This window comes from Martes martes, assembly GCF_963455335.1.
Source record: "Martes martes genome assembly, chromosome: 3".
Classification (NCBI taxonomy): domain Eukaryota; kingdom Metazoa; phylum Chordata; class Mammalia; order Carnivora; family Mustelidae; genus Martes; species Martes martes.
The window spans coordinates 43,160,762-43,449,119 of NC_137890.1; positions in this window are offsets into that span (position 1 = coordinate 43,160,762).

A 288,358-nucleotide genomic window follows, 5' to 3' on the forward strand; every position below is an offset into this window, starting at 1 on the left:
AACATTGTTATAACTCCAGGTATCAGTTGGGTGCAATATATTTACTTTCAAAAATGTTATCAACATCATCAATAATGATTTGGAATAACAAAAAGGGGAATTATGAGACTATTTTCTTTTCTGCTTCTGTGAAATGATCAACATTTTAATTAATATTCATTTTGTAATTCAATATGCCCTGAATGTGGTAGACAACATTCCTATACAAGTGAAGACTCCCATTTTTCTCTCCAATGTAGACAGACACACTGGCAGTATCACCTGTGCTGAAAGTAACTCATACTTACTAGTGGTGTTGGGGTTTTCGTGACCAATGCTCAGGCACTGGGTAGCCAGAAAGCGAACAAAATCCAGGCAAAAGATGCCTTCTTTACTAGAATTTTGATTATCCAGGTTCATTATGGTAATGATGAGGTCCATTAGCATTAACTCACCATCTGACTTACCTAGCAGTTAACTTCAATTTGACTCTTGTTCTGTTAGTGCTGTAGAACGTCAGAAAGGAAGCAGGTGCAGAGAAACAGTCATAGATGGTGAATCACTGTCTTGACAATATTATTTTATGATCCTAAATGTAGGCAACTGCTTTAGCATGGTACTTAACATCTTTCCTCTCTTTCTTTCCACTTGGTACCATTTTTAGTTAAGATGATTAAAGAGTAGCATAGTATCTTTTCTACTGTCCAGTTTCCTCTACCTTCTCAAACTGAATAGTTATCCTTGAAAAGAACGTTTTTGAGACTTAAGTTTAAGTTCTAGAACGGATATATAACCATTAAACCTGGTGAGGGCTGGTGTTAAACAAACATGAAGTTAGTATGCTTACTTTAATATGGAAGAATTGTAGGTCATTGTACTAAAAACACCTGTTCCACTGGCTTCCAAGAGCACCTGGTATATCTGGCTCTAATTTATTAAGCATTTATGTATCGTGCAATCAAGTCACACTTTTGTACAATCCTAGCATTAAAGGGAACTTAGAATTCATATAATATAATCCATTCTGATGTAGATGGCCCATTCATAAAATTCCTGATATATATTCACTTGCTGACTTAACAGCTCTAGACAAGGGGACTATCACAAAATAATTTTCCTAACAGTGAAATATTTCTAACAATTAAAAATATGATTCTTGCATAGAACAAACATTTCTATTTCTAGTTTTTCTAAAATTTATCTTGAGGCTTTATGAAATCTGTCTGAAATTCTAGTATATGTAGTCATGAATTTTTGCTCCTTTCTACATGGAATTAGAGGGAAAGAAAAAAAATACATATATATATATATATATATATACACACACAGACACACACACACACACATATATATATATATATATATATATTCAATTTTAGAAGTGGAGACTACATTTAAAGAAGATATCCTAATTATAACCATGAGCCCAAATTTTGTTCATGTAAGTTTTTCAGTGTCTCATGCAGTATAATTCAGTCTGTAAGAGTTTGGGCTTAGGACTCAGATAACCTTCTTTTCATAGGTTAGTTTTTCCTTTACTATCTAGGATCTTGGAAAGGACTTAGATTCTTGCCTCCACAGTCTATTTACCTTGAAAGAACACTAATGCATACTTCAAAAGGCAACTAATGTATTAATGTTTATAACTTGTTTGTAAAATTTAGTTCAAATTTAAAATTAAAGTATCTTAAAATATGAATAAAACATAATATATATACATAAATGACAAGCGTATTTATATATTCTACATAGTTCATTCGAGGAAGGGTTCCAGTGCCAAAATTAATCCATATTTATAAGGCCATTTTAAACTATGATCTTTCTGCTCCTGGTCAAAAGTGATTATCACCCAAAGCAGATAAAAGTCTAGATTAAACAAGGAACAAAAAAATGTATGATAAAGTACTATGAAACAAGAACCATTAAAAAATACACACCTTAGTCTATCTAATACTTTGTGAACATAAATATTTAATGTTTTAGGTATACAAAAGATGATAATATAATTTTTCTCTATAAAGTGATCAATATATACTGAAATATTTTATTTATTTATTTATTTATTTATTTATTTATTTATTTTAATATATTGAAACATTTAAATACTGAAGAAATGCTAAATCCTGAAATCCTTTTCTCCAAAGTCCCATAATTTCATATCATGTATAGAAGTTTTCAATTTCAAAAAACTACCCTTTAGGGCATGCTTTTAAAGTGCTCCAATTTAGATTACTTAAAAAAATCTGATATATTCATTCATTCAAATATTTGATTGTTTCTGTACCTTGCTCTTTTTGGCATTGTGGATACCTAAATAAAAGACAGATCTCACCTTTGGAAATTTCAGTCTTGTGTCAAATATCTGTGAAAAGAAAATTGACAATTACCATGTATTTAAGCAAAATGGTTAAAATCTTATTGCGTGCTTGAAAAGCGATAATCTAAATGTTTTACAAATACTCAATTATGCCTCAAAGAAACTTAGAAGATGGGTACTCATTATCATTATTTTATAGATATAAACTAAGAGAGAAAGTTTAAATAACTTGTCCAACTCACACAGAAAGAACACATTAGAATGAGGCTTTGAACTCCAGGTGAAAAGTTCAAAACTCCAGAGCCTAATCTCTTAATTAACATTATGCTTGGAATGATAAAGAGAAGCATCAAATACCCATGTTCACATATGACAGGACACATACGTTAGACATTGGACATCAAAGATCTATCCTTGGGGACTGTGATGTGAGATGTAAGCATTACAGTCAAAAGGACTACTTAGTAAAAATAAAAGGAAAGATTACCGACCAAGGGACATTGTGGCCCAGGATATTGAGTCTTAGAAGAACTTAGAATGTAAACAACCTATATTTCTAATACTATAAAACAGAAACAAATAAATGACAAGGACTGGAAATAAACACTGCTCTACACACTGGCAAGTTGCTAAGAGAGAACTTAAATATTCTCATCATATGCACACAAAAAATAAGTGAGGGGATGTTATTTTATAATTTATTCTACAAAAATTCATAAATTTGATATTGTATCCATTTTAATGAATATGTTTGTAAGTATTTCCAATGTGGAAGGTTTTTTGTTTACTATAATAAAGAAGTGATGCTCATGAAATGTGCATCACATTTGGCTCACAACCTAGTGCCTATGGTATTTACCCCATTTAAAAAAAAAAAAAAGCATCCTTTTCTGGAAAGTTTTCCTTTCAAGAATTCAACAATTTATATGCAAATATTGGTGTGACTATTAGAGTAATTAAATATAAAATATTAACAGTAAGGATCATTTCCCCATATTTATATTAATAATTTATATTTTATATAGTTACATTATAAATGATGATAAAATGGGACAGAAATTGTAAGATTCAACAAAACCTCCTAAGGTAAAATGTGTGCTACTTTACTTCCATCATAAATGATGTTGGGAACTGTTTCAACTACTGTAGTGAACAAACTGGCAAGTAGTTCTCAAAAGGCTTGCATTAAAAATAAAAAATAAAAAAAAAAGGCTTGCATATTGAAGCCCATTTTTCTGATGACATTGTATCTCAACTGGCATGTTCCTTAAATAGGCACTCATCTTTTGCCTTACTTGTACTTTTACAAAATAAACATTTGAAAACATAACTGTTCTCTAATAGTTAAAAAGAAATTAGAGACTACAGAAAAGATTAGGTGTGCCTATGTAATCAAGATGAAAATCTTGCAACTTTTTCATGTTACTAGATTATCAGTTCAACACCTGAAAATTACTTTTCCTGTAGTCTTAAAGTGCTTCAGTGTCATCAACTGATTATAACAGAGTAAATACTAAGACACTGAAGTAAATGTAAGGTTTGGGTGCTCATATTTGATTCTAGGTCATTCAGTACATACACATGTACCTCCTTTGTGTATAAAGAGAAGTTTTGTTTTTGATATTTGGGTTCCCTCACTCATTTTTTAGATTGTTGTGATAGCTTCCCTTTAAAATTAGTATTCTCTGAAATTGGAGTATTGATTCCTGGATTTCAATGCCATTGTTTTATCTTTTCAAGACACAAGGTTACTCGATTTTTTTAGGTCTTTCACTCTGTCTTTTTTCTCTACTCTTTCTTGTTCTGTTTGGTTTTATTTATGAGGCTATTTTTTTTCCCTTGCTTAATCAATGAATAATGAACTATCTGCTGAATCTGATTCTTTTCATGTTCATACATGAATGGAAGGGTGTATGCATGCTCACACATACAAAGAATGTCTGCTAACATTTGCAGCAATATGGGAAGCTTAAAGGAAATATTATATATAAAATTCATGAATTTAGAATATGTATCTCTGAAAAACTACTTTTAGGTTATTTTTTGACTCTGCAATATGCCATTTTTAAAAAGCTGTACAAGTGAAAGAGTGACGAGGGGGTGGGAGTGATACAGGTGTGGTTTTATAAGCAGAACATGAGGAATCCTTGTGGTGCTGGACTGTGCAGTATCTTGACTGTTGTGGTAGTTACAGAAATCTACCAGGTAACAGAGGTGTATTACACACACACATGTGTACAAAAACACATAAGAATAAGTACAAGTGAAAAGATGTAAATAAGATTAATGGGTTGCATCAATGTCAATATCCTTCTAGATCATATGGTCAAAATGATTGCCACCAATGAGGGTCATAGGAATATCCTTCCTTCAATTTTCTTCCTTCTTTCAATTCTTCAAACATCCATGAACATGGTTATGATAAATATGATTTGACAATATCACCTTCCTTTTGTGATTTTGGTGCATTTAGAATTATGTTCAATTCCCTAATATAGTTTACAAGGTATTTCAGAACCTAGAATATTTCTGGATTGCTTCAGATCAATTTTCTACACTTCTTTATTTTGCAATCCATATAAACTTATTTTAGTTTCCAGAATGTGTCATGTTTTCTTTTCTCTACATTTTCTTATAAAGTATTCTAACAAAATCTCCATGCTCCTCTAGAGCTCACTATTAGTCTAAAATTCCTTTTTATCATATTCCTCTTACTTATAGCTTCTCTATAATGAAAACTTAAGTGCTTTCCCTGGTGTATGTTTTAATCACCTTCTCTTGACCTCACTAGTTAGGGAGAGATTCCCATGAGAGGGTTATGTGGATTTGTGAACACACAACATCCAACACTGGACAGATGAAGGCAACAGAAGTTTATCAGTCAGAGGTGCTCACAGCTCAGGGGCAGAGGACACTGAAGATCAGCAATCAGACAGGGTTGTCCTCGGGAACAGAGTGAACACAACAGCCAGGGAGACTACGTGAGTCAGGCTTTGTAGTATAAAGAGGTAGCGGTGCCTCTTTGTTTCCAGGACAGAATGTGATTGGCTTATTTGAATAATTCTGCAGTTTGGCAGAAAACCAAAACTTGCTTTCAGGAATAGTAGGAACTGCACCCTGTCCATGTGATAAGGAGCACCAGGGGACTTTATCCATGGGAGCAGAGTGGGCAAGAGAACTTGTGGTTTGGTCATTCAAAGTCCCCCAATCTTACCAGATTTAAAGGCAGAACAGCATATTATCTACTCACTAAAAATATGTAAATTTTTATTTCCTTTCCTCTCAAGATCATACCAACCCTTTGAAAATGCCACTTCTAACCAACCAAGTCATTCTTAAGCACTTGTGGCTCAAAATATGCTTTATGAAAATAGTGCTTTCGTACTTTGTATTTTAGGAAAAAACAGTCAAAATTTACATTGAATTTATTAGTACTTACAAATTAAATTTTAAGTTATTCACCACCATGTTTTCTGGTACATATGACACTAATTTGTCTAGAGAGTGAAGAAAGAGAAAATTCAAGATGTCTACATCTCAAAACATTAACCTTGGATCAGGGATTGAGAGGTATGGGCTCAGAATTATGTTTCAGTATGTGCATAGAATTATTTATGAAAAAATCCTCAAGAAAATACAGCTAGATAAAATATGCATTGATTTGTATGCAAGTAATCCCATATTTTAAAAATAGTGACTATAGAAATAGAATGTTATTGGTAAACCCATATTCAATTAAGCATTAATAAATGAGGGGAAAACACTGGTTTCTATGTTACTACAATATTTTTGCTTCCCTTTGTTTATAAGTTATTTAATTACATTTTCATCCTTTATTATAGTGTCTCATAATTCTCATTAAATTTTCTATGTCAGTATATTTATCACTGCAACAGGTATGTAATTTATAAGTTAAAAGTTTATTGCAGCTCTTTGTTATAATTAGTAGATTGCTGCATTTTTTCCCCAAGAAAGAGTTTAATGGATTTTGATTTACTGTCATTTGGAATACTTGATTCAACTATGCTACTGTACAGAAGTTCTGAATTTGAGCCAAAACTAGTTGCAGTACTACATTTGCTCTGTGTATAATTTATGTTGTTTGGAACCTCTGAAGTGAAATATACAGCTTTGTACATTATGATTACTTTTTAATAAAGACTTGAAACACTTTTGACTTGTGTTTTGAGAAAAAAAATTTTAAATATATATTTTTAGATGCGTTTACTGACATTTCAAAGATGACATCTTAGAAGAGACATTTCTTTCAAGTGATTTTTAAAAATGATATACATATATCTTCCACTTGAATGTGTCTCTGAAACAATCTCAAAATGTATTGAAATTAGGCTAAGCCCATGATCATAACCTGATCAGCCAACTACTTAAAAAATAAGAAAACCTCCCTCACTTATTCACTATTATTTCACTAAAGAACATTTAAAGTGGTTCTGATCTGGACATATTTTATTAAATGTTGAGAATAGTGTACCAAATAAAGCAGGGATCATTTGTCTCCTAATGAATGAAAACCACTCAAAATATTAATTTAATGAAAAAAATTTTAGGAGGATCTCAATCTGCTTTGAAAATTTTATTTTACATAGAGAAGCCACAACATCATATAGAAGGAAACATAATACCAATATGAATCCAATTCCAGTTAGTAGATGAACTGAATATATTCAAATATTCACAGCAATAGGATACAAAGATTCCATCTAAATATCCAGTTTTATTCTTTCTACTATTTGTTTGGGTTATTTAAAGTAAATATCATAACATAAGTTAATTTTAGGGTAGGTCATTATATGTAATTTGCATCTTGTGATATTTTGCTAAGACTGAATAGAACCCACCAAATTTTGAATAAGTATGATTTCTTCAGTTATGATAGTGATTATGTCCTTAAATTTTGCACGGTATTTCCAAGTAAGCTAAGATGATGGTTGCTCTGATGCCCAGCAAAATACAAGGAATTTCAAGGAATATGCAGTACTTTCAAATGTCCCAGTGAAGTCAGCAGAAAATATACAAAACAAAAAAGCAACAAAAAAACCCCCAATAAAACCAAAAGCACATTAAAGATGTCTAAAAGAGATCACACAGGAAAATAAGCAGCTTATTTTAAAAAATACCATCTATTTCTGTTTATGTGGGGTTTTTAACAGTTGCAGAAATTACTCTAAAAATGGCAGAACTAAACCCTATTGGGAAAATGTAATAGCTGGTAGATCACAAAGAAAGGATCTAATCATCTGGGCAACTTCAGGGAATGCTAAAAGGTAATTGAATCTGATTACAGTATTATTTTTTTTAATACAAGGATATTTTAGTTTAGTTTAAAGTTACTTTTTTGTTGTTTTTACAGTGAACTAATTCACTAAAAAAAAAAAATTCAGTAGACAAAGTAATTGAGAAGCATAAATGTCATTCACAGGGCTGCAATATTTTGGCAGGTTAAATTTCACTCCCACATGATTTGAATGAAGAGCTCCAAGAGAAATTGTCTGGGTGCAAAGCAACCCCAAACAAATTTTGTGAATGTATTAGTCAACATACATACAAAATGAAATTGACAAATTCAGCGCGGACCTATTCCCCATGTATATTGGAAAATAGAGTCTGTGAGTTAGCTTTAAGTGACTTATGAGATAGGGATTCCATTTATTTTTCCTGTATTTTTCATTCTGTAAAATATTTTAAGGCAATTCCACAGATGCCACAGATCTGTATTGTCTTTTTTCTCAATATATGAATTCACTGTTGTTTTATTTACTCTTAAATAGGATCATGAAATTATTGCTCTGGAGCACAAAAGTTTTTGTTATAAAATAATATATAAAAGAATAATTATACAGACTCAGAGACATATGTACCTAAAAGATTGATACAGTGCAGTGGTTTCATCATTAAGATATTTTTTAAACAGGGGTTCCTGTGTGGCTCAGTTAAGTGGTAAGCGTCTGCCTTCTGCTCAGGTCCTAATCTCAGAGCCTTGGGATCAACCCCAGTGAAGGGCTCCCTGCTCAGTGGGGAGTCTGCTTGTCCCTCTTTCTCTGCCCCTCTCCCTCTGCCCTTCCCCATCCTTCCACCTATGCTTGTCCTCTAATAAATAAATAAAATCTTTGGAAAAATATATATTATTATAGTATATAAAAGGTGAAATTGTGGTTATCAGAACCACCTACTCTCTTACATAGCAAATGTGGCTCTCCATTCTCTCCCACATTCCAGATATGGCTCCTTAGGAGTTAACAAGCCCATCCTCCATATCTGCCACATACATCTTCTTCTATACTTCTTATAACTCTCTACTGTAATGTAGTATGGTTAGGCACCTCTCCCAACCTGAGCAACATGGACAATGAGATCAGGTGCCGTTTCTCTCCTGCACAGAATCTAAACATCTTCTTCCTTTGGTTGTCAGAAACCAATGGAAAAACCAGAGTTCTGGCTATAAAAGATAATAAAAAAAGACTACATCAAAACTGTGACAGCTTCTGGAACATGTCTTTACCCAACACTCGCTAGACTGTAAACACACCTGAATGCCCTACTTTTGGAAAGTGTGGCTTAAATAGCTTACCACTGAGTGCCCTAAATGGGTTCCCACCTGGGCTAGTATTTATTTAACCAATTAGCACTGTCTGGCTTGAAGATTTCACAACTGAAAAAATATGGGTAAGGAGATATGTGGCCATCAGACAGACACTGAAAAATTCTAAACCATAAGTCCCCAGTAAGCCACAGTGGTCTGGAACCAATTAGGAAGCCAAGAGTAGAACTCCCAAGAAGCTACCCAAGAGACAACAATCATGGCTACTGCATCCTGCTCACTGAGACCATTGTTTTATAAGATTTAAATATTTTAATTATGGAACTCACACAGTGGCACTCTGGATAAATGAAAAGTAGAATTTTATTACTTACAGCTGTAAAGATGAGAAGACCAGCAGACGGGGCCATGCAGGGTGTTGTACCCTTGGAGAAAGTAACAGCAACCTGGAAATAGAGGGGGCAGCTTATGTATAGCAAATGGGGTGGGGGATAGCTAGGTTTTGCAAACTCCAAATGGTTCTGCTAATTTGAATAATTATACAGGCTCAGAGACATATGGACCTGTCCCTAGTCATCTCCTACTTGGTCCTGGGTTAATTAGGGTAGATGGACTGTGACCCTGAAGTTTGAGAACCCTGTAAGGGAAGTGGTTGGGTGTGGACTTATCAAATTCTGGAGCAGAGGAACGCATCGACCTGTAACCGAGTCCTCCGAACTCCCTCTACGCCAGAAGAAACCAGGATTTCACGGGATCTCTGGGAATTTATAGGCGGGATCTCCAGGAATTTACAGGCGTGAGCAGGACTTCCTAGGATGAGAAACACCTGGATGCCTCAGGTATCACAGGCCCCTCCTCTCAGACCTGCTCTTAAGGATTCTGGTTCGTACCACCTGTCACCCAAACCCCAAGGCTGGTGAACGCATCACACTTCCCTCTCCCCATCAAGTTACAGTACTTCAGTGCCAAGCCCCAGAGTGCAGGGAAAGGGGGGTCTGAATGAAAGAATGTGCAGGAAACAGACTGCTCTGGGGTCAGAACTGGGTCGTGAACTGTTCATGAGCTGACCACAGTTTCGTAGCCTTCTTGGAATGGGCATGGAACATGTATTTGCAGTGATTTTACAGACTTTCCTTAAGGAAAGACTTAGTCTCCCTTTTAATCAATGAGTTCCAGGTTTAAGAACTGACCGAGATCTGGAAACTGGGGAGGGATTAGGCAGAGCAAATTTCTGTGGGCTTGGAGAAGGCCGTGGGGCAGAATGACACACTCAGGTGTTTCATGCACATGAAAACATGTCAGCTGTAAGGTGAATCTAACCTTTTGTGGAACCATCTTCTACAGGTGTAGCTACAATCAGAGGTGAAGGCATGTGATGGGGGCACTTTAAGGTCTTTGCTACAAGAGCTTTCTTAGACCAGTTTTAATGAGTTGACAGGTGAATTTCCATGACCTCTATAGAATATTTGTATCATTTCACAGGCAGGCTTTTTATGATACAATTTTCACTATTGAATGCCTTTTCAGATCCCCTCTCCTATGCATAAGTGATAATGTGAAGGATGTGATGGATGGTTTCTCTGGTAGTTATTGTTTTTTTTTTAATTTTTATTTTTTTTCAGTGTTCCGAAATTCATTGTTTATGCACCACACCCAGTGCTCCATGCAATACATGCCCTCCACAATACACACCACCAGGCTCATCCCACCCACCACACACCCCCTTCCAAAACCCTGTTTGTCTCTGGTAGTTTTGTTTGAATTTTAAAATAATTGTACTCTGTCTCAACACAGCCAATCCATCTCCTTCTTATTCAGTTTGTAGTTGTTTTATTTCTTTTGAGAAAGTGGTTTAGGAAGTCAGGTTTCCCTCTATGAAGTGCTACAGGTATTGACTGGGAAGGAGCCAAGGGGACTGTGGTATTGTTACAAAGTATGTGTAAACCTCCCTCAGCTCTTTTTTTTTTTTAATTTAAATTCAATTAGTCAACATATAGTACTTCATTAGTTTTAGATGTAGAGTTCAATAATTCTTCAGTTGCATATAATACCCAGTGCTCATCACATCCCGTGCCCATCACCCAATTACCCCATCTTCCCAAACACCTCCCCTCCAGCAACCCTCAAGTTGTTTCCTATAGTTGAGTCTTGTGGTTTGTCTCCCTCTCTGATTACTCCCCATTCAGTTTTCCCTCCCTTCCCCTATGATCTTCTGTGCTAATTCTAATACCACACTTATGAGTGAAACCATATGATAATTGTCTTTCTCTGATGGATTTATTTTGCTCAGCATAATATCCTCCAGTTCCACCCACATCGATGTAAATGTAAGTATTCATCCTTTCTGATGGCTGAGTAATATGCCATTGTGTGTGTGTGTGTGTGTGTGTGTGTGTGTGTCTAACATCTTTTTTTTTTAAGATTTTATTTATTTATTTGACAGAGAGAGAGAGAGATGACAAGTAGGCAGAGAGGCAGGCAAAGAGAGAGGGGGGAAGCAGACTCCCAGCCGAGCAGAGAGCCCATTGTGGAGCTCAATCCCAGGAGATCATGACCTGAGCCAAAGGCAGAGGCTCAACCCACTGAGCCACTCAGGTGCCCCTATCTCACATCTTCTTTATCCATCTAGGCTCTTGGGGAGATAAGTTATGTTCATTTATGAAACATAACCCAAATAGTAAACTATGAGATTTTTAATAATTTAGTTGCTTTAAATTTTATAGTAACCCTAGATTTTCTCATAATACCTGACATGAGAGATGCTTAAGAAGTACGTACTGGATAAATAAATGAACAATATTAGCATTTTTATACGCTTATCTAATATACCTTTCAATATTCCATTCTCTATTCCCTTCCAAACAAACTACAGTGTCAACTCTACCAAAAGAACCTCAGTGCTCCAAAATCCATTTCTCCATGTTCATTGTTCTTTATCATTTTCAATTTCTTCTTGCTAAAAATTTCATTTCGCTTAATTTATCTCCCATAGGGTTTCCCTTTCCCTACTGTAAAACTCTGTCACATACTATACATCTTTCATGGAACTTATGGGGAGGTTATACTGTTAATTGTAGTTATTTTTTATGTATTTTATACTGCTGTTTTTTTCTGTTATTGTTTTGTGGGTTTTTTGGTGATACTCTTTTGGATAACATGTACTTATAAAAAGGATGATGGTAATAAGTTTAGGGAAATATTCTACAAATAAAAAAATGTTATTTCTTTGAAAACGGTGAGTAGGCTGCTATGTAATAAACCCTTTGCTAAACAATGGGGATGCAACAGTGAGATATACACACATAATCGTTGTTCTCATAGCACATACTCTAATGAGATAAAAATGTGAAATATATAATTATATGAGCACTAGAGAGACACCACTAAGTTCTGTAAGTGAAAAGCACAAGGCGCTATAAAACCTTAAAAATGGAGGGGCATCTGGGTGGCTCAGCCAGTTAAGGGTCCGACTCTTGGTTTCAGCTCTGGGAGTGATCTTGGGGGTCAAACAGTCAAGTTCCATGTCAGGCTCCACACTCAGCCCAGAGTCTACTAGGGATTCTGTCTCTCCCTCTTCTTCTGCCCCTTCCACCCCCTCCACTCTCACCATCTCTAAAATAAATAAATCTTAGAAGAAGAAAAAAAAACAAAACTTAAAAATGGAGATAAAGAAAAGCTTTCCCTAATGGTAAACATCATAAACTGATTTCCCACTGTTCTGGAGTCTGGAAATTCCAAGATCAAGGTTCTAGCAGATTCAGTGTCTGGTGAGAGTTGGCTTCTTTATGGACTGCTCTCTTCTTATTGTAACTCACAGGTGGAAGGGGCAAGAGAGCTGTCTAGGGCACTAATCCTATTATGAGTGCTCTGTTCTCATAACCTAATCACCCACAAGGCTCCACATGCTCATACCATCACATTGGGCTTTAGGTTTCAACATATCAGTTTTTTGGGGGGAGGGGAGCATGGGGGGGGGGCATCCTGACTATAGCAATAGCCAAGCAAAGGATTTTGTTGTTGCAGTTATTTTGTTTGTGTGGGAGAGTAATGACTGACATTGTTAATATATCATTTGGGAAGATGGAGCCTAGCTCCCTGGAAGCAATGATATAAGAAACTTTGGCTGGGGCATAATGAGCCCAGGAGAGCTGGGAGGAAAGCTAATCAGGGGCTCCGTTGTGTAAGGCATTCTGGACGAAGCTACAGATATTTCACACTCTAGGGTAATTCTTTATAAATGTTATCTACAAATGATTATTACAACATTAATTCTAATGTAGAAAATAGAAAAAGTGCTTAACATTTAAAAATAAATGAGACAATGTATGTTATATAATATTATAAAATATTACATTGTCCTTAATATTTGTAAAATATTGAATGACATTAGAAAGTACTTATAAAGTTCAGTTGAAAAAAACATTAGTACACAAGTGTGTATCAGTATACTTAATTAGTATATTAGTATAATTCTAAGCATTAGCATACTTAATTAGTACAAACTTAATTACATAGCAATCATACATGTATAAGTATAAAGAAAAACATGCATAGACAAAAGCAAGTATGTGGTGCATTAAACATGGAATTTTTTAAACTCTGACATTTTTATGCTTTCCAAGTTCAGTAATAAAAATAATATATTTATACCTTATATTTTAGAGAAAACCATCCTATGTTCATTAATATGATATCTAAGTATTTTTGGAATGTATCATTCAACATATTTCTTACATAATTAAGATATTGTAATGATCATATAAAGTCCTAGCTCACAGGCTCACTTTTATCAGAGAACATAATTAATTCACAGATAATTCATAAAAAACATACTAAAATGCCTGAAGTATTCTCAAGAAGACACTAAGAGGGAGGATGATATTGAAGTTCAGTAAAAGTACAATCAGTAAATCTAACACAGAAAACATTAAAGTAGCAAAGAATCTTAGAGGTAGTCTAAACATCCCCACATTTTAAACAAGGAAACTAAGGTCTAAAATGGTCAAATTATTTGTATAAACGCTATTGTGATTGAGGAATGAAGTCACACTTAGAAGCACGGGGTTTTGTTTTAGGAGCCCTAATGTATTTGATGAATACGCTAGAACTAGAATTAAGTAGCATGTGTGGAATTTACTCTGGCCAATCATATTCTTTTTCAGGTTTTGCTTGGTCTAGAAACATTAGTAAACTCTATCTCTTATCTTCTCTCACATGTTTTATTTAACTCTACAGCACTTCCACCAACAAAATAATATTCTTCCACAAAATAAACTTATAAAAACACATGGTGCCAGTAGCACTATCTAACTTCTCGTTTTCAGAATTAAGAACTCAAGTTACATCTACATGTGAACTGAACTGCAGCAAAAACATCAATTCCTTTGGCTATCTTCATTATTGATACCTGTTGTTGGGACTGAATCAATCTTGAGGCCATCTACATCAATCGTTACAACAGCTTAAGTGAGCCTATCAGTCACTCTATGGAACACACTGCACACGTGACCATGACATTACACTAAATTGCTTAACCTTTTAAAATCTAAAAATATTATCTTGCCAATGTACATATTTCTTTCTAGAGCTGCATGATCTTTTCATTGTTCTTATCTTGTCTAAAGGTTTTCTGCTTTTGAAGATCAAAGACTGAGATAATATATTTAAGGTAAAATTCCCTTTCTCTTTTTCTACTGTTTTAAAGACTATTTAATTTCCTTGTTACTGTTCATCAAATTTTCTTATACAATCTCTGCAATAAGTCAGAAAAATAATTAATTTTATGATGCTTCCACAAGCATTTAGAGGCTCACATAAATTAAAATACATTACATACATAATTCTCAATTGAGTAAATGTCTCTATTGATACATTGAACAGAATTTTTAGGCACTAATGTTGAATTTTGAAGCAACAATATTGCTAGTAATCAATCTAAGAAATGTTCTTTTTTAAATGTTTATATATGGCCATTGTAAGTTCATATTCCTTTCCTAGTAGAACACGTTTAGGTCCACTCTAGTTTATACTGTTTCCTAACTTGTATCTATGTCTCCCCTTCCTTATCCCTACCTTTGGTAAACAGATTATTTTGTTCAGAAAGACTAATAGTTTTTTAAGAGTCCAATCATATACTTATTACAATCAAACACAAGGGGCTGAATTAAAGTCAAATGAACAGATGCTATACTAAAATGTGAAAAGTGCCTTAATAGAAGTAAAATTGCAATGTTACGGAAGAACAAAAAAATAGTACCTAACTGGAAGAGGAGAGGATAAGTAACAGCTTTGTGGAGGAAAATACCCTCAATAAAAGTCTTAAAGACTAAGCAGTAGCTAAACAGGTAGGAGTTGTTTACTAAGAGCAAGTAGCAAGTTCAGAATTACAACTACAAGACTGTATCTCTATATTTGTGACTTGTAGAACTTCCTTTACTTATTAAGTTGAAATCCATCTCATTTTAGCTTCTGCCAACTGTTCAGAGTCTATTTCTTAGGGACTTAGATTTTGATTAACTTATTTTGTTAACTACCTTACCAAAATCCACATAAAATCTGCCTGTTCACATTTCCTTAATGTGAATATATAAACGCTGCCAATGATAAAAATGAGTCTAGAATAGTTCACACCAGAGCTAAGTCATTAGGATATACTAATGATAAAAGAATTGCTAAACAAATCTGCTTAGTAAATCTGAGAAGTAAATATGTAATAAATAAATGAGAAATGGAGATGACAGTACATAAAGAGGCAATGAAATGTATGGTGTATGATTCCAATGGAAAGGACCATAGAATCTTTACACTTTTGTTGAGTTCAGGAATGCTTACAACTCTGAAGAACATGGCTTACTGAAAGAAATGAGAAAAGAGATATGAAAGGATGAAAATACTTCAGCGATGCAACCACTGAAGCCATAGATAATGAAGTGATGTAGAAAAGCTAGAGAGTGATGGGTCTAACCTGAAGTCAGCACCAGAAGAATTTACAATAAGGAGGTAAGAATGGGAAAGCAGAAATCTTGATGGATTCAAGGTTGTTGAGTGACCCCAGAAGCCTGTGTGGCACAGTATACCAGTTAAGGCACCATGGTATAAGGCGTATCAACAGAAATGTAGAAGCCATGCAACCAGGAGGAAGTGTCCTGACTTAGCAGAATCTGGAGGTGGAGAGGAAGGACAAAACACAAAAAGGGAGGGAGTTAGGGGGTCACATGATTTTATAGCACATGAACTCTTGAGTACTGTGAGCATAGTCACAGAACATGACAAAATCAATTTCTCCTCAAAATGATCAATTCCATAATGTATGTAACTATCACTGACTGGTCATTAGGGTAAGACTCTAACAATACATTTAGAGCAGTGTATAGCTTTGAACAGAGAAGTGAAACTGTAATGTAATGAAACCATATTTTAAGGAAAAACAAAGCTATTTTGTTAATATGAACTGTCCCTACAGAGGGCATTTCTTCTTGTGGCTCCTTGTCAGACTTGGTTTTGAGAGAATTTTATCTTTCCACTGAGAAAATAATGAGAGAATTATATATTAAAATATACAGAAATTTAAAAGGATTGAAGTAGGGAAATATATCAGGAAAAAATAATGGGCATTAAAAAGGTCTGGGCGTCTGGATGGTTGAGTCAGTTAGGCATCTGCCTTCAGCTCAGGTCATGATCTCAGGGTTCTGGGATCAAATCCCATGTTGGGCTCCCTGCTCAGCAGGGAGTCTGCTTCTCTGCCCTCCCCACTCCCTGCTCATGCTCTCTCTCTCTCAAATAAATAAATAAAATCTTTAAAAACAAAATAAAATTCTGATTAACATAATTGAGCCTTCTCTTTGTAGCTGGTAGGGCAGGCTTTGGCATCCTGTAAGACCATCACATTTATATTTATTTATTTTTTCAACGAATAGCTGGGGTCTGCATTTACCAAACTTGTCAAGAAGGCCACATTTTCCCTCATGAGGCTTATTTATCCCTAAAACATACTAGAAATTCAGGGCTTTCAATCCAAAAAGTAAATCCTTCTTCCAAAGCCAGGAATATGGGAACTGACATTTCTAACACCACTGGTACTGTTATTATTACCACATAGCCTTGATATTAAAACTTGGTCACACCAGGGCCACCTGAGTGGCTCAGTCAGTTAAGCAGTCTGACTCTTGGCACCACACTCAGCGCAGAGTCTCCTTGAGATCCATGCCCTCTCTCCCTCACCTCCTAAAATAAATAAATAAAATCTTTTTAAAAATTGGTCACACCAAAAATATTTTTTAAAAGTTGGTCATCCTATTCACTGGAAGATTATTCAATGTTCTTTTGATCCTTCTTTGTGCCAGGCTTCACAGGTGTGTTCAAAACGGTGTTTCCTGGTTTGATTTCAATAAACAAACAAAATAATAAACTACAGCTACTTCAGTTTACATATGCTCACCTGTTATCAAGACAAAAATAGGGACTAGAGGAACTTTCAACTTCAGGCACAGTCTGCCATCCTAGCCTATCCCTTCCATCCAAACTCACACACCAAAACAAGACAGAATCTTTGAGCAGCCTAGGTTATAATTCCAGAATGCTGCTGCCATCAGGTTAGAGTACCCTAAGGATCCCTTTGTAACTGGTTCTTAGTGGGGACTATTCTACTCCATCTAATGCTATTGACCGCCACAAGGGAAGCTGCAGTACTAATTTATTTTCTGAAGGACAGTTCTTGAGACCTTTTTAAATTTTTATTACTTGCTCATTGGAAACTCACTACAATCTATCTGCAAATGTTTTGAAGGAGATTTTTTTTTTCAGGCCACATCTGTTCCTGTGCTCTTTTCCCCTTGCTTATTATAAATAAAATGGACCAATCAAGTATAATCAAAAAATCAATTTGATTTTTGGTCATACAGTGTCTCTCTTAACTCCTAAGTGAAAGACGAAAATAATTCTTCACTTTCCTCTGTGCGAAACTGGGGCAGGTCCCATAACTTTTCTAGTCTCTTTTATTTAACCAAACTCCCTATGGTCCCTGCAAATTACAATGAAGATAGTCAATTAAGCAATGAAAACTCAACCAGTAAGTTTTCTTCCCTCCCCCAGTTAGGCTTGTTGCATATGGGGGCTAGACTTTGCAGAATGTGTAAGGTTGTGGGTCCTTTCATGGGTCCTCTGAGACATCCATTCTGTGTTCCTCTGGTTCTACATCCCTTGCTGAAAGCTCCACCTCTGCTTTGGACAGGTGGCCCCCCTAAGCCCCTGATTTTACAGTGTTTATCTCCACACAGACTTTTCTGCTGTGGTCCATTGAGCCAGGGCAACTATAGATTGATGCTTGCAGAGCCTTCTATGTTAAAAATCATATAACATCAATGCATTCTTACATGCACATACACACACACATCATTAGTAAAAAGCATTTGGAAGCTTCTTCTCTTAGAGTCGGGTCTGTTTTGAGATTAGAGCACATAAGTGCTTCTAGTCACAGAAACACTGTATTTGTGATGTTCTGCCTGACTAGGTTCTCCACTGCATAGGCTGTCTGCTTTTACTTTTAATTTTCTCTGTGTTCATTTTCTAATTGTACACTCAAATCATGTCAGGGCTTCAAGCTCCATTTTTTCCCATGTTGCTCTCTCCTCTGCTTATACTCTTCCTCCATTCCAACAGTTCTTAATTCTCACTACATGTTGGGATCTCCTAGGGAGACTTTTTTTAAACTACTGTCACTCAGGCTCTACCCATGGATTCGTATTTAACTGTGCTAAGGTGGACCCCTGGCATAAATATATTTTTTTATAAGCTCTCTCTGTGATTCCAATGTATAACCAGGGTGAGAATTACTGCTTTGGTTAGTTTACCTGTTCTTGGTTTTAAATTGACTCAGCATTTGCTTTCCTGCTTCATAGTGAACATCACCTGCTTTCAGCAAATAAATTAAGCTCAAGTGGTATTTCTCAAAGATTTCAGATAAATAGTAATCAGGCTATCTATCAATCTAGGAATGTATCTATTTATCAAGAGAGGGAATTATGTGATTATACTAATAATTCTGAAAAATATCCAGACACAAATTATTACTCCATCTTCCTCATATGCATTCCATGCATTATAGGCTGAATTGTGTCTTCACCTGAAATTCTTATTCAGAACTGCTAATTCTAGTTTCTCAGAATGTGACCACATTTGCAGATAAAGTCTTTAAAAAGGCAATTTAGGTCATGGAGAGCCTGGGTGGTACAGTCAGTTAGGCAGCCAACTCTTGGTTTCAGCTCAGGTCATGATCTCAGGGTCGTGAGATTGAGTGCCATCTGGGCTCAGTCGAGAATCTGCTTGGGTTTCTCTCTTCCTCTCCCCTGCTCACGCTTTCTCTCTCTCCCCTTCTCTCTCTCAAATAAATATATAAATCTTTTCAAAAAAGGTAATTTGGGTTAAGTGAGATCTGTTTGTGGGCCCTAATTCAAGGTGGTTGATGTCCTTATGAGAAGAGGTAATTAAAACATTGACTTGCATAGGGAAAGCCACATGAAGGTACCAGAAGAAGATAGTCATCTGCAAGACAAGGAGAGAGACCTTAGAGTGAAATCAACTCTGCCAACACTTGGTCTTGGACTTCCAGCCTCCAGAACTGCGAGAAAATAAATTTCTGTTTAAGCTACCTAGTCTGTAGCACTTTGTTATGGCAGTCCCAGCAAATTAATTCACCATAGATCTCAAATATATTCACCTCCTAATTATACTAGTTCTATGCATGCTTCTAATCCATTCTCCAAAATGTAGCCAGAGTCAGCTATCTAAAATACAACTGTGACTATGCCATTCCTACTTAAACTTAAGTGACCTATCTCCCAACCATTTATTGCTACCTTGACTTTGAACTTTATTTTCTAGTACCAAATGTTTCTATTTCTATATGCCTAGCAATTACTTGCTTTCCTCTACTCAATTTATTCTAAATTTATTTAGAATATATATTTAGAATATAAATATTTATTTATATATAGAATATATATTTAGAATATAAATATATATTTAGAATATATATATATTTAGATCTAAATATATTTATAATATATATTTAGAATATAAATATAAATATTTATTTAGAATATAAATTTACTCAATTTATTCTAAACCCACTCTATATAAGTATCCCTACTATTTTTTTTTTAATTTATACTTAAAGATTCATCCCAGGAGAACTTCATTGAACACCTCCAATCAGTCTATAATGATCTTGGTTGAGTTAATATATTCACCATGATACTAAAATATCTTGTGCACAAACAAGTGTTATATGTATTTCATTATATTAAAGTGATAGTATATATCTCTATCTTGACTTAAGGATTATAAAATTATCAATGAGTCAACTATTAATTATTTCTCTTTGTAGTCCCTAGGCAGGTCTAATGTGATGTTTGCAGTAAAATAACTTGATATTTGTTAAAGAAATGTTGCATTTCCTTGTGTGGGTCTATGTTCAATAAATAATGGCCCGGATTACCTGCATCTCTGACTCCTGACAGATAATTCAACTTCAAGATGACTATGTTAAAATTCTCATTAAATTTTTCTTGGAAAATATATGCCCTTTATGGAGGATTGCTTCATAGGACAGTTTATTCTATTAGATCATGAATTCATCAAGTGGAAGAAGATGTGCATGTATATTGCATGGTGTGTGAATCCGCTGAAATTGCCTGATAAGTTTAGCAAGACTATTTGAGTTTGTGCTTTTAGTGAGAAGGTTCTTAGTTTTCAACCAGTAGTCAGTTTCTTGACTCCAAAATTTTACAGGCTGTCAATTATATATTTGTAGGTCTTATATTTACATCAAGGCAAGTCAACAGTAACTAGTGATATATAACTACATTATCTTGAATCTTCTTGAATACTTTGGTTTTTATCTTTCACTTTCACAGAGAATTACTGTTTTTAAAGAAAACAAACATAACAAAACAAAACCACTACAACATAATCCTTTCTGAAAGCATGTTTTTGTGAGAAAGTTTTAGTGAGAATACTGCTCATTACATCAGTGTTTCCATGATGTTTCTGATATGAAAAATGTCTTGCATACATGTCACTATTCAGCAAATATTTATTTCTTAGGGACCAGGCACTTTGCTTTACACCAAGAATATGCTGGTAAATATGTTCTGCTCTTCTGAAGCCAAAATTTTAGAGAAGGGAAAGATACAAAGAAGTAACAACATGTCTGAGGATGATATGTGAACATTTAAAGTAAAAAGAGATAATCACTGGACAATACTTTTTATTGGATATCAATGACAAGATCTCCAAGTAAATGACATTGAAACTGAGACCTGAATAGCATGAAGGAAGCAGGTATATAAAAGTCAGAGGAAGATCATTATAACAAATGGAGCTACTAGGGAAAAGTCATTAAAATATGGAAAATAGTTTGGCATATCCCAAAACCAGACAGAAGATCAGAATGTCAAGAGAGAAGAGTGTCAGCAGATAAAATCTTGGAGATGGATGGAGAGAGGATCAAGTTGGACACTAAAGACCTTGCTAGAGTTTGGAAGTTACTCCAAATGAGATAAGAAACCAAGAGTGAATTTTCAACAGGAGGCATGGCAAGATCTGATTTCTAATTTTAATAAAACTCAATTGCTTTTTCTGTAAATAATCAATTTTATACAAGCAAGAGTAGAAGAAAAGAGCACTAAGGATGTTACTACTGATGCATGTCAACTTAGAGGAGATAGTAATTTGAAATTGAATGGTAGATGTAGAAATACAAGTAGTTTGATTCAAGATATATTTTATATGTAGTACCAACTGAGCTTCCTAATGAAGAAAGAATGTGATATGAGGTGAAGAAAGCAACCAAAGAAGATTCCTAGGTTTTGTCTAGCTATCTGGGTGATTGGTGATGCCATTTAATAAGATGTGAAAGAATAGCTAAGGAGTAGATTTACTTGAAGTGTGGTTATCCAGAGGAAGATGTAAAGCAACCATTTGTTTATATGGATCTTGCACTTAGTAGCAATATGTAGATGGCATATAAACTAATAAACCTGACACTCTGTTTAGGAAAACATGTTCATAGAGAAAAAAAGTGACGAGGTAACAGAATTATGAATTACTCTGAAGTTTGTAAGTCAAAATAAAAAAAGGAAGGAACTAGCCAAGGACATGGGGATGGAGCAGAGAGTGAGGTAGGGGAGTGTAGTGTCACCAAAAAAACCTCTGCAAAATCCAAAAAAGAAAACAGAGAAAACAATGATTTGAGAATGAGAAAGTGATCACCTGTAAAAGGCTAATAAAGAGAATCATCACAGCATTTAGAAATGTAGAGGTCATATTTCTTCTTCTCTTTAAGGAAAGTGTTTTTTAAAAATGACATTTTTCCTCAGATCTGATAAAGATTAAAAAAATATTCTTGTACTGAGAGGAAGCAATTCCCTGTAACGAAAACTGTTCAAGCATACAGATGATGTGTTGTAAAATACTTTACTTAGAGCTCATAAAAAAAATAATAAAGTTAGTGCTAGTGAATCAAAGCAGCAACTTGAGGAGTGGATTAATCAGAATAAAAAACTTGCTCTCTATCATAAAAGTCACATTTCCTCTGTTCACTCATTCTCCCATTCATTGTAAAAGATAACATTCATGTTTTACTATTGAGACTATCTTTAAGCATTGAATGCTTTTAACCTCTAAGCTTACTTTTATTTGTAAAATTAATAAACTTTTTTAGAGCAATTTATGTACAGAGCAAAATGAAGTAAAAAAGTACAGAGAATTCCCAGGTATCACCGTTCCCACACATGCACAATCTCCCCCACTATTAATATCCCATTATATAGTGCACAGTTGTGACAATGAATGAACCTATACTAGTACTTAGTATAACCCACAGTCCATAATTTATGTTAGTATTCACTCTTGGTATTCTGGGTTCTACAGGTACCCACAAATATATAGTGATATACATCCATTCAAACAGAATAGTTTCAGTGCCCTAAAAATCTGTGCTCTCCCTATTCATCTCACCCTTACCCCCTAACTCCTGCCAACTACTGATCTTTTTATTTCCATAATTTCACCTTTTTCTAGAATGTCATGTAACTAGAACCATATGGTATGTGGCCTTCTCAGATTGCCTTCTTTCATTCTGCAATATGCATTTTAGTTTCTTCCACATTTTTTGATGGCTCGGTAGCTCATCTCTTTTTAGTGCTGAATTATACTTCTATTGTTTGGATGTACCTAAAGTTTATTTATTCATTCCCCTATTAAAAGACATCTTGATTATGTCCAAGTTTTGGTGTTGTGAATAAAGCTGATATAAATATATGGATTTAAGTTTTTGTGTAGAAATAGCTTTTCAATTCATTTGAGTAAATACCAAGGAATGTATGTGATTGTGGGTATCTATATTTTTAAAATAATTATTTGAGAAAATTTTATAAGATTGTGTTTGTTTTTACCACTCAGCAAATATACTATTCACAAAAGATATAATTTTTCATTTAAATTATAAATGAGATTATCAATATTTGCATTTTTTTCTTCCTTTCCTCTCGAAAGTAATATAAAATGTAAAGCTGGCTTTATTTTATAACTATAATTCACTACACCCATTTTGCAGAAGTTCAAAATGACACTGAATAAAAATGAAGGTCCTTTAGATATTGTCAAAATAATATAAATAAAGAGCACCTTATGGTTTTATCTATTACTTTGGCAAAAGTACCGTTGACAAAATAGTGGGGATAGAATCCCAATTGGAGAAGGAAAAAGGGATCTGATAAAGTATTGTCCTTAAATAACTCAAGAAAATTTGCCCTAAAAAAGAAAAAAGAAAAGAAAAGAAAATTTGCTCTGAAAATGAAAAGAAAGGATTTAGAAGATATTTTCCTTTTTTCTGTCTTTTTTTCTTTTATTTTTTTTTTAGAGGAGAGATACTAGAAACCAGTATTTGTTTTTATAGTTACATGACAGGAAGAGCTTGTTTTTTTTCATGAGTTCTGACATTAACCTCTTTATTAACAATATGCGATATGTAAAAAGACTACATTTTTCTTTTTTATTTTGACTACCAGAATAATCAAAGCCTAATTTGTGCCTCACATGTAGCAATTATATGTGACATTATTTACCCCTTGTGATAAAATTTCTTAAGTCAAGACATTATTCTTAATTCATGTTATAATCTGATCCTCATTCACTTTAATTTATATTTTATCATTTTACAGTTTGTGTTTCTGTTATATGCCATTCCGTATATGTGAGAAACAAGACAGTATAAATAAATAAATATGTCTTGAAATGTGATCCTTCCTAATGTGTATCAAGGTAGCAATGTAGGAGACATCTAGAGGTCATTTCAGGGCCTGCTGATCTGGGGGTTGATCCCAATTTGTGACTCTACTCTGTAAGTCACTGAAAGATGGTCTCACACCAGCCCCTTCTCAACCTATATTCTGAAATATAACTAGCTATTGAAAGAGTTGTCATTTCTTTCTCATACCCTTTCTATCCAGCTAGTCTTCCCCAATCTAAACACATAGGAGTTTAGATGGTTTGAAATTTTGTTTTACTGAGGGTCCATCTGTATCTCAACATAGAGTAGAATATGTGAAGAACAGAGATAATTTTTCTCAAACTTGGTAGTTCCCTTTCATCAAAAACATGGTACAGATCTACCTCTTAAAAATAAGAGTAATTCATGTGGATACTTCTTCTGTCCAATATTCCTCTCTATCCTTTCCCTTTCCTTTCAAGGGCAAATAAAACAATATAACTTCCTTAGTTTAACTTTTACTGTGACCCTTCGGAAAAACATAGATCTAGAATTACTGTACTGACACTTTCTTGGCCCTGGTACAGATTTAATAATTAATAGTATTATTTTAAACATCCAGTATGGTGGATAGATACATAGATATATACATGAGTGGATAAATATCTCCATACATATCTCAACTAGTCTATATTTGGTAATATTTAAGACAGTAGGTGGGGCCATCTAACACAAGCTAAACTATCTTTGTCATTTCATCATTCCCATAAAAGTGTTTTTATCTAGCCCTCCAGAATAATTAAACTTTTTGTTTAATTATTCCATGACTCCTCATCCTTGATCTGAATTAGGTAAACAAGCTTTATGCACATCCCTATCACAACACTTAATATACTGAATTTTAAATCTTTTACTTGAAACTATTTTTATTTCCATTATATTTTGAAGGAAAATTTTGGTTTATAGCTGTATTTCACAACATCCAACATCCAGAAAATGAGTAATAAATGGCTTGAAGAAAATGTACTGAGTTCAATATTCATTAAACTGAATACATGTATAGAACAGAGGTGAGTAGATTTAGTGGTCCGTTCCAGACAAACTGGTAAAGAAAACACGTATGATTTGGGAAAATAGTTCTTTCTAACCAATGCCTTCTTTATCCCACAGGCTAAAACTATTTCCTTTGTCTATTGCTTACATAACTATCAATCTAAAAAGTCGATTACTAATTCATTTATGTAAAAGTAGTACACTCCTTCAACATTCCGATGTCTGGAGAATGATTAGTCTAAGTACTCATTCAATGCCTGTTTGCAATTGTCTTTACTCCTGTTGTTTTTTCTAATAGTAAGGGATTAGCTAATAATAGTAATAATAGTAAGGGATAGTAAGGGATTTTCTAATAGTAAGGGATTAGCTAGCCTAAAACTGCTCAGTATTATGATGTAAGCTGAAATCTATAGTAAATTCAAGAGGAAATACTAGAAAACTGTCTATGTGTTGCTGGGATTAAAATACATTTGGAGATATTAAATATTTAGTGTAAAAATTGTACCAATTTTCTCACTGGCATATTTCTTCTACTTAATAAAATATGTACAAATATAGATTTTTTCCTTGGGACAAAATAAAGCATATTCTACCACAACAAATGTCATTAACACAACAAAATAAACTTTGTAAAAACTAACCAAACTTGAAATATATTTACTTACCCTAAATTAACACTCATGAAAAAATAATTGCCACTAAGCTACTAACAATACACTGAAACCAGCCACAGTGCAATGTGCCAGATTTGTATTCCCACAACTCCAGTAAAATAGCTCTGTAAGGATGTAAGTTTCACATTGCAATAACCATTGGTCATATCTTACTCCTCATGTTTTTTAAGTGGTCACTCATATTTGAACCAGAATTTTAGAGTGAACATGGGCAGGAGAAAAGTGAACAAAAAAATATTATAAGGCACATACTATTTTTAGTAAGTCAGATGGTGACTTTGTGAACCTTCCAACTGGAAACTGAGAAGCGAAGGGGGGCAACATGTTATCAGGCTCTTAGTTCCTACCTCATGTATTTCAAAAGGTTGTATAAGGTAGCCCTGCCTGGTAATCCATGGTCCCTCCTATATGAAAAAATACTGAAAAGTAAAGCATGGATTTATCAAATTCGTAGACCCAATGTAAATAGCTTCTACTTCTAAGACCTTAGCTCAAACAACTCCAATAATGTTGAATCATCTACTCCAGCTTACATAGCGCTTAACTTGCATTCAGTGTGTCCACTTACACAATGAACTAATTAGTTGAAATATAATTCTATTTCTGTCAAAGGAAATGAAGAACAGAAATCAACTTTCCTTTCTTAATATTTTAACTCAGTTTTTTTCTACTTCCTGATTTGTCAACTATTCCTGGCTAGCAAAAATTTTAAAAGGAAAAGTCTGGTAATGGATTGGGCCTTTTGACCTTCAATCAGGCAGCTTTATTTTCAGATAAGTCTTCTTAAAATATCAGAATTGCTCTGAACAAGCATTTTGATTGAATATTTTATAATGTGTCACTAGCTCCTATATTAGGATATAATTCTAACTCCTTTTTGAACTTGTTTAGTTTCCCCACATGTGGGTAAGACCTCTAGATTTTCAAATCTAAATGTCCTGTGATGAACAAGACAATCAGCAAAATTTCTTAGTGATGGTTCTGCTATTAAAAATTTACAAATCTGTTTCAGGAAATCAGAAACTGCAAAGCTCCCCGTGAATGCTATAGATTGAAAAGTTGTCAAAATACAACATTTTCAAATGCTCTCCTCCAATTCTCCCTGAATAAACCCAAGCCAGTCTTTTACCCCCACCATTCCAGTAAAATGGTTCCATCAAGGATGCAAATGAATTTCACATTTTAATAACCACTGGTCATATTTTAATCTTCATCTTATTTGAGGGGCCACTCACATTTCAACAGGAATTCTAGGTTCAAATGTCCAAATACTTTTGTTGTCCATTTTCATTGGAATCCTAATAGCAATTGTAAACCTAACCTATCTAAAAGTTAGATTTTGAAATTTTCCTCTAAACCTTATCCTGCAGATATTCTCCCAAATCAGATAATAGCAACCCTATTCCTCTATTTCCTTTCGTGTAAAAATTGTTGGAGTCAATATTACTTGACCTCTTTTTCTTTCCAGTCCCAGCCATTCAACAAATCTTTTCTTGACACTGTTTTCAAAAATATCCATAATTTTATCACTTCTTACCCCCTCCAAGGTTATTCTGTGGTCCAAACCACCAATGCCCTTTACCAAGATTATTATAAGAACCTTGAAAAGGCCTCCTACTTCCATCACTGCAAAATTACCACATGCCTTGCTATCTTACTTTGTTCAGTTTTTCACTCAAAAGTTATCCTGATGGCAATACCTTTGTTGGTAACTTTACTTAAAATTTAATTAAGGTACTCCCTATCTCTCTCTCTCTCTCTCTCTCTCTCTCTCTCTCACACACACACACACACACACACACACACTTTCTATCACTTTCACCTCATTGTTTCCTGTAGCACTAATTAGTATTAACATGAAGAGAATAAGATGCATATCTGCCAGCAAAGAAAAAGGGGTAAGGTCCAAACTCTATGTTAATTATAATAATAAATGTTGTCTCCTAGTGAATTTGGTGTTTGGGAAACAAATAAAATATCACTTTAGTTTATAGGTCATTGCACACATAGAATGACCCAACAGAGCCTCATCTGCTTCTAGTCACATTTACATGACAAAAACCTGGATGACTTTGAGACTGAACTTCATATTGTAATGGGAAGAAACTTGTAGGGTTTCAGGAAAGACTGATCATATTTTACATGTGTAAGGAACATAAATAATTTGTAACCTGAGAGTGGACTGTACTCAATTAAAGATGACTAGAAATTCTTTGCCCTTTTCCTATTGAAATAAGGAGCCCATTTTTCATCCCCCTGAAGCTGGCATTGCCAAGTGATTTATTTTAACTAATAAAATAAGAAGTAACAATGTTTAAATTATGAGACAGGACTTTAAGAGTTTTATAAGCTCTGTCTTTGCCGTTTGAAATGCTCCTTTTTGGAACCCAAACACCGATACTGTGAGGAAGTCCCAGTACCTACATACAAAGAGGCCCATGTGGTGAAGACCTGGAGCTCCTGGCCTGCATGTCGACCTGAGGTCCTAGCTGGCAGTTAGCAGCAACTACCAGTGGGTGAATAAGAACATTTTGGAATGTTCACCCATCCTAATACTTCAAGTAACACCACACAGAACAAAAGGACTACCAAGTCAACCCACAGAAATATGAAATATAATAAACTGTTGCTGTCTTAAGACAATTTGGGGGGTGAATATTTTATTTAAATAGTAATAAATGACCAAAAACAACATTGCTTCAGGGACCCAGGCCTCCTTCTATGTTTTTGCTCTGCTATCTTCTATTTGCTTTGCTATCTTTGTGGATTCTCTATATCCAGGTAGGAGGTGAGAGAGCAGAGAAATGGAAAATCACAAGTCAGATATTTTAGGAACCATACCTGAACATAGCATATCTTTTCTGCCTATATTCCACTGGCCAGAAATTGATCACTAAGGCTGCATGCAACTCCTAAGAAACTCAGGGTTTTATCCCAGCAGTGCACCTGGAGAACAAACACAAGTACTTTCCACAATACACTAGAAATACAACATTTGTACTACATTTTTCCCATAATATAGAAAGTGAGAGTATTTGCAAAGTGTGATGGTACAAATTTTTAAAGTAGGAAGCTTAGGGAAAGATTGTTAATTTGAAATAAATCTTTCATAGAATGAATGGAAACTTACTTTGACCAGTTTTCTGGAATTTAGTTGTGATTGTGGATCATAATTTTGTAATGGCACTGATATATGAAAAGTTCTCTAAATATTCTACTTAAGTTATGGGAAATTAAGGAAACAATAAGATTGTACCATTAACTAGAGTTGAGTTTTTGAGGGGGAAAATGTGGGATACTCAAGGAACAAATGAGAGAACTGCATTGGCTAGAGAGTTGGTCAGTTAGGTCTATAGTGGCAGGACCTGTCATCAAAAAGATACCAGAGAAATGGGGCACAGAAATTAGTAACATAGAATAACAAAGTTATGAAACTCCCAGGGAGGTAAAACAATGTATCCAATGTGATTAATAAAGTAAAAAAAATATGAGATAACTATTTGAGGCCACAGAATTATTTTAGAGGTAGTAAAATTATATGTGATGACATGGTTTTCCAAGCATCCATATCATTAGGTGAGTGAACTGTGTTCAAGTGGACTTCAGAGAAAGATTATATATATGAAAAGTTATAAAATTATAAATTATTGCATAGCTCATACTTACACATATTAAAGTAATTCAAATTTATTCTAAGACTTGGGTGGGGATTTTTCTTACATAAAGAGTGTCAAATTTTGATACAGGTAGAAAAGGGTGAGGGTGAAAGTAGATATTTTTAATGAGGTGAAATAGTGATGAAGAGATACAAGATATGAGTTTCCAAAGAAGAAATTGTTTAGGTTGTTAAGTGAGGATCTAGAAATTATAGTGGAAGATCAAGGAATGTCTACCTAATGAAGAATTTCCACTTCCAAAGCCTGAAAATTAAGCAGTTGTGGAATTGTGAATTCTATGTGTATGTTTTTGTGTTGTCACAGCTTTCTGAAAAAAAAATTACTGAATACTGGGACCCAGAATTAAAATAATTAGCTTTGGAGTGTAATTTATGACTGATTAACAGAAAGAGAACTCCAGACACTTGCCTCTCAGAAATATATTTTATATTTCAAGGGGTGGGAGTGGGTAGGGCTGATACCCAGGACTTATCTTTCCCTTGGATAAATTTATTTACATTCTAAATTAAAGTAAGAACTCATGATTTTTACTTTGGAGCAAAGTTTTTTCTTCATTCTCTCAGGATGGAAGGGGGAAAATATATATAGAAGCAAATAGCATTCATATTTATGTGTTCTTCATCTATAGTAAGACCCTTATATGTATAGGGTAACATATGGCTCTCAGCATATTTCCTGAGAAATAAGAACTGAGGCAAAGGGGAGATGGTGCAAGTATCATTTAAGTATTAATAATTTATCTGTCCAATACAAAACCCTCATGTGTGCATTCAGGATATTAACAACATAGATATTAAAAAACCTAACAGAAATGTAATAGAAGAATGTGCGGTTTTACTTATGACCTCTAGGAGATGGGAGAACAATATGAAGCCAAAGATACATAAGAGCTTAATTAGGAAATTGGGACTCTGAAGTCAGTGAAAAATGTTTTGGATAAGGATAGAAGAAACACAAAAAAGCATGGGAGTGAGAATCTAAGGCAGAATAGGTGATCTTGGGCCATAAAATGTAGATGGTTACTGAAAGTGCATCAGAGGAGATGTCATTAAATTAGCCGTATTCAGATTCTCAACAGAACATAAAGTTTCTATGAAATGATCAATCATAGAAAACTGAGTATTATTGAGAAATTGTTGTGTTCCTAAATATGTCTCAGACAGTTGCACAAAGAGTTTAGACTCTCTCTGAATCCTGACCTTTTGGTGAAATAAGCATAAATTTTTAAGGTAGAACGAGTCACAGTTGGGCTCGCCTACGTTTGGCTGTACTTCAAAGGAGATTCTAGGCAGATTCTATTGTACTCTGAGAAAATGAAGTTCATGTTCAAGTGTGTATGACCACATTTTGTCATGGTGAAGAAGGGTGGGAGCAGTATCCCAGAGGGAAACTTGATGGAGAAAGGCATGTGTTGCTATACCATGTACATAACTTAGAGAATAATTTTTATTGGATACACAGTAAATAATTGCAGCAACCCATTAGTTATTTTCAGAAAATTATCTTTGTAGAGAGAGAGATTTTTTAAAAGATTTAATTTTTTGTTGGTTGGTTGGTTGGTTGGTTTGAGAGAGAGAGCACAATCAGGGGAAGGAGGAGCAGGAGAGGGAGAAGCAGACTCCCTGCTGAATAGACAGTCTGACTGTGGGCTTGATCCCAGGACCCTGGAATCATGACTTGAGCTGAAGGCAGATGCTTAAATGAATGAGCCACTCAGGCATTCCAAGAGTAAGATTTCTTTATGTGATTTTCACTTAAGCAAATATCAATCCCCCTCTTCTACCAATAATGTAAGTACATACTAATCTTAAATCAGAGAAAGCCAATAAGAATAGCTTCCTCAACCTTGGCTCTGTCTGCCTTTATAATCATTGAGCAACATGGGTGGATTCTTTAAAAATGAAAAAAGAACTATAATTAAAAAAAAATAATTTCTAATTGATTCTAGAAGGCTGTCATAAGGATTAATGATATAATTTGTTGAGGTACTTATATCCATTTCTGATCCAACATCAGTGCTATATCAGCTTTTGTGGAATGAACACAATGTAAGAAGCCTTTTGTCTTTAATCTAAAAGTCAAAGAAGTAATTATTTAGCTCACATTCTGTGGTTTGGGAAGGAGATACTCCTGTGGTTCAGTTTGGAATTCTGAGGCAACTTTGCATGCATGTGTGTTTGTGTGTGTTTTGTTTCATTACATTTGATTTTTTCAAATAAATTATTCTAGATTTTTAGTTTTAACACAAAAATCTTGTGTTATTATTCAAAATAATATGTCAGAAGATACATTCATATTTCTGGGATTCCTAATTGAATTCAGTGGTCACAAACAATTAGAATCTATGATAAAGGTTTATCATTTAAAATCATCTAGAATTCTACATCCATACCCACCTACACATATTTGAGACATTTATTTAAAATTAAAATTGGTCATACACATACTATTAATTCTGAAGAAACAAAGGGAATCTGTTAGAATGTTTCACATATTTTGGCTTAATTAAATGCCAACCTCAAAATTTAAACTAACTTTAGCTTTTCCCTGGTGAAGAGATGTAAAAACTTACTTTATTAATTAAAGTTAATAAATGTTTGCTTGAGTTTTAAGTATGAGTTTTAAACGAAGTAACCAATGTTTCTTAGGTAAGAAAAAACAGGAGCCTTAACAAAGTTTATATGTCCTTCAAGAAAAAGCATAAAGTCAGTAAGAATCCCAATGAGTCGATTTTCAGCATAGGCACTGTGGTTTAGCTCCATAATTCTCATTACAACTAATTGGCATCAGGCAGTTAAACTTGCTAAACTACACTAAAAATGAAGCAAGTACAATATCACACTGTGCATATACTTCAAATATGTTTAATATCCTATTGCTATACTTAACTTTTACTCACCAGGACAAGCTTCACTGAAGTTGCTGTCTTCTAATAGAAAAAAGAAAATCACTTTGAACTTTCTACTTTGAACGGTAAATGCCAACAGAAGAAAATGATCAGGCTGTATGGACAAGTATCTTACTGTCCTCACACACCAGCCATCTACATAAAAATGCTGTACTATTTTTCTATTGCTGTGTAACAAATTACCACACACTTAGCAGTTTAGCAATACACAATTATCTTGTTTTCCATGGGTTAGAAGTCCAGGCATGGCTCTGTCACTTAGGGTCTCACAACGCAAAAATTAAGGAGTTAGCAAGCTAAATTTATATCCAGAGGTTGACTGGGATATCCCCCCAAGCTCCATTTGTTGCAAAAATTCACTTCCTAGTTGTATAACGAAGGGCCTGGCTTCATGTGGGATTTGCAGAAAGCTACCCTCAGATCCTAAATCCACGCACTGTGCCTTGCCATGCAGCAGTCTTACAGAGCCTTTCAAATCATTGCAATTCACTTTTTTAGGGCCAGGAGGAGAATCTTTCCAGTTTTCTAAGACAAAGTCTTCTAATAACAATGTGTAATAGACCTAATAATGGAAGTGATCATCTTATGGCATTTACTACCCTCTACTGGCTAGAAACAAATTTCAGATTCCATGACACTCAAGGGGAAAGGATTCTACAAGGTTTATCCAAAGATTTTTTTGGAGTTCACTATTTGGAACATCTGAAAAATTGCTATATTTGCTCAAATCAATCCACAGTTAAGTGTTTTTTCACTCTATATCACATGAACTCATTATGTCATTTAAATTTTTCCATTTTTCATTTATTTCTTTGAATTTGTTTTTTTTTTTCATAATTTTCATTTTTTTTCACTGTGGCTTTTAATCTTCATTTATTGGCATATGTATGTGAATTATATCTCACTGAGGCCACCAAAAAAAAAAAAACTGTTACAAGAAATGAATTCAGTAAATTATCAGGATACAAAATTAACATACAGAAATCTGTTGCATTTCTGTATACTAATAACAAAGTAGCAGAACGAGAAGTTAAGAGAGAAATTCCATTTACAACTGCACCAAAAAGAATAAAATACTAGGAATTAACTTAATCAATGGGGTAAGATTGATTTGTTCTCTGAATACTATAAACATTAATGAAAGCTAATTGAAGATGACAACATGGACAAATGGAAAGACATGCCATGACTATGGATTGGAAGAATTAATATTGTTAAAATGTCCACTCTTTCCAAAGTAATCCACAGATTCAATGCAATCCTTATCAAAATACCAACAGCATTTTTTATAGAAGTAGAACAAATAATACTAAAATTTGTATGGAACCCCAAAAGAACAAACAGACAAGGTAATCTTAAGAAGGAACAAAGCTGTAGGTATCCCAACCCCAGATTTCAAGTTATATTACAAAGCGATAGGAATTAAAACAGTATGTTATTGGCAGAAAATACACACATAGATCAAAAGAACAGTATAGAGACACAAGCTTATATGGTCAGTAAATCTGTGACAAAAGAGGCAGGAATATACAATGGGGGAAAAAACGGTGTCTTAAACAAATGGTGCCAAGAAAATTGGACAGCTACATGCAAAAGAATGAAAGTGGACCATTTTGTTATACCATACATAAAAACAAACTAAAAATGGATTAAAAACCTAAATGTGAGACATGAAATTAAAACAAAGAAACAAACAAACAAACAAAATCTCCTAAAGAATTGGATGCCTAGGTGGCTCTGTCAGTTAAGTGTCTGCCTTCACCACAGGTCATGATCCCAGGGTCCTATTGAGTCCCCTGTTGGGCTCCCTGCTGACCAGGGAGCCTTCATCTTCCTCTGCCCGCTGCTCCCCCTGCTTATGCTTTTCTCTCTCTCTCTCTCTCTGAAAACTAAAACTCTTTTTTTTTTTAAGATTTTATTTATTTGAGAGAGAGAGAGAGCATGAAAGGGGTGAGGGGCAGAGGGAGAAGCTGGCTCCCTGATGAGCAGAGGGCCTGATGTGGGACTTGATCCTGGGACTCCAGGATCATGACCTGAGCCGAAAGCAGTTGCTTAACCAACTGAGCCACCCAGGTGCCCCTGAAAACTAAAACTCTTAAAAACAAACAAACAAACAAATAAAAAAAAACCCTAAACTCTCAGAAGAAAATTTAGGCAGTAATCTCTTGGACATTAGCCTTAGCAACATTTTTCTAGGTATGTCTCTTTAGGCAAGGGAAATAAAACCAAAAACAAACTACAGGGACATACTAAAACAAAAAGCTTTTGTACAGTGAGTTAAGGAAACAATCAAAACAAAAAGGCAACCTAATGAATGGGAAAATATATTCATAAATAATATATTCATAAATAATATATCTAATAAGGGGTTAATATCCAAAATATATAAAGAACATACATAACACCAAAAACCATTTTGAACACCTACAAACTCAACAGAAGATTGAAGAGAAGAATAGTAGTAATTCTACAAACAGAAAAGTGACCAATTTCTGGAAGGTAGGACATGAGACAAAGTGAATCCAAGGCAATCTATGGGAAGAGAGAACCTGGGGGAGGGCCTGGCTCCTGGCAAATGGTAGAGCAGTGGAGCACAAAACCGGAACTTTTAGAAGTCTGTTGGACTGAGGGATGTCCCTTCAGAGGCTAAGTGGGGGGTAGAGCCCTTACTGTGACAGTGTGGTCTCAGGACCCTTGGAGGTCTGAGCAGAGCTCCCAGGTATCAGAGCAGGGAAGGCGGTTGCAGAGACAGAGATGAGTGGTCTCTCAGCTTCTCAGCTCATGGTTACCTTAATCTGTGATCCGAGGCACAGTCAGACCATTGCTATTGGAGCAGGGACCCCACAAGTGGCAAATCCAGAGAGACCCCTTTCTTCCACCGGGAGGAGCAGTGTAGGAGCACACTGCAGGAATGTGCTGGGTTTGGTGCCATGCTCCAGAGATAGAAACGCTCAGTCACAGGCCGGGTGAGCATATAGCGCAGCTGGAGACCAGGGAGATGGGAATGATTGACTGCTTTTCTCTAAGGGTGCACTGAGAAGTGGGGCCCCTGATCTCTCAGCTCCTCCGGGCTGGAGATTGGGAGGTTGCCATCTTCATTCCCGTTTTCCAAAGCTGTACAGAAAGCTTTCAGGGAACAAAAACTACCAAGAGCAAACCAAGCAGATTACTTGACCTGGCCCCTGACAAGAGCCATGCAATTCCACGTTGGGCAAAGACATTTGAGAATCACTGCAACAGGCCCCTCCCCCAGAAGATCAGGAAGAACATCCAGCCAAGACCAAGTTTACTGAACAATGAGAACTGCAAAATACCAGTGCTAGGGGAATATAACACATAGAATTAATGGCTTTTTTCCCCATGATTTTGTAGTCTTTCAAAGTTAATTTTTTAAAATTTTTGTTTTTTTTTAATTTTTCTTCTTTCCTATTTTAACCTATTTTGATTATTTTATCTTATATCTTTTTAAAGATCTTTTTTTAATTTTCATTTTCATAGTCATATTCTATCCCTTCATTATATTTAACCTTATTTTTTGTGTACATATAAGTTTTTCTTTCTTTGGTACTTTGGGATATAATTTCTTCTAACAGACCAAAATATACCCTAAATATAGTGTATGGCTTTGTTCTAGTCTCCAGCCTCATCACATTTCTCTCTTTTTTCCTTTTTTCTTTTGTTTTTTCAACCAACTTCTTATCTTACCAATTCCTTTTTTAAAATATTTTTTTAATTTTAATCTTTTCAGTCATATTCCAACTTCAACATGTTTACCCTTATTTTTATATATATATGTTTTCTTTCTTTAAAATTTTGGGAGGCAGAGCAAAATACACCCAAAATCAAGTGTGTGGCTCCATTCTAATCACCAGTATATATACCAGTATATATACCAGTATACACACACACACACACACACACACACACATATACATATAATTTATCTTTTTTTCCTTTCTTCTCCCTATGGTTTTGGGTCTCTTCTGATTTGGTTAGTGTATATTTTTCTGGGGTTCTTGTTACCTTTTACCATTTTGTTCTCTCATTCATCTATTCTTCTCTGGACAAAATGACAAGGCAGAAAAAACTCACCTCAAAAAAAGAAGAAAAAGAGGCAGTACCATCTGCGAGGGACCTAATCAATATAGACATTAGTAAGATGTCAGAACTAGAGTTCAGAATGATGGTTACAAAGACGCTAGCTGGGCTTGAAAAAAACATAGAAGATACTAGAGAATCCTTTTCTAGAGAAATAAAATCCCTTCCTGGAGAAATAAAAGAACTAAAATCTAACCAAGTTGAAATTTAAAAAAAAAAGTTAATAATGAGGTGCAATAAAAAAATAGAGGCTCTTCTTGCTAGGATAAATGAGGCAGAAGAGAGAATTAGTGATATAGATGACCAAATGATGGAGAATAAAGAAACTGAGAAAAAGAGAGATAAACAAGTAAAGGATCATGAGAAGAGAATTTGAGAGTGATACCACAAGATGAAGCAATATTAGAATAATTGGGATGCCAGAAGACAATGAAAGAGAGAGAGGGGAAGTACATATACTGGAGCAAATTATAGCGCCAAAATTCAGGAGGCACAGAGAACCCCAATCAAAATCAATAAAAACAGGTCAATATACCATCATCTAATAGCAAAACTTCTAAGTCTCAGAAACAAAGAGAAAATCCTGAAAGCATCTTGGGACAGGAAATCTGTAAACTACAATGGTAGAAATATTAGACTGGCAGCAGACCTATCCACAGATACCTGGCAGGGCAGAAAGGACTGGCATGATATATTCAGAGCACTAAACAAAAAAAATATGCAGCCAAGAATACTATATACAGCTAGGCTGTCATTGAAAATAGAAGGAGAAATAAAAAGTTTCCAGGACAAACAAAAACTAAAAGAATTTGAAAACACCAAACCAGCTCTACAGGAAATATTGAAGGGGGTCCTCTAAGCAAAGAGAGAGTCTAAAAGGAACAGACCAGAAAGGAACAGAGACAATATACATGAACAGTCACCTTATAGGCAATATAATGGCACTAAATTCATATCTTTCAATAGTTACCCTGAATGTAAATGGGCTAAATGCCCCAATCAAAAGACACAGGGTATCACAATGGATTAAAAAAACAAGACCCATCAATATGCTGCCTGCAAGAAACTTGTTTTAGACCCAAAGACACCTCCAGATTTAAAGTGAGGGGGTGGAAAACAATTTACCATGCTAATGGACATCAAAAGAAAGCTGGGGTGGCAATCCTTATATCAGATCAATTAGATTTTAAGCCAAAGACTATAACAAGAGATGAGGAAGGACACTATATCATACTCAAAGGGTCTGTCCAACAAGAAGACCTAACAATCTTAAATATCTATGCCCCTAACATGGGAGCAGCCAACTATATAAACCAATTAATAGCAAAATCAAAGAAATACATCAACAGTAATACAATAATAGTAGGGGACTTTAACACTCCTCTCACTGAAAGGGACAGATCATCTAAGCAAAAGATCAACAAGGAAATAAAGGCTTTAAATGACACACTGGACCAGATGAACATCACAGATATATTCAGAACATTCTATCACAAAGCAACAAAATACACATTCTTCTCCAGTGCACATGGAACATTCTCCAGAATAGATCATCCTGGGGCACAAATCAGGTCTCAGCCCATATCAAAAGACTGGGATCATTCCCTGCATATTTTCAGACCACAGGGCTTTGAAACTAGAACTTACCCACAAGAGGAAAGTTGGAAAGATCTCAAATGCATGGAGGCTAAAGAACATCTTACTAAAGAATGAATGGGCCAACCAGGAAATTAAAGAAGAATTGAAAAAATTCATGGAAACAAATGAAAATGAAAATACAGCTGCTCAAAATCTGTGGGACACAGCAAAGGCAGTCCTCAAAGTATACAGCAATATAAGCCTTTCTCAAGAAACAAGAAAGTTCTCAAATATACAACCTAACCCTACACCTAAAGGGGCTGGAGAAAGAACAGCAAATAAAGCTTAAACCCAGAAGGAGAAGAGAAATAATAAAGATCAGAGCAGAAATCAATAAAACTGATACCAAAGAACAGTAGAACAGATCAACAAAAACTAGGAGCTGGTACTTTGAAAGAATTAATACAATTGATAATCCCCTGGCCAGACTTATCAAAAAGGAAAGAGAAAGTACTAAAATTAATATAATCATGAATAAGAGATTATAAGAACCAAAGAACTACAAATTATAATATATTATGAGCAACTATACACCAACAAATTTGCCAATCTGGAAGAAATGGATGCATTCCTAGAGACAAATAAACTACCAAAACTGAACCACGAAGAAATAAAAAATCTGAGCAGACCCATAACCAGTAAGGAGATTGAAGTAGTAATTAAAAATCTCCAAATAAACAAGAGCCCAGGACCAGATGGCTTCCCAGGGGAATTCCACCAAACGTTTAAAGAAGAATTAGTATCTATTCTCCTGAAACTGTTCCAAAAAACAGAAATGGAAGGAAAACTTCCAAACTCATTTTATGAGGCCAGCAATACCTTGATCCTCAAACCAGACAAACACCCCATCAAAAATGAGAATTACAGACCAAAATCCCAGATGAACATGGATGTAAAAATTCTCACCAAAATACTAGCCAATAGGATCCAACAGTATGTTAAAATGATTACTCACCATGACCAAGTGGAATTTATTCCTGGGATGCAAAGTGGATTCAATATCTGCAAATCAATCAATGTGATACAATACATTAATAAAAGAAAGAACAAGAACCATGTGATACTCCCAAAGTATGATGAAAAAGCATTCAATAAAGTACAGTATCCTTTCTTGATCAAAACTCTTCACAGTGTATGGATAGAGGATCATACCTCAATATCATAAAAGCCATATACGAAAAGCCCACAGTGAATATCATTCTCAATGGAGAAAAACTTAGAGCTTTTCCCTAAGGTCAGGAACACAGCAGGGCTGTCCATTATCACCACTGCTATTCAACATAGTACTAGAAGTCCTAGACTCAGCAATAAGACAACAAAAAGAAATAAAAGACATCTGAATAAGCAAAGAAGAAATCAAACTATCACTCTTTGCAGATGATATGATACTATATGTGGAAAACCCAAAAGCCTCCACTCCAAAACTGCTAGAACTTGTACAGGAATTCAGTAAAGTGTCAGGATATAAAATCAATGCACAGAAACCAGTTGCATTTCTATAAACCAATAATAAGACAGAAGAAAGAGAAATTAAGGAGTCGATCCCATTTACAATTGCACCAAAAACCATAAGATACCTAGGAATAAACCTAACCAAAGAGGCAAGGAATCTGTACTCAGAAAACTAAACAGTACTCATGAAAGAAATTGAGGAAGACACAAAAAAAATGGAAAAACATTCCATGCTCATGGATTAGAAGAACAAATATTGTGAAAATGTCTATGCTACCTAGAGTATTCTACACATTTAATGCAACCCCTATCAAAATACTATCAACTTTTATCAAAGAAATGGAACAAATAATCCTAAAATTTATATGGAGCCAGAAAAGACCCTGAATAGCCAGAGGAATATTGAAAAAGAAAACCAAAGTTGGCAGCATCACAGTTCCAGACTGCAAGCTCTATTACAAAGCTGTCATCATCAAGACAGTATGGTACTGGCACAAAAATAGACACATAGATCAATGGAACAGATTAGGGAGCCAGAAATAGGCCCTCAACTCTATGGTCAACTAATCTTTGACAAAGCAGGAAAGAATGTTCAATGGAAAAAAGACAGTCTCTTCAACAAATGGTGTTGGGAAAATTGGACGGCCACATGCAGAAAAATGAAACTGGACCATTTCCTTACACCACACAGAAAAATAGACTCAGAATGGATGAAAGACCTCAAAGTGAGACAGAAATCCATCAAAATCCTTGAGGAGAACACAGGGTAAACTCTTCAACCTCAGCCACAGCAACTTATTCTTAGAAACATCACCAAAGGCAAGTGAAGCAAGGGCAAAAATGAACTACTGGGACTTCATCAAGATCAAAAGCTTTTGCACAGCAAAGCAAACAGTCAACAAAACCGAAAGACAACTGACAGAATGGGAGAAGATATTCACAAATGACATATAAGATAAAGGGCTAGTACCAAAAATCTATAAAGAGCTTATCAAACTCAACACCCAAAGAACAAATAATCCAATCAAGAAATGGGCAGAGGTCTTGAACAGACATTTTTCTAAACAAGATATCCCGATGGCCAACAGACACATGAAAAATTGCACATGAAAAAGGTCACTCAGCTTCAGGGAAATACAAATCAAAAACCACAATGAGATACCACTTCACACAAGTCAGAATGGCTAAAATTAACCAGTCAGGAAAATGACAGGTGTTGGCGAGGATGTGGAGAAAGGGGAACCCTCCTGTATTGTTGGTGGGAATGCAAGCTGGTGCAGCAACTCTGGAAAACAGCATGGAGGTTCCTCAATGTTGAAAATAGTTGAAACTAGAGCTACCCTATGACCCAGCAATCGCACTACTAGGTATTTACCCTAAGGATACAAATGTAGTGAACCTTAATGTTTATAGCAGCAATGTCCACAATAGCCAAACTATGGTAAGAACCTAGCTGTCCATCAACCGATGAATGGATAAAGAAGAATTTGTATATATATATATGTAAAATGGGATACTATGCAGCCATCAAAAGAAATGAAATCTTGCCATTTGCAACAAAGTGGATGGAACTAGAGGGTATTATGCCAAGCAAAATAAGTTAATCAGAGAAAGATAATTACCATATGATCTCACTGATATAAGGAATTTGAGAAACAAGGCAGAAATCATGGTGGGGGTTGGGGGGAGGGAATGAAACAAGATGAAACCAGAGAGGAAGACAAACCATAAGAAACTTTAAATCTCAGAAAACAAACTGAAGGTTGCTGGGGTGGCAGGGATGGGGTGGCTGGTTGATGGACATTGGGGAGGGTATGTGCTATGCTGAGTGCTATGAATTGTGTAAGACAGATGAATCACAGACCTGTACCCCTGAAAGAAATAATAAATTATATGTTTAAAAAATTGTAAGAAAAACAAATGAACAAACAAAAACAGCAGAAACAGGAGGCATCTGGGTGGCTGTCATTGTCTACCTTTAGCTCAGGTCATGACCCAAGGATCCTGGGATCAAGACCCACACTGGGCTCCCCTACTCAGTGGGGAGTCTCCTTCTCCCTCTCCCTGTGCCTGCTGCTCCCCTGACTTTTGCTATCTCTGAGAAATAAATAAGTAAACTCTTAAAAAAATAGCAGAAAAGGACCCATAAACACAGAATAAAGTGGTAGTTTCCAGAGGGGAACTGGTGGAGGAATGGGCAAAAAGGGGAGTGGGAAGTACAAGCTTCTGGTTATGGAATGGGTAAGTCACAGGGTGAAAGGTACAGCACAGAATATATAGTCTATGGTAGTGTAATAATGTTGTATGATGAAAGACTGTAGTTGCACTTGTGGTAAGCATAGCATAACATGTAGATTTGTTGAATCACTATGTTGTACACCTGAAATTAATGTTATATTATATCTCAATTGTACTCTATACTTCAACAAAAATTATACACACACTCACACAATGCTAAGTATTTTATCTACCTGAATTTCTAAGATTTCCTAAATATTTTTCTTCCTCTTACCACCTGTTCTATTATTTACATATATATATCTTCTGCTCTTAGAAGCATGTGTATTTTCTTTCACACATTTCTCTCTCTCATCGTCTACAGCAAATTCCCCATTAAACTGTGTTTAACTTCCAAAATGTATCTCTAATCTACCTACTCTATTTTTGTTTCTATAAGCCTATTCCAATCTACCATCACCTCTTGGTGAAATTACTAAAAGAAACTCCTTATCACTTAACACTGCTACCACTCTAATTTGCTTTCAATTCAATCTCAAAATATTTAAGTTGAACTTAAAAACAGAAATTATATTATTTCCTCCTTCTACTTAAAATTTATAATATAAACAAATGCTGTTGAGAAAACTGATATCCATATTCCAAAGAATGAAGATAGACTCTTATGTTATACCATATAAAAAAATTAACTCTAAATGAATCAAAGACTTAAATGTAAGAGCTAAAGCTATCAACTGGTTATGTGTACTAGTTATAAACAGAATTTTGATGGACAATTTATTTTTTGATAATTCTCTAGCTATCTGTGGTGGCAATGAGACAATATACTTCACTTAGCTGCTAATACTTCAGGAAAGTTACCAGGATGTCAAATCATGTGGAGGAGAGCCAACAGGAACTAAGAGAAGCTAAGCAAGAGCAAAACATAGTGACATTTAAATGAACAAAAATAAATGTTATTGTTACAAGTGTTCTGTGGAGAGAAAGTCAATAGTGTGGCCAGACAACTTTTTCCTAGTGCCTAGAGGGACTAAAGACCCAACTATTCATTTATACAGAGGGTTCACTGAAAAGAATTTGAGGGGTGCCTGAGTGGCTTAGTTGGCTTAGCATCTAACTCTTGGTTTCAGATCAGGTCATGACCTCAGTGTCAGGAGACGGAGCCTCACATAGGCTCTGTGCAGGGTGTGGAGCCTGATTAAAATTTTCTCTCTTCCCCTCTTCTTCTGCTACCCAACCCCTGCTCACATGCATGCTCTCTCAAAAAAAGAAGAAAGAAAGAAAGAAAGAAAGAAAGAAAGAAAGAAAGAAAGAAAGAAAGAAAGAAAAAGATTGGATATGATTCAGAAGTAGAGCAAGCAAGAAATATGCAGAGATAGAGACAGACAGAGAAACAGAGTGGAAGAGAGAGATTAGAAGAGGAAGTTATTATATTGCTGTATTTGAGGATGTAAGAAGATACCATGAGCCAAGGAAAGCAGACAGCTTCTATAAATAAAGAGAACCAAGGAAATGGATTCTGCTAGTGCCTTCAGAAGGAACCACACCTACTATCATGAGGACCTCAGCTTAGTCAGATTAACTGGAACCTCTGACCTCCAGAAATATAAAAATATAGTTGCACTGGTTTAATCCATTAAATTTGTGGTAATTTGTTACAGCAATAATAGAAATCTAATACAGGCACATATGTAAACATGAATATATTGAAAATATGTTTCAACTATGAACATTTTCTTACTTATCTGGGTACTTTTCTAAGGAAAAAACTGATTCGGAGTTTCATGCTCCACAAAACAGTGAAAAATCAGTACAAAACATGTACTGTTTTGTCTTATTTGTTCAAAACTTACTATTTCTCCTATAATTCTGAATATCTCAGAATTTAAATTTTTACCACATGTATACTTATATGCATAGACTTGACCACTATGATATACATTTACTAACATGAATATTTAGATCATTCATTCACTCTTTTTCAAATAAATTGAAAAAATATTTTTAAGTTTTTAAGACAGACACAAATGATAAGGTGGTAAATAAGACTTCTTAATGCTCAGTAAGTATTGGAACATATTTATTCCATAAGTTTATTATAGAAGTATACTTTAACTATTAAAATTTATACTGTAAATAAAAATAATTTTCCCAGTTAACAATTTTCCCACTTAAAAAGTGACAGTTAAGAAACATACAAGATGACATTTAAAAAAAAAATTTAAAGAAAACTAGTTAGTAAAGAAAAAAAAATCTGTGACGAATCTAATCATAATGCATGTAATTATCCTAATCATAGTAATGTGGATCAAAACTTTCATGATATTGTTAAATTTTGCTCTAGCTAATCACAAAAAATAAGCCACACCATTTTGACAAGGATATGAATTCTGGCTTGTCTTGAAAGTATACTAGATTTTAATATTGGAACCCTTCTGCACAAGAGAAATATACAATCCTCATCAAAATTTAAAGCATGACACAAAGTCTGAAAAATGTTCCTCGTCACTTTAACCTTTCAGTTGGTTTGACAATGGATTTTATCTGTTTTAAATCTCTTTAGAGTTAATAACTTCTGGAAGAACTGCTTTCTGTTGTACTAAGTGATGGAAGAATATGTATAAAATATGTTAATTTTTTACATCTAGGTATAGTTATGAAACTTATGGATAATGGGAAACATATATAAGAAGAAATGAACTGACAGAAGTTTGTTTTAAGTACAAGCATGAGGCTTTCTTATCAAAATTTCAGCTATAAATATAAATCATTACTTTTAACATATGGTTTAACTTTCATTTCTATTAGAGTCAACCCACTAAATTGACAATTTGGGAGTTTTCTTCAAATCAGAGTATTATTGGAATTGTCAATTATGGCTTATTTAGCAGTATGATTGTTGGAATAGTTACCAATGGATGTAATTTTTATGAAGATTATCAACTTATCAGAATTTGTGATAGATTTGTTTGGATTTAGGGGAGGTAATAGATCATATTACAAGTTAACATATCCTATTTACCACTCTAAATCATGCATTTTTATTTAAAAGTTATTTAATAATCTTATTCTGTCAATGTTCATTTTTAAGGCCTTTTGTCATGACCAAGTTATATCAAGTGCAGTATTACAGTAATTAAATGTTCTTCAATCTTTCACTTTTAAAATATTCAATATTTTTTCCTCTAAATAATAGAATCCCATTATATGGTAGATAATTAGTTTGTCTTGGATAAGATTTCAACATTTAGCACCTGGACTTACTTTAGCAATAATGAATAGGTAATATGATATAAAAGTAGGTAATATGTGATCTTTATGTTTAGATGATGTTATATAAGAAATATATTTTAATGAATGAGTTCAAAGAGTAGTTTTATTTAATTATAATTTCATTGTTAATTTATTCTATTTTTTCTTTCATAACAGATCCACTTTTGTTTCTGCCAGTTATGGTAGGCTTTGGCATTTAGTTACATAATTTAGCCACAGACATTCCAGTTACTCCAAACAATTTTTCTAACATAAAGACTTGCTAATGGCCAGAAATTAATTTATTAAAACTCAGGGAACAAGCATTTTTAGAAAAAAAGAAACTGAACTTTTAAATCAAGAGTAAGAAACAGAGAATATAAAATTAATAATACATACTTAATGTTCAATTATTGCTACTACAACACATACTGTCATCTAATGCTAACAAAGAAGTATTTCTGAGAACATGATAAATTAGGTCCACAACTTACCTATGCATTTTATATGTTTTAGGGAAATACAGTAAATACACCATCTTGATTATTTTTACAGAAAATAATTGTACATAGCCCCAAAGCTTTTGCAAGAGTAAATATTAAAAAGGAAAATACATAAATAGGTTACTATGGGTAAATAACTCTAGGCATTCTAAGCAATTATAGTAAACAGAAAAACTAAAAACTGCTAATTTCAGAGTCATGTACCTGTTATTTAAGCATGCCCTTGGCTTGAAACTACTAGACAAGCTGGAGTTTATCACATGCAAGAGGGATCAAGAATTTAATCTTCACTATAGGATTTAAAACATTTTCTAGGGAAAACATGAACTTTAAAAATGTATCACACTGCATGAACTGCCTAGGAATGGTTTTCTTAAGTTACATGAACACCCACATGTTGAAAGCAAATATAAAAAATCTGCTATTCTCAAATACTCCTGACTTTAAATTGTATTTTAGTATTATATAACCTTTGCTTGGACAGGCCATTAAACTCCACCAAAATTATTATAAGAAATAGATTAGCTTAGAAATTTTAAAGCAGTGCCTCTAGATGAAAAATAGACACACACATTATGACTAGGGAAGAATGAAACTGTGTAACCAATATTTTAGCTTTAGAAAAATAAAATGTATTATTTTTCAAATAGCATGGCAATGAATTCAGAAAATAAAATGAAAATTATTTGGCCAAAATATCTGACCAAAATAATTTGACTAAAATATTCTATGATGCTTTTGTTAAAAATAGAGATATATAAAATTCAAGTTTTTATTGAAGTCTGTCTTTTTCATTCTTTCAGTCATATTCCATACACTCATATGTTTGCATCCTAAAACTTCTGCTGAAGTAAAAAGAGGTTTATTTACATATCTGGTGGTTCGTTTCTTTCTTGAATGCACTAGCAAATTAGGACTTGTGAATGGAAATCATTCTATTGTGTTGGAATTTCTGAGGTAACTTTGTCCATGATTCCATAATGAATTCAAATGATTTTTAGGTGCTTTGTGCATGTATGCTTTTATAATGTATATTCAGTCTACCTGAAGCAACAAATTAGAAATTTACTGTTCTATAGTTTATGTAACCAATACATTTCTAGTAAAAAGAAAAAGTGGATAATTTTTAAATGGATAATATGAAATAAAGTGAATAATACATGCAAAAAATTAACTGATGTCTAATAAATTTCTGTAAAAATAAGTTAATTTTATAAAGCAGAACTTATTTCAGAGCTCTTGGATTACTAAAGACAAAAATGAAAGAATGGACTTAATTCTTCTGGAAGAAACGGAAAGCATGATCAACCTGATTAGGGGACTAACACCTGATCTCTTCTGGCATGAAAAATTTAGCATATTAGCTTCTTTCATTTTCCTTACCTGTAAAATTAAGGTATATGACTAAAAAGAACTTTTCCAGATTTGAGTCCATCAATGTACTAATAGATGTTACCTTCACTGGAAGAGATTATGCTGAGTGAAATAAATCAAGCAGAGAGAGTCAATTATCATATGGTTTCACTTATTTGTGGAGCATAAGGAATAACATGGAAAAGACATGGGAAGATGGAGAGGATAAGTGAGTTGGGGGAAATTGGAAGGGAAGGTGAACCATGAGAGACTATGGACTCTGAGAAAGAATCTGAGGGTTTTGAAGGGGTGGGGGGTGGGACGTTGGCAGAACCAGGTGGTGGGTATTGGGGGGGCACGGATTGCATGGAGCACTGGGTGTGGTGCAAAAACAATGAATACTGTTACGCTGAAAAGAAATAAAAAAATTTTTTTAAAAAAGTGTTCTGTGGTCAAATAAATTTTATGAATAATTGGATTAAATCAAATTAAACATGTTTCTTTCCAATGTTTTCCTAAACACTAATTGCACTATGAATGAATAAGGTTGCCTGATTTAGCAAATAAAATACAGAATATTCAGTAAAATTGAATTTCATATAAGCAACGAATAATTATGTGTCCTGTAGTAAGCATGTCCTACATGATATCTGGGACATTCTTTTTTTTTTTTTTTTAATTTATTTGACAGACAGATCACAAGTAGGCAAGAGAGCCAGGCAGAGAGAGGAGGAAGCAGGCTCTCCACGGAGCAGAGAGCCCGATGTGGGGCTCGATCCCAGGATCCTGGGATCATGACCCAAGCGGAAAGCAGAGGCTTTAACCCACTGAACCACCCAGGCGCCCCTGGGACATTCTTATGCTAAAAAACTTATTTGTTATTTATCTGAAATTCAAATTTAATTGGACATATTTTATCTGGGGACCCTAACTGTGAATATCCAAATTTAACTGGGCAACCTTATTTTATCTGGCAACCTTATCTGTGAATATCCACCGAAGGGATAAAACTTTCTTCAATCATAAGCCTGATTTTGCAGAATATTTGATAATAATAAGTTCCAGAGCACATCTAGTTTGGAAAAAGCTCTAATCATCACTAACTCTACTCAGTTGTAAAAAAAAAAAAAAACTTGAATGGAAGTTAATTCAAAGAAAGAGCAAGAAATATTAACAGCTAATATTTATATAGTACTTATTCAGGAGAAGAACCATACCTGAATTTTTTTCATTAACTCCATGTGACATTATAATTCTTTTTTTATTTTTTTAAGAAAGAGATATGGGGGAGGGGCAGAGGAAGAGGGAGAGAGAGAAAATCTTAATCAGGCTCTATAACCAGCATGGAGCCAAATGTGGGGCTCAATCTCACAATACTGAGATCATGACCTGAGCCAAAATCAAAAGTCAGATGTTTAACTGGCTGAGCCATGCAGGCACCCCAACTGCTGTAATTCTTATTTTTCCAATGGGAACTTTGGGGCTGCAGGATGGTATCTAAATATCTCAGGACTTTACAGTTTATAAGTGGTAGAACTCAGATCTGAACAACAGCTGTTTCTGATGAAGTTCTACCACTATTAGACCTTAACTACTGCCACAAACTTCCTTTTCATGTATTTTTCAATAATTATAATAAATATTTTCTAATTTAACTGAGTGGAATATATTTTACATGGAGAATTATTTCTGTTTGATATTATTTTTTGGGGAGTTCTTACTTTTTTTCAATGCTGAAAATTTATAAGAATCCAGTTACCACGTAATTGTGTTTTGTTAGTAAATCTTGATAGCAAACAATGAATTATGAAGACAACTTTAGGAAATCTTAGGAAAATAACCAGTTAATCTCTTCTCTAACTTGATGGGAAAAAAAACAAACTTCCAAATCATCCTAAAATGCAGTTCTTTTAAAAAATTAAGCAATCTTTACATTAAAGTACTTTATATGGCTATTTATTTAAAGTTATAAAATACAGAGGCAATAGAATGGGTTATATAAAAACTATTTATGTATGTTCCTTGTGTAGTAAAATTGATGTTGAATTGCCAAACTGGAATACATGAATTTGAAGTTAGGAGAGCTTTAATTCTAATTTCTTGATCTTTCTTTTATGGTAACAGGGGTATAAGGCATATTACTAAACATATTTTTTCTTTGCAAAAAGAAATTGTAAATATACCTTCCACATTTGTTATCTATTAGTCATTTCAAACTGCTTTACAGAAAGGAAGGAACTAGAGTTGACATGTTGTACCCTTGACTTCTGAATGACTAGGTGTGCGTCATTACTTACCAGATGCAATCAGGGTCTTAAAGACATTGCTACAGACATTTCAGAGGTATGGGGATATAATGGCAGATGTGACAGGCATAATAAGAAAGTCTGCAGGACACTTCTTAAATTACAAGAAATGAGAAGCCAGAAATCATTAGCATTACTGAAATAGGACTTTTTATAGCTGGATTGTCCTTTAACCTGCATATACTGTGCATCTGTGGTTGAATTAACATTGCTCTCTAGTCATTGCAGAGAATTTGAATTCAAATAAATTCAAAAATTGTGAAAAAACTTACCAGACTAATTTTCTTCCTTAATGATATTCGGGAACTAAAAAGAGAAATAGACTATAATAATGTTGGTAGTTTTTTGTCACACATTTCTTATTACAGAATTTCTAGTAGAAACAAGGTTGGTATTTTATTTAAGAAAGTAAATATTTAAAAATTAAATAATGTATGCTTTTCTAATCATGCAATTTACATGGAATTATTATGGAATGTCAGGAATAGATCAAGTGAAATGCTATTTAATAAAGAAATAAAACCTAGATAAATGGATGGTTTTAGATTTTTTAAATGCCTTTAAACTACAGAGTGCAAGTATGGTTTAAAGTAACTGTAAGGAGCACCTAGGACCTAGGTGGCTCAATCAGTTAAGCTTCTGACTCTTGACTTTGGCTCAGGTCATGATCTCTAAGCTCAGTGAGGAGGTCTGTTTGATATTCTCTCTCCCTCTGCCCCCTACCTTCCAGCTCGCTCGAGCACTCTCTCTAAAATAAATCTTAAAAAAAAAATGTAACCATAAATTCAGACAGATTAACAATACATTAATAATCCAAATGGACACATATAGTCACTACTAACTTGGGTATGGGATAGTTAAATGATTTGACCTTATTACTACATGAAAATCATATAAAAACCAGATTATGTCCACCTAAACAAGCAGGCATATCAAGTATTTCTAAAAAGTAGTAAGCCTAAATAAATCACCTGTAATCCTTCCTGTGATTCTAGGTCCCATTTCTAACCATAACACACATTACTTGAGTTATTTTCCTATTTGTCTTTTTCAACTTTAATATGAATAATCATGATAGCAATATACAAATAAGTCTATTTTGATGGTATTTTATTTGTATCCCCCAACCCTGCCATGGAGTGTTTGGAGGGTGATTTGAGAAAATTGTGAGTGGTTGAAAGAAGATACCAGCACAGTAAAAATAGTGGAACAATTTCACTTAGAAAATTGACATGTCTAGTTGTTTCACATATCACAACAGAAACTCTAACAGGAATCATATTATTGGAGTGAGCTTATATCAAATCATAACAGAAGAAAATATGCACAAAAAAGTGTCCCCTGAATTTTTTTCACCATAATGTGGAATCGAAGAAATAAATCATAGTTTTGGGAAATGTCATCCTATCTATAGAGGATGGGCCACTTCCATCATTTTATTCCTGTTTGTGTCATTTAATTTTAGCTGTATTTCTACAATAGAAAACTCTTCACAACTGTATAAATAAGTTATTAATTTATTTATCTAAAACTTAGATAAAACTTAGATACTAAAGCATCAGGAAGCTTGGGGATCCGATGCCCAAGACTGAAGGGGGTGAGCACAGAAGCAACTCTATTCATTTCCCTTGTTTGGAGGGTGATAACCTGTGGCTTTCAAACCATAGACAGAACATGGCTGCTGTAACTCCAGCTTTGGGTCTCAGTTCCAGGCGGGATAAAGCATAAAGGAGAAAAGAAAGGGAAAGGTGTTCTCTCCGCATAAAAATGTTATCTTTTATTATTTATTTATTTATTTATTTGTTTGTTTATTTTTAAAGAATGCCCTACCTGAGCATTGTCACCTTTTCTTCACTAGCTAGATCTCTTTTACATGATCACCATATTAGCAAGGATTATGAGAAGGCATATTAACTTCCTGTCATAATGGTAAAAACTAAAAAAAAAAAAAGAGGAGAGAGAAAAGTTGTGAACGGCTTTAAAGTAACAAACTGATACTGTCTTCCAAAGAGATATTGTCAGAAATATATTAAACTTCTGTTCTGTCACACTGCCATTTAATACCATTTAAAGGCAAGCACTGACTGCAGATTTCCTATTTCTCATTTTAAATAGAATAGGAGAGAAATGTATCAAGGATTTGTTCTTTTTTGTTTCCACATTTTCAGAGCAGTATACTTTTACATTCTCCATAGATAAGAAAAGAGATAATAAACAGCTCTTAGCTAAAATGATGAAAATGATGGTAACTTAAGGAAACTGTGGTGTGTGTGTCTGTGTCTGTGTGTGTGTGTATACAGTCAATGAATATTTATTCTGAGATAAAATTTGCTACTGACTACTTATACTACTTATACAATTTGTACATCTTACTATCAGTTTCCAATTAAAACTGGTTGCACATAGAATCCTGGATTTGTATTAAAAGTATTAAACTTTCATCATTCAAGTGAGTCTGCGTTGAGTTTTTATTTTTTTACAATTTCATTACATAAGAAATCAAATACTCCTTTTCAAGTAGTTTGAATTTCTTGAACTTGGCTTTATAATTTATAGATGAAAGAGAATTCTTTGCCTATTCCTCTATTTGATTTTTTGGGGAGAAAATGCGTTTGCTTAAAGACTCTGGGCTATGTTGCATCCTTAATGAAATCAATAGTTTTGTGCAGAGATCCAGAATGGGTGAGAGCCCTACCTACATATTTAAGTTGTGAACATTTTCTTCTGCACAGACCTGGGGTCACTATAGCTACCTGGTACGTAAAAGATCTCTATGCAAGTTCTTAAACATGATTATTTTTCATCCTGCTGAGACATTTCCTGAATATTAACAGAAATAACCCATTCACTCACCTGTAATAGAAATGTCAAGGTAAGTATTGTCAAGAAAAAGAGTGCTATTAGCATTACCATGTTCCAATTGCTCTGAAACTGCCTCTCAAAATATGTGCAAATGGCAAAAAAATAAAAAAAAAGGCAAACATCTTCATTATCCTTTACAGACTTAGAATTAATGTTAACTCAAGACTGAATTCAATTATAAATAGCTGGCATTCATCTTTCATCATATTTATTCAAAGGGCTGTGATTGGTTTCACATATTATATTTGATGGTTCCAGAGGTTGTATCTAAAATTTTTTTAGATAAAAACTTTGTATGTGTTTAATTATAGAGTAAACAAAGTTTTTCTTCCAGATCAATAGTGATAAAATTATTGCTCATTTCTGTCTGGAAAACCAGTCACTAAAGAGACTATGTGTGTGGGTGCCTGGGTGGCTCAGTGGGTTAAGCCTCTGTCTTCAGCTCAGGTCATGGTCTCAGGGTCCTGGGATCCAGCCCTGCATCAGACTCTCTGCTCAAAGGGGAGCCTGCTTCTCTCTCTCTCTATCTGACTGCCTCTCTGCCTACTTGTGATCTCTGTTGAGTAAATAAAGAAAATCTTAAAAAAAAGAAAAAAGAAAAAAGACTGTGTGTGTGTATGGGGGGGGTAATGTGCCTTGATTATATTTAAGATTTACTTAAAAAAAAAAAAAAGCCCTCCTACTTTTATTTCTCAACAGGTAGAGAGAGCTCTAGATATAAAGATGAATAAATAATAATTGATATTTTCAGACAAAGCTGTAAGGAAACGAGATCTCTGTTAAGAGTAGTTTGATATCTGACTGGCCATACTTCAAAATGATTTGAAGTTTAATTTCATTTTAGATCGCAATTCAAAAGACAGTACTTGATTGTTTCAGAAACTGAGCAAAGAGACATTACCTCCTCTCTGAAACCCTTGCTGGTACTGCAACTCTTTCTGACTTAAGTATTTCAATCTAACTACTCTCTTTGTCATAACGAATACATGCATATTGTTTTAATAAAATAAGCAGGACTTCACAGCTCTCCTCTGAGAATACTGCTTTCTTCTGTTGCTAGAAGTCATGGGCTGCATATGTGGATGGGTCCAGTTGCAAGGCAGGGCCTTAGGACTTGTGTTCGCATAGACGTATCCCAGGGCAATTTCTTACTCTTGTTTCAGCTTCTTGGAACATACAAACAAATCCTACTTTAAAGCTTATGTCATTTGACTATAGCATCATCCACTTACGATTTCATGTTGTCATGTATAGCTTTTGGGGTTTTTTCTTGTTTTGTTCAAAAATTACGTATCAAGTATAAACTAAACCGTCTTCACTTCTAGTCTCTTACAAATACATTAGCATCCCACTCATTCTTCTTTCTACTCTTATTGAAGTGTATATCCATCTAGCCAAATTATTCATCTTCCCCTGGAATCATGCCTGACCTTCAAGAAAATTTAGTCACCTTCCCTGTGAAGCCAATTCTTATTACAGCAGATTTAAATTGGTGTCCTTTTAATTGTTTTACTTCTTTGTATTTTCATCTCTCTTGGTGCTCTCCTCTATCATTGTATTTATCACTCTACTTTGCAATATTATTATTTTCCTAGCATCTTTAATACACCTTGTACTACTTAAGGGGCAGAAATGAGTCTTATAACCATTTTCCTTCAGATGCAGCAAGGAATATATTTAATAAATTCTTGTACAATGGTAGAGAAAAATAAACCAATGGATGTTCCAATTAATTAATCACTCTTCTCATGTGTTGGTAAAATGATAATATTTAAACTGTAATAAAATGCACAAATACAACATGCACATCTAAAAAGAAATTATTTATCTTACTAAAAATTTCCCATTTGCAAAACCAAGTATAAAGATTTACAAAATCGTATAGAAACTTAAAAACTAACCAAATTGGTCAGAGCACTTCATCCATACAAGAAGATCTCTAAGAGGGATACTGACTGCAATTTTATCAGAAAGTCTCAAAAACCTGTCTATATCAACATCCTCAAAATCCAAATATAATATGCCTAGTCTCCTTTTTGAGCAAATGATGAATTAATAAAGAATATAAATTGTAATTTTCTGTTTATATTTGAGCCTTAAAACGTTAACAGAGTCAGCATTCATTTGCCTAAACTTTCAATTTCTCTACTGCAAAAAATGAGCATATTGTTTCTTGTCACTAATTTTCCACATGCATTATAAAGTTAACATGCATAGAAGAAAATCTTCCCTATGGTTTTAAAGGTGTAAAATTTATGCATGTTTGAGTTATAAATAAGGATAAATAAATAAATTAGAAAAAAAACACTTGCAAATTGACACAAACAATAAATTATCAACTGATAGTGTACATGAAGGGGCTGCTTAGGTGTTAGTTTTCATTATAAAAAACACAATTTTATAGTGACACAGTGAACTGGTTTACATGTAGAGAGCTACATAGCATTACAAAATTTGGACACTTACACTAAGTATAAAGGATTATTAATTATAAAAGATGAAAAGAATTAGCAAAATATTAGTTAGAAATAAAATTACTTCTCTTGGAAGATATGGGAAACATTTTTTATCAGCTTTTTTTTTTTTTAAGTTAAAACAACTCTTTTGCCAGTGTAAATAAAATCGGGAATATAATGAAGGAAAAGTGAGGATACTTTATTGGCCTATGTAGCTAAACTTCAACAAAAGACAATGCAGCAGCTGAGATTCAAAAACATCTGAGTCCAGGACCTTAATTACTGACTTTTATATCACTTTTGTCTATTCAGCATCTTTTTGCTGCTTGTTTTTCCCTCGAGCCATCTTTCACCATATGAATATAAATGTATGATAACACAGCTCAGCCATATTACATCGTGCAACTTCACCCCCAAAAGGTACTGGATCCTTCTTTTCCTTTTTGATTCAAAATTCATAAATATTGGCTTAGCTTACAAAAAATGGGGTTTCTACACAGGGTTGAAAGAAGGAGTCTCTGGGATCCCGACATAGATTTTCATCTGTTAGTGTTGGTAAGAATGTTTAGCCACCATCAACTCATGTGAAGAGAAGCACTAGATTTTATATGAATAGAGAGAACATATAATTAGCAATCAACTCGCTCATTCAATCATTTCATCAATTTCCTCATACACGACATCAGCGCAATAAAAATGTAACATTACTAGGGCTAATTGCCATTATAGAAGGGAAGTGCTTATCAGAAAACTTGTGATATAATTAGAACTCAAAATATACAGTACCATCATTGTTATCATTAATTTATATCATGAAAAGGTAGAGGGAAAAGCAATAAAATTGTAAAGAGACTTCATATAGGCAATAATGCCTGAATTGTTTTTTAAGGGTCAGGAGGGAAGAGCAGCAGCTAAAAGCTAAACCTTGATTTACATTAGAAGTAGTATCATACTGTAGAAAACAACTATTTTATGCTCTCTGAATCCTAGTTTCCTCAACAGTAAATGTGGATAATAAGAGCTGCCTCAATGGGTTATTCAGCATTAAGAATACTGTATGGAAAGTATCTAATACAACATTAGCAAATTGTATGAGGTTTAAGAAGTAGATATTTTATTAGTAGGGGATTACTCTGTGTATAAAATGAAAAAAAAAAATAAAAGAAGAGAAATAGTTTGCTCATCATGCCTAAAGGCCCTGGTTGTTGCAATGCTGAAATGAAACAGCTCTTAGAAAAGACCTTCATAGAATACAAAGTACTATAAATACTAGGCAGACTATATGGTTATAAAATGTTTATGCAAACGCGATGATAGTTTAACTTAATTTTTGCAAGCTTTTCTCTTTTCTATGTATATTTTAATATTTATCTTGCAATAAATGTTCTGTACATTTGTATGGCAAAGGCAGACTTGGCAACTTTTTATAAGATTTTGAAATATTTTGTTTTCTATGATAGAATTAATATTTACCCACAGGACCAAATTAATCGTGAATTACTGCTGACTTTGGAAACAAAAAAAGTTGGATCCTGTTTTAAAATGAATCAACTCCATTCTGTTCTTGAAACTGCAGGTTTTTCCAAGTTAACTATCCTGTTTCATAAAACACGTCTGTTAAAATATTAATGTTGAACTTCTAAGTTCATTCATGTTGACAAATAGCAAAGCCCAGTTCCATTTCACCTAGGAATTTCAGTTAATTAAACACCAGTTGATCCATTTAATGTTTCTATGATGCTTTATCGTCATAAGAAACATTTTATGGCAAATGTTGGATGTTACATATTAGGAAAAAAGTTGAAACTTTTTGTTCTACTTTAGGAAATTCAGTGTTAGATAAAGGCTTTTAAACTAATAATTTAACCAATGATTTCCACTTAACATACAGTCATATGATTTCCATCTAAACATACAGATTTCATTTAAACATACAGTCATATAGGAACAAAACATACTGTCACAAAAGCATATTTATAAAAAGGTAATATAAGGAGTAATACAAAAGCATTTACTTTGGGATCTTTCTGGCTCAGTAGAACTATCAGAGGACCAGAAAGCTGTAGGTACTTCTCTATTATCAGATTTACTATGTATACAATGTGAGACACCCTCAGTTAATTTACTCTCCATACCTTAAAATTTTCTTCTGTAAAAATGATAAAATTGAGCTGGATGATGTTTATGATTTCTACTTGCTCTAAAATATACATATTTATGAAACACATGATATTCAATTTTTGTTATATTGAAAGACTGTTTACTACTACCTCTTTTGATTTAGAAAACTATCCCTACATTTTTAATAATGTAAAAATATACATGGAATTATAAAATAAAAAGGGTAGTATTTTACATACTTCTGAATAAAAGCAAAAAATAAGAAAAACATCTTTTTTAAGAAAAAGAACTATATGGCAGAGTAATTAATATATTACCAAATCCAGAATAATACATGTACAGAATATGAAAACAAATTTATTGTTTTTCAGTTTTATTAGTTTCCTTTCAATAGTGCAAAATAAATAACATCACTGTATATTTATGTTCTACTGTACTTTAGATACTAAAGGAAATATAATATGAGTATAATGTGAATTTTCATTGTCTTTATCCATCAGTGGGATGAAGAGCAAAAATGTGTCAATGTCTCATTAGGATTGGCAATAACTAAATCTTACCATGCAGTAGAATAAAGACTTTTCATTTGTTGAGAAAAACTCTCCTACGTGATTTATATCTCAGTAAGTAGAGGGGACTTCTACTTCAAAATTTAACTACATCTCCAAAGCTGAGGAAAAAGCTGGAGCATCTAATTAAGAGGTGCCCCAAACTCATTCCTCTATTACCTGCCACCATATATCTACTGTTAATATAAGAGGATACAAAATATTTGAGGAGGTTTTTTAAGGAAATCATAGATGTAGAAAATAGTAATTTTCTTTTCATCATGGAAGGCACTGTGTATTTCCCCTTACCCTTTTTCTCAACTTAAGCTAGGTGGTCCTCAGAAGCAACTCATAGAAATTGCAGTTGCTTTATGAGAAAAGATTTTATTGCACACCTCCCTAGATATGAGCAGAACTGTAAAAATACACGTACCCATTTGATGGGTGTGGAGACGTGAAACTGGAACTTATTTCTCACCCAAGAAAGCTTAACATCAAGAGGTCACTCATGATAGATAGGCAGTACAAGAAGGGTAAGCAGTTAGCCAACCTGCATTTCTTCTAGTAGGTATAAGGCTGCATTTTAATTATACAGAAAAAAAATGAATAATGAGGAAGATGGCCTCACTGAAGTCATTATAAAGGAATCTAGTCAGCTGGGATGGGGGAATCCCTCCCAATAGGGGCTATGATGGAAATTCCAGTGGCAGGAATGAAGAAGTGGATTTTTTTTTAAAGATTTTATTTATTTATTTGACAGAGATCACAAGTAGGCAGAGAGGGAGAGAGGAGGAAGCAGGCTCCCCGCCAAGCAGGGAGCCCGATGTGGGGCTTGATCCCAGGACCCTGAGATCATGACCTGAGCCGAAGGCAGAGGCTTTAAACCACTGAGCCACCCAGGAGCCCCGAAGAAGTGGATTTTAAGAGGTCTTCTGGATATCGTATTACCTATCACATTAGTGATGTAAAAATAAATTGTACGTGTATTTTTTCCCTTCTCCCTTCTCTAGCCCTGGGGAAGAGGAGTTTCTTTGGGGAGAGAAGTGGAAGAAGGAAATGAAAAGAGATCACACTCCTGCAACCTCCTACATCCACCCCCACAGCTGCTAGGCTTCATGCCACCGGTCAAGCCTCAGATCAGCAAATGCCAGGAGCTTGTAAGAGGACCTGAGTAAAGTTTTGATGTAATGTGTTCACAGGTAAGTCTATTTTCACAGTGTCAAGTACTAAGAAGTTACTGGACTTTCTTGAGACATTATTGAGTCAAAGATTATTGATGCAATAAAGTATGTTTAATGTAGCGATGGGGAAAATACTGTTCCCTGATTATAATCTACCAAATGCGGTATCTAGAAATATATATTTAATCATCAAAACCAACCTATGAGAGAAGCATTGCTGTCCTCATTTTCAAATAATAAAACTCAAAACTATTAATTGCTGGAGCTTAACCAAAACTTAAAATCCATGTTTGCCAATTGTCAAACTCCTTGCCATACTCTACCACTCATTTTTTAGTTCCTGTCATAATTTCATCTCATTTTAATTTTGTTTATGTATTTTTGACCACATCAAGTGGAAGCTCAGAGAACTAACTTTTCACATGGGTTCGTTAACATCAAGTCATGTTAATCCAAATGCATTTGAAAGTTATTTCTCACATTCATTCTTGCTTTCCAGCAAAATCAGTCTTCTGACTGACTCAGGCATATGCTTTTATTATTCCTGTCTTTGACTGTTTTTGCTGTTTCCTTTTCTCATAGCAATTTCACCCTTCCTATTCTAAAGGTACACAATTTTAAGAACTAAATCAAGTCAAGTTTTCCAACCCAACTGGGCTTAGCTTGACCTATTTCTGTCCGTGCTCTAGTTTTGACATTAAGAAGCAACTTTTTGAAAGAAATGTAAAATAAATATCTAAACCATTATTAAAACATGACCACATAATCACACATAGCCACTTATATCAATTCATTTACTAGACAAACATATTTTATTATTGTTATGTTTTATAGTACAAATTTAGGGTGTCTAAAGACAGCAAGAAAGAGAATTGATCTTGGAAAGATCAAAATGAAGAGGTGCTTCATGATTTAAAAATAGAAATATAATTTAAAGCATTAAAAATATTACAATATATATTATGTGAAAATTCTAGAAATAGAAATAGGGAACAAAAAAGAATTAGTATTCTTAGAGATAAATAAAAATCTTTATCAGATGGCCACAATCATGGAACAATTTTTCATATAAATTTTATTTTATCCAGATCTATAAAATAAGAGTACTTTTAGATTACATATATGCATATATACATATATATATATATAGTTATTCAGAGATAGTGATTATGATTAATGAGTGCTAATTATTGGGGCACCTGGGTGGCTCAGTGGGTTAAGCCTCTGCCTTCAGCTCAGGTCATGATCTGAGGGTCCTGGGATTCAGCCCTGCATCAGGGTCTCTGCTGAGCAGGGTGCCTGCTTCCCCCTCTCTCTCTGCCTGCCTCTATGCTCATTTGTGATTGCTCTCTCTCTCTCTCTCTGTCAAATAAATAAATAAAATCTTTAAAAAAATGAGTGCTAATTATTGATTAATAACTGAAAAATGTAAACCATTCACTGAAAAACACAAAAGTATATACCAAAATAATATCACGAGAGAAATATCCTAAGTAATGTTGGCAACTCTTTAGATAGTGGATTGCTTTTATCCTTAAATATGCTAGATTTAAAATAAAAACTTTCTAACTAGTTGCCCTATATATACATATATCTCAGACTTTTAAAAAAACTGGACAAAGTGACTATAGTAATAGATACACTTATCTCTTAATTTGATCACATATTATTAGTAAAAGAATGTCCAAGGTAGTCATTATATTATCTTGGTTGTTGATTTAATCTCAAAAAACACTTTATCTAGGCTTCCTAAATTTACTCACCAATAGCCCAAAATCCCTGCCCTGAATCTACCATATTATGTCGCTTACTTGATTTTCTTTGTGTTTTCGGAGGCATGCAGAAACTCCTGCTAAGGTACTAATAAAAGTGCAATGACAAAGAGAGAGAGAGACACAGAGAATGAGATCCCAAAAGAAATTAACAGCCCTCTTACTGCTAATTAAAAGCTTTTTGCTTTCTCTCCACATGGCCAGTACAGCTGCTTCACATCCTATCCCTGCAAAGGAAACACATAAATTCCAAGACAATATTGAGAGCAGCACCTGGTTCTGGGTGCACCTGCCATGATTAGAGTATATTTCATACTGTCAGTAAATTAACATTTTCAGGGGCCCCAAAAGATACTTTTTTTTTCCCTCATTCAACTTCTTCCACTGTCCCCAGTGGTAAAGAATCAGTAGTTTTGCTTCCATTTTTGATACTAAATATATCATATTTTTGTTTGCTTCACTGATGCAGACACCTGCCTCCTGCTGTAAATGCTGTGCTCCAGCTCTAAAAGATTTCCCCAGGGCTTCCCATTCAAGTATTGGCTTGTAACTATGGCTTAATATCATGTCAAAATCTCTTAAGGAAGATACAGCCTGTCAAGTCATTTCAAGATTGAACCTTCATCTACTGAGATTCCAAAACCATCCTTTGACTGTTTGAAGCATGAGCAGGCAAATAAAAGGCTAACAAGTCATTTGTAAAGATAATAGCTAACAGCATGCATTCTCCTTTCCCTCCCCCTCTTTCCATTAAATGTTGATAAAGAATAAGGGAGCAGACGGCAGGACCCCAGTCTTCATTATATATAAACAGGTCAGGGGAAACTTAAAACTCTAGGTTTTCAGATAAGGAAGGCAAAAAATATCTCCAACACTCTGTGAGGGTTCAAGCATCTCTGAAACATGGATGACATGTCAGTTTTCTGAAGGAAATACTTCTACAGGTTCAAGATAAAGGTGCTTCTGCTAAAATGTATAATTTTTGAAAAAAATATTCATTACATTATGTGCCCTGAGCACTGTTACATAACTGATAAATTATTGAACACTGGATCTAAAACTAATGATGTACTATAAGATAGCTAATTGAATTTAAATTAAATTTAAAAAAAATTCATTGTATTAGAAAAAATAAACCCAGGTCTAAGTCTGGTACTCTCAGTGGCCTTCAAAATAAGAATTAGATTCATGACAGAAAAGTCTATCAGTTACAACTCACAGAGCAACAGAGCAAGATTTTTTTAAGTTGGAAAGTGACGTCTGTCATCAGTACAGTTCCTGAAAAGACACAGGGAACATTTAGATCAGTCAATTTCCCCTCTCAGGAAAGTAGGGTTTTTAATAACTTAATCCAAGAATTAAAAACAAAAAAACCTAATTTGAGGATCGCTTTTTATAAAGAAAGCTTAACACATGAAACTCAATTAAATTGCCCAAGATCAAAGACTAGGCAGTAGATATTCGACAAATAAATGCTAATATCCCATAAATATCCTCAGTGAAGTTTCTAAAATTTAAACCTACATTTTCTAAGTTCCAGTCTGTTCCTTGCCTGCTACACTTTGTTCAGCTTTAGTTCCAATTTTTGACACTTGCCTGAATGTTCCTTGGTTGAATGGTCACTGAGAAAGAGGAGGGCAAACCCAGTTTCAGATTTTAAATCTGATGCTATCTGATGTATGCAACACAATGGACAAACCCTGTTTTTCTACTGCCTAGTTTGTGTACTGTGTATTTGTAATTTAGATTCTATCAGCATAAAATTTTCTTGCCTGAATGAGTAAGGGAAGATAGTGCTTTCTGGGTATGTATGTGTGTGTGTGTGTCTGTGTATGTGTACTTATCTACTCTTTATTTATATCCCCCTTCTTTCCGGAATTAATATATATATATATGTTATATTTATGCATACATATTCATATGTTATATATTTATGGATATATACATGTATATATACACATATATAAGTGAAATGTAGATATATATACATATATAGATTACAGATGTACATAAAATATATTTATATGTAAATATATAGTTATCTAAATATACATTTACATATACATAAAATATATATCCTTAAACAATGTATATTTGGGTTTAATTGGGTGAAAATTATATAAGTACTGCTTGTTGAGATATAAAGGACAGTCAACAAAGAATTCAGAACAATTTAAAGGGATTGTCAGTTCACTGTATTCATACCATCTACACTCATCACTCACTCTCCCATCTACTACCACATAACTCCACTGGTTTGGGGATGTGGATAATATAGACCCACTACTCTGCACTACCCCAAAACATCTTTTCCCTTAGGCTACCAGTGGTTACTTGTTCTCCGATAACCTATCACTGTAACCCGTAAGATGTTCTGTTAAGTTAGAACTATAAATACAGAGAACAAACTGATGATTGCCAGAGGGGAGGAGGTGGTGGTTTAAGCAAAATGGGTGAAGGGGAATGGGAGATATAGGCCTCCGGTTATGGAATGAGGAGGTCCCAGAAATAAAAAGTAAAACATAAGGAACACAATCAATTATATTGTTAATAGCAATGTAATGGGGCAGACAGGTGATAGCTACACTTGGAGTGAACATAGCTTAATGCACAAACTTGTCAAATCACTAAATCATACATTTGAAACTAATGTGACATTGTGTTTCAATTCTACCCATATAAATATAAAGAAAGAAAATAAAGTAAAAATTAAGTAAAATAAAGTAAAAAAAGACACATAGACCAATGGAACAGAATCAAGCGTTAAAAAAAAAAAATTCATGTGTGGCCAACTAATATTTGACAAGACAGCCAAGAATACTCAGTGGTGAAAGGGCAGTTTCTTCAATAAATGGTGCTGGGAAAACTGGATGATCTCAGGGTCATGGGATCAAGCCCAGTAAGGCTCTGGGCTCAGTGGGGAGTCTGCTTGAGGACTCTCTCTCTCTCTCCCACTCTGCTCCTCCCCCATTCATGCTCTTGCTTTCTCTCTAAAATAAATAAATCTTTTAAAAAAGGAATAACATGGAAAAAATTAAAAACAAAAACACATTTTATGATAACTTAAAATCTTAATTAGATTTACATGAATATACACATGTGCACACACCTCTCTCTTCATAGGGGGTTCCTATGAGTTCAACAAAGTACCATATTATTGAGAACATAACAATTAAAATTGCGAACAGCCACCTAAAAGATTATTAACCATAAATTCTTGTCTGTATTTTCTTTATATTTAAGAAGGCAAAATTGAAGGCACACTGAGAAAATTTAACCCCAGGTTTTATAGCTTACCCAAATACTGCATTTACTAAGAGTCTGTCTTAGTATAAATTAAACCAGGAGTCATAGTAAGTTAATATTTAAATCCCTACAGAAGACATGTATATAAATACAAAGAGGCATGCATACATGTGTTCCATTGTTAAGAAAAATAAGTATATTACATTAACTACCTAAAATAATTTTTGATAGTTTACATTATGAAGAAAACCCCTTATTTCATTGATACTTTTCTGTAAATAGCCTGGTTTCTATTCAAGCACCTGCCTGCCCATTAAGGGAGCATCTCAGTGTCTCTGTGATTCTCTCTGCAACTGTAGTTGTAAAACAAGGTGGGTAATGACCTAGATTCACATGCATATACACATGTGCATGTGGTAGCAATGACTAGATAATGACTATGTGAACTTGAACTCTAACATTCTATTATTTGTGATAAGGTTACGTATTTTGTAAGCTTACATTTTTGTTTATGTTTTTGACAGCTTTATTAATGCCATGCTGTATTGTTTATGTTATATTTTTTCTTCACAAGTGTATATTTTGTATTCAAAAATAAATAATAAATTTTAATGCAAGTGCTAATTCAAAACAAATATTAGATGAGGTTGTGAAACAGAATGACTCTATTATCTATCTATCTACTTATCTACCCATCTATCATCATCATCTATCATCTATCAGGCAAATACAAATCTTTTTCTGCTTGTAGCTAAATATAAGTACAAAAACATCACTTAAATTGGAAAATGTATTACATAAGTTCTTGGTTCATTTTTGTTTTCTTTTCCTTTATCCTTAGTCATTCTATTATCACTTTCTCTTCACAAATATTGTTTTACTTTTTTTTAAAGATTTATTTATTTATTTATTTGACAGAGAGAGATCACAAGTAGGCAGAGAGGCAGGCAAAGAGAGAGAGAAGCAGGCTTCCCGCTAAGCAGAGAGCCCGATGCGGGACTCGATTCCAGGACCCTGAGATCATGACCCGAGCCGAAGGCAGCGGCCTAACCCACTGAGCCACCCAGGCATCCCAACAAATATTGTTTTAAGTATCTGTTCTAACCATATGTGTGGCATAGCTCCTTCTTGATGGCTAAGCAGAACAATTCTGCCTTTCTTAAAAATAGCCACGAAAAATGAAACTTTCTAAGTAACTGCCTAATGGTAGTTGTGTTGGTAAAGTTGAAAATGTTATGATAACTTTAAAAGAAAAGTGAGGGAGCTTACACAACAGAGTATATTTTACAGTTGAACTGCTTTCTTGCAAAATCCATTATAAATCCCTAGAGTAAAGGCCAAATTGCCTTTATTTGAATTCAAATGTATTTGAGGTAAAAATGCAAAACATCCCTCAACAGACAAATATAAGTTATTTAAAAATAACCTCACAGAATCATAGGTAAACTATTTTTACTTTTTTATACTTTCTATTTATTTACTTGTTTGATTAGAATTTGGCACATTTATAGATAAGCAAATACTTATTGCATATATATTCTTTTAAATAGGCTTTTGGTCATATTTAACACTACATAACTGGATTCTACCAGCCAGGGAAACTAAAGTTGTATAAATTATCCAAATAGGGTTTCTTTCTTTTTTTTTTTTTTTTTGAAATTTAAGGCAAAATGTAAAACACATCCTGTTGTCATCAACATTAAATCTACATTCCCCTATCTAATTTTCCAGAAAACTCCAAATCAGTTTACTTTCTGTCTTTATACCATACTCTGCCTCAATACTGTAACTCAGACTATAATATTATGCCATGCAACCCTGTGCCATGATCCCTTAAAACTTACATGCTTATTGTAACCTTTTTTTCTAGATGAATACTTTAACTAGACCCTGGAGATAACTCCAGTCATTTTTGAAAACCATATTTTAAAAACCATATACATGGCACTTATATCCATAGCTCTTTATTAATTAACTTAGGAAAGGATTACAGAGAAGGTTTCCACTATTCTGGAATTTATAATCTAATAGGGATGTTCAGCCACTACAGAAACACATAGGCAAGATAATTTTAGTTAATGACAACTTCTATGAAGAAAATTAAGTTGGCAATGTGGTAAAAAAAAAAAAAAACAGATGAGATCAGGACTGGTGAGGATTCTTTTTGATAATGGTCTGGACTCTTCTTTCAGAAAAGATGCTGAAATGATATCTAAATGATTTCAAGAAGGTGCTCAAATTAATATGTGAAAGAAAAGCTTTCAAGGGCAACAGAAGAGGTTAGGTCTTATATTTTGTTCAAACTACTTCCCACGTGGTAAGTGGAAATCTACGGTGATTAAACATAAGAAGTCAGGGGGAACCCTATATGAAATGAAAAGTCAGAAGCACATAAAGTGGCTGGCTCCCGTGGAGCTTTATATTGCATGGTACAGGCAGCTCACTTTTACATCAAGAATAAAGAAAAGTCTTAGAGACTGACCTAATCTGACTTAAGTTTTTATAAAGATTACTCTAGCACCAAAAAAGAAACAGGGAGGGACAGAGAAGGGAAGAGATAAAGGATTATAGCAAGTTATGAATACAAGGAGAAAGAGAAGGAAAAATCTATTAGGGTTTTCCAAGAGGAAAATAGCATGGCTTGATTTAGGTGACAGTGGGGGAGAGAGTGAGGAAGTGAACATGTTACAGATACACATGTTTAGATGTACAGTCAGAAGAAATTGCTTTAGGACTGCAAGTGATGGAAAAGTGGATGAGAGAAAGCCAAGATTTTTGGCTTGAAATATTGGATCAGTGGTTGTACAATTCACTCACATTTAGGAACATAAATAGGTGTTAAAGGTTGAATATGGGCTTTAACTAGACCCTGGAGATCACTCCAGTCATTTTTGAAAATGATATTTGAAAAACCACATACATGGCACTTATATCCATAGCTCTTTATTAACTTAGGAAAAGATTACAGTTAAAGATAGGAACTCAAAGACCAAACCATGCAGTCCCTTGAACATCACATGGCTTTGCTGGAAAGGAGACAGCAGTTGACACTGAGTTAGGGGAGAAGCCAAAGTGAAACATATGAACTAGTTAAAAATTTTTTAAGAAGACTGAAGTGGTGAATTATAATAAATGCTTTTGCGGAAGCCAGTAAAATAAAAACTAAAAAGGAATTTCTGATTTGAGGCTGACTTCTTTCTTATTAAAGAACATCTCACAATCCTTTACCTCATAAATTTGAAGAAAAACTTTTTCTTAGGTTAGAAGTGAACTGGCAGATTTTATTTTTTTTACATAAGTATGTAGACAAAAAAAACAAGATAGAGTTTCTCTATTTACCTGTTTAAAATATGAGATGGGGCCATTTATATAAGATACAGTTACCAAAATAAAAATTAAAAACAATTAATGAAGTCTTAAGTAGTAAGTTAATAATCACTATATCAGTTTTTCACTGAAACTTTGGTAATTAATTTAATTGCCTACAACAAACAATTTAACAAACCAAACTTCTTTTAATAACCATACTGTGAGTAAATTCAATCACCAGTAACAATTACGTAAAGGAAGCTGTTCAGTAGTTAGAGCCTCAGGACTAATATTATATGCCATAGATGATAAAACAAAACTTTAATAGTTTAAAGAAGCAAAGAACCTTATTTTAACAATACTATATACATACAATGTTTAAAATCTTTCAGTAATCACACCAAGAACAGTTGCATAAATTAAATAAGCATTTTTAATGCACAGTTAAAATTGAAATAATAATTTTTTTTAAAGTTCAAGGGCTAGGAAGAGAGGGGGGAAGTAGGGAAAGATGGAGAGAGAGAATGAAAGATAGTAAGAATGGTCAGATGATGCTAACTATATGGCCCTTCGTGAAAATGTTTGCTGATTTCAACAGCAAACAGGCTGAAATTATAGTCAAGATGAAAGAGGAGATCAAGCTTTGTACAAATGGCAGAGTATTAGACCTGAGACCCTATCTAAAGCAAGAAACTGGATCTCTGAAAAACTGTACTTCAGAACATTATACAGAAGAAAATATTTCACTAAATGGCAAAAAGAGACAAAAACTAAGCTCTTCTGCCTTTCCCAGGCCTTCATTTAAAGAAAAATAAACATGAATATGTACATCTATAGTTATACCACCCCACACACCATACACACAGATACACAGGCCTAACACTGACAAAGGCTTGTAATTTAAAGTTAATTGATCTTCTCCAGTCTGAGATATCTCAACTTGAGAACTTAATATGAATGGGTTTCTAGAATGGTAGAGAGCAAGATACTAAGTTAAAATACCAATATTCTGGGGTATCTGGGTGGCTAAGTTGCTTAAGCATTGGACTCTTGGTTTCAGCTCAAGTCATGATCTCAGGGGTCATGGGATGGAGCCCATGTCAGGCTCCACAATCAGCCAGGAGTCTGCTTGAAGATTCTCTCCTTCTGAACTTCCCCCAACTCATGCTCTCTCTCACACACTGTCTCTCTCTCAAATAAATAAATAAATCTTAAAAAAGAAGAGAGAGAGAGATACCAATATTCTCTTGATAGTCAGGAACTTAGATTAAAATGCAAGAGCTCCTATCCGTAAAATGTCAGAAAACACTAACTCAAAAATCCCAAATTGCTGCATACATGAGGAAACAAAGAGTCATCACAAGATGACTTACCAAAACAAAAAGAAATATCAGATACTCATATTCTAGATAAAGTTCACATGTTAACATAGAATAAATTCATCAGAGTTAGAGTTTGAAGGTAGAGTATTAATTGGGAAGGGAGTACAAATATTAATTAACTTAAAAGATTAGTCAGTAGGCATACCAGCATTTTAAAGACAATAACCATTTAAGAATTACTGAATATATAGATACAGATGGATACAGATATTCAAATGGTAGAAGGATATGAAATTACATTTAAAAATAAAATTGAACCAAACTAAAGCAGACAGTATAAATGAAAATCATTGTAAAAGTAAGGTAATGAGAATGTAAAAAGTTATGAGGAAATAAAAATCTAAGCATATCAGTATCACAGTATAAGAAAATGATATAAACATGCTAAAAATATGTTAAACACACCAACAGAAAACATGACCTATGGCCTATATTTTGGCCATTTTGGACTATACACTCTTAAAATACACTGAAATCCTTCACTTTTTTTTTTTTTTTTTAACCTCCAAACTAAGGAAAATTTCTAAAAGTGACTCAGGGAAAGGTGCAGTGACCTAAAATTAGAACAGAAAACAATAAATAGTATATAATGTAAAAGTAGGATGGTCTTAAAAGCAAATGATAATACAAGAATTGACATCTCAAGTCTAGAGTATAATCTGCTGCAAAGTGGAGGGATATGGACTGTAGCACATAACTTAGATCTTGGATGTTTGGATGGGAATAGGATATTCTTGGGTCAGCAGTAGCCCTAGGTAACTGGCAGAATCCACTGGAAATTCACCATGGAGGAAAGCTTCCCCAATTGAAGCCTTCTAAATATTGAAAGAATAAAATATCAAAATATGGAATTTTGATAAAATATTACAAAACAAGAAACAATACAAGAAATACAAGAAAATAAGCCACATGAGTTAGAATTCACAATGACAAAATCAACAACAGAAATTAAATAACCCTGACATTGGAAATAAGAGATACGGAAAACAACTGTTTGAAATGTGTAAAGTAATAAAATGTGGGGGAAAATGAGCAAGAAAAATGAAACATACCAAAGTTGCCAAGCTGACTTAGAAAAATATCTAAGTAGATATGTTTTAAATGAAGAATAAATGTGTTAAAATTACACTCACAGATAGTTAAACATCAGACTAGACACTGCTAAAAGAATATCAGTAAAACAGAAAGCAGATTTGAGGAAATTATCCTACAGAAAAATTTGGTATAAAAGTCAAAAATCTGAAGATCATAATAACATATAGCATAGTTTATAGTGAATCTTCCAGACCTAGAACTGAAGAAACAGTAGAAAAGGCAATATTTGTAGAAAAGTGACCAAAAATTTTCCATAACTGATGAAGACATGAATCATAAATATAGAAGACATAATTTATCAAACATGAAATATAAAGATATCTGCAAATTATTAAAGTTTGGGTGCTTTACATTCAAAAATAAGTTCTTTACAGAAAAAAGTAAGTTCATACTAGAAGTCAAAGATTAAAAAATATCTACAAAGTAGTAATATTCTATTCTATAAACAGAATTCTCACAGTTAACAAAGGAAGCTATAAGAGAGAATAATAGTACCCTCACACTGCTGAAAGGAAACAACAGACAATCCAGAATCCAGAATTTTCTCTCTACTTAGAAAAATAAATATTTGCATGTGAAATAAAGACATTTATGTACAAACAGAAACATAAATGATCATTAGGAGGAATTTACTAAGTGAATTTCTAAAAGATGTGCTTTGGTGAAGAAAAAAATAAACCTGGAAATAGTTTTGACATAAAAGAAAAATTGTGAGCAAAGAAATGAATAAACATGTAAGCAATTCCAAAAGATCAGTGTGTTAAAAAAAAGTGTGCATACAATAAATATATTAACAATTTATTAGGTTAAAAGAGATATGATATATAAATTGGACAAAAACAATATGCAAATTAATATGTAAACTGAAAAGCATACATTTTCTTAATAGTGCATTTTATTTTGATATATTTTTGTACTTTTTAGAAGTATTTTACTGGCATATACTTCCTTATTCCTTTTAGTTGCAATAAGTCTTAAAGTAGATATGTAATTTAGGATGCAGTTTTTACAATTCTCCCTTCTGGTATATTCAGAGAAGCATTAAAATATTAATTGATTTCAGACTTTGTGAAAACTACAATATAAAATAAAAAAGTGAATCAATAAAAAGAAAATGTGAGAATAATTGGAAATCAGTTGAGATAGAATATTAAAAATGAAGAATACAAGAATAAAAATAATAGAAATAACAGTACAAAGAGAAGGCACAAATTAAGAGACTACAAAGAAGAGAAAATTTATTAATTATAATTATTTGTAAAGTGACTAAAGTCACTCTTCAAAAACAGAGACAAATAACAACAAAAACTCCATCCAGCTGCAGTTTAAAAGAGACAATTGAAGTAAAAGGACCCAGTCGCCCGTATTAAAAGTAGGAAGAATTATTCTTCTGATCCATGAGCATTTAAAATGTCTGTACTGCCCAGAACAAACTACACTTTCAATGCCAACCTGATCAAAATTCCACCAATATTTTTCAAAGTGCCGGAACAAACAATCCTAAAATTTGTATGGAACCAGAAAAGACCCTGAATTGTTAAGGAAATGTTAAAAAAGAAAAACAAACCTGGAGGCATCATGTTGCCTGATTTCAAGCTTTACTACAAAGCTGTGATCACCAAGACAGCATGGTACTGGCACAAAAACAGACACATAGACCAGTGGAACAGAATAGAGTCCAGATACAGACCCACAATAAGTGGTGCTAGGAAAATTGGACAGCTATGTATAGAAGAATGAAACTTGAACATTCTCTTAAACCATACACAAAGATAAAATTGAAATCGATAAAAGACCTCAATGTGAGGCAGGAATCTACAAAATCCTGGAGGAGAACATAGGCAGTAACCTCTTGGACATCGGCCACAGCAACTTCTTTCAAGACATGTCCCCAAAGGCAAAGGAAACAAAAGCAAAAATGAACTTTTGGGACTTCATCAAGATCAAAAGCTTCTGCACAGCAAAGAAAATGGTCAACAAAACAAAGAGGCAACCCATGGAATGGGAGAAGATATTCACAAATGACAGTACAGACAAAGGACTGATATCCAAGATCTATAAAGAACTCCTCAAACTCAACACTCAAAAACCAGATAATCATGTCAAAAAATGGGCAGAAGACATAAACAGACACTTCTCCAAAGAAGACATACAAATGGCTAACAGACACATGAAAAAATGTTCATCATTAGCCATCAGGGAGATTCAAATCAAAACCACATTGAGATACCACCTTATACCAGGTAGAATGGTCAAAATCAACAAGACAGTAAACAACAAGTGTTGGAGAGGATGTGGAGAAAGGGAAACCCTCCTACACTGTTGGTGGGAATGCCAGTTGGTGCAGCCACTTTGGAAGACAGTGTGGAGATTCCTTAAGAAGTTAAAAATAGAGCTACCCTATGACCCTGCAATTGTACCACCGGGTATTTACCCCAAAGATACAAATGCCGTGAAAAGAAGGGCCATATGTACCCCAATGTTCACAGCAGCAATGGCCACAATCACCAAACTGTGGAAAGAGCCAAGATGCCCTTCAATAGATGAATGGATAAAGAAGATATGGTTCATATATACAATGGAATATTACACCTCCATCTGAAAGGATGAATATCCAACTTTTGTATCAACATGGATGGGACTGGAGGAGATTATGCTGAATGAAATAAGTCAAGCAGAGAAAGTCAATTATCATATGGTTTCATTAACTTGGGGAGCATAAGGAATAACATGGAGGACATTAGGAGAAGGAAAGGAAAAGTGAACTGGGGGAAATCAGAGGAAGAGATGAACCATGAAAGACTGTGGACTCTGAGAAACAAACTGAGGGTTTTGGAGGGGAGGGGGCTGGGAGGACGGGTGAGCCTGGTGGTAGGTATTAAGAAGGGCATGCACTGCATGGAGCACTGGGTGTGGTGCATAAACAATGACTCTTGGAGCATCAAAAAATATAATACCTAACTATCTATTTATCTATCTATACATATATAGATAGATTTATATAGATCCATATAAAATATAATATCTATAAAAAAGGTAGGAATAAGGAAATATATGCGAGTAAAATATATGTATAAAAATAACAGTGACTTAAAAAAGGGTATTGTTAGGAAAATCATGCCCTGCAAAATATCAGAAGTTTCAATACAACAAAAATAATAGTTATTCTGAATTTGGATATACCTAGTGTGATAATCTCAAAATGTATAAAAGTAAACCTACTGGAACCACAGGAAGAAATTGTTACTTCCACGTTAATGTAGGAGATTTCAATATACCATTCAAAATTATCAACAGGTAAAATATAAAATTTACCTTGCATTAGAAAATATACATTCTTACTAATTTCTTTTTTTTTATTATTTTTTGAAAGTTTTACTTCTTCCTAACCAATTAGGATGCCTTTTTCTTTTCTTTTTTTTTCTTTGTTGGGGGTGGGGGTGAGTGTCTGATTGCTGTGGCTAGGGGTTAGGACTTCCACTACCATGTTGAATAAAAGTTAAAGTGGTGAGAGTGGACATCCTTATCTGGTTCCTGATCATACAGAAAAATCTCTGCTTTTTCCCGTGGAGGATGATATTAACTATGGCTTTTTTCACACATGGTCTCTATTATGTTGAGGTATGTTCCCTATAAACCTACTTTGTTGAAGGTTTTTATCATGAATGGATGATGTACTCTGTCAAATGCTTTTCCTGGATCTATTGAAATGAACATGTAATACCACCTTATTAATGTGGAATATCCTGTTGATTGATTTGTGAATACTGAACCACCCTTGCGACCCAGGAATAAATTCCACTTGATTGTGGTGAATGATTTTGTTAGTGTTATTGAATTCAGTTTGGTAGTATTTTATTGAGAATTTTTGCATCTATGTTCATCAAATATATTGGCCTGTAGTTCTCTTTTTTTAGTGGTGTCTTTATCTGGTTTTTGTAGGAGGGGAATACGGGCATCATAGAATAAATTTGGAAGTTTTCCTTCATTTTCTATTTTTTGAAATAGTTTGAGAAGAATGGGTATTAACTCCTCTTTAAAATGTTGGGTAGAATTCACCTGTGAAGCCATCTGGTCCTGGACTTCTGTTTGTTGAGAGTTTTTTGATACTGATTCAGTTTTTTTGCTGGTTATTGCTCTGTTCAAGTTTTCTATTTCTTCTTGTTTCAGTTTTGTTAGATTTTATGTTTCTAGGAATTTATTCATTTCCTTTGGATTGTCCAGTTTGTCGATATATAGTTTTCTCTTATTGGTGTTGGTTGGTATTTCACCTCTCTTCCATGTGTGATTTTACTTATTTGGGTCCTTTCTCTTTTCTTTTTGACAAGTCTGACTAGAGGTTTATCAGTTTTATTAACTGTTTCAAAGAACAAGCTCCTGGTTTCATTCATCTGTTCTATTGGCTTTTTGTTTTGTTTTGTTTTGTCTTTTAGTTTCAGTTTCATGTACTTCTGCTCTAATCTTTACTATTTCCTTCCTTCTGCTGGATTTATGCTTTGTTTGTTGTTCCTTTTCTAGCTCCTTTAGGTACAAGGTTAGGTTATTTGAGATATTTTTCTTCTGAAGATAGGCCTGTATTGCTATATACTTCCCTCTTAAGACCACTTTTGCTAAATCCCAAAGGTTTTAGACTGTTGCATTTTCCTTTTCTTTTGTTTTCATGTATTTTTTTTTCTTTTTTGATTTCTTAGGTGACCCATTCTTTGCTTAGTAGCATGTCGTTTAACCTCCATGTATTAGTGGTCTTTCCGGACTTTTTCTTGTGGTTAATTTCTAGTGTCATAGCATTATGGCCAGAAAAAGTGGAATGCACACTGGTTCAGCCACTTGGAAAATAGTATGGAGGTTACACATAAAGTTAAAAATAGAATTACCATGTGATCCAGTAATTCATATAAAAGTATTCATGTAAAAGAATACAAAAACACTAATTCAAAAAGATATATGTGCCCCTATGTTTACTGCAGCATTATTTACAATGGACAAATTATGGAAGCAGTTGAAATGTCCATGGATAGATGAATGGATAAAGAAGAAATTACAATGATCATGATGAGCACTGAGTAATGTATAGACTCACTGAATCACTATATTATATACCTGAAACTAATATAGCACTGTATGTTAATTATAATGTAATTAAAATTCTAAAAAAATATCCAGAAAGGAGATATTAAGCAAGGCAAATCCCCATGGCATGATGATGATTTATAACATGAAATTAAAAGAAGGATATAGAATGAATTTCATGTTTCTAAAAAATTTAGTCAACAAGTTGGTAGAAGAAGTCCTAAAGGTGGAAAATAAGAGTTACTAGGCTCTAAAAAGCTGAAAATTTTTTCTGGAAATGGACAAGAAAAATCTCAAGTTGACAAGTTTATATGTATAGAATCATCACCAGGAGAACAATGGTTAATACTTGTATAAGGCTTCCATTTTGCATAAGATCTTAACATTCAAGGTCTCCGATAATACACATTCACCTTATTAGATTATTAATATTATAACCATTTTATAGAGAATATTGAAGTTTAGGTAACTGTTGTAATTCCACCACTATAGGCATTACTGAAGACTACTAAACAGGCTCAGAAATATATGCAAAATCAAAGAAGTTAATTTATAAAACATGCTCCTATATTTTTAAAATTTTAACGTTTTGATTTCCATGCATATAATTACTTCACTAATATTTTAAACTTTTAAATAGTTATAACTTTAATCTTTTTTTATGTGAAATCCCATTTCTCCTTATGCTTTAGCTACATGTCTATTTGCTCCTTATCATATAATTGCAACAATTCATTTAATCATATTATCAGAGCTATATTTTCTTCCATTTGTTGATATTGACTTGTTTATAGTTTCTTCGTCCTTACTTTCAGTACATCAGAAGTGTGTGTGTGGTGGATGTGTATGTCTGTGGTATATATTCCCTGGGATGTTACATATTTCAAAAAAAGGCTTTGTGGAAGTCATCCAGAGTGGAGGCAACACAGAAAAATGTAAATATGGTGCAGTAAGTAACACTTTTAAGACTAGGATACTACTAAAGTATAAATAAACATAAGAAGTATAGTCTTCAATTTTATTTGATAAAGCCACTGTATTTCAGCAGGAATTACATGAAAATTATCCAGGTGTCTTCTACTTTATCACTAAAATTTTTGCATAAAATAATTATTAAATAATTTTATAGTAATTTATGATTTTAAATAGTACAATAGAAATTGCTGATTTGTTTTTCTTTGGGGTTTTCTTTTCTGATGATTGTTATTAAAATAGGGGTATTTTCTGAGCTATCTAGTTAATTTTCTAGGTTTTATTATTTTTAGGAAAAGGTAGGTTTCATTTTACTGACAGCAGTTAAAGTACAAGCATAATCATTGGATATTGGCATCCACACAAATATTCAATTATTTTCTCCTTAAAAATAAAGAGAAATCTTTTTAAGTACTTGATTGCTGAGATATAAAATATCCAATGCCTTTTCCAAAAATGTCTGATAATTACTGGTAAAATGTTGAGTTTTATCTAGATTTCTAGAGTTATGAGGAAAAAAAAACAGTATAAACTGAAATCAAGCTCTATTTGTGTGCTTTAGTGGCTTTTTTTTCCCCTTAGTTGTATGAAAATTGCTCTGGATACATTTTCTGGAAATGAGTTTTCAAATTGCAATTTTGGACATATTTCCCCACACATTCTTAAAATGAATTGAATTGTAGTTTCCCTAAGGACCACTAAATAAATGAAGCCAGTTTATAAATTTTTCAGAAACCCCTCAGAGGCCCAAATACACTTTGTCATTTGTTTTGTCTAAGCTTTTTAATCCTCTTTGAAATAAATAGAAATAGCAGAGACTGTGCTGCCAAGTAGCTCTTTCCTTTTTAAACTGTGTGTGTGTATGTGTGAACTAGAACAGTTTTTCAAGAGAGAAAATATTTAGAGATAATTAATGAATAATATACTATTTTCAAGAACAAAGATGGAGAGGATTAACAATCAAATGGTATGTGCCAAAACACTGCATGGTAGTAGCATAAATATGATCATGTAAAAGATTCAAATAATGGGATACTTTGGTATATACTCTGAGCACTACCCACTTATGTTTTCCCACCAATCCAGAGCAGGAGATAGAAAATAATTTTGTTTCAACTTATTTTAGTAGTTGGCAATCAAAAACTGAATGATTTTAAGATATACAACTTGATGTTTTTATACAGGTATACATTGTGAAATGTTTAACACACTCAAGATAATTAGCATATCCATCATCTCATGCAGTTACCATTTTTGTGTGTGTGTGGGTGGAGAGAACATTTAAGATCTACTCTCAACAAATTTCAAGTATACAATACAATATTATTAACTATAGTCACATTGTTCTACATTAGATCTCCAGAATTATTTATCTTGCTTAACTGAAACTCTAGCCCTTTGACCAACATCTCCCCAATTGCACACCCCTCAGCCTCTGATTCTATGCACCTGACATTTTTTTATTCTACATATAAATGAGATCATGCAGTACTTGTCTTTCTGCATCTGGCTTAATTTCACTTAGCATAATGTCCTCCAGTTTAAACTATACTGTCCCAAAAAGCAGGATTTCAATCTTTTTCAAGGTTGTGTATATATGTGTATATACATATATTCTACATACATGTGTATATATACATATACATATATGTATATATATGTGTGTGTCTATATATAAAGAAAAATATACACATAGAGACAAATGTTACCTATACACATGCATATACATAATATATATGTATGTATATGTGTATATATACAAATACATAAGCATATATATGACTTTTCACATCTTAGCTATTGTAAATAATGGGAAAATGAACATGTAAGGGTAGATCTCTTTGAGATTATGACTTCATTTCCTTTGGATGTATACCCAGAAGTGGGTCTTCTGGATCATATAATAGTTGTATTTTTAATTGTTTGAGGGAAACTTCATATTCTTTTCCATAATGACTATACCAATTTACATTCCCATCAACAGTGTACAAGGGTTTCCTTTTCTTCCTATCTTTGCCAATGCTATTTATATCTCATGTTCTGATAATAGCAATAGTAAAATTTATAAGTCTTAGCGACAAAGAAAAAATCCTGAACACAGCCCGGGAAAAGAAGTCTGTAACATACAAGAGTAAAAACATTAGATTGGCAGCAGACCTATCCACAGAGACCTGGCAGGCCAGAAAGAACTGGCATGATATATTCAGAGCACTAAACGAGAAAAACATGCAGCCAAGAATACTATATCCAGCTAAGCTATCATTGAAAATAGAAAATAAAGGAGAGATAAAAAGCTTCCAGGACAAACAAAAGCTGAAAGAATTTGCAAACACCCAACCAGCTCTACAGGAAATATTGAAGGGGGTCCTCTAAGCAAAGAGAGAGTCAAAAAGGAACAGACCAGAAAGGAACAGAGACAATAAACATGAACAGTCACCTTATAGGCAATATAATGGCACTAAATTCATATCTTTCATAGTTACCCTGAATGTTAATGGGCCAAATGCCCCAATCGAGACACAGGCTATCAGACTGGATAAAAAAACAAAACCCATCAATATGCTGCCTACAAGAAACTCATTTTAGACCCAAAGACACCTCCAGATTTAAGGTGAGGGGGTGGAAAAAAATGTACCATGCTAATGGACATCAGAAGAAAGCTGGGGTAGCAATCCTCATATCAGACCAATTAGATTTTAAGCCAAAGATTATAATAAGAGATGAGGAAGGACACTATATCATACTCAAAGGGTCTGTCCAACAAGAAGACCTAAAAATCTTAAATATCTATGCCCCTAACATGGGAGCAGCCAACTATATAAACCAATTAATATCAAAATCAAAGAAATACTTCGACAGTAATACAATAATAGTAGGGGACTTTAACACTCCCCTCACTGAAATGGACAGATCATCTAAGTAAAAGATCAACAAGGAAATAAATGCCTTAAATGACACACTGGACCAGATGGGCATCACAGATATATTCAGAACATTCCATCCCAAAGCAATAGAATATACATTCTTCTCTAATGCACATGGAACATTCTCCAGAATAGATCACATCCTGGGTCATAAATCAGGTCTCAACCAGTATCAAAAGATTGGGATCATTCCCTGCATATTTTCAGAACACAATGCTCTTTAGCTAGAACTCAATCACAAGAGGAAATTTAGAAAGAATGCAAATATATGGAGACTAAACAGCATCCTTCTAAAAAATGAATGGGTCAACCAGGAAATTAAAGAAGAATTGAAAAAATTCATGGAAACAAATGATAATGAAAACACAACGGTTCAAAATCTGTGGGACACAACAAAGCAGTCCTGAGAGGAAAATATATAGCAATACAAGCCTTTCTCAAGAAACAAGAAAGGTCTCAAATACACAACCTAACCCTACACCTAAAGGAGCTGGAGAAAGAACAACAAAGAAAGCCTAAACTAAGCAGGAGAAGAGAAATCATAAAGATCAGAGCAGAAATCAATGAAATAGAAACTAAAAAAACAATAGAACAAATCAACAAAACTAGGAGCTGGTTCTTTGAAAGAATTAATAAGATTGACAAACCCCTGGCTAGACTTATCAAAAAGAAAAGAGAAAGGACCCAAATAAATAAAATCATGAATGAAAGAGGAGAGATCACAACCAACACTAAAGAAATACAATTATAAGAACATACTATGAGCAACTCTATGCCAACAAATTCGACAATCTGGAAGAAATGGATACATTTCTAGAGACATATAAACTACCACAACTGAACCAGGAAGAAATAGAAAACGTGAACAGACCCATAACCAGTAAGGAGATTGAAACAGTCATCAAAAATCTCCAAACAAACAAAAGTCCAGGACCAGACGGCTTCCCAGGGGAATTCTACCAAACATTTAAAGAAGAATTAATTCCTATTCTCCTGAAACTGTTCCAAAAAATAGAAATGGAAGGAAAACTTCCAAACTCATTTTATGAGGCCAGCATCACCTTGATCCCAAAACCAGACAAGGATCCCATCAAAAAAGAGAATTACAGACCAATATCCTTGATGAACACAGATGCGAAAATTCTCACCAAAATACTGGCCAATAGGATCCAACAGTACATTAAAAGGATTATTCACCACGACCAAGTGGGATTTATTCCAGGGCTGCAAGGTTGGTTCAACATCCGCAAATCCATCAGTGAGATACAATACATTAATAAAAGAATTAAAAGAATTTAAAAGATTAAAACTCTTCAAAGTGTAGGAATAGAGGGCACATACCTCAATATTACCATGGCCATCTATGAAAAACCCACTGCAAATATCATTCTCAATGGAGAAAAACTGAAAGCTTTTCCGCTAAGCTCGGGAACACGGCAAGGATGTCTATTATCACCACTGCTGTTCAACATAGTACTAGAAGTCCTAGCCTCAGCAATCAGACAACAAAAAGAAATTAAAGGCATCCAAATTGGCAAAGAAGAAGTCAAACTATCACTCTTTGCAGATGATACGATACTATATGTGGAAAACCCAAAAGACTCCACTCCAAAACTGCTAGAACTTATACAGGAATTCAGTAAAGTGTCAGGATTTAAAGTCAATGCACAGAAATCAGTCCCATTTCCTTACACTAACAACAAGACAGAAGAAAGAGAAATTGAGAAGTCAGTCCCATTTATAATTGCACCCCAAACCATAAGACACCTAGGAATAAACCTAACCAAAGAGGCAAAGAATCTTTACTCACAAAACTATAAAGTACTCATGAAAGAAATTGAGGAAGACACAAAGAAATGGAAAAATGTTCCATGCTCATGGATTGGAAGAACAAATATTGTGAAAATGTCTATTCTACCTAAAGCAATATACACATTTAATGCAATCCCTATCAAAATCCCATCCATTTTTTTCAAAGAAATAGAACAAATAATCCTAAAATTTATATGGAACCAGAAAAGACCTCGAATAGTGAAAGGAATATTGAAAAAGAAAGCCAAAGTCGGTGGCATCACAATTCCAGACTTCAAGCTCTATTACAAAGCTGTCATCATCAAGACAGTGGTACTGGCACAAAAACAGACATATAGACCAATGGAACAGAATAGAGAGCCCAGAAATAGACCCTCAACTCTATGGTCAACTAATCTTCGACAAAGCAGGAAGGAATGTCCAAAGGAAAAAAGACAGCCTCTTCAACAAATGGTGCTGGGAAACTTGGACAGCCACATGCAGAAAAATGAAATTGGACCATTTCCTTACACCAAACACAAAAATAGACTCAAAATGGATGAAGGACCTCAATGTGAGAAAGGAATCCATCAAAATCCTTGAGGAGAACGCAGTCAGAAACCTCTTTGACCTCAACCGCAGCAACTTCTTTCTAGGAACATCGCCAAAGGCAACAGAAGCAAGGGCAAAAATGAACTATTGGGATTTCATCAAGATCAAAAGCTTTTGCACAGCAAAGGAAACAGTTAACAAAACCAAAAGACAACTGACAGAATGGGAGAAGATATTTGCAAACGACACATCAGATAAAGGGCTAGTATCTAAAATCTATAAAGAGCTTAGCAAACTCAACACCCAAAGAACAAATAATCCAATCAAGAAATGGGCAGAGGACATGAACAGACATTTCTGCAAAGAAGACATCCAGATGGCCAACAGACACATGAAAAAATGCTCCACATCACTCGGCATCAGGGAAATACAAATCAAAACCACAATGAGATACCACCTCACACCAGTCAGAATAGCTAAAATTAACAAGTCAAGAAATGACAGATGCTGGCAAGGATGCAGAGAGAGGGGAACCCTCCTACACTGTTGGTGGGAATGCAAGCAGGTGCAACCACTCTGGAAAACAGTGTGGAGGTTACTCAAAAAACTGAAAATAGAGCTAACCTATGACCCAGTGATTGCACTACTGGGTATATATTCTAAAGATACAAACGTGGTGCTCCGAAGGGGCACGTGCACCCGAATGTTTATAGCAGCAATGTCCGCAATAGCCAAACTGTGGAAAGAGCCTAGATGTCCATCCACAGATGAATGGATAAAGAAGAAGTGGTATATATACACAATGCAATACTATGCAGCCATCAAAAGAAATGAAATCTTGCCATTTGCGACGACGTGGATGGAACTAGAGGGTATTATGCTTAGCGAAATAAGTCAATCGGAGAAAGACAACTATCATATGATCTCCCTGATATGAGGAAGTGGAGATGCAATGTGGGGGGGGGGGATAGGAAAAGAAAAAATGAAAGAAGATGGGATTGGGAGGGAGACAAACCATAAAAGACTCAATCTCAAAAAACAGACTGAGGGTTGCTGGGGGGAGGGGGGACGGGAGAGGGTGGTGGGGATATGGACATTGGGGAGGGTATGTGCTATGATGAGAGCTGTGAAATGTGTAAACCTAGTGATTCACAGACCTGTACCCCTGGGGATAAAAATACATTATATGTTTATTAAAATAAATAAATTATTTAATTTAAAAAAAAGTTTAAAATAGAGCTACCCTATGACCCAGCAATTGCACTACTGGGTATTTATCCTAACGATACAAAGGTAGTGATCTGAAGGGCACGTGCACCCGAATGTTTATAACAGCAATGTCCACAATAGCCAAACTGTGGAAAGAAACTAGATGTCCATCAACAGATGAATGGATAAAGAAGAGGTGGTATATATATACAATGGAATACTATGCAGCCATCAAAAGAAATGAAATCTTGCCATTTGCAACAATGTGGATGGAACTAGAGGGTATTGTGCTTAGTGAAATAAGTCAATCAGAGAAAGAAAACTATCATGTGATTTCCCTGATATGAGGAAGTGGAGATGCAACGTGGCGGGTTTGAGGTGTAGGAAAAGAATAAATGAAACAAGATGGGCTCAGGAGGGAGACACACCATTAAGAGACTCTTAATTTCACATAACAAACTGAGGGGGCTGGGTGGTGGTAGGGAGAGGGTGGTGGGTTTATGGACATTGGGGAGGGTATGTGCTATGGTGAGTGCTGTGAAGTATGTAAACCTGGCGATTCACAGACCTGTACCCCTGGGTCTAATAATACATTTATATGTTTATTTTAAAAAATTTAAAAAAATTTTAAAAATTTAAAAAAAAGAAAAAGTTAACCAGACATCTTTCCCAGTAGCAGACCACAGCAAGGTGAGAAATGTAGAGTTGTAATTAAAGTAGGAAATGTTGGCTATTCCATGGTTCCAGATGTCTTTAATGTCTTAAGGCTATTTTTGTGCTTTAATATAACTGTACACTTATTTATTATAAATGAGCAAAACAGTATGAAATTGTCTTAATCTAAAGGCAGGAGTAGTTAGGAACTTGGAGGTCACACTTGGCAGTAGGATGTGGTGTCACCAGAAAGCAGCAGTGAGACACGGCCACACAGATGATGGAAAGCAACCCCCAATCTGCATGTTACCATTTTTAATATTAATTTCAGAACTTCTTTTCTTAAAAGCCACTACACTCTTTATAATGAATTTTATTTCACAAACTCCTAAAAAATATATAATGATAACTTTCGTATGACAGTTACATTTGTTTTGCCTAAAGATTATTCATCAGTTTAGAGAGTTCTTATCCTTTTGAAGCTTTGAGTAAGAATACAAATACTCCCCAAAGCCTGTAAAAGTAGTTTTGTATCAAAAATTCAATGTAACATACTCTGAGTGTTCTGAGCTCAGCTGATTATGGAAAATTGCCTTCCTCTGATGAAGTAATCTGCATCTCGATTTTGTCACCATGGTAAAAACAGCATCCTCCAAATTGTTTTACAAGGAAATTGGCACTTTGGAAACAATGTCTCTTTTCTTTAGAGAAAAATACATCTTTGGAGAATGATTTCTTTCTTTCAAAAAGAACCTGCTGCTCAAAATTTCTTAAAATATATTCAATCATTGTTTTTAATTTCCTTTTTCAATTGTTGGTATGAAAAGATATTTTAGTGTTATAAGTAGTCTATAATAAAATGAATGCAGAAGATTGTGATCTAAATCAGTAAAAAGTGTTTTTTATATTAAAATACTGATTTTGTATGTTGGAAAGTTTATGAAAATGAAAAGAATCATTGATTAAACTGAATAATAATATACAAAATGTATAATTAAAAAATCTAAATGTTCCTTGTAACAAATATTCACATTTTTTTAAAGATTTTATTTATTTATTTGACAGACAGAGATCACAAGCAGGCAGAGAGGCAGGCAGAGAGAAGAGAGAGAGGAGGAGGAAGCAGGCTCTCTGCTGAGCAGAGAGCCGGATGTGGGGCTCGATCCCAGGACCCTGGGATCATGACCTGAGCTGAAGGCAGAGGCTTTAACCCACTGAGCCATCCAGGCGCCCCAAATATTCACTTTCTTAGAAAGTTTTAGCATTTTTTTAAAGCCTAAAATCATTAGGTAACTTAAGCACCCAAAGAGCTTTTGATTTGGCAAAGGAGGCATAGCCATCTAGGGATAGAATCTGGCCTCCTAAGAAAACATTGCCCGCTGTTCCCCTGTTCCTTGCATTACAATGAGTCTTCTGAGTCATTCTGAGAGTTAAAAGTGAGTGAACAATGAAACTACAAGTAATTTTTAGACTTTACTTTTTAGACATTTTGCAGCTCAAAATAAGACAGTATTATATAGTAAAGAGTTTGGCTTTGAAGTCAGACAGACTTAGACTTGAATATTGGCTCTGCCTCTCACTGACTTTGAGATTTCAGGATTTAATTAACTTTTGGGTCTTTGTTTTCTTGTAATAGACATTCCGTGAAAGGTACTTATTATCCCTGACCCAGTAAATGTATAGCCAGTTGGAATACTAGCATGTGGTTGCTTCTATATGAGAAAAAGAAATACATGTAAAATGTGAAACACAGTGAACAGTGAGATAAAAGTAATATGAAAACAAATATGAAAAGTTAGACAAGACAACCATAGATTTTTTTAGTGTAGAATGTGACATTTCAAAGAGATTCACAGAGATCACTAAAGTCTTCTGGATTAACTGACACTAGAACTGAATCTTCAACAAACTGAATATTGGAGAACAGCATCCCGAGTTCTTGACTATGCACCATGTACTGGGCATGGGGTTCAAAGTTCAAATACAATCTCTGTCCTCTATGGGGGATTAGGACAGATAAATAAGCAATTATAGTGTAATGAAATGAATCAAGGATGTTATATGTAAGTGAACAGAGAGGAAAGTGTTGGTTAACAATACGTGTGTGCACATATTTGTTGGTGGCAGTGCCTATGTGTAATATCGCAAGAGTTAAGGATAGGTGAATGATGGTTTACAGAGAAGGAGATACTGGAGAGCTGAATTAAAATTGACCCTTAGAATCCTATAATTTTTTTGTGACACCTTTCTTGATTTGTAACTTTATAAGTATGCGATATTTAATGCCTGTGTTCCCAACTAAAATAGAAGATTTTAATCAGCTCATGTCTATTACCTATTATTGTTTATACTAGCTAAAAACCAATGAAAAGTTTTAAGCCCATCCTTAACTCACCAAACTACCATTAATTTAGTATCACTAAACTATCATTAACTAGCCTATAATCACACTGAGCAACCATTGGGGAGGCTAGGAAATGAGCTTGCCATTCATGTAGAACGTGCCTGCAGTTCAACCTCTGTGGTGGGACCCTTCAGGGAGCCAGCAGAGAGGCACTGATATTTTAACATATGCCCTCATTTCTCATTCTGAGTTCTCTAATATGCATTTCCCTCAACCTTTATTATCACAGATCCTTCAACCCTGATCTTTTTAAATAGCATACTAGCTGATAAAACTGTTAACCACTTGCCATATATCAAAGTAGAACTTAACTTCATGTTGTCTCTTTTTTAATGCAAAGTGACCACAAGATATACTGATTGATATTCTGCCCACTGGGAGAATTTATCTTTTCAATAGGCTTTCAGGTACACTTTTGAGTCTGGCTCAGTAACTCCAGAGCAATTCATGCATTAGCATATTAGGAGAGCCATTGGCTATAACATTTTCAACCCTCCTTGGTCATTTCACACAGGGAACACCCCATGTTGCCGTATGTTGAAGGAATTAGCATTATTTAGAAATAGGCCAGTGGAATTTTGAATCATTTACTTACAGAACTTTCTTCATGTTTTCAGAACACTGGAAACCCTATTTTGGAATATGCACTTCTAACGATGAAGTAATGTTGCTGATTGTGCCCAACCGCATGGAATGGTAGGTGAATTCTGTATTCATTTCATGGTAGGAAGCTCTGCTCACAATTTACTTGGTATACCTTGTAGATTAAGTCAGGGCAGATTTGGAACTTTCTGTCATACAGATAAATAAGAATTTAGAAACCTAGCCATATATTTTGATCCTAAACTCTCATGATCTATTAGCCTCAACCAAAGAATTCTGCCAATCAAAATGTTTCCATTACCTTTCTCCAGCCTCCACTGGATATTAAGGACCTGACCCTCCTTGTTTGGGGGAATCAAATACTGATTTGAGGCCTGTGCCACCCAACCCCAATATCCTCCTTGAAGTCAGGTAGTTCATTTCAATATCATATCATTCACATTATCATCACTGCAGCATAAATACACTGATGTTCTTTCGCCAATGCATTTATTATTGCTCTTTCATGGGGCAAAATGAGAGAGTTACAGAAGATATATTCCTCCAATATTTCTAAAAAGTAAGTTTCTACTTAACTTACAATTTGAATTCCAGATTCTTCTTATTCAATCTGGAATGTTCAAGCACAGGTTCGCTGATGCATTTCTAATTTCTTCTTAGCCTATAGTTTATGACTTTGTGAAATTAAAATTAACCCTGAAATTAAAAGTTGACCACACTAGGGGCATCTGGGTGGCACAGTCAGTTACACATTGGACTCTTGTTTTTAGCTCCGGTTGTGATCTCAGGTCCTGATCTCAGGATTGTGAGATCAAGCCCTGAGTTGGAATCCAGACTCAGCTTACAGACTGTTTAAGAGTCTCTCTCCCTCTCCTTCTGGCTCTCTCCCATTCCCTCTGCACACACACTCTCTCTCTCCCTCTAAAATACATAAAAAATAAATCTTTTTTTAAAAAGTTGACTACACTAAATGAAGATAACATGTCAGAATGTCTTTGTTGTATTTACATTGTTGTATTTACTGAATGAGAATCTGCAAAACATATCCGTATAACTTTTCCAAATTAAATTTATGGTCTTCCATATTCATTCTTACCTTAATAAATGATAATATAATGCCCCAGTTTCTCAGACTAGAGGCCTAAGTGTCCTTTATTTTCATCTTACATTCCATTTCATTAGCGACTCCTACTGACTCTACCTCCAGAAGTTATCCTAAATCTAATCATCTCTTCCATTTTCACTTTTTTTTTTTCAGAAAGCAAAAATGGTATGCTCTGAATAGCAGTTGGAAAGATCATTTCATTATGTTCTTTTAGGAGTCACAGCATTCCAATGATTTCCCATAGCTATAGAATAAAATCTAAATTTTTATCACAAGCTGCAGGGCCCTCCATCAACTTAAGCCATATTTCCTATCTCTTAAGCCATATTTCCAATGTTCTCTAACAGTCCACTTCAGTAACACTTCCTTTTGTCTTAATTTTCAAACTTCCCAGCATCTTCACCTTTACCTTCCCCAATGTTTTGAAAGATTATTCTTTCACTCCTATCTTCCCTTCCTTCTGATCTTTCATATCACTCAAGTCTCTGCTTAAACTTCACTTCAGAAAGGTCTCTTGATTATCCACCTGAAAGACCACATTGATTCTTCCTCACTCCATTCTTACCTATTTGCCCTATTTTATTTTTTCTTAGTATTTATAGCACACCGGTATACTCATTTACTTACTAGTTATAGTTTATTGTGTTCCTCCAGTAGAATGTAATCCCACGAGCTCAGGTTTCTTTATGTCTATCTACTGCTATATCCTCAGACCAGTGACTGGCACACAGTAGGAGCTCAGGAAAATATCTGCTAAATGAATGAATAAATAACTATTGTAGTCAAGGACAAATATAAAAAGATTCTGAACCAGAGCAGTGAAAATTAGAATGGAAAAGACAGAACACAAAATACTGCAAAAAAATAATTGATGACTCTGAATGGAAGATATAAAGAGAGAGAATGATAAAAGATATCTTACATTTTTGACCTATATTTCCTTTTCTTTTTTTTAACCTATATCTCCAGGAGAGTAATGGTGGCTTTATCCTGGGCATTACAATATTGGTTATGAAAAGATTACCAATTTTCATGTGTGAGATGAAATGGAAGATTTTAAGTTGAAGAAAGATAAAATAGTTGGGAAGAATGAGATTGCTTTCAATAACTTGAAGTTCAGGTAAACCTCTGAAAGCTAATCATTAAAAAAAAGCTGGCAGATATTTAATGTGTTCTGTTTATGTAAACAACTCAATATATATAGCATGCTCAGTGATAACAACATGTCAAAAGAATGAAACTGTCAATAGGGAAATGGGTAGAATAAGAAAACAGATTTCAGAGAAGCAAAACTCAGCAGTATGGGTTCATCATTGCTCAGAAATAAGAAATAATTTGAGAGGATATGAGAAATTTGACCCTTTGATAGTGTTCTCTGCTGTGTGAGGTCAGAATAATTTACTAGGCTCTTCATGAAACAGATGAAATCTCTCTTGAGTGTATCTACTTCTCTATTCTTTCATTCCATGGTCATCAGGCAAGCTTTTGATCAATAATTAATTTTCTTATATAGTTCAAAAACCAGGAAATGAGCTCCTTTAGCTAGAAATGTGATCACTGGAGTAAATTAATATATTAATTAATATTGGAGATTTTATTTATTTATCAGTCTCTTGTGAGTTTAGTTACCATCAGCTCAATTTTGGGTTGAGACCTTGAAATATCCAAGTAGTTGAAAAATCCAGTTTGTGGACTTTTAAGAATGAATATTTTATCTTCGATGTTATGAGAGTGTTTTTTGAATGCTAAGCCTAACTATTTAAGTTACTTATACATAACTGTACATTTTCTTCCCTATGTCAACAAATTATCTGACTTTCCACATATTTCAATCATGTAGTAATTGAGGATATTAATTTTGCTTACAGTAATTAATGCTTTGTAGAACAACAATGAGAGCTCAGATAATGGGTTTTGGGAACAGTTTAGAAAGGAAAGGTCATATAGTCCAGTAACTTACCATATCCAAGCAAATCCAATTTGGTGATATTTAATTATAAACTTTAGTCCTTTTCTTTTTCCCCTTTCCTTTAGTATTTTTCTGGAAAACAGGCAAAAAGGTAAGTCACTGAATACAATACTAGTATAGGCCTAAATCTTCACTATGAACTTTTCATCCATAGACTTTAATTATGAACAGTGGTTTAGGAATTTTGTCAAAACTATTTAGAATTTTATCTGATTTATCTGATTTATAACTTAAATGCTCATTATACAAATTTATGTTTAAAATATCTTCTAAAAGTTCCTTAAAATATATGCTCTATTGATTTTTGAATGTCACATAAATAACAAAATATTTAGCATAAAACACGTAAAATAATGATTGGATGTTGATGGTCTGAAAACCCTGTGTGTCAAGATTTCTTTGGCTTCATCAACAGGACCTAACTTTGGCTAACTTAAGCAAAACTAGAAGAATGGGGCTAATTCAATGACTCAAAGGAAAAAGCCAGAGAATAAGGAATAAGAAGTAAGTGGAATTGGGCCAGCCCGGCAAACCTTAATATATCTGATAGCATATTATAAAGTATGTTAAAATAGAGAAATATTGTTAGTTTGCTTTTATCACCAGTGGTAACACCTTGGAACATTTCATTTTCAGTCATAACCCTGTTTTTGGTTTTTTTTTTTAAGATTTTATTTATTTATTTGACAGATAGAGATCACAAGCAGGCAGAGAGTCAGGCAGAGAGAGAGGAGGAAGCAGGCTCCCCACTGAGCAGAGAGCCTAATGCGGGGGCTTGATCCCAGGACCCTGGACTCATGACCTGAGCTGAAGGCAGAGGCTTTAACCCACTGAGCCACCCAACCACCCTAGTCACAACCCTATTTTTAAAAATTTTGTTCCTCTGTTAAGAATATCTATATTTTAAATCTGTTTGTTTTGAATAAAATGGTTATAAAAATAATATCACATTAAATATGCACCCTATATGGTCTCCGATTACCAGGTTTTATGATTTTTAGTTTTTGTGTGCTACAAAATGAAATAAATGAGGAGCAAATTACTGTGCAATCGAAAACAGTGATGCAGCTGTGATAAATGTAGGTTGTGGTTAGTAGCAATCAATATCTAAAGGAGCCATTTATTAAAGTGTAGCAGAAGAAAAGTACTGGATTAGGAAAATAAAAACAATAACCTGCCATTTCTCAAATAGGTAGTAATAAGATAAAATATCAAAAGTAAAATCTCAATCATCACTATTGTTTCTTAAGAGTACAGTTAAAGGCACATCCATCAAATAACAATAACTAAAAATTATATGCTTAGGGATTATTATAAAACTAAAAATTTAATAGCAAGTAAGACTAAACACATGACAATATTTTTTTTCTTTAGAAGTCCAATTACCTTGGAGTTTATTTAAACTAAGAGAAAAAGGTCATAATGTTTTCATACAAACATGCTTCATTCTTTAAATAACAATTATGACAAATAACAGAAAAAATTGTGGAATGCTGCTCTTGTGATCCCTACAAAACACCACCATCTTGGATTGTAATAATTTAAAGAAATGTCTTAAACACTTTTTGAAATACTGAACAAAAAAGCAGCATTGAACTTCCATATTGATTTTATACAACTTCTATATAATACCTTGACTTAAATCCAAGAGCAAAAGTTAAAACTTTCCTCCATTTTTGGTAAACAGATGTCTGGTAAACTTAGATGGCATTTCCCCCTGGATTTTACCTGCCATTTATCTTCAAATGGTAGATTTTCAATAGAGATTGAACATCTGAAACTTCATTATTGAAAGAGACATTTAAACAGCCTATATGTTGTTGTGGCAGTAGTTTATATAAATAAATGCAACAGCATCATAGATATGTTTTGGCATATATATGTGATGATATTCAGCTCATAGTTTATTCTGGTGTCCTTTCTGGTCTCTTTGATTTAATTTCTCCTCATTTGGGTCATATTTTCATCCTTCTTTGCTTGCCTGGTAATTTCTGATTGAATGCCAGACACTGAATTTTACCTTGTTGAGAACTTAATATTTCTACGTAGCTAAAAATATTCTTGAAGTTTGATTTCAACCCAGCTGGGTTTACTTGGAAGTAGTTTGAAACTTACCTAGGGCCAGAGCAGTTCTTTAGCCTTGGACTAATTTTGTTTCACTAATGAGGCAATACCTTTCTTAGTATGCTACTCAATGGCCCAAGATTTATAGCATTTTCCCACCTGGGTGTAACACAAACTACTCATTGCTGTGTTTGAGCTCTGGAAATTGTTTTCTCTAAACATGTTTCAGGTGGTTCTTTTCCCAGCCTCCTGTATTTTCCTTAAACACAGGTAGATTACTACCCAACTGCATACCTGAGAGGGATTCTCTACTTATCTCTGAGGCTCTTCTCATGTATAGTTTACTTATTACCAGTACTCAGCCTTAAAACTCGAGCTGCCTTCATCTACATAGACTCTCACCTTCTCAGCTCAGCCTGCTGAGTTGGCTGCATGGCTAACAGAAACTGAGAAGCCCACCTGCATGTGCCCCTGCTCTACAACATTAATTTGGTTCACTGCAGATTGATGACCCTGGGCTGTTAGATCACTTCTTATAGGCTGTCTGCTTCTGTGAGTGCTCCTTGAACCCAGGACCTTGGAATCAGCAGGTGGGCCCCAGTGGGCAGGGAGACCCAACATTGGGCATGACATTATGCCGGGAAAATTCTGAGTGATAGTGGGCAAGATGCCACACAGTTGACACTTGCAGAACCAACTGGCTGACTGACAGCTGGGACTGGAGTTTCGGGAAAGACCCACTGCCCTGCCAAGGCCCTCAGGCACCCCATCCCCTTTTCCTGCTGCTCCCTGCTGACCTGTATGAGAAGATTGGGAGCAACTCCTTGGAGGCGAACCCCAGGTACTGGAACAGTGGGCAGTACTGCAGAAGTGGTTCCACCCTTCTTAGAGCCATCCAAATGTGGCCGCCCGCCCCTTCACCAACCCTGCCTCCTTTTGGGAATTCTCCCACACTCTCACGGCCTTCTCTCTGTTCCTGTGCTTCCTCTCCTGAGAGCCCTTTTGGTTTCCACTTCCATTCTTATACTTCCTCCAGCTGTGGGCCAGTCCATGCCTGGCAGACTTCTTCCTACAGCCCTTCCTTAAAAGCAGCAGCCCAGCCTGGGGGTTTGGTTAGACACTGAGTGGTTCTTAAATCTTGCACATTTGGTTCTAGCCCCCTCCACTGTTTTGCTCTGCTTTTCCCAGCCTGGGAGATGGATGGGAGCTAGAAGTGCCAATCTACCTGCTGTGGATGGTAAGGCTATAATGTGGAACTCCAGACTCTTTTCAGCAGGTATAGCCCCCAACCCTATTCTTTGGCAGAGCTCATGGTGACAGCCCTACCTTCCAGTCCCACATGAGCCTCCTGTAAAATAGCAGTTGCCCTTACAACAAAACTTTAATTAAAAAATTTAAGTATTAAAAAAATTAATTAAAAAAAAAAACTTTGACAAATAAGTATTCTGGCCAAGAAAGACCAAAATCTATTGTGTTGTTCCATCCAAAAGAAAGTCTCTTGGTACTTCATATTTTAAAAATTGGGTAAGACTTAGGACCATCATCATAATGTTCAGACAGTTGAGTGTTTGCTGTCAGCTGAGGTCGTGGTCCCAGGGCCCTGGGCCTGGAATCCAGTCCCACGTGGAGCTCCCTGCTCAGTGGGGAGTCTGCTTCTCCCTCTCACTTTCCCCCCTGTGCTCTCTTTCTTTCAAATGAATGAATAAAATCTTTACTAAAAAAACCATCATAAGGCTTAGTGTTAATCATGATAAACTCAAAAGAAGCTGTGTCCAACTGTCAATTTTATCAGATTTATTTTGCATTCAGGAATTTAATGTTAATGAAATATTCAACTGAATTAATCTTGATAATATAAATATTTGTTTTTCCATTCTTATTTGTATATCACTATTAAATTTTCTTTGATTTGCAGCAATAGAAAAATTTAAATCACAGTAACTTCATACCTAGATTTGTATTTGTGCTTAAAACACAGAAAATGGTATAATAAATAATTCAAATAAACACTGTGGCCTATGCTACTTTATTATTGTTGTTATTATTATTCCCATTAAAGGAGTTATAAAATACTTATGTTTGAGAAGTCTGCTCTAGTAGGCAACTAATTGGTATCAGGAGCAGGGTTGACATTCTATAGCCTTATTGGATTGTCATAAAGCTTAGTCAGTAGGCTATGTAGGAGAGCAGAGAGTAGCGTACAGGTTTTTCAAATATTAGTGCTCATAAGGATCACCAGAGCCAATTCCTAGGCTGTAGAGTTTCTCATTTAATAAATCTAAGATAAGATCCTAGGACATATTTTTTTTTAAATTACCTCCCATGTGATTTTGGTGCTGTAGTCTGTGAATTACACAGTGGCACCCTGGTCTAAAAATCAAGATGAACAAGTAAAAGGGAATTTGGATTAGAATTGATTATAGTTATAAAGAAGCAAATAAAAAACACATATAACCCAAACTCAGGGATAAGAAAATCTTCCATGAGGAGTTAATTTGAAGAATGCTTAAGACATGGTGAGGCAAAAAGATCAGGATTTTTTTTTAGGAAATACCCTAGTGATAGAGAGGCCTGAGGGTAAGGGCAAGCATGACCACCTTAGGAAACAACAAATTATTAAATATAACTGGAGATTCTTAAGATGATTAAACACTAGGCAAATAGATTGATTTTTTTTTTCAAATAGCGGGGGTTTTTTGTTTGTTTTTAAATTTAATTTCTTTTCAGTGTAACAGAATTCATTGTTTATGCACCACACCCAGTGCTCCATGCAATATGTGCCCTCCATAATACCCACCACCAGGTTCCCCCAACCTCCCACCCCCCGCCCCTTCAAAACCCTCAGATTGTTTTTCAGAGTCCGTAATCTCTCATGGTTCATCTCCCCCTCCAATTTCCCTCAACTCCCTTCTCCTCTCCATCTCCCCATGTCCTCCGTGTTATTCCTTATGCTCCACAAATAAGTGAAACCATATGATACTTGACTCTCTCTGCTTGACTTATTTCACTCAGTGTACTCTCTTCCAGTCCCATCCATGTTGATACAAAAGTTGGGTATTCATCCTTTCTGGTGGAGGCATTACTCCATAGTGTATATGGACCACATCTCCCTTATCCATTCATCTGTTGAAGGGCATCTTGGTTCTTTCCACAGTTTGGCGGCCATGGCCATTGCTGCTATGAACATTGGGGTACAGATGGCCCTTCTTTTCACTACATCTGTATCTTTGGGTTAAATACCCAGGAGTGCAATTGCAGGGTCATAGGGAAGCTCTATTTTTAATTTCTTGAGGAATCTCCACACTGTTCTCCAAAGTGGCTGCACCAACTTGCATTCCCACCAACAGTGTAAGAGGGTTCCCCTTTCTCCACATCCTCTCCAACACACATTGTTTCCTGTCTTGCGAATTTGGGCCATTCTAACTGGTGTAAGGTGGTATCTCAATGTGGTTTTAATTTGAATCTCCCTGATGGCTAGTAATAATGAACATTTTTTCATGTGTCTGATAGCCATTTATATGTCTTCATTGGAGAAGTGTCTGTTCATGTCTTCTGCCCATTTTTTGAATTGATTATCTGTTTTGTGTGTGTTGAGTTTGAGAGGTTCTTTATAGATCCTGGATATCAGCCTTTTGTCTGTACTGTCATTTGCAAATATCTTCTCCCATTCCATGGGTTTCCTCTTTGTTTTGTTGACTTTTTCCTTTGCTGTGCAGAAGCTTTTCATCTTGATGAAGCCCCAAAAGTTCATTTTCGCTTTTGTTTCCTTTGACTTTGGAGACATATCTTGAAAGAAGTTGTTGTTACTGATATCGAAGAGGTTACTGCCTATGTTCTCCTCTATGATTCTGATGGCAAATAGGTTGTTAACAAAGAGAACAATGTATTACAAAGGAGTCAATATACACTTAACCCTATTCACTAGTAATGGGTGAGTGTAAATTCCTTACATAAATCGTTTTAACTGTGACCATATCCCTTAATAGATATTTGGATTACTTTTATGAGAATATTCTCTTTTTGCTATAATCCACAATTATTTGAAACTTTTTACACATACAGATGGAGTGATTAATTGCATCTGTAATCTTCTAAGACCAAATATACTTATTTTTTCTGACCATTTTCCATAGGTAATATAACATTTGAGGTTTTCAAAATAGTTCACCCCAATACATTCCAGTACTTGAAATCACACTGTATGTAATTTCTTTTTTTTTTTTTTTTTTTTTTTTTTTTTTAATTATTTAATTTTTTATTTGACAGAGAAATCACAAGTAGGCAGAGAGGCAGGCAGATAGGAAGGGAGAAGCAGGCTCCCTGCTGAGCAGAGAGCCCGATGTGGGGCTCGATCCCAGGACCCTGGGATCATGACCTGAGCCGAAGGCAGAGGCTTAACCCACTGAGCCACCCAGGTGCCCCCACACTGTATGTAATTTCTATTTTCATTTAGTCAATTAAAATTGACAAAATTTTATTATATACTACAACCATGGCAGAGAGGTGTTTTTTTTTTTTTTTAATTTGACAGACAGAGATCACAAGTAGGCAGAGAAGCAGGCAGAGAGAGGGGAAGGGGAGAAGCAGGCTCCCTGCTGAGCAGAGAGCCTGATGTGGGACTCAATCCCAGGACCCTGAGATCATGACCTGGGCTGAAGGCAGAGGCTTAACCCACTGAGCCACCCAGGTGCCCCGCAGAGAGATTTTTAAAAGCTTAACACCTATGCATGATGCAGTATCATTTTCCATTCTTTCTCCATAGAAAGGACATGTCTAATGCCTGCAATTGTGCCTAGAAGACAATGTTCACTAAATTCTAGATTCTATCTGTTTCTAGAGATAACTATATCTCAGATATGATAAATCAAGCTCTTTCCAACTCAGGCTTCCAGTTATCATTAAGTAACACTTATCCCTTAGCCCCAATAGGGAAGACATAGTGTTGGTCCTTCATTCCTGGCACTGATGAAAGTAAACCATGAAAAATGTAAGTTGTCCTGTATACACAGTAACTGAGTTAATAGAAAATTTAAAGACCTCACTCCTGAGTAATATTCTGCTGTAATTTCATAATAGTATTCATATTTTTATAAATGAATAATCTACCATCTGGATCTCTAGGATTTCTGGCCATTGATCTTTAAAAGATAGATTTCATAAAGGTTAAAATAGTTATTAGTTCTTTTGGTGAGGGTCCATGTCCTCTCCCAGCATTGTTGGTATGTCTGGTGACCTATCAACCTGACAGCACATTTAGTCCATTGTACTGTTTTACGTTACTTCCATACCGACCACCATTCATGACTAGTCTCAGAGCTCCCATTAATGCACATATTAAGATTAGCAAACTGTTTTCAAGATGATGACAGGCCTCTAGTGTTTTAATTTTGGTGTGATTCAGAACTCTGAATTCTGTTCCTAAAGCTCTGCTTGGCCTACTGGAGCTAGTGCTAGTTAAACTACTATATATATTTTTGTCACTGGAAATTAAGGGAATGAGTGCAATTTGAGAGTATAAAATGCACCCCAAATTAGGGTTTGCCTTATGAAATTGTCCTTTGGGCAGTAAGGCTGGATATAATCCACTTGTCATTGTGTGCAGGCCTTTGACCTCAAGGCATTCTTCTTAAGCCATCTTCAAACACTTTATTTTTTGATCATACTAAGTACAATTCTTTTTTTTTTTAAGATTTTATTTGTTTATTAGAGAGACAGAGAAAAACCACAAGTAGGCAGAGCAGCAGACAGAGAGAGAGGGAGAAGCAGACTCCCTGCTGAGCGAGAAGCCTGATGCGCAACTTGATCCCAGGACCCTGAGATCATGACCTGAGCCGAAGGCAGCCGCTTAACCGACTGAGTCACCCAGGTGCCCCCAAAGTACAATTCTTTAATACAATAATGATTCACTGAATTTGACAAGAGTATTTCATTACTTGGCCTACTTTTGGATTGCTTGAACACCATTGTGTCACCTATTTCAGTAACACAGTTGTCTGGTACTGATCACCTGAAATCTCCTTCTGTGTCAAATACTAGGTCTTAATTCTACCTCTACACTTACATAAGAATTTCCATAACTAAATTCCCCATATTGGTGTCTAATCATCTAAGGCCCGTTTGCCAGACTGCATCTCGAGACATTTGTATCTAGTCCAAAAATCTGTAAGTATCTAGCACTTTCCTGAGGATATATGTATCTGATCGATATATCAGATACATCTATGCTGCTCAATACTGATGCACTCAGTTGTACCTATGGTATAAATTTACAATTTATTCCCACCTTCCTTCACCAGAACTTGACCAAGTATAGGGCTTATTTTCACTGATTTCTAAACAAGAGCATGACTTTCAACCCAGGAACTCTCATAAGTAATCAATAAACCTGTTTTTCCTTTGTTACAAGGTAAAATGTGGTTCAAACCATGTAACAATATGAGAAGGAAGGTCTTGGGATTTTCATCATTGACCCTAAAAGAATTGAAGCAGGCTTTTCGTAAAGGACATGAACATTTGTCACGTAATCTTGGATCTTGAAGTGTTGCCTCTACATTCAAATACTTCTCTGATGCTTCACATGACATAATAGATTTTTTTGTTCTCAGGTTTTTCTGATGTCCTTTTATGTCAAAGTAGTCCTTTTGTATACCCAGTTGTATACCAATTGTCTTTCCAAACAACTGTATTAGGTGGCTGCAACAGGCATATTTCAAATCCAAAATTTAATCGTTACTAAGGTACAGTTTTCAATTTCTGCCAAAGGCTCCATTCTTTACCCTAATTTCAGAAATTTAAAATATTTGAGTGTTTGGATCACAAGGTCCTACAAGCAATGTGTAAGCCACAGTCCTTTTAAATCTTTCAATGGTTATTTATTTTCAGGCCCCATTCAAATGCAGATTTCATTCAAACACAAGTTTCAGGACTTTGTGCATAGAGTCCAGCATCACTGGACTCTATTTATCACTAAATAAAAGATGTGATTCACCAGAACACAAACTGTCCCATTAGTTTCTGTACTTCCTATTTTGTTGTGGGGGTCAGTAAAAATAGTAATCCACTTCTCATAATTGGAAGAATACTCCAAGTTCATTATAACTGTCCAACATCTCAGACTCTGCTGGATCTTAAATTTTGTCTGATTAAATCAATCAGCTTTATTTGTCACATGGGTGACATCACTACTGTACTACTGTCCTTCTATCTTCCTGTCTGAGGAAGAATTATCATTACATTTTCAACTCAGTGCATCAATGGATTCTAATGACTTTAAAGTCTAAGTGCTAATGTATTACTTTATGACAGTATGCCAGCGAATTAAATGTTCCTTTGGGGGAAAAAAAATGTGAAAGTGTACTGAAGTCCACTTCACATAAATGCAGATAATGTCTGACTATATTACAAAAAGGAATGGGTAAGAAAGGGCTAGTCAAATCTGTTATACCACATCAATAATCCTTGTCTTGTTGCATTTCTTGTTATATAGGCTTAACAGTATCTGTTCCAGACAAATCTTTCAGGGAAATTGTCTTGTTTGGTCCCAGTAGCCTTATTGTCTATCTCCAGGAACCAACTGCCTTGTGTATCTACAAGATGGAGTGGTTAAAAAGTTGGTGGAAATAAAAACTCTCATTTCAATCGCTTTCTTAACCAGAGGAATAATCTTTCATTGCCCTTCCAGAATTCTAAATAAGTTAATATTTATTTTTTAAATAGTAGATTAATTTAATATTTCCCTATTTAATGCCAGAAGATAGTATGAAATGCATATAAATTCTGAAGGAACAAAAGTGTGACAGAAAAATATTACATACAGCAAAATGCCCATCAAATACAGTGGAAACTAGTTGATATTTCCAAATATGATAGAGCCTGAGTTTTTCTTAAAAAAAAAAAAATTACTTCACACTGGAATACAGTCACTTAAGGACTAAATAAAAATTAAATTTAAATAAAGAGATATGTTAAATTTTAAAGACATGATAAAAGGACTGGTTATAAGCAGTGATGAATTTAAAGATTAAATTGATTTATAGAATATAAAAATTGTTAAAATTGTTTTTTAATTTCTCTTTGTATTTTGCTTCATTATTTGAATTCACTATAATGAGCATATGCGATTTTCCCAAACAGGATTTTTTCTTAAAAACAGACTAAACTGGAAAATTATTAGCAATTGTTAAGACCATGGCAAGATATCAACATTTGTTTAGTTCATTACTATATCTTAATCTCTTTTTATAAATTTATTTTTTTTATTTCTTTTCAGTGTAACAGAATTCATTGTTTTTGCACCACACCCAGTGCTCCACGCAATACGTGCCCTCCATAATAACCACCACCTGGCTCCCCCAACCTCCCACGCCCCACCCCCTCCCCTTCAAAACCCTCAGGTTGTTTTTCAGAGTCCATAGTCTCTCATGTTTCATCTCCCCCTCCAATTTCCCTCAACTCCCTTCTCCTCTCCATCTCCCCATGTCCTCCGTGTTGTTATGCTCTGAAAATAAGTGAAACCATATGACAACTGACTCTCTCTGCTTGACTTACTTCACTATAGAAGATAGAGAAATTCCAAAGGTTTTCAAATGTCCAATTTTAATCAGGTCAAGGGAAAGTTTGGCTCATCTCCAATTTAAAAATGGTACATTTGGATCCCTCCGTTTGCCCATAATATAATCTCAATTATACTTTAATGTAATGGTGACAACACAAAATGTATTTTCCTGTAATATGTTTCAATTTTTCACCAGAGCATATCTGTACTACCACATTTTACCTTCAGGCCTTTTCTCTCTATTCCCAGTGGATGCTTCACATTTACTGCCTACATCCAGTCATCTCAAAAAGTTTCTCATATTCCTCATAAACATTTTTCATATATCATTGTATAAGACCTTGGCTCATCCTCTCAGATATTGTGCTGGAAAATCCCTGTCTTTCAGTTACTTGTTCTCAGGTTGTTTTCTATTAAACAAGGAGGGGGGAATTTAGCCCCTCATCAACTATTTTGTCTACTTTGTGATTCTCAGAATGGAATTTTAACTAATCCAAGGTAGAATAGGTGAAGCAAATATTATGGCTAGAGTTGAAGCTGGTTTTCAACCACTCAAGCATTGATGCTATGTCACCGGTTCTTAGTAGCAGTATTGTCAATTTTCTTTCTTTTTAATTCAATTTTCCAATAGCTATCTAAACAATTTCACCTGGTTTAGTCCTTCCTCCTTTTCTTTATTTTCACTTTAATATTCCCTTTTAAAGAAGGAGGTTTTTAAAGTGGGGATAGTACCAATTTTTACTGATCATCTAACACATGTATACCAGCTACCTCTGTGTATTTTCTTGCCACCCCCAAAGCTAGGTTACATAAAGTACCAGAGAATAGCAATGCATGATTTGTATCAATAGTACTGAATTAGGGATTCTTTTTCTTTTTCTTTTCTTTTGTTTTTTTGAGAGAGGGAGAGAGAATGGGAGTGATAGCATGAGAGCATGAGTGGGGTGGGGAAGGGTAGAGGGAGAGGGAGAAAGAGAGAATCTCATGTGGACTCTACCCTTTGTGTGGAGCCCTATGCAGGGCTCGATCTCACAGCCCTGAGATCACGACGCAAGCAGAAATCAAGTCGGTCACTTAACTGACTCAGCCAGCCAAGAACCCCAGGATACCCTCCTGTTATCACATTATTGATTGAGTTTTGCCTCTGTCCTTAACATTTCTAATGTTATGGAAAGAATGTGTTACTTTTTAGTTGGAGAGGAACTAGAGAAGTTTGGCTATCTCAGGCTAAATTTGCTAGGTTTCCACATTACTCATTGCAACTAGATAATTGTAATGTAATCTTGGTTCTTTTTATTTGTTCTTTAAACATTGTTTATGTGTATTTTTAGTTGTGCTGCATAATCTCATAATTTTTATGTTTTTATATTCAAATGAATTTTAAAATATCTACCCACATTGCTTATGTATATCAACAGTGTTCAACCACATGCTGCTTCATTAAATTGTCCTTATCAACTGCTCTTGGAATGGCCAACTAGATTTTCTCTCATGCCTCACTACCACAATCTATAATAGTATATACACTCTTATTAACACGTGTAAGAATTTCTCTGGGTGTGTTCCAAAAAATAAGATTTCTGGATCATAGTGTTCACATGCTTAATTTGACCAAATATTGCCAGATGGCTTTCCAGAATGATTACATTAGCCTTTTTCATTGCCAGCAGTGCATGAAGCTTCCATATTCCATACCCTGATAATACATGGCATTATCCAACTTCATAATTTTGCCAATCTGAAAAATGCAAAGTATAGAGCAACATTGCTTTAAAATAGCATTAATTAATGAATGGGTTTAAGCATATATCTTTGTTTTACATTTTGCCTTTATTCTTTTATGAATTAGTTTTTGTTTCATTATTTTTTTTAATTTTTTTACTTATTATTCTCTCTTGCTTCCTCCTTTTCCATATTGGTTTTAGGAGTTTTTATATAATCTAGATAATACCTCTTAATGGTTTTAGATATTGCAAAGATCTTTTCTATGTCATTTGTCAGTTTATTCTATCTTACCATCATTGACTAGAAATCCTTAATTTTAATTTAATCATCTATAAATTGTATTCTTCATGGTTTGTATTGTCAGGTTCCTATTTAAGAAATAATATTTCAAAAGAGTTTAACTTGTATGTTTATGAACTATTTTTCATATAAATATTAAAATAATGTTATGGAGTTCTTTATTTCTAGCTAGAATTTGGATTGAGATTGCACTGAATTTATAAATCTATCTTAGAAAAATTAATAAATTTGTTATTAAGTCATCCAAACCAATAAAATGGGAAATATTTTCAAGTCCTCTCCATTACTTTCTGTGTAACTCTTAATATAGTTATTTCTCACTTATTTCTCTTTTTAGATCTTATGTATTCCTTTTCAAGATAATTCCTAGAGAACTTAGTTTTAGTTGCTCATGTGTTATTTATATTTTCTAGTTGGATATTACTAGTTTGACAAACATAACTGGTTTCTGTAATTTGATCTTCTGTCAGTCTTTTTTAACGATCTTACTTGTTTTCTGGTTTCATTGGTTTTCTTTGTCAAAGATGAGTGGCAGTGGGGGTGCCTGTCTGGCTCAGTCAGTAAAGTACACTGCTCTTGATCTCAGGGTTGTTAAGTTCAAGCCCCATGTTGGGTGTAGAGATTACTTAAAAATAAAATCTTAAAAAAAAAAGTGGAGTGGAAATGAACCCCAGGGCTAAGAGCAGTAGGCACTCCAGAGCTATAATCAACCACCTCTGTTTGCTGACTCTCAACTAGTGATGTCTCTGAACAGTCTCAAATAACAAAAGCACTTACAAAAAATAAAAACTGGAAACACTATGCTATAATTCATCAACCCCAAAGTAAAAGTTAGTTCTTTACTCAGTTCTTTACTCTTTTCTGCCTTGATATCTTCATGCCAACATGAAAATAGGTGTTTGAGTTTATCAGAAAGATGTTAAGGACAGAACTTAAAGGTTCTTCTCCAAACTATACCTCCACTGCTGGTCTGGGGGTGTTCTGTCACCAGTTGCCACCACTCCACACAGGTTCTGGATAGTCCTTGATCTACCCTTGCAGTTTCTCGGTGTTTATATTTATTTTTCAGATAACGTGCTTCCATCTCACTTTTGTAGTTATCTTAGGACTGCTATTGAGGAAAGCGGTTAATAGTTCATGTTAACATCATTTTATGATGAACAGGAGGACCTTATGTTTAAACTTTCAACTTATTCTTCATACTTGTGTGAAGACTTAAAAATTGTGGAAGTTGGGGCACCTGGGTGCCTCAGTGGGTTAAGCCTCTGCCTTCAGCTCAGGTCATGATCTCAGGGTCCTGGGATCAAGCTCTGCATCAGGCTCTCTGCTCAAGCAGGGAGCCTGCTTCCCTTCCTCTCTCTGCCTGCCTCTCTGCCTACTTGTGATCTCTCTCTCTCTCTGTCAAATAGATAAATAAATAAATAAAATCCTAAAAAAAATTTTGGAAGTTAAAATGCATTCTTAATTTAACTACAAAATGGTCTTAATTTATTTAATGATTGATTAAAAATAAGCAAATTTATTGTTAGACATTTGTAAGCTTCATTATCAGGAAAAAGTAATGAATGATATTTTGCTTCTCCTTTAAGAAATCTTTCCAGATTTTCAATTCTGGATTAAGCTTCTCTAATAGAATATAATGTTTAGCCTAATTATATGTCTATTGCCTTAGGTTCAGGTTGCAATTTTTAAATATTTCAGTGTCAATATTTCTTTAGGGCAGTGATTTAGTTGTATGTGTCTCTGTATACCAAGGCCTGAGAACAAAGCCTAGCAGGAAAAGGCATACTATGTGCATATGTATATATGTCTATAATGTATGAATAACATAAATAATGACCACGCATTTGCAATGAGAGGAAAAATTCATAATTGGGGTATCTTACAAAGTGTTGCAGTGCATTATCACAATGATTAGGAGTGATAAATCTTACTAATTGCATTAGATCCTGGCTCTGCTAGTTACTTAGAAACTATGTGATTTGGGTCAATAGAATTAACCTCCCTTTTAGGTTCTTCATTTATAAGGAGTATAAGGATAACCCATACTTGGTATACTGTGTATGTGCTAACTTGTAACAACAACTCAATATAGACAGGCTTCTGTAAAAACAACTCTTCGCAAATGTCAACATCACATAAAAATAGCAGCTGAAGAATTTTTCTAGATTTAAAGAAGACTAAAGACCCATGAAAACTTAACACAATTTATGTTTGCTTCTTGTATCCTACATTTTTTAAATAGTTAAAAGGGATATTTTGAGGACAACTGAAGAAATTTTAATGCTGAATTTGTATTAAAAATTATTATTTAATGATTAATATTGTTTTAACCAAAATAATATTTACATTGCCCTCAGTTTGACTGAAGTTGATACAGAGGCTTCCTCCTGTCTCTAGGCCACTGACCTACCTCATATCCCAGGCCCTCAGAGAATCCAGATGCCCTAACCAAAGAGATTCCTCCCTTCTCTTTCTTTAGAGGATTTACTTTAGAAAACTTGTAATTGCAAATTCTTTTTCTGCTTCTTTGAGATGTAAATCTTTTTAAAACCTTTTGTCAGTATTACAAACCAGGACTGTCTTTCTCAAGGACCTTGGAGCCATCCCTTTGAAATGTAATCGTCAAGGAAGATAGAGCCCCTATCTCCCAGTCTCTGTGGGAGAGTAGACAGCCTAACTTTGGTGGGTGTCTTGCTTCAAGCTATAAAACTGTGTCCTGTCATAAAGATAAGAGAGTTAACTTTTCCTTTTGGTTAGGCCAATTAGCAAACAGAGAAGGCCTCCCTCAGCTCTTAAAAATGCCAGTTTTTTTTTTTTTCTTTCAGTGGAGTTGAATTCTGATTGTGTTCTAGTCTCTGTCTATTATTGCAACAACCTTGAGTAATTTTTTTTCTTACCCTGATTACTTTTGATTAGTATAATTTTTGCTTTAGTAATATTAGCATTAAACTTTCTGAGTTTGGTAATTGTATTATGACAATGTAGGTCTATGTCCTTGTTATTAAGAGATACTTTAAGCTTTTAGGGGCAAAATATTAAATAATATACAAGCTGTCCAGTGGTTTAGTGAAATGGCAGTGTGTGTGTATGTGCAGAGATAAGACCAAAAACAAGAGCCACAATGAGAGAGGCAGGAAAAGAAGGAAAGAGGAAGAGAGGAAAGAGGGAGAGGGAAATGTAAGAGGGAGAAAAGGAGGGAGGGAACTAGGGAAAGAGAGAGAGCCTGGTTAGTTAATCAGTAGAGGGTAAAATAGAGTAGACACAGGCTTTATGAGACTGTGTATACAACCTATTTCCACATCTGTTATAGTGATTCCTGGGGCTAGTACCCAAGTTATTATAGGAAAAGCTTTGTTTTTATTTAGGAGCTCACTTTTTGTGTTTTTTTTTTTTCTGATAGAAAAAATAAACTGATCAAACATGTCTAAGTATAGTAGTACATAATATGTTACCTTTAATCTGTACCTTAGTGTGGTTAATTAACATTTGAAATACAAATAACAGATTTGTTTCCTGGGCACATCAAATATCATCACTGAAATCTGTACCACAGAGTATGCCAATTAACCTGAAATATTAGAATGATGTTTTCACTGGTGAAATAAATGTTTCAAGAAAGGTGGTTGGGATTCACAGTTCTTGTTTTTATGGGTCTCGGTTTTGTAGGATTCACTTTTGTTACATGAATGAGCTGTAAGAAACTGGAAAACAGAACATTCTAATACTTCTTTGTGAGGCTCAGACTCTAAATCCTGTTAGTGCTGACTCTCCCTCTGCTTCACAGAGGACACTGTCTCCTGACCTGATTTGTGCTCTGGATAAAATGCTTGCCTTTCTATCTGTAGTAGGGTTGTCCAAAATAGGCAAACTATGGAAAGAGCCCAGATGTCCCTCGATAGATGAATGGATAAAGAAGATGTGTGATGCATGTGTGTGCACGCCCGTGCACAAACACACACACACACACACTGAAATACTACTCAGCCATCAAAAAAAGAAATATTACCATTTGCAAGGATGTGATTGGAACTAGAGAGTATTATGCTAAGTGAAATAAGCCAATCAGAGAAAGACAATTATCATATGGCTTCACTCATATGTGGAATTTAAGAAATAAAACAGAGGATCACAGGGAAAGAAGGGGAAAAACAAAAGATGGAAGCCAAGAGGGAGACAAGCCACAAGAGACTCTTAACTATAGGATACTGAGGGTTGCTGGAGGGGTGATAGGTGGGGGGATGGGGTAACTGGGTGATGGGCATTAAGGAGGGCATGTAATGTAATGAGCACTGGGTGTTATATGCAACTGATGAGTCACTGAACTCTACTCCTGAAACTAATTTTTTAAAAAAGTGCTGGCCTTTCACCAAACCTACTAAAGGCAAGGATGATGCATTGTTGGCAAAATTTGGTCTAAGATTTGCTTCTTTTATTACATGCTGCAAATTAGTGAAGTTGGGAAATACCTCCATATAGCCTATCACTAAAAGGGACTAACATTTACCAGAAGAACTTGACAACTGTGAACCAGCATTAGACTAAGATTGTTTAGTCTGCAATGGTTCATAAGCTAACATTAAAGATATTTGCTACTTCATACAAGAAACCTTGATATTTGTGAAAAAAATCACTCCTTTCACCAAAACAAGCTTTTTAGTAACACACTTTATCAGTCATTTTTACTGCAGGAAGAATTCCCCCAGATGAACCAACAGAACGGATCATTTACAGATTTATGGGCAGGGTTAGGAGAAAACTAAAGACATCATGAAATATCCAGAGAAAAGCAACCATGGAATGCTATTCTAACACCAAGTCTATAGTGTGAAGAGAAGAAAACAGTGTTATAAAATGTAGTAAGAAGTAGACATGGAAGAGCTATGTTCCTGGTGGGGAAATAACTACTGCCTGAGAGTTTGCACAAACACATAGAGAATAGGGAAGAAATGGCTTCCCTCCCACTCCCTCTGTCTTTTGATCTCCTGTCAGTAACTTTGATAGTCTAAATAAAACAGGAAGCCAGAAGGCAATGGAGCTCAGATGATGCGGCCCGTGAGGCTTATTCTCCAGGACCTAACAGCAAGGCAAGGCAAGATGGATAATATATGTATAAAGCAATTGAAAGATAAGCAGCCACATCTTTAATTGTCATGTGCAAATTACATGAAGTAGGGTCAAAAAGTCTAAAGAGATGGCCGACTATATAAGCTATTCTCTAATATTTTAGTTTAAAAGTAACACAACTGATATAAAACCAGTATGACTGGAAATTAATGTTTTGTGACACATGTTAGTTTAAGCCTCAACCCAAACTGTTATGTACCTCACATATTTGTAAATAATGTTTTCATGCACCAAGGCTCTAAATTTCTATGACTATATAAATATCTTCACTGACGTGGACATTTTTTTTTTCCTTTAGTATCTCATTTTACAACGTCTGGTATTTCTCTGTCTAAAACAAACGAGTTCTCATTTGACAGGTGATAAAAATAAATGCTCCATTTGCCATGACATTAAAATAAGAAAAGTTCTTTGTTGTTATTTTCTGTCACCATTTCTGCATCAGGGCTGCTTTTTTTTTTTTTTTTTTTTATCCTAGTCAACATGCTCTGGGAATGTAATAGGTTTTACAGTTCTATTTTCCTAAAACTTAACCTATGGGAATTAGTATTTTATATAGATTTGTACTACAGAGAAATAAGCGGTAGTACATTTAGGGAAGGCACATTAGCCACAGATACATAGAGCATCCCACCAAATGTCATATCTGTTCTGTAGTGGATCTTGCTAACTGTATTTTTAGAGCATGTTTTAACCATGATAGTGTAATGCACCAGTTTGGGTATGACTGAATGTTAGAAAGGGCAAGGAGAAAAAACATTTCAACATTTAAGCAATGCAAATGCAGTTTTTCACTGTAGAGAAGAAAATAAAATATAGACATTTAAGAAATGGGATTTTTAACCCTGAAATTATTTTTTAAAGATGTTTCTGTTTGAGTGACAGAGGATTGGAAATTTTAACTTGTTGGGTGATGGATATTTTTGAATTCTTTTAAATATCTTAAGCTTTTACTAAGATGTCATTAAATCATTGTCAAGCAGTCTTATCCTTTCTGGTCTTGTTTTTAAAATTTGCTAGGCATCACAATAGCAGTGTTGGGTGATAGCCAATTATTCTCTGCTTCTGAGGCAAAACTCTTCTGAATGCTCTGATGCTCCATGAACTGAGGTTTTACAGGATGGATGGTGGGAACAGGCACTATTTTCACTCTTGTGTGAATACCAAGTATATTCTTTCCATGCATCAGGTTGTTAGGACCTTACCTATGTGATCTAGACATTCATCTGCCCAATATTTGGAAAGGACCATTTGTATATCTCCAGAACTCCCTCTCTGTACAAGTCTCTCCTCTCTGGTATGTTGTTCAGTGAACTCGTATCACTTCACCGTCCTTGAATATTCAAGCAGTCTTCTCAGCTCATGAAGCTCGATGGACTTCATCTGAATTATCCATTCCTGCTCCATAGCTTGGAAATGCTCACCAGGTAGTAAGTTTTGGCAAAAGAAGGGCTCACATTATTTTTTTCATTCTATCAGAGATCACTGTCCTTCGTTGTTTCATGTTTGGTGTCTTGAAAGATGTTGGTTCATGTATATTGTCTGTTTTATTGTCTTACATGGGAGGATATATTTTTAGTATCAGTCTGGTCAGAAGCTGAAGTCCCTAAATAGCGCATTTAAAATCTATTTTCTAATTGTTTCCTGCTAAAATATAGAAACCCAATTGATTTGTTTTTTTTTTTTTTTATAAGTTGTCCTTGTGTCCTGGGATCTTCCTAAAGTTATGTCTAAGTTCTAATAGTTGCTTCTGATTTTAGGGGACAGTTCGTTATTTCATCAGTAAACAAAACAGGAGTTGCTGTATTTTCACAGATGCTCTTTGCCCGGTTGAGTAAGTTACCTTCCTTTTCCTAGTTGTCTGAAAGTTTAATTTGTATTGCTCACATTTGGTGTCATATTATATTGAGTATTTCTCTGAACATTTAAGAAGATCGTAATGTCTTTGTCCTTTAACCTATTATGTTTAATCTATTATTATGTTACATTAATTGGTTTTCAAACAGTAAATAAATCTTGCATTTCTAGAATACATCCCACTTTTTCAAAATGTATTATCGTTTCTAAAAAAGATCCAACTTTCCAATATTTTGTTGGAAGTTATTACATACATGTCCATGAGAGATACTGGCTGGTTATTTTCTCTTCTTGCTTTTTTTTTTTTTTTTTTTGAGATAAGCGAGAGAGTGACCAGGGAGAGGGGCAGAGGGAGAGATAAAGAGAATCCCAAGCAGGCTTCGTACCCAGCATGGAGCCTGACATAGGGATAGATCTTATGACTCTGAGTCAGTTCATGATCCAAGCTGAAACCAAGAGTTGGACATTTAACCAACTGAGCCTCCCAGGCACCTCTCTTCCTGTCCATTGTAAGGTTTATAATTTTGCCGGCCTCATAGATCAAGTTGGGAAGTATTTCCATTTATACATTTTAATAAGAATGGCATAGTGAAAAGTTATTCCATTTCCTATAATTTCACATGTCTTCTGATTTAGTTTTCAATGGCAAATTGTAAAACTTGATAACTTCCTTTTGTTGTTTTATAAAGTATAAGTCCCTTGACTAGGGCCCTCATTAGAAAAAGGAGTCTAAATATAATTTTTATGTATCATTGCTTTCAGGAATTGTTGTTTGCTTGCATTTATAGCAATAATGATGCATTTTCCTTAACTATTTTAATATAAAGTGTATTTGTAATTATATACATTTTATTATATAAGCAATTTTTTAATAGTATAGAATAATTATTGAGGATGTCATGAAGAAAAGACACAGTTTGTTAGAGTGGCACCTAACAATAGAAACTGGGAGGTGGGGCACATGGGTGGCTCCGGTGGTTAAGCATCTGCCTTTGGCTCAGGTCATCATCTTGGGGTCCCAGGACTGAGCCCCATATTAGGCTCGCTGCTCAGCAAGGAGTCTGCTTCTCTCTCTTCCTCTGCCCTTAAACCCTGCTTGTGCACTCTCTGTCTCAAAAAATAAACAAAATCTTAAAAAAAAAAAAAAGACATGCAGTAGAAACTTGGGAAACATTCATTAGTGCACTGGATTCCTACACTAACTTTGCAAATTAATCATAAGGATGTCAATTTTTTTTTATGAATAAATGATTAGAGAGGATAACGTGTTCAATTTTATAAAGCAAGCAAGTGACAAAGATATGACTTAAATTTAGTTTCTCATCTCTTTAGAGCTTAACCTGTTAACTGATACTCTATTTTTTGCTAAATTATTTTGCTGGAAATTTGTTCTACTTAAGAAAGAAAAAAAAGAGAAATTACATACATAGCTTTATGATAGACACTGACCAGATATTCCCAGACCTAGTGTTTTAATACAACATAGACAAAACTGAAGACTTTACTGTTCTTCAGTTGTACTGAATTATATGTAATGACAAATGCTTGTATCTATTTTAAGATCATGAAAATCTATTTCAATAGTAATCTGTATTTAAAATTATGTAGTCACTTATTGTGGCCACATGACTAATGGGCAGATACATACCTATGGTTTCTGAAACATCTGCTGAGAAATGAACAAAACTTCTAAAAAGTACTATTACTGGGGTGCCTGGGTGGCTCAGTGGGTTAAAGCCTCTGCCTTCGGCTCAGGTCATGGTCCCAGGGTCCTGGGATCGAGCCCCGCATCGGGCTGTCCGCTCAGCGGGGAGCCTGCTTCCCTTCCTCTCTCTCTGCCTGCCTTTCTGCCTAATTGTGATCTCTGTCTGTCAAATAAATGAATAAAATCTTTAAAAAAATTATAAAAAAAAATAAAAAAATAAAAAGTACTATTACAGAAATATATTAAAAGCATATCTTTTTATATTATTCCATTAGTATCAGAAATATATTACTTGTATCTTGATAAGGACATATATCACTATAGCATTTTGAAGGATTTCCACAATGGCCTAAATAAAGGCTTATTCAGGAAGAAATCTGGCCCATGCCTGGTCAGCTGGTGATGAGTCCTTCAAAGCTCATCTCAAATAGTTTGGCTTGAGCTTCCAGGGCTTCCTCAAATCCTTGCAGAAAAGGCCACCTGTAAAGCAACCTCTAGTCCCAATAGAGATCTGGGCAGCTGGGTTTTAGTTCTTGGTGATGCCAATGAGGAAAAATTGGAAACATCAATTTACAAGAATGTAAATCATTTGAAGAAAACTGGAAGAACTGAAAATTTGGAAAGGGACTAATAATTTGGACAAGGTAATAGGATCCAGTCTAATTTATAGGACAATATCAAAATCCTCCCCCAAGAAGGATGTGTTTCAGATTATGCATGGCTTTCTATTGAAACATGAGATTTCTCTCTACAGTCAATACCCACACTTTAAAAAAGATTTGTTTATTTATTTATTTTTTAAGAGAGAGAGAGAGAGAAAGATGGGAGAGAGAATTCCAAGTAGAGTTGCACTGAGCATGGAGCCCAACACGGGGCCCCATCTCACAACCCTGATATCACAACCTGTGCTGAAACCAAGAGTTGGATGCTTAACTGACTGTGCTACCCAGGCTCCCCACTGCCCCACATTTTCACTTAAAAAAGAACTTCAAAGGAATTGAATTGCATTCCTGATCATAAAATAAAATTTTGTCTTACCAGATTTGGCCTGATTATTTACATATATGTACCAAGAATAGTAGCTTACCACACTGGCCTTCTTCAATTTTCTATGCTGGAAGTTTTCATTAGAAATCTCAGATTAAAACTCAACACCCAAAGAACAAATAATCCAATCAAGAAATGGAGAGGACATTAAAAGACATTTCTGAAAAGAAGACATCCAGATGGCCAACAGACACATGAAAAAGTGCTCCACATCACTCAGCATCAGCGAAATACAAATCAAAACCACAATGAGATATAACCTCACACCAGTCAGAATGGCTAAAATTAACAAGTCAGGGAATGACAGATGCTGGCGAGGATGCAGAGAAAGGGGAACCCTCCCACACTGTTGGTGGGAATGCAAGCTGGTGCAGCCACTCTGGAAAACAGCATGGAGGTTCCTCAAAAAGTTGAAAATAGAGCTACCCTATGACCCAGAAATCACACTTCTGGATATTTACCCTAAAGATACAAATGTAGTGATCCGAAGGGGCACGTGCACCTGAATGTTTATAGCAGCAATGTCCACAATAGCCAAACTATGGAAAGAATCTAGATGTCTATCAACAGATGAATAGATAAAGAAGATGTGATATATATATATATATATATATATATATATATATATATAATGGTATACTATGCAGCCATCAAAAGAAATGAAATCTTGCCATTTGCGATGACGTGGATGGAACTAGAGGGTATTATGCTTAGCCAAATAAGTCAATCAGAGAAAGACAATCATCATATGATCTCCCTGATATGAGGAAGTTGAGAGGAAACATGGGGGGCTTGGGGGGCAGGAAAAGAATAAATGAAACAAGATGGGATTGGGAGGGAGACAAACCATAAGAGACTCTTAATCTCACAAAACAAACTGAGGTTTACCAGGGGAGAGGGGGAGGGAGAGGGTGGTTGGGTTATGGACATTGGGGAAGGAATGTGCTATGGTGAGTGCTGTGAAGTGTGTAAACCTGGTGATTCACAGACCTGTACCCCTGGGGCTAATAATACATTATATGTTAATAATTTTTTTTTTTAAATCTCAGATTAGGCGAACCTGGGTGGCTCAGTGGGTTAAAGCCTCTGCTTTCAGCTCAGGTCATGATCCCAGGGTCCTGGGATCGAGTCCCACGTCAGGCTCTCTGCTCGGCGAGGAGCCTGCTTCCTCCTGCCTCTCTGCCTGCTTGTGATCTCTGTCTGTCAAATAAATAAATAAAAATATAAAAAAAAACTCAGATTAGACTTGTAAAAGCCGCCTGAGGCTAGAAAGCCAGTTCAAGTACTCACCATGATATTTCACCTTTATTACCTATAAATATGGATGAATTCCTCCCTTCTTGAGGACCTCAAAATATCTTAAGATTCCTGGGTTTATCAAGAAATAGCTTTCATCACCTGTAAGACAAGGAATACATAAATCTATGAGCACTTTAAGTGAGATATCAGGTCAGTTTTCCCAAAAGGATTTTGTAAGCACTGACTCCATGAAGTCAAGTTTATTTCCTTAAAAATGTTTAGTTAAATCAATTAAATGAGCTTCATTCTCAAATATGACATTCCAGGTAAGGCCTTGGATACATATCTGGTATTTCTAATCAAGTTCTAGTAATAAAGAGGTCAGATGCATATGGAACCCATGAATACAAGCATATTGCTATGTGAGAATGCTTAAAGAGTTCCCAAATCCTGCAGGGATCAGTCAGGCAGGAAAATATACAATGTTTAATTCCTATCTACTAAATTGTTGTTATTTATAGATAGCTTAAGGGAACAGAGAAAGATTTCCTTTTATATTCAGAAAACATAACACTAAAAGATCAGTATTTCTTTTTTTTATATTTTATTTGAGAGAGAGAGAGAGCATGAGAAGCGGGAGGGTCAGAAGGAGAAGCAGACTCTGCTGAGCAGGGAGCCTGATAAGGACTCAATCCCAAGACTTGATCCTGGGACTCCAGAATCATGACCTGAGCCAAAGGCAGTCACTTAACCAACTGAGCCACCCAGGGACCCCAAAAGATCAGTATTTCAAACAATCAGTTTATTTAGTCCTATGTCATTACTTCTTGCTCTGCTTCGTCCTGGCTTAGCAGTCTCATGAACCCATTTGCTTCTAGGTTACTGTTCTGGAAAACCTAAATTGGTCCCCCAGCATGGTCTTAAAGTTAAGTGATTCTTTAACATACAAATGATGTGTAGATGCCTGTACCCAAAACCACGTGGCATAACACTTTCACACACAACAAGCACTCACACCTGTGGTTGATTGCAGGTGCTTTCAGAAAAGTATCAGAGAAAAAAGCAGTAAATGTTCTGAAGTATTTACTGCTAACATATCTAGAATGGCTGTCAGATGGTTTTGCTGATCTTGGTTGTACTCCTTATATGTTGGGGGTATGGGTCAGGTAGCTATCAACTTTTCTAGGCTTCTTAGGCTAAATATCTGATGAGAAATGATAGACATGTGGAGTGGAGCCAAGTCACCCAATCAACTTCTTGATGGCAGAAACTGCAGAGTCAGGTGAGTGACAGAGAAAGTTTAGCATGCAGGGCTGGGTGAAGAATTAGAGCCATCGGTGAAATCAATCTACCACAAAGAATATTGAGCAATTCTATACATACAGAGAAATTATAAAATATCCTCTTAACATATGTTTAATAAATGTGTGAAATTTATTCTTCCTTGAATTGTGTAAGACATGAAATGCCTCACATTCTTCCCTATACTTCTTTGTTAAGTATTTATAGATTACCAAAAACTGTGCAATGTAATCTGGGGGCTAAAAAATGAGTAATATTTATCCTCAAGAAGCGTACAATCTTTATGGGTTGCAAATGACTATAATGCATGGTAACCCACGAGTGTATGGGTTGTATGAGTGGCATAAAAATACTATGGGAGTTCAGAGAATGGAGCAGTCCCTGCTGACTACTGGGGGATGGAGATTGCAAAATGCTTCTTTGCAGGTGACATGTTAGCTGAAGCTTGACAGATAAATAGAATTTCAATAGGTAGAAATGACAGGGTTTAGCTTTTGGAGAAAAAATTGAGTGAATAAATGAAGGCAATAAACTATGAAGGCAAGTTTTGGAGAAAATCAATGGCTATATGGAACTCAAGATGTAGGTGCAAGAGTTAAATTAAGTCTGTACTGACTTTATATAAAACCCTGGAATTTTTTTTTCGTAAAGTTGCCATCATTTTTACATGCCTGCTGTATTTTTCTTATGAAATTCGAGGACAAATGAAAACACAATATAGTTATTTCAAGATTCTAACTGCTTAAATTCTTGGAAAACTTTGCGTTTATAATGTTCATTTTTCCCGAAGTTTATATTCTAGTGTCAAACACATCATGTGTCATACCTTCATGAATATTTAAAATTACGTTACCCCAAATTTGCATTGCCAAGAAAGACTTAATCACTGACATTCAAGACATTTTTTTTTAATCATGATTCCTGAAAAGGCAGCAGATAGGTTACAAAATGCAAAAAGCATAGGTTACATTTTGTTTCAAAGGAGTTGTCAACACTGAGTTAGTATTCTAGAAATGACCAGCCTAATGAAACTTCTGAGGACTACTCAAGAATTAAGAGAAAGTTGCTAATGAAAAGTATGAGGACTTTGGAAGAAAAGCATGTTCTTGGTCTTGTGACGCAGAAATGCAAAGGTATGCCTTACATAAAATCCTTTAAAGACCCTAATTATCAGCCAATTATAATTATTCTTACCCTAGTAGCTTCACATACAAGTGTCTTACAATTTAGTACTCTTTTAGGCTCTCAGTCTTACGCTTGTGGCCTGTTTTTATTTTTACTGTTGTCCTGTATTTATTTTTTATTGATTTTCAGAATAAAAGCAAATCTCTTCACGAAGTTAAGGCAGACCTCAGAAATGTGTCAGAAAAGACAAAATTCGCATTTAAAATATATATAGGGCTTTGCATTTCATTTAGAACATTTTTCTAGCTGTATTTTTATTCTTTTTTTTGAACATATGGGTTGAATTTCTATTATTGAAATATTATATTAAACAGGTACATTCCTTTATTCTTTCATGAGAAGGGGAGAGTGCTTATGTTAAAATAGACATTGGACATGGTTGACATACATTAATTATATGAATTAACAAGGTAGCTGCCCACTACACAAAACTTAAATTTAACAGCTAGAAAAAAGGTTCTGTCCAGAATCCAACAACAAAGAAGTAATGAAATACATGTGATTCAAACAATCCTTTTTCTTCACTAGAAGTTTGATTTGATTACAAAATTTTTCGTCTTTTAAGTAGGAGAAATCTGTTATTTTACTTCCCTTTACAGTCTCACAGAATATAGGCAGAGCTAAATAAAAGAATGTAGTATTGGCTTTATTTCTCACAGTTACTCCAGAAATGCCCTTTGCTAGTGATCTCCTGACTATGGAGCTCTGAATTGCATTTGATGATAATTATTTTTCTTGCAAATTTATATGCATGAAAGCAATATTGAAGCAACAATGGAAAACTAATTTTCTATGAAAGATAGAAATTATTTATCTGCTCTGAAGTGGGATCAAATACATTTCCAAAATCATGGGGCTAAAATTGAATCCAGACTCTAACAAGATTGTGTGTATGTATCTACTTGAATATGATCTGATTTTTAAAATGTATGTAAGTGAATTAAAAGATGTAATAAAAGAAAAAAATTGGCATCCTACATAGTTTAATCATATTACAGAAATTGCAGATAACACATATTAATGGGATTTTTCCTTTAGATTATCAGACAACTTAAAAGATTCTAAGCAGAATTGGATTAGTCCTAACCAAAGGGTTATGGACATAGTAATTCATTGGGAGATGTCCCAGGACAAAATATTGCTGTATCCTTCCTCATTTAGCAAGACCAAAAAGAAAAAGGAAATGTACTTCATTTGTAATTAGGTAGTTGGTTTACCTGTAATTTAGCCTTAAATATAAAGTATGTTAACTTCATTAAAGATTCAAATAAAATTATAATTAAATTATCAAATACTCTTTTGGCAGTGAAGACTGCAAAGGAAACAAATTTTAAAAGATAATTATAAGAAGAAATAAAAAATGCTAAATATAATTTAGAGTACAAAAGTAAAGCATAAGTATAAAATTTCTAGTTTTATATAATTTTATTTATTACATTTTGTTTCAGATTTTCTATTTTCTATTTTCTAAACAAAGACCATTAGAATTAGAATGGTGTAGGTCTATCTATGAAAAACCCACAGCAAATATCATTCTTAATGGAGAAAAACTGAGAGCTTTTCGCCTAAAGTCAGAATCACAGCAGGGCTGTCCACTATCACCACTGCTATTCAACATAGTACTAGAAGCCCTAGACTCAGCAATCAGACAACAAAAAGAAATAAAAGGCATCGTAATTAGCAAAGAAGAAGTCAAACTCTCACTCTTTGCAGATGATACTTCATATGGAAAACCCGAAAGACTCCACCCCAAAACTGCTAGAACTCATACAGGAACATGTCAGGACATAAAATCAATGACAGAAATCAGTTTTTCTATACACCAACAGCAATAGAGAGGAAAGAGAAATTAAGGAGTTGATCCCATTTACAATTGTCGATCCCATTTACAAGGCAGCTAAGAATAAACCTAACCAAAGAGGCAAGGAAGCTGTACTCAGAAAACTAAAGAGTACTCGTGAAAGAAACTGAGGAAGACACACACAAAAAAGGAAAAACGTACCATGCTCATGGATTGGAAGAACAAATATTTTGAAAATGTCTATGCTACCTAAAGCATTCTACACATTTAATGAAATCCCTATCAAAATACCATCAAGGGGCGCCTGGGTGGCTCAGTGGGTTAAAGCCTCTGCCTTCAGCTCAGATCATTATCTCAGGGTCCTGGGATTGAGCCCCGCATCGGACTCTCTGCTCAGTGGGGAGCCTGCTTCCTCCTCTCTCTCTCTGCCTACTTGTGATGTCTATCCGTCAAATAAATAAATAAAAATCTTAAAAAAAAATACCATCAACTTTTCTCAAAGAAATGGAACAAATAATCCTAAAATTTATATGGAGCCAGAAAAGACCCTGAATAGCCAGAGGAATATTGAAAAATAAAAGTTGGCGACATCACAATTTCAGACTTTAAGATCTATTACAAAGCTGTCATCATCAAGGCAGTATGGTACTGGCACAAAAACAGACACATAGATCAGTGGAACAGAACAGAGAGCCCAGAAATAGACCCTCAACTCTATGGTCAACTAATCTTTGACAAAGCAGGAAGGAATGTCCAATGGAAAAAAGACAGTCTCTTCAACAAATGGTGTTGGGAAAATTGGACAGCCACCTGCAGAAGAAGAAACTGGACATTTCCTTACACTACACAGAAAAATAGATTCAAAATGGATGAAAGACCTCAAAATGAGACAGGACTCTGTCAAAATCCTTGAGGAGAACACAGGCAGCAACCTCTTCGGCCTCAGCCACAGCAACTTCTTCCTAGAAATATCGCCAAAGTCAAGGGAAGCAAGGGCAAAAGTGAACTATTGGGACTTCATCAAGATCAAAAGCTTTTGCACAGCAAAACAGTCAACAACACTGAAAGACAGCCAAGAGAATGGGAGAAGATATTTGCAAATGACGTATCAGATAAAGGGCTAGCATCCAAAATCTATAAAGAACTTCTCAAACTCAACACCCAAAGAACAAATGATCCAATCAAGAAATGGCAGAGGACATGAACAGACATTTCCAAAAAGAAGACATCCAGATGGCCAACAGACACATAAAAAAGTGTTCATCGCCACTTGGCATCAGGGAAATACAAATCAAAACCACAGTGAGGTACCACCTCACACCAGTCAGAATGGCTAAAATTAACCAGTCAGGAAATGACAGGTGTTGGCAAGGATGTGGGAAAAGGGGAACCCTCCTACACTGTTGGTGGGAATGCAAGCAAATGTAGTGATCTGAAGGGACACATGCACCTGAATGTTCATAGTAGCAATGTCCACAATAGCCAAACTATGGAAAGAGTTTAGATGTCCATCAACAGATGAATGGAAAAAGAAGATGTGGGGTGTGTGTGTGTGCGCGCGCACACACACACACACACACACACACACTCTCAAATGGAATACTATGCGGCCATCAAAAAATGAAAATCTTGCCATTTGTAACCACATGGATGGAACTAGAGGGTATTATGCTAAGCCAAATAGGTCAATCAGAGAAAGACAGTTATCATAGGCTCTCTCTGATACGAGGAATTTGGGAGTCAGCGTGGGGGGATTGTGGGTAGTAGGGATGCCATGGGGAGGGAGACAAACCATAAGAGACTTTTAATCTCAGGAAACAAACTGAAGGTTGCTGGGGTGGTGGGGAGGAGGGAGAGGGTAGCTGGGTTATGGACATTGGGGAGGGTATGTGCTATGATGAGTGCTGTGAATTATGTAAGACTGATGAATCACAGACCTGTACCCCTGAAGCAAATAATACATTATTTGTTAATAAAAACATTTGTTAATTTAAAAAAATGGTATAAGCCTGTCTGAAATATATAAATGGAGTAATGTATTAATTTTACCACTAAGCAGATCCCCGGACAATGGTATAACTGATACTTTAAATGACCATTAAGTAGAAGATACTATAAGAAGTCTATTTGTTTATTTGTTTGTTCTTTTAACATATTAGAGTACTTGTTCTATATTGGAATCTGATATGTGTGGATGACACAAACTGTCCTGCAAAAGTGCTTATCCAGGGCAATTGTTCTCAAATTGGTTCCCCCCATCATTAGCTCATTTGGAAACTTGTTAGAAAATGCAGATTCTCAGTTCCCATCCAGGACCTACTGAAATCAGAAATGCTGGAAGCGGAGCCCAGAAATCTGTGTTGTAACAAGCCTACAGGTGATTTTTAAGGGAAACTCGTACTGCATTCAATGCCTGGTTCTGTCCTGAATACCATAAATCTATTACTAAAGGTTTCAGTACAATCTTCAAAATATAAATTGCTATTCTAATTTTAGAAGTAAGAAAAAAAAAGAACATTCAAGGATGTTAAGCAATTTGTTTATTGTTATTCCTACAGAATATATGAAGGGTACTCTGCCTATCATGAAAGATAGCTTCCTTCCCATACATCTAACTCTCCCAAAGCCTGGCTGTAGGCTCCATCTCCACATAAATGTGTACTCTCTGGTTTTAGTCTGTTTATCAGAGCCAGCTGCTACCATGGAGAATTATGTAAGATCCACAGGGATAGAGCTTTCTGGTCTTTGTTCTCTGATTTACCCAAGTGTTCTGACCAGTACCTGGCATACATCGGGCACTCAACATAGATTTGTGGAATGAAATGAAGTGGGGAGAGAATGAGAAAGTATATTAGCAGTCTTATATGTATAATCTGAACTATTTCCTTACAACACATTTGCAGGGTCATTATATACCTGTTTTGAAGGATGAAGTGACTAATATTAAAATGAATAAGTGATTCTTACACACACACAGAGTAATCAGCAGACATTGCATTGACTGGTCTATTTGATTATAAAATTCATTATTTTTCTTTATGCCATGATAGAGAAGGCCTAATACCCATTCTGGATTAGGTAAATCATGAATCATTCATCTATGCATGTAAGAAGCTCTTTTTAAAGATTTTATTTATTTATTTGACACAGAGAGAGAAAGCATGTGCACGCACAAGCAGGCAGAGTGGTAGGCAGAGAGAGAAGGAGAAGGAGGCACCTAGCTGAGTTGGGAGTCTGACCTGCGGCTAGATCCCAGAACCCTGGAATCATGACCTGAACTGAAGGCAGAGGCTTAACCAACTGAGCCACCCAGGAGCCCCAAAGAAGTTCTTTTCCTGGTCACTTCAAAGATAAATAATATTGGGCCAAGAAAGGTAAAAAACAAAAACAAAACAAAACCATAGCATGAGAAAACAAGCCAATAATTTGGAACCCCTATGTTGACAGCCAGATATTTATGTACCACAAATGGAACACAATAAAACAAAGAAATCCTGTAAACTAGATAAAGTGTAAAAAGACTCAACTTGTAAATGAACTAGATTCTAGAAAGTTTTACCTGCACATCTGTTTTGCTTCAAATTATGAACACTGTCTACTCTTACACAAAATAGAGAAAAATACTTAGCTGGAAGTAGGGAACATTTTAAAAAAAACATTTATCAGCCTTGAATGAGAAAGATTATCTATAGAAATTTTCATACTTTAAATGACACTGGAAAATATTAATTTAAGCCCTGTTGAATAGTATTCTTTATGGAAGTACATAACATTTATTATTTAAATATGTATTTAGATTCTTCAAGATGAGATAGCATTCAATATAACCATTTTGTCTTTTTGTGAAAGTTATATTACATCTAGCAGAAAAATAATACACTGGATAACAATATTTTGTAAAAGCTGATCTTTGTGAATGTCTGATTTGTACCCCACAGTATCTATTTTTTAAATCTTGTAAAATAAATTTTCTTTGATGGTATTATTATTGGTATGCACTAGCAAATTATATTCTAAAAGAGGAACAGAAAACCTAAACATATACATCACTGTAACTAAACCTTGAATAGAGAAGCAATAACTGACATTCTAGGGATGCAGCCAAAGGAATTTTTAAAAAGCACTAACCCATACTTACATCCATTAGTTTTCAAGTTCCTTCCTTCCTTCATAAGATGTGGCATTGAAGGAAAGCAAAGGCTCTGTTTTCTAGTCCTTCCATTCCTGGATGCTGTAGGGTTGATGGTGGAGGAAAGCAGGAGTTGAAGTCAACTCCCTAATTCACTCTTTCACTATTAATATTGCCATGTAGGGCAGTGTCTCAACTTGTGGGGTGGTTTTTAATCCTCAAGAAATTCTGGCAACATCGAGACAATTTTCGTTGTCGCAAGTCGAGAGGAGGTATTACTAGAACCTTATATGCATTATCTAAATCTAGCAGTAGAAGCCAAGGATGTAGCTAAACAACTTATAATGCACAGGACAGTCCCTACCAAGGAATAATTGCCCAAAATGTCAATGGTGAGAAACCTTGATGTAGAATTAAAATTTCACTCCACACATGTATAAAAGCTGAAATTTAAGTAATATAAATATGTTCAGGTAAGTAGATCTTGATAATAACTTGGGTAACAGTACTGGGATATAATAAGAAATATTGCATCAACATAATCTGGTGCTTTTGATCCCTGAAATCACAGAAAAGGGTGTCACAGGGGAAAGCTTAATAGTGCTGATACAAAACTTTAGAATGAAGTTTTAACCAATGAAATTTTGTGCAAAACCCCATTGGCAAGAAATGCCTACTGTAGAGAACAAAGCATTATTTTGGCTTGATGCTATGAAACAATGAATTTTACATGTGTCTCTCCTTATTATAAGGTGAGCATCACTTCACTTCTTCAATTTTTCTTTAAATTTTCTAAATGACACAGAATGGAGCCGGCCATATCAAAGAGAAAATTCCCGCTAGCCTGAAGTTGAACTTATTTTTATTCAGTCCTTTCATTCATAACACGTACAAGTAACACAATATATATATGGTTTGTAGATGGGAAAACGTATCAGTATGATATGCAGTTGAGTTAGTTCATATGTTGGTATTTTTCCTATACAGAAGAAGCCAAATTATTGAGAGTAGGGGGAAGCAAAACAAAACATAAACCAAAGCTTGGCTGCTGGCATTGGCAGTGGGAGTTTTTCAACTGTTTTTAAGACAATTAAAACCAGGCATCAGCTCTTGACTAGACCACCTTCTGAGGGTCTGGACTACAACTCTCTGCCTCCTAATGCCAATCGCATAGGCAAGTAATTCTTCTTCCATCCTCATTGTTTCAATATCTACCAGCAATGTAGTAACCACAGGGATGTGAGCATTTCTACTCTATTTTTGTTGTTCATTTTAAACATTCATTATGACAATCTCCACCCAAGCTGAATTGTCTGCTCAGACAGCCCAAGCTAGTTCCAATAGTATGAACTATTGTTTTTTTAATGCTTTGCAGATATTTAAGGGATGCATATATTGGATTACAGCTGGAATGACTATATTGCCAAAAAAGCAATTCTCATTTTATGGATCAGTTTTGTGAATGCAATTAAATTAAGATGACTCCAGAGAGATGGATGCATTCCATGTATCCTAATGAAATTATGTTTTGAGACTGCTAGTCTTAGATGCACTTTCTTGACTGTGGTAAAATCAAGGAAATGGTACCCTATTGACCTTCTGGAAGCCAGCCAATTAGGTCTTAGTTTGGTGATATTTGCATTCTCTATTCCATAAATCCTAACTTCCACTTACAAAAAAATATGAACTTATGGAGATGGTAGGCTTCTTTATGAAAACAATAAGTATCATTCCATGAATAGGTCACTTTGTTTCAAAGTGACCAATATATTTTATTATTTTGCTGATTAAAAATATTGTTTTCTAAAATAAATTTAGCTGTTATAAAATCACAGTTCTGTTATTGGTACAATGTGGCTTCATACATGAAAACACACATGAAAGTGAAAAAAATGGCAAAAAAATAGAAGAAAAACATGTCGGTAAAGAATTTTGCAGAAATAAACTATTTTTTATTTCACCTTAAGATAAGAAACATCTTTAGCCCTTCTCATTCCAGAGCCTATGTGCTCCTTTCCTAAATGATTCATACTTGTCTTATCTTGAGATTCATATTACTCCCAAGTTGTTGAAAGGTAGGATCTCTGGTAATCTCAGGTTTTATAAATTTAAAAACACAGAAACAATAGCATTTTCAGTGAATATAGAACCAGGAAAATGACTTTTTAAGTAATAAGAAAGTAATTTATAGCATGTCCATATGTACTTAAATACACTGGAATTTTAGATGTTTTACCTTTCACTTTTAGCTTATTTTATTTACATTCAGTTAGTTAACCTATAGTGTATCATTAGTTTCTAATGTAGAGTTCAGTTATTCATCCATTGCATACAACACTCAGTGCTTATTACATCATGTGCTCTTCTTAATGCCCATCACCCAGTTACCACATCCCCCAACCCTTCCCTCCTGCAACCCTCACTTTTTTCCTATAGTTAAAGCCTCTTATGGTTTCTATTTCTGATTTCATCATATTTTCCCCTCTCTTTCCCTATGATCTTCTGTTATGTTTGTGACACTTGTTTTTCTCTGACTTATTTTGCTTAGCATAATACCCTCTAGTTCCATCCACATCAGTATAAATGGAAAGTTTTCATTCTTTTTGATGGCTAATATTCCATGGTATATATACGTGAGTGTGAATGTTTGCTTGTATATGTATAGATATATCTATCTATATCTACATATCTATATCTATCTCACATCTTCTTTATCCATTCATTTGTTGATGAACATTTGGGCTCTTTCCATAGCTTGACTCTTGTGGACATTGCTGTTATAAACATTGGGGAGAAGGTGTCTCTTTGGATCACAATGTTTGTGCCCCTTGGGTAAGTACCTAGTGTGAAATTATTGGATCCTAGGGTAGTTCTATTTTTAACTTGAGGAACCTCCATACTGATTTCCAGATTGGCTGTATCAGTTTACATTCCCACCAACAGTATAAGAGGTTTCCCCTTTTTCTGCATCCCCGCCAACCACTGCTGTTTCCTGACTCATTAATTTTAGCCATTCACACTGGTGTGCGGTGGTATCTCATTGTGGTTTTTATTTGTATTTTCCTGATGCTGACTGAAGCTGAGCATTTTTTCATGTCTCTTGTCCATTTGTATGTCTTCTTTGGAGAAATGTCTGGCACATCTTTCCATTTCTTAACTGGATTATTTGTTTTTTGGGTTTTGAGTTTGGTAAGTTCTTTAATAGATTGTGGATAGTAGCCCTTTACCTGATAAGATATATTTGCAAATATCTTCTCCCATTTTGTCAGTTACCTTTTGGTTTTTGTTGACTGTTTCATTTGCTGTGCAAAAGCTTTTAATCTTGATGAAGTCCCAATAGTTTGTTTTTGCTTTTGTTTCCTTTGCCTTCGAAGACATGTCTAGCAAAAAGTTGCTATGACCCAGGTCAAAGAGGTTGCTGCCTCTGTCCTCCTCTAGGATTTTGATGGATTCCTGTTTCACACTGAGGTCTGTCATCTATTTTACGTTTTATCTCTGTTTATGCTATAAGAGAATGGTCCAGTTTCATTCTTCTGCGTGTGACTGTCCATTTTTCAACACCATTTGTTGAAGAGATTTTTTTTCTATTGGATATTCTTTCTTGCTTTGTCAAAGATTAGTGGACCATAAAGTCAAGGGTCCATTTCTGGATTCTCTATTCTGTTCCATTGATCTATGTAAGTGTTTTCTTGCCAACATCATACTGTCTTGATGATTATCTTTTACTCCTAATTTAGAAAATAATTCAGCAATGAAAAATATGTGCGTGTGTATGTGTATTAAAAATAGTGTTTTCAGGAATACAGCAGTATAACCCTGTTGTTTGTTTATGGTTGATATCAGATTATTCAGTATTCATGCTGTTCTAATTGTTGCTATATATTTTAAATATCACCTTATGCTAATGAAATAAGCCAAACAAATACTGTATGGCATAACTTATATGTGGAATCTAATAAAGAAAAAAAAAGTTGACCCACAGAAACAGAGACTAGCATAGTGGTTGCTAGACACTCGGGGATGGGTAAAATAAGAAGTTGGGAAAATGTAACAAACTTTCCATTATACAATGAAAAAGGTTTTAGGATGTTATATATAACATGGTGAGTATAGTTGATAACACTGTATTAGGTAATTGAAATTGACTGAGAGAACAGAACTTAAATGTTTTCACCAAAAAAGGAAACAAAAAAGGTAAATGTGTGAGGTGCTGGATGTGTTATTTAACTCAATGCAGGGGGATCTTTTCACTATGCACATGCATATCAAATTATCACATTATATTTTTTTAAATATCTTACAATTTTATTTGTTGATTATACCTCAGTGAAGCCGAGAAGAAGTAATAAATATCACCTATGTCTAGAAATAGCTGTATCCCATGTTTTATAGATTACTATGCTCATGGATTTACTTTTTAGGTCTGAGTAAGTCATACTAAAAATGTGAATTTAAGAGCTCACAAATAGATTCTGAAGTGAACGCAAATCACTCTGTTCCAAAATATGGGTGTTTCAAAACATAAGAGACAAAACCTTTTTCATTATTTTGCTTCAGTCCATGATCGAGTAACAGAAAGCAAATTTACCTTCCTCCCTTAAACAACTAGAAAACAAAAAATAAAATAAAATAAAAAATAAAAATAAAAAAGTAGAAGAAGAAAGAAAGATTTATCACACATCAGAAACAGACAGCAAACTACTATGATGATGGAGGAAAGAAAAACAAATCGGGTAAACTCTAAAACGGCATCAACTCACTGTCTGCAAGCAGTTTTCCAAGTCACTGCACAGAGAGACAAAAGACCTAACAAAATATGCATTAAAGTGGCAGAATCAGAGTTTGTGAAGGTGAAGGCAGTTAGAATTTGTGGGGAAGAGTACTGCAGGGGAGGCAGCTATACAAAAAAAAAAAAAAAAAAGGTAGCTTCAGAGATCTTGAGAGGGTCCCCTTGAGCCTTTGGCTATGTTTCAATCTGTGCATGCATGAGAGGAAACTTATCTGAAGCCAGAAAGTAACCATCAGAAGAGAGTAATCTAAACAGTTTCCAGAGTTCAAATAAAGTAGATCATAACTCATGTTCCCATCAGTTGGAATAGAAAGGTCTGTCAATACACAGGACACTGGGAAAAGTCTTGAGAAGAGCATTGCCTCAGTGGTCTGGTGAAACTGGAGATGGAGTCAAGCCTTGTCTGGGGCTGGCCTAACAAAGTTTGTGACCTTCTAATGGCTAAAACTTGTTTCCAAGAAACCTAACTGTGTGACTACTCAAAGTCAACAGTTATTTAAAAAATACAAGAAAATAAAGCATTCTATTTTTAAATTAATAATATCTGACATGTAATCAAAAATTGTCTGACATTCAAGAAATCAGGGGGCGCCTGGGTGGCTCAGTGGGTTAAGCCTCTACCTTCAGCTCAGGTCATGATCTCAGGGTCCTGGGATTGAGCCCCGCATCTGGGATCTCTGCTCGGTAGGACCTGCTTCCCCCCACACTGCCCCCCTCTCTGCCTATGTGTGATCTCTCTGTCAAATAAATAAAATCTTAAAAAAAAAAAAAAGAAATCAGGAAAATATGATCCACAGACAGGAGAAATCAATTTATAGTCTATCAATTACAGGAAAATGGAATTAAAGACAATATTGGGAGATGATAATCTTTTCATTTGTTTCCTTATATTTCTGCATGTCTTTTAAGATGCACTGATTGCTTTTTCTTCTTGATTATGTTTTCAATGATGTTTGTAAAGATAAAAGTTTTCATTATAGAGACATCTCTCTTCTGAGAAAATGATAGGTTTTCTTACAGCCCTGAAAGACAGAGATGGTGCCTCCCTCCAAAGCAAAGCACAGCCATCCTCAGTATCCAAAATAATGAAGACAATGTCTTCCCCTAGAGCAAAGGGAAGGGATGGGTACAGTCCATCAGAAAAGATTCATGCTCTGGGGTGCCTAGGTGCTTCAATCAGTTAAGCATCAGACTCTAGGTTTTGGCTCAGGTCATGATCTCAGGGTCATGAGATCAAGCCCCACATCTAGCTCTGTGCTCAGTGTGCTTGAGATTCTCTCTCTCTCTCTCTCTCTCCTTCTCTGGCCCTCTTCCTGCTCTGTCTCTTTTTCTCTATCTCTCAAATAAGTAAATAAAATCTTTAAAAAAAATTGCATTCCCTAACTCAGGGTTCCTCTCCTGGAATACAAAACACACTGTGTGCAGGGCCCACCCAACCCTATTTGCACTGCCTGTAGGCACTGGGGCTTAAAGAACCAGTGTGGTGGGGCGCTTGGGTGGCTCAGTCATTAGGTATCTGCCTTCAGCTCAGGTCATGATCCCAGGGTTTTGGGATCGAGCCCAGTGTCGGGCTTCCTGCTCCATGGGAAGCCTGCTTCTCCCCCTCCCACTCCCCCTGCTTATGCTCCCTCTCTTACTGTGCCTCTCTCTGACAAATAAATAAATAAAATCTTTAAAAAAAAAAAAGTGTGAGGTACCTGGGTGGCTCAGTGGGTTAAAGCCTCTGCCTTCGGCTCAGGTCATGATCCCAGGGTCCTGGGATTGAGCCTCACATCAGACTCTCTGCTCAGCAGGGAGCCTGCTTCCTGCTCTCTTTCTCTGCCTGCCTCTCTGCCTACTTGTGATCTCTGTCTGTCAAATAAATAAAATCTTAAAAAAATAAAAGTGTGGAAATGCTAGTGTTCTCATCAACAATATATTTGTGAGTGTTAAACTCTCCATTGTTTATGCCTCATATCATGTCTTCTGCAATCATCCATAAAGCTGTAGCAGACCAACTTATTACCTTAATAGATGCACAGTTTTGAACATAAGTATATTAAAACATCAGTATAAAAATGTTCTATGTGTCCAAGAAAGTTAAAGAACACACAAAAAAAATGAAGAAAAAACCAGAAGATATGGAGAAAAACCACACACAACTAAAACTAATAGAGTTAAAAAAATCAGCATCTGATATGAAAAATACTTTGGATGAGGATAACAGCAGATGAGACACTGGTAGAGAAAACTTCAATAAACATAAAGATAGATCAAACAACTATCCAAAATGAAGCACCAAGAGAGAGGAAAAAAAAAAAAAAAACTACTGAGCATAAACAAAGCATAAATGACCCAAGGAAAAAATATCAAGTTGTCTAATATATGTGACATTGGAATCCCTGAAGGAAATGGTGTCAGATGGAAAAAGAAATACATTTAATAAATCATGGCCAACTATTATCTAAATTTAAGAAAAACTACAATCTTGCAGATCACAGATCACTGAAGAAGAACGTAGAAATAAATCACAAGGCACATCGTAATCAAATTACTGAAAAACAGTGACAAAATCTTAAAAATATTGTGGATAGTGGGAGAGAAAGGACATTACAAAACAAGGAATGTATGAATGAAGGAATAAAAACTAATCTCATCAGAAAATATGCAGAAAAAAAGACAAAGAAATGACATTTTTAAAGCACTGAAAAAGAAAGTCAATTTATAATTTTATACTTAGTAAAAAGATCTTCCAAAAACAAAAACTGAGACTTTATTGTCAGAAGAGCTACACTACCAAGAAACAGACAAAAAAAAAAAAAATGTTTAAGAGATGTTTTAGGCATCAGAGAGGTGATACAATATGGAAATGTAAATCTATAAAAAGAATGAAGAAAGTCTGGAGGGGTAGACACAGTTATGGATAATGCACATTTTCTCTCATATCTTAGTTTCTGTAAAACATAAGAAATTGCTTAAAGAAAAGCAGTAATAGGGTTCCCCTTTCTCCACATCCTCTCCAACACACGTTTCCTGTCTTGCTAATCTTGGCCATTCTAACTGGTGTAAGGTGGTATCTCAATGTGGTTTTGATTTGAATCTCCCTGATGGCTAGTGATGATGAACATTTTTTCATGTGTCTGATAGCCATTTGTATATCTTCATTGGAGAAGTGTCTGTTCATATCTTCTGCCCATTTTTTAATATGATTATCTGTTTTGTGTGTGTTGAGTTTGAGGAGTTCTTTATAGATCCTGGATATCAACCTTTTGTCTGTACTGTCATTTGCAAATATCTTCTCCCATTCCGTGGGTTGCCTCTTTGTTTTGTTGATTGTTTCCTTTGCTGTGCAGAAGCTTTTGATCTTGATGAAGCCCCAAAAGTTCATTTTCGCTTTTGTTTCCTTTGCCTTTGGAGACATATCTTGAAAGAAGTTGCTGTGGCTGATATCAAAGAGGTTACTGCCTATGTTCTCCTCCAGAATTCTGATGGATTCCTGTCTCACGTTGAGGTCTTTTATCCATTTCAAGTTTATCTTTGTGTATGGTGTAAGAGAATGGTCGAGTTTCATTCTTCTACATATAGCTGTCCAGTTTTCCCAGCACCATTTATTGAAGAGACTGTCTTTTTTCCACTGGATATTTTTTCCTGTTTTGTCGAAGATTATTTGACCATAGAGTTGAGGGTCCATATCTGGGGTGCAACCACTTTGGAGAACAGTGTGGAGATTCCTCAAGAAGTTAAAAATAGAGCTTCCCTATGACCCTGCAATTGCACTACTGGGTATTTACCCCAAAGATACAGATGTAGTGAAAAGAAGGGCCATCTGTACCCCAATGTTTATAGCAGCAATGGCCATGGTCGCCAAACTGTGGAAAGAACCAAGATGCCCTTCAACAGATGAATGGATAAGGAAGATGTGGTCCATATACACTACAGAGTATTATGCCTCCATCAGAAAGGACGAATACCCAACTTTTGTAGCAACATGGGCGGGACTGGAAGAGATTATGCTGAGTGAAATAAGTCAAGCAGAGAGAGTCAAGTATCATATGGTTTCACTTATTTGTGGAGCAGAACAAATAACATGGAGGACAAGGGGAGATGGAGAGGAGAAGGGAGTTGAGGGAAATTGGAAGGGGAGGTGAACCATGAGAGACTATGGACTCTGAAAAACAACCTGAGGGTTTTGAAGGGGGAGGGGGTGGGAGGTTGGGGGAACCAGGTGGTGGGTATTAGGGAGGGCACGGATTGCATGGAGCACTGGGTGTGGTGAAAAAACAATGAATACTGTTACGCTGAAAATAAATAAAAAATTAAAAAAAGAAATCCTAGGGGAGAATACAGGCGGGAACCTCTTTGAGCTCAGCTGCAGCATCTTCTTGCAAGACACATCTCTAAAGGCAAGGAAACAAAAGAAAAATTGAACTATTGGCATTTCATCATGATAAAAAGCTTTTCCACAGCAGAAGAAACTGTCAACAAGACAAAAAGGCAACCTAAAGAATGGGAGAAGATATTTGCAAATGACATATCAGATGAGGGGCTAGTATCCAAGATCTATAAAGAATTTCTCAAACTCAACACCCAGAAAAACAAAAAATCCAATCAGGAAGTGGGCAGAAGATATGAACAGACATTTCTTCAAAGAAGAAAAGCAAATGACCAACAGACTCATGAAAAAATACTCCATGTCACTTGCCATCAGGGAAATACAAATCAAAACCACAATGAGATACCACCTCACACTGGTCAGAATGGGTAAAATTAACAAGTCTCTGGAAACAACAGATGTTGGCAAGGATGTGGAAAAAGGGGAACCCTCTTACACTGTCGGTGAGAATACAAACTGGGGTGCAGCCATTCTGGAAAACAGTATGGAGGTTCCTCAGGAAGTTAAAAATAGAACTATCCTATGACCCAGGGATTATACTACTAGGTATTAACTTCAAAGACTCAAATGCAGACCCAAAGGGGCACCTGCTCCCCAGTGTTCATAACAGCAATGTCCACAAGAATGAAACTCGGGAAAGAGCTGAGATGTCCATCAACAGATGAATGGATAAAGAAGATGAGGTACACACACACACACACACACACGCACACGCACACAGACCCTGGGATATATTACTCAGCCATCAGAAAGGATGAATACTTCACATTTACATTGATGTGGATAGAACTGGAGGGTATTATGCTGAATGAAATAAGTCAATCAGAGGAAGACAATTATCATAACGTTTCACTTATATGTGGAATATAAGAAACAGTGCAGAGGATCATAGGGGAAGGGAGGGAAAACTGAATGTAAGTCATCAGAGATGGAGAAAAACCATGAGAGTCTATTAATGATAGGAAACAAACTGAGGGCTACTGGAAGGGAGGTTGGTGGTGGGATGGGGTAACTGGGTGATGGTTATTAAGGAGGGCACGTGATGTGATGAACACTGGGTGTTATATGCAACTGATGAATTATTGAACTCTACATCTGAAACTAGTGATGTACTCTATGTTGGATTATTGAATTTAAATAAAAAGAAGAAGAAAAAAATAAAAGCAGTAATACTAGTATATTGTGAATTTATTTTATTATGTTCAGTTAGCCAGCGTGTAGTACTTAGTTTTTGATGTACTGTTTAATGACTCATTAGTTGTGTTAATACCCAGTGATCATCACAACACATTCATTTATAATATAAATAAAAGTAGTATATGTGATAACCACTATAAAATAAAAGAGAAAAATTGGTGTTTGCAGTTATATGATCTCTAGAAATATACATGAAGTGGTATAGTATTATTTGAAAGTAGACTGTGGCATGCTAAAAATGTATATTACAAATACTAAAGTAGCAACTAAAAACACAGAATAAAAAATAGTAGAATTAAAGAAGCTCTTGGGTGGCTCAGTTGGTTAAGTATTTGGCTTCAGCTCAGGTCATGATCTCATTGTCCTGGGATCAAGTCCTGTGCCAGGGTCTCTGCTCAGCAGAGTTTGCTATTCCCTCTCCCTCTGCCCCCAACTCATGCTTGTTCTCTCTCTCTCTCTCACCTTCCCTCTCTCTCTCAAAAAAATAAACTATTTCTTAAAATAGAATTAAAATAAAAATTAAAAAAATAAAATCATCATGAGAAAATTAAAAAATAAAAGGTAATGATGGAGGTAAAACACTGAAAAATATTCTAATAATGATAATAATAAAGAAGAAAAAAGAGAACAACAAAAGAGAACACCTGAGACAACAAACACTAGATGATGGTTTTAAGACAGCATTAAAGATCTTGGTAACTGAATTAGATATAAAGAAAACTCTAACCAGCTATATGTAGCTACATGAAAATCATTTTAAATATAAAGATAAAAGTCAGATAATAGCAAAAGGATGGAAAAATACCATTAACATATGTATAAAAAAGCTGTAGCAGCTGCTGTACTGTCAGAGAAAATAGGCTTCAGAACAAGGAATATTGCCAGGGATGAGGAGGTGTATTTCATAATAATAAAGGAATCAAAATATCAGGAGGACATAATAATCCCAAAGGGGTATTTGCACCCAATAACAGAGCTTTAGAAGAACTGAAACACACTGATAGAAATAAAGAAAGAAATATACAAATCCACAATTACGGTTGGAGATGTTAACACTCCTCTCTGAATAATTGATAAACAAATAGAGAAAAAATAAGTAGGGCTCTGAAAAACTGGAACAATGTTAAAAAAAAAAAAAAGGAAAACTGGTCTTTGTAGATACTTGCTGAATGCTCACTTAACAACAACAAAATACATATTCTTTTTTAAATGTACATAGAATATTCACCAAGATAGAATTTATTCTGGGTGATAAAACACAACTCCATAAATTTAAGATTACTAGAATTGTACATATAATGTTCTATGACCAAAAAGAAATTAAACTACAGATCAAAACCAGACACATATATGGAATATATCCAAATATTCAGGAATTAAACAACACAATTTTAAGTAACCAATAGTTCAGGGGAGCAACACAAGAAAAAAATATGTTTTTATATATGTTTTATATATGTTTTTATATATTTTCCCACTTAATCTGAATGAGTGGAAATTAATCGCAATATAAAATTTATGGGATGCAACTAGTGCTTAGAAAGAAAATGAAGAAATTTCTCAAATCAATCATCTAAGCTGCTTTCAGCTTTTCAATAGTAGTTATTTGAATTGCTTGTTCATTTATTTATCGGCTCCATGCCCAATGCTGAGCCCAACATGGAGCCCAATACAGACCTTGAACTCATGACACTGAGATCAAGACCTGAGCTGAGATCAAGAATTAGACGCTTAACCAACTGAGCCACCCACATACCACTGAACAGATTTTTTTTCAAGATTTTATGAACAGATTTTTCAAAAATTCATATACCTCTAGCCAGACTGATCAGTTAAAAAAAGAAAAAAAGTGAGAAGATACACAGTAACAATGTCAGGTATGTAAGAGGGGACAAATGGCAAATCCTGCAAATTTTGAAAGGATAAATTGGGATATTATAAATAATTATATTCCAATAAATTTGGTAAACTAGTTCAAAGGAATATATTTCTTAAAAAATAAAAACTGCCAAAACTCTCTCTAGAAAATATAGTTCACCCAAAGCACCCTCCTTATATATATTTAATAACTAGAATTTGTCTTTAAAAACATCGCCACTCAAAAAGAAGACTCCAGAACAAAACAGCTTCAGTGGTAAATTTTGCTGAATTGTAAGGACAGGAATCATAAGAATTCTACAGATGCTCTCAAAATTTTTATAGAAGGGGGAATATTTTTATCTTATTTTATAGGCCCAGAATACCCTGAATCCAAAACCAGACAAAGGCATTACAAGAAAAGAAAACCATAAATATAAATGTAAAAATTCTTAACAAAATCTGAGAGAACAAATCCTAAATATGTATTTAAAGGAAGATATATTATGATCAAGTGGGTTTTCTCTGAGAAATGCAGTTTACTGGCATTTGAAAATCTATCAATGCAATTCACTATAATAATCAACTATATGTGATCATCTTAGTATGTCCAGAAAAAATCCTTGGCAAAGTTAAACACACATTTGCTACAAAGTACTCAGCAAACTAGAGATTTAAATGTACTCACTCAAAGTGATAAAGGTTCTTTCTGAAAAATCTCCAGATAACATTATAGCAAAGATATCAAGGCCAGGATATCTACTCTTACCATTTCTATTCAACATTTTACCAGGAGTCTTAGCCAGTACAACAAAACAACAAAAAGGAATAAAGGCATTCAGTGATGAAAAAAGGTAAATGAAATTGTCTTTATTTATAGGCAATATGATTTTCTATGTAGAAAATCCTGAGGAATCTTCAAAAGAGTTACTAGTATTAGCAAATGAGTAAGGATACAGAACACAAGGTTCATACACAGTTTCTGTATGCTATCATCAACAATCAAAACCTGAAGTTAAAACTATCACTTACAGATGCAGCAACATACTTAAGAAAGTCTTTTTAAAGTATGTACAAAAGCCTAAAAAAATATGTGCAAAAGAGAATAAAAAAATACAAAGCATTATAGAGAAATAGTAAAGAAAACATCTTGTTGAAGAGAGGTACCATGTATGTTCAGGGATTGAAAAACTTAGTATGGTTAAGGTGTCAATTCTGCCCTGGTATAGAATCAATGCAATTACACTCAAAACATAAGTCAACTTATTTTTAAATATTAACAAGATAATTCTAATAAAAATTCAAAGATAATGAAATAATAAAAACAGTATTTCAAAGGGAGAACAAAACTGGATGTCTAAAATATTTGATTTAATATTTTCTATAAAGCTGGAGCACCTGGATGGTTCGGTTAAGTGTCCCACTCTTAATTTTGGCTCAGGTCATGATTTCAGTGTCATGAGACCAAGCCCTGCATCTGACTCTGTACTCAGTGGGGAGTCTGCTTGAGACTCTCTCTGTCTCCCTCTGCCCTCCCAAAATAAATAAATAAATATTTAAAAAATATTTTCTATAAAGCTACTGAAATCAAGGGCAAACATTTAGTAAATGTAATAGGATTTAAAATTCAGAAATAGACTGAAAAGTATATATTCAATTTATTACAAGGTAATTTAAAGAAGAATGAATAGTCTTTTTGACAAACCAAACTGAATCAAATTGCATTCACACATAAAAAAGAAGAAAATAAAAAGGACTTAAACCTCAGCTTATACCATAACCAAAAACAAATTTGAAAAATATCACAGACAAGAGAGACTGGGGAGACATGGCAAATAAATTCAGTATGATAACCTGGTGTTATGAGCTGAATTGTATCCGTCCCCCCAATTCATGTGTTGAAACCCTAACTCCCTGTGTGACTATATTTGGGAACAGGGCCTTGAAGAGATAAATTAAGGTTAAGGGAGGTCATAAGTGTGGGGCCAAATTCAATGGTGGCCTTATAGCCAGAGGAAGAGAGACATCTCTTTCTCTCTCCACACATTCACAAAGAAGAGGTCATGTGAGCAAATGGCAAGAAGGCAGCCATCTATAAACCAAGAGAAGAGTCCTCAGGATGAAACTGAATTTGCTGTCACCTTGACCTTGAACTTCTAGCCTAAGGAACTTTGAGAAATAAATTTCTATTATAAAGCCACCCCAGTTTATGTTACTTTTTATGTCTTCCCAAGAGACTAGTACACCTCTACTGGATCCTGGAACAACAACAACAAAAAGGATATTAATGGAAGAACCAGAGAAATTGATAAAGATGTTCTGTATCATGATTTCTCTGGTGGTTACATGATTGTATATTTGTCATAATTTGCCTAACTCTGCCCTTAAACTTGAGGAGACTCTCTAAATTATACCTCAATAAAACAGATTTTAAAATTTAAATATCCTTATTGTTTAAAGGACAATGAATACTTTCAGACACAGATTCTAGACTTTGAGGATACCAAAAATCAATTAACAGTGGTGAGATATTAAGACATTAGACTATAGTTAATTTTTAATAAATTCTGTTAAACTAATAAATAGATTGATATGTATTTTTTCCTTACAGCTGAGTTAGCTTTATGGAGACAGGTCAAGGATCATATTTCTCCGCTTGTTTTACAATCAAAGAAGAAGGATGTTGCTAGGGGATATACCAAGAATGCTGTGGATTTGTTTGAGGATAGCAAGTTCATGTATTCATGTGTTGTTATCACAGCTCCCATCAGGGTTTACCTTCCCCCTTTGTGTTTTACCATGAGAGAGGAAAAGGGAAAGAGATTATGGAAAAAGGCTGAGAGGACATCCTCATGATTAAGGATATGAATCTTCACTGCCTTTTCCCATTCAGCACCTCCAGAGATAAATACACAAATCTATGTATGGCTAAGTGGATACAAGTTAAAGGACACAGAACTTTACCTTATTTAAGATACCCATACTAACTAATGGGATACATCCTAAATTCACAAATGATCTTCAAAAAAAAAAAAAAATCTTCCTTCAAAAAAGCAATGAAGAGGGGTGCATGGGTGGCTCAGTCATTAAGTGCCTGCCTTCAGCTCAGGTCATCATCCCAGGGTTCTGCCATCTAGCCCAGCATGGGGCTCCCTGCTAGGTGGGAAGCCTGCTTCTCCCCCTCCCACTCCTGCCTGTGTTCCCTCTCTCGCTGTCTCTCTGTCAAAGAAATAAAATCTTTAAAAGAAAAAAAAAAAGCAATGAAGAGGGATGTGATTGCATTTTTACTAAGCAAAATATCACAGAGGGTCTTGCGAAGCACTAATTAGGCCATATTCTTGAAATAAGCTGATCGAAAAGCACGTTTTATTTTGTGCTTGGATTTTGCTGTTCATCAAGAGATCATTTATTAAGTTGTGGAGGATACATAACAAGAAAAAAAGTAAATGCAGAATCAATAGAAACTCAAAAAATATAATGTATATGTAAGCTAAAAATAAATACATGATTCCATGTTTACCTTAAGTAGTTCAAAACAAGAGAAAACTAATATACTGTCTAAACCTAGTGTAAATATGAGTGATAAAATTTTAATAAAACAAATGAATGACAAGCCTAAAATGTAAGTGAGGGATCACCTGGTGGGCATATAAAGCGAATGTAAGGGAGAGTCACTCTGGAAGATTGCAATTTCTATTCCTTGTTCTTTCACATATTTTGTCCATTTTCTACTTGTTTATGGTGAGGTGGTTTCATCAAGAGCTGGAAATGGAAGTCTGCATATTTATTTCTAATCTTCATCTTCATGTAATTTTTTTATTAATGACATTTTCCAAGGCTATATTAGAAAAGTTTCCAATTTCAACATGCCTCATTCTATTGTATCTTTATTATTTTTTAAAATATCTACGTTCGCTATAGAGAACTGAGCTCTGACTCAGCTTTTTCTTTCCTCCTTCCCTCCCTCCCTCCCTTTCTCTCTTTCTCTTAGTCATTCTATTTCCTTTCTTTTTTTTTTTTTTTCCTTTTCTTTCTGCCTGCATTAGTTAATTCTGTATTATGGAAGAACAATTGTAGGAGATTGTAGGAGATTCCCCTCTTTCTCATTTCCAGTAAGCTAGAGTCAGTATGTACTTCTTGCAGTCATTAATTCCCTTAAGCTAGCCAGGATAAAAAACGTTTTCCTTTATTTTTTCTCATTAACATTTCTGCAGTAATTCTGATAGAGAGGTTTGCAATCTCCTTTCTTTTCTTGCGGTCATCTTTTCTCCCCTTTTCAAATAGTACAAGGAAGTTACAAAAGCTACAATAGTAAAAAAAATAAATGCAAGGAACACACTGAAACCAAATAAATTATTAAAAGTCTACTTCTAGGGCAGGAAAGTATATAATATTCAACCTGACTGTGTCTATAGTAAGCCACTAATATTGTGGAAACAAATCCTATGGGTCACTACCAGATTGGAATCCTTTCCAACGGGAGGGCTCATGGGACAATGATTTGGAGTTCCACTGGGGAGCTTCAGTCCTTAGGATTGTTTCAGGGAACTTCATTGCCATTAAATACTTTTGATGCCACTGGCAGGAAAGCCATTCACCAGAAAGCTAAAACAACTGAACTTCTGAAGCTTCCCAGCACTCTCCAGCAAAGCAACAGGGCCCTTTGTGTTTCCTGTGTAAGGTAGGAGGAGAGCCCCAAAAAGGAAGTACGAAGTTGCTGAAGAGAAACTTCCTTCCCAGGCCAGCAGGATCTGAATGTAAGAATTGGTAGAGGAAATGTAGTTAGAAGAAAGTTGAAGAACTTACTTGGCTTTGACTGTTTTGAGCAATGTGTTTTTAATTTTTAATCTCACTTACTCCATTAAATAGTTGTGAACATCAATCAAAATCAGAAGGAGAAGCTCACCATACTGACTCTGATTCAGAAATGATTTGTTGTCACCCCTCAATGTTTATATCACAAGAATAAAAATTCCAAGGTATTTTTGTGTTGCTATATAATATATACTTTTTTCTAACACCTTAGAAATTCTTATTTCTTTGTTCTGGATCCACTGCTAATTCTCTATAGCATGTCCCTCTTTGCTAGGATCAATTAATGGATTGAGAACAGTATTTCAGGGATAGACTACAGAGCTCTCTTGTGTGTGCAAAACAAAGAAACCAGAACACTTTTAAAAGAAAGGATTTTCCTCAGTGTCTTAGGACCCACAAATAACCTTGAAGACCAGAAAGTTCAGTTTGTCCTATTACAGCTTCTGAATTGCTGAAAATATAAAATAAAAAAGTGGGTAAACATTGCCACCAAGTGTTCAATTTGAGGTATTGTAGAGATTACATACCTGATAACAGTGATTTCTCTTTGTTGTTATCCACTGAGTTCAAGGTTAAGTCTTTAACTTAATCACTTATATCCCAAAAGATCCTGTTCTCTTATTCTGAAATCCTACTCTAACTCAAATGGTTGATTTGTTTATTTCAATCCAATATTCTGTTCAACATTTCAATGGCCCTTTCTCTGAGTAGCAAGAATGTATTTAATGTTCAATTCTAAAGTTCCAGTTTTAAATAGAACAAGGAGAAAAAAGTATGCATACATATGCACTGGTGTATATCCTTTTAGAATATTCTATGTTGTTTCATCTAGATATATAAATAATTATAAGATTTATTTTTAAAGGACAAAACCATTGTTCTTAGTTTCCACAGCTTAATATGCATCTTTACTCAAGACTTTTGAAGATGCATCATGTTTATTATATATTTATACAGTGATATATGCATATACACATACTTTCTCAATGGCAGTTTCAAACAAACTTAACTCATTTCAGATTCTTAAATGTTATCCACACTTACTGACCTCATACTAAATTCACACAGCTAAAGAAGTTACACTAAAAATAAATCTTACTTATGACAATTCTTTAATCAGTTTCTTTTGCCTGAAATAATATTCTAATTTTAAAGCTATGTTGTAGGTGTCTATAAAAAGAAGATATGAGTGAAGCAGAGCTGGCAAAGAGACAACTGAATTTTGAAATATTCAGAAGGGAGCAGAGAGAGAGATATGGGAGAAGGCACATGTACTTAGGAGAAAAGACTAGTGCAAGGAGGAAGGGCAGAATTATTTCTGAAATTTTAAAAATTGCCTAAATTCCAAATAGAAATACCCCCTTCATTTTCATCTTTTTAAAGTATAATTAAATCTCAGTATAATTCAACACCATACTTCCCACATGCTCTACTTTTTTTTTTTTTTTTTCTTTTTAGGAGCAGTTGAGAAAGGGGGGAGGAAAAAAAGCCCTCCTACTTCTTTTTATTTCTAGGCAGACACAATCATTTAATAGAGTTTTTTTTTTTAACAGGTGCTATTTTTGCAATAGAGGCATGATAACGTTGCAAGAGCAAAGTCTAAGGACTAAGACTGAGACAGTGCCTCATTAGCCAACAAGATGAAGGAATGGAATAGTTGGAGGAAGTAGAACTCTATAGAGATCTGTAAGGAAAACCAGGTTGAGTAAAGAGTAGACCAGGAAAAGAAATAGCAGCACTAGTGTCACCTGAAACAAAGATCACTGACGTCCGTAATTTAACTACTTAGAATGTAGCTATATGGAGAGACGACAACTCTGTTTGAGCTGTCACAGGGAGGTGAAAAAAATATAGGCAATACTGTGAGCAGAAAACCATCGTAAATCTCTAGCCAAAAGAGTTTAGAAAATAGAACTACTCTTGAGCAGTACTCTTTTCAATACTAGAGAGTTAATGTTTTAATGATGGCTGCTCTATTTTGCTTTTGTTTGGTTCTCTCAGTCCAAATAAAGCATGCATTTTTGAGCTCTTAAAAGACAAAAGCTAAGCCATAGTATCTTTAGTTTTTCTTTTATACATTATATTAATCATTGTCTATGAATTAATACTGCTTTATAGTTAACAGCTTATCAAATCTATAATTACCTCTTTTCTATGTGAAAGGTCAAAGTTGCATAGCATGTAACTTAGGTGGAACTTCTTTCCTTTCCTCAGAAATGTCACTTCAGCTTGACATCTTCTCAAAAAGATGGGAAAGGGAAGGCAGAAGTATTTATGTGCATGATTTTAAAACAAATTCATTGAGAGGAGGTGAAATTTATTGATTCAAACAATGGCTTCAAAAATCGTAGCTTTCACTCAAACACATTTTTCTTGTTCTGCTTTAGGATGAGTTAGCAACAATAAAACATATTCTTATATAGTTACCCAAAATTTTAAAAATATTTATTATTATTTGATAAATAGCTCTCTAGAATCTTCAAAAAAATAAAAGTAGATATTGACTGAATACACTTTATTATCATTAAAGTAAAACCAATTCATAGTAAATATAAAGAAGCCTGCATATTGAAGGACCTTCTGAAAGTCAGACTCTCATATACTTATCAGCTAGAGGTTTTTATTTGGAAATTAAATAAATATATATAGTAACATAGATAAAAATAAAGATTTTTATCCTATAATTACTTGTGTAATTTTTTTAATCTTTTCTGTCTGTGAAGAGACAGCATACTTTGTGAACTCAAATGGCGAAGAAACAATAATAGAATTTTCTATTGCATTCCTTCTACAGAGCACTACTCCCCGTATTTAACCTTTTCCTTTATATCCCACATTCTCATATCAGATGTGGGCCAGAAATTATTATCTTCCAGGGCTGTACCCTAGTGGGGAGGGATTACTCATCCAAGAAATTAGCCTTAAAATGAGTAATGCAGAATGAAATTCCCAAAATGACTTCCACAGCCAAAGGGGTCCCTCTCCCCAAAGCAGAAAATTCCTTATGTTATAATGCATCTTTTCGTTCTTTGTTCACCTTGAGAGATCCCAGGACCCATAACTTGGGAGGTTGAAAATTAGTTTTAAATGACCTCTGCAGTTGCCCCAAAATTAAAGGGGAGGAACAGAAAGATATTATGGTGCAGAGATAACAGAGAGAGAGAAAGTGTGTGTGTGATAGAAACTTCCCTCTATTTTTATGGTGTAATCTAAATATTTTTTAATTGAAGAATATAAATAAATTCCACCTTTACACTTAAAGCTGAATGAGAAAACAGGCTTCAAAAACAGGCTTTCCCTTTTTCTCCTTCTTCTAGCATATTAAAACAGAAGATGGGAAAGTCTGACATATTTCTAGGTTTATCTCGGAGAATACTTGGAGGCTCCCCAGAAAAGAAACCTAAGAACATAGGCTTGGACATCGGCCACAGCAACTTCTTTCAAGAAATGTTTCCAGAGGCAAAGGAAACAAAAGCATAAATGAACTTTTGGGACTTGATCAAGATCAAAAGTTTCTGCACAGCAAAGGAAATAGTCAACAAAACAAAGAGGCAACCCATGGAATGGGAGAAGATATTCACAAATGACACTACAGACAAAGGGCTGATATCTAAGATCTATAAAGAACTTCTCAAACTCAACACTCAAAAAGCAGATAAATACCCCCCAAAATGGGCAAAGGACATGAACAGACACTTCACCAAAGAAGACATACAAATGGCTAACAGACACATGAAAAAATGTTCATCATCATTAGCCATCAGGGAGATTCAAATCAAAACCACATTGAGATACCACCTTACACCAGGTAGAATGGCCAAAATCAACAAGACAGTGAACAGCAAGTGTTGGAGAGGATGTAGAGAAAGGGGAACCCTCTTACACTGTTGGTGGGAATGCAAGTGGGTGCAGTCACTTTGGAAAACAGTGTGGAGATTCCTTAAGAAATTAAAAATAGAGCTACCCTATGACCCTGCAATTGTACTACTGGGTATTTACCCTAAAGATACAGATGCCGTGAAAAGAAGGGCTATCTGTACCCCAATGTTTATAGCAGCAATGGCCAATCGTCAAACTGTAGAAAAAGCCAAGATGCCCTTCAACAGACGAATGGATAAAGAAGATGTGGTCCATGTGTACAATGGAATATTACACTTTCATCAGAGAGGATGAATACCCAACTTTTATATCAACATGGATGGGACTGGAGGAGATTATGCTGAGCGAAATAAGTCAAGCAGAGACAGTCAATTAGCATATGGTTTCACTTTCTTGTGGAGCATAAGGAATGACATGGAGGACATTAGGGGAAGGATAGGAAAAGTGAATTGGGGGAAATTGGAGGGGGAGGCGAACCATGAGAGACTGTGGACTCTGAGAAACAAACTGTGGGTTTTGGAGGGGAGAGGGGTAGGGGGATTGGTGAGCCTGGTGGTGGGGAATAAGGGGGGCACGTATTGCATGGAGCACTGGGTGTGGTGCATGGACAATGAATCTTGGAACACTGAGAAAATAAAAAAGAAAGAAAAGAAACCCAAAAAGGTGCAAAAAAAAAAATTCAAAAAATTTGGTCCATTGCTCTTGTGTTTATAAAGCATGAAACAATGAATTCAGAATGAGAAGGATAAGCTTTACATTTCTAAAAGTTAGCTTTTTGAACTTGAGGTATACAGTTTTACAAAACAAGAATGAGTTATATCCTTCATTGGACTAGTTTACCTTTTCTCCTGGTATCAATTTGAACTCTCCTAAGGTTATTCCTTCTTCTGACAATAGATTGTCAGCTGTTTATATTGTGACCTACACAGGAACATAAAGGAGAAGGAAACTTCAGAATATGTCAACGACCCACAGAGAACCCCATGATCTTCTGTAAAATTCACAGAAAACTACTCTACATTCTTGCTATTGACTTTGACCTAATAATGTGGATTGCTGTCTCTGGTGGCTTTATAGACCATCACTATGGATTGAGTGTTTTATAGGTTTATAGTCACTGAGAAGATATTCAGTATTATAACATCAGTTGGGGAGAGGAATTACATACTCCTCTGCAGCAAAAAGAGTTATTATAAAGCTAGGGAAGCTTAGCTTGGTATTTCATGAACTCTGTAGCGGTAAGGTATTGTGGCCACACAGAGAGATGATCCACACATACAAACACTCTACACAGTAGATTCAGACTTAGCTTTGCTGTATGTACTGAAATGAGAAAGTCACAAAGTAAGTTAGGTAATATAGAGTTACGTATTTGCTTACCTCAGAACAACATTCCACAAACAGTTTTGTGTGGAATACTAGATCTAGGGGATGTTTAAAGAGGTTATTTGAAATGTTGTTCTCTGGTCAAGTACACTTTCAAGAAACTAGGATCAACAAAGCTAAACTGTTTCCTGTTTTTTGCTTTTTACTTCAGGACTGTCCAGACCCCTTGCTTTGTGGGCTGTGACTCTCTGTAAGTGGGATATAAGAGGCTCCAGCTTTCAAACTTACTTAGTTCTGGCACCCTTTCTTCATAGAAATCTCTCAGAGCCAGTAAAATGTAAACATTTAGAATCATGGCAGAGAACACTGGAAAATATTTCTCTTTCTGTTTGGGTATTAATGAAGTATTCCAATATATTGACTGTAGAATTTTCCTTTTGTTTTGTGTTAAAGGTCTATTAACTGACTGAAAGGATAATTTGAAAGGAAAATAAAAGAAGGTTTAAATAACCATAAGGCAATGTATGACTGGTGTCTCCGAGACTCACTTTGTTATTCATTGTTTTTCTTAAATAATTGTTATTTGGTACTGCAAATACATGCAAAAAATAAATGAATATATGAGTATATGAGTAGGCCATTTAAGGACTCAATAGTGCTACTTCTTCAAGTACATGTAGGGCTAGATGACGTATATTTTGCATTGTAAGCTTTGCATCTAGCATAATGGAATAATTTTTTGTCATTTCAAAAACATTTGATTTTCTTTGTAGGTATTTTCTTATTGAATTATAAACACTGTATTCTAAGGATTTTAATGAAACAAAAGCACATTAAAATCCTAATCCATGGTAATTCAATGCAAATCACAATTACTTGACAATTGTTTCTATTATTGAAAAACCTGGGAGTCTATTCTTTACAAGCAGTCTTGTTCCAGCTTCTGCTGCAAACACTGAGCCCCCTGGAGCTGTAAGATAAAGGAAACACATCTGTGTTACTTCCAAATGAAAAGAATGTGGGGATCTCATATATAAACTCACCAAGCCCCAATAGAAAACAAGAGAGAAAAGTGAAAAACATAGCATTTATTTTAGAATGCACATAGTCTAACTACTCTAGAAACAATCTGGGCGCCATAGAACATGGTAGATAATTTAATGTCTACTAAACATTATAAAAAAGGTATTCATCAATGAGAGGTTTCTATTCAATATTAAAGTTAATCTTGCAAGAGCACAAATGATTAAGATCAGTAACCCCCCAACACACGGAATTCTCAATTCTGAGTCTAAAACATGAAGATGCTGCACATCTGAACATCTTCAATCACTATGTAATGTAAAAAAAAAAGTTTTAAAAAAGTAATATAAAAAAAGAAGAAAATAAAGATTAAATAGAAGGATATGATAGTAAAGCAAATGTGCAGATCACTGGGAGACCTACTTTAAACAGGTACATGTGATTTTCAAAAGCTAAGCAAAGCCCAAGTTCCATCTCCAATAATACTCTTTACTATTTTCTTTTCTGAGCATGCGATATGTATAACTAAGACAAAAGGTTATACTGTATCAACACACTGAGGTAGAATATTGTAGATTATTTAAGAAATGCAAGCGTAAACCTCTCAGAAGTATAAATTCCTTATAACTTTCTTTTATGTTCTTATATAATTAAAAAATGTAGAACACATAAAATAATTTGTGTATCACTACAAACAAATACTTAATACTAGGGAAACTGTCAGAAATTTATTTAAAAGGAAAACTAATATCAAAATATGAAAAGGTATCATGGAGACTTTTTCTCACAGCTTTTCTCAGTCCAAAGAACTCAATATTGGACATGTTAAATGATTAAAGTGAATTGCAGTTAGAAAGCATTTATATTAAAATATACAATTAATTTAACTGCCAAGGGCAGAAATCTGCTGAATGCATTACACTCTATGAAGGTGATTCGTTTGAAAAACCAACAATTACTAAGCTATTTAATTTTTCTCTTACTTGTTTCTGACTATTGCTTAAAGGCATTTTTATTTTACAAAATCAGTTTAAAGCCATTGTAACATATTTTTCTCAGTAACTATACATTGCCTTTCAGATTCTAGTTGGGTGAATTAGTAACCAATTTCTATTTTTTAATTTAATGAATATCATTGCTCATCATTTAAAAAGTTCTAGTTCATAGTATGTTTTGATTTTATTATTATTTAAATGCATTGAATCCCCATGAATTTTGCTTTAAAATTATTTTCATGAAGTTACTCAAGCATTAAATTTTGAGGTAATGATGTTTTCCTAATCACATGAAAAACGGAACAAATGCTGGCATTATAATTAGAAATTGATGCATTTATTTTAAACTGCTAAGGCTTAATATTAAACAATAAAAATGATAATATTTCCAAACCATCCCAAATACTGTATTATGAGGATGAAAATAAAACAGTCTGTGACTGAAATAGGTAATTTTTACTTATTTGAAACTCAGAATTTACTGAGAAAAGTATGTAAAGAAACAATTGTACCACAGTGCATGATATCCTGAAGAAGATGATGTTTTTAGAAAGGCAGCATTTGAGGAGGGTCTTGAAGGATAAATAGGAGTTCACTAGGATATCAAAATGAAAAGACAGTTCATGTAGATGGAGCATGTAGTAAATCATGGCACTGGAAAACTACATGTCATATTTGTGGAGCACAGAGAAATGTGAATGAAATGCACAAGGGAAGAGGTGATATGGAGCTGAGGGGCATTTTTTACACATGGTACTCAGGGTTTTGTAGGTCCTACCTCAGAAATTTATTTTGTGAGCAGCAGAAACAGCTTCATAGGTTTTAAATGACAGAAGAGGTAGTAGTGTAGACAGATGTGTTTTGTGTTTTTAACTATTGTGACTTAAAGAGTTCAGGCAAGTCAGGAAGAGAGTAAGGAGAGACTCAAAGGACATTTTTTAGATAGATTTAAGAGGCTTGAGTCGTGCTTGCCTCACGAATTGTGGTATTGAAGTTATCAAGAATATACGGGTATTGGAATGACTGGTAGAATATTGGTGTGATTGATCCAAAAAGAAATGAGGATGGGCAGGTCTGCCTGAAAAATCCGACAGCAGTACATAAACTCTCAAGTCTATCGGTTTCCTCTCATGTCTCACATGTAAGGTATAGATAACAATAATTCCAACTCTTATAGGGTCATTGTAAGAACCGAAAGCACAGATGCACATAAACTTCTGCAACCAGGCCAGACACTTATTCAGTGGCTACTATTATCATAGAGTTGTCAATAGTGTGTTAAATGCCAGGCGGTAGGCATTTGACTTTAAGACTGCTATTTGAACTACTAATGTTCGGTCTTAAGTTCTATGAAAACATTATTCAAAGTGTTATTCAACCTGAGTAGTTTGGAAAAAGGACTTCCAATATTCCATTAAAGTTACCACCTTTGCACAGTTTTTAAGCTACACCTAACAATGGATTCATTTACAAAATACTAACTTTATGCTTTAGGATTAGCATTACCCACCTCCCACACTAAAATCTTGTTTTTATTAACTATGATTTTACTTCACTTCTTGAAGTAATGTCACCTCAATTAAGAACCATCTTAGTCATTGCTGGTTTCATCACCAATAACGTGGTATCATGCATAATGTTTTCTCAATTTCTATTATAAGCTACTGAATCATAGGAATTGTATTTCAACTTCAGGTTAATCATAATCATAGAATCCTAGTGCCTGATTTTACCCAATAATTTATTCTTGTATTTCCTTTCTTTAGTATACACATGACTCAAATTGAAGTCTATCTCTCTACCTCTCTGCAATCATTTAGAAATAAGAGCAGGGACTATACTATTTCTTCTGTAAATTTCAGTTGAAGGAAAGCCATGCATCCATAGTGATACACAAAGAGAAAATCAGAGAAAGAGATAAGGGGGGGGGGGACTGAGGAAGTTATTCTTTATACAAAAATGTCAAGTAATAAACGTAGAAAAAATGAAATATTTACAAAAGCACCATTTTACAACCTCCATTATAATATTTGATTTAGACAAAAATCATTAATGGATGAGAAAACCACTGATTAAAAGGTTGTTGACTCTCGAAGTGTCATCCAAGAGATTCATTTTTTAATTAAAAGAAGAAAATTACCTTTAAAAATGGAGAAATGTGGCAGACATAATTTCAACAAAGGGTCCATGTTAGCATCACTAATAATAAGAAAAACTAATCATATGTGCTTCCTGAGGTGAGTGATATAGTGTGATACACAACACATTAACAATTAAGTATTCCTTGGATAAATACCAGATCATTCTGAACACCCAAGACATCGATCTGAAGATTGGCAGAACAAGCTGCGTGACTGGAGGGAGAGAAGAGGCCACATCATAGAGGGTAGGAGGTGTGGAGATGTGATTTTGAGGAGAAAAGTATCATGACTGCTGCTGAGGAAAGGGAGTCCTGAGAGTCCTGAGAGACAGGAGGGAGGAAGGGAGGAATGGAAGGTAGGAAAAAGAACAGCGTATAGGGAATCTCACAAGGGGAAACTCTTCCAAGTCACTGACTGGGAAAATGAGAGGGGCTGATTATCTTAAGTGTTTACAACCAGCAGAGCTCAAAGATTAGAGTTTTAGAGTTCCCCACTATGGCTGGTGTGGAGCCTAGTGAGCACTGCAGTGTTCCTATGGAGAAAGAGGGCAGAAGCCTAGGAACAGGTGGCACTATCTGAGGATCCCCTGGGACAAACTGGGAGAGATGTTTCCCTCTCTTTGGAGAACATCTGGGAGAGGTGTACTGAGGGGACAAAAGAACTGACAGGTGCCATGGTGCTTCCCCACCTGTTAAGCATAGGGGCAAAGAAAACTGCTGAGGATGGCTAACCTGGACTCGGGCTTTTTGGTGTGCTTTCCTCTAAACTCTAACCTGCACGTTGGTGTGACTGTTCTTCTGGGACAACCTGGCACCAGCCCCTGCAAGCCGAGACCCTCCCCCAGACAAAGTCTGGTCCCTAAAGTTTGGAGTTTTGAAACCTAGGTGGCATGCCTGAGATAAAACATAGGTACATTGCACTCCACTTCCAGGTGGGCAGATAGACCAGACACAGATAGGGTAAAGGCAGGGATCTGAGGGATGCCTGGGACACAGGAGGGAAGATTGTTCACTCTTCTTTGAGGGCTTCCCAAACAAGGGTGAGTGCAAACTCCCCTCACCAGGCACAAGGGAGACAGCTGCCGCTAATTTTTTTTTTCTCCCCTGCCCATCAGCACAGACTGACTTCAATGAGCAGCACGGCACCCACAGTGGAGGCCAGAGCTGCTTACACCAAGTCCCATCTCCCCCTGCACTGCGAAGGTGCCTCCTTACTAGGGCAATTGTACCTAAGAATAACAGCAGGAGGCCCTTCCCCCAGAAGACCAGGACAAACTCTCCTGCATGCACCAAGTCTACTGACCAGAGAGTGCTGCAAAGCTTCAGCTCTAGTGGACATAGAAGCAGTCCTCTTTTAACAAGCAGACCAGAGCATACCTAGTTAAAATTCACCACACTCTGGACAAAGTCCAAATAATTCCCAACTCTAGGCAAGGAAAAACCCTGCAGAGAACTGACCTGGGGGAAAGAGCAACCAAAACACAACAGCAAAGGGCACACAGCACACACCAGAGATATTTCCTAATGTGCCATACCCTGGATGGTACATGACCTCTTCTTCATAAAGACCATGCTCTCAGGAGCAGGAAACATAACAGGGTTTCCTAACAAACAGAAGAAGACAGAGACCTAGACAAAATGCCAAGGAATAATTCATTTCAAAAGAAAGAACAAGAAAAGGTCATGGCAAGGGGTTGAATCAAAACAGATATAAGTAATATGCCTGATCTAGAATTTAAAACAACAATCATAGAAATACTAGCTGGACTTGAGAAAAGCACAGAAGACCCCACAGAGTCCCTTACCATTACTGTAAAAATAAAAGACCTAAAAACGACTCAGACCGAAACAAAAAACACTATAACTAAGAGGCAAAATTGACTGGATGTAATGATTACAAGGATGGAAGAAGCAAAGAGAGGAAGGAATAAATGATATAGAATATAAAATTATGGAAAATAATGAAGCTGAAAAGAAGAAAGAAAAATACTGGATCATGAATGTATATTTAGGGAACTGAGCAACTCCATAAAGTATAATGTTCATATCACAGCAGTCCCAGATGAAGAGAGGGAAAAGGGGACAGAGGTTTATTTGAGGAAATTATAGTTAAAAACTTCCCTAACCTGGGGAAGGAAACAGACATCCAAATCCAGGAGGCACCGAGAACTCCCATCAAAATCAACAAAAGCAGGCTAAGACCAAGACATATGGTAGTAAAATTTGCAAAATACAGAGATAAGGTAAAAATCCTAAAAGCAGCAAGGGGAAAGAAACTTTCCCTAACTTACAAGAGAAGACAAATAGGTTAGCAGCAGACTTCTCCACAGAAACTTGGCAGACCAGAAAAGAGTGGCATGATATATTCAACGTGCTGAGTGCTGAATGGGAAAGATATGTACCAAGAATACTCTATTCAGCAATGCTGTCATTCAGAATGGAAGCAGAGATAAAGAGCTTCCCGGACAAAAAAAACTAAAGGAGTTCATGACCACTAAAACAGCCGTGCAAAAAGTATTAAAGGGAACTCTGAGTGGATAGAAAGACCAAAGCAAGAAAGACTAAAAAGTAGAGAAAATCTCCAGTAGCAATGACTTAACAGGTAATATAATTGCACCAAACTCGTATCTATCAATAGTCACTCTGAATGTAAATGAACTAAATGTTCCAATCAAAAGACATAGAGTATCAGATTGGATTAAAAAAAACAAGGCCCTTCCAGGGCACCTGGGTGGCTCAGTTGGTTTAGTATCTGCCTTTGGCTCAGGTCACAATCTTGGGGTCCTGGGATCACGCCCCACATCCGGTTCCCTGCTAGGCGGGAACCTGCTTCTCCATCTCTCCCCTGTTCATGTTCTCTTCTTACTCTCTCTCTCTCAAATAAATAAAATCTTAAAAAAAAAAGTTATATATATATATATATATATATATATATATATATATATATATATAAAGGCCCTTCCATATGCTGCCTATAAAGCACTCATTTTAGACCTAAAAAACACCTGCCAATTGAAAGTGAGGGGACAGAAAACCATTTATCATGGTAATGAATGTCAACAGAAAGCCTGAGCCAAACTTAAATCAGACAAACTAGATTCTAAACCAAAGACTATAACAAGAGATAAAGAAGGGCAGTATATCCTAATAAAGGGGTCCATCCAACAAAAAGATCTAACACTTGTAAATATTTATGCCCCCATCTTGGGAGCACCAAATATATAAAACAATTAATAACAAGCATAAAGGAATGTATTGATAATTATACAATAATAGTAGGGGATTTTAATATCCCACTTATAGCAATGGGCAAATTGTCTAAACAGAAAGTAAACAAGGAAACAATGGCTTTTACTAATTCACTGGACTGGATGGATTTAACAGATATATTCAGAACATTTCATCCTAAAGTAGCAGAAAATGCACTCTTTTTGAGTTCACACGGGACTTTCTCCAGAATTGATCACATACTCGGTCATAACTCAGGTCTCAACAAATACAAAAAGACTGAGATCATACCATGCATATTTTTGGGCCACGACTCTATGAAACTGGAAGTCAAGCACAAGAAAAAATTTGGAAAGATCACAAGTACATGGATGTTAAAGAACATCCTGCTAAAGAACCAAGAAATCAAAGAAGAAATTTTTAAAAATACACGGAAATAAATGAAAATGAAAATATGATGGTCCAAAACCTTTGGGATGCAGCAAAAGTAGTCCAAAGAGGGAAGTACATAGCAATACAAGCCTACCTTAAGAACCAAGAAAAATCTCAAATACAAAACCTATCCTTACACTTAAAGGAGCTGAAAAAGAACAACAAATGAAACCTAAAGCTGCAGTAAAAGGGAAGTAATTAAGATTTGAGCAGAAATAAATCATACAGAAACAAGCAAAAACAGATCAGTGAAACTAGGATCCTGTTCTTTGAAAGAATTAAAAGAATTGATAAACTCCTAGCCAGACTTATTAAAAAGAAAAAGAGAAAGGACTCAAATAAAATCAGGAATAAGAGAGGAGAGGTCATAACAAACATCACAGAAATACAAACAATTATAAGATAATATTATGAAAATTATATGCCAATAAATTAGGCAATCTGGAAGAAATAGATAAATTCCCAGAAGCATATAAATGACCAAAACTTAAACAGGAAGAAATAGAAAATTTGAAGCGACTGATAACCAGCAAAGAAATTGAATCAGTAATTAAAAATCTTCTGACAAATGAAACATCCAGGAGCATACAGTTTCCCAAGGGAATTCTACCAAACACTTAAAAAAGAGTTAATACCTATTCTTCTCAAATTGTTACAAAAAATAGAAATGGAAGGAAAACTTCCAAGCTCTTTCTACAAGGCCAGGATTATCTTAATCCCATAACCAGGCAAAGATCCCACTAAAAGGGAGAATTACAGGCCAATATCCTTGATGAACATGGATGGAGAAATTCTCAACAAGATACTGGCTCTCAAATCCAACAGTACATTATAAGAATTATTCACCATGATCAAGTAGGATTTATTCCTCAGCTGTCAGTGTGCTTCAATATTTGCAAGTCAATGTGATACATATTAATTAAAGAAAGAGTAAGAACCATATGATCCCCTCAATAGATACAGAAAAAGCATTTGACAAAATACAGCATCCATTCTTGATAAAAATCCTCAACAAAACAGGGATAGAGGGAACATACCTCAAACATCATAAAAGTCATATACGAAAGACCCATAGATAATGTCATCCTCTATGGGGAAACACTGAAGAGCTTTTCCACTATGGTCAAGAACAAAACAGGGATGTCCACTCTCACCACTGTTATTTAACATAGTACTGGAAGTTCTAGCCTCAGCAATAACAACAAAAAGAAACAAAAGGCATCCAAATTGGGAAAGAAGTCAAGTTTTCACTACTTGTAGATGACATGATAATCTACATAGAAAACTCAAAAGACTCCCTCACAAATTGCTAGAACTGATACACAAATTAGGTAAAGTCGCAGGATACAAAATCAATGTACAGCAATCTGTTACACTTCTATAAACCAATAATGAAGCAGGAAAAAGAGAAATCAAGGGATCAGTATCATTTATAATTGCAACAAACACCATAAGATACCTAAGAATAATGGTAACCAAAGAGGTAAAAATTCTGTATTCTGAAAATTATAAAACACTGATGAAAGAAAGTGAAGATGACACACAGAAATGGAAAAACCTTCCATGCTCATGGGTTGGAAGAACAAATATTGTTAAAATGCCTCTACTACACAAAGGAATCTACACATTTAATCAAATCCCTATCAAAATACAACCAGCACTTTTCACAGAACTAGAAGAAACGATCCTACACCACAAAAGACCCTGAAGAGCCAAAGTTATCTTGAAAAAGAAAAGCAGTGCCAGAGGTATCACAATTCTTGACTTCAAGCTACGTTACAAAGCTGTAATGATTGAGACAGTATGACTCTGGCACAAAAAAAAGATACAGAGATCAATGCAACAAAATAGAGAACCCAGAAATGGACCCTTAACTGTATGGTCAACTCATCTTTGACAAAGCAGGAAAGAATATCTAAGGGAAAAAAGACAGTCTCTTCAACAGATTGTGTTGGGAAAATTGGACAGCAACATGCAAAAGAATGAAACTGGACCACTTTCTTAGACCATACAAAAAAATAAATTCAAAATGGATGAAAAACCTCAATGTGAGATAGGAACCCATCAAAATCCTAGAGGAGAACATAGGTAGTAACCTCTTTGACATCAGCGGTAGCAGCTTCTTACTAGGTATGTCTCCAGAGGCAAGGGAAACAAAAGCAAAAATGAACTACTGGGACTTCATCAAGATAAAAAGCTTCTGTACAGAGAAGGAAACAATAACAAAACTCAAAAGCAACCTACAGAATCAGAGAAGATATCTGCAAATGACATATCTAATAAAGTTAGTATCCAAAATATATAAAGGACTTATCAAACTCAACACCCAAACAAGAATTTTTCCAAAGAAGACATTCAGATGGCTAACAGACACATGAAAAGATGTTCATCATCATTCATAATCAGGGAAATACAAATCAATACTATAATGAGATACCACCTCACACCTGTCAGAATGGCTAAAATTAACAGTACATGAAACAACAGGTGTTGACATGCATGTGGAAAAAGGGGAACCCTCTTACACTGTTGGTGGGAATGTAAATTGGTGCAGCTATTCTGGAAAACAGTAGGGAGTTCCTCAATAACTTAAAAATAGAACTACCTTAGGATCTAGCAATTTCACTAGAGACAAATATCATATGTCTCACTCATATGTGGAATTTATGAAACAAAACAGATGAACGTAGGGGGGAAAAAGAGAGGCAAAACATTAAAGAGACTCAACTATAGAGAACAAACATGGTTACTGGAGGGGAGGTGAGTGGGAGGCTAGGTTAAATGGGTAATGGGTATTAAGGAGGGCACTTTTGATGAGCACTGGTTGTTGTATGTAAGTGATGAATCACTACATTCTATGCCTGAAACTAATATTACACTGTATGCTAACTGGAATTTAAATAAAAACTTGAAAAAATGGATTAAACACTTGAATGTAAAACCTGAAACCATAAAATTCCTAGAAGAAAACATAAACAGTAAGCTCCTTAACAATTTTGTCTTAGCAATATTTGTTTGAACCAGTCTACTCAGGCAAGGGTGACAAAAGCTAAAATAAACTAATGGGGTTAGATCACACTATGAAGCTATTGCATAGGCAAAGAAGATAATCAACAAAACAAAAAGACAACCTACTGAGTGGGAGAAGATATTATACAATTATACATCTGATGAGGGGTTAATATCCAAACTATGTAAAGAATTTATGGGGTGCCTGGGTGGCTCAGTGGGTTAAAGCCTCTGCCTTTGGCTCAGGTCATGATCTCAGGGTCCTGGGATCGAGCCCTACACTGGGCTCTCTGCTCAGCAGGGAGCCTGCTTCCTCTTCTCTCTCTGCCTGTCTCTCTGCCTATTTGTGATTTCTGTCTGTCAAATAAATAAATAAAATCTTTTTTTAAAAAAAGAATTTATACAACTTCGTATAAAAAAAAAACTGGACTTTTAAAAATGAGCAGAGGACCAGAATAAATGTTTTTCCAAAGAAGATACTGAGATTGCTGACAGAACACAAAAAGATGCTCATGATCAAGGAAATGCAATTCAAAACCACAGAGATATCATCAAAATAACTATTATCTGAAACAAAACAGAAAAAAAATAACAAGTGTTGGTGAAGATGTGACAAAATGGGAACCCTCCTATTAGGAGTGTAAATCAGTGCAGCACTATGGAAAACAGTATGGAGTTTCCTCAAAAAATTATGAATAGGACTACTATATAATGCAACAATCTCACTTCTGGGTATTTATCCAAAGAAAATGAAAACACCAATTTGAAGAGATATATGTACTCCTATGTTCATTGCAGCATTATTTATAATAGCCAACATACGGGAGCAAACTAAGGGTCCATTGATGGAAGAATGGATAAGGAAGATGTGGTATACATTAACAATGGAATACTACTCAGCCATAAAAAAAGAACGAAATCTTGCCGTTTGCAACAACATGGATGGACCTGGAGAGTATTATCCTGAATGAAATAAGTCAGAGGAACAGAAACGCCATTATGATTTCACTTATGCTGTGTGATTCATTTATATGTGGGATCTAAAAAATATATATCTAAAAAAGAAAACCACATGAACAGAACATAAAAAGGCCATAGATAAAGGAAATTATTGGTTACCAGAAAAGGAAAGGGTTGCAGGGACAGGCAAAATAGGTGAGTAGGATTAAGAGATACAAACTTTCAGTAATAAAATAAGTAAGTCATGCAGATATAACACACAACATAGGGAATATAGTTAATAATATTGTAACAACTTTGCATGTTGGCAGATGGTAACTGGACCTATCATAGGGATCATGTTGTAATTTTTAAAAATACGGAATCACTATGAGTAACTCCTAAAACTAATGGGATATTGTATGTCAATTATACTTCAATAATAAGAGGAATGTGAAGTTAAAATTTATTCTGAACGTTTTTATTCTAGTCAAAGATTTGAGATGAAAATTTAATACCGTGAAAAGAAATAGTACCAAGACATTTTCTTGCAGTTATCCGATCTGCATGTAGCCCATGCTAAGTGTACTGAAGTTTGTTCTATTCTAGGTCTGTATTGTAATATTTGTATGTTATATAGTATATTACAGTTATAATAGGTATATTATAGTTACAATAGGGCAAAAGTTCAGAACTACAATTCATGGTCACTTGAGATTTATATGAATAAATCCAATGTTAGGAATTATAATACATGTTCTCCTTTGTAAAAATATATTGAAAATACTATTTTACCTTAGAATCATGGGAAAAAATATTCTGAGGCCCTTCACTTATTCCCCAAAGAGGCACTTTGTACAAGTGTCCTAAGTTGGGTTTTTCTACAAACCTTTTCATCTCAGGAGAGACGTTTACACAGAAGAACAAGAAACTGAAGAGCCACATCAGCTTTATTCACTTTGCATTCACCATAATGGCACTGCTGCCTTTCGTATGGATGCAAGAACAGGAAAGCTTCCCTCCTCCCAACTGTCTTTACTTACTTGTTTCCACGCCCCCTGAAATGACACCATTAAAGATGCATTATTCAGAAAAGTAAGTGCTTTATTTTAAAACAAAATCCTTTTGAGTGCAACAATATTCCAAATTATTTATTCTTTTCCTTCCAGAGCATTTATTTTATTTCAAGGATATGATTCCAGCTCTCCAGGCAAATAATTGTAATTAGTCATTTATTCACACTCTTCTAAGAGGTATTAGATTTTAAAATTATGGGGAGATTTTTGTTGTTATTGTTGTTGTTACTGTTTTGTTCTGTTTTGTTTCTTTGAGGAGGGATAGCTGAGGACTCCGAATCTCTGAAGCATTTGAACAAATATCTATTATTGTTGTAGGATCCCTACAGGGAATGGAATGTGAAATGACAGGGAAATGCCCACCATTTGTTACCTAAAGCCTCAATTTCAAATCCCAATATAGTACCCATGTGACAGTATGGTGGCCTTGACCTGCAGGACATTGTAATCCCATCTGTCTGGACCTATAATATTAGTTTTTATTCTGAATATCTTTTCCTCAGAAACTCCCTCTTTCTACCAACTCCTGTATCTGACCAAGATAAAATACAACAAAGTCTACCTCCCAAATAGCTGAAACATGGGGAGTTGTCACCCACATTGACAATGCCCTTACCCAAGCATCACACGCTCTCACTGGAACATTCAACAACCTTATACCTGTCCTACTGCTTTCTCTTTTGTCTCCACCTGATCCATTTGCATTGACTTCTCCTATTAGCTTCTTGTTTTAACCGTGCTCAACTCTAGGTCTCTACAAATGCAGCTTCCATGTTGGGTTAGTCCTCTTTGTTTACCTTTCACCCAGCTCTCATCATGGATGTTAGTGCCTTGGAAAACTTTCACTAAAATGCTCTTCTCATGTATTTTATGTTAGGTAATCCTGCTGTCACTTACTGAAGTGTTTTTCAGCACAGCAGCATACCAGTACTCAAACTGTTAGTCCTTACACTTCTGTGTAATGGGTGAGCTCTGTAAACTCACATCTATCTTGCTCAAATGTGCCCCCTCAGTGCCTGGATGGGGGGGCTGGCAAATATACTTAATTGTGGGGGGAAAATGTTGATGCATAGTGAAGAATGTATGGAAAATTAAAAGGAAAGAGAACTAATGGACAGAAACAGAAACTGCCCTATTGTTGGAGTTTTAACACGCCCCCCACCCCGCTAGAAATTCCACCCCTGTAATATGGCCCCATTGTAACCTTGGTTTTGACCCATGCCAGGATTCCTCCTTTGTGGTACCTGAACCAATTTTAAAGGAGCAACTGAACCAATTTTTAAAAAGTTAGATTTCACATGAAATTTAATTAGTAAATTTAGTGATAAAGAAGGGGGTCTCTGTGGTCGAACTGTTAAATTCATTAGCAACCAAAAGATTTAAGGTAGATTATTAAACCTCTGGGCAACACAGTTTACTCTTTTATAACATAGAGATAAGTTTCTAATACGAAAAATAATTCTGAAGATTAAGTGAGATTATATATAAAATATTTAGAATACTGCTAGCCAAAAACTTACAAATTTGTCAACTATAAGCATCTACATGGTGTACTAAATTATGCAGAACTTGAGAGGTTAAACTGCATTTTAAGCAAGAGTAATAAAGAATAAACATTACATATATGAAATTTCAGACATATAAATTCAATTTATATAACATATAAATTAAATACTCATGAATCAATCATGCAATTTACAAGCCTCAACATTACCAATAACTTTTAAGAACTGACAACATAATTCCCTGTCCCTGTGTTAAATAAAACGAGGGCATAGAGTTATAATTTTTTGTCTCTTTTAATGTAAAACAGCCTACTGCTCATACTGTTTATCCTTTTTTTCTTCTGTTTTTAGTTTTCTATGTGGCAAAAGCTCTTGAAAATTTTAAGCCCATCATAGCCACAGCAATCTTGAGAAAAGAAAACAATGCTGGAGGCATCACAATTCTGGACTTCAAGCTACATTACAAAGCTATAGTGATCAAGAGGGTATGGGTACTAGCACCAAAAAAGACACATAGATCAATGGAACAGACTAGGAAAAACAGAAATGAATCCACAACTGTATGGTTAACACATCTTCTACAAAGCAGGAAAAAGACAGTCTCTTCAACAAAAGGTGTTGGGAAGACTACACAGCCATTTACAAAAGAATGAAACCGCACCACTCTCTTTCACCATACATCAAAATAAACTCAAAATGGATTAAAGACCTATTTTGAAGGGACAGCCCCAACAAATGATGTTGGGAAGACTGGACAGCCCCAAGCAAAAGAATGAAACTGGACCACAGTCTTATACCATATACAAAAATAAACTAAAAATGGATTAAACACTTATTTTGAATGGACAGAATAAAACTCACTTTGAGTTTATTTTTGGGTATAGTATAAGAGTGATCCAGTTTCATTCCCTTGCATGGGGCTGTCCAGTCTTCTCTATACCATTTGTTGAAGAGACTTTTCCCCATTGTATATTCTTGCCTCCTTTGTTGCAGATTAATTGACCATATCTGTGTGGGCTTATTTCTGGGCTCTCTGTTCTATTCACTGATCTATGTGCCTTTTTATGCTAACCTCACCTTCTTAAAAGAAGGAAAAAGACAAATTTTTCAGTTTTCAATAAAGATGTTTTAAGCTTTCCTCTACATCTTTTTACTTCAATAACTAGTATGGCACTTTTTATCACGGTTTAGAAAGCTCAATACATAAAATGAAAATATTATCCCAACAGAAAACATTTTTTTTTTGCAGTTTTTGGTGTTTGTTCTGTTTTGTTTTGTTTTTAATCCTGAAATCCCCGGGGTTACATAGGCAAACCCACTGCTTCATTTTCTGCGGCTATAATGACAGAGTAAAAAACTACAATCCACTCTTAACAGCAAATTTTAAAAATGCATCAAAGCTCCAAAGGGAAAAGTACACTGAGAATTATAAGTTCTATTAGGCGGTGTCCCACTTGTAGGGCAGCGTTTATGTGCATGCTTACATCGTGTTATTCCTCACGAGACATCATGGATTGCTTTAGAGTCAGCAGTGATTCACCCCCTAAAACAAGCACCAGGGAAGCATTAATGTTACTTTTTAGAGCCATCTTCCCAGATTTTTAAGTTCGACCTTCAAAAGTAGTATGTACTCTCACCACTCTGAGGTCTCAAATGCAAAAACATATATACTGTTTGAAATATTTTATTAACTTCATAAGGCTCAAATGTCATAAATTTCCCTGGCAGAAATATACCAGATGATTTTAAATTTAGATAAATAGTAAATAGTTCGTATGTTTGACAATTTGTTCATTTGGGGTTTTTATATTTTTTGGTTTCTCTCTCTCTCTCTCTCATTCTGTTCCCTTGAGCTGAGTGTTCCACATTAGTGAGACTGAGTCTCCATAAGGGATGTAAAGCATGGCATTTGAGAAAGGCTGTCTTTTGGGTCCCGCATCTGCTGACAGCATGATGAAAAGTTAATAGGCCAAATACACTTGCTATTTACAGGTGTAAGAGCCTTACTAGTGAATTCTTCTCACAGCTGTCACTTTGTGCCCCAAGATACACCCATTGTCACAAGCAACCTGTTTGTTAAGGAAGTTTAACCTCTTCAGAGTCAGAGCTTGAAATTTCAATCAGTAGAGAGCAAGATTTATAAATGACAAGGACTTAACAATGACACTGGTGGAGATATTTCCCTAAGGCAGGGACAGAAACAACAACAACAAGATAGGACCGCTGTATGAGAATCTTGGAGCAGTCTAGTGGACTGACTGACCTGTCACCACTCATGTAATTCTCCCGCAGATCGACCCTGTTGGTGTACACCAATGTTATCAAACTTGTCTAATCGTGAGGATCACCTGCACAGCTTGTGCTTACAAATACCGATTCTCGAGGCTCCCTGGAGAATCGAATTCAGCAGTTATGAAGCAGAATTCAAGAAATTCAATTATTAACAAGTACCCCAGGTGATTTTATTGATTCAGCAAGTGTTGAGTAGTACTGATTAGTCAATGCATGCCATCGGCAACCCTCTTCTTTCTACCTGTAGCTTATGTCAGTACACCATGAAAGTTAGGTTTCTGACAGGCCTTAGAAAGGATTCTTCTCCCTGCAGAAACCATATCACTGACACGCTCCACAAATGCTTGTATGTAAGTGCCCCTACTTGAATGCATTCGCACAGTGCAATCCCTGTGAGCTGTTCCTATAACATAAATTCTCACGTGCTCATTCCTTCCTTTCACAGAAAACACTACTTCTGGAGAGGTTTTTTTGTTTGTTTGTTTTTGTTTTTGTTTAGGACTGTGCACTCTGTTTAATTATTCACTGTGTAGTAGCTAGACAAATACCTGTGGTTCTTGGAAGTAAATGCACTGTATTTTTCCGGGGTAGTTCTTCTCTAAGTGAAAATGCATGGGTTCAGTCTTTGTTCTCGTGTCTTCTCCAACTCAGCCTATGGCTTCCAGCTGCATGGAAAAGGAAGGGAGAAGGAGCTGTGACTCTCCAAGCATATTTTAGAATTATGATTCCCTTAAAAGAACTAGGGATTCATCCCTAACAAAGCTGGAGATACGTTCTTACTCTTTCTGCGTACACAGCAAGAGGAACGGGACACACCAAGCACGCTGCCAGGCTGTTTCACGGCCCTATTACGTTGAGTAACAGAACTTCTCTCTTCCAGGTTCACCATATCGATGGATTTGTACCAGATCTCAAATTCCCGAGTAGGCTTCTTCATGTGTTTTAATGTTTTGACCTTGTTCAAATAAATTAAATGGTCGATATTTCAATCATATTAAGAACCCAGAAGGGGAGGTAGTGTAACACCAGACATTTGTTTGTTTCTTCCTTTTTGAATAGGAAAGCTTTTGAAGATGTGTATTAAAAAAAAATTTTATTTTGTTTTTGTGTTCAAAGTTCTAACAGTGTAATTGTTCAAGCAAATACCACTGAGTTTTAATCCTCTGAGAACAAAGGGAGATTATTTTTTCCTTTCACACAGAGATAAAAAGGACCCAATCCTCCTAGCACACACTCATAATACTGCGGATAAAGGAACTGCCCTCTGAAACAAGTCTGTGTACCCACAACTGTAATAATATCTGTTCTTCTCTTTAAACCTTTAGAAATATAATATGGCTTTTATCTCCCTTTTTTACACCTTAGTTCTAGTGTCATTTATCCATATCATAATATTCAAGGCTATTATTTGATTTTTCATTCAGATGAAGTACATTGCAGATCCTTATGAAACTACTGTAAAAGTTGTGGGTCTTTTCTCCAAAAACAAACCAGAGACACATATAAACAATAGTTACATATAGTTTGACAGGTTCAAGGCTCTTCAAAGGCAATCCATAAATCACAGATATCTTAGCTATTACCTCAGTAACTTTTAAGATGGAAAACTAAACAATGATAATAATTTTACAACTTTGTAGAATGCATGAAAACATAAGGTTACATTTGCAGAAGTAACAGGTGACTGATACATTCAAGCAGCACTAGCAAATATCTATTGTTTGCAATTACTTTCATTTTCTATTCCCACAAATAATTGGGAATGTTCTTCCCACATACAGTACTTGACAAAAATAAATCATTGCTCCTTGGCTCTCAGAAATATGACCTGGTTTATATCAAAATTTCTCTCCTGTAGCTGTCTGCCTTTCCAAATTGTGTGCTTATTTCTACAAATCCTTTTAACAGAAAAAAAAAAAAGTTACAAGTTTTCTGTTTTGCTACATGTTCCCTGACTTGAACAATTTCAACAACCGTTTCTTCAGTCAGCTTTAACTTTGATCACTTTTGACATTCTGACTGCCCTGTTCTTGGAGAGGTTGATTACTTCATACTCTTTGACCCAGAAGTGATATCTTACTGTTTTTATCCATCCATATCCCAAGTTTTCTAAAATTTCCTTGGTGCTATGTTTATTGTTTTGAGCATTTCAGTAACTAGACTGGAAAAAAAAATTATCATTCTTCAGACCACATTAAAGCATCAGACATTACAATGATTTCTATATTCAGCAAAAATCGGGAATATGTGTATAAATTTGAGTAAGCATCTTAGTGCAGTGAAATCTAGACTGGTTTATGAAAGTAATGCTCAAGTATGTGTGTGTGTGTGTGTGCGCGCACGCAAATTTGTATTTGTTTCCTATTGCTACAATAACAAATTATCACAAACTTACTGACTTAAAACAACACAAATTTTTTAGTTTCCATATCTATGGGTCTTATACAGTCTTAAGGCTGAAATCAAGGGGTGGGTGGGGCTGTGTTACTTTCTAGAGTCTGTAGAGGAGAACCCTCTTCCTTGCCTTTTCCAACCTCTAGAAGCTGTTGGCCTTCTCGTTCCTCCATCTTTAGAGCGAGCAGAGTTGCGCATCACTGACCTTCACTATTACAATTTCCTCTGACCACAGCTGGGAAAGGTTCCCCACTCTCAAAGACTCATGAGATTAGATTGGTCCCACTCAGATAATCCCGGAAAATCTCATCTTGATGTTCTTAATCTTAATCACACCTGATATATTTTTTTAATTTGGTCATGTAGATAACTTAAAACTTTTGTGGATTAGGATATGAACATTTTGGTGTTCATTAATCTACCTAACACAATATAATTTATGATATATGACATATCACATTCATGTGTATATATATATTACCTTTTTATTTTAAAGCATATCATACATAAAAAAGTGTATGTACATATATATAGAGAGAAAGCACATATATAGAGAGAGAGATTATATGACAATAATCAAAAGAAAACACATATAACTACTACCTAGGCTAAAAAAGAATATTACTGGTAGCTTAGACTCCTTCCTCGTCTGGTTTGCTCCCCTCCTATATACATACCCTTTCCTCTTCTCTACCTCTCCTCCTAAACAACACTGATACTGGATTTCATGTTAACTTCTCTGATAGACATTAATACTGCTCATTAATTCTTTCTGTACCTTTCCTATCTGGACATATAGGAGGCAAAATTTTCCACTTCTCCCCATCCAACAGGTAGGTAAGGCTATGTGCTACTGAAAAACGAAATATGACTGGAAATGAAATTTCTTACTACTCTGTGAAGCAAAGTGAAGTTCTATGTGGTCTTTAGTTCTCTTTGGCCTTTTGCTAGAAGAGTGGTAGGGCACAAGATGAAAGGAGCCTGGATTTGTGTGTCACCACATCACTGAAATATGCATAAGCAAAAATTAAACCTAAATTCTGTAAAGATACTGAAATTTTTCTTTGGGCAAGTGAAACAGACTTACCAATCTAAGTCATATCACTTAATTTTCTCTATCATTTTCCCAATTCTTCAATAATTCCTAAACAGTAGGTTTAGTTTCCTTATTTTTCAAATTAATAAATGTGGGATAAAATCATGTATATTTTTGTGGTTTGTATCTTTTACTGACTGTTTTAAGTATTTTTCTATGTAAAAGTGTGCAGTTTTTCATTTTCACTAATATATATTCTATCGAATTGATGAATCATGTTTTAAACTTTGCATTTTGCAATTAAAGGACATTTGCATTATACCAGAAGCTTTTCTGATATGAATAATTTTGTATATGTGTTCTTATAAATATCTCCTGCCTATGTAATGTCATGTCCTTAGTATATAAATAAAAGGGAAATGGTTAAATTGTAGGATATATACACATGTACAATATTTTAGAAACATTTTTCTAACTTCTACCAATTTGTAGCTCCACCAGTTTCAGTGAGAGTTGTCATTACAAACATTGTTGGATATATTTCGTATGGAGAAAACTTTGAATTGTTCCTAATTAGGTAGATCTGCTCTTTTATAGCCATTCTAATTTACATTTCTCTATTAGTAATGAGGGTGAACAGCTATTCAAATGTTATGGATCATTTGGAATAATTCTAATTCTAGTCTTTTGCCAATTTCCCAAATAACTTGTTTCTTACTGATTTATTAGAATTCTTTCTAGGTTCTAAATACAAATCGTTTATCAATTACATGTGTTACAAATAATTTGTTCCATTTTCTGGCATACATTTTCATCACTAAAGTGCCTTTTCATTTACAGAATTTCTTAATTTTTAAAGAATATTTTATTCATTTGAGAGAGAGAGTGCTTGAGCAGGAGAAGGGGCAGAGAGACAAGCACACAAGCTGCTAAATGCTGAGCAGAATGTGGAACTAATTCCAGGGCCCTAGATCATGACCTGAGCCAAAGTCAGACCTTAACCTACTGAGCCACCCAGGCAGGCACTCCCAGAATTTCTCAACTTTAATGTAATAAAATGTATTGGTGTTTTCCCACATACCAATTTTTGTGCCTGCACACTTTTACATAGAAAAATACTTAAAACAGTCAGTAAAATATATCACAAAAATCCTTGCCTATACATACAAAGTCATAAGGATATTCTTCCATATATTCTCAAAGTGTTATAGTCATGCTTTTAATCCATGTGTAATACATGTTCAGATGTTGTATAATGTAGAGATCCAATTTCATTTTTTTCTCCTTCTCTGTAACCAAATACCCTAGCACTATTGACTGATTGGTTTCTATACCTGTATAGATCTCTCTATGCTTTCTCTAGTCCCTTGATTTGTCCTTATATACTACACAACATCAGTTTGCTTTCTCAATTTCCCTTTTTAGAAATATCTTCCCTTGGCTAATTTTGGCCTTTGGTTCTTACATATGAATTTAATTTTTTTAAAAGATTTATTTATTTACTTACTTATTTGCAAGCACATAGGGGGAGAGCAGGAGCTGGGGGAGGGGCAGAGGGGAAAGAAACAGACTCCCCACTGAGCAGGGAGCCTGATGTGAAGCGGGGCTCAATCCCAGGACCCTAGAAACATGACCTGAGCCAAAGGCAGATGCTTAACCCACTGAGTCACCCAGGTACCCCTCACATATGAATTTTAGATCTTGTTGAATTCCATATCAACTTTCAAAAATTACTCAAGTGCCATCCCCTGAACACTTTCACTGTGGAGAAAACAGCCACATGGCAATAACTAGACAGAAGACTAACTGTTGTATCTGGAAACAAAGAGGAGATGATTTATGTAAAGAGCTAGCCAATTTATGTCACTATTCTTTCCTTAAGACACCAAATCTTTATTTTAACATTCTTTCTACAGATACAACAACAGGCTTATGGCTTCCCCAAGAGAGACAATCTAAATTCCCATCAAATCATTGGATTCAGCTCAAACACAGGCTCTCCATCCGATGTATAATTTTCTCTATTATATCTGAGTCTGCTTCTCTTACTCTAGCCACACATGGACTAAAAAGACAAGGTTTCTACCACTGCTTGACCAACTAACAGGGGTGAGAGAGTCTAGAAAAAACTAAATAAAGTCTCTTACTCATAAAAGGGAAGCATTTCAAACGCATAGTCATCATTGGCCACAGTGTTTATGCCATCAAGCTTAATGGGTCTTGCGAAATTCTTCTGCTTTGTCACTTCAAGATACCAATTCCTTTAGTCAGCAGCTTGAACAATCAAACCTCACAATCTATAAAGATTTAAATAGCAAAAGACATTAGTTCTTGTTTACATGAAGTCCAAAACATATTCCTATTGATGGGTGGCTCCTCTCCACATAGACTCCTTCCGTCTTATGGTTTCACCATCCTTATCATATGACTTCCAGATGTGCTGTGTTATCCCAAACTTGCAAGAATATCAAGAGCATGGAGGGCAGTGAATGGGAGAAATTTATGGGTCTGACCCTGGAAGGGGACCATAACATTTATTTTTAAAAAATTATTTATTTATTCATTTGAGAGAGAGAGAGAAAGAAAGGGCAGAGGGAGAGGGAGAAGGAAAGAAGCAGACTCCCTACTGAGCATGGAGCCAAAAGTGGGGTTCAATCTCAGGACCCTAAGACCACATCATTTCTGCTCAATTTCTAGTGAACTAGAACTTGGTCATATGCCAATTCTGATTACATGAGAAGCTGTGGAATTTAGTCAAGCTGTTGTCCAAGAGGAAAAGGAATTTGGTTTCACAAACATCTGCTTATATTTGTTCATATTATGTGATTTTCCTTGGAGAATAAATTTGGGATTAATGACAGAAAGAAGTAAAAATATGAAGACAGAATCATATAATTTAAAAATAATATTAATAATTACACTCTATATTTTATTCAGTTGGTGGTCCCTGTATGCCGGTAGCTATATTAAGATATTTAAATGTGTAACATTTAATTCTCATGGCACCTGAGATAAGTACATTTGGTATTTACATTTACCAGTGAAGACACTGAAGTCAAGAGAAAGTTTCTTGCTGAAAGTTACATGGCCATAATCATGATATTCTGTACCTTGAATCTCATTAATCTAATTTTGTAACTCTCGTTGTTAAATATTCCACAGTTTATTCAACAGTCAAATGCAGATGAAGTCCCCTGCTGAGTAGTAAGGAAGGAGTTAAATGGAAGAAAGAACAATATGCTGCACATTAGGGGTTGAGGAAGGCAGATATAGACTGAGATACGTAGATTTAGGAAGAAATAACTTTTAAGCTACCAGCAAATGTAAACTAAAGTATTACAATGTATATGGTATATCTCCAATAAACATCTACTGAGATATAATGTGCTTTTTTTTTCCTTTTTTTCTTTTGGTAAAAAATTCATAAGTAAAATTTGCCATCTTAATTACCTGAAATAAACAGTTCAGTAGTGTTAAGTATATTCACATTGTTGTAAAATTTAAGTCCCTAGAATATTTTCATCTTGCAAATCCAAAACTCCATACTCATTACACTACAACTTTCCACTTTGCACTTCTTTTCCCAGACACTGATAACAACCAGTCTATTAAAAATGTGTTTTTAAGATGCCGTAATTTTGGAATTTAAGAGAAATGAAAAGATCACTAGAGAATGATCTTCCTTTATGTATGGAAATCAACTCTGTCAGTCTACTCTCCATCTACATTCAGAGATCTCAGTGTACTATTGCATGTGAGAATAAGCCATTGGCTACTTAGGTTAAAAAAAAGTAGGATGTAAAGAAGGGTAATACAAGCCCTTGAAAGATAAATACTCTCCTGTCTGGACTGAACTGCAATGACTGACTTACCAGAATCATGTATGGGTAGAGGGTCAATAAATTTTTGACATAGGTGCTGGCAATGTGCCAAAGTAGTGAATGGATCTACAGGAATTCTTTGTATAGGCCATGTCACTTAATGGTTAAGAGTATGGATTTTAGAGCTAGTGAGACCTGAGTTCTTTTTTTTTTTTTTCTTTTAAGATCTTATTTATTTATTTGAGAGAGAGAGAGAGAGAGAGCACACAAACAGAGAAGCAGACTCTCTGCTAAGCAAGAAGCCTGATGTGGGACTTGATCCCAGGATACTGGGATCAAGACCTGAGCCAAAGCAGATGAGCCATCAGGCAACTGAGCCATCCAGGCAACCCGAGACCTGAGTACTAATCAAGTTTCTTATCATATAACAATTTGTCTTTAAATCATTAGTAAAGACGTAAGTAAAAACTTTACCTCTGTGAGGCTGTTTCCTTATTTAAAAAATGCTGTGTGTAAAGATACCTATCCCAGAGAGTTATGATTAAGATTATCTCCACAATTACTTTCAGTGCAGCTGTTCACTGCTCCCAGGATCTGGTTAGTTGGAGACGCTAGTTATTAGAGGCAGGAATGTAAGGGGGCCTAGATACATAGTAGAGTAAGGTAGAAAGAAAAATATCAAGTAGCATGAAAGTTGTAATTCACCTTAAGCCTGATTAAATAAGACCTGTTTCCCTGATGTTCTCATGTAATTCTCATTGTGGGATCTGGAAATATCTAGTTCTCCCTACAGAATCCTTCCAAAGAACATTACCTAATCTATACACAATCCCATCTTATGAGAGTGGATGTTGAAATGCAGCAAAACTAAGAATAAACAGTATAAATCACAGAAATCATAAGATTCTCTATAACTAATTAGAGATAAGGCTGTACAGATAATTTAAGAAATTCACCTTGTCACAAACTTTCCAATGTTGCCTGCTTTCGTCTTAAGTAAAATTTTAAGTACTCTATTAAAATGCTATATGTTATATTTATAATTCTTCAGCAGAAATGTTAGAATGATTTTGCTTTGAATCTCTGTTCCAAATTTAAGTTAATCTGTCAAATTATTGATTACATACTTCAAAAAAAAAAAAATAAAAGAGGGCGCCTGGGTGGCTCAATGAGTTAAGCCTCCGCCTTCAGCTCAGGTCATGGTCTCAGGGTCCTGGAATAGAGCCCCACATCAGGCTCTCTGCTCAGCAGAGAGCCTGCTTCCCCCTTCTCTCTCTGCCTGCTTCTCTGCCTGTTTGTGATCCCTCTCTCTGTCAAATAAATAAATAAAATCTTTTTTTTTAATTTATTTATTTGTTAGTGAGAGAGAGCGAGTGAGCACAGGCAGACAGAGTGGTAGGCAGAGGCAGAGGGAGAAGCAGGCTCCCCGCCAAGCAAGGAGCCCGATGTGGGACTCGATCCCAGGACACTGGGATCATGACCTGAGCCAAAGGCAGCTGCTTAACCAACTGAGCCACCCAGGCATCCCTAAATAAATAAAATCTTAAAAAAAAAGAACTGCAGCCTTGATTTGCTTCTAAATATGCTTATCTGTTACTTAACAATGGGATAGGAAAGAAGGAGAGGTAAGTGTCTATTCAGGAGGAAAATTTTGAATAACATACAATACACAAATATATTATGTTTAAAATGTTTAAAATGAAAAGTTTAAAATGAAATTATACCAATGCGTTTAATATATATGAAATTTTATAATATATGTGTTACATAATATGCACATAAAATTATATCTCTGTTAAACATATAGTACGTAATTATTTGTAGAATATATGTTTGCATAACAAGGTAATTATAGAAGCATGGCTAAAGAAATAAATATATTATCACTTCTTAACTCAAGCATTACTGAATATATAAATAACACAGATTTGAAGATTTCCTCTGCTGTTTGAGACTATTCTACAGTTAAGTAGCTTTGAAGATATTCTTTTTCCTTCCAAAACCCTCCTCTCTTCCCTTGATATCTGAGAACTGATTGAACCTGTAGCAGAATAGTGCTTGCTATACTCATATGATTCTTTTTCTTATTGGATTATGGAAAAGGCAGAAGTATCTGTGAGGATTTTGTGATAAAATGACTTAGAAGATTTTCTTCTACAGGGAGATTATACATTTCAGTTTCTTAATAGTGCTTAGGTTCACAGTTACTCACGCTTTAGTTATCTAGGCATGACTTACAGCAAGAATCCCTACCAGATTGAATTTCTGCTGAATAGGGCATTCAGCAATTATTCGAGGAACTTGCTAGCTGTCAAAGACGAAAGCAGAATTAAACCAAATATTCGAACATATTGTTAGGGGGAAGAAGTCATTACTGACCCTTTAAATATATACTTTGTTTTAAATCAGTTGCTCAGGTTTGACAGCTTTAAGGGAACACTAAATATCTTTGCCTAAAATGTACATACTAATCTTACAGTAAACTCTCTCATTCATTTTTTCAATGTTTGTGTGTGCATTCAATATTAAGAAGAGAGCTGCTGCACCAGTTTCTTCTCCATAGTAATAATGTAACGAGATTTAAAATGCATAAATGAGTAGCACATTACCCAAGAATGACCCAAGAAACTCCTGTTATATCTCAAAACATTTCTTTGCAGAAGAGCTTTCTTAACAACACTGAGTGGACAAATACATTTTTTTTTTCTAAAGTGAATTGGAAACCTCATACCAGAGGCTTTGTCTTTAAAGAATTCTAGAGTTATAAATAAGAAAAGAATCACATCATTTCCTATGATAATGAAATTCTGAGCAATGATCCTTGAGCAATGTACTCAGAAATTTGGCTGCTGCTTCACGATGTGTCTGGATGATATGACAAATTTCCAGATAACGAGTGGTCAGAGACCAAGGAGAAGAATGTATGGCAGTAACTTCTCAGAAACATGACCAAAGTTGGTGTAAAAACAGGCTGTTGGTACAACTTACAATTCTCTGTGGTCTATGACTTCACTCTACTCTTTGAACTCCAGCTAATGGATGGAGCAGCCTTCCTGAAAAACCACCAACTTGATTTCCAGAGTCTCAGGACTTGAGAGGAAAGCCTGGGCCTGAATGGAGCTCCTATAAACTAACCAACCCTGAACCCCCAGGGGGTGGACTTGTTTGAACTGAACAATCAGTCTTCAGCCTTGAGTCCCACGCTTGCCTTGTGCAGGTACTGACTTCCCAGGGGCTGCTCTCTTTTATTATATTTAAATACAAGAAAAGAACCGATTCTTTTAATAATCTTGGGGTTACTCTTTGATGGATCAGAACTCATCCCACAAGGTTTGGTTCTTCTGTGTGGAGTCAGGCTTGTGGTTGCTTTGCCTAGCAGCACCCCTAGCTTAACGGTCACTGACTTTCTGTCTCTGTTTATCTATTATTCAAGACTTCTGCATATTGCAAACTACCTCTGAATGCAAGAAAAATCACAGGAAATGCACAGTTTATAGAGCTTTAAAAACAGTAAGCCAGTAAGGAATAACCTGAGGGGTAATTTCTAATGTTAAATGAGACAATTTTTTTTTTAAGTGAAGCAGATTGCATTATAACAAAGTCTTTGGGATAATCTCTAGCAGGTTCTTGGGTAGACAGATGCAGAGGTAGATATGGAGAGCAACAGTGATGAGATTAAAGGTGAAGCAATTTGGAGCAAAGTGGGGGAAAGGGCAATAAAGTCTGGTGATTTAAGGGAACCATTCCTATTATTGCAATGTGTCTGACTTTTCTATAGAAGCCAAACCTGGGTGCATCTCTGTCAGAACATGGTTTGGAGGAAGGGCTTATGAAGGATTTATAATAATTTATGTTTCTGTAATTTGGGAAAGACAGACCCTGGATACAAGGACAGATTATTTTCAGGTTAACTTTAGTGAAATTCTCTACACTTAAAAATGAAAATTTGATCACGTCAAAGTGGTATGATATGATGGGTACTGCTGTTTTTCTGATCTTTGTTTTCTTAGTCCCTGAGCTAGGAGTGAGCCTCTGAGTAATTTCTGAAATTTCTATTTGAAGGGGAAGTTTTCAGAGCTGAAGAAACAGCCTACCTCTTTAGTGCAGAGGAGTCTGAGAGGGGAACAGTTGTGTCAGAACCAGAGCTGACTAAAGAGCCAAGACCTGAGGCACATGGGAATCTCATCTACAAATGCAGTATTTTCTCCCAGCTCCCTGACTTTTAATTCATGAAGTATGTCAGGTCAGCTTTTATGACCCCCTCTTTAGAATGCACAGAAAACAAAATGTGGAAGTCTAAGAAATTGCCACAATCAGAGTCTGGTTGTCAGTTGAGCACTTCTTCTAATACAGGGCACGGACAGTATAGGATTTTTTTTTTTCAGTCAATCAAAATAAAAACATTTAAACACTATCAGGAACACAACTTACATATAACTTATCCCAGCCCATGAGTGTGTCTCATTTATGTTTCGCTAAGCACTATTATCTCACCTGATTCTCATGGCAGGAATTATTTTCTTCCTTTTACACACACAATTCTGCAACCTTTGACAAATCAGTTAACTTTTCGGTTCCAGATTCATCCTCTAACAAGTAGTGAGATGGAGTGGCTATTTTTTGGCATTGTTTCTTTATGTTCCATTCTTATAATTTACTTGGCCTCTGGAGTTCTTAAGCTATAAAAACCAAAATGAGTAACTCTGTAAAGGAAAAAAATCTTACTTTCTAGTTATGCACACCTATTATTATGTCATACACAGGAAACAAAGCAGAAATGCCTCCAGTTTTGAGTCTTACAAATGCAGCAATCCACTTCTCCATTCCATCTAGGGACTGAGATTTCTAAGTTGCTCTACCTTTTAAAGAAATGTTAATAGTACAAATCACTGATTTTTTGGTGATTGGATTTATATATCCTTCTTAATATTCACGGTCCAATTGAGGGGTCTACTTGGGATCTGAAATACTAAACTGCAAAATTTTCAAAGTCACACAGTCATTGTCCACCAAGTTGGAACACACTCTTCATTTGTCTTGCTTATTGCTCTATTTGTAAGTAGACCTGACATGTAAAAATAGCTCCAGCAGTAAACCTTTGGTCTCAAAGTGGCTACTATTCCCCATGAGTGCTTTTATAACGATAGCTTACTTTGTAGCAAAGTTGTAATGACAGCTGTCATCAAAAGGCTTTCACAAAGCATTTGCTGACCTTTAGAGGCTGTCTGTAGCAAGTGCTGTTGCAAAGTCTTCAGGGTCCTGCTTTGGAAGTCTCTTCCTTCAACATAGTTTTCACAGGGTTAACCCTACATAGTCCAAATAAAATCTGATCATTCAAGCCTTTTATTTCCCTTATGGTTCTCTCCTTCCTTATGTATTCACTGAATTCCTTTTATGTGCTAGAAAATATATTATGCCCTAGATACATGATAATGAACAACATCGTCATGCCCATATCCACTTGGCAATTACCACCTAGCAGAGTTGCTATACGGTAAACAAACATACAAATACATATACATCATTTTACCATGATTCTTGAATAGCTGGGAGATTCCTTTCCAGTTCCTCTATCATTATATTGGTGTACTTTCATACATATTTTTAAAAAATATAGAACTTCTCAAGTACTCAAGGCTGGCTGGCAACTGACTGGCAATGTCTGTTGAGGGACAAATACTGATATTTTAAAAGACAGTGGACTAAGTCTCCTCAAACAGTAGTTACCAAATCCAGAGTGAAGTGAGAAGGAATATATTCTTTCGAGGTTGGTCCATTTTAGAAGATCATCATTGTATATAAAAAATCAACTTTAAATTTCTGGCATCCGTAACCTGGGGAAAAAAAAAAAAAAGTTTAAACTTGATAACCTTCATGTCCGTAATATAAACAAGTACAGTAGGAGTCTCAAAGTGCATGTTTACATTTTACCTAATGCCTGTGTTTTTACACCTACTCAGTGGCATGGTGATCATGTAAAGTGTCAATGTTGAACACTTAATACGATAAGATTTCACTACACATCATTTAGAAGTTGCTAGAAATAGACCATGCTGACTTTAAAATTTATTTTCAAGTCTTTCCTTCTAATTTCATAGGTATAAAGTAACGTATCAAGCATAACTATTGAGCCACATGAAAAGACTTTTACTCTAAAGAAAATAACTGTAGAAGAAGCAAGCAAGTCAGATAAACCTTAGAAAACTCTGTCCAAATTATGCTAGAAAATATAAATGAGGGTAACTGTTAGGTTAACAACCTTATATATGGTTTGTTTGGCCAGATTTTTAAATGTGCCTCAAAAAAATTCTAACACATGGGAGAAGTTCTAACACCGTATTTTTAACCTAAAGTAAACTTTATATGGCTCTTTGTTCCTGATTTTTCTAATTCCCTTCACCCCAGTGGCTTAGTTGAGAGTCTCCAGCTCTATTTCAGACTTAATCAGTTCAGCATCTTCCCAGGTCTCCTGTGAACACATATGAAAGACTGGGGAAGTGAAGCTGCTTGATACAATAGGGGCTCATTAACATTGTTTTAACAAGCCTTGGTTTATGTGAGCGGTTGTCTAACATGCAGCTCTAATTTGAATCCACACTTCTGAGCATGGTAATGAGGGCTCTGCTGAATGCCAGTGTTTGTGCATATACATGAGCACTCTGCATTTAATTCAATCAAGAAAATAGAAACTTTCAGACCCTAGCTTAACTTGATTTTGGATTAACCCTTCTGACGACACTAGAAAGTTCTCTATGAATTCACATACCTTAAAGAAAGATTAAGAGGACATGATGAAAAAGTATACAACTGGCATTTACTTGAAAAGGAGAAATATTTGAATTTCTACTTTGGGGGTAAGGTCATGTCTTCTGTTCCATTATCGCACTAGTAATGTTACGTGCATGCACGTGTGACTTAAGAGAAAGAGCACAGAGCCAGGTATGAATCTCAGTTCCGCTACATACAGTCATGTGGCCCTAGGAAGTTCCTCCTCAGTTTTGGCATTTGTAAAATATACCCCCCTATGATATGCTAAGGTCAGAAAATAAGATGTACGTTGACTGATTAAAATAAGTATTCATCTTATTCAGAATCAATGAAATCACACACACACAAAAGCACATATGAGGAGACACTACTATTGTACAAAATATTTAAAAATACAAATTTGACAAATTATAAATCATGGAAATGTAATTAAAACAGCTATGCGGGAAAAAGTAGGTTTCCAGGTTTTTTTTTTACTAAAATACAAAATAAAACATTTCATCAACTTGAAAATTTGTTGTTTAACAAAAGCAAATATTTTAGAGTATATATTAATGCTATAATGCATTTTATATAAATATAAGAAATATACAAAAAATAAATATTTCAGAATATGTATATATTCTGGTTTCATTTTTCTTATACATAAAATCTGAAGTTTTTCAATATTTATACTAAAATTTCATCTTTGCCTTCCATCCCTTAATAATATATAATACATTGTCAAACTATCTGAATGTTCTTCCTTTATTTGCTGCTTATTTATTTGAACTTAGTTACAAATTTTATTCAAAATTTATTTATTGCAAAATATTCCTGTTTTGCAATACCATGTTTGAACTTAAAACGTCTCATCACTTGCCAGTACTCTGGTCCCCCTTACCTACTTTTTCTTTTCTCCTCTTTTTATTTACAGTAATAATTAAAATATAATGTAATTTATTTAGTTATATATTTAAGGTATAATGCACTTCATATCCCTGGCTAGAATGCAATATTCAATACATTAAATAATAAACTTACTAATTTTGCTTATTAAGCTTACTGTTATTTGCTTATTAAGCTTATTGTTATTAAACTTACTGATTTTGCTTCTTAGGCTTCATTGGTAACTACATCCTCCTCAATTTTTCATCTTCCTCCAACCATTGTTTATAAATTTTTAATTATTTTTTATGGAGGTAATTTTTTTTTCAAAATTGGGCTCTCAAGTAGCACACGGATAATATGCTTTCTAAATTATTCCATGTGTTTTAAGATATCCTCACTTTGACCGGCTATAGCATTTAAGGGTTGTAGTCCTATACTTTCCTTAGTCTGTTTTCTCATATCAAGACTGGAAAAGGAGAAACCCAAAATCAGTCTAACTTTTTTCTCTTTGTATGAAACCTGTACTTTTCTGCATGGAAGCTTACAAGTCTAGTATGATTTTTTCTTTTCTTTTGAGATCTGGAATTTTATCAATATATGCATAGGAACATTTATTTTCTTATAAATCCTATCTGGAATTTAATAAGATTTCAACTGCAGAATTGGATTTTTACTTATCTCAAGGAATTTTCTCCTGTCTCTTCTGTAATTATTGACTTCCGTTCCATTTCATTCCATTTTGTTTTCTGAATTTATCATCTAAGTTCCCAGCATTCCCATTTTAGATTTACAGCTCTCTATATTTTACCCTATGCTTGGAGCTATTTTTTCCATTTCATTTTCCAAGCCACTGACATAGGCCTGACTTTCATTTAATACATTTTTGGTTAATTGGGTATTTATGTTTTCTTTTGTTTAGGAATATGTATGAATATTTTTTTTAACCAAACTGACTACATTAATTACTTACAACATTGTAAAGAGATGACAGAATATGCAGCTAATGTGTTTATTTTGTTTTGCTTCTTGGAATTAGACACAATGATGTAAATTTAATGCTATTAAAATGAAAGCTAACATTTTTCAGCATCTCCAAATTGCTAACCTTCCTGTAATCCAACTTTTAAGATTGTGACCACTTCAAAGTATACATGTAAAAATATATGTATTTCAAAATACAGTGAGCTCCTTCTTTTTAAGAAAAGAAGAGACACCAGCCTCAATTTCCAAAATGGATTATCTTTTGATGTTTTTCATACTGATGAGTCCAGTGAGGCACATTTTTAAAATGATGCAGCTGTTTAAGAAAATTTCATAAATTAGAATCATTTGGTTATGCCTAATCAGAAAAGTTCTATGTAATACACAGTAGTAGTCCCAGTGGAATTCTGAATACCAAATGTTCCATTGCCATATTTGTATAAATTTTTTATCCCATCTCACAAGATAAATTTGACATAATTTATGATATACTAGTGAAAATTAGATTATATTTTTCCTTTGAAATTTAAAATAAAAACTGAATACTATATTGCTGAAGAGAATACAAAGAAAATGTGCAGAATTATTTGCTCCCTCACTGGTTTATTAAAGAAAATGTTTAAACTCTTTATACTGAATGACACTGATAAAAAATTTAAAGAACAAAAGTTAAAGCTTATATAATAAAAAATGGAACTCATCCATATGGTTGCCTTGCTTGTATAAATATAGTGTATTAAATTATTCAAGATACCTTATTCTTATGCATATAATGCTATGGTTCAGTGTTGCTTATTGTAAATGATGCAAAAGGCAATATCAGAAGAAGTCGTCACCATTGTTGAAAAAATGGAATTCTTTATTTCCCTAGGTTGAATTAATATTATCATCACTGAGGAAAAATAGCATACATATTTTTTAAGATGTTCTATTAACAATAGACTTTTAAGCTTTTTTTTTCCCTTTTTTCCTTTTCTTTAGCTCTAGAAGAAGAGCATCAGGAAACAAATTCTTCGTTACCAATTTCACCAACTACAAGAGAGCATCAATCACAGAAAATGTGGATGAGGAAGAATGAAATTTATTAACTTCCTATGTTTGGCAAACACATAGTTCTTAGATTGTAAAGGTATATAATAGATTATATTATCTAATTTCTAAATATCCACAAAGATGATTAAAAACATTGATGCCCCCTAAAATAATATGACATCTTAAAATAATTTATTGTTTGAGGTACTATTTCACTACCTGATGTTCAATTCTTAGATTTAATTTTTTCAGAAGAAAGTAGACTGCAAATATGAACATTGTCCTGAGACTTCATATTAATTCAATAGTTTAAGGCTAGCATTATTTTTATGACAAATATTAATAAATCTATTGTTTATGTAATAAATGCTATGACTTTGCACTTCTTCACTTCACTGAAAGTATCAAGCAATTTAAAGGGAAGCAATCTACAAAGAAAGGTCATCACGTGCAGGAGGAGAGCAAGCTGTTCTGCATCTCCACTTCGAACTGCAGATGTGAAAAGAAGGTAGACTTTCAGTTTTCAGGTAAGCATGAGGAGCTAAAGGTAAAATTACAATAGTTTTCATAGATATCTTCTTGGAAAACTCAATTAACTTTCATTAAAATAATACTAATTTCTGGCTTTTACATAGAGTTTGAACAAGTAACATTTCTCCCTGACCACCACCACAACCAACGAACTCTGGACAGCCTTCAAATTCATAACTTCTCTTTAATCCATTAGAGAACCACGGTGACAGAGCAACCAACTAAACCTTAAGCTAAGAAAAGTCAGATACCTCCAAAAAGAAATCAAATCTAAGTCTTTGCTTATCTGGAGCTAATTCGGCCAGACACTAGTGAAGGTCAGAAAAATATGGAATGATATGTTTTAAAAATATTAATAACTTTAATAATAATATAAACATTGAAAAGAAAAAAATCCACTGTCCAATCAGAATTATAAATTCATCAAAAAATCTTTCAAAGCTGAAGATGGGAAAAACTACTAGGCAAAAATTAACAGGGTATATTGTCAAGAGGCCTGTACTAAATCATGTCAAAGGGGGTATTTCAGACAGAAGAGTTAATACAGACAAATTTGGATCTATCCAATTAATAATGATTAATTATATTTATTACTATTTCCATAAGTTAACTGAATGTTTAAAGGAAAACTAATAGTAATGTACTTTGTTTGTGGCATGTATAAAGAGGAAATGTACAATAATAGTACAAAAAAAGAATTGAATTAAGAGTGTACTCTTTGGGGAGCCTGGGTGGTTCAGTCAGTTAGGCATCTAGCTTCAGCTCAGGTCATGATCCCAGGGTCCTGGCACTGGGCTCCCTGCTCAATACGGAGCCTGCTTCTACCTCTCCTGTTCCCCCTGCTTGTGCTCAGTCTTTCTCTCTGTCAAATAAATATATAAAATCTTAAAGAAAAAAAAGTGTACTCTTTTAAGGTCATGTAAAGCAGACATAATTTTATATAAAGGTAGAAACTGATTAATAAAGGGTAGATATTTTCAATCTCATGGCCATTATTTAAAATGTGTAAAAAGAAGCCAATACTGGGTATAATCAAAACAATAAAATTATTAATATCAAATAAGGAGAGAAAGAGGGGAAAATAAACAGATGGAACAAATAGAAAATAGCTAGCAATATGATAGATTTTAATCCATCCTCAATAATTACATTACATAAAAAAGCTAATTAAAAGCAGCGACTGTCATATTGGATATTTTATATATACCGAACTATATGCTGTCTACAAGAAACTCATTTAAATATAAAGATAGAGATTGGCTAAAAGTGCAAGGATGAAAAAGCATACCGTGGAAGCACAAGTTGAAAGAAAGATGTGACAGTTATAATTATGTCCTATAAAGTTGACTTCAAAACAAGCAAGTTTATGAATAATGACACTGGGAAATGATAAAGATGATAATTCCCTAAGAAAATACACAATTCCTAAATGCATATGCATCTCATAACAAAACAAACATGAAGCAACAGCTAATAACACTAAAAGTGAAGTAGATACATTCACAGTTATATTTGGAGACAGTAATATCCCCCTTTCAACAGCTGACTGAACAAGATCTAAACAATATCAAAACATTTGGCCTAATTGACATTTATAACCCTTCTTTAGTGAGAACATTTTTTTTCACATGCACATGAGGTAATCAAAGAAAAGCTGTATTGTGGGTCATAAAACAAATCTTGAAATATTTTTTATTATTTTTTTAAGATTTTATTTATTTATTTGACAGAGAGAAAGATCACAAATAGGCAGAGAGGCAGGCAGAGAGAGAGGGGAAGCAGGCTCCCTGCTGAGCACAGAGCTGGATGCTGGGCTCAATCCCAGGACCCTGGGATCATGACCTGAGAAGAAGGCAGAAGCTTAACCCACTGAGCCACCCAGGGGTCCCCAAACTTAAAATATTTAAAAGGCTAGTCATTATACTGATCTTTGACCTTACTGAATTGGAATGAAACAACAAACGTACCGGAAAATCTGCAAATATTTGGAAATTAGCTCCCTTCTAAGTAACAAATGGATGATAGAGAAAAAGAATTTTTTTTTTAAAGTGTGAAAAGAATGAACATAAAGACATAATATATCAAAAGTATGGAATACACTTACAGTAATCCTTAAAAGAAATGTATAGCATTAAATCTTATATTACAAAAGAAGAAAGTTCTCAAATAAATGAACTATGCTTCCACCTAAGAAGCTACAGAAAGAACAGCAAATTGATTCCAAAGTAAGCACAGGGAAGGAAATAAAAGACAACAGCATAAATACACAAAACTGACAAAAGAATAACAAGAAAATTCAATTAAATAAAAAGTCAATCCAACTAGAGGGTATTATGCTAAGTGAAATAAGTCAATCAGAGAAAAACAATTATCCTATGATCTCTCTGAAATGAGGAATTTGAGAGGCAGGGCAGGGGGATTGTCGGGGGCAGGGAAGGAAAAAATGAAATAAGATGGATTTGGAGGGAGACAAACTATAAGAGACTCTCAATCTTAGGAAACAAACTGAGGGTTGCTTGGGGCAGGGGGAGGGATGGGGTGGTGGGGTTACAGGCATTGGGGAGGGTATGTGCTATGGTGAGTGTTGTGAACTGTGTAAGACTGATGAATCACAGACCTGTACCCCTGAAGAAAATAATTCATTATATGTTAAAAAATAAATAAAGAATAAAAAGCCAATCCTTTGAAAAGAAGTTGGTAAATCTGATCAAGCTCTAAAAACTAAGAAATAAAGAAAAAGAGAAAAGACACATACTACCAATATTAGGAATAAATGATGGGACAATGTTACAGACCCTATAAATATTTTTTAAGGTTTTACTTATTCATTTGACAGAGAGAGAAATAGAGAGAGAGAGAGAGGGAGAGCGCACAAGCAGGGGGAGCAACCGAGAGGGAGAAGCAGGCTCTCCACTGAGCAGAGAGCACGATGCAGGACTCCATCTGAGGACCCTGAGCTGAAGGCAGACGCTTAACTGATTGAGACACCCAGGCGCCCCCAGACACTACAAATATTAAAAATATACTTAAATAATATTACAAAAAATCCATGCTAATTGTTTAGATAATTAAGGTGAAATACAAAAATCTTTGACAGAAACAAATTGTCAAAGCTCACTCAAAAAGAAATTGACTGGATAGCCCTATATTTTGTGAAGAAATTTTACTCCCAGTTAAAAATTCGTACTCAGAAAACCATAAAGTACTCATGAAAGAAATTGAGGAAGACACAAAGGAATGGAAAAACATTCCATGCTCATGGATTGGAAGAACAAATATTGTGGAAATGTCTATGTCACATAGAGTAATCTACACATTTAATGCAATCCTTATCAAAATACCATCAACTTTTTTCAAAGAAATGGAAAAAATAATCCTAAGATTTATATGGAACCAGAAAAGACCCTGACTAGAGAGAGGAACATTGAAAAAAAAAAAGGGTGGTTCCATCACAATTCCAGACTTCAAGGTCTATTACAAAGCTGTCATCATCAAGACAGGATGGTACTGGCACAAAACAGACACATAGATCAGTGGAACAGAACAGAGAGCCCAGAAATGGACCCTCAACTCTATGGTCAATTATCTTTGACAAAACAGGAAAGAATGTTCAATGGAAAAAAGACAGTCTCTTCAACAAATGGTGTTGAGAAAATTGGACAGCCACATGCAGAAGAATGAAACTGGACCATTTCCTTACACCACACAGAAAAATAGACTCAAAATGGATGAAAGACCTCAATGTGAGACAGAAATCCATCAAAATCCTTGAGAACACAGGAAAACCTCTTCAACCTCAGCCACAGCAACTTCTTCCCAGAAACATCGCCAAAGGCAAAGGAAGCAAGGGCAAAGATGAACTATTGGGACTTGATCAAGATCAAAAAGCTTTTGCACAGCAAAAGAAACAGTCAACAAAACCAAAAGACAACTGAAAGAATGGGAGAAGATATTTGCAAATGTCATATCAGATAAAGGGCTAGTATCCAAAATCTATAAAGAACTTCTCGGGACGCCTGGGTGGCTCAGTTGGTTAGGCAGCTGCCTTCGGCTCAGGTCATGATCCCAGGGTCTTGGGATCGAGTCCCACATCAGGCTCCTTGCTCAGCAGGGAGCCTGCTTCTCCCTCTGCCTCTGCCTGCCTCTCTGTCTGCCTGTGCTCACTCTCTCTGACAAATGAATAAATAAAATCTTTAAAAAAAAAAAAAAAAAAAGAACTTCTCAAACTCAACACCCAAAGAACAAATATTTAAATCAAGAAATGGCCAGGGTGCCTGGGTGGCTCAGTGCATTAAGCCTCTGCCTTTGGCTCAGGTCATGATCTCAAGGTCCTGGGATCGAGCTCCACATCCGGCTCTCTGCTCAGGAGGGAGCCTACTTCCCCCCTCTCCCTCTGCCTACTTGCGATCTCTGTGTGTCACATAAATAAATAAAAATATTTTAAAAAAATGGGCAGAAGACATGAACAGACATTTCTGCAAAGAAGACATCCAAATGGCCAACAGACACATGAAAAAATGCTCAACATCACTCAGCATCAGGGAAATACAAATCAAAACCACTGTAAGTTACCACTACCATACCAATCAGAATGACTAAAATTAACCAGTCAGGAAACAACAGGTGTTGGTGAGGATGTGGAAAAAGGGGAACCCTCCTATACTGTTGGTGGGAATGAATGCAAGCTGGTGTAGCCACTCTGGAAAACAGTATGAAGGTTCCTCAAAAAGTTGAAAATAGAGCTCCCTACAACCCAGGAATCACACTAGTGGGTATTTACCCTAAAGATACAAGTGTAGTGATCCGAAGGGGCATGTGCACTCAAATATTTATAGCAGCAATGTCCACAATAGCCAAACTATGGAAAGAGCCCAGATGTCCATTGACAGATGAATGGGTAAAGGAGATGTTATACTACTCAGCCATTCAAATCAATGAAATCTTGCCTTTTGCATTGTCGTGGATAGAACTAAAGGGTATTATGCTAAATGAAGTCAATCAGAGAAAGACAATTATTATATGATCTCACTCATATGTGGAATTTAGGAAATAAAGAAGGATCATAGGGGAAGAGAGGAAAAAATAAAGATGAAACCAGAGAGAAGACAAATCATAAGAGACTCTGGAGGGGAAGGGGTGAGATGGATGGGGTAACTGGGTGATAGATATTAAGGAGGGCACACGATGTAATGAGCACTGGGTATTATATAAGACTGATGAATCACTGACCTCTATCTCTGAAACTAATAATATATGTTAATTAACTGAATTTAAATTTAAAGTATATTACAAAAAGATAAAATTAAAATGCACCTTCTTTATTCATTAAATCAAGATGCATTGTTAGAATTAAGAATTACTATTACTATATTTCTGTAAGGTAATAAAATGATACTTCTTTAAAAAAACAAAACAAAACTATGGAGACAGTTAAATGATCATTGGTTGCCAAGGGTGGGAGTGAACAGAGGATGATTAGGCTGAGCACAGAGAATTTTTAGGGTAGTGTAAATATATGATATTATAATGATGGATATAAGTCACTGAACTTTTGTTCAAACCCATAGAATGTACAGAACCAAGAATGAATCCTAAGATAAATAATGGACTCTGATGATCATATGTCAATGTAGGTTCATTCTTGGTTAAAAAAAAAAAAATGTACCATTTTGATGAATGATGTCAATAATACGGAGGCTATGCATGTGTAGGGACAATTGGTATATGAGAAGTATCTGTACCTTCCTCTCAATATTGTTGAAAACCTAAAACTTCTCTAAAAAGTTAAAGTGTTAAGAAAAATCTGTTCATTCCATTGAGTATCCTAATCTCTGGTAGGTAGTAGTTTTAGTCAAGAAAGAATGCATAAGTAATACAGAAGTAACAAAAACTATGAAGTTAAACTTTAGACCTCCCCACAAACAGAGAGTATCTGATTTTCATCACATTGGAGAGAAACCTTTATTTAAAAATTGGTTGAATAAGTCATTTCTAGTTCATAGTCAGTAATCTAAAAAATAATTCAAAACTAAACATGATGTAAAACTCTAAAAATAAGATCAAAATCATAACAGTATGGTACTAGTACAGAAAGACAGATCAGGGGAGCAGAATAGAGAGTCCAGAAATAAACCCATGTTTATATGGTCAATTAATTTACAATGAAGGAGACAAGAATAGACAATGGGAAAAAGACAGTCTTTTCAACAAATGGTGTTGGGAAACTTTCAAAGAATGAAACTGAATCACTTTCTTACAGCATACAGAGAAATAATATCAAAATGGATTAAAAACTTAAAGGTGAGACTTAAAACCACAAAACTTCTAGAAGAAATCATAGGCAGTAACTTCTTTGACATCATGTGTAAGAATGTTTTTCTAGATAGGTCTCAGGCAAGAGAAACAAAAGCAAAATTCAATGCTTAGGATTACACCAAAATTAATGGCTTTTGCATAGTAAAGGAACCATCAACAAAACAAAAAGGCAACCTAATGAATGGGAGAAGATATCTGTAAATGATGTATCTGATAAGGAGTTAATATCCAAAAAATATAAAGAGCTTCTAAAACTTGGCACCAAAACCACTACTAATCTGACCAAAAATGGGGAGAGGACCTAAGTAGACATTTCTCCAAAGAAGACATAAAGATGTCTTAATAGCTACATGAAAAAATGCTTAACATCCCTAGTAATCAGGGAAATGCAAATTAAAACCATAATGAGATATCACTTCACACCTGTCAGAATGGCTAAAATGAAAAAGACAAGAAATAAGTGTTGGTGAGGATATGGAGAAAAAGGAACACTAGTACAATGTTGATGGGAAAGCCAAATAGTGCAGCCACTGTGAAAAACATTAGGGAAGATCCTCAAAACATTAAGAATAGAATTACCATATGATCCAATAATTCTACTACTGGGTATTTACATCCTCAAAACAAAAACACTAATTCTAAAAGATATACATACCCCTATGTTTATTGTACTATTGTATTGTTATTTATAATAGCCAAGATACAGAAGAAACCCAAGTGTCCATGATAGATAGATATATGTATCTCACACATATATTTATTTTAATATATATAAAGATGTGGTATACACACACACACACACACACACACACACACAGTGGACTATAACTCAGCCATAAAAAAATAATGAAATCTTGCCATTTGCAACAACATAGATGGACCTAGTACATATGATGCTAAGTGAAATAAGTCAGTCAGAGAAAGAGAGATACTATATAATTTCACTCATGTGTGGAATTTTAGAAACAAAGCTAATGAACAAATGAAAAGAGAGAGACAAAAAACCAGACTCAAATACCCAGAACAAACTGGTGGTTTCCAGAGAGGAGGTAGGTGAGGGAATGGGTAAAATAAAGTGGATAAGAAGATATTTATCTTGATGAGCATGAGAAATGTATAGAATTCTTGAACCATTATATTGTACACTTGAAACTAACAAAACACTTTATATTAATTATGTTTGTAAAAAATATCAAAATCATAAAGATTTTCCTTTAAAATAAATAGTATGTATTTTAAATTAACATTACCAACAACACAGGAAGAAAAGTAAATGGGGGTGCCTGGGTGACTGTTGTTTGAGTGGCTGACTCTTGATTTTGGCTCAGGTCATGATCTCAGGGTTGTGAGATCAAGCCCAATTTGGGGGTGGGGTGGGTCCGCATTCAGCAGGGAGTCTGCTTGAGATTCTCTCTTTCCTTCTCCCTTTGTCCCTTCCTGCCCTGATCTCTCTCTCTCTTTTTTTTTTAAAGATTTTATTTATTTATTTGATAGAGATCACAAGTAGGCAGAGAAAGAGAGAGAGAGGAGGAAGCAGGCTCCCTGCAGAGCAGAGAGCCAGATGTGGGACTCGATCCCAGGACCCTGAGATCATGACCTGAGCTGAAGGCAGAGGCTTAACCCACTGAGCCACCCAGGCGCCCTCTCTCTCTTTCTAAAATAAATAAATACAACCTTCTTTTTGTAAAGTAAACATAACAGAATTTTATTTTTCCAATTTCATAAGCTTTCAAATTGTTTTTGATACTATAGTGATCTTCCAAGTAAGTCACATTTTGTTTATTGAGGTATAATTGACATGTAACATTATGTTAGTTTCAGATATACGACATAATGATTTGATATTTGTATACATTACGAAATGGTCGCAATTAAAACACTGGCAAAGAATTTCTAGAACTTCCTGTCAGAAAATACAATGAAACTCTTAAATAGCGATCGTCCCTGAGAGAAAATATCTGGATAAAATGCATTGGAGAAATTTTATATCATTCAGTAGACCAATTATAGTTTGATGCATACCTAGTCTAAAACTGCATTAAAACTGCATTACTTCATATACTGTTTCTGTTTCAAATTTAGTGACAGATAAGAGAACTTAGAGAATGGATAAAAAATTAGAGGAATGTGACCCAGGGTGTAAAAATATGTTTTGTTCAACATTGTCACAACAATTTTGTGTATTAACCTCTCAGCCAATTAATTTAATTCCTCTGAATGGAATATTGGACATGCTGCAAAAATTTTTTCATTATCTTGTGAATGTTCTAATTAGCTTTTACATTGTTTTATAAATCATTAGAATACTAAGCAAGCCAAAGATTCCTTATTATTAGCTGATATGCTGCATCAACAACATAGTTCTGTCTCTGATCACAACCTACCTACACCACACATCACAATCCAAATGACTGCTAGCACCAGCCTGCCTTTTTATATTTTAATGTCACTTGCTTTTCTGAATCCCCAGCCTCATAATTACCTTCCTTTTTTCAGTTAGCTCTTAGTTCTGTCTCTAGTGGCATTATAACCTACACTATATTCTTTCCTCCATGCTGTGCGAATACCAAGGCTCATCCACTGACATTATCCAATATATGCATATACGCCCTTAAACACTCAAGTAACCAACATTTCTGGAAGAAGACGGGGTACATTTGTTTTCAGTAGCTTTACATGTGTGCTTTGCTTCCTCTGGTTAACTCTTATCATTCTGTTACACTAACTTCACCTGTTCATTGTTGTTTTCAGAATTGTATGTACTCCTCAGCCATCTTTAAGAGCCAAACAAACAGGGACGCCTGGGTGGTTCAGTGGGTTAAGCCTCTGCCTTCGGCTCAGGTCATGGTCTCAGGGTTCTGGGATCAAGCCCCGCATCTGGCTTGCATCGGGCTCTCTGCTCAAGAGGGAGCCTGATTCCCCTTCCCTCTTCTGCCTGCCTCTCTGCCTACTTGTGATCTCTCTCTGTCAAATAAATAAATAAAATCTTTAAAGAAAAAAAAAAAGAGTCAAACAAACAAGAAAAAGTTCTCAATATGGGCTACACCTTACTTTGTAACCACCTCTGTTCTTAGGCAAATAATTGGCCGTCCTTCTCCAATTCTTGAAACTGAATGATTATTCTCTTTTCTTGTTTAATTAACTATTGCAAATGCTTGACTTTTTCATAAGGGCCATTTCTGTCATATCACCAGTGACTTCCCTGAAGGTGTCAAGTTTTTGTTACCACAGCCAAAACATTCAGTCATTTCTACAAGTCATTACTACAAGTTCTCAGTTAGCTTGCCCACATGATGAATGCATTCCAAAACCAATCCTTTTGCATATGATTTTTCGATGCCCAGTGCATAGGATTATATGCTTTACCTCCCCAAAGAACTTTGAGTAGCTTTCAATCACATCCCATAGCAAGAAAATATCAGGCTAGTCTATCTCATAATAACTAATACAGTAATCATGTATTCTGGCTTATACTAATCATTTTTAACACAGGCACTTAATTTTAATTTCATTAATTTTTACTTCATTTCTGAATGTATGCACTCTATTTGTGAAATGTGTTTTTTGACTGTATTTTATGGGATCTTTAACCTATTTGTTAAAGGGCTACTTCAGATGATATTTCTTTCATAACCCTGGCCTAATTTATAGGCAGTGACATTTTTACCCTTTATTTAGTTATTCCTGTTACTGTACACATTGATGTTTTATCCAGAGCATAATGTATATTCATTTTTTAACAATTCCTCTTACATGTTAATCCTGGTTTGCCCAACTCTTCTTTTATAAAGCTCAATATGATACTTCTTTTGACATGTTTATGTATTTATCTTTTTATTCCTTTGTTTAGAATGTAAGGTCCCAGATGGCAAACATGGGATCTACAAAATTTCTTTTGCATAACACCTGCAAATAAACCCAGATTTTTGTCTTAGTTTCATTTAGCTAATACAGAACTGTAAGTAATCTCTTGTTATTTTTAATTTTAACCTCTGATTTATACCTTTGAAAAATCCATTATTTTTTACCCCCTTTCAGTAAAAATAACCCTTCCAATTGTTACTTTTCCACAGGCAGTGGTGGGTCAAAGGGTTAACTATGCTCATTACTTCAGTACTTTACATGATTCTAAGCACAAAATGAGCTTTTATTAAGCATTTGTTATATGCACTAATAAAACAGATTACAAAGACTCCAGGATACCAAGTAAAATTGGTTATACAGAAAGACTTCACCAATTTTATTGAGATCATTTTTTTTCTTCACTGAGAATGACAATCTTTGCATTTTTTTTTCCCATCCTAGATGTACAAGCAAAGGGCTTTGTCTCAAGTAGGACCAATATGATCTTAAAATACCACCTTTAGAAACATACTTTTTTTCTGCCTGAAATACAGCACTTATTGAAAGTCTAAATTAAATACAAGTAGAATGGCTTTTATAAAATTCTATTATGGCTCAAAATTGAAGTCTGATAAGAAAGCCCATCACAGGACACTACTAGATGGTAATTGATGAGCTACTGACATTTCAGGTTTTCGTCCTTAATGCATAGGAAACCAATTATTATCCAAATGACAACATATTTCTAAGTCTCTAAAGGCTGAGAACCACATATTCAATCATTCAGCTTTTGACGGTTCTGCAGCTTTCTTTTCATCCCTATTTATTGTTGTACATTTGTGTGTATCTAAACTGTCCTTTGTGCACATGGAACAAATGAATCATTCATTCTTGATTTCTTGTTTTAAGAAATATACTTGGCTTAAAAAAAAAAAAAGACCTTGACTTGTCTTCTAAAAAATGCTAGTTTACCTCCAAATGGTAGTAAGAAAGCAGCAAAATGGTATCTTTTAGAAATGTTATTCTTAAGCAAAAATAGGTATGTTTTAAGGAACATTTTAAAAATCCATTTATTTGATATAATAGAGACCTAGAAGAAAAACAAAAATGAATAGCACAGACAGTTTAGAACTGTGTTTTTCAAAATTTACCCGAGGAACTCCTTCCTTAGGTTATTTAAAATGTAGATTTCTGGTCTTCATCTCGACTGACTCCTCAGTGTCATTTTCTTAAAATGTGGACTCAATTTATTAACCAATTTTTAAATGAAAGATTAGGACAAGTGATTTATGCCATATCTGTGGGGTTTTTTTTTTGCTTGTGTTTTGTCTATGGAATTTGGTGATAGTGTGCTTAGGAAAATGATTTTCAATATAACCAGTTTTGCAGTATAGACTTAGGAATATTCTGGAGTATTTTTCTACATGGTATTTTATACACCTTGGAAAGATCATAGTCAGAGTCTACAAAATTACCTGGGAAGGCCAAAATATTTAGGAAGACTTCCTAATAATAGGATGGTACATTTCAATGTTGGTATCGGAATAATCTATGTCATTGTGTGACATAAAAAAAAAGTTCGCAGAAGTGTCTTTACATTTGTTTACATGGCTGTAAAGGTAAATATTCTGTAGCATAAGGCAAAACCACTCCTATAAAGAAAGGCTAAAATTAAACATGACTAAAGTGAGATCATAAAGAAAGTTTCCCCAATATTCTATGAATTTTCTGCATATCAAAATATATATACGTGTGTGTACTTAATGTGTCAGTGTTGCAATAGTTTAATAATTAACCTTAAAATAGAGTCAGGTTTTTAAAAAGGTAATGAGGTGTTTGCTAGATTAATTAGGACTCAAACAGGAAATAGCACAGATTATACAAATATAGCATATGACAAATGGCATAGCACATGGTCTTTTAATGCACTATTAAATTGCAACTGTCCTGGGTAAAAGAAATATACATAAAGACTGTCAGGAGAACTTGAAGTAATATATCATCTTCTCATAAATAATAGTTAGCTGTCAACATGGAACTGCTTTGTGTGCAGTAATTCAAGTTAAAGAGTTGTGTTTCGATTGCCTGTGTATATGCACTGTTCCCGTATATATTTTTCGAATTCAGTTTCAGAAGCACTTAAGCCACCACTATGACTAACAATAAAAGCATATACGTGGTTTAGACAGGGAAGTTTAACTATCATATAGTTTAAAAAAAGTCATTCCCCAGTTTCAAAGCATTCTAGTTAAATACTTCAGAGCCACCTGGCAGATACCATGAAAATTAGAATCGAATTACCAACATTAAATTTTATTTATTCTCACCTTCATTTAATAAGACTGCTTTTATAATATCATCATTTATTACACATATATAATTCTCACAATGACCTTTGTATGAAATTCAGTTTTATGATATACTACAATGAAGTCTATGTTGATGATAATGACACCTATAAAGGTTCAATAACTTATACAATGTAACAGATGAAATATGATTTCAAAGGGTGGATTCAAACCCATTTCTGTTGCAATCCAAAGGCTTAGGTATTTCCAAAACATCACATATTCCTTTTGTGTTCGATGTTGAGTGACAAGGTAATAATTATCCTTGAAAGTGAGCCTAACATACTACTTGCAAAGAAAGATGGATTTTTTTTAAATTAAAAAAATTTCCAAAAATTATTCTGATTAGATACTTCATTCGCCAAATGAAACTTGGATTAAAGAGAAACATGGGATAAATAAGGTTTTGAAACCTCTTGATGTAAATACAAACTAAAAATTACTTTGATGGAAATGTTGAGTAAATTTATCAAATGCATTCTTACTAATCCTAAATTTGTTCCACAAGAGAGTACATATCCTTTGTACTGCAATATTGAAGTATATATTGGGGGGAATTTATTATTTCCAGTAATAAAATTACTGGAAATAATTTTAGTATCTATGTTCTCTAGGCCACTGAGAAAGAACTGTATTTCCATTGTAAAGCACTCTCTGATTTCAATGAGGATGATGAAGTCTCAGAGTACTACATAATGTACAGCACACAGCAACCAGGGACACTGTAGTGGTCACAATAAACAGCAGAGTCAATACAGTCATCAGAAAAAAAAAATACAGTCGTCAGAATGGTAGAACAATATGTATATACAATAATGACCTATTAGTCATGGTATCCAAAGACAAAAATAGATGTATCATCCATACTGGAATAATAAAAAAACTTCCTTCTCAATATTTTTGTCAGCCAAAACATTTTTAGAACAAGATAAGCAAGACAATTAACAACAACAAAATCCTTGAATCATCCCAAAGACTTACGGTCCCTACTAAATTTACCAATTTTGTGTCAGTTCTCAGACCTGGAAATCCTTGAATGATGGGAAAATATCCTGGAACAGTGACTCTGCATTTTTAGCAAAATTTTATATTATAAATATCCCAGGCATTTTCTGAAAGGACTTATACAAGGTACCAGATACCTGACACTTAAAACCAGGGTAACTACATCAAGAAAAGGAAAATAGCAAATCGTTTTAGTAATTGAAGATCAAAGCAAATATTGAATTTGGTCTATTTCAAACTTTTAGTGAATCCAGTAATTCTGTAAACACAATCTGTCATTGTTTTTCTAGTTTCTGAATACATAGTTGGAATGGATTTATAAAGCCACTGGCACAGTCCTCCTACTTGCTCTCTTGACACAAAAGAATCTGGCATATCTTGCTTACCAACCCAATCAACCTGGAGAAATGCTTCATCAAAGATTTGAAAGAAGCAAAGATCATGAACTTTTTATCAAATACCCATTTAAAATACCTAACAGAATTTACTATAACCAAATAGTGACGCCATTTACAGTGGCTGTTTGAGATGTGGTTTCTGAAAAAAGTATTAAAAATATTACTGTCCCAGCATTTTGTATGTCAGCAGTTGGTTTGGATTTATTAAACCCAATAAATAGTACTAGCAAGGATAACAAGCCACCTTCCACATTTTTCCTCGGGGCCAATCACCTTTCTGGATTAGTGACTTATTTACACCACAGTGTTTAATCGTCTCTTCATTCCATAGACCCTCACTCATATCCACTACATTGGGACATTTTGTCAAGATAATATGGTGATACATACTGTTGTTGGGAAGACACTGGTACTCAAATGAGCAGTAAATCCCACCCCAAATGATGGATCTGTCATTTCAACAAAGTTACTTGGTGTCTTATGCTCTGTAGTATATTAGTAAATACTTTCCAAAGGGAAAGGCAAATTTCTTCATTTGAATCACTTGCCCAAAGAAAGTGTCACAATGCTTAAAACTTCTTACATTTGGAAGAAATGTATAACTCTAATCTATGTATTGCATTGCACGTTAGGCTCCTAGGTTTGAATAGGGACACCAAAAAGAATAGTTGGCTGGCTTGTATTCACTGAGAGAATCCAGTGGTACACAAAGCATCAGCCACCAACAAATTTTGATAAGAAAAATAGAACAGTTGGCTATATATAGTGCAAGGATTTGTAGGAACAAGATTAGAAAATAAAGAATTAGACTAGGAGATTGAAAACAATGAATTTTGAAGAAAATTATATGGGTAAATTTAAAGTAAGTTGTAAATAGTGAGACCGTCTGTGTTCCACGTAAGTATTCAAAAAGGCCTAAACATTCTCGATAATTACCTAAGATCTCTTACCTGATAGATATTAGTTGACTTTTTTCCCCAGCCACAGCAATATTCATGTGATAGTTGTATGAAAAAAAGATGGCACAGAGATGGAAAAATTGTGCATGCAAAAAAAAAAAAAAACACATGAACTGTTTCTCACCAAGACTGTCTTGGCTACCTACCATTACTGAGTGCCTTACTTGCCTATAATAGTAACTAACCAACTACAGGCCCCCAAATGACTGTACTGGTGGCAGGGTGATCACACTGAAGCCATGTTATTATGTAAATGGAAGTGGTTTATCTCGCTGGAGTAGAATATTGATTTGCCTTCCTTGCCATCTATGATTCTGCCAGAACCATCATCTGGAAATTCAGTGAAAGCTTTATCCATCACCATCTTGTCCTATTAACATCGTTTCTGACAATGGGAAGTTTTCTGGTAGTAACTCAAATAAGTCATTCAGTAAGCTGAAGATTTTATAATTCATTGATTTTAAGCTCTCCCATCATCAGAAATATCTGACCAGGAAAAATGTTCTCCATTATTTTTGGCCTATGAAGATTCAGTTTAGGGGCACACGGGTGGCAGTCAGTTAAGCCACTGACTCTGTTTCAGCTCAGATTGTGATGCCAGGATCCTAAGACTAACCCCACATCACGTTCCATGCTCAGTGTGGAGTCTGCTGAAGATTCTCTCTGCTCGGACGCCTGGGTGGCTCAGTCAGTGAAGTGGCTGCCTTTGGCTCAGGTCATGATCCCAGGGTCCTGGGATCAAGTCTGACATTGGGCTTCTTGCTCAGCAGGAAGCCTGCTTCTCCCTCTGCCTGCTGTTCCCCCCTGCTCTCTCTCTCTGAGGCAAAAAGGAAAATAAAATCTTAAAAAAAAAAAAAAAAAGATTCTCCTGCCCTCTGCCCCTGTCCTCTGCTCTAATAAATAAAAATCTTAAAAAAACAAAACAAAACAAAAACACTTTAAATTTATGCTGTAGATAAGGTACCCCTTGTTGAGTATAGGGTGTTTACCAGCAGGATGGTGCCTATGTCATTATCCCATGTACTATACAGATGATGTTTCAACTATAGCCAGTATACCTGAATGCAGGAAACAGACAAAGATAAAAGTAAGGCAGCATATGATTTATATCTCATAAAACTAAAAGTATTGCTTCTTGTACCCTGTGATTTTGTCCTCTCAATTTTTATAACCCTTGGTACCTGAGGGAGGGAAATCTACATTTTGTGTGTTAACATTTATCTGTTAAACTGAAATTTGAGTTTTCCTTCTGGCCATTTGGAATTCTCATATCACAGATGAAGCAGCCAAAACATGTGGTTAATATACTGGACGAGGTGACTGGTCTTGATCAGCACAGGAAATACATGATTGTGTATAATGGAGTACAGCAGAATGTTTACAGGGGAGCCAACAGAATGTTTACAGGAGAGTTCTTTCTACACTGTCATGTTCCATGTTAAAAGAGATTGATTTTATCTCTGAAGTATAACATTTTCCTTATTTATTTTATTTCATGGAATAAAACATTAAAAAGAAATCCCTATTTTAAGCAGGATACTTTTCTACTATTATAACTCTAAAGAGCAGCCTAAATTGCTGAAGTATCAGAAACTAAACACACAGCTTTTCTTTCAAGACACTAAGTTTTGTTGGTGGCTTGTTACACAGCAAATATTAACTGATAGACCACGTGAAAGGTAAATCTTTCATGGCAGCATCAACATTATTGGACCTTAGGGAAAGTCAAAAGAAATGCCAGAGAAATTCTTATAATACCAAATAGTAAACAATTTCACTTCTTTGTTTTCAGTATTTAAGTTATTTAAATTTAAATGATTTAAAATAATAAAAATAATAAAATAAATAACTTTAAGTTGTTTTACCTCACCTTCAGTGGGAAACATGTTTAAATTTAAATTCATTCCAAAAACAAATAATAAATGAATGTTTTTTAAAATACATTTTAAAAATCTCAAGCCTAAGTCAATTTCTATAACAAATAGATCAATAAAGAAGAAAGTTTGCTTAAGTTAAAAAAAAATGAATTCTTTGCCTCACAGAGCAGCTTACAGTATATACTACAGATATCAGAATTGAGACTTCATATTGTTTTAAAGTAAGGGGCAAATTATTATTCAGTTTTTAACTGTATTCCATCTCGCCTGAGCAAAGGCCTGGAAAATATTTTCTTAAATTGGAAAGCCAAATAGAGATATGTTTATGCCATTCAAAAATTACTCAATTTAGTAAAGAGGAAAAGTATAAAAACCTTATAAAATCTGGAATAACTGAGGTAAACTTTTTTAATAATGGTAGAATTAACATGTTTTGAGAATACCCTCAGTAGTGATCATTCTAAGAATCTCAGAAATCTTTATATTATGGAAACTGACAGAGAATAGCTTTCTAATTGTATGTGTGTATATACATAGGATGTGTGTGCCACATAGGATGGGAATTGTAGGATAGAAATTAGAGAAGCCATAGAGAATGTAATAGGTGACAGCAATGTGACACCTGTATGTGTGTACATATATAGGATGTGTGTGCCACATAGGATGGGAATTCTAGGATAGAAATTAGAGAAGCCATAGAGAATGTAATAGGTGACAGCAATGTCCTTGGATTCTAGGACTGGGAAATTATAATTGCCCATGGTGAGTAGAATGTCTTTCAATGACTGTTCAACAATATAACAAATCTCATGTATTCCTGATTTCTTAGGAAGACTGTTACTGGTAATACAATGAATTAATATACAGCCTCTACCTTAAACTTTTCTGGTAATTTGTGATTTTTTAGACTTTACATTGCTGGGCATGTTCAGATTCTTGCTTTCTTATAGTGTGTGTGTGCTTTCTTATTTAAAGTATTTTATCTTGGGGCACCTGGGTGGCTCAGTGGGTTAGGCCTCTGCCTTCGGCTCAGGTCATGCTCCCAGGGTCCTGAGATCGAGCCCTGCATTGGACACTCTGCCCAGCGGGGAGCCTGCTTCCCCCTCTCTCTCGCTGCCTGCCTCTCTGCCTACTTGTGATCTCTGTCAGTAAATAAATAAAAATTTAAAAAAAATAAAAAAAATAAAGTATTTTATCTTGATAGTGCATGAATACCTCTATTCCCTGGTCTATGGATATAATATCTATCTTTCTGTTTTTATCATTTTGCTTTTCCAAAATAGTTTCCAAAATACTAATATGTCATCTGAGAAACACAAAACAAAAAAACAAAGAAATATCAAACACAGGCAACTTCTGTAAATGGTTCCTTAAAACACAGTCCTTCAAAATTTTCCAAAAGAGCTTCTACCATGAGAAGCAGAGAAGAACATGTTTGATTCTCAATTAGAATAGTTGACTTATCTTTTTTTCCCATTTGTAAACTTTCCCTAAATGTGTAGCATTAATTCTTTTCTGTACTGACAAAATTCTGTAAATATTTTGAATTTTTTATTATTGGCATACTTTAAGGTAGTGCTGACTACATTGTAGTATAATTTATCATTTTAATTTCATGGCAAGTTTGTCTTGCAATAATATAAATAGGCTCATTTTTAAGGATTTCATCAGAATTGTTATCTTTGCTATAGGATAACACATTTACACTATTCTTTATAAAAATGTTTGACAGCAGAATGAAATTATCAGTGTTTAAAAATTTAAAGTATTTTATTCTCATATCTTTATTGGGTAATCACTGAAGGAGTTCTTCTACGAGGAGACCAAGGTTTAATTCGGTTTAAATCATAGGTATTCCTTTCACATAAGTCTTATCAAGGTTACACAGCTTGCTGTTCTTTGAGACATTGTTGCTGCTAAACAAAGTACCCATTACAATAGCATTTAACTGGTAAGAGAGTGTCAAAAGTGATAACATACCTTCATGTAGGTAATTTTTTAAAATTTACTTTGTCATTTAGGTCACTAATAGTATTGTGCAGTTCTAAGGTAAATTTCAAAAAAAAATATCCATCTTTCTTTGCAAGTACTATGTTCCAATTCCTTTTTACTTCAACTAGAAACTGAAAATAACCTAACATTTCTGGGGAATGAGAATAGAAATCTTAGATCTACAAATGAATGAAAGTAATTCAGTATCTATTAAAAATACTAAGTAATACATCTATACTTAGGATTAAATATGGTATCTGGGCTCAAAAAGTACACTCGCTTCTATAAACTAACAAGCTGACATCAAGTCTTACACCATGATTATTTCCAGGAATTTATAAGCTTCAAATTTCAACAAATAGCTATGCAATAATTTTGGCGGCATTGATTTCCATATAGAATCTATTACTGTTTTAGCACCAGTGCTAAAACAGTAGCTAAAAATGCTATTCAGGACCCCTTCATCAGTAACTTCCATTTCTTTTTCTAACCCATCATCTTCCACTTCTCCCTTGTCTGCTTCACAACTAAAATGAACTACTTGAAATGCCTACCTGTGTTTCACATAGCCAAGAATTTTTGTTCATTCTCATTTGGTCTCAGGCTATTTCTCTCCCTTTTCATATACATATATGTATATATACATACATATATATATATAAATATAAAATATATATACATAAAATATATATATTTCATATATATAATATATGAAAGATATATATATGAAAGATATATATATCTTTCATATATTATATATATTTCTTTTACATATTATATATTTCTTTTACAATTTATGTTTTTTTTCTTTTCAGTGTTCCAGAATTAATTGTTTATGCACCACACCCAGTGCTCCATGCAATATGTATATGTTCTTTTAAAAATTTTCTCATCACTCTAAATCCTAATTCAATAATCATTTTGTGATAATTTTTCTAGAAATCTTTATTTTGTGACTCCATTTCAAATCATTTCTGCACCATACCCTGTCATTCCCTCCTTTTTATACCTCTTTTAGTCTCTGACAAAATTGTCAGCTTCTTTAGGGTAAGCACTTAATTCTATAGTATTATACACCTATGTTTCCCAGTTTATCCTGTTGATGATTCCTTGATAAAGTAACAGCCATTGATTTCCTGGATAATCTATGATATAATTATAGTGAGCTTATTTTAGCTGTAAATCTAATTGCTTATACTCATTTTTTATTTGGTTGGAGCATTTCCCCAATTACCTATTATTCTATAGTTTGGACAATTTGGCTGAGTATTTCTTTTTTTTTTAAGATTTTATTTATTTATTTGACAGAGAGGGAGAGCATAAGTAGGCAGAGGGACAGGCAGAGGGAGAAGGAGAAGCAGGCTCCCCACTGAGCAGAGTGCTCACGTGGGACTCTATCCCAGGACCCTGGGATCATGACCTCCGCCGTAGGCACTTAACGATGAGCCACCCAGACACCACAGCTGGATATTTCAATGTAAACCTTTTATCACTGGTATTTCAAAACTCTTTCCATTAGAAAGCTATTGGAAATTTTCAGTTAAATAGCTTATTTACCTATAGATTGAATGTCAATAAATAGCTCGGATGAAGTCAAAAGAAAAGTACAGCAACATATAGTGTAATTGGAAAATAAATCTATCACTGTTTAAGTAATCAGTTCTTACTCATCTGAATAATTACTCTAACATTATTAGGTTCCTTTAATAATTTATATATTGCTTCAACACATTTTTTAAAATTGTATTATGCAATGAAATAATAAACCATAATAGACATATTTTTTTATCTTTAAGATGATAGGGGATTTTTTAAAAATAAAACATTACAAAAGAAACATATAATGACATTTAGATAAATGCTCAGACACGGAACAGAGTGCTGTCAGTGGACCGAATGGCAGAACCTTACACAGCCCAGAGGTTTAGAAAAAGAGTCCTAATGGAAGCAGAGTTTAAGTTGAAAGCATAAGCTGGGAACGGAAGTTGAGTAGAAGACGATTAAGTTTGAAAGTGGATATAAGCTTGAACCTTTTCAAAAATAAAATATAGACATCACCTAGTACATAGTCGAAACATTTATCAAGCATGGTCATACAATATACCAATCACTCTCAAGGTGCTGAGAATCTAGAGGTATTAAAAAAAAAAACAGTTTATTTTCAAACAAAATATTCTAACAAATGAAAACCTCAGTGATTGTATGTGTCATAATCACCACTGGTGAGTTGGATTACAAAAGTTTACAAGATATTGTGGGGAAAAGAGGCGGTTTAGAGAAGGACCAACTAATTCATGCAATGAATCACATTTCAGGTTTTACATATTTATTCCACGAACACTTGTTGAAGACTTACTAGGTGACAGACACTAATTAAGCCCTCGGGATGCTAGGATGCTCAGGTAAGAGAAAATGCCTGTTACTAAAGAATTTGGGTCTAACACTCTTAAATTTGAAAAGCAGTTCTAGAGTTCATGGACAAGTTAGAAGAGGGAATTGCAAGTTTTCTGGACACCAGGAGAAACAAGCTCTGTAATAAAGGGACTAAGTTGTATCCAGAGGAGAGATGGGCATAGCAGGGCTCATGCATTATCCACACACTACTGCTTACTGATGGAGAATAATTCAGAAAGTATGAGGAAAATTCAAAAAGTATGCCATGGACATTTTCTCCTAGTCCAGTTTCCTATGGACTAAGATCTGATTGCTTATGAATTTCTAGTATTTGTGTCCTAAAGCAGTCATACTCAAAGTATGGTCCATTTCCTGGAAGAACCTTCAAAACCTGGGCACTTGTTAAAGATGCAAATTTTATGGACATACACCCTAGAACAACCAAGTCAAAATCTCTGGAGTTATTCCCATGATTCTGCTTTAACAAGTTATACAAATTATTCTCATGCACACTAAAGATGAGAAGTACTCCATAAAACATCATACATGAAATATTAAATCTACAAAAGAGAATACATTAAAATAAATAATATTTTCAAAAATGTCTTGTGAAATAGTTATATTTGCCATGTTTTGTTTAAGTTGGTAATTCCCTTTTCGTGAATTATTTGTCATTTCTTATGCATAAAACATCTTTTCATCAGACTAATCACCTCACTGTTCTTATGGTATCTCTTCTAAAAATTTCCTTCTTCAAGAAAGTCAAATGTAACTTTGAAAAAAGTAGGCAGAAAAGAAAGAAGTGTTCTTATTATCTATTCATAACATTCAGCTTATCCTTAAGTTTGAGCATTTTTTCTTTCACTTAAAAACTTGTACATCCTGGGGCACCTGGGTGGCTCGGTGGGTTAAAGCCTCTGCCTTTGGCTCGGGTCATGATCCCGGGGTCCTGGGATCGAGTCCCACATCGGGCTCTCTGCCCATCCGTGAGCCTGCTTCCCTTCCTCTCTCTCGGCCTACCTGTGATCTCTGTCTGTCAAATTAAATAAAATCTTAAAAAAAAAAAAAAAACTTGTACATCCTTGTTAGTGTTTGTATTAAAATTTTTAATCAACAGTAAAGTAAGATACATTGATGTAAGATACATCAATTACATTGATTTGGCATCTTGAAACACTTGAAAAATGACATTTGGTAAATACTGACAAAGGAAAATATGGAAATATACTAAATTAGCAAAATGTATTTTATATTTTGTAGCATAGCATAACTTGATGTACACAGCCCTCCATATATTACATATGCTATGATTTGATGCTGGAAGATGATGTTACCTACTATAATATTTAGAAGGAATTGAATGGCATGTGATTGATTCTCTTTTTAATTAGGAAAAATATGACACAATGTAGCTTTCACTGTAAGGGTTTTTTGAGCTTGCTGATACTCAAAAAGAATGGAAATCATTGTATCTTTTCCAAAATGACAGATTTTTTTCCACTCCAAATAGAAATTGTGGAACACAGAATTTGGGATACTAAATCATCAAGGAACAACTGAATATTTCAGGCACATGATGGATGCCAAATTTCTGGTGGGGATCAAAATCTGTCAAGGACTGGTAGCTGGTATCATCAATCACTTCCCTGAAGTGCCTGGTTCTGCAGTGACTTATGAGTTTACAGGAAGTCTAGTGCTGGGAGAAAGTAAAAAGACCAAAAATACCAAAAGAAGTCAGCATTTCCTAAGTGGTACTCCAGGCCAGATGATATAAAACTCAACATCTATGCAGTAAGTCAAGGGGAAAGAGAGGCACACATGAAGATTTTAATTAGAATAAATTCACCACAGTTTATCAGTGTATGAGGCATATACTGTCATCCTACTAGAGAAATATGTCATTATCAAATTTATGAAATTGTGTTTTTAATTCACAGATGGAATGTCATTGAGAAAAAAGTATATCTGAAACAATGTATAATTTGTAATTTGTGTCTTGTTTTTATGCCTTTATTTTGTGATACATCACTTCAATAATAGAGTATACCAAGGACAACAAATTCCCATCAAATTTAACTGCTTTTATACCTATTTTCACACAAAATATCAGCTAAGATAGTGTATGGGTTTTGAACTGGTATATCAGCTAAGATAGTGTATGGGTTTTGAACTGGTATATCTTTACTGTTTTCCTTTGGTAATTCAGATATAAAAAGCTGTCTTTCACCAGACATATAGGAGCTCAGTTATTATATTTATGTGATTTCATATTTTGCTAAACTAGAGAATTTAAAAATTCTCTGCAGCTCATTTTTTTCTTCTACATGTAATATAAATTGTCTCTCCCTTTTTAATTATCTTTTCTGTTTTCCTTCCTTTTATTAATATTTATAATCCATTTTCTAGCATCTAAAACTGCATTTGGCTAACACTCCATTTTTTAATTGTTGTTGAGGTAGACCTGACATAAAATTTTATTAATTTCATGTGTACAATGTAATTTTTCAATATTTGTATACATTGTACTTTTTTTGTAATTGTATATGTACTTTTATTAGGTAATGCCAAATTCCTCTCCATTTTGTGGATTGTTTTGCAATTCCAACCACAGTGTATGACAGTGACTGTTTCTTTACAGCTTCCTTAACAGAGTATATTGGTATGCTTTTGAATTTTATCAATCTGACTAGTAAGAACAGTACCTCAGTGTAATTTATAATAAATCTAGTTACTATGCATCACCACACAAAATTACAGTTTTTTTTTCTTGTGATAAGAACTTTTAAGATTTACTCCCTTGGCAACTTTCAAATATGCACTAAAATCATATGGACTCTTGTCCCCATACTGTACATTACATCCCCATGACTTCAGTATTTTATAATTGGAAGTTTTTACTTACACCTCAACCCCAATTCCCCTGGAAACCACCACTGTATTCTCTGTATCTCTGAGTTTTGTTTTGTTTGTTCATCTGGGTTTTTTTTTTTTTTTTGGATTCCACATAAGATGAAATCATATGGTATTTGCCCTTGATTTATTTTGCTTAGCATAATACCCTCAAGTTCCATCCATATTACCCCCAACAGCAAGACTTCATTCTTTTTTTATGCTTGAGTAATATTCCATTGTGTGTATATACCAAATCTTTATCCATTCATCCATCAGCGGACACTCAGGTTGTTTCCATGTCTTGGTTATCATAAATAACTCTGCAATGAGCACAAGGGTACATATATATTTTTTTAATTAGTGTTTTTGTTTTCTTTGGATAAATAGTCACAAGTGGAATTCCTGGATCACATGATAGTTTTATTTTTAATTTCTGAGGAACCTCCATACCTCCACAGTGGCTGTACCAATTTACGCTCCCAATAGTACGTGACTGTTCCTTTTTCTCCACATCCTTGCCAACACTAGTTTTTTCTTGTATTTTTCTTATTAGCCATTTTAACAGGTGTGGTTGTGATTTTGATTTGCATTTCCATGGTGATTAGTGATTATTAGTGACGGAGGTTTTTTTTCCCCCCCCCACGGGTCTGCCGACCATCTGTATGTCTACTTTGGAAGAAAATCTTTTGGCTACTGATTCAATCTTCTTACTAATGATCGGTCTATTCAGGTTTCTTATTTCTTCATGATTCAGTCTTGGAAGACCTTTATGTTTCTAGGAATTTATCCATCTCTTTAACGTTATCCAATTTCCTGACATATAATTGTTCATAGTTGCCTCTTATGATCCTTTCTATTTCTTTGTATCACTTGTAACTTCTCTTTCATTTATTTTATTTGAGTCCTCTCTCTTCTTTTCTTAGTGAGTCTACCTGAAGCTTTATCAATTTTGTTTTTATTTTCAAAGAACCAGCGTTTAATTACATTGATGTTATCTATTGTCTTTTTAGTCTCTCTCATTTTTTCCTCGTGGTCTTTGTTTTTTCTTCCTCCCACTAACTTCAGGCTTCATTTTTTCTTCTTTTTCTAAGTCTTTCATGAGTAAAGTTAGATTGTTTGAGAGTTCTCTTGTTTTTGAGGTAGGACTATACTACTGTGAAATTCCCTCTTAGAATTTCTTTTGCTGCATCCTATAAATTTTGGTCAAGTGCATTTCTATTTTCATTTATCTCGAGGTTTTTTTTTTTTTTTTTTTTGTCTCTCTTGAGATTTATGTATTGATGTTGTGGTTGTTCAGTGGCATGCTGTTTAATTTCCACATTTAAAAAAATGTTTTTCTGACTTGCTTCTTATAATTGATTTCTAGTTTTAAACCACTATGATCAGAAAAGATGCTTGATATAATTTCAATCTTAAATTTACTGACTCTCATTCTGTGGCCTAACATATAACCTATACCACAGAATGATCCATTTGCACTTGAAAATAATGTGTATTCTGCCACTTTTAGATGGAATGTCCTGTATATATCCATAGAGTCCATGAGGTCCAGGGTGTCATTTAAGGGCAATGTTTTATTTTATGTCTGGATGATACATCCACTGATGTAACTGGGCAGAAATCTCCAAATATTATTTTATTGCTGTCAATTTATCCCTTTAGATCTGTTAATACTTGCTTTATATATTTAAGTTCTTCTAAGTTGGGTACATGAATATCCATAATTGTGATATCCTCTTTTGTACTGGCACCTTTATCATTATTTAAACAACTTCTTTTATTTGTTTTAAAAGTGTATTTTTTCTGGGTTGCCTAGATGGCTCAATCAGTTAAATGGCTGGCTCTTGGTTTCAGTTCAGGTCATGATTTCCAGGTCCTGGGATCAAGCCCCATGTCAGGCTCTGAACTCAATAGAGAGTCTGCTTGAGGGTTCTTTCCCTCTTTCCCTTTGCCCCTTCCCCTGCATGCATGCTCTCTCTCTAATAAATAAATCTTTTTAAAAAAATAAAGTGTATTTTTTCTGATATAAGTATAGCTACCTCAACTTTCTTCTGGCTTCCATTTGTGTGGACCACATGTTTTCACTCCTTCACTTTCAGTCTTTGCGTGTCTTTACATCTGAAGTGAGTCTCTTGTACATGACATATAGATGGGTCTGGTTATTTTATCCATTTAGCCACTCTATATCTTTTGGTTAGAGAATTTTGTCTACCTACATTTAAAGTAATTATTGATAAGTATGTACTTATTGCCATTTTAAAAATTGTTTTCTGGCTCTTCATTCCTTTTTTCTCTTGCTCTCTATCTTTGTAGTTTGATGGTTTTCTTTGCTGTTGTGTTTACATTCATTTCTTTCTATCCTCTGTGCATCTACTGGAAGTTTTTGTTTTGTGGTTACCATGAGGCTCACATATAATAGCCCATACATGTAACAGGTATTTTAAGTTGATAGCCACTTGTTTGAATGCATTAAAAAAAACCTACATTATTAGTCCTTCTCCCCATGTTTTATGTTTTTGATGTCATATTTTATGTATTTTTGTGTATCCTTTGACTGATTATTATTTTTACACCTTTTTGTCTTTTAACCTTCACACTAGCTTTACAAGTGATTAATCTACTACCTTTACTGTATATTTACCTTTATCAGTAAATTTTATACTTTCACTTTTTTGTTATTAATCAATGCCCATCTTTTCAGCTTGAAGTAGTCCCTTTAACATTTTTTGTAAGCAAAGTTTAGTGGTGATGAACTCCTTTAGCTTTTGCTTATCTAGAAAACTATTTATCCTTCAATTCTGAATGATAACCTTACCAGGTAGAGTATTCTTGTTTGGCAATTTTTTTCTTTCAGTACTTTGAATATACTGTGCCACTCCCTTCTAGACTGCAAAGATTCTGATGAAAAATCTACTGATAGTCTTATGGAGGTTCTCCTGTACATAAGAATTTTTTTTTTTCTTACTGCCTTTTATATTTTGAAGATTTATTTATTTATTTTAGAGAAATAATGCAAGTGGGGGGAGGGGCAAGAGAAAGAGGAGACTTCCCCCACCGAGCACACAGCCCAATGCAGGGCTCTATCCCAGGATTCATGAGATCAAGACCTGAGTTGAAATCATGAGTCAGATACTTAACCAACCAAGACATCCAGGCACCCCCCCTTTTTTTTTTTAATCTTACTGCTTTTAAAATTCTCTCTTACATGTAGTTTTTAACTCTTTAATTGAAAATTTGTCTTGGAGTGAATCTTTTTGGGTTTATCTTATTTGAAACTCTCTGTGCTCCTGGATCTGGATGTCTGTGTCCTTCCCCGGCTTAGAGAAGTTTTTAACCATTATTTCTTCAAATACATTTTCTGTCTCTTTCTCTCTCTTTTCTCCTTCTGTGACTCCATAATGTGAATGTTCTTTCCCTTGATGTCCTTTAAACTCTTTACTTTAAAAAAAAAATATTTTCTCTCTTTTTACTTCTCTGCTGGAATGAATTCTACAACCCTATCTTCTAGATTGTTGATCATTTCTTCTGCTTCATCCAGTCTGCTGTTGAACCTCTTTAGTTTGTTTTTCAGTTCAATGATTATATTCTTCAGCTGTGTGACTTGTTTGGGGCTTTCTTATATTTTCTATCTCTGCTGAAGTTCTCAATATAGTCAACCATTCTTCCCCAAGTTAGGTGAACATCTTTATGACCAATATTTGGAACTCTTTTTCAGGTACATTATTTATTTCCACTTAATTGAGGTTTCTTTCTGAATTTTAATCTTATTCTTTCATTTGGAATATATTCCTCTGCTTCTCATTTTGTTTGAATCTCTGTGTTTTGTTTCTACATACTAGACAAAACAGTTAACTCTCCCAGTCTTGAAGGAGTGGCCTCTTATAGAAGATGAATATTATTGTTCAACTTTGCCCTAGTTCTTGGTTGTCTCTTGAACCTTTGTGGTTGTTAAGCAGCCTGATTTACTTTTGTAAGTCCCAGCTGATGAGATTATGTGAAGACCTGTCAGTGTTCCAAAGGGAGGGATCTAGTTTCAGGCTGATTATAAGCTAGACCCCTGAGCTGCAGCTTTGAAACTACGCAAATATATCCAGTCCTGTAGGACTGCAGTCACAAATCCTGCTGGCCTTTAGACTGGATAATCTCATGTTCCCTGGGAGAAAGTTGCAAAAATCAGGGCTTCAGACAAGTGTACAAGCTTCTTTATAGAAAGTACTAGCAAGCTGTAGCAAGGCCAAGGGAGAGTGCGAAGATGGCAACTCTCAGCCTACATTCCCTGAGAGCCCCTCTGTTGCCTGTAGATGTGTGGCAAACCTGAAGACTGCCCCTCAAGCTGAAGCTCCAGGATAATTAAATAGAGCTTTTTAATAGAAAAACTGGGAGTGTGTCTCAGTCTGCTTTCTATGTAGTGAGTGACCTGTGGATGGTAGACTGCCCAGAATTATTACTATTATTGTTATAGTCCCATGGGACCCAGAAACACACCCTCCCTGGCTGGCCAGAACCTAGTGATCAAGGAGTGTCTCCTGTGTGGACTGCACAAGCCTGATGGATTTTGTAGGAAACATAGGAGAGCACAGAGCCAGAGTGTACCCACCCACTTTAGTGGGGCCTCAGGAGAGCACAGGGCTGAGGAAAGTATCAAAGTAGAGGGATAGCACAAAAGTAGCAACTGTCTCTATCCCAACAGGCTCTTGCCTTTCCAGTAGATGCTTTAAGATTAGCAAATAAGGGGCACCTGGGTGGCTCAATGGGTTAAAGCCTCTGCCTTCAGCTCAGGTCATGATCCCAGGGTCCTGGGATCCAGCCCCGCATCGGGCTCTCTGCTCAGCAGGGAGCCTGCTTCCCCCTCTCTCTGCCTGCCTCTCTGCCTACTTATGATCTCTCTCTCTCAAATAAACAAATTTTAAAAATCTTAAAAAAAAAAAAAGATTAGCAAATAAATCCCCTTCACTTACAGTAGGCACTTTTCAAACTGCTGCTTTTGCACTGGTTCCTGGTGCAAGTCAGTCTGCGTAGAAGCTCTCCAAACGAAGTAGTATCTCAATTCTCTGCAGCCCTTTGGGTCTCCTGGATGTGAGCACCATAGATTTTCAGACCCAGATGTGTTGGGGGCTCATCTACCCATTGCAGATGTGCCTGATGGCACAAACCTCTTGGTACCCAGGAAGAAGCTCCAAAATTGTGAGATCCCTCCTGACTGTGGGTCACCACACTGGGGATGGGGTATTGGTGACTGTGTCTAAGCCACTCTTACCTGTCTCAATCTGGCCCTGAAACTATTGTTATGAAGCTTTTAGGTCTTTTTCAGAGGAAGTTATTCTATATGTAGCTATAGATTTAGTGTGTCCATAGGAGGAGAGGAATTTAGGATCTTCCTATGCTGTCATCTTGGACTGTCTCCCAACATTTCATTTTTGTTATATATTATTTATCATTTCATTATACATGTACATATATAGATATTATTTTTCTCTGTTATAATGAAATACAAAGCTTCAAAGTTTATTTTCCATTATGAGAAATGTTTAAGAAAAATTAGTTATACTTGCTTTAGGTAACGTTTTCATTTCTTTTCAAATGCATTTCAAATAAAACAGTAGGGCTACATCAGTGGAAAACCATATAGACATAACAAAGTGTTATTTTTTTCCTTTGTACTCATAGCTTTAAAATTTAAAATCAATTATTATGTGGGCAATAGGAGCCTGAGGATACCAACTGAGTCAACACAGTTTTATTGATACAGGCTTGTCTTTACAACTGAAACATACTTTAGCTATATGTCAATCATACCCTAACTGCAAAGCCTTTTATTATTTTTCTCTAGATTATTACTTTCTTCTCAGTTTAAATGGATTGGAAAATTGAAATGCTATTTTACATTTTCTGCCTCCAAGAAAAAAAAAATAAGTAATCTAAAATGAGGCAACCAGCAACATATCAACTTTGTCAATCACTATTGACATAATATTCAAGTCTATCTGTATGCTAATATCGATTTATTTCTGGAAATGTATTTTTCAAATATAAGTCAGCCAAGAACATGGAGGATTAATATGATTCCAGTGAACAAATATGGATAACTTTTAGCAACAGAGTGTCAGTGATTGTATTTCGGTATAATTCAGATAAAAAGCAAAATCACTAAAATCATTTCAGAACTTGTCTACATTCATATTGAGTTTTAGAGCTATTTTTGGAGTCCAAAGTAGTAGCTACCTCAAGAAATACTCTGGTGCACACTAATAGATTATTAAAACATCCATCTTCATCATAAAGGCGTTTTTAAATAAATATATTACAGGTGTTTTATAAGTGAAATAGTATTCATCAATGTTGTTTGTACACTTATTTGAAAAAGGGGGATAAACATCTCTAGAGTTTCATTTGTTATTTTTCTCTAGTAACTAATTTTATAGTGGAAGAAAAAAATTACTTATGGTTGTTATAACCTTTAATCAGATTATTTTGATCTAAGGTGTCAGGTAAAGTACCAGTTAAACATGAGACATAAAAGTTACCAAATCATCAATTATTATAAAAATGCAGAAATGGAAAAGATAAAGCTAATTCTGCCCTCAGTAAAATACAGTAAAATTAACATGAAAATATTTGGAAACCTGATATATTTATTAATAATATAACCAGTTTTGTTCCTCAAACACATTGAAGGCATTTTTTAATTTGTTAAAGATGTTAAAATATTACTTTGACATTCTCTCAGATGAAGAGAAAATAGTTTGTAGAGTAAGCACACTGTTGTCAGTAGCTGTTAAAAACAATCAAATATATAATCTGTATGATTTTATTTTAAAATTATTAGTTTTTTAAAAGGTGTAATGAAAATGTAATAATAACTATGGCAATAGCATCAAACACTGAGCAGAAGCTGTGAAAATTATATATCTTATGAAAAAGGTTAGTGAATGTTGGTGGGAAGGCAAACTTGTGTACCCACAGTGCAAAAAAGTATGGAGGTTCCTTAAAAGTTAAACACTAGAACTACTCTATGATCCAGTAATTTCACTAGTGGGTATTTACCCAAAAAATACAAAAACACTAATTCAAAGAGATAAATGCACCATTATATTTATAGCAGCATTATTTACAATAGCCAAATTATGGAAGAAGCCCAAGTGTCCATTGATAGATGAATGGATAGAGAAGATGTGGTATATACCCACAATGGAATACTATTCAGTCATAAGAGGAATGAAATCTTGCTATTTGGAATAACATGGATGGAGCTAGAGAGTACAATGGTAAGTGAAATAAGTCAGAGAAAGACAAACACCACATGATTTCACTCATACATGGAATTTAAGAAACAAAACAAGGAAAGAAAAAAAGAAAGAAAGAAAGAAAGTGAGAGAGAGAGAAAAAACCAAAGCAACAGATTCTTTTTTTTTTTTTAAGGGTTTATTTATTTATTTGACAGACAGAGATCACAAGTAGGCAGAGAGGCAGGCAGAGAGAGGGGGGAGGCATGCTCCTCGCTGAGCAGAGAGTCCAATGTGGGGCTCGATCCCAGGACCCTGGGATCATGACCTGAGCTGAAGGAAGAGGCTTAACCCACTGAGCCACCCAGGTGCCCCAACAGATTCTTAACTGTAGAGAACAAAGTGATGGTTACCAGAGGGGAAGTGGTGGGGGGATGGGTAAAATAGGTGATGAAGATTAGGAGTGCACTTGTTGTGATGAGTACTGGGTATTATATGTAAGTGTTGAATCACTATATTGTACACCTGAAACTAATGTAATTCTGTATGTTAACTATACTGGAATTAAAAGAAAATAATGAAATTTTTAAAAATTATATATATATACACACACACACACACACACACACACATATGTATATATATATATATATAGAGAGAGAGAGAGAGAGTTTGGTTTGTTTCCTCAACTACATGTTATTATATGGTAGACACCTTAGAAATAAATAACATGGACCACTGATATAAATATGACTATCTTTCTGGAAGTTTACTGTGTGTCATTGATCATAAAGTAAAAACAAATGAAAATTCATTAACAAAAAGGCAGGGTTACATAGCCCCACCTTTTACTGCAAAAATGAAAATAATCAATACCATCATCATCATCATTATTGGGAAAACCTCACTTTAATGAATGCAGTCAACACATGTAATCATCTAACTGATGTATACATGTAAGTGCCTGCAAGGTCTAATGCGATTAAGAAGGAGTTACTCAATTAACAGAGCCAAGAAGTTAAAGAAAAGGAAAATCAAGCAAGACTTGAGAATATCAAAAAAGAAAGCTCTATGTTTGTCACGAATAAATTCCAAGATCCTCAGGGGATGCTTGAAACCACAGAGAGTACTGAGCTCTCCATACATCATGTTTTCTCTCATACATACGCCCATGATAAAGTTAATCTATAAAGGACACAGTGAGATATTAGCAACAATAACTAATAATAAAATAGAACAATTATGCTATAATAAAAGTTATATGAATGTGGTTCTCTTTCAAAATGTTCTATTGTAGTGTACTCACCCTTCTTCTGGTAATGATGTGAGATGATAAAATGGCCAGGTGATGACAGAAAGGGAGGGGAATGATATAGGCACTGTGATGTAGCGTTAGGCCACTCGTGACCTTTTGAAGATACATCTACTTCTGGAGTGCAGTTGACTGGAGGTAACTGGAACTGTGGAAAGCACAACCACACATAAGGGGAAGCTACTGTATTACTGTGTTCAAATTCCAAATTGCTGAGGTAGTCTCTGCTTTCGTAATTTTGAAATACATACAATATGACATAACAAAATTGATGAAATCTATGGGGTGTCTGGGTGGCTCAGTGGGTTAAGCTTCTGCCTTCTGCTCAGGTCATGACCTCAGGGTCCTGGGATCAAGCCCTGCATCAGGCTCCCTGCTCAGCAGGGAGTCTGCTTTTCTCTCTGCCTCTGCCCCTCCTTCTGCTCATGCTCTCTCTTGTTCTTTCTCTCAAACAAATAAATAAAATCTTAAAAAAATAATTAAATCTACAAGTGTAATACTACAGAATAAATCACACCAAAATTCACTAGCTTGAGACTGCAATAACTTACTTTTCTTCATGTGCCCACTGGTCCACTTAGGCTCGGCTGGATCTAGCTCTAAGTACATGTTAGGTTCATTTTTGTGCCACTAATCCCTTATTCTCTTTTAACCAATAGCTTAACCAGTGTATGTTCTTCTGATAATAATGGCAAAAGCACAAGAAGGACAAGAATTCTCATGATGACTCTTAAGGTCCAGACTCAGAACTAAGCCAAATATCAGCAGGCTGGGGAAATGTACTTTATCTCTACTGTAATGAAGTTCAATGTGACATGGCAAAAGGTGTAAATACGGAAAGGAATGAAGAATTTGGAGGAATAATGCAATCTGTAATAGAAATGATAAACGTGATTTCTGGTAGAAAAGTTTTAATAGTAAAAATTATGTCACATACAAAAATACTGATGTCTAAAATACAGGTGAATGTGATAAGATGATTTGCACTGTAAAAACAATTCTAGAGTTTCAGAAAAAGTACATAACATGGTAATGAAGAACAAATAAAGATTAAGATGTTAAGTTTAAATCACCAAAATATACAAACCCTTTACCTTAATGCATTTCTCAGAATCACCATCTTTTCCTTCTACTCATATTTTATTACTTGGCATTTATTACATGGCCCCAACCTAAACACAAGGGTTACAAGAGAAGCAAATATGCATTTTTTTAATTACCTAATCACAAAGATGTTCTAGGAAATGGTCTTCTGAATATTGATGTTTAAATATTTATTGAATGCATGAATGGGAAAATAAATAAAATATCACGATCAAAATTGACTAAAGCTTAATGAAAAATTAACCTCGAGGTTATGTGGGAAATAGTGAGAAAAGCACATGTTTTCTTAATCATCAACAGAAGAAAAGAAGTCATAGCTTTTAGGAACAACATACCAACTGCTTGAACTTATCACCAGACCCCTTGTTATACCTGGAAGCCTCATCCATACTTGATGTAGATGTAAATAATTTTAATGATAAGATTATGGGCTTGAACTGATGAGATTTAGCTTTAAGTAATACAATTTGGGACTTGAGCTGGTGCCCTAATGCAATGAGACTAGTAAAGAACTGGGGAAAGAGTATCTGCATTTGGGAGGAAGGTGAATCACTGAGGGCCAGAGGATGGATGGCAGGCAGAATTCTAAGATGGACCCAAAGATTCCTACTCCCTAATGTACATGCCTATATAATTCTCTTTCCTTGAAGGTAAGCAGGACCAGTGAATATGATGGAATATCATTCTTTTGATTGTATTTCATTAAATGGTTCTTTCAGATCTAATTATGGTTACTCTAATTAAGGTAACTCCAATCAGTTAATCATTAGAATTAAGAGTATTAATTAACCATTTAGTAATTACCTACTAATTACTAAGTAGTTAATTAGTAATTACTATTAAGCTAATAGTAATTAAGGATACTAATTAAGATAACCAAAAGAAAGATTATCTTGTTGGGTCTGACCTAAACAGATGAGCCCTTAAATGGGATTGGCCCTTCGTGATGGTATAAGAAGATGTGATGTGAGAGAGATTCAATTGCTGGATTTGTAGGCTGAAGGGGCATACATGACAAGGATTTGAGAACATCCTACAGGAGCTCAGAGCAAACTCTAGCCAACAGAAAGCAAAACAGGGTTCTTAATATTACAATGACAAGGAACTGAATTTTGCCATTATTTGCCTTATATAGGCTTGGGGAAAAAACCCAAGTTCCAGATGGGAAAATGGCAGTCGACACACTTATTTCAGCCTTATGAGACACTGGGGAGAGAAAGCAAAGCCCAAACTGGCCTTCTGAACTATAGAACTGTGAGATAGTATGTGTTCTTTTATGCCCCTAAGTCTTTCATTACATGATACATAGCAATAGAAAGCTAACCTTGCATAAAAAGCATGATATGGTACATGCCAAATATTCACTTTCATTTTGTGCACTGTATTATTTTTCTTCACTCCCTTACATAAAGATGATAGGACCATATTTGTATACCTGACCAATGAGGAACTTACTTGTGGCCAGTGATATGCTATAACTACTGTCTGAGACAATCATGTCCCTATGTGAAAAATTTGGAATATTGACTTTCAAGATCTGTGACTCATTAGTAACAGAGATATAATTCAAAACACATATAAAGATAATATACTAATAGGATCATTATTATTAAGAGTTGTCATACTATAATGAAAAGCAGAAAATGTTTGACCATGTGCAATAAAGGCTGAAATTTAGGAAGTCATTCCATTTGAGAGAAGAATGATATGCAGAGAAACTAATACCATTTGGCCCCAAAGGGAGGGACAGAGGATTTTCATAGCCTGGTGTCCCTGCTTCACTTCCTATAAAGTTTTGTTGTATAGGAGGGTCTTTTTTTTTTTTTTTCCTGTAATAGGGACGCTTGAAATGATTCACTTTTTAGTGACCCTGAGTGAGACTCTGTTCCCTGTAACTCAAACAAGTTTTAGGAAGACATTAAATTAAGCTAGGAATAGGGTGAATATAGAAATGTATATTATGTTTTGTCTAGAGAATAGTAAACCCCTTCCACTCTGGGATTTAATGTTGGGCTGAATTGAGACTCTTCCATCTGGAGCAGTCTAAATTTTTACAATATGTATTATCATAAATACACAATAATTTGACAGTATTTGGCAGGGATCTTTGGAATAATTTTATGCAATAATTTTATGCAAGGTTTGTGTATTATACATGCAGGGAGTGAATGTACAGAGAGTAAGTATAATGCCACTGCGCATAGGCCTTTTTGCCTCATCAAGCATGGGCTATAAAATGTTGCCTTCCTAAGGGTCTATATGCAGAATAAAAAAAAAAAAACTGGCTAGTAGAAAGTTGAAAAAAAACAGCTGGCTAGTAGAAAGATTAGAAGCTATATATCCAAGGAGAAGTAGCAATGACATGATCATGTAAGCCTCAAATATTGGATAAAACACAAGCATTCATTTCTAATGATTTTTCAACTATAAGTTTTATGAGAACTTGTCAAATCATGATTGCTTACATCAAATCACTCTGATAACTCATTATACCTTATAATATTGTCTCCTTTTATGAGCTAGCATAAGTGACTCCATATTCGTGCTTGGTACTCAGATAATGTAGAGAACATGGCCTCTTTGGGCCCCTTATTCTTAGAGCACCTGCAGAAAAGACTATGTTCACCAATATTTAAATGTTCTCCTTCCCTTGGATGCAGTTAGACCACACTTGTTCAACTCCCTCACTGTGAGCCTTGGCCACCTCAGTGAGTTCTGGCCAATATGATGCAGGCCCAAGTAATAGGTGCCTGACCCCCTCCATACAAATCTTTTTTTTTTTTTTCTTCTTCTTCTTCTTTGTGTAGTATTCTCTCTTCTCCATCCGCAGTGTAAGAAAGAAAGAAATCCCAGGTCATAGAAAATACTGATCCATAAGACTGAGGAAGGATTGCTCCTTGAGTTCCTGGTTCGGAAGATGCCTGTTGAATACTCCTTAAATTGTTATGACAGCCAGGAATAAATTTATATTGTGTTAAGTCACGTTGATTTTGGTGTTGTATGCTACAAGCACTCTTCCCTAATGCAAAACTCTATTTTTAAGTAGGTGCATTAGCATAAAAATACATTTAAAAAATGAACTTGGATTAGTAGTAAAGTGACAGGGAGTGTAGCAACAAAGATCGAAGGTGGCAAGAATGAAGAGTTGTGATTTGCTGTGGAAAAATATTTGCTAACCTGTTACCTTCAATTACCAGAAGGGAGGCCCATGTGCAACTGTGTCTGATGCCCTAGGCAAAGTGGTAAGAAGGAGTCAGCATGAGAGTATGATAGTATATGTTAGGTCTTATTAACTACTTATGTAGGTTTCTATGTGAAGGAGATGAGCAAAGAAAAAAAAATAAGCAGTTTTCAAGCAGAAATTTAGAAATAGAAAAAAAAATTTAGAAATAGAGAAAATCCAGAAATATGGGTCCTTGTAGTATTAAATGTCCTTGTAGAATCCAAATGAAATATGACTAACAAAGCCTTTGAGTGACAAAAGCCCACTAGAAACTCATCTTTGAAACAAAGTTCAGATTAAGGATGTGTCTGCCCTTCCTAATCCTGATGGCATGGAGATAGCCACTATAAAATTAGGAGGGAGGCATGGAAGTGAGAAAGCATTAAATTATCAAGACTGACAATAATATTTAGGAATATATTTTATTGTGACTACTGGAACTTGGAAGTGACTGAAAGCAAGTACTAAAGGAGTCCATGAAATCACTATCTTAAAAAAAAAAAGAGTTTTTGATTAAAAACAGTTTTGAGTCTTCCTTTTAGACCAACAGGAAGCACTTTATAGTTATAATTCAGAGAAACAGATTTTATGGAGAAAAGTGGAACTTTTGTGAATGATAAGAGAAAACTTTATCTGGTGGGTCAACAGTAATAACAGAAAAATTCAATAATTATTTATGCATTTTGTGTGAACTTGCATATGTATTGTTACTTTGCAACAAACGGATTAATCATATACAGAGCATGTGCTTGCCTGTGCACGCACAGAAACGTGTACACATATTCACATGCACATACAATATGCATTTTGGCATTCTGTCAGACATATTTATTGTCACATATATATTTAATAACTATGATTATATATGCTAATATACACATGAACATAAAAGTATGTCCACATATTAATATAAATGTTTATTATAAAGTATATGTGTATTAACTGTATATGTGTACCTATATATAACATATGAATATATACATAACCTTATAAAAAGTATATGCCTGTTGTTAGTGTCTGAAAGTTTGTGTCTCCAAAAGTTCATAGGCTGGAATCATAAGGCCTAATGCGATGGTGTTAGAAGATGGGTCCTTTGGGAGATGATTAGGTCACAAAGGGGGAGCCCTTATGAACAGGATTAGTGCTATTAGAAAAGACATCTCAACAGAGCTCTTAGTCCCATCCACCATGCAAGGACAGAGTGAAATGGAGGTGGTTAGGAGCCAGAAAGATGGCCCTCACTGGACCGTGCTGGCACCCTGATCTTGCACTTTCATCTTCAGAACTGAGAAATACATTTCCATTGTTTATAAGCTTCCCAATCTGTGGTATTTGTTAAAGCAGCCCAGAAGGAGTAAGACAACCTACTAAAGTATAGTTATTCTCTCTCTCTCTCTCTCTCTCTCACACACACACACACACACACATTTTTGTTCAGCTCTCAGATATAATGGTCAGCCTCTTTTCTTTTCCCATTTTTTTAAATATTCTATTTATTCATTTATTTGAAAGGGAGAGGGAGAGTGAGAGAGAGCATGAACAGGCGGAGGGGCAGAGGGAGAAGCAGACTACCTGCTGAGTGGGAAGCCTGATACAAGGCTAGATCCTACAACCCTGGGATCATGACCTGAGCCAAAGGCAGACGCTTAACCAATTGGGCCACCCAGTCACCCCCAGCCTCTTTTCTAAACATGGTTGCAACTGGAAGCTTTAAAAAGTTAAGAAGTAGGAGATGGTCGGTTCTAGGTTCTGATAACTTAGAATAGGCAAGTCCACTTTTTGTCTTAGAAAAATGACTACAGATGCTGCTGATGATAGGGAAAGTTCCAGAGTTAGAGTTCGCCCTGGTGTGCTGATTATAGGGCTGGCATAATTTTGTAAATTCTGCTACAGTAAAACCCCTACCCATTACATATCAATTTCAAAATTAATCAAAGTAGAGAAGGGACAGATCTCATTTCACTATGCTGCACTAGAATGACATTAGATCAAAGTCTGCAGGTCCTGAAAACTGTGTTGGAAACTGAAGAATTCAATCTCCACTCAAGTTCACACCCTGAGAAATAAAATCTAAGAGTGCCAAAAGAAGGAGTGTCCTCATTACCTGCAAATATTTAAATACTGGGTCTGGTTAAATCTCTCTTTTCTCAAAAATAAATAAAATGAAATAAAAAAGCATGCTCTTATGGAAAAATCCTGCATCACAAGAGGATACTCAGAAAGTCACAATTCAAAAAAAATTTTCTCTATTAAACAGAATGAAATTTTAAGGAGTATTTACATTCTTATTCTCAATACTATTAACCTATGTAGACTTTCTGAGTTAGGATTAGGATGCCACATGTATCAAACAGGCTGCAACTGACTGACTTGATAATAAAGTTATGTGAATTTGGGAAAAATTATCTACACAGATCCAAAGTAATGTAATACAATTAATATCTGAAATGACGACAAAGGTTACATTGTAAAACTTATAATCACTGCTAAAAAGAACAAACTTCTTCCAGAAGTAAAGGACACATAAAATTGTTTTAAAAAGTGAAAGGAAATGGAGAAAGGAATGGCACTTTGAAGATAAAATATGTAGATAATGTTTTATTTTAAAAATAAATTGATGACCACCATTATATGAAGTACCAAGAAAATAATACAAAATAGTAATACTGAACATCATTGTGGCATCTGCCATTTATAAGGCATCTGAATTAAGGTAACTTTTTATAGTTTTCTTGAGATTTTATAAGATCTAAATGGATTATGTTAGATCTAAATGTATATTTTATAGAATATGTATTATATATTATGTAAGATCTAAATGGATTTATATTCTAATGGACAATTTTTGCATGTAAGCATCTTAATAGTGTTAATTCAATACAAAAAATGTTTTCAAGCTACCCTAAGAGGAGAAAAATGTTCCTATGATGCATTCTTTTTTCCTTCCCCCTGAAGACTTCTTTGACTGAAGCACAATCCTCTTTTGGAATTTCAAGGAAAAGGATTAACCCTGTCTTGCAATTGAATACTCTGGGTACATATTTATCTTGTTTATTAGATAAATGGGACTTATAAAGGCCACAGACCATGAATAAACAAATTCTACTCAGAGCTTAGCACTGAGTCTTGCTTTTAATAAATGACAATTCATAAATAACAGAAAATGAAATCTTTGAATTTTTTTGTGAATTATGTTTCAGTGGAATCACTGAGAGGGGCACTGAGAGCCTTCAGTGCCTGTGTGGGCTGATCACATCAAGGTTTGAGCAAATGTAATAATTAGAATTAGCTTTCACTCATTAACCAATCTACATACAGTCACAGATAGAATTGTACACCATAACTAATACCCTTGGACTTTCTCAATTAATTATAGTAAGAAAGAAACGTTGTTTTGTTGAAATTGTATTTCACTGACATTATACAGAATTGGAGATTCTGGGGTTTGTACATTTATTTGTTCACAAATTTCTTTGGCTTTGTATATTTAGTTGGGAAATGTGAGTGGAAATAAGTCTCTTGGAAAATTATTTCTTTTGGAAGTTATTGCCAGGTTTTGAGCAGTCCCTTTAAAAGTGCTGTCAGAACAAATACATCAGGTCACACAGCAGGTGGTTTATCTCTGTGAAAGCCTGAGCATTAAAATAGAGAAGGCTGCAGACTAGTAATTAAGTATTGATTGGTTTATCTAACACATTCTGCACATTTCTAAACAAATGTAACATCCTTTCTGATTCTTTTCTTCTAAACCTTGAAATCTGTCAGTGCATTCATTGCCAAGATTACAAAATATGAAGTGCAGTTTTTACAACTGATTCACTGATCTCACTTGAACCCAATCAATAAACTTCACAAAATGATTCCATTCTTAGAAAAATGTCACAAAGATCCACACAAGCCCATCTATACCTCCAATAAGCACTTCTACTTTATATTATCAGAAATATGTATTTTAAACATTACCAAAGACTTACACACACAGCCTTTTCTTTTAGAAATATTGAATATCACAATGTCCTGCAGAATTAACAGAGATGTGTGCCATCACAGAGCCAATTACTAAGGGTCACACCATTAACCAGGACACGAAGGTGAGACTATAAATGAAAAAGTAAAGTTTGAAGAATAAGTGCATAACTAACAGATAAAATGTGAAAAACAAGGGATTGTAACAACAAAAAGATAAATATGGTAGTTAAAAACATTAAAAACCAAGATTCACATAGATTTTCAAGATCATCATAGCATTTAGTGTTACAGAATTTAATTCTTATTTTGCTCAACAATGATCACAGTCTTAAAGGATCAGGACTAAAATATTAAGGAAACACAAAGAATCTGACTTTTTAAAATAATTAGTGTTTTTTTCTGAGAGTAGGAAAATAGAAACAGATAGCTGAATCAAGAAAAACAAAAAAAAATATGTAGATTTACACTGATATCTTCTACACTAATACAACTAAAGGCTCCATCTTTTACTGATAAAAGCTTGCAAATACTATCAAAAATAACACAGTGGGGGCACCTGGGTGGCTCAGCGGGTTAAGCCTCTGCCTTCAGCTCAGGTCATGGTCTCGGGGTCCTGGGATCGAGCCCCACATTGGACTCTCTGCTCAGCAGGGAGCCTGCTTCCCCCTCTCTCTCTGCCTGCTTGTGATCTCTCTCTGTCAAATAAATAAATAAAATCTTAAAAAAAACCCACAGTGGACTTAGTTTACATATAGAGATAAAAGAAAGCAGTAAAAGTGGCTCTCACAAATTTAAAAAATGAAATAAAACTATAGTGAACCTTACACATTCTCATTTCATATCTCATTTGCTCCTTAGAATACCCACTCTAAATAAAAAGAAGTTATAAGCCTTGTCTGAGACATCTACGGGGTGTGACAAAATTAAAATTGAGCCCAAGTAAATATGCTTTATTTTTTTAAAAGATTTATTTTTTTACTTGAGAAGGGGGAAGAGGTAGAAGGAGAGGAAGAGAGAAAATCCCAAGCAGACTCCCCGTTGAACATGGAGCCTGATCTCAGGACCCTGACATCATGACCCTGAGCCAAAATCAAGAGCCTGATGCTTAACCAACTGAGCCACCCAGGCACCCCCCAGCCCAAGTAAATGTGCTTTAGAACCAGACTTTCCACCATTCTTTTTTTTTTTTTAATTTAATATATATGTGTGTGTGTGTGTGTGTTCCAAAATTCATTGTTTATGCACCTCACCCAGTGCTCCATGCAATACATGCCCTCCATAATCTCCACCACCAGGCTCACACAACCCACCATCCACCTCCCCTCCAAAATCCTCAGTTTGTTTCTCAGAGTCCACAGTCTCTCATGGTTTGTCACCCCCTCTGATTTCCCCCAACTCACTTCTCCTCTCCATCTCTCAATGTCTTCCGTATTATTCCTTATGCTCCATAAGTAAGCGAAACCATATGGTAACTGACTCCCCCTGCTTGACTTATTTCATTCAGTATTATCTCCTCCAGTCCTGTCCATGTTGATGCAAAAGTTAGGTATTCATCCTTTCTGATGGAGGCATAATACTTCATAATATATACGGACCATATCTTCTTTATCCATTCGTCTGTTGAAGGGCATCTTGGTTCTTTCCACAGTTTTGTGACTGTGGCCATTGCTGCTATGAACATTGGGGTACATATGGCCCTTCTTTTCACTGCATCTGTATCTTTGGGGTAAATACCCAGTAGTGCAATTGCAGGGTCATAGGGAAGCTCTATTTTTAATTTCTTGAGGAATCTCCACACTGTTTTCCAAAGTGGCTGCACCAACTTGCATGCCCACCAACAGTGCAAGAGGGTTCCCCTTTCTCCACATCCTCTTCAAAACTTGCTGTTCACTGTCTTGTTGATTTTGGCCATTCTAACTGGTGTAAGGTGGTATCTCAATGTGGTTTTGATTTGAATCTCCCTGATGGCTAATGATGATGAACATTTTTTCATGTGTCTGCTACCATTTGTATGTCTTCTTTGGAGAAGTGTCTGTTTATATGTTCTGCCCATTTTTTGACATGCTTATCTGTTTTGTGTGTGTTGAGTTTGAGGAGTTCTTTTTTTCTTTTAAAAGTATTTATTTATTTGACAGACAGAGATCACAAGAAGGCAGAGAGAGAGAGAAAGAGGAGGAAGCAGGCTCCCTGCTGAGCAGAGAGCCCGATATGGGGCTCGATCCCAGGATCCTGAGACCATGACCTGAGCGGAAGGCAGAGGCTTAACCCGCTGAGCTGCCCACACGCCCTGAGGAGTTCTTTATAGATCCTGGATAAGCCCTTTGTCTGTAGTGTCATTAGCGAATATCTTCTCCCATTGCATGGATTGTCTCTTTGTTTTGTTGACTGTTTCCTTTGCTGTGCCAAAACTTTTGATCTTGATGAAGTCCCAAAAGTTCATTTTTGCTTTTGTTTCCTTTGCTTTGGGGGACACGTCTTGAAAGAAGTTGCTGTGGCCAATGTTGAAGAGGTTACTGCCTATGTTCTCCTCTAGGATTTTGATAGATTCCTGCCTCACATTGAGGTCTTTTATCCATTTCGAGTTTATCTTTGTGTAGGGTGTAATAGAATGGTTGAGTTTCATTCTTCTACACATAGCTGTCCAATTTTCCCAGCACCATTTATTGAAGAGACCGCCTTTTTTCCATTGTATATTTTTTCCTGCTTTGTCAAAGATTATTTGACCATAGAGTAGAGGTCCATATCAGGGATCTCTATTTTGTTCCACTGGTCTATGTGTCTGTTTCTATGCCCATACCATGTTGTCTTGGTCATCACAGATTCGTAATAAAGTTTGAAATCAGGCAACGTGATGCCCCCAGTTTTGTTTTTCTTTTTCAACAGTTCCTTACAAATTCAGGGTCTCTTCTGGGTCCATACAAATTTTAGGATTGTTTGTACCAGCTCTTTGAAAAATACCGGTGGAATTTTGACTGGGATGGTACTGAAAGTATAGATTGCTCTAGGCAATATAGACATTTTAACAATATTTGTTTACTCTTCCAATCCATGAGCATGGAATGCTCTTCCATCTTTTTACGTCTTCTTCAATTTCTTTCATGAGTGTTCTGTAGTTCCTCAAGTACAGACCCTTTACCTCTTTTCCACCATTATTCTTTTTTTTTTTTTTTTAATTTATTTGACAGACAGAGAGCACAAGTAGGCAGAGAGGCAGGCAGAGAGAGAGGGGGAAGCAGGCTCCCCGCCAAGCAGAGAGCCCTATGCGGGACTTGATCCCAGGACCTGGAGATCATGACCTGAGCTGAAGGCAGAGGCTTAACCCACTGAGCCACCCAGGTGCCCCTCTTTTCCACCATTATTCTTGAGGATCTCTACTACTAAGGAGCAAATCAATCTAATAAATAAAAATGTTTAGAATTTAATCCACATTTATATAGAAGTTATCTGTTTTTTGTTACCCATTTTCCTCCATGGCTCCAAAGAGGAGACCCAAAACAACTGAAAATATGTTGTATTCTAAATATGTATATACAATTCTTTTTTCACATACAAAAACTAAATTTATGATTAAACTTACATTGGTCTCCCATGGAGATGACACGTGTGTTTGTGTTGAGATATACATCATATGAGGGGCCCAGACATGTTGTCTGTTTAGCACTTACGAAACATATTATATGTCAAATATAAATGTGTTTTTCAATCATCTTATTGCCTTATCTGTATGTTTTACAAATTGGTTTTATATCATCCTTCCAATTGGAATGTATACATTTTATTTTTTTTTAATTTTTTTTAATTTATTTATTTGTTAGAGAGAGAGAGCGAGCGAGCACAGGCAGACAGAGTGGTAGGCAGAGGCAGAGGGAGAAGCAGGCTCCCCACCAAGCAAGGAGCCCGATGTGGGACTCGATCCCAGGACGCTGAGATCATGACCTGAGCCGAAGGCAGCTGCTTAACCAACTGAGCCACCCAGGCGTCCCAGAATGTATACATTTTAGAGCAAAACCCAGAAATAAACTGTTAAGATGTTCCTAATGTGATCCAAATGTAGAAAATTACTTCTGTTCACTGGCTTCATCCAATGTGTTCCAATGCTTTATTGTTTACTTGTATATTTTGAGAAAGTCATAACCCAATGGAAGTAGGATATAAATATGAAGAAGGTTGCCAAGGTAGTCATAGATTTTAATATAAGGCAGGGGCACCTGAGTGTCTCAGTGGGTTAAGCCTCTGCCTTGGGCTCAGGTCATGATCTCAGGGTCCTGGGATGGAGCCCTGCATTGGGCTCTCTGCTCAGCAGGGGGCCTGCTTTCCTCTCTCTCTTTCTCTCTCTCTCTCTGCCTGTCCCTCTGCCTACTTGTGATCTGTCAAATAAATAAATAAAATCCTTAAAAAAAATAAGGCATATTGGGAAAAATACTTTTCTTTTTGTTCTAGGTGTAAAAAGCTTATTTGGGGCTATATAAAAACATAACGGAAAAATGTGCATCTTTCCTCTTCTCTTTTTAATCCCTCTCTTTGTCATGGCTGAAAGGATTAGCAAATAACTCATCCTTACATATTGTCACAATGACTACTCACTGCTTGATTTTTATGCAGAAGACAGATGAATCTTTCACTCCACATGACTGCACAAAACAAACTAGATTTAAAATGTGTGTGTGTTTACTACACACACACACCCAGTAGCTATTAAGGAAAAAGTTGAATGTGTTTCACTCTGGCCAGCTAAAATTTGTATGAGGGATAAGAAATTGAAAAAGGGAACATGTTGTATATGTCTTTTGAAAGGATGAATCTACATATGATAAAACATCCTACACATGATTTTAAGTAGCCTACCACACTACATAAATGGAGAAACACCGAGAGGGGTGATGTAATCATCTGTAATGGAAGATTTTAAAATTCCATGACCAAATAAATGTTTAGACATAAAATCTATAAATACTAGTAGCTTATAATGCTATAGTGACTCAATTGCTTATTAAAATACTTTCTCAAAGTACATATTCATTGAGTACTTACTAGGGTCAGATACTTCTGGAAGTACTTGAGGTGCATCAGTAAAGAAAATGGATGAAAAATACATAATCGTGTGGAGTGCATGCCCCACTAGAGATATTACTAGAACAGGCTTTTAAAATTCGTAAATATAAAGTAGATCTTTTAAAGGATGATGGCATTGTTAACAATACATGCAAAAGTGCCTTTTCATGCAAAAGTGCCTTTTGAACTCTAAATGTCTGATATTAAAGAGTATTGTAAGTATGGAAATAATTGCTCTATTTACTTAATGCATATTTGTTAATTTAAATTCATTGGCACAATACTGTTGAAAGTAGAGTGATTTTTTAGTTGTTATCTACTAAATTTTGTTGTTCTTGTCAGTAATACATAAAAGTAAGAAAGGCACTAAGGAGAGTATCTATAACTGAAAGAAAAGGTAGCACTCCTTGGTGCCATTATGGGAATTCTTTATAGACTCTTTAATAATATTCTTAATTACTTTTGTAAAGAATAAATATTTGTGACTTTATATAAAATGACATAAGTGCACAACTGAATCCTTTTTAAAATGAAGTTTCAAACCTCCCCTCGATTTCTTCACATTTGAGCCCCTGACATTATTTCACTTCACACTTAGCCGGTGCTGGGTCTGCTCTTGTTTTCTTTTAGTTCTCGGAGCAGATGTCTCTCTCTGTCTACCTGAAGTGCAAGGCCTGGAGCATTTCACTCCCACCTCTTGCTCACTCAATCTCTGTTCTTTCTGTAGGAGTTTCAATCATACACTTCCAAACTTCATTGCTTATTAAAATCACCAGGAAGGTATGTTTCAAACACAGGTTCTGAGATCTCATACTGTTTCTGACAGTATGTCTGGAGTCAGGTTGGAGATTTTCCATTTCTTATAAGTTCCTGTGTGCTTTCTAGGGACCACACTTTGAACACCAACTTCTTAGGCTTCAACTTAAATATGAATTCCTTGCAGAGATTTGCCCCAGCCTCTTAGTAGGTTCAAATATTCTGTTATTCATCTTCAGTGTTTTCTATTTTTCCTCTTCTACGATATTAATCTGTTCTTTTTTATTCAAGATGCATTAGCTCTGTTTGCAATCTCTGATAAAGCAATGATTCTGACACTTCTGTCCTCTAGATTCCTATCCATTACCATCAACAGAGGAACACACCATGTGCTCAATAATTAAATGGAAATAATCTATGTTGAACAATTTTTGGTATGAAATTCGAGGTAGAACTTAATCTGTGGTGTTTCAAAATTATTAATTCTTTCATAAAAGTAAAATGTAAAATTTAAAAATTGTGGACCATAAACATAAATGCTATGCCATTTAATGATTTTGCTGATCATGGTCCTTGTTTGAGTAGTATCTGGCCTATGATCTCTATCCTGAGATAAAACTTACCAGCATGTATAGACATACATGTTTGTTAAATTAAAATTTGACACCATAGTTAAATTAAAACCAGTAAGTCATGTAAACTGAAGTAGTATTTTAAGGGTATCATTACATTATTCCAAAGCATTAAGCTCTATTAGTTTAAAGTTTAGCTCTCATATGCATGTAAGTTTGTCTCTTAACCTCTGTTTTGGTCTTCTTTTTGTTATAGCAACTTATTTTAAATTTCAAATAAAGTCCATGTTACTGGTATAATAGAAAGGAAGCCATGAGGTTATATAACGAGTTTAAATAGGGAAGGAGTATAGATTTAAAAAGCTGCAAATTACTCCATGTGTTTCTTTTCTTCTAATTTATCCCACACCATACTGTGAGATTAATCTCCAAAGGTTCTCCAAATGAGTCATCACTCAATGAAAACTCTGACTAAAATAAACCAAACAGAATTTATAGAGCATAATAATTGACCTCCAACATATTTTAAAATCATTTGCTCTTATATAACCCCATTTATACATTCTAGACACAATGAAATTCTGTGCTGCTTCCATTTCCTAGAAATGTCACTTCTTCCTTTGCATTTTGTCTTTATTTAGGGTCCAATCTCTACCTAGGTTATTCTCCACATGCTATCACATCTGATAAAAACCTCTCATCAAGGCCCAAAATAAATGTTATTTTATTCCCTTGATTGTATCTTCCTAGATTCCAGACCTAGCAATATTCCTAGTGCTTTAGAAAACTTCTCAGTATTTTACTTACTTATATTCATGCCTAGAGATCTCTTTAGATTGTAACTTCTATCAAAGTATCTTTTAAAAATTATTCTCATATCTCTATCATGTTACACTTGAGAGCATATGGCCTTATTTTATACAGCAGAAAGACATTTGATTTAAAAATCTGTGGAAATAGTAAGTGCTAGACAAGGCTATCTAGAATCCAGAAGGGCCCAAAAAATCTAGTCAGCTAACATATAGCAGTATTTTCTTATAGGAGTGTTTTGTTCAAGTTCATGTGTTATAAGTACACATAAAAATGAGCCTGGGCATTTGAATTAAAGAAATGAAATGAAAAACAAATTTTAGTTAAATCATACCTTAGGGAAACAAAATAATGCCATCATATTTTTATTAAAAGAGGATTAAAAATCTATTTTGTTCTTTTAGGATATTACAACGCTGAGAAAAAATAAAATTATCCTTTCCAATAAAAAACATAATGACAATTGTAAGGTTTTTACCTTTATAAATAAGGGTGTTTGGTGCAATGTCATTGGTGGAATAACTGATTTTATAAAGGGTGTCTTACTTGCCAAAGTTTGTAAGTACCATTGTACTATGTAAAACATTTTGATAATATTCTGTGTGAGAACTCTAGATATAAGAATATTCTATGATATTAATAATCATATTCATTATTTCGCATCATGCTAGTCAGAAAACGCATGAAGATTGGAGAAAAAATAAAATATTTTTGTTCTGTTCCTAATTTTAATCTTTTCACGACATTTTAAATAACATAAGGTTTATAGATATTTTGTGATTAGTTTGCAACAGTATTTGTACTGCTTGCAATAATTCAACAGAGTACTATTATTTTATTACTTTTAAAAAGAACATATTTAAGAGATATTCTCAGAACATCAATATGCTTATATATGAACAAAAAGCTTTTGGAAAGGATTGTTTTTCATGATCAAGTGGTGGAGAAAATGTATTTTTATCAAATACTTGTTATTTCTTCTCCTAAAGAAGAATGACATTTTAAATATTGACAATGAAAAATATGAATGAACCATTTATTTTTCAAGCACATGCTTCTTCAAACATCTAATTAGTTGGCATGACTAAAAGGAAATCTTCACATATGTGTATCTGGAAAAGATTGCATTTACCTCTCAGAGCAGATAACAAGCTACTCTGTGTGAAAAAGTTAAGGATTTGAAGATTTGCTTTTCTATAATCCTTCACCACAGGAGAACTTCTTGATTCAAAGATGACATTTTCTGGAAATCCCAGAGGAGTGTTAAGTTACCTTGGAATAAACTGAATCATCAGTGATCATCTTAGCTGTCAATGACCTATAGATGACATTTGTATCTAATTAATTAGATGTCTTCTTTTGAAAGAAACAGTGCATTGTGCATAATTAGAAGAGACATCAAGGTTGGAGTCATTGGCTCATTAATCTAATGAAGCTAGCCTATGGCATTTATATTGCTCAGTGGTGATGTTATTTTATTTGCAATTAACAATGCTGTATATAAAATGCTAATTCTTGATAAAGAACATGGGAATTAAGCACGACATAGCTTTTCAGAGGAAATGTCATATTCAGTTGTTTGACACGTGCCCTTGACAATTATTTGCTACAAAAGCATGAAAAACTGGGAATATTGTTTTGGATTCACCACTCCCACACTCACACACACGCCATCTACTCACAAGACTCATATTCATAATAGTCTATGTGCCACCTCCTCAGCAATGATGTTGGTCCGAGGTGTAGGCTTGTGACATAATCCAGGTACGTTTGTGTCCTTCCCTAGGAATTTTCAAATTGTTTTGATAATAAAATACCTCCTTTTCCTCTTCGATCGAGAACTACAGATCTTTTTTGATCGTAGAGCTGTAAGAATACAAACCTAGAGAAAGAGCCAGCCATGAACTTAGCTGACCTGAGATCATGAAGTCATGAAAGAACAACAGAGATGAGAGGATAAAGTCCCTGATTTCATTAAAAATCTTGAGCTAGCCATTTCTAAGACAGACATCATGTTTTGTTTTGTTTCTTAATTAAGAAATATGACTTACATCTGTTGTTTTGGCTTCTTAGAAATGGATTTCCATTAATTGGAATTGAAATAGGCTTGATTATATAAGATATATTTGATTATCGTACAAATTCAGAGTGAACTAATACAGAAGAAAGGAAGTAAAGATGGAAACAAATAGAGAGTAGTATTGTACTGCAAATTAATCTTCAATTATCTCATTGTATAAAAAGTTTATTTTTTCTCATTACAGAGAAGAAAATTCTTTGGTATCCATGAAACTTTGTAACACTTGAAACTATGTGTCAGAGAGAGGATTGAGACCCAATTCCATTTGACTCCAAAATCCATACAGTATACATAATAACATTAAAAGCTCTAAAGTAAAATTAAAAAAAAAAATTCTTGGGTGAGGAAAATAGCTACGTTTATATACACACACGTGTGTATATAAACTTGCCAAAAAAAACACATAGTAAATACCTCTTGTTTAAAATCATCTAATTCCTGTTTTTTTTTTTTAATTTTTATTTATTTTTTAAATTTCTTTTCAGTGTTCCAGAATTCACTGTTTATGCACCACACCCAGTGTTCCATGCAATACTGCCCTCCATAATACCCACCACCAGGCTCACCCAACCTCCCACACCCCTCCCTTCCCAGACCCTCAGTTTGCTTCTCAGTGTCCACAGTCTCTCATGGTTCGTCTCCCCCTCCTATTTCCCCCAACTCCCTTCTCCTCTCCATCTCCCCATGTCCTCCTGTTTCATTAGGGTTACCCTTTGCACAAAGGTGGCTATTTGGTTTTTCAGTCTTACCTCAGTTATTGTGAATGTAGGCTCAAAGCTGGAACATGTATATCTGAAGGTGCTTATAAAACCTAAAAAGAAGAAAAATGAGGTATGTTATAAATCTGCATAGCAAAAGCATCAGCAATGATTTAGATCCACTTAATGTGGGAACAAACCACTTTATATACATCAAAGATCACATACTATTAGCATATTACAACAGTATGTGTGCTATATAGCTAGCACAAATAGAAAATTCTATTTGTCATACCTGAAAAATATTTCTTAACTAGGATAACTCCAATTAGAAATAAAGCAAGTTTGAGGGGCACCTGGGTGGTTCAGTGGGTTAAAGCCTCTGCCTTCGGCTCAGGTCATGATCTCGGGGTCCTGAAATCGAGCCCCACACGGGGCTCTCTGCTCAGCAGGGAGCCTGCTTCCCTTCCTCTCTCTCTGCCTGCCTCTCTCCTTACTTGTGATCTCTTTCTGTCAAATAAATAAATTTAAAAAAAAAAAAAGCAAGTTTGAGGCTCAGATGTGTAAACTTCAAATATTTGCAGAATGAATATACATGGAAAGCATTATTCCAAGAATAAGCAAATGTGTATATTATTAATGTATAGTTGGCATTTTCTGAGATGAATGTGTTCCGAAGTAATCCTTACAAAAATGACCAAAAATGGTTGTAAAATCATAACTTTCCTGAGAAATAATAAACAAAATAATAGAAAACCTCAGGGTTTGAGTCTCGGAGGGTTCATAGTTTACAACATGTTTAACTTCTGTCAAGTTTCTTAAGTGCTCTAAGCTTCAGTTTTTTATTGGAAAGATAATAGTATCTCCTTTAGAGGGTTGTGTAAAGATTCCATTTGGCAATGTGTGAAAACCATTAGGCACAATTTCTACTGCATAACAAATTATTCATTAAATATAAATTCCTATTATCAATTGTATAGATACTTGTATTCAATGAAATTAATATTTGAAGATTCGCTGAAGATTTATTTTCAAATCATCACTGAATATAACTTATTAATACCAAATACATAAAAGCATATAAATGATTATAACATCGAGGAATTTAAAATAAGTGATTATCTGCAGTAGAATTCAGGGGACACTAAGGCTGACATTTCTTTTAGGCCTTTAATACACCTTTAATATAGTCTATAATCCTTAATAATGTTAACTATCAAAGCAAAGATTATGCTGGAAAATTTAAACTGGTAAGAAAGACTTTATTCAGGTGCCTGGGTGGCTCAGTTGTTAAGTGTCTGTCTTAGGCTCAGGCTCAGGTCATGATCCCAGGGTCCTAGTTTCGAGCCCCATATTGGACTCCCTGCTCAGTGGGGAGCCTGCTTCTCCCTTTCCAGCTTCCCTGTGCTTCTGTTCCCTCTCTCACTATCCCTGTCATAAATAAATAAAAATTTTTTGGAAGAAAGACAGACAGACAGACAGATGGACTTTATTTAAGGCTATTGCACTTAAAGATAGACCAGAGTTTGGTCTCAACTCTACTGGTAGGAAGGGCAGGAGAATTTTCAGGTGGGTAAGGGGGCTTGTCGACTACTTATGTTTGCTAACTGGTCTTACCCAAGTATCTCATGACATTAGTCACACCAGTGGAGCAAGGAAGTGGTACAAGTTAGGATCCTACCTTCCCAGAGAAATTGACAGATCGGGACACTATCTTGCCTGATAATTACATTACAAAGTGATGGCTCCCAGGTCCTTGAAAAAGATATTCCTGGGTTATAAAACTTGCAAGAGGTTTTTTAAAAGGAATTATGTATACTTTAAAAGGACAAAGTACTTACAAGTTTTCTAAAGTAAATAGTCTAAAAAATGGAAGGGGAGGGATCTCTGTGATTAGGGCATCTGGATTACAGAAGAGTTGCTGGCAGAGGGAGGTCAGGGAGCAAGAACCTGTTCAGGGTGTAGTCAAGCTAAGGGAAATGCTAAGGCCATGTTGGACATTATCTCTTGGAGTTAGTTTAGAATTCCTGGATTTGCTGATTTTAATATTCTGGCAACTTTTACTGTGGTAAATAGAAAAGAAAGCAATCTTAATAAATTCAAGTTCAAAGTGACATCAAATAGTTCTAAGAATTTGAATGTTAAAGAGACACAACTAAATGCCACCATTATCATATGCATGAAGTCTCCTATTTTATATCTATTGTTTGATACCCATGGATTTATCATCTATATTGAAGCCTGGAAAGTTTTTAATTTGTGTGCCATTAATAAATTCCCTAGCAGTAAGAAATGTTTCATGTATTTTATTGCAATTGTATGAGGAGATATTCATTGGGGATGTGAATGTTTGGGTGGGTCAGTGACTAGGAGACAAAGCCAAAGCAGCCAGGGTGCTGTAGCCAATCTTACTTCCTTAGGCCTCTGACCTCCAATTAAGAAGCTATCTTAAGTCTGTTCATGAAGTATCTGAGAAAGAGGAGATAGATGATACAGATGAGTTACCACTAGATAAAGCTGTAAAGTATGCAATATTTGCTTTGTGTGTTTTGCTTCCAATTGTATTGTTTCCTTTCCCTCCTTGCCCTTCCCTGAGTGTGTCTGTGTGTGAACTGTAATTATGAAGCACACCCATCCATCTTTTCGTGGCAAGGATGGTTTTGCTTTTTTCAGTTTTTTATTTAAGTTCAATTTAGTTGACATATAATGCATTACTGGGTTCAGGGGTAGAGTTTAATCACTCATCAGTTGCATATAACACCCAGTGCTCATTACATCAAGTGCCCTCCTTAATGCCCCACTCCCCCCTGCCCCCTCTTTTCCAGCAACCCTCAGTTTGTCTCGGAGTCTCTTATGATTTGCCTCCCTCTCTGTTTTTATCTTATTTGTCCTTCTCTTCTTCCCCTACGTTCACTTCTTTTGTTTCTTAAATTCCGCATAGGAGTGAAATCACATGGTATTGACTTATTTCACTAGACATAATAACCTCTAGTTCTTCATGGTAGTGATTCTTAAGAGAACTTCCAAGAAAGTATGTAAGAAATCACTTGTAAATGTTTCCCGCCAACTCCAAATCTCTGACCCTTCATTTTCCTAATGTTTATTTCAGAGTGTTCAATTTCCACTTGAAAATCAATTCCATAGAGGGCACTGTGAAATATTTCTCAACTTTGTCAGAGTGGTGAAAAGAAATTTGGGGATCAGTATGGCAAGTCAGTAATTGATAATCAGGATGCTACCACCAATGCTTCTTTCTTTGTGCTTGTCAACATAATCACATCATGTTTTCTTCAAGGATATAAAGAATATAATATGAATACTTTGGCTTTTCAAAAAAGTAAGGTATCTTCTTACTAGAAATATGCCTGTGCCTTAGAAGATAGCTTAGAAATTATAGATGTAAGGATGAAAATTAAGCTCTAAATTCAGTATGCAAAGTGAATTAGCATAAGTAAAATTTTTCTAAAAGTCATAAAAGTCAACCATAAAGAACCCTATTAATTAGGTTCAAGAGTCAGTTTTCCTTCTGGCATTGAAACAGATTGAGGTTTCTTAAGATGATTAGAGATAAAAATTAGTAACCAAATGATATGAAAATCTGTACTATGCATTTGAACACAAATTACATACCACATTGGGAGATTCTCCAACAATTACAAATCTTGAAGGAGTTGAATTTGATCAAGAGAAAGCAGTTTTCTATCTTCCTTTTCATGCCCACTCACTAGCATAAGCTCACTGAGTGACTCACATGCCAGCTTGTACATCCTATTTATTTATTTATTTATTTAAGGTTTTACTTACTTATTTGACAGAGAGAAAAGTGACAACACAAGCAGGGAGAGTGGCAGGCAGAGGGACAGGGAGTAGCAGGATCCCTGCTCCAGCTCAGGACCCTGAGATGATGCCCTGAGCCTGAGGCAGATGCTTAACTGATTGAGCCACCCAGGTGCCCCTCCACCATTTTTTTTGAAGATTTTTATTTATTTATTTGACAGACAGAGATCACAAGTAGGCAGAGAAGCAGGCAGAGAGAGAGGAGCAGAGAGCCCAACATGGGGCTCGATCCCAGGACCCTGAGACCATGACCCGAGCCGAAGGCAGAGAGAGGCTTTATCCCACCGAGCCACCCAGGCGCCCCCCTCCACCATTTTAAAGCTCTCTCTGTTCCCTCTATTTAGAGCACATATTTACTTAAACTAACTACACCTGTGATAAACTGCACTCTAAAAACACTGTTCACTATCTAAATCTTATTTATATTATCATAAATATGGGCAATCAACATATACTAATTTAGTATAATTACTATATTTTACTAATTTAGTAAAGTTTGGAAATATATAGGTAAATGACTAATAAAAAAGTTACTCTCATTCACTATGAATACTGTATATAACACTTATGAATGACAGTATTACATCACTAATATGTAAAGGGTTTGTTAAATGTCAAATGATTTATCATAAGTAAAATAATTGCCTTGATGAAAATAAACAGCAAAAACAAAACATTTCCCTATAAGTTGTTCAAGGTTTATTTATGTTTAACAAGAAAAATTCTCCTATTAGTAACTTTTTTTTTTAAATGAAAATTTGGGATTTTTTTTTTTACAATTTTATTTATTTATTTGAGAGAGAGAGAGAGAGAACGAGAGAGAGAGAGAAGAGAGAGAGAGAGAAGAGAGAGAGCGAGCATGAGAAGGGGGAGGGTCAGAGAGAGAAGCAGACTCCCTGCTGAGCAGGGGGCTGATCCCAGGACTCCAGGATCATGACCTGAGCCTAAGGCAGGAGCTTAACCAAGTGAGCCCTGCAGGAGCCCCCTACTAGTAACTTTCAGCCTAGGTTCTGTAATGTTAAAGAGGATTTGATACAAATAATAATGGGTGGCATTCAGATGAGGTGACATATTCTTCTAGAGAATATCTCTTTATTTTCAAATAATTAAAAATTATTTTCCTTGCTATTCATTTTGTGTTTGGCCCATATGAAAATAAAGACAAGGGTGAGTGAGGATGCATTAGATTTCTATGAATGTGACTATATATCTTCATTAATTAATTTGATAGACAAGTATGTCTTGATTGTCTCCCTGCATTAAGTGGTGTGACAGGTACTGATGCAGAGTACTGAAAAACAAATAACATTGTTATTTATGTATTTACAGTTAGTGCATGACATTGAATCATTTTTTAATTTATAGAATTCAATTCTCTTTAGGTATATGTAAATTAAGTATCAATTCACATTTTTGAGCAATACAAAAATGAAAAAAAAAAGAAAGCACTGGGACTATTCCTAAATTTTTAAGCAGATTAAATAGATCAAGTAAAATCAGTTCTACGATAATCGAAAGCCTAACTATAGTGTTTGATTCTAACATTTATACTGCAATCAATAACACATGCTTCTATGACAATATCTACACAAAAGTATTTGTAGAACGATGAGAATAATCTTATGGATAAAATCTGCAATCTCTTTTCTAGATTTGCATCATGTATGTTATAAAGATTTTGATCCCTCGAGTGGAATAGCTAGATAAATTTTCAGCTCTGCCAAGTAAATATATTTCTGTTCTTTCATATTTAAGGAAGCCAGTGCATAAAAACCATATATTGAAAACCTTATAAACAAACTCTTGCCCTCAGATTCTAATAAAGGATATATGACTTCTCTTTGGGAAAAAAAGAAAACTCTTTTATTGCAGTACACAACCACCAAGGACTTCCCTTTTCAGGTATTTTTATCAGCAATACTTCTGTAAATCTAGTTAAAAGCAGCCTTCCTTAATGAACAGGTACAAAAAATAAAAGTTTTTATAAAGGAAGCTATACATTGCGGGTTTTTTTTTCCCCCTTTACTCAGAGGAAGAACACAGATAAAATGGACAAATGTATTTTCAGTATAGTGAAGCTTTACATCTCCCCTGTTACCACTACCACCCCTGGTTGTATTTTTGCAACAAATAGGTGAAGCGTGTCTTTGCCAGTCTCTTTAGTGACATCTCCTGGAGAGAGCAAACACTATCATCCTCAGTAATTGCTACTGAACTGTGACTAGGGCATGCTGCTCCAGTCCACACTTCCGCAATTTTACCGTTTGCTTGCAAAGGACTAAGAGAGCTTTGTGGATTTTTTTTTTTTTTTTGTACTGTGCAAGCATGAATGCAATTTTTTTTAAACAAAAAAAAAATACCCCCCCCCTTAACATTGAGAAGTGATAGGTAAACTGAATGAATTTGATCTTCTTGACAGATGAGAGTACCATTGATGTGAATTCAGAACCCATTCACCTGTAATAGTTCTGTGGATTGCTAGATCCCTTTCACATTAAACAACAATAAACAAAAGAAAGCTAACCAGGTTTCGCGAAGACTTCAGAACTCACTGTAAAGCTGTGGATTATTTCACTTCCGAAACCTACTTACCGTACCTACTCTTCATTCTAGTAGTAGGGAAGGATAAATTCCCATTTACAAACTATATAAGCAAAATATCATAGAATCTGAACGTGGCTACAAGGGGCTACTCACTCACAAAATACATGCCAAAGTAGGCTTAAATTCAAATTATGTCCATGTCCATTTACCATATCAGTTAACATATATTTGATTTTAATCAAATGCGAGTATTTCCAATCCCTTTCTCTGGAGTTCTGAATTAATATGATTAATCCTAATTAATAATCAGATTGTGAGATTACCTCTACAGTTGATACTTAGCATCTTTTCTCCTGTATAGAGAGGTACACCATATATCTCCCCAATCTGCTGCAACTTAATGGACTGGTTTACATCCTGGCTGTAACTGGCTGAGTCTATTTCCTTCTGTGACCCCTTCATAGTCCTGGCATTAGTGCAGTGACTGGCACCTAGAAAGAGATCAGTGCATGTTCACTAAATTGAATCAAATGCACCAATTTTGAAATGTAAAACTGACCTTCAAGAAGCTGTAAACTTTAGTGAAAACTCACTGCATTCATAATGCATTCATTATTCATAACACATTGATGCTACTGTAACAATTTTAAATGCATTATGCCAACATGTTATTCATGCAGTAAGTTAGTTTGGTTAATGCCACTTGTTCTTCTGTTCAGTTGGTTTACCAGCAAGAGAACTGAAATTCTGGAGAGATTCATGCTCCCACAATCAACAATTAGGTCTAGCAAAACAGTGGACATGTCCAGTGAGTTGCAAGGTCATTCATGTACTAGATACTTTATACCATTGCTTGAATAAATTGATGTACTTCTTACAAGGGTAATTTTCAGGATATTACAGATCAACATCTTAAATAGGCACCCTAGATAGAAATCCAACCTTTTTGGACTATCATTTCCCTGACAACGTATGGGATGTGTAAGCACACATTTACACATATTCTATCTCACAACTACAAACTATCATGTTTGGATAACCCGGACAGAAGGCCATTTTTTTAAATAAATAAGAAACATCTGTTTTCAAACCACATTAGTTTTTCAGCTTCTTAATAGTCCCAGTGTAATTACTGAAGTCCTACATTCCCACCTTCCTTTTATGGTGACTGCTACTGCCATCTCTTTGCCTCTTTGCCTTTGCTATCATTTATGACCAATCTGAAGTTGACCCTGACTGCAAATTTGTTTGAGTCACAGTTCTATTTAAATCCCTTCCTGGCTCACCTTTCCAAGTAGAAAACTCTAAGCATAGTACAAAATGACCCTAATATTTCATCTCCTGTCCATCTTTCTGTATATCAGAATGTTATCTTCCTCTTAAAGGCAGAACTATTTTGCGTACCTTTAAGTAAGTTTATTAGAAGTTATTGTGTATGTTTGTAACACGATCTGAGGTTATATAACCTGAGGTTATATGACCCTATAACATATTTAATCTATTATCTACATCACACACAACATTATAACCCATTACACAAAAACATTATAACCCATTACGACCAAAACAAAATAATTTGAAGTTGGTAAAAATAATTTGAAGGTAGCACTATTTGCTACCTCCAAATCATGTGACATATAAACTTCTCACACAGGGGCTTAATCTATTATCTACACCACACATAACATTATAACTCATCACATATAACATTATAACCCATTACAACCAAAACAAAATAATTTGAAGTCGTAAAAATAATTTGAAGGTAGCACTATTTGCTACCTCCAAATCACGTGACATATAAACTTCTTACACAGAGGCTTTGGACACTGGGTGGCTTGCTCATTCTCTAGCTTGCTCTAGTTCAGAAGTGATGCATTAGCTCCAATTTATTACATTGTTATAGAACACACTACATTCTAGGCCTTCCCAGACCAACACCACCATTTCCTTCCAATAGACTTAGTAAAGCTGATTGCATTTCCTACGTGTTGCATGTTACAGGAAGTGTTTTAACTGGAACATCCTAGTCCATTTTTCACATTACTATTAAGCATTATTATCCATAAATTAGTGATAAGAAAACAGATGGAGAGATACTGGGCACTGGCTCACTGCCACCCAGGACAACTTGTAACTGGGTGAGCCCCAAAGATTCTGCTCTGTAACACTTGGGTGGTGGAGGTCATCAAGAGGACATGACCACCCTCTGACCTGTGAGCAGAACCCAAGCAATCAGAGGTCCCCCTACCCTGGCCTTGGAATATACATTCCACCCACGTTCCCACACTAGAAGATGCTACCAAGATGCAGTGTTGAGAGAGTAATGTGTGGTAGAGACAGTTTGGACTGAGCACAAAACTGAACCCTGTTAAGGCCTTTGTATAAACTCTTAAGATCCTGGTTGGCAGGTGTGGAGATCTATTTGTCTTGCAGCCGCCCAAGACAAGCCTTGTATGTAAATTTCCTGGTTATTAAACTTTACTTCCATCCACCAATCAAGAGTAGTCTGGCTCTTTCTTTAATCTCCCCTTGCCCTCTGTGTGTGGGAACCAGTTTTGATTTTCATCCAGGTAACTCCCAAGATTTTAAACCAACAGACATCCCTGTTAGGAGTGGAGGCATATAAGGGCAAGCAAAGGACAGCTGTTGGTGGTCAAAGGGAAAGGAATCTAATCAGAAAGGAACACATGAGGCAGGAATTTCCCTCTTATATGTTAACATTTCCTTAAATTCTGAGATAAGAAAAGAACCTGATTTAGCAAATAAGAACCTCAAGAATACCAGAGATGAGAAAGAAAAAAAAAAAAAAAAAGCTCTTGAAAAAGTTGAATAAGTAATAAAATGTAAAAGCAAATACTTTATTAAATAGCAGCACTTAAGAAGTTGAAATCTCAGCCTGTCTTTTTAAATCAGATTTGTGGCAATGGACTCCGGAGAAATTTTAACAGACAGAAATGCTGTTAAGGAGCTGCACAACATTATGGAAAAATCAAAGGAACACTGCAATAGATTGGATGATCTGATCTGATTACAGAATTTGACCTCTCTCTCCTTAGGTCTGAGACATTCTCATTTGGAATTCAAGATCCCTTTTTGGTAAACACTTTCAGTTTTACGAAAAAGCCTTAATCATTAAAATTAGAAAAAACTCACTAATGAGATGGAAAAGTTTAAGGGCAAAAATCAGAGGGATAAAAGGTCAGTCTGACCTCAGATTGGCAGAAAGATCAGGAAAAAGAAAATTCTGTACTGTACAGTCTCTGTCCGCAGCTCCAGTGCTGTTCTGTGTCAAGCCTGCCATTTTAGAAATTTGCTCTTGAAACGAAACAGTACTCAATAGGAAATTGTTGAAAACCAGACTTTAAAAGACAAATGGGCATTCCCCTTTGAATCAGTCCACTTTAACTGTTTTCTCTCTCATCTACTGCTCTTAGAGATAATTGAGGAGGCAAATAGATAATCTTGATTGACCTAGGCTTTAACTTTTCTTTTAAAGAAAAGTTCTAACAATTAAGCATGTAGAATCTATCTCCAATGGTATTTGGAGAAATATTTGTTTCCTGATAGTCCTTTAAAGTTTCAAATGGCATTCATTTTATGATTGACTGTAACTGAAGAAAGGCTCATGATAATTTTTATGTAATAAAATGAGGTTTCCTTCTCAATTATTTTTTTTTAAGATTTTATTTATTTACCCGACAGACAGAGATCACAAAAAGGCAGAGAGGCAGGCAGAGAGAGAGGAAGGGAAGCAGGCTCCCCGCCCAGCAGAGAGCCAGACGCGGGGCTGGATCTCAGGACCCTGGGATCTTGACCTGAGCTGAAGGCAGAGGCTTCAACCCACTGAGCCACCCAGGTGCCCCACTTTCTCAATTATTTTAAAGCAATGCTTTAACTCTCTTAAAAGTAAATTCTGTGTATTTAAATTCACTCGAGTCTTCATAATCCCCAAAGACATCACCTTTATTAAGTCACTATTATTTGTTTTCTTCTTTACATATGAAGACAAAGCTTGCTGTTACTTAGGATGTCGGGCAAAGTTACCCATATTTGGAGCTGCAGGTCTCCACCTTGTCCTCTGAGCCACAATATGAATGCAGGGTCTTGGGGGAAGTCGACCAAAAACGACTTTTCTGCATAGTATAGGACATCAAAAAGGACTTTCTGCACTGAGTGTTTCGTTGTCATTAGCAATGCACCGGGAGCAAAAGTCTTGCAGATGTTAAAGAAAGAAGCTTTTTCCTTGTCACAGACAGGAAGTCATACACAAGTATTTACTTATAAAAGAATACACAGGGGAAAAAAATCCTTGGGTATAGCACCCCATTCTACTTTCTATGCTCCACCTTCACCCAGTACACTTTACTGACACTTTATTGAGAGGTATAGAGCAGTATCAAGGTTAAAGAGTATGGTGTAAGAATTTCATACTTCTATTTCCACCTGCCCCCAACCAAACCCCAAATATTGCCCAGGTGTGTGCTGCAAGAAAAGGTAGGATGGAAAAGCATTCTCACTTTGCTTCTTTCTTAATCATCTGACCACTCAGAAATGTAAAAAGGGCGAGGATCGTGAGTCAGCAAGCAGGCTTTACCCATGTACACTTGTTCCAGAATACTTGTACAGCTCTAGCATGGGAATTTGCCATTTGAATCGAAACTCCATTTGGAAAGGAGAGAGGTGTCGGAGCACCGGGCGTCAGAGACACTGAAGCATCGAAACAGGACAAAGAAGCTTTCTTGCTTGTGACAGCCATGGGGAAACCACATTCATCCAACTCCTGCCTGATTAACACCAAAACTCTCCTGCAGGGAGTTTATGTTTACAAATAATGGGGAGTTCAAGCAGCTGTTTTTGTGAAATTATAGACACAAACAAAAAAGCATTTACTTATTGTATGAGCAGTTGGATGAAAATGGTTTTGAAACTGCTCAGGGAGCTGGGCTTTAAAAGCAAATATTTTGAGACAGAAGAACATACCTAAAATAAGACAGTGAGAGGCTTCTGCACACAGAGAAGCCAGAAAATTATTTTCCAGGTGTAAGCATTTTGCGATACTTTCTATGTGCCCATAGCTCTGGAATGCAGGAGGTCATTACTGGGGGCAGAACAAGGAGCCTGTGGGCCTTGTATCCTCTTTGTCAGGAAATTTTCTAACATTAAAGCCCAGCCATGCAGAAAAATGGTGGATTTACTATTCTGTTTGATTCCTCATGTGTGAAGTTTTTGCTGTGCCGACACTACCAGTTTTTTTTGTTTTTGTTTTTGTTTTTTTGCTTAGGAAGTCTCTTTAAGAATCATCTAAAGTCTCTTTTGTGAGCTGAATAAACGGTTCCACTGCTTTCGCATTTGATAGGTTTCCTTCACTTCAAATTTCTGATGAAGTGGTCTTTAGACTCATAATCCTCCCCAGGCCCTTTGTTCTGATCTCTCCATTACCAAGCATCTATTAACTTCCCACCCTCTTCAGCTCCTGGAGTGTTTCTAATTTTCTCAGTCCTTAATCCTCCACTAGAGAGATATCCCTGCTTTGCAGAAATCCAAATTATGTCATTCATATTGAATCTTTCCCTGGAGAGGATAATAGAGATTTACAGAAAACATGGAGCCTGGTACGGAGGGAACTTCTCTCCAACTCTTCCTCTGTAACACTGTAGCCATTAGCTTCTCTGGTTGTGCCTTCCCACTGTCCAGGGTGGTCTACAGCTTCAAACAGGACTCCCCACACTGATCATTCTGCTGTCATCAGCAAAGCACAAGGGAGCGAAAACTAAGATAATTTGCCATTCAAGAACAAAGTAAGTTCCTAGAAAGACTTTGACAGATACTGATGAGAGGCCTTTTTCTTACAGTCGCAGAAAGGAAGTCATACAGATGAACATACTCGTGAAAGAATAGGGTGGAAAAAAAGCCTTTGGTTATAGCACCCCATTCTTTCTGTACCCTATTTTCACCCAGGAGACTTTGCCAAAAGACTACTCCATAAAATAAATGCCAAACACTCTCATTCAGCAAAGACTGAGCACTTACTTAGTGCCAGGGGTTGAATAATGTACCTTGTGTTAGGTAAAGATGCAAAACACACAGGTTCTCCTGAAGGGGTGCTTGCTGTCTCATGACAACCTCTGCTTCCTGGTTACCAATAACCTATCACAGTAGATCTTTCAGAGCTGGCTCTTAGGCACTATATTCTAGCCATACATGTTTTTTTTTTTTTTTTCTTCTTCCTTTAAAAGTATCCTATCAGTATCCCCCACCCCCCTTCTCTTTTTTTCCTGTATTCCTCTCAGGGATCTGATGAACTAATCTGACCCAATGTGTTAACAAATTATACTGCCAGTGTTTGCCTCCATGTATTAATTTTTATATATTTTTCTAAAATAAGGTTGCCTAAAGAAGTAATGTGATCAAATGACAGTAAAGAAAGCATATTTAACTCCTGCTCTTTTGTTTTAAGACTGTTTGGAAGCATCATTTATACAAAATTAGAAATGGAACAGCACCACTCACGATGAGGACTTGGTTTCTCAAAACAGGTATTCATGCCTGAAAGAATTTTCTAAGACTTGCCAGACCTAAACTTGTTACATGCCAATAATGGAATTTTAGAGCTATCTCAAAGTGTTCACACCTTTTATAAAAGGGAAAAAAGTCAAAGTGAAATTGATTAATTAATCATGGATTACTAAACTATATAAATTGGGATTAAAGGGTTCTGGATAAATTTAAATCTAATATAGTCCAATCCATACACACACCCACACATGCACACACGCACGCACACATGAAAACAAAACAAAATATCAGCTCCCAGGTGGGCCCTTCACTGGCTTTCAAAGAAAGGGCTCAAGGACGGAGTAGCTCATTTTAATGAAAGTCCTATGTATGGTAAAAGCTACAAACAGATCTGTTAAATAGAACTAAGTCTGTAAAAAATAATATGATTTCACATATTAAAGTTTTAACTTTTCTTGGAGGGTACCTAAAGAATTACATAGCATGAAAATTTGGCACTAGGAAATGTAACTTGAAATACATGATTCTGACAGGGTGCCAGCATTTCATGGAGGCTAAAAGCAACCATTTTATTCAGAAGCTCAGCTTGGTGGTGAGCAACCTAGGCCTTTGAAGACTAAATAGGAAGGCTCATCCTAAGTAGACTTCTTTTCTTTTCTCCAGGATCCCAATGGGCTACTTGAAATATCTACAAGTCGTTCATCCAAACAGCAGTACATCATTACAAGAACTAATTGCTCATTATTTTTGCAGCCCAGCTTAAAAGGAATACATGAAAGATTTCTCAGAGGGTTCGCGGTTCAGTTTTGAAGCCTGGAGTGAAAGGACTTCAACTGTGATCCATTGTGAGAGCTGACTAGCAACTAGAGCCTGTTGCAAACACCCACTGTGCCCCGCGTCCTAAAAGAATGCAAGCTTACTGTGTCAGCAGTTGTACCATGCACACATGAATGAACTTTCAGGATGACCGTTTTATTATGTGTATCTAAAAATGAGACAGACCCATATGCCTGGGGTTTGGGTCTTCAGAAATGAGGATGCATCAAGGCCCGTGATTTGATTGAGCATGTTACCTTATTTTAGAAGGGATGGTGCCTGTGAGATCAAACTAAGACAGGTCCCTGCTTGTTCTCTATGAATCTGACATGCCTTCATACAGAGGGGATACTAATAGGCTGCTGAGCTATTAATGAAATCCAATTTCAAACCATGTCTCATGGCCATCCATGCTGGTAGGACACAAGAACAACAATCACAGCACTTTTAACAGCCCTTTCAGGTGACTTAAATAAGGGTGATAGAAAAATCCCATGTATAACAAAAAAGCATTGAATAATGGCGTCGGGATCAGGTGGCAAGGTAGTTCATTGTCAACATCTTACAACCTTGGAATATAAGGCTCTATCATGTGTGGGCATTATGTGATTCATGAAATGATGAAAAAAATGGATTGAAATGCAGTGCACTTGAATTTTTTTTAATTCTTAGTGTTATACGATAAAAATGAAGAAACTATTTTTGATACCACAAAATGTCTCAGTGGAATTTCACTAAAGACTGAGCTAACATTTTACCTCTCTGATTAACTTACTTTATATTAATAATCACAAACTTTTTTCACTTTTCAATTAAATGTGATAAACGGTAAGTAATGTATCATTACATTACATAAAATATTTAGATCCCTTCATTTAAATTATAACACAGCAATCCCCCTTTCTCTCCTCGGTAGGGTTTAATACCTGCTTTCATTCCTTCTATTACTATAAATTTACATATTGTTTAGACCAATATTCTTATATTTATCCAATTAATATTTCTGAATATTTAGCCACTTTTGGCTTCTTTCTGCCTATATATTTCATATGCTTTCTGTATATTATAAATAAAAATACTATTTACTTCTAATCATGATGGATTAGAGGATGCATTAATTTGAAATCCTTTTCTTAATGTGGGACTATTCCTTTTCAATCCTAGCTTACCTTTTTTTAAAAAATTATTTTTATTAATATATAACGTATTATTTGCCCCAGGGGTACAGGTCTGTGAATCATCGGACTTACACATTTCACAGCACTCGCCATAGCACATACCCTCCCCAATGTCCATAACCCAAACATCCTATCCCTACGCCCCCACCCCCCAGCAACCCTCAGTTTGTTTCATGAGATTGAGTCTCTTATGGTTTATCTCCCTCCTAATCCCATCTTATTTCATTTTTTCCTTCCCAATCCTAGCTTATCTTTAATATTAACATGATTGGTTGTTTGAAGCTTTCTTTTCTATCTCTGTTGTTTTTGTTAGAACTCAACAGAATCCTAGAAATGTGATGTCAAGGGGTCCTTGAAAATTATTTATCCCAAACTACAATTCCCTGGAGCAGAGAAGTGGGTTCAGAGATATTCAAGGACAGGCAGTAGGGGTCAACATCATATTCCTAATAGAAAGTGCTGGGAAGCAAATATCTTTAGTTCTAACCCATTGCTATTTCTATAATCTACACCAAATACTGACAATGAGCAAATAATATTTTAAGATACATTAAGTTGATTATTCTTAGTTCAGTGCTCTGGTTTCAAACTGCTCACTGCTTCTCAGGTGAACACCCCTTAAAAACAGGTGTCATGGACTTCAGATACAAAAGAAGTCAGAATCAGTACATACATACCAAGAGATCTTTCATGACTCTTTCTCCTTTCTTAACCCAGACTAATTGATTGGTTGAGTGACTTAACCAGTAGTGAGCATTCCTGATGCTATCTGAATCATTTCCTGTTTCTGATTACTAATTTACCTGCTTGCTATCTCTAATTGCACTCTGTGAGGACAACTTGGTGACCTGCTTCGTGAGCTCATTAGCAGTTCTGTTCATCCTCAGGGAGGTTAAGGCAGTCATGCAAGGTCATACACCTGTTTAATAGGGAGTCTGGTTTCAAACCCACATGGGACTACAATCAGTTCCACTCTGAGCTCAAAAGGCACATTGTTGCTGAAAAAAACTGAATTAACTCTCTGAGGGACAGGACAAAAGCCTAGAATTTAGAAAAGAAGCAATGACTGAATAAGTAGATATTTAATTCTTATTTATGCACAAGCAGATCCTGGCTAGAGAAGGAAAACATGAGATTTGGGTTCAACGAGGCAGGAGTTTCAATCCTACCCTTGCTGACTTCTAATCCTTTGGGAGTATCTGAACTCTCATAGCTTCTGTATTTTCCCCAGTTTGATATATACAGGTCCCTTGTACATACTGTGTTGTCTATGAAAGTTATATAAATGGCTTATTAATGAGGAATGTATTCAGTTATCTCCACAGCTTAGCAAATTCAGTATATTTAACAGAATAATAATCAACACACACAAACCAAAACTTCCTTCAGGATTTCTACTCTATTCTAATTTAAAAATAAATATTATACTTCTCCTTATCAAGGCCTGAAACTTAAGAACCAACTCGAATTCTTAGCTTTTCTCACGATAACATTTAGTCAGGAAGCAGATTTTGATAATCATACCCCATAGTATCTCTCACATCCACCTGCTTCTTGCTTCCCATTCTCATTGACTCATTCCTTAGTGAAATACAGGCTACTACTTGAATCACATTTTTAAGCTCCCTTCCTTTCAATTAAAGCACCCGGGTTATGGTTAAACTATACCATATCCAGTATCTGAAGATTTTGGGAATTCTGCTTCTGCTTCAATTTTTATTAGTTAGTTTTATTGTTTCTGACAAGGGTGAACAGGAGAAAGCCAAGAACACACCTGCAGAAGTTAACTAAAACTTTTCAGTCCGTGTTTAGAGTACAGATTCTGTTCTAGAGTGTCTTATGAGAAACTCTCTTTTGTTGCAATCTTAACTGCTATATACCTATGTTGTCATAGGTTTCATAGAATCGATCAGATGCACACTTAGAAGTGAGGTTTGCTTGGTATAATCTTTCTCGGTAAAACTGTATTAGCTATTGATCCTTTTAAAAAATTCAACCAAATCATACCTTCTTAATGATTCTAGAATTTTACAAGTGACTTAGCACCAATGCACTTGTCTCAAATTCTTGCACCAACAGTTAACACTGTATCAGAATATTCTCTACCAGCTCTTTTCTAACTTTTCTTGAGTGCTTAAATTTTGGTGACTATTGTTCGTTGAGGGAAGGATGCATTTTTGCCTCTGGTTGTTATAGTTTTCTTGCTGTTGTTTTTAGAGTCTGCCTTTAGATAGTATTTGTCAGAAATTAGAAACAATTTCATTTGTGTAAGTCTCCATTGAGAATGTCTACGTATTTTAGATATTTTTCCAGTTTTTATAATTTCAAGATTATTCTATTCAAAATAGGTATTTTGGATCTAGTTAAAAACATCGACTTTCCCTTAAAATTTTTGTAAAACTGGAGTCCTATTTGGCTGAATCTTTATACACATTTGTTTTAGCCATATACATTTCTTTGCTAAGTCTTCCTAAAAACATCCTCCTCTTCCTCAGTAGCCTTCTAATCTGATTTATCACAGTCTTTGGGCTACAGCCATTCTATTTACATATTTCCTTTTTCCAACTTTGATTCATTCGTAATTAAGATGTCATGCATTTTCTCAGCAATTTCTTAGCAACCCTGAGCTATTTTTTTCCTTTTAAAGTCCCAGATAACCCTAAAAATATTGTTTTCCTGTAGAATTTCTACTGCCACCTAGAAAAATAGCACACTGCTTCTTTTGTTTTTAAGATATTTATCAAAATTATTAGTAAATATGATTTTAACATTACAATTTTTAACATAACAATAATTTAACAAGAATGGGCAGTTTAATCCAATTGGTCAGATTCTAGAACAAAAATAATGCTGTTTTCATTATCTGGGCTCCTTTATAAAATAACTTAATCCATGGTATCTTATAACTTCTGTACACAGGCTTCAGAATGGAAACTGGATTCATGTTCTTTTAAGGGAGAGTCAAACACTTCCCTCTTGTCTCCTGCAATCCGGGACACTTCCTTCTAACTTTTCTATTCATTTTGGGTGTGAGCTGTGGAGAAGAAAAAGCTAGGGAAGGTTTGAGCCTAAGCCAAGTTTTCTGATTTGCTACTGTTTCCTGCACTGAAATATAGGTATAAGCATAAATTATCAAGTGTTACCTTACTTTCATTTCTGATTATTATTTATTTATTTGTTTGTTTGTTCTCCAGACGATTTCTGGAGAAATTGGACCTGTGGCCTGTAATTCTTGTTATTCTTGGGTTTTTTTTTTTTTCCTTCCCATAATGCTATAAATTACCCTAAGTAATAATTGTTTTTATATTTATCAGTGCAATGGGCAATATGAGTATAAATATTTCATTCCAAAACTGACTTAACAGCTATTGGACCTTAAGCAATTAATTCTTTTTTCATTCTTTGTCGAATAGGTTGATTCTATGATGATCTACCTGATAACAGAATCTGTTCAATAGATATCTGTAACCCTCAGCAATACATATCTTGGATTATAATTTCTGGTAATATTTTGACAAATATTTAATGCATACTTCATGACAGTACTTTCATAGGTGCTCATATAGCTTTTATAGTTTCTTTTATTTTATAATAAATTAGCCTTTCAAATGAATCCAGATTAACATATATTTATAATTCCAGAACTAGAATTTACAGCACATGCATCAGTCCCAATAGTTTCTAGTTTCTCCTGTGCATCCTCTTAGTGCAAAAAATACCAGTGCCTAAATATAACCCTCAGTGTTCCACTTCAGCCAAGTCCCTTTAGCAGAAAAATATTAGCTTTTATGGAAGTTTTTAAAAATGTCTTGTTCTTCCTCACAGTGTGACAGTTTGCCTTGTCAGTGAATAGATCTTCTTCATTTAGGAATACACCACACTATGTTTTCATCCTCTGGCAGTGCTTTAAATTTAGATACAATTTATAATAACACTAAAGTTGAGTCTATCCTTTAAAAGAATGGAATGCAAAACATACATATAAAGTATGCATCTGGGTCCCAGTTGCATTCTTTTCAAGTGTTCTTATCTGTGCTCATGGGAAAATCTAGAGCTTTATGCCTTGTTTTGATTCACAGAGCAAAGAGAAGAGCAACTTCAATAAAGTAATTCCTAATTTTACCCACAGTGTTCATTATTCACCATGATCAGAAAAGGAGTATTCTCCACAATTATGAAATATCACACACAGACATGTGAATGCAGCATGTACATTAGTATTTAGTTTTGTTTTACTGAGAGCACTTTCTTATGAGGCACAGAAAATACTTTCTTAGCTATAACCTTGCCCTCACATTTTTAGCATAAACAACAGTGAGTTTTCAGGTCTGCCTTCTCGGTTCTTATTTGAAAGTAGGCGAGACTTTGGGGCAATTTAGTTCTGCTTCACCTGTTTTCCTTCTGGGACGCAGGTTGAAGAAAATGTGTTTGTGGTATGTTTTTCTCATGGCGGAGAGTGAACGTATAACAAAGGTGAGCTGAAGCTTTCCATGATTCTGACAGCATCAGCCCGCAACACTCACTCTGCCACTTCCTCTTCTCCATCTCATACTCCCATGGTCAAAGAAGGCCAAACCCCACATGAAGGGATTGGGATAAATACTCAGCTAACACTAATGGAAACCAAAGCAACATCACATGACAAAGGCAGTAGATGTTCACTTGATTTTCAGAAAGGGAGTAAAAGAAGAAAACAATCTATAGTAGACAGAGAAGGTAGAAAGGGTTGCTATGAATCTCTAACATAACAGAAATAAAGATCACATAAATAGCACTCATTGCTATTTAAGGATGTTCTCATTTTTCTTGGGGATTCTCCCTTAGCAGTGAGGCATTCTTGTACAGTAACTGAGGAGTTGAAGAGGTGAAGTTATTACGTGAAAGCTATCATCGCTACCCCTTCATTAGAACATTTCTGGATCCTGAATATCTCAATATAGGTCGAAACAGCCCATCCTTACATCACACTAGGCACCCTTAAGTAAAACATGCATCGGACAGGGAATGACACAATGCCTTCTCAGCTTCACAGCACCTTTACTAAAAGGACTGCTTGCAGAAACAAATATGTTTAATTATTCCCTTCATGTTATGTTCCAGCATACTTTATAACTAGTGGAAATTCATCATAAAAAATTCTACATGAGTTAAAATTAGGGTTTTCTTTGTTTACATGCAAAGGACAACTATGAAAGGGTAATGTGCACATTTTCAGACAGCTGTCTTAAGAAAGAACACGAATGACACTAAAAATATTGAAACTAATTCTCCTAAAATCATTCAAGTCTATGTAGTCTTTGGGGAGTTTTGAACATTTTTAAGGATTATGTGTATTCCAGTTTGAAAACCAATTAAATATGATATATTGAGAAGTTTGAAGCTGAGAAACTATGATCCTCACAAGTAGATGCTTAAAAATAGTTAGCAAATGCCAACATTCATTTGTTACTTTTAGAAAATGTAGGAAACTAGAAATAAAATGTTCTCAACTTAATGAGCAACCTGTATTAAAAATAACCAGTAAACCTGTCATTGAGGAATACTGAATTGGAATAAGAGGAATTTAGCCCTTTCCACCATGTCTATTTAGCCTTGTATTCGAGGTGCTGACCAATGCAATAAAACCAGAAACAATAGGTCATGACTCATAAGAATAAAAAATTCTTTGCTTTCAACTGACTACACAGAAAATTTAGAAACTTAAATATACAAACCATTTGAATTAATAGGATAATTATGCAAGTTCGGTAGCTAAAAATTAGCATACAAAATGATTATCATTCTTTGAAGACAAAGGTCCCATTCATAACTGACAATGAAGTCGAAATATAGCTAGGAATATATCTAGCAAAAGACACACAACATTTGTTCAGAAATAGTTACAGAAATAACTGAAAGACATAAAGACAGCCTGCGCGTTCATCAACTAAAAGACTCAATGAAGTAATACATTCAGTCCTTCCCTAAATTGATCTACAGAGGTCATAGGACTTATTCTAGCAGAGATTTCTATCAATTTCAAAAATTAAGAGAGTGTAGTATTGGCGAGAAGCAGGAGTAATCAATGCAATAGAAAACAATTTTAAATTAGACGAACCATATATAAAAACTTGATGTAAGGCAACTGTTGTATTATAAATCATTGAAGAAGGGTTAATCAAAATACATTCAAGTGCTTTTAAAAAAACACAGTTAGCAATTTCATAAGAAGACTTTAAGAAAAAAACACACACTAGGAGGTAATATTAAAATACATAAAACAAATATCAATATCCAGAACTTTTACAAATCAAACTCATTTAAGCCACTCAATTTCCCATATAAGAAAAAAATAATTAGCTTGGATTAGTATTATTAGAAAGGTGACAAACTGTACTTGAAAATTCACAGGCTGATAACCAGTGTCACCTAAACATTTCCCAAATAAGAGTCAAGACAGTAAAAAACTAATGATGTACTAGATGTTGGCTAATTGAACATAATAATAATAATAATAAAAAGTCAAGATAGTGATCGAAGTTCTCTGGTACATCATTAAAATAAAACAAAACAAAAAACATTAAAAGCTATACTTGCATTAGAAAAAAGGAGATAAGCATGGACCTATTGTATGTTTTGTTCTGTCTCTAATGGCATTATTTTTTTTTTTTTAAGATTTTATTTATTTGACAGAGAGAGACACAGCAAGAGAGAGAACACAAGCAGAGGGAGAGGGAGAAGTAGGCTTCCCGCCAAGCAGGGAGCCCGATGCGGGGCTGGATCCCAGGAATCTGGGATCATGACCTGAGCCGAAAGCAGACCCTTAATGACTGAGCCACCCAGGTGCCCCTGTCTCTAATGGCATTATAAGATGGCCATTTATTGACATAAATATCTTACTGTACTTTGTATTAGAACAACTTCTGCCCAAGTGTCCATCTACTGATGAATAAAGATGTGGTACATATGTACACATACACACACCCCCCCACACACACAATGCAGTATTACTCAGCCATGAAAAACAATGAAATCTTGCCATCTGCAATGACATGGATGGAGCTACAGAGTATTATGCTAAGTGAATTAAGTCTAAGACAAATACCGTACGATTTCACTCATATGTGGGATTAAAAAACAAAACAAATGAGTAAAGGGAAACAAAGAGAGGCAAACCAAGAAACAGACTTAACTCCAGAGAACTGATGATTACCAGAGGGGAGGTGGGTGAGGGGATGGTGAAATAGGTGATTCTGATTAAGGAGGGCACTTGTGATGAGCACTGGGTGTTGCGCTGAAGTGCTGAATCACTATATTGCACACCTGAAACTAGTATTACACTGTATGTTAACTGGAATTTAAAACAAAAACTTAGAATTTTTCATTATTACCAAATAAGGACATATTGTGAAATTTAAAAAAACATTCTTTTACTAATAAAATTCTAAGTTCATAAAATAGAAATAAAAAGTCCTAAAAGACTTTCTTATTGGTTACTATTTTATACAACATACACATACTCTCCACAAGAGTACACAAACATACTCTCCACAAGAAAACCATTATGGATTTATAAAATTTGGTTTCCTATGTGTCATGTTGCTACTTCTCCCTCCTAAACAGAGGAGTTAAAAACACAGCACCTGCAAACTCTAAAAGAAGATGCTATAGAATTCTCAATGTCATCCTGTGTTCCATAAGCACCATCCCCTAGAATGTTTAGATTGCCACTGGTGACCTCCCCCACACCAGTTCTGCCTTTCGAAATCATTCCTGGCCTGTCCTGAAGCAGCTGTCCAAAAACCATTAGTTTATGGGCTCAGTTTTGTCCAAGACCTGGACCAATAAGCATGAAGCAATTCTACACATTTGGATTTGTCTCTTTCCTGGTAAGTCTTGACAATATTCTGCAGGCCCTAACCTGTAATCTGAGGTACCAGCACTAAACTGATGATGTCCCATTTTATAATATACTATAGCATTCTCAGTTCCTTCTTTCTTTTTTTTTTTTTTTTGTTCCCAACCTTATTGGACTTCTGCTTGAATATAAACCTAATTTCCCATTGTTGTCATAACCTACCTTGAGCCACTTTGTGAATTTCTATATCCATCATGCAAAGTGAACTTTGTACTCAAATGCTTGCCTCTAACAGGAGCTCTGATTTAACCTCAGTTAAATTCCTGTAAGACCACAGTTAGAAGGCGGAGGAGAATCAATAAAGTATCCTCCACCCTGAGGAGGCATTTCTTTTTTTTCCCTGAGGAGGCATTTTAATACTGAATTACAAAGCGAGCCACTCCATCCCACTTACAGTTTTATTCAGGGTAACTTACTGACATGGAGGGGTGGCTAGAAGACCTAGATTACTATGCAGCTACTCTCCACCAAGCCCAGAACTCAACCCCAAGCTTTTGTAGAGCGAGGGGCATGGTGGTGAGGTCACAGGGCAGTTATCTAAACTGGAGACTTCTGCGCACCAGTCGTCTCAACTAGTTATCTAAAGTGGTGCTATCTGTGCACCAGAGGGGAGAATAAGATAAAGGGCCAGTGATGAAGTCGGTGTTGTCAACACTCCTACAACCAGTTTGCAAAGGATGCCTTCCATGACTACTTACTACTCTGCTTTCTGCTTTTTTTTATTGATGTATACTTGACATTCCACGTCACATTAGTTTCCAATGTATAATAATACAGTGATTAGACAAGTTTATGCTTTGTGCCACATTCACCACAATTGTAGCTATCTGTCTCCATACATCTGTCACCATACAACACTATTACAATACCACTGACAATATTCCCTATGGAGCACTTTTTATTCTCATAACTTATTCATTCCACAGCTGGAAACTTGTATCCTCCTCTGCCCTTCACTCCTTTTAACCATCCTCCCCCATCCCTCCTCTCTGGGAACTACCAGCTCTCTGTATTTATGAGTCTGTTTCTGCTTTTTGCAGATTTTACTTTACAAAAAGTAAAATCATATGGCGTTTGTCTTTCTCTGACTTATTTCACTTAGCATAATGCCCTATAGGCCAATCCATGTTGTTGCAAAGAACAAGATCTCATTCTTTTTTATGGCTGAGTAGTATTCCATTATATACATACACAGAACATATATATTCATTATATTCAATGGCTATATATTCATAATGGATAATACTGGATAATTAACTGGAATATATATCCATTTTATACACACACACACACACACATATATATATAAAACACATCCTCTTTATTCATTCATCTGTTGATGGACATGTAAGTTGCTTCCATATCTTGACTATTGTAGATAATGCTGCAAAAAACATAAAATAGTGGTGCCTATATCTGCCTGTATCTTTTTAAATTAGTGTTTTCATTTTCTTTGCATAAATAATCAGAATTGGAATTGTTTAGATCATATGTGATTTTAAGTTTTTGAAGAACTTCCACACTGTTCCATAATGGCTGTACCCATTTATATTCCTACCAACAATGCATGAGGATTTCTTTTTATCCACATACTCACCAACACCTGTTGTTTCTTGTCTTTCTATTTTAGCCCTTTTGAAAGGTGTAAGGTGATATCTTGCTGTGGCTTTGATTTGCATTTGCATCAGTGATGTTGAGCATCTTTTTCATGTGTCTGCTGGCCATCCATATGTCTTATTTGGAAAAATGTCTACTCAAGTTCTCTGCCCATTATTTAATTGGGTTGTTTGGGGATTTTGGTGTTGTATTATATAAGTTATTTATACACTTTGGATATTAGCCACTTATTTATTGGATATACCATGTGTGAATATCTTCTCCCATTCAGTAGGTTGCCTTTTGTTTCACTGGTGGCTTCCTTTGCTATGCAAAAATTTTTTATTTTGGTGTAATCCCAATAATTTATTTTCCTTTTGTTTCCCTTGCCTAAGGAGATTATGTCTAGATTAATGATGCTAAGGCCAATGTAAAAGACTTCATTGTGTTATATTCCAGGAGTTTAATGGTTTTAGGTCTCATGTTTAATTCTTCAATCCATTTTGAGCTTTTTTGTGTGTATTGTATAAGAAAGTATTAAGACTACTGCTCTTATACTGTGTGGATCCCCAAACTCTTTGAGGTAAATTAGTTCAACTTTTGGTAACCACGTTTTGGAGCCAGACCTTCCTCTGTAAAGTGCTATATCTCCTCACCTCCCTGTTCTGGCTTATTTTCCTCTATTAGAAAACTCATCATGAAGGTCTCATCATTATTTGACAAAAAGGTCCATGTAAGCATTGAATTCATACTTTCTTGAAGCCAATAAATCAGGAAACTGTGGTCAATAGATCAAAAAATGCATTTGAAAATTAATGATTATGATTTTCTTACTAAGCAAATTGCTTTGGAGATTATGAGAGCTTTGTTCACAAATGCAGTGTAATGAGCATCAGATTAAAAACCTAGCTGCTCATGAGTTGGTGATACTGTGAAAGTGACAGATTCTGAGACTCATAGCCTTTTCTGTAAAATAGAAGCAATTAAGACAACAGTCTTCTTATATTGTGGCAGAGACTGATAAGAATGCTTAAAATGTTTTGTTAAGTTCTCTGCAAATGTTATACCAAGAAATAAGTGCCCTACTGAATTAAACGCAATATTCAGTCCAAACACTTTTCTATTAAAAAAAATAAGAAGTAAACAAATCAAAATTCTAATCAAATTTTAAACTGTACTTTGTAATAAAATTCTATAATGAAATTATGTATTTCCAAATTCTATATAATAGTTAAAGGAACTTAGTCTACTCAATGCATGCCACACCTTGATGCCAGTGTGTGATCAAAATGAATCAAAAGACCTGAGCTGACCAAGTTAACAGTAAGCTAGAGGTACTAGCTTTCAATTACATTTCTGATTAGTGCCAGTTAGCTCAGGAATATTAATCCTAGGAGGTTCTCTTGCCTCTAGTGTATGTTATCAGACTTCAGGCTAATTTGGAGCAAAAGGTAAACAAAATAGTGCATTTATATTTTCATTTTAAAAATATTTATTGAGCAGCTACCACATGCAAGCTCTGTTCTAGGCAATGGGGTTAGAATGAGAACCAAACCAAATAATGCTGCTGCCTTCTACGGGTATAGAATGTAGCTTAGGAGACAGAAGAGAAACATACAGACAGAGGTGCCTTGGTGGCTCAGTTGTTAAGCATCTTCCTTCAGCTCAGGTCATGATCCCAGGGTCCTCAGATCAAGCCCCACATCGGGCTCTCTGCTCGGCAGAGAGCCTGCTACCCCCTCTCTCTCTCTGCCTGCCTCTCTGCCTACTTGTGATCTCTGTCAAATAAAAAAATAAAATCTTTTAAAAAAATTTTTTAATTAAAAAAAGAAATATACAGACAAATGAATATCATGGTAGACTCTTGTTTAAGGATTATCAATCTCATTTCCTTGTCCTAAATATACAGCATACAGAGATTTACATTTTCCAGCCTCCCTTTCAGTGACAATGGGAACCGGATGCTGGCTAATGGGAAGATTTAGATATGCCACTCTTAAACCTAGCCATGATAAGCCCTCCATTTTTCCTTCACTCTCTCTATGCTCATTCACTGACTTAATGCTGATGACCTTGGAAAATGGCACAGGCCCATGAAGGAAGAATCCATGACCCAAAGTGTCCAAACTTGGAGCAGAACCTCTTGACAAGATCAAAAGTGTAATATGAATAAGAAATCAATTTGTACTGAACTAAATCATTACGCTGTTGTTGATCATTTGTTATAAAGCTACAGAGTTATACTCACAAATGCAAATATACAACTTACTGGCAGGTAATCATATATACTGTAAAAAAGCATAAATATAAGAGGATATAGAGGAAGAAAGTGCTATTGTAGACAGTATAATTCGAAAAGGCCTTCTGGATTTGCTAAATGTTGAACACATTGGTGAATAAAGTGAGGGACAAAATTATGTGTATATCTGGGGATGGACATTCTGTAGGTACATAACACTACAAATGCAAAGCAAAACTGTAACTGGCTTTTTGAGGAACTGGGAAAGGGAATGCAGTTGGAAATGCTGGAAAGAGAGCGGTCAGATCATTGCAGGCCACATTAGGATTTGATTTGAAACTAAGAGAAGAATTCATCAGAAAGTTTTTATTAAGATAATGATGGAAAACAACGCTGCAGTCCAGCTAAAAAGAATACTTTGCAAGTGCTAAGTCAAAGTACATATTTGATCTATAGGAACTCTGTTTTTTCATAGCATTTGCTGGTAGTATCATCTTTAACATTAACTAATCCATTTGTGCTGGTTCAAAGTGCCTCAATATTGTATAGATCTTTGTCACTTATGTCATGTCGTCCTTCTCCATAGCAGTAATGTTGCCATAGAATCTTGGTATGTACAAATTCTTAAAACCCTCATGTCTGCATCATATAATACTTCTAGATAATTTTGACCAACAACCATTTGCTACTTTTCTATTTCCTGGGGGACTGTTAGTTGTGTACCTTTATACTGGATATTCCTATACAATATAATATCAATACCAACCAAGCAGCCAGTAACATACAGCTGCATTTTACTCCAAGTCCAAAATATTCTTCTTTTTTAAGCAAAAATATAAACAACAAATATTATTTGATTGCTTTAGAAAACCTATTAAGGATTAAAAATAAGGCACCTGGGTGGCTCAGTCAGTTAAGCATCTTCCTTCAGCTCAGGTCATGATCCTGGGGTCCTGGGATCAAGCCCTGCATCAGGCTCCCTGCTTAGCAGGGAGCCTGCTTCTCCCTCTCCCTCTGCCCCCTGCCCCTGCTTGTGCGCTCTTCTCTCAAATAAATAAATAAAATCTTAAAAAAAAAGATTAAAAATAAAGGGAATTGTTCAAGGTCCAATATATTATAGATGACTGCACTGGTTGCAGATCCAATTTCTTGCCAGCTCCAAAGTATTCAGTTGTTTAAAGGATAATTCAAATGAAAGAAATTTTTATATGTGGAAGAAAGAATATTTTTCAAGTAATGTAACTGGTTGTTTTAAATTCACTATCATCTACTGATTTCTATTATATTTTCTTTTAAGGACTGAAAGAAAACCAGTCCATTTTTGAAAATAACTACATTTTTATTACTTAAAATTTGCAGCTGAAAAACAAAAGTAAATTATGTCTGTGAAAGTAGTGCTGGTCATAAATGACTATTTTCATTTATTGCTACACAAGATAAAGATCATCACTATCAGAATATTTTCATAAACAAAGTAAGACTTTATTAATTAAGAGACTTAAAGAGATAAAACATACAAAGGAATATTCAAATATAACAGTTCAATTATGGATTAGCTTTCCATAAATTGAATGTTCAATCCACCAATTAAAAGGATCATTCCTATAGTAAAGTGATTTAGCTTCTCTGCTCCATTTTTATACTAATAAAAGAAAAGATAAAAAAGTATCACCTTGATAATAATATTAATAATAAAATGGTCTTAATGAGATAATGTTAAGGATGTCATTGAGACCTTCTCATAACAAACATGTTATAGTACATCATAAAAATCTCTAAAATTGCATTATTTAAGTGGAAATAGATACACCAGTTTACTCTGTAGACGGTTATACTGAATTGAAAAATTAAGGGAAAGGAGAAAAGTTTGAGTCTAAATTTTATAATAACTATTAAACATTATTAGGAAGTATTCTATATGGACTCTGTCATTAATATCATAAATCTTGGGGCACCAGGGTAACTCAGTCTGCTAGGTGTCTGACTCTTGATTTCTGCTCAGCCCATTATCTCAGGGTTGTGAGATGGAGCCCCACGTCAGACTCTGTACTGGGTGTGGAGCCTGCTTGGGATTTCCTCATTCTCTCTCCGGCTCTGCTCCTCTCCCCTCTTAAAAATATATATACATAATAACCTAAGCGTGGAAAAATAAGTACTTCTAATAATCATTGTTAGAAATTAAGATTGCCTGGAATTCTTTTGAAATGCTTTATGAAATATTTATTATTTATCACTTATATTTTTGAAAAACATGATAGTACTCCATTTACAATATTCTGGCATTTTCAATCATGTATCATGATAAAATAATTCCATTTGTTCTGGTTGTCATCCTCCATGGTTACCATAAAATATATAAATAAGTATGACTCAACAGTAAAGAGTTCAATTTGAAAACTACAGATTTCTTAATGACTATTTCATTATCAACAATCTTCAGGAGTTTTTGTTTATTCAATAAAACCCAGAAATGTAATTGGGTTCTATTTCACTCAAATTCATCATCTGAAAGAATCACCATTAAGAAAATAAGTTTCCGATCTTGTTGGGCGTCATCTTATTTTCTGGTGCTATAAATAACCCAATCAATGCCTTGTAGTGAGTAGGAAGTTGACAGCATTTTCTGAATGAACGCATATATTAACAAATGAAGCCATACTTTTGTAAAAGAGAAAATAACTTTGGCTGTGCTTTGAACAAATGAAGTTTTTGAATAAGACCCAACCTAACAAAGAAAGTGTTTCTTTGAGAATAAAATGCTTTTTACAGGTGAAATATATATATTAGCTATAAAAGGATCTCATTTAATCTTAGGCTTAAAAAATAGAGATGTTTTACAAACACACAGCTAGACATTTCTAGATAAGAAGAATGACAAAAGGATTTTTCTTCTGACATGAGTTAGGTATCCCTTTAAAGTAACCACTTGCTTTCATAAAGCAGCAATCCATAAAAACTGCAGCACATTTCTTTTATATGTTTTTGATAAAGGACAGATGGGTTAACTTACACTATTACGAATTCTTAATGAAAGGCTAATAGAAAATTTTCAACCAAATCAAGACAATCTGCTGTAATATTTCACATGCTATTTTTTTTAACATTGGGAATTTTGGTGACTCTACCAGCATCCAAATCTCATAGTCATGACTTAGTTGATCAGTATATCTGAGGACCATGCACAGTACAACTGAGATGGCTGCTTTAAGTAGAGTCCCTTCCTGTCTCCCAGTTGCCAGAATTCCTCTCAAAATTGTGTCCTTAGCATAAGAGGATCGACTTCACAGGTAAGAACGGTTTTACTAAGAAAGTTCCAGTGGCTGGAGTCTTAGAGTATACAATCAGCAATCTAAGATTGCAATCTTCCTGATTTTCATTAGAAAAAAAAAATAAATTTCCACTCAAATAACAAGTTAAATATGAAGGAATTTATCTCTTTTCTTTAAAAGAGTTTATTTATTGGGACGCCTGGGTGGCTCAGTTGGTTAAGCAGCTGCCTTCGGCTCAGGTCATGATCCTCAGCATCCTGGGATCGAGTCCCATATCGGGCTCCTTGCTCGGCAGGGAGCCTGCTTCTCCCTCTGCCTCCATCTTCCAGTGCTCGCTCGCTCTCTCTCTCTCTCTCTCTCTCTGACAAATAAATAAATAAAATCTTTAAAAAAAAATAAAAGAGTTTATTTATTTATTTGAGCAAGAGCATGAGAGGGGGTTGGATCAGAGGGAGAAGCAGACTCTCTGCTGAGCAGGGAGCTGGATGCAGGACTCAATCCTGGGACTCCAGGATCATGACCCGAACCAAAGGCAGTCTCTTAACCAACTGAACCACCCAGGCACCCTGAAGAGAATATTTCAAAATAACAAATATATCTTGTCCAAAATAACTGTTCAAGATTCACTGAGATCTATTTTTTCTGTCATGAGCAAAAATAATCTTCAAATTTTAGTTCCTATAGCAGCACTGTCCTATAGAATGATAATGCACGCCAAAATTGTGAGCCGAGCATGTAATTTGAAATTTTCTTATAGACACAATTAAAATATCAAAGAGAAACAGACTAAAATGATTTGGATAATGTCTTATTTAACCCCGTATGTCTAAAATATTATCATTTTAACATGGAGCCAACACATAATTGTTAATAAAGTATTTTACATTATTTTTTATGCTGTCTTTGAAGTTGGTTTTATATTTCAAACACAAACATCTCAGTTCAGACTCGCCACATTTAAATTTCTCAATAGCCATATCTTGCCATTCTATAAATGAGAAAATTGTATCCCAGAGTTGACATGATAGACCAACAATTTTACAACTTGCAATGTTAGAACTATGACTGCATTAGATTTCATTTGACTTAAAAATCAATTCGGTATTTCTATTCTAACACATAAAATGATACAGTATACCTGTGATCAGTGGTAAAAATGATGCCCATATTTTTCTAAGTAGTTTTCATTTGCTGTGTTTTATCTGTTATGCTTTTGTTTGTTTCACTTTTTTATCATGCTTAAAGTAATCAAGAAGAAGAAGGAAGGGAGACAAAAAATACCTTTGTAATGTATTGTAATGTGAAGGCAAGTTAAGGGTACTTGATCAAATAAAGAGAATTATTTTTGCTATTTCTACAAAGAATAAAAGAATAATAATATAAGGGATTATAACTGGAAGAACAAAGCTACTCTCCAGCAGGGCTAAAAATATTCATAATATTAGCAAGATTATGACAAAAGTTTAGATTCTCCCTACTGTACACCTGAAACAAATATAACACTGTGTGCCAGCTATACTGGAATTAAACATTTTTTAAAAGTTCAGATTTCTCCAGTAGGCAGCCCAGCATGTCCTTTATCAGTTCTGAGTAAATCATGTCAAGAAACACGCACTGTACTTCCATTACGTGCTTTATTAGGGAAGGTGAGTAACTGATTCTATCTGTATCAGTAGATTTTTAGAATTATGGACAGTTATATTAATCTTCCCATGCATTTTGTAGGGGGTAACTTTTTCACTAACCACCCTTATTGTTACCAACTCCATTTGAAAGTATCAAAAGCATTAATGGAAACTCAAATCTAGTAGTATCTGACCCTGAGGTTACATGGGCAGGCAGAGTTACAAATAAGCTTCGAGTTCATTCTTTGCCTTATATTTAAAACAGTTGTTGTTCAGTAGCAGAGTTAACTGCCATTCTTTTATCTATATAGAATGAGAATATAGGGCCCTCGGGCTGCCTTTTCTTCCAGGCCAAAGATGTTAATAATGTATCTGCCTACCAATGTGACAAAGAATATGTGTCTGCTGGGTTCGTTTCTTTGAAGTGAGGTGAAAACTGCAAACTTTTACTTTGTCATTTGAAAATCCTTTCCATGTAAGTCATCCATCTCATACCCCCTGTGGAGCACTACAGTCTAGGTTAACCTTGGGCATAAGACATTCATGGACTTGCCCCTGGTTAATAGATAGTAAAATATACACATATACATATACATATGTATATACGAGACATACTTCTCCTGCGTTTATGTAGTTGAAGTAATATATGACTGAACACTTCATAAAAATTATATAATATATGCATTTTTAAAATGTGAAAACCAAAGCTGAGCTAAGTAAAAAAGAGTACCAAATAAATATGAAAAACTGTTACCATTTTAGGAGAGCTTGCTTTTGATAAAGCAACATACTTCTGGAGGCAAGCTCTAACAATTACTATAAGTAGTAAATAACACTGAACCATTTGCTTATCCACTTCCCATCTGAAAATATTCTGACATCAACTATAGTTGAACAGTTACTCAAGTCTGTACATGTATTTACTATTCATTTTGGTATTAAAAAACATTCAATAACATGTTAAAATACTTGCATTCCTATCCAGAACAGGATAATAGAATCCAGTGGTCATCATGCTAGGTGAAAACATGAGCAGTCACACAAAAATTTGTCCTTTTGGAAGGATGAAAATAAAGTGTGTAATTGAAGCAATCTTTCATACTGCAGCAGGGACAATTTAAAAATGAAAATAATAGCCTCATTAATCGTCAATCTCCAATGCCATGAAATTTGTGTTAAAGATCTCTGTTCCTCTTGCTAGTTAGCAAGGACCCAAGCCATCAGTAGTAACCATTCTGCCTAATTTACACTCTTTGTGTCAAAAGGAGAAATGAAAAATAGGGGATGACAGAGGTGAATGAAGCTGTCCTTCCCTTAATTTTATTTAACTCACCATAACCAGCTCTCTCTAAAGGTGCTCCGGGAATAATTTGTTTTTTGTATTATCCACCAGCACCACCAAGTGGTGAAATTTTTACTTCCTCTCTAAAATAATCACTTGAAGACAAAATAAAAACAGTACTGGGATAATAGTACTAATTAAGCAGCAGAAATGTATCCCATAAAAAGTGCGTTTCAGAATCTCCAGGCTGTATCAAAGAGCCACTGGAAATACTGTTATTTCAGAAATAAAGAGATGAGATAATTTAATGAGTAGATTGCTTTGGTTATGCTTATTTTTCATGTTTTATGTTACCTATATTTTGTTCCCCACAGAGATCTTTTTACTATTGCAATTTATTTTCATTTTATTCTCCAATGCTGCCAATTTTACTCTAATGGCATAAGATATATAATCTTTTGGTTGCACATTATTTGATCTGGTGGCAGAATTTTGAAGAATAAAAAGTGAACTGTGAATTTAAATATTTGTTATTTCAGTGGAATAACATATGAATGGCTATAGAATTTTTTAACTGGTATAAGAAAATCATTCAGCTTCATGGTAATATAAAAATAAAGCATAAAGAAATTTTTGAATACACATTTTTAAAGATATTTGTTAAAAATGACACAGTTTGAAATGTTGTCATTTGGAGTTTTCTTTTAGCTACTTCATTTACTCATATGTAATATGTCATTTGTGAAAATAAGCAATGGAAAAAGCTGGATGGCAAAGAAACTGTTGTCAAATTTGCCAGGTAAAAAGTGCAAGGGTCCTAGCAACAGGTTGCATTACAATTACCTAAGCAGTGGGAGCATTAAGCATCAAAGTCTGGTCTGCATAATTTTAAGGATGGTCTTGCAAGGTGGAGATATCATTCAACCGGCATTAGTTTATGATGTAGAGCTTGGATTGTTGGGCACAGGGAGGCCACTGTACTGATGTGTATACTGATGATTAAACTGTGAGTCTTGATAAGGAAGTTATTTTAGTTGGTTCAGTCTTGTCTTTCAGAAACAAGTATTTTGCAGAACAAAGAGCTAAATAAATTTTGCCTAACCCTAGTATTGTTTAGTGCAAACATAGATAAGTGATCTTTATCAAAAAATCATTCGGACAGGTAGGAAGGTATGTTTGGCTTGGAACTGCTTAATATAAAAAAGAGTAAAATATAGTGAGTTTAGTTCTCTATGCACTTCTGAAAACAACAAGAAAAACAACATCAACAAACTCATGTCGATTACAGCTGCTGGGAGGTAACTCACTATGGCTCCCTTGCATCACTACGAGTTCTGCAGTCCGTCTTTGTGCTGGACTGTCTTTTCAAGGATGTTTGTATGAGAAGTCTGAGACATAGAGCTTGTACCTTCTGCGTTTGAATCAGGGATTCCCAAGGTTGTAACAGATCATGTTAGCAATGAGATCCATACTGCCTAATATATATAGCATTAGACCAAAACACAGGAAAGTTTATTTGGCTGAGTCACATCTGTTGTCATAAATTCCAAGCAAAAAGTAAATGTCAAGTCTTGTTAAATGGCACAGAACACCTCTTTCCCTCTGTGTTCCCTCAATCTCTCCCCCTCTATTCAGAACTCAGAGACTTTATAGTAAAAAATAAATAAGGTGGGACTAAGGACACCTTGTCACCAAGGGAAATCAATGTCCATATGCTCCTGTCTGAGTACGCTGGGGAGTTTTGAGGCAAGGGACTCAATCAATTACAACTCTGTTGAATACAGAAACTAAAGTTGTTATTCTACCCATAACTGTGCAAAGAAAAGGGACCTTTATTCAGCTACCAGTGTTTGGGCAGAATTCACAGTAGAGAGGGAAAGCTGGCATGACTCTGTATAGACAGGGTCCTTCCAGTCAATTAGTTGTATTATTGTTGTTCCTACATATGAATGGTTAGTATGAATTAACGGGCTATATGCACGTGCCTCCTGTTCCGTAGTGCCAAAAGACATTCTTCTCGTCGGGAACATCCACCTATACAGAAATGTCAACTTGCCTCCCTACAACCTCCTGGGTGGTCCAACATGATCAGTATAGAATGCCAAGAGGAGAAATGGAAAATCATGGCTTTGATCAAAGACTTAAAGGCAGCAGGAGTAGTAGGAGATGCAGCATCTCAATACAATAGCCCTGTATGTTCAGTGGTAAGGAAACTTACAATGGATTATTGTTAAATGAACTCAGCTGTTGCTCCTGCAGCTCTGGCTGTTGCAGACTTTTCCACTATATCCAGACCCATTACACAAACAGATAGTACGAGGTATGCAGTCTTGGACATACCAGGATCAAGAAAAGTTCACATTATTCATAAAGTCTCCGATATATGTTCCTAGTAGTCCCCCAGGAGCATCTAAACTACTCTGTTATTTGCCAGTCTTGGGTGGATCAGGATTTAGCATGAATGGCTCTGACTTCTAATGTTCAAAGCTTCTACTGTGTAGATGATATACTGTTGTATGACAAATAAGAATGCTAGGACCCAATGACCGTGACTTTGTTGTTATCATACCTCCTCCAGAAGGTGTCAATGATGAATTCTGGTGAAAGTGAGGGGCCTTTTTGGCAAGTAACATTTCTTGGAACTATGTGAGTAGATTCACAAGGATTATCTGACAGTCAAAGAACAAAATCTCTCCTTCACTCCCTTCTACTAAAAATGAGGCCTAGTACCTCAAGAGTACCTAGCACTCTTGAGACACTGGAGAATGGCTGTGCCTCACTTGTATATTCTACTTGGTCCTTTACATATATAGGCTACACCACGCATCAGACTTTTTTGAGTGCTACCCAAACCAATAGATCCAAACCTTTAGAATCCATCCAGTAAACTGAACAGGTTACCTATTTGGGGCACCACAAACATAATCATCTCTTAAAAACACATGTCTTGATGAATGATCATTCTGCTAATTGGAGCTTCTAGCAGAGAGAAGCAGCCCCTACTTGGAGGCATCCTTTGAGTTTTGGACTCACTTTCCAGATATGGATAACAATTACACCAATTCTTAAAAAGAAGTTATTAGCTTGCTACTTGATTCCCACTGAAACATAACTCCTGACTCATGGAGGCCTTGTTACTACTCATCACACTGACATCTGGGAGTAAGTCAACTTAAATCCAATGGTCATGGATTGGATCCAACAAGCCTTACCTGAAATAGATATGCAGTATTAAAGAATACAGACAACAGGGTCCCAGCATTATTTCAACTTTGCCTGCAGAATTGTCAGCTATCGCTTTAGGGAAAATTTATCCCTAACTATGCTACTTGAAGCAAAGCTTTTGAATCACCTGGACTCTCAATTCACAGAGATTGCCCTAAATTTCAGGCCTGCTTCAATGATGATTTAGATAAGCTGAAACCTGACAGTGTACTTTAGGCTGCTATCCCTGTTAAACCTTAGCACCAGCTAAGCAGGACCAGATGTGGATATGGTTGCTTCCTTCATTGAGCAGATATCAAAGGCATTTTCATAGCTCTGCCCAAGACTTTGTCAAATGAAATTTGTTATATTTTTACTGGCTCTTGGGCCATTGTTAATGGACTGGCTGTTTATCTGACATTTGGAAAGCTACTGGCTGGCAGATTTAAAACTGACTTTGGGCTCATTGATTGTAGAAAATTTCAGCCATTGAATGAACTGAGTTATGCATGCAGATGACAATTTAAAGAAAATATTCTCTGATGAGACATACTGAAATTGAGCTACCAATCAAGCAACACCCAGATTCCGACCATTTCTGTCTGAATTCATCGCACCAGGCATGGAAACCCATCACCAACATAAACTGGGCTCTAAGTAAACAATACTGTTGTTAATGCAGAGGCTACAACGGCTTGCCAGATTTCTGACACCTACAAAAAGCTGAACCAGTTGTCTTGTGTTGACAGAAGTGCTGTCCCCGCCTTCGCTTGGCATACTGACTACATATGGTTTTGAGCCCCCTCTCAGGGCTATTAGTGGTGCTGCATGGTTAATGATATGTTTTCAGGTTATGATGATGCTGTTTCAGTCAATCATCTGACTTGGCTACATCACACTGGCCCCTAAACCTAGTTGTCATCTTTTTAGTTTTTCAGATTATTTCCTGTCCAATGACGGTGCAGCCATTATTCCAGAAGTCTCTGAACACTAGGTTCATATCAAGTTATTTAATGGATCCTCCACATTCCCCACCTTCCACTGATATCTGGTATTGCTGAATGCTAGAAAAGACTCCTAAAAAATCCACTCAAAGATTTCTGAATCTATCTCTTTCACTTCTTTGACCTTAATAAATTAGGCAGTTCTGTCACTGAATGTGCTATTTCCAGAAAGGGACCATTTTTTCTCAGTCTAGATAATGATGTAGACAAAAAGTACAGAGGATATATAGCCATTTTTCAAAAATTCGTAATACTATCCTGACTATTTCTGGGTACGATGCTTTATTCTTCCCCTGTGGCAATCCAGGCTGATGATCTGGTTGACAGAATTTCCAGGTATCAGCAAGTCAAAAGAAAGCCTCAGGGATTCAATACTCATTCTGTTCCAGACACCTATATTTTTCATTTTGTATAGACACAGTCTTACACCATAAGGAAAATTAGCACTTGTTGTATAAACTCCTTGCTGATTTCCCTTTGCACCAGTAGGTCAAAGTGGAAGACACTGGTTATCTACAAGATTACAAAAATTACCTTTTCCCTTTTGCATCTCACCTTCAAGAAGAAAGATCTTCATGAAAGGAGAAGATGACTGGGAAAATGGGTAAATTTATACATACTGGAATGGTACACAATGATTTTGTGATGGAGGAAGGAAGGCAACAACTTAGCTCCTGGGAAAGGGCGATCTTAGTATATAGGACATGTGGGATAAAGGAACATTAATGCCATCTCTCAGAACAATTTCTGGATCCTTCCTCATGAAGGAAAACACCCTGGTACAAGTCTTACAAACCACTGCAAGGATCTTAAATTTAACTAATTCTTGGGTCTGACATTTTCTGTTAGATTGTCCTGACCTATCAGTTATGGATATCACCTCATTATTTTCTTCTGAGAATATTTCAAAAAAATTCCCACTTATTTGGATTATTTTATGACATTAATTCTTAAAAGCATGAACTAATTATGTAGTTTATTTTGATGGCTGCCTTTCTAGTGTTAGATGTTTTTTCTTACATATCTAATTTAGAATTTGTGTTTGCAGATCTTTGAGTGGAATGGTTTGTCTTTGGTTTTATGGTTGTCTCCACTCAACTCTCTAAGGTCTTTAGTACAGAGTGAAAATTATATGATGACTCCAGATCTCTTGCCCCAAAGTGATGGTGAAAATATTCTGGATTCTATCACAGAGCAGCAGGATATATATCCATTCTTGGTTTTGGTATCAAGATATAAACACATAGGGACAATTTATTTCCCACTATATAAAATTGTATTTAAATCTCTTCTGATATCTTCATTAAAATGAAGTGTATCCCCAAGGGGCAAACAACAATAGAATGTTTTAGTCTTATATCAGGAATACGGGAAGTATGAATACCATTCTTTTGTTCAAGCAAGTTGTCTTCTTTATATGGGAAAGTTTTCTTATTCTGTAGTAATCAAAATATATTGTGATTATCTACTTACATCTAGACACATTGTTCATTGGGCTGGTGGCTTTAACTACCAAGAGTTTTGTACTTTTTTATTTATGGTCTCCGAATATATTTATCTTTAAAAATTTTTCCTTTTTGATATTTTTCTTTCAGTGTGACAAAATTTTGAAGTAAAAGTTTACTATAATAGGCAAAAAGGAATTCAAGTGGATCCATATGTAAATCATACTTGTCCTGTCATTTATTTACTTCCTTACTTAAATCTGATCTAGAAATTATTTAATGTGGCTTACAAAGATGCATTAAATGCAGCACAGGCATATACTAAGATTGCCAGGGAGGTGGGGTAAGAGAGTAAAGAAGCAAAAGAAAAAAGACAAAGAGAAAAAAAAAGTAAGAGAGACAAAGGAAAAAGAAAAAGAAATCATGAAATTAAAAAGGAATAGTACAGCTTTCCATAAACTTTACATTGTTCTAACATTCTCTACCAGTTAGAAGAAAAAAAATGGTATTAATTACATACCTCAAAAGGTCCACTTATGGCTCCCATTCAGAACCAATATTCTCTGGGTATTCTTCCAGATTCTGAGACTATCTACTTCAATTATGCATTTCACCAATGGGGAAACAGCCGTAAGTCGGGTTTGGGAACAACTCTACATACTGTGACACAAATCTGACCTAAAACTCCATTGATCACCTGACGTCTAAAAGTCACTACCCTGACGGGTAAGCCAAGTAGTATTCTGGATCTCCTGGATTAAATGTCAGCTTAAAACCATTGCCCCAGTCGTCCTCAGAAGATCTCATTATTTCCTCTTCCCCAATGCACAATTACCCTGGTAAAAGGCTGTAGGGCCCTTTGGGGAAGGCTGTGAGAAAATCTAACATAGTTTCAATTTTTGACACTGAACCAGCGTCCTTCTTCAAAGGGATACAGCTTCCCCTTCATCTGAAGCATTCTGGGACTCTACACTGGCTCAAGTCTGGGAACTGATTTAGGAGTCATGACCCTCCATTTTTATGATTCAGGATAGATTTTTATTCTTTTGATCTCAAATTTTTAAACTTAAATATATCAAGTAAAAATTTATTAAGATTTCCTATCTATATCACTTCTAGGAACACCATGGTTAACTAGCCAACACTATATGATCTTGTCAGTCAGACTATTCTGATTGCTGCTTTGACTCTATTGCCCATTACAGTAACCACAGCCAATGGCAGCCACCTGGCCCTCCCACTAAGATCCAATTACTCACACTGTACTGAGGTTTCCTAACTCACTCACTGCAGTCACCACCATTACGTCTGTCATATAGGTAAGACCAATGAGAGAGCTCTTCAAGGAGTCTTAAACTCTCCTCCCAAATTTCTTTCTCGCAACTGAGATGAAAAATATGTCTTCCGGACCCTCCCAGCATAAGGGCGGACACACATGTTTTATAGGACAAATCTGCCCTAACATTTCAATCTCCTTAAGTCTTTGAGTTTTTCCCTTAGCAGGTCTGGCATTTCTAATTTACTCACTGTTTAGTACCCACTGTTTAGTGGGCCAACGCTTAGTTCCTATTTCAGCCAACCAACCAAAAAACTATTAGAGCCCACCCTAACTTCCCAAGCTGCAATATTAAATGCAAAATCTCTGCTTAGGGAGCCCATATCTTAATTTAGCTTGATCCAACTTTATGTCCCTTCCATCATTATACAATACCCTTAATATCTATTCCCACAAATGTTCCTGGATTTCTGTCTATATACATTAAAAAACACATAAAGTCCTTTGGACTGTTACTTCCTTATGGGTCACCTCCTGTACTTTAGCTTTAGGAGCTTGTTAGGACTTGAGTCTAGTTATAGGTCTAGAAGCAGAGAAGCATGGTCTGAGGAGAATCAGCACTGCCTTGAATGGCAACTGCCTTAGGGGAGCCTATTACCATCTCCTCAGCAATGCAGATTGGGATGGGGAGCCTACTACAGCTAGGGCTGGTGAGGTGCCTTCCACTAGCAAAGAAGACCCATCAGAATTTGCAGGTTCGATGTCTCCAGTTTTGTCAGGCATATCACTCATTTCCATTCCAACTTACACTATCTCATTCTTTCCCAATCAGAGCCCTCACTTTAATAGACACCTGCAAGACTGGAAGTTGTACGTGCGTTGTAATTTAGCCTATCACAGGATGAGGTTCTGCATGTGATTTGCAGCAAACTCTGTCTGTGGCTACAGAAGATAAAAATCTCCTTCAGCGCACACATAGAAGATATAAGGCCATTTCTGGGGTGATTGAGCTGGGAATTGGAGTCCCTGAGCTTATCCTTTTACCACTTTGTTGACAGACATTGGGAGCAACCAGCCAACCTCATAATATTCATGTTTTCCAAAACTGTTTGAAAATGTCATACACAGTCACCAAGCTCCTTGCTTCTTATAAATGCTCAATTAGGAGTATCCAATGGGGAGATATTTTGCATATCTCCAATGCCAGATCATGCATCATGCACTCTTTACTACTGGAAATAGTCACTAGCATCTTTAAATTTAAGCAAATTAGAGAGCCAGTTCTGGAAACTCCAGAAGCAACTCAGAAAATTCATCCTTAAAATTCTGTTTCTCTAGAACCAGTCTCACTTCTAAAAATCTGTATTAGTTGGGGTTTGACAGAGAAACAGAATTGAGTTACATAATTATGGAGGCTGAGAAATCTTAAGATCTGCAGTTGGCAAGCTAGAGATGCAGGACAGCTCCTGCTCAAGTCCAGAGGCCCGAAAACCAGGAGAGCAAATGGTGTAAACTCTAGTCTGAGTCAAGTCCAAATACAGAAGACGGATGTCTCATCTCAAGGACAGCTAGGCAGAGAGATATAATTCTTACTTGGCTTTTATTCTATTTAGGTCTTCAATGGATTGGATGAGTCTCACCTCCATTGGAGTAGAAAATCTGTTTTATAGGATCTACTGATTCAAATGTTAATCCCATCTAGAAACACCCTCACAGACATCCTCAAATATCGGGGCACCTTGTGGCCCAGTCAAATTGATATATCAAATTAACTATTACAGTTGTCTTTTACTATTTCAAGAAATTTCCTTTCTGAGGTTAAGAGTAAGATGAATAATTGAATACTTTATTCTCCCTTATAGCACATTGACTACTAAATTCTTTCTCTTCATATTCTTAAGCTATTGCAAGACAACTGTTTTTCCAGAATACATTTTGCTTATGTATCTATAATATCTACAGGTATCTTTATCAAATTTATCAAATTGATTCTTCCTCCAATGTTTGATGACTTTAGTGGGAGAATTTAATTGTTTTATCTGGGTTATTAGTTTATACTGTGTATTATTCTACTTTTGTTCTAAGGCTCTTTCAAAACGTTCAGCAAAGATTTGGAGACTTGAAAACAGGATAATCTCCTATTAGTTTCTGTTTGCAAGCTAAATCTTGTATTTCTGGATTTAGTCTATTTAAAAAGTCAAGAAATAGGGTCACGTTTTTTTAAGGATCTATTTCAAAGGTATACAAAGACATTAAAGAGTAAATTTATCCTTGAACTTCCCATTCATTGCTTTAAAAACTGCATGAGAGTCCCATATGTTTAAACAGGAAGTACTGGGAATGTCTTCCAAAGACCTTGTGTCTGAAGTTCATGGTCTCTAAAGTCATCATCAGGGTTTTCCCATTTTGACTTTTCTGTTTTTTTTTTCTTTTGGCTTTTTTTTTGGGGGGGGTGTTTGTTTAATCTGAGGGTCCAATTTACATATTAAAGAACTGGTAGATATTATAGAGCCTCAGATAATATATTAACTATTCTAAATAATTTCTAAATGTCTCCATATCTTGCCTAACCCCTAAAAAGCTTCTCTACTCTGAAAAAGACAGGTGCTTAATATGAACTATAATGCATTTGCATTGATCTTGAAATGGCCATTAGAGAAGGCCAGTCCGTAGATAAGATGGAAAGAATAAGTTAAGATAGGATCATATCAATCAGTCTAAGAGTGAGTACACTTAGACTGAATTAAAGTTGGTCTAAGCCATGAAAATTTGGCCACAGTTGGTCACATATAATACTTGCGCATCTAGTGATTTGGGGGTCTATTATTCTTAGAAAAGGGAAATTTTGAAGCATAGATTTTTTTCCTAGTGCCACACTTTTAACATATAAGACATAGTCAAGAAAACTTCCATAAGGTTTTGATAGGTAACCCAAGTTTATGTTATAAAGTGTCTAATCTCTGAGACCTTTTGATTTTATCATAGTATGTGTGTTCTCTTCCTTGTGAATATTTGCTTAAAGATACTCTAACAAAATGGAGAGGGACAAAGAATAGTGTTTTTAATAACAACATTAAGAATATACATTTCTAATTAAGATCAGTTAATTGAAGAAACACCGAAAAGGTTTCTTTTTAAATTCTTAGAAATCAACATAAGCTCAAAATTTGGGAGCAGAACAAAGAGAAATTATAGCACAAACCATTGTGAGGTTTATCTCATTGTTGCAGTTAGAAAGACCCTGAACTAAAGGGTCTCAGAGGAACGTGCTGTTTTTAAGCCAAAGTTTTGAGCCTCAGCAAAGAGGGGCTTTCAATTGGATATACTTGAGGCCTCTGGGATTCCTGACAGCAAACCTCCCCAAATGATACCCACTGATTAAACATATCTGTTTATGAAACCTACTTTAGGTAGAGAGAACACTATCTTGACAGAGATTTAACAATGTCTCAGAAAGAGAAGTCATGGGTTGACAGTCAGAGGCTTGGAAGAGGAGTCATGTTCAAAAGATTTATGTTGGATCTTCCAATGTGGGTATCTGGCTGGAATTAGGCAAATTCTGTGATATGTTTAGTGCTGGTGGTCACAGAAAAATGAGGATCTTAACTTAAATCTTGGTGATTAAAAAGTTGATAGTAAACTGGATGCCTGAGTAAAGAATTAGTGTCCTAAGAAAGGAGTATTTACCTGGATGAACAACCTAATTTAAGATTTTTTTATTTATTTATTTGACAGACAGAGATCACAGGTAGGCAGAGAGGCAAGCAGAAAGAGAGGAGGAAGCAGGCTCCCTGCTGAGCAGAGAGTCCGATGCGGGGCTCGATCCCAGGACCCTGGGATCATGACCTGAGCCGAAGGCAGAGGCTTTAACTCACTGAGCCACCCAGGCGCCCCAAACAACCCAATTTAATTCAATGAATTAGATTTAAAGAATTTCCTAAATAGTCATAAAGGATATTACTTAAAAACTTATCTTCCTGGAACAAAGAAAAATTCATGCTTACAGAAGTGGCCTCAATTCTCAATGTGTTAAAGGAAAGACAGGATGGATTTAAAGTTTTATCACTAAAATATATTGTGGTTTCTTTCTTAATAATATTTAAAAATTCTCAAACTTGCAAAATATTGCATGTAGCCACATGAAGAATTAGAATGTACATAATGGTTTGGGCATGTCAAAAATATCCAGTGAATTTCTTGGTAAGGTAATTTCTGGTAAAACTGCTTAAAGCATTAAACCAATTTGTTATTTCCTTCCTTCTTTCTTTCTTTTTAAAAAAATGTCTGTTTAATATACTTTGGTGTTTTTTTCCTAAAGTAAAATGGCATTATTCAATAATAACCAAGAGAATTTAATATGAACAATTAGGAAAATGAATTTTGTGCAATCCCACTGATATATTACATAATTTATATATTTCTGTCATTTTAACCTTTCACAAAACAAGTTTCCATTTGCATCAACAGCTAATCCTTGGAGCACACAGATGGCTCTATCAACCATATGGTAACTAATCCCCTTTATTGAATGCAGTTGACATGGAAACAACTAGTCAACAACAAATATCCAGATTATTTTGTGTAAATAGCAGTCCCTCTGTGATTATAGCAAACACCTCATTTATATTTGAATAAAATGTCTAACAGTAACTCAACAACAATTTACAATGTCTCTTTAGTATACTGATACGTAATTTTGTCTACACCAAAATACCTTAAAGGTCTTCAAATGCTTATAGGTTTCATATATATATATATATATATATATATATATATATATATACACACACACACACACACATAGAGAGAGAGAGAGAGTTTATAAATATATATAAATATATATATAGAGAGAGGTTTATATATATATAGAAAGAGAGAGATTTTATATGTATCTAGAGAGATGGAGAGGAGAGAGGGAAACAAAATTTATGAAAATTTAAATGAAATGTTCTTGAAATACTAAAGCAATAATCAACCTCTGGGATCAATTAGCATTTCATGAAATTATGCTTCAAGGTTTCAACATCATCCCCCATCTGTTTAATAGCTATAAAATGACACCTTTGACTTATTTTAGATAATTATATTTTTTAAAAAATAAGGTTTGGAAATATCACAGTGCTGAAGTTAAAAATAGTTGAAAGTGGCATATTTAATTTCCTTTCCCTTCATTGTTGTATGATACATACAGGTTTTGTGTCAGCTACAGCTCTTTGATGACATTATCAAAGTTTAGTTTTCATTTATATCTTGAATAACTGAGAGGAGCAAAAAAGTGCATTTGCATCTATTTTATTAGAGAAAAATATAAGTAGTTTGATATTTCTTCTTAAATACCTAAATCTAAATTTTGATATGAAAGGCAGATGCTAAATACAACTTGTAGTACGTATCATGGGGTCATAAAGATCTGTAGCTGGGGCACCTGGGTGGCTCAGTTGGTTAAGTGTCTGCCTTCAGCTCAGGTCATGATCTCCTGGTCCTGGGATCGAGCTCCACATCAGGTTTCCTGCTCAGGAGGGAGTCTGCTTCTCTCTCTCTCTTCCTCTGTCCCTCCCCACTGCTTGTTCTCTCTCTCTCTCTCAAATAAATAAATAAAAACTTTAATTAAAAAATAAAATAAAATAATGAAGAGCTGTAGCCACAATTACCAAGATTTTGATGCTTAATTCAATAAGCTGGCCTCTTGCATTAACAATATTTACTGAGAACCTACTAGTGAACAATGATGAGCCAGTGAACAAAACACACAAATTTACAGTCTTCATGAATATTTCATCCTACTGAATGGACAGTGACTGTAAAAATTTTTTATTCCAAAATTATATTCAAAATATATTTTAAATTATATTTATTAAAATTATATTTGTTAAACATGTATTTAAGTGTATTTAATTTTAAAATACATATATTTAAATATTTATAAAATTAGAAAGTAGATATGTAATATGTAATACAGAAAGTAATATGAGCTTTGGAGGAAAAAAATAGGAGGAAAAATACATGTAATTTCAATGAACAGTAAAGCTGGCCTTGCAATTTTAATTAAGGTGGTAATGGGAGATTACAGCAGAATAGGACACATGACTCAGTATCAGGATGAAGTGTGGGAGCGAGCTATGCAGATATCTTAGAGAAGTACTTTCCTGCAGAAGGAAGAGCAAAGGCAAAGACTGAGTTTGACAGCATCATTAATGTTTCACGGTACGTTGAAGAGGCCGGAGTAGGTCAAGAGAGCTTTATCATGAAGGCAGACTGGATATTGGGGTATTTTTCTACTGGTGGATGAAAAATCTATTAGACAAGGGGGAAAACACAGTGATTTAGAGGAGAGAGCAGAGAGCAGTATCACTAAGTAGGTGAGAGGGGACGGAATCTGCTATGCAAGTGAAGAACTGGTCTTTGCTAAACAGCATGAGAATCCATCTAAAGTACCAGGAAAGAATGCAGAGCATAGAAGCTAAGAAGCAGGCAAGTTGTTCAGTGGGGTGAGAGAAGCGTCTGGCAGTTTGGGGTTTTTTTTTCCCCTGTTTTCTAAGAAATCTTTGAATTTGGTTGAGACCATTATTATATTATTCATTTCATATCATAAGAGGATTTATATTTAAGAGGTATCAGCTTACTGAAAAGCTATTGATGAGGGATCAATTTATACTAGGAACCACAGACAACTCCGACAGAAATGTCAGGAGGAGGAGAAGGAAAACTGAAACTCAATTTTATTGGGCTATATTGTTATGCTATGCTATTTTATATAATTTATACTCTTTAATATGTATATAGCATATATTCATAGAGTAACCTCTTACCTCTACCTTATTACAGGAGATTGAAGTCCCTGTAAAGTAACTTTCTTTTTTTTTTTTTTTTAAGATTTTATTTATTTATTTGACAGACAGAGATCACAAGTAGGCAGAGAGGCAGGCAGAGAGGCAGGCAGAGACAGAGGAGGAAGCAGGCTCCCCGCTGAGCAGAGAGCCTGATGCGGGGCTCGATCCCAGGACTCTGGGATCATGACGTGAGCCAAAGGCAGAGGCTTTAACCCACTGAGCCACCGAGGCGCCCCATCTTTCTCAAAGCTATAAAGCTAAGAGAAGGTGAAACTTAGTTGCTAACACAAATATTATCATGTTAGTGTTTAATATGTTCCTCTGACTCTTGAGTTTCATTTACGTTAATGGTTATAATTGAGATTCGAAGAAATTCAAGCTTAGTTTTTTTGAAGAATATTTTATGCATTGATTATGTACTTTCTAAACTATCACATCAAGAGGCAAATACTGTAGGATTGTTTCTTCTTTTATACTCTTTACTTCCTTGGTTTCTGATGTGTTATGATATTCCGATTTTGTCTTCCTGCATTTTCTGCATTTAAGTTTGGCCATTAACCAAAAAATACCACTTCTTTTCAGTTGGAAATGCATGTAGTGGGCCCACATTTAATGCTAGAAGATTTCATTGCTTTTTGGTTGTTGCAGTAGATAATTTCTAAAGGTGGAGGCTATAATTCCTTCTATTGTGTATGCCCTTTGTGTGCTATCCAAACTTAGACCTGATGAGGTCTTCGAGCTTTCAGTGTTTGCCTCTGGGACACCAGAAATCTGGGCTGTCTGCCTGAAGAGAAACACCCTGGAGGATAAGACTGCACATGGTGACAGACACCATGTGGAGAAAGTCAAGGATCCAGACATACAAAATGGCCACACAAACAAAGAGACCTGGCCATCTCTGAAACCCCAGGCATCTGGCCTCTACCAGGTTGCTCAGCCAACACTGTGGAGAACATAGACGAGAAATATCTCTGCTGACCCTTTCCTGAATTTCTGATTCTCACAAGTGTGAGCAATTTAACATTCATCATTTTATTAATTTATTTATTTATTTATTAATGAATTTAAATTTACCTGAGAGAGAAACAGAGATAGTTAGAGAGAGAGCAAGAGCCGGGAAGAGAGGGAGCAGATTCCCCTCTGAAAAGGTAACCTTATATGGGGCTCAATCCCAGGACCCCGGGATCATGACCTGAACCAAAGACAGTTAACCAACTGAGCCACCCAGGAGCTCCTAACGTTCATTGTTTAAAGCCACTAATATTCATTTAATACACCAACAGACAGCTAACAGAGATGTCAGATGACTAAATTTAGTCATTTTAGTAAATATTTTCTGTTGAACAAAGTAGGAAATACTAGTTTGTTTGTTTTTTTTTAAAGACTTTTAGTTAGTTAGTTATGAGAAACAGAGAGAGAGAGAGAGAGGCAGAGAGAGAAAAGCAGGCCCCCCACAAGAGCATGGAGCCTGATGTGGGACTGGGTTCCAGGACCCTGGGATAACAATCTAAGCCAAAGGTGGACATTCAACTGACTGTGCCACCCAGGCACCCACAGGAAATACTAGTTTTAAGAGAAAATTTGGGAGTTCATATGAGTTCCATTCAAACAAAAATTCAAGGTTTTTGCAGTTACCTTCTTTGATATTACATTGTTAATCTCTTTCACTGAAAGTCTTTATTGATGCTGAAGTTTATATAGACTACATTTTAATGTTTATCCCTTCTATTTCTGTGTGCGTATGTATGTTTACATGTTTCTATTAGCTTTCGAATAAAAAACTTGATGCCTAAGTTTTCTGAAACCACATTATAAACTAGTTATCCTTCTCATGGGGCTACAGGGAACTAATAGAATGATCGCACTATTCTTTTACTAAGCACTACCAAAGTTGTTTTGTGCTGATCAAAAGATAGGTAGCAGTCTCCAAAAAGGGAGACTAAATAGCAAATGTAAATCCCCTATTTTACTTATTTTTGTTTAGAACTCATGTTTTTTCTATTATCAGTCACCCTTTCTGCTTCTTAACTTTCCTCTTTCCTTCCACTTTCTTCTTCAATTATCTTTTTTCCTTAAACAAAGACAGTACTATACACGTATAGATAGCTATGCTAATATAGCTCATGAGTTTATATCCAGAGAAGGTGAAAGAAAACTTAGTTCTATTCCAGCACAGAATTGCTCTCAATCCCTTCAAGCAACAGTCACCCTGTGTCCACACAAAAATTGACTGTGAGATGCTTCCAATATTCCTTTCTCTTCTGATCTAGCCAAGTTTGTTAAAAGCCCACTTGCCAGACACCAATTTGTTAGAAATCAATATACCAAAGGATCATTTTAGCAAATGGCCAATACAATTGATTCAGCACACATACTAACTTTAAAATTTAACAGAAATCTTTAATGTTTTGTAAATAGTGTTCAATATTGGTTACCGTTCATGACACATGGAAAAGTATGTTACCATCAGGACCACAAATCTATACTTTTGAGAGAATCTCACAGTGTTTACAGTTTTAAAAAATATGCAGAACTTTTGTCTAATTATGGTAACCAGTAAATTATTAAATTTAGACTTTAAAATGGTGTGATTAAATACTAATTTATTTTCTACATTTCAACCTAATAATTTATTCTAAATTAATTATTATTAATTTAATGCCAGGTTCTATTTTGTCAATATCTACTTATTTATTAGTTTATCGAATATCATATAGCAAATTTTTTTTCTTTCAATATTTTTTAAATTTTGTAATTTTTGTGTAGCTGTTTCCTAGTTAATTTCTTAATTTCCAAACTAATCTTGTATTCCACTCTAATAGTGTGTTCCATCAAGCTCATTTCTAATAGACTGCCTCAAATGCATTTATACTTTCAAGTTACAATTGCTATACAATCTCTGTTCTCCAATGCTTTCTTAGTTAAAAAAACAAAATGCCAATATTTTGTTATAATAGTATCATTTTAACTATTTTAGATATTTTATGTTCTTTTAATATAATAGCCTTTCAAACTTCAATTTTTTTATTCTGCCAAATCCTAGTATAAAATATCAAATTTAATTTACATTTCTGGTAACTGTCATAATTTTGATCCAGTTATATTTTAAATATAAATTTATTTCAAAAACATTCAGGGGCACCTGGGTGGCTCAGTGGATTAAGCTTCTGCCTTTGGCTCAGGTCATGATCTCAGGGTCCTGGGATAGAGCCCCACATTGGTCTCTCTGCTCAGCAGGGAGCCTTCTTCCCCTTCTCTCTCTGCCTGCCTCTCTGCCTACTTGAGATTTCTGTCAAAAACAAATCTTTCACAGACCTGTACCCGTGGGGCTAATAATACATTATATGTTAATTAAAAAATTTAAAAATTAAAAAAAATTCAGTAACAGTAATAATGAACAGAAATGGCAGAAAAGTTTTCAGATTATAATCAGGTACATACTGGATAAAATACTCCAAAGATAAGAAAATATCAAAAAGATGTGAGTACAGATTTGCTGTACTTTGAAGGTCTTTTGGGATGATGTATTTTTTCTAAAGTCTATGGCAAGCAAACAAAATGTTCATCGGTAAGATGGTGGCATAAATGGTTCACATAAGATTTCTCACATTTCATAGCCTCTACCTACACATTTTACTTATATAAATAAATCAATAAATAAACCTTTTACTTATATAAATAAATCAATAAATAAACCCTGAAAAATAGATGTTTAACTAATTTCAAGTGACTTTTTAAAATGATTTAAATACAGGATTTTTTTCCTTTTTGTTTGACTTTATTAAAAGCAACGTATTTTGGAACTTTGAAATGCTCTGTATATGAAGGAGTGCATACACGTGTGTACATGCATGCTTGTGTGTGTGTGTGTGTGTGTGTGTAAGCACCTGGGAAAGAAAGTAGCAAAGTGACAGGGCATTTACCACCCTGGGAAGCATCAAAGAGTTAAATACTTAACTTGGGGAAGTCAGCTGAGCGAGTTGTTATGTAAAGGTACAGGCAAATAGATATGAATTTCCATGGTGTAGCTTTAAACAAAATAAGATTAGACACGGAAACAGCAAAAATAGGCTGAAAAGGCCTCCTAAGGCCAGGAGAGGTTCTGCTCAATCCCTGTAGGCTGGCAGTCTAGAAAAGTAATATTGAGAAAGAAGAGCAAAGCTGGAGGCATCACACTTCTTCATTTCCAACTACACTAAGAAACTATAGTAATCAAAATAGTATAGTATTGGCATAAAAACAGATACAGCCCAATAGAACAGAATAGGGAACCCAGAAATCCACCCACACATATATGGTCAATTAATTTAAAACAAAAAAGCCAAGAATATACAATGGGGAAAGGACAGTCTCTTCAATAAAAGTATTGGGAAAACTGGATAGCCACACCTAAAAGAATGAAATTGGACTAACATACACAATACACAAAAATTAACTCAAAATGCATTAAAGACTTAAATGTAAGACCTGAAACTATAAAACTCCTAGAAGAAAATATGGGCAGTAGGTTCTTTGACACTGATCTTGGTGATGACTTTTTGGAAATGACTCCAAAAGCAAAAACAATGAAAGCAAAAACAAACTAGTAGGACTACATCAAACTGAAAAGCTCTTCACAGCGGAGGAAAACATCAATAAAACAAAGAGCCAATCAACTAATGGGAGAAAATATTTGAAAATCATGTATCTGACAAGGGGTTAATATCTAAAATATATAAGGAACTTATACAACTCAATAGCAAAAAATGAAATGATCTGATTAAAAAATGGGCAGAGGATATGGATAGAAATTTTTCAAAGAAGACAGTTGACCAACAGGCACATGAAAATATGCTCAACATCACTCATCATCAGGAAAATGCAAATAAAAACCATAATGAGGTATCACCTCACATCTGTTAGAATGGCTATTACTAAAAAGATAAGAAACAACAAGTGTCAGTGAGGATGTGGAAAAGTGCACTGTTGGTGGGAATGTAAATTGGTATAGTCACCATGGAAAACAGTAATGGAGTTTCCACAAAAAAATAAAACTAGAACTACCATATAATCCAGCAACTCTACTTCTGGGTATTTATCCAAAGAAAATGAAAACACTGATTCAGAAAGATACATGCACCTCCATATTCATTGTAGCATTATTTACAATAGCCAAGATATGTAAACAACCCAAGTATCCATTAATAGATGAATTGATGAAGATGTGATACACACACACACACACACACACACACACACACACACACAGGAAAACTATTTAGCCATAAAAAGTAATGAAATCTTGTTATTTGAGACAACTTGGATTGACACTGAGGGCATTTATATTAAGTAAAATAAGTCAAATAGAGAAAGACAAATACCGTATGATCTTACTTATATGTGAAATCTAAAAAACAAAACAAAGAAAAGAAAAAAGGAGAAAAAGAAAAGAAAGGCAAAACAAGTTCACAGTTACAGAAAACAGATTGGTGATTGCCAGAAATTGGGATGGGGAGGTTGGGGAGTCTGTTAAATTGGTGATGGGGGTCAAAAGGTCCAAACTCCCAGTTATAAAATAGTCATAGGGGTGTAACGCATAGAATGGTAACTATAATTAACAATGATGCATTACATAGTTGAAAGTTGCTAAGAGAGTAAATCTTAAAATCTTCATCATTAAGAAAAAAACATTGTAACTGTATGGTGATGGATGATAACTAGATTTATTGTGGTGATCATTTCACAATGTATACAAATATTGAATCATTATGTTGTAAAACTGAACCTAACATAATGTTATATGTCAATTACAAATCAATAAAAATTACATTAAATTTAAAAAGCTCTTGGTAGAAATTCATTAGCAAAGTACCAGTGTAAGAACCTCTGAAAATTCTCTCCCTCATAAAAGCGAAGAAAACACTGGCAAAAGTTGTCAAAATAAACTCTTCAGAAGTCTAGAAATTAATCAGACTTGCAAACTCAGAGTTAAGTTTTCCTCAAGAAAAACATCTGAATGTCAGTAAGAACATTAACTTTTGTGGTGTTTCAGCTTGGCCTATCCCCAATTCCCCTGCCTCAGCTTTAGAGTAGTCTTGAAAAGCAACCACTTTCGGGCACCTGGGTGGCTCAGTGGGTTAAGCCGCTGCCTTCGGCTCAGGTCATGATCTCGGCATCCTGGGATCGAGTCCCACATCGGGCTCCTTGCTTGGCGGGGAGCCTGCTTCTCCCTCTGCCTCTGCCTATGCTCGCTCACTCTCTCTCCCTCTCTCTCTCTGACAAATAAGTAAATAAAAAAAATTAAAAAAAAACAAAGCAACCACTTTCAAAAACAACAAAAAAGAATATTCTAGAGGTCTCTATAGTAAACTACTGTAAAAGAAATGACAAAAGAATTAAAATTGTGCACTTGAAAATAACACAAGAGAAGGTAACAAGAGAGGACTGGAGAAATAGCAAAACCTAAGACATATGGAAAATAAAAGCAAAATAAAATCTTCCTTTATGAGTATTTAGATTAAATATAATGAATTAAACATTCCAATCAAAAGGCAGGGGTGGCAGATTGGATAAAAAACATGAACCAACCATATTGTCTTTACAGGAGATATGCTTCATATTGAAAGACATAAAAAAGTTGAAAATAAAAGGATGTAAAAAGATATACCATTCAAACAGTAATGGAAAGAGAATTGGAGGGGTCCATTAGCATCAGACAAAACATACATTAAGACAAAGTTGCTATTAAAAACATAAAAGGTTATCTTATAATGGCAAAAGGGGCAATGCATCATAAATAAATCACAATTATATAAATATACCCACCTAACAACAAAGTCCAGAAATACATGAAACAAAAAACGACAGAATTGAAGGGAGAAAAAAAATAACTCAGCAAATTAGAGACTACAAATATTCACCATATTAGAACAACTAGAAAAAAGACTAACAAAAAATAGAATGTCTAAAAAATACTACACAGCTGTTAGAACCAAAAGAAATCTATAGATGATTCCAGTAACAGTAGAATATATATTCTGCTTAAGTTCGGAGGTACCAGCATAGACCATATGCGAGGTCATAAAACAATTCTCAACACATTGAAAGAAAAATAAGTAACATAAAGTTATATACAATGGATATAATGAATGCAAAGGAATAAAATGACAAATTAATAATGAAAAGAAATTTGAGACATTTAAAAATACATGAAAATTAAATAACATATCCCTAAGTAAATAACCCAAAACCTAATACCATAGAGGTCACAAGGGAAATTAGAATTTATTTTGTAATGAATAAAAACATAAAACCAACAAACCAAATCCTATAGAATGAAGGTAATGTGCTGTCCATAGTTAAATTTATAGTTGTAAATGGCTATATTAGAAAAATGAGAAAAATTACTTAGGTTTCCACCTTAAAAATTAGGGAAAAAATCAAACTAAACCCCAAACAAGCAGAGGAAAGGAAATAACAAGGATCAGAGCAGAAATGAATAAATGGTAAATAGAAAAAACAATAAAAGCTGATTCTCTGAACAAATCAACAAACTTAACAGACTTTGCTAGAATGAACAAGCAAATAAGAGAGAAGCCTCAAATGAAAAAAATCAGTTTTTTTTAAAAGAAGAGGAGACACTAATATCGATCTCAGAGAAACAAAAATAGTCTCATAAGAGAATATTATGAATAATTCTATGACAATGAATTAGATAATCTAGATGAAATGGCCAAGTTCCTAGGAATGCACAAACTACAAAAACTGAATCAAGAAAAATAGAAAATATGTGTGCACTTATTGTAAGAAAATATAATGAATAGGTAATCAAAAACCTTCCAATAAAGAAAAGGCCAGGGTCAGGTGACTCCACTGGTTATTTCTTCAAACATTTAAAGGCAAATTAACATGAACCCTTCTCTAGTTCCTCCAAAATTTAAAGAGGTGGGAACAGTTTCCAATTCATTCCATAAGACCAGTATTGCTCTTTTACTAAAACCAGGCAAAGACATCACAAGAAAAAAATTATAGATTAGTATCCCACATGAATATAGATACAAGAATTGTTAACAAGATACTTTCAAACCAAGTTCAGGAAAATACAAAAATGATGCTGCACCATCCAACGTGTGATTTACTTCAGGTATGCAAGAAAAACTCAATGTGAGAAAACAAATCTATGTAATATGTTATAGAATAAAGGGGGAAATACACACATACACATGAAACTGCATTTAACAAAACTGCTATTCTTTCATGATAAATTGCTCAACAAAGTAGGAATAGAAGGGAACTTCTTCAACCTGAAAAAGGACACCTACCAAAAAAACCCACAGCTGATATCACTGAATTTGAAAGAATGAAAGCTTTTCTCTTAAGATCAAGAACAATGCTCACCACTTCCAGTCAACATTATGTAGGTAGTTCTAAACAGCAAAAATAGGCAAGAAAAGAAAAAAGACACTCAGACTGGAAAAAGAGAAAATCTCTATTTGTAGATTCATAGTCTTGCATATAGAAAGTCCTAAGAAATCCATACAAATAACAACAAAAACAGTAACAAATTAGTAATACTAGTAAATGAGCTCAGCAAGTTTGCAGGTCCAAGATCCATATGCAAAAATCACTTGTATTTCTATATTCTAGCAATGAATGATCCAAAAATAAAATTAATAAAACTGCATTTATAATAGCATCAAAATAAAATCTTTAGAGTAGTTTTAACAAAAGAAGTGCAAAGTGTGTACACTCAAAACTTTAGATCATCATTGAAAAAATTAAAAGGACCTACATAAATGGAAACATATCCTATGCTCATGAATTTGAAGACAGTCATTCAGATGACAATACTTCTTAAACTGCTCTACAGATTCAACACAATCTCTATCAACATCCACACTGGCTTTTCTTCAGAGAATTTTATGAGTTTATGAAGTTCACATGAAAATGTGCGGGATGTGGATAGCCAACAAAATATACTAAAAAAAGACTAACACTTCTTGACTTCGAAACTTAATACAAAGCTATAATAAGCAAGACAGATTCATCATAGCATAGGATCAATGTATACATCAACGGGATAGAACAGAGAATCCAGACATAAATCCAAAAAGTCACCAGTTGATTTTCAACAAAGGTATCAAAGACAATTCAAGGAGAGAAATAATAGTCTTCAAGAGTTTTGCAGGCACAACTGGATATATACACAAAAAGGAGTGAATTTGGAGCCCTATCTCATACCATGTACAAAAAATAACTAAAATTAATGAAGACCTAAATGTAAAAACTAAAACTACAAAAGTCTTAAAGTAAAACACAGGTTGAAATTTGCATGATCCTGAAGTAGGCAATGGTTTCCCAGAAATCAGTGGAGTATAGAATGACTTCCCCCGCCCTCACGCCTTATGGCCACTTCCATAGGACTGCTCTACGGTAAGAAGCTATTACAGCTAAAAGAGCAGGAAGGCTCAGATCCTATTTGAGGAGTCTCTAGAGAAGCCTAAAGCCAAGAAAGTGGGCAAAACCAAGGAAACTGGCAGAAATGTTCACCTCTGACACCTACAGCCATAGCAAACAATACATACAGCAAAACTCCTAACCAGGTAAACATAAAACCTCACATGAAGGGCCCATTTACCTCAGTTCCTCTTACCCTATATATCATGCCAGGCTTTCAGCAGAAAAGTAAAAGATACACTAAAGAGCTAAACAGTTTTAAGAGACAAAAAAAAAACAAGAGAACTAAAGTCAGATATGGCAGAGAGTTTGAGATTATCAGAGGAGGATTTAAATTAAGTGTGATTAATATGCTAAGGGAGCTAATGGAAACGGCAGAAGACAGCATGGAAGAAAACACGGGTTATGTAAGCAGAAAGTTGGAAACTTAAAGAAAGAAACAAACAGAAATGCTAGAAATCAAATACACTATAATAGAAATAAAGAATGCCTTTAATGGGCTCATCAACAGCCAAAAAAAGAATCAGTGCACTTAAAGATTTGCCAGTAGGAACTTCCCAAACTGAAAGGCAAAAAGAAAAAAGAATAAAATTCTTCAAATGTTACGCATGGAGTTACCATATGGTAAAGCAATTCCACTATTATATATAGATATATATCCAAGAGAAATAAAAACAAATACACCCAAAAGTCGTATGCAAATGTTCAGAGCAGCATTTTTCATGATATTTGAAATCTAGGAACAACTAAAATTTCCATCTACTGATGAATGGATAAACAAAAGATAGTATAGTCATACAATGGAATATTATCCACTCATACAAAAAGAATGAAGTAGTAATAACACTGTAATATAAAACTTGATGACATTAAGTCAAAGGAGCCATTCACAAAGGTTCACCTATTATATGATCCTTTTTTTATAAATGCAAAATATAAAGCATCAGGACCATTTAAATTTGTGCTGTCACAGATTTTCACCACTTTAATTTCATTTTCACAAAAAAAAAAAAAAAAAAAAAAAAAAACCACCTCCTGCATGAGAGGGTGAATGTGCTAGGGTTGTTATACACTGCATTTCCTTACCTGTTCTACTATATGAATTCTAGGATTCTTTTCTCCACCACTGGAAATGGACAAAGTGGTATCTAAAGCTGATATAAATAAATCAAAAGTTTACATGCAACTATAATTGTTTCAGTGTCTCTCTAAAGACACTCACATATATTTCCTAAAAATAAACCTACCAGCCAAATTCAATTAATCTGAGAAATTAAGTAAAGACCACCAATGTATATTGAAGAAAGCATCCTAGTGGGTGGATGGTCTTTTTTGGCAACCCCTGTTTTAAATAGCATTCCCTACATTGCAGCTTGATGGACAGGAAAGAGAGGATAATTGACCTGAATGTGGCGAATATAATTTGGAGCATATAAATTGTTTCTTGACCTGGACTTTCATCCTTTATTTGCAAGACTTGCAAGATGAGAAATAGTAATCTGAAGGACATGTTCATGACAGATTATCTAGATTTGAAATAAAGCTGTTTTCCCCCACCCCACCAATACTGTCTCATTCTAGAAACTGATATTATGTCACATTTCAAAAGAAGAGATTGAGTAAGGTATCTTTTAAAATAAGAATTTGAATGCTGTCAGAAGAAAAACAAAACGAAGCTTTTCTATAAGATATTTCTAAATGTCATCAGTAATTGCTTTTTTTAAACTTTTAAAGTATCTTAGAATTAAGATTTATTCCTCAATAGACAGAGTTGTTCTCTGTTAATATGCAGAGTAATATTTACCTTAAAACAGAGAATAAGTACTTTATATCTTCTCAGGGGATATACAGAATACAAATCATGGAATTCTTATAATGTCAAAAAGAATTTTATGCTGTATTAGACAATAAAATTAAAACAAAAAATACAGATGAATATAGGCCTCTGTGATTTTGCCTAGAGTCTTATTTAGATTGTGTTCTGAAAAGGCACAAATGTTAAATTGTTATGATCTCTGGTGCTAAAACATTAATTTTAGAAGATTTTGGTTGAATGCATTTATTTAATATTAAAATATCCTTTGGAGAAGAACCAGCAGGATTGTTACTAAGCGACCCAGTAAGATCAGGTTGCCCAGCAACAGGTTGCCAGGGATCAGGACTTTTCCCTTGTCTGGTCTTAAATTAAAATTTCCAAGCGATCTATGGGGTCCTGTCCTCAGGGTCTGTGGGCTATTTCACATCAGGATGTCAGGTACCTTCCTAGAAAAATCTCTGTACAGTTGACTTTAATATACAGGTTTTTTTTTTTTTTTTTTAGCTTTATCCTGCCCTGTTCATCCAAAACATACTTGGCAGTGTGTCTTATCTTATGTAGAGTTTTGTGTAATTATAAAATTAATTAGAATTATGGAAGTCAGCACAAACACTTTTTGTCACCTATGGATGTAATAATAAGCATTTGGTCCTTTGTAACATAAATGATGTCTGTTGATGGATAAATGGATGGATAATCCAATCATTTCCACATTCTTGGGATAAGTTTATTGTCATGTTATAATTCATTTACTGTGTTCTGGGATAAATTTGTTAATTTCTTCAAAAATCTGCTTTTGTATGCAAAGGTAGATTACTCTATGACTGTCCCTAGTTTTGAAAGGGTCTGAATTTGAGAGGTGAAGCTCTGTTTGACTAGCAATAAAATGTATCTTTTATCCTGCTTACACTCAAAAAGATGCTGGTAAAAAATGGAGTTCTTTCTCCAATCCCAGCAAATGGGTAAATGTCTATCTTTTTATGTACAAACAAGAACAAGGAAGTCATGATTTTCCTGACTGCTGGTCTGTTACTGAAGAGGAATCCCAGGATTCCAAGACTTGCCAAGGAAGCTTATTATCTGTGACTGAACAAAGAATTCAAGTAGTGTAAAGGTTAGCCTTGAAAGAGGGGAAATTGCATAGAACAATCCAAACAAATGCATCCTATTGAGATAGGACTAACAGAAGGGTGAAAAGAAGATATTTACTAAGAAGAAATAAAGTAACTCACAGAAACCCAAAAATAACACAAATTTCTTTCTAGAAATTGAGATACTTAAAACATATCGACAATATTCATGTTGAAATATAATAGACAAACTAACTACATTGACCACAAGAAATAGACTTTATATATTAGTAGGTAACTAGATTAAAACTAAAAGTGTGGAAAAAGCTATAGGAGGCTAACAAAGGGGGGAGGGGCAACTGGAGGGTCAGACATTAGAGTCAGACAAAGCAGATTTCAGAACAACGCATATATCAGAGATAAGCCAAGTTATTGAGAAAGATAAATAATATTCAAACTATTGCTATTTTTATTGATGGATTATGGAAAGAACAATTAATATGATATCTACCCTCTTAAATTTTTATTTTTATTTTTTAAGGTTTTATTTATTTATTTGCTTAAGAGAGATGGGAACAGAAAGAGCAAGAGAGGGGAGGGGCACTGAGCAGGGAGCCTGATGACTTGGGCTCAATCCCAGGATCCTGGGATCATGACCTGAGCTAAAAGGAGATGCTTAGTCGAGTGCCACCCAGGTGCCCATACCCTCTTACATTTTTAAGCGCATAATATACTGTTGTTAACTATTGGCATAATGATGTACAAGAGATCTCTAGAGCTTATTTGTCTTGCATAAGTGAAACTTCATACCCATTGCTCCCTGCAATAGTTAAGATATGGAAACAACCTAGATGTCCACTGATGGATGAAAATAGAGAATACAGTGTAATGTACAATGGAATATTATTCAGCCTTTAAGAGGAAGGAAATCCTGCCACATGTGACAATGGGGATTAACCTGGAAGACACTATGCTAAAGAAATAAGCCAGTCACAAGACAAATACTACATGCTGTAACTTTATTATAGTTGAAGTGAGAAAGTTATTTTTAGTTCCTATCATCTACTTGATTTTGTTTACATAATTGGCTTTCTAAATATAAAACTAGTATGAGATTTTAAAAAGGAAAAGTCTTAATGAGAACTAATAAAATGTGAAATAATCATGTTATTAAAAGAGTTAAGAAAAAAGGTACATTTTTGACATTTTCATTTATTTCTAAACCCAACTTTTTTATGTAGTAATATTAATTTTTCATGTAGTGTTAGTAGCTATCCAGCAGTTATGAGATTACATTTCCTAATTTTATGTCACATCCTGTGACTTACTAACGAAAATCAGTGTTTTCATAAATTGAAATTTGATAGCGCTGGCAAGTAAAACAAGGAATACTTATAGGGTCATATAAATTAGACTGAGTTATAAAAATATAAAAGTAATATCTCAAACTAGGAGTTTTCTTACTGAAACATTTAGATTCATGTATGCAACTATAGTTCCTTCAATTTAGATGCTATATATTAAACTGAAAACTTAATATTGTTCATAAAAGATCATGAACTATGATGCTAATATCTATTCATATTAAATCTTCAAATTCTGGGTTTAAAGTTCAAACACTTAAATAAGCATGTACCAAGGAAAAATAATTTAAAATGGTAACAGCTTGAGTGGTGGCTATGTTCTGATTTTCCTAATTGAACAGAGGTGAAACTTCTGGAACTTCATACATCTGGAAGCAAATCCACCTACATAATCTATGGGGTTCAGTACAAAATTAAAATGTAGAGTCCCTTGTTTTTCTTTTTTCTG